We start from the raw sequence: 268,465 nt of genomic DNA on the forward strand, positions 1-268,465 counted from the left end.
TCTTTACATGTATTTATGGTTGGAGTGACAGGGAAATTGTGCCATTCCTGGTTTCATTCTTGATAAAGTCGAAGCTTTACATGGACTATGTGACAAAGAAAGAATTGTATGCGTGTGTGACATTTGAAATCTGGACAACAACTACAAAGGTGAGTTAGAAATGAACAAGGTGTGTTCTGTGTTCTGTAGTAGTGATTCAGTATTTGAGGTGATGTTTTTAATTTTTAAAGTATTTTTTATTTCAAAGTAATATAGTGTTAGTAAAGTGTGCTCTTTGAGATTGGCTATAAAATATGCATAAACTTTGAGCTATTGTTAAATAGGTACTTTATATATGTTTAGGAATTTTCACAAAGAAGTGTAGCTTGTCATCTTTATAGGATTGTATGGTTTTAAAAATGATGTACAGTGTTAATTTGGGTTTGTAATGTATTCGGGGAGATAAACAACATGTTGCATGTTTGCAAATTAAACTTTTTGTGGAACTAGTGGGGTGAGGGGTGGTGATAGGTGATCTATGTGTTATTAAGTTAAATGCTATAAAACAAAACCCAGAAATGTTTTGTGGGCAGGGTGTGGTCTCATTCTTAACACTGAGAGGTAGTTTGGAATGTAAGTCGACGTAGGTTGTTGTACTGTGAGGCTGTCTACAGTATTTGGAGATTACATGGAGAGGAGATTGAGATAGGAAAAGTGATACATTCATTTTTGACACTGCAAGGTAGATTTGAATGTAAGTCAAGGTAGGTTGTTGTACTGTGAGGCCGTCTACAGTGTTTGGAGATTACATGGAGAGGAGATAGAGATAGGAAAAGTGATAAGTTCCTTTTATATGTACGCATAGTTTGAATCATGTGATCCTAGGTTGAGATATAATCTTAACATAGTTTCTGGTTTGCATTTGGGTATAGTTAATAGTTTTTGTAGTTTCTTATTAGTGATTAATGAAAAGGTAGATATGCTAAAATATATGGTAGTAAACGTATTAAATATTGCCTGTTCTTATGGAATAGAAGAGGTTGGGCAGTGCTTCTTTAGAAGAGATGTTTTATAAATGTGTGAGAGATAAAAAGAAATGAAAATGTGCCGTATATTTTATGTATGACTTTGTTGACATTAGAGAACTACATGTGATTTTAAGTGATACTATTTGTTAGACTGTGTCGCTGTGCTGGATATATGTAGGTGTTGAAGTGGTCCGGGTTTTACAGATGATGAGCTTCAATATCCCTTTTGACACCCTCGTCAATTAATTCTTTCTATTTAATACCTTTAATATAGATGCAGTAAAGAGATGGTATATCAAAAGTCTGGGAATCAGAACTTTGTTTACTCTCCCCATCCCTTGCTATAGACTCTACAGAGTGTTTAAACGACTTTTGAGACATATGGATGTCGAGCTAGCAAAGGTGGTGTAGTTCGGCTGGGCCCATTTATAAACCGTGCTATGGGATGGTTTATGTTTACCCTCCAATTTGGATGTTTGAATACTTTTTGCTGATTAGTGTTCCAGCAGACACCTTTTGACACAATGTCCAGCACTCTATAACTATGTAGAAATGATCTATTTCTTTATCGCATGGTAGCAAATTAGACAATAATTATAAGAAAGCACAGTATAATTGCAACATCTCAGTCATTCCATTCAAGTAAGTTAGGAGTCTTCAGTAGTTGGGTTGTCAGGTCTTTTATTCTGTTCGAAAAATGTAATCTTCATAAAAACAACGTTGTAGCCTACGCGTTTCGTCCAACCGGACTTCTTCAGGGCTACAAATAACACATATATATTTACATTATTTACAGTTTTGGATTTTTTTACACATCATAACAACATATGCATTTTTACAAAAGAGTTAATTTAAAAGCCTATTTTTACTATCAAATACTAAAAGTCACAAAAAACACAACATTTCATTGCATATCAACATCACAGTGGAAGACTCCATTGAAGACCACTTGTCTTACGAGATAATGATGAGTTCATTATGATTTGGGACTATAGAGATTATATAAATCTTGTCATTGTGCACACATTCACTTTTCACAGTATCTTTAAGTATGGTGGGCAAGGCAAAACCCCTTATTCGAGGCTGGAATGATCGGTGGGAATAATAACACACATGCTAAATTTGGCATTTTGCAGACTCCATCAAAATAAACGTCACCCTATTTTTTGAGAAAGAATGACATCTTTCCAGATAACACTTTGTGTTCCCCCTAGATAGGACTGGTCAATGGTATATTTTAGTGACCAGAGGGCATTATTAAAAATCCAGTGTTTATACTGTTCACATTTTTATATAAGTATCTTAACATACATTCATTATCTATTATTTAAGATCCATGTTAGTCATTTATCTTACCAGGTTAATCAATGTTTTCTGTGTTGTCTAGTCTAAGGCTTCGTTTAGGTTTGTCTTTAGAGCTTCTCTCGGCGTAGTTATGCAGGCTTTAGGGCAAGTACCTGAGAAAAAAGGGGTGTGTCCCTCCTTAGATTCAAAGACTATGTAATATGTGCAAGTTTGAGCATAGAGGGAAATACACATGGTATATATTACCAGGCAGATAGTTTTAAAAAAAAAAATTTTTTAAGCGAATATTGGCATACCTTGAAAGCAGTAAACGTGTTTTCTAAGTTGGTGGTCCAGTTATTTGAAAAGATATTTCCTTGCTTGTTCTTGCAGAGAGTGATTTTGCTGAGCCTGGTCGTTGGAGGTCCAATTTGCTATCAAGATAAATATTATACGTGTGTTGTATATTTTGCTTATCTTTATATTGTGAGCCACAGTAAAATATGTTTAATGTTAAATAAAGCAGAGTAATATATGCCTCAGCAAGTTGTTTGATCTGAGTGAGATACTATTTATAGAGGAGGCATGTACATTTATCCAAGCCAAGAAAATTTCAGGCAGTCATTTATCAATGATTGGGGTTTTTTTTTTTAATTTCCCAAAAGAGTTATGTGAGAAAAGGGAGCATGATTATAGTCCTAGAACATCCACTTTTGTAAAACTGACATCCGTTTTTCTAAAGAAGTAAAACTTTGCTCTCATCTGATTTAGTATTCATTAGATTTCTCAAGTTAAATTTTCAAAGGTTCTAATTTAAGGTTCTAAGTTTAGGCACCTCTTATAGAAGTTCCTGCATTTTACTTTACTTCCCAGATTTAGTTTTAAGGCTTGAATGACTAGCGCAGTATATCCCACACTTACTTGTTTAGGCTGTAGAGTCAAGGCATCGTGGCATCGTAACCGCATTCGAGTTCAAATGAATTGGTTCTTTCTCCCGTTTAAATACCCCGCTTGAGTCTCTTAACTCGGCACAGCTGATCTCTTGTGTAATTGACAGAGTGCACCGCCGATACTCAATGCGTTGATGCGTGGGCGCCATCTTGTGATGTGTTAGCCTGCCACTATCCTCAATGTGAGCATCGTATTTCCATATTAAGCAGATCTTTATTTAACTGGAGAGAGGGATACTTATATTCCAAAGCATCTTATCTCCACAAAGTCTTTGCACTTTTATACACTCCAGGGCCGTGTGTGTTGTATTAGAGATCGACGCTCGAAATAAACGCGCCATTTTGGAAAGGGTTCATTTCATGTAGCGAAAGGCGGCATGTTTTATCTTGCGGATGCCCGAATTACGTGAAAAAAAGGTGTTTAGACTGATGCTAAGTTAAATTAATGATTTTTAGGTTATTGTCTGAATTGTTCAAAAATTTATGCACAGTGTATTAAGTTTATGGCAGGAAATAGCGAGCGCCATCTTGGGATGGGTTTATTAAATGAAGGGAAGAGGAGACAGATGCTCCTTTAGGGTTACCCGTTTTTCTGGGAAAAAGTTACATTTAAAATGATCGAGAGTTTTTCTCAATAATTCACAAATCGTTTTGAAATATTAGACGATTTACAGGGTGGCTGGCGACGCACAAATACGTGCGTGTATTACTATTATTTGCCAGGTTAAGTTTGAGTTAAGTTTAACGCCATCTTTGATGAGGGTTCAGATAAATTGGCGTTAGCGAACATTAATCACTTTCTAGTTTTATTTTAAAGATAAAGTATATGCAGATTATCATATTATGCTCACAGTTCTTTATTAGCAAGTGTTCTCAAGGGTGTTGAGTATATCAGTTATTTCCTGTTTGTAATAATTTCTTTTATGCCCTAACTGATAAGTATGCGTTTTTAGGGATCCATATGACATACCTTACATTTTATCTTCTCTAGATATAATTAGAACACTGCTGAGAGAAAAAATCCACTATATCAGGACATAATGCCTGTGATTCTATGTTACACTCCTGCCAACCTGTTAGCTGTTTACTCAGTTTGATCACAGGTGTACATTGGTGGGGTGCATATATTGTCTAGGCATGTTTCTCTTTTTAGGTGCTTTTTTTGTTTGACATCCATGTCTTATGAGAGGGAGAGCATGTTTATAAAAAGTGATGCAGCTCATTGTTGGCATTAAGCCCCAGAGTTGTCGTCCGTAGACGACAAATCCACCCTGCCTCTGCCTTTCTTAAGTTTGCTTCTCTGTTACCTCCTCGGGGCGGACTCTTTATATGTTCCAGAGCATGGAACCAGATGTCACTTCTCTCAGGGTGCTGCGTTTGGATGTGAGTGGCTACGGGATACTTAATGTCTCTGTTTTTAATGGCTCGTACATGCTCCTGTATCCTGATTTTAAGGTTTCTAGTGCTACTCCCCACATAGATAGTTTGAATCATGTGATCCTAGGTTGAGATATAATCTTAACATAGTTTCTGGTTTGCATTTGGGTATAGTTAATAGTTTTTGTAGTTTCTTATTAGTGATTAATGAAAAGGTAGATATGCTAAAATATATGGTAGTAAACGTATTAAATATTGCCTGTTCTTATGGAATAGAAGAGGTTGGGCAGTGCTTCTTTAGAAGAGATGTTTTATAAATGTGTGAGAGATAAAAAGAAATGAAAATGTGCCGTATATTTTATGTATGACTTTGTTGACATTAGAGAACTACATGTGATTTTAAGTGATACTATTTGTTAGACTGTGTCGCTGTGCTGGATATATGTAGGTGTTGAAGTGGTCCGGGTTTTACAGATGATGAGCTTCAATATCCCTTTTGACACCCTCGTCAATTAATTCTTTCTATTTAATACCTTTAATATAGATGCAGTAAAGAGATGGTATATCAAAAGTCTGGGAATCAGAACTTTGTTTACTCTCCCCATCCCTTGCTATAGACTCTACAGAGTGTTTAAACGACTTTTGAGACATATGGATGTCGAGCTAGCAAAGGTGGTGTAGTTCGGCTGGGCCCATTTATAAACCGTGCTATGGGATGGTTTATGTTTACCCTCCAATTTGGATGTTTGAATACTTTTTGCTGATTAGTGTTCCAGCAGACACCTGTTAAAATGAACGTCGTATATGGGTATAGTGTTGCTACTGTGAATGGTAGGGGTTTCTGTGTGATTTAGTAAGGTTAACCAAGTGCAGGGTGGGTGTGGGGGAGGTGGTTAGGTTGCTGATTGAAACACCAAATATATTAATGTGCAGATGTCAAGCTACTAAAGGTGATATAGTACCACTGGGAGCACTTATAAAGCGGTGTATGGCATGGGATATTTTTTAGTTGCAAATTTGCATGTTTTAATACGTTTTGCTGATGAGCGTTTCGGGAGACATTTTTGGAAATTAAGCCTCTGCATGGCTATAGTGGCGCTTCTACATTTTCTGGGGCTCTTTCTTTTATTGCGTAAAGTTAAGCAAGGGCGGGTGTGGAGGTGGTGTAGTGGTACTGTGACTATTTATAAAGTGCCTTATGGTATGGTGTATTTTTGAGTTGAAAAATTGCAGGTTTTAATAAAGTTTGCTGATGAGCGTTCCTGCAGACACCTGTTGACATTAAGTCTATGTATGGCTATAGTGGCGGTAATGTGAGTGCTGGGCCTCGTTGTTTGATTTCGTAAAGTTAAGGAAGGGCATGGGTGGGGGTGGGGGAGGTGCGTATGTTGCTGATTATAAGACAGACATTTGTAACATGGGCATGTGTAGTTCCTAAAGGTAATGTACTTTCACTGGGGCCATTTATAAACCCTCTATGGGATGGTTTATGTTTTACCCGCCAATTTGAATGTTTGAATACTTTTTGCTGATAAGTGTTCCGGCAGACACCTGGTAAAATTAACTCTGTGTATGGGTATACTGGCGCTACTAGGAATGGTGGGAGTTTCTGTTTGATTTTGTATGGATAACCAAGGGTGGGGGTGGGGGTGGGTGTGGGAGAGGTAGTTATGTTGCTGATTGAAACACAGAATATAGTAACGTGCAGATGTGGAGCTACTAAAGGTGATGTAGTACTAATGGGAGCACTTATAAAGCGCCCTATGGCATGCAATAAGTTTTACCCGCAAATTTGCATGTTTTGATACGTTTTGCTGATGAGCTTTTTGGGAGACATCTGTTGAAATTAAGCCTCTGTATGGCTATAGTGGCACTTCTACCTTTGCTTGGGCTCTTTATTTTATTGCGTACAGTTAAGCAAGGGTGGGTTTTGAGGTGGTGTAGTGGTACTGTGAATATTTATAAAGCGTCTTATGGTATGGTGTATGTTTTAGTCGCAATTATGCATGTTTTAATACGCTTTGCTGATGAGCATTTCGGGAGACATCTGTTGAAATTAAGCCCCTGTATGGCTATAGTGGCACTTCTACGTTTGCCTAGGCTCTTTCTTTTATCGCGTAAAGTTAAGCAAGGGCGGGTGTTGAGGTGGTGTAGTGGTACTGTGACTATTTATAAACCATTTTATTGTATGGTGTATGTTTAAGTTGTAAAATTGCAGGTTTAATAGCTTTTGCTGATGAGCGTCCGGCAGACACCTGTTGACATTAAGTCTATGTATGGGTATAGTGGCGGTAACAGGAGTGCTGGGGCTCGTTGTTTGATTTGGTAAGTTTAAGCAAGCGAGGAAAATTAGTCTTACCTCCCAAATAACAGAGGCAGGCAATTCTACTCGAGAGCTATTTAAGGTTATACAGGCCTTCACCAACCCAGTAATGTGTGAAAACCCGAATATTTTTACCCAAGATCTTTGCAATAAAATTTCCCAGTTTTTCGAAGATAAAATTGAGGGGATATATACGAAAATCATGAAAGTCTCAGGTCCTCTAGATACAGTGGCCTCTGGAATCTCTCCAACGGTGACCCTTGGGAACACCCTTCATGTAATCCCAGAAATAACTCTACAACAACTGACCACACTTATTAACAAAATGAAGACCGGCTCCCCCAATGACTTGATTCCTGCTAAAATGATTTCCTCCCTGACGGAATCTCTCGGCCCCACTATTCAAAAACTAATGAATCTCTCCTTTGCCGAAGGACAACTTCCACAACCCTTGAAGAAGCGGTTGTGAATCCCATACGCAAAAATACAACCCTACCTTGGTCAGAGCTCTCCAACCTCCGCCCTATTTCCCTCCTCCCTTTTATTAGCAAACTGGCTGAGAAACACGTTAACACCATCATTTCCAGCTTTATCGAGGCGACAGGGGGCCTGGACCAATCACAATCTGGGTTCAGGCCCAACCACAGCACTGAATCGGCCCTCCTCTCAGTGACTGATAAGATCAAAATGTCACAGGATAGAGGGGGTTCCATGATTCTAGTGCTGTTGGACCTGTCCGTGGCCTTTGATACCGTGTCCCATAACATCCTCCTCAGCCGTTTGCAGGGAGTGGGGATTGGAGGCTCAGCACTATCCTGGCTGGAGAGCTTCCTTTCCGGGAGGTTGCAATCTATTAGCCTGGGCCCCTACCGCTCCACCTCGAGGGTGCTCACGAAGGGGGTGCCACAGGGCTCATGCCTTAGCCCTACATTGTTTAATGTATATGTGGCCCCCCTTGCTGAGATTCCGCGGAAGTATGGGTTCACACCGGTCTCCTACGCTGATGACACCCAGCTCCTCTACCCTTTCAGCTCCCTTGGCCCTAAAGTCAAGGAAAATTTTGCTGAGGGTATGAGGGCAGTGTCACATTGGATGGCCGCAAATTGCCTCCAATGTAAAGTTGCAAAAACAGAGGTTATGCTCTTCGGCAAAGCAAGTCTTCTGTGGTCTCCAGATTGGTGGCCACTGGATTTAGGTCCAGTTCCAACATCAAAGCCACATGTTAAAAATCTAGGGGTAAAAATTGATCAAAAACTGACCCTTAAGGAACATACCAACCACATCGCAGGATTGCGCTTCCATACCATTGGCCTTCTAAGACGAGTCTTCCCGTATCTTCCTGACACCTACAGGAGAACATTCGTACAGGCCCTGGTTACTAGCCGACTGGACTACTGCAGCGGCCTGCTGACATTAGCAAACGCAGATGCAGTAGGCCATTTGCAGGTTGTCCAGAATACTGCGGCTAGACTGGTCATGAGTGCACCAGCTAGGACTCCCTCTAAGCCCTTGTTGGATGAGCTGCATTGGATCCCTATACGGCAGCGCATCAGTTTTAAGATATGCTGTACGGTCCACAAGTGCTTATATGGGGATAGTCCTAAATATCTCTCCCAATCACTGGAGCTGTATCAACCTAGCCGGTCACTCCGCTCAAGCAACCAAGCTCTTCTGAAACCCCCTGCAACAAAAAAATCCAGACAGGGAGACCGAGCATTCTCCTCAGTCGGCCCTGCTCTATGGAATAAGCTTCCAACAGATTTGAGAATGACCACCAACCATCTGTCCTTTAGAAAGACATTAAAAACTCTCCTCTTCCGTGAAGCATTCCAGTTCCATTAATCACTCTCACTGACTCTGTTAATGTTTTGGCTGGCAACGCACGGATTGATTCCTGCGCGATATAAGAAATTAAAATAAAATAAATAAAATAAATGGGTGTGGGTGGGGGAGGTGCATATGTTGTTGATTATAAGATGGACATTTGTAACGTGGGCATGTGTAGTTACTAAAGATAATGTGGTTTCACTGGGCTCATTTATTAGTCGTGTATTGAGATGGTTTATGTTTTTCCACCAATTTACATGTTTGAATACTTTTTGTTGATAATTGTTCCAGCACACACCTGTTATAATTAAGACTGTAAATGGGTATAGTGGTGCTAGTAGGACTGGTGGGGGTTTCTGTTTGATTTCGTATGGTTAAGGAAGGGCAGGGTTAGGTGCGGGGGAGGTGGTTATGTTGCTGATTGAAACACAGAATTTACTAATGTGCAGATGTCGAGCTACTGAAGGCGATGTAAATGTAGGTATACTTATATAGCGCAACCTGTCACCCAAAGGGCATCCTGGCGCTTGCCTAGGGAACCTGTCCTGGTATTCCCCTGTGAGAGGCCCCGGCAGGGTGTCCACAGGGTGAAAGCCAGGCATCCCGCCGCGAGGGGACGTCGTGGAGATTAAGCAAGCTATTGCCCAGAGTTGCAGAGTGAGACCCTGTGAGTCGAGTAGGCACCGGAGCGAGAATTGTCGAGGCCGTGGAATTTTTGAGCCCGAGACCCACCGAGGCGGGGAATCGAACCCTGGTCCACGGTCGATCCCAGCTTCCGGGTCTGCCGCCTCTAACCACTGAGCCACACTTCTCCACATTGTAGTACCACTGGGAGCACTTACAAAGTGCCCTATGTCATGGTATATGTTTTACCCACAAATTTGCATGTTTTAATACGCTTTGCTGATGAGCGTTCCGGCAGACAGTTGTTGAAATTAAGCTCCTGTATTGCTATAGTGTGTCTACTAGGTTTGGTGTGGCTCTTTCTTTGATTTTGTAAGCTTAAGGAAGGATGGGGAAGAGGGTGGTGCAACAATAGTGTGCCCATTTATGTATTGCTTTATGGTTTGGTATATGTTTTTCTTGCAAATTCCCATGTTTTAATACCTTTTGGTGATGAGTGTTCCAGCAGACAGCTATACAAATTACACAACATTTCTGTGGATAAGAAATCTTCGTGCTGATAGACACTCTTGTAGTGTAGTAGAAGGTTAATAGTGTTTATGGAAAATTAAGAAACTTGGTGCTATTGTAGATTTGAATGGAAGCTTAGACTGTTTATTTGTTATTGTGGTGTAGTTAGGGTTCTAAGTGGGAGAAAAAGTGGGGTGCTCTAAGAGGGGGGCGCAAAGCTCTTAGAGGGGTGTTGGCTATGCAATTTGGGTTGTGGTTTTAATCAAGATAAGTATCATTGTGGGCTTTAGAAAATCCTCTACAATTATCCTATGTTCAGAAAAAAAAAAGTATTTAAAGGATTTCCCTTCCTTCTACAATGTGGGTATCCTAGCGTGATGTCTCCAGTTCTCAGTAGTGAGCAAAATAAGCATGCGTACATCGATGTGTATGGTCTCACTGCAGTGTAATAAAAAAAAAAATTGACTATCTTTGAGAGGGCCGAAAATAGAGCCCGATAGAGAGCTGTTTGGAGGCTCCCTGAAAATAAGTGCTGGTTTTCAAGCCCAATTAAAGCACAGTATCCATCCATCGTAAGTACTGCGCCATTGGAACATCTTTTAATTGATGCATATATTCCTACTTATATACATACATACATCTGTTCCTGCGCTTATCTTAAGCATCTATGAGCTTGCTCGCCTATAGTAAATAGGCCTTTATATGGATGGATACATCTGTCTCAGAACCAATCCCAAGCATCTATCAGCCCACCCGTCTATCGTAAGTACTGGTCTCTGCATTCATTCATCCTTCCATCCAGCCATACATTGATACATCCATCGACTTATCTATGCATTGATGCATCTGGCCATGGACACACTCACCCTTTATTCAACTATACGTTCTTATTTCCGTGCATCGTCTGTCCGGATCCTAAATACGAAATATTATACTCATCCACCCACCATCTTAAGGCGTCGAAAAGGCTTGTGAAAAGTATTGACAGGCAGATTTTTTGTAAAGAATAATAAAGCTTTGAGTTGCTCTCTGTGGAGCATATTTCACCACCCTTCTCTGGTTCTGTTTTAAAGAAAGGTCCATCTAGCGAAAGAAATGTAAAGGATCTTTCAAGAGTAAGACGTTAATTAAGAAACATAACGTTTTGTCGAGTTATGTATAGGTACACTGTTTTAAAGTGGCCGTGACTGACAGATACTGAATAAATCTACTTCTTACATTTGAGAAAGTATACCAGAGAGCTAATTTGGGGTTGTGAGAACCTTGAGTTCTATATTTCTTTGTGAAGCACAGTATAGGAATATAAAAGTAATTGTAAAGCTTTTATGTTCATATTAAAGATGGGGTGCAAGAACTAAGGGAGGTAGACAAAGTGTGTGTTTTCTTTGCACTAAAACAAGACCGTGTGTAAGGTGAGAGCAGGTTCATGCTGGAGTTGCCTGCTTGTGGTCGTTTGCAGAGGCTCAATAAGAGCAAAATTTTGGGGGAGCCTAATTCTTTCAGCAATAGGCATAGTGGGGATGTAGGGGATGTAAAAATGGGTGAAAAAGAACAGAGTCTCCTTTACAAAAAATGATCTTTTGAAGACCTGTGAAGTACTTGGGTGCGCCTCTGTGTGTGCGCCCAGGAACCTGTCTCAGAGAGTTTAGGGCAATCGGCGTTGCGCGCCTGGTGGTCTGTCTGCTAATCAACCCACGATGATGTTGCTCCTGCGTTGCAATAAGAAAAGGGAAATCCTGAGAGAAAATGGCTGTCTTTAAAGGATTTCCCTTCTCCTACAATGCAAGTCACTTGGCATGAAGTCTGCACCTCTGCATAGTGAGCTATGTGCATGCTCTCACAATGTCACTGCAGTGTAATAAAGAAAAAAAATTATTACGTTTTTGAGGCCCGAAAATAGAGCTCTATGAAGATCCATTTTGAGGCACCCAAAAAATAAAGTGCTGGTGGTCAGATCACCACAGACACCCCCCACACTTAAAGCCCTGGGTGCAGTGTTATGTTTTCGAAGTTGTAGATAAAATTGTTAGGCAAATAATGGACATTTTTGTGTGTGCTGTTTGGTTGATAATATCATCCTAAGTAAATAGATTAACATTTTTAAAAATGCTCTTTATAAAGTTGTCTGCGGTGGGTTGCAGAGGAAGTGCTGTGGGGTGGTGGGGTGTGGCGGAGAGGTGAAAAGTATGAGGTAGTGCAGTTATATATAAATTGTAAAGGTGTATGTAAACAATTAAATTAAATACTTGCTGTATGTTCTATGGAACTACTTGTAGTGCTCCTCTGTCGTGCTCCATCACGTTGCAGCACTGGGTCTAGAAGTCGTTAGTGGAAGTTTTGTAAGTGTATGTTATTATTATAACATAGTGAACAAATGTGAAAAATAATTGAATCTATTTTTTGTTTTTCAGAAAATTATTTTGTTTGGATTAAAATGTGGAAATGCCTAGAAGAAGTGAACGAAAAAGAAAAGAGAAGAAAAATATATATTTGAGTAAAAGAAAAAATATTCAAGTAGAAGAAAATGCGAGTAGTACAAAAACAGTTTGTTCTACTAAAAGTAGAAGACAACTTTTGAAGAAAAAATGACAAACATTGAATGAAAAAAGATCACAGAAAGCAAAAAGAAGAATTTTTCAAGTAAGGTGAAGCAGAGTTCAATTTCAAATATGAGGAAAAGGAAACATGATAAAGAAATAGTATCTTCTACTTTGAGACAAAAACAATTTCAAGAAAATCGTCAGAGACTTTTTTGATCTAGAGTGATTCAGAATTTAATGAAAACATGCTGCAAATATAAAAGAAGAATGTTGCAATTTAAAGAGAAGCAGCAAATTGAAAGTATAGTGGATACTGCTTTCAATTTAAAACAGAAGTTATTCATTTTGATTTTAAAGTGATTGAAAGTATTGGACAAAAAAGTCAAAGTATTTAAAAGCAAAAGTAGAAAAAAAGACTTGTGAACAAAATCAACTTTTGCAAAATCTTTAGTGGACATTGGAGACATACTTCTACTACTGAGCCTTTTTTATTGAGGAAAGTTACTTCCAGGAAAATAGTTTATCATTTGCAGTTGATACTGGAGGTCGTTGCTATGAAGTTTAGGATGGTTGTTTTCTTCCAAAGGATGAAATGGTTGGTAAAAGTGCATAAGAGTTATTAGCTGAAGAAGTGCAAGGGAAACGTTCACAAGCTCCTGTCTATAAGTTGAGTTGTAGTAGTATTTGTAGTATTTGGCAGGAATCCATTGATATAAAGTGAAATTTGCTACGAGAATATAAAAGTATAAAACTGAAGATTAAGTTGTTACAAGGACTAGATCCATGTAATGGAAGAAAATATACTGAGAAGTATGGACATTCTCTGGCTTGTCTTTCAAGAAAAGTTTGTAAATGTGTTTTCATCATTTGAGGATGTTAGCAGCACAACATTCAGAAATGCGGACGTTTGTAAAGAAACTGTACAATGTAAAAAGTCCTGCATTAAGTTTAAGTGAACTGAATACAAGTCTTTTATATGGTTCTTTATCAGATGTTCAAAAAAAGTGTGATGATATTGAAATGCGATATTTTGGTTCAGAAGAGCAGTTCATAGAAAGTGAAAGTTTGACAATTACAGATGTTGGGGAGATGAGAAAGTAATTAGCACTGATCAGTTTGAAGAAGAAATTGGAAAGTTTAATGTAGTGTGCTCTAAAAAATACCAAACTATAAGGCCTATTAGGATGGTGGACCCCCGAGGTGGAGGGACCGTCCGCTGGGGCAGCGGTGTTCTCTCCCTCGGAATTAGGATGTGACCGCCACCCTGGCGGTCACATCCCATATAGTTAACATTGCGGCGGGTGCTGCTCGAAGCAGCGCCCTCCGCAATCTTAAATATGCATGTTTTCCCTTTGCATGCACAAAGTGGCAGGCATCGCGTGGTGCCTGCAGCGGTGCCTGCCACTTTGTGGCTTCCTCCGGCCCGGAATATGCGGATTCACCGCAATCCTAATCGGCCCCTATATTTGCGTTTGTTGTAGACATACTCATTATAAAAGTCAAAGTAGGAATGTTGATTTGTATTTGAAAAGTGAAAAAGAGAACAATGGTAAGTGGAAAGAATTTGCAACTTACTTGTTTGTTGAAGGTCGATTTCAGTTAGGTAGTGATCAACATATTTGTAAATATTGTCACAACAAATTAAAAAGAACAAAATGCCTGCTAGAGCAGTGCATAATAAGTTGGAATTAATAGCTATTCCACAGGAGCTGGCCAAATTGAATACACATGAGTCAGTTCTAATTCAATCTGTTCATCCTTTTCAAACTATAATTCGGATGGAGCCTAAAACAGGTAAAATGTCACCAACAGACTTGCAAGGAGGGCTGAAAGGAAGAGTGGGGTACATTCCTTTGGATTTTAAGAAAAACATTGAAACTATTGCTGGAGAGAAAGAGGAAGATGAGGCAGTAGTTATTTTAGGAAATGGTGTACCAACAAGGAATCGGAAAATATGGCAAGAATGTGTGGATGTTAATAAAGTTAAAACGGCTACCTTATATCTTATAGGGAACAATATTTATTACAAAAATGTAAATGTGGATGAACAGGTAATACGTTTAGAAGATGATTCTGAAATTTCAAGAGGTGAAAAAGAGAAAGTGGACAAGTCAAGGACTGAAGAGGTTTATGAACATTACGTAATATGTCCTTTGCAATCAAAAGAAGTGATCGGAAGTAGCATTGAGTTATTTCAAATGAAAAAAGCACAGGGAACTTCCATGATTGTTTGGGAGAAAAGCTTGGAAGCTTGTTGTTTTCCACAGTTGTTTCGTACTGGAGAAGGTGGACGATATGATGACCGACCTGTATGGATTACAGCTTCAGAATATCAGTCAAAAAGATTATATTCTTAACATCCTAGATTTCGACAGTGCATTCCACACATATTTCACCTTTTGTTTGAAAGTGATCTGTCTTCTCTCTCGTATGAAGTGAATCATATACTTAAAACTGGACTTCATCAATCACTTCTTTCTGCGAAAGAATTTATGGCGAATGTTCAAGAAACAGATGAAAATTTAGAAGCACCGTTAATCAATTTGATGGCATGTCAACGTGGAACAAATGAGTATTGGTATCGTCGTCATGGAGAACTCAAGTGTATGTTACCGAACTGAGGTAAACCAACATGGTTTGTCACACTTAGCTGTGCAGAGTATGCATGGGAAGATTTGCTTGATTGTCTAAGAGAAGCGAATACCGATATAACAAATGTTGAAATAAAGACTCCTGGTGAACTGTGTGCATTGGATTCTGTAAATGTGTGCAGATATTTTAATCATAAGTTTCAAGCTATGATGTCGTTTTTCTGTAATAAAAAGAATCCACCTCTTGGAGAAGTTACCGATTTCTTTTGGAGAAAGGAGTATCCAGCAAGAGGTGCACCTCATATACATATTCTACTATGGATCAAGGATGCACCTAAATTTGAAAATGATTCTGATGAAACAGTATTGTCTTTCATCGAACAGTATGTGACTTGTCAGATTCCAAGAGAAGGAAGAGATATTTTTTTGTATCCAAAGTCATCGTTGTGGAAAGTATTGCAGAAGAAAATACAAGTGTAAGGGAAAATTTTACACCAAATATCGGTTTAGTTTTCCCCATCCCGTCATTTCTAAAGGAAGAGTAAATTCTTTTTTTTCTTCTGTAAGGCCCACAATAACTTGGAAATCTCCAAAGAATACGTATAACTTAAAAAGAACAGAAGTTTCAAAGTATATCAATGACTACAATCCAGTCATTTTAAAAATGTGGAATGCGAACATGGACATCCAGTATGTTGCAGATAACTCAATTGCTGTTGCACGTTATGTTACATCGTACATAACAAAATCTGAAAAAACAGAGATGAAACAAATGTTGGAAGAAATTGCACAAGCGAATAGCCTTAGCAAAAAATTGTACAGTTTTAGTTTGAAAATACTTTCCCACTGAGAAATTGGATCGTATGAATTTTCAGACCTCTTGTGTTCTTAAAAGTTTAGGTCTTACCTGCAAATGAAATAGTGTTCAAATCATTGGAAGAAATTGAACAATTAGCAGCAAATGAGCCAGACAGTACAGACATTCTTAAAAGTAAAATGTTGGACCCATACTATCTGAAAAGGAGTCAACATCTGGAAAATCTGTGTGAAGTAGTTTAACATTACAGCTTCAACAGAAATGTTAAACAGAATTTAAAAGAAGGAAAGTTTGCAGTAGTTGCCTGTCATGGTTGTTTAGTAAAACATGCAAAGTGTAATCTTATAAACCACAAGAAACTTAGTTGTGATACTCCAGATAAGCTAGAATTATACATTTTTAGCACTTCTGCAACTGTTTAAACAATGGCGTAGCGAAAGTGAATTACTTGGAGAGTTTGACTGCAATGAAGATTCTTTTAATGCTTGTAAAGATTGCATTGGATGTCCAATTTTCCCTACATATTTATAAATTTTGAATGATGAAGTTGAAATGGAAAAGACTATTATAGCTGAAATAGCTCATGAAAGTTCTCAAGATAGTCAAAGTAGTGGTCCATGTAGTCAAGATCCTCTTGGACAAACAATGCTTTAAAATTAAGCAGCGATTGCTAAGCCTGGAGTCGAAATTGCAATGCAACAAGCACACAAGGAGAATATAACATTGGATAAGTTAGAAGAACAAGTAAATGTTGAACAGAAAGATATATATGTGCAAGTGAGAGAACGGATAGAACATGGTTTGTTGCATGAACAAAAAAGAATGTCTGTGTTAATCTTTTAAGCATCTTCTGATGTACATCAGAAGTCAAGCTGAGACAGGCAAAAGTTTTGTAATTAAAGTTTTGACCAGTTATTTTCAATAAACAACTGGTTCGAATTTATGTTGTGTGGTAACAGATCCAACTGGATTAGCCACACGCAATGGTATAGGAGTTACTTTGCATAGCTTATTGGTGTTACCAGTGGAGCATGATAATACATAAGAATATCAGAAGTTGTCTGGAGAAGCTGCTTATGAAGTATCAAGAGTGCTGAAGAAAATGAAATGATTAATTATTGATGAGGTGAGCATGGTCATACTTGCTTTTGTACACTTAAGAATGCAACAGGTATTAAAAACAGATTACGATGTTCTCTTTGGGGGAAAACATTTAATTGTATTTGGAGATCTGCTACAACTAACCCCTGTAAAAGGAAAACCAGTGTTTAAAACTCTTCCACGTGAAGACACTAAAAAATCTTTGGGAAGTGTTGGAAAGTGAATCTGTGGTTACATTTTGAATATAAAGAACTCACTCAGAATATGCGACAAGCAAGAGATGAAGATAATGCAAATATTCTAAAAGATGTAAGAATTTGTGTTCTAAGCAAACAGGGTAAACAAGCTTTTCAAAGTCATCCACTAAAGAACTTAAAACTCACCAGCAGAGGTAATGTACAAGAAAATGAAAGAAAAAAGTATTTTTGCTTAATGCCTACAGTGGAAGAGTGTTATACATTTAATAGAGAGCTTAAGAAATTGGAAAATCAAGAAATAGTTCACATTGAAGCTATTGATAAAATCAAGAATCAAGGAATAACAATTGTTCTTTCAGAAAAACTACAGACAAAGTTGGATTCTTTGGAAAAGTCTGCATCAAAAACTACTGACTTACAAAAAAATGTAGATGTTTGTTTAAACTGTCGGGTCATTTTGAAGCGTAATCTGAATGTAGAAGAAGGCTTAGAGACTGGAGCAAAGGGGAAAATTGTTGATTTTGTGAAATATCAATAGAAATGGAATTGAATTTTTGAAAGTTAAATTTGATCAGATTGCAGAGGTAAGACAGATTGCACGCTCTGCCGCACGTTTTTTGCTTGTAAAAGACTTGTACGTTCATAGAAAACAGTTTCCCTTCTGTTTAGAATATGCAATAACTATTCACAAATCACAAGGTTCAAGTGTAGATAATGCTTTGGTAAATGTTGGAAGAAATATGTTTAAAGAGGGAATGGTATATGTTGCATTATCTCGTGTTAGAACATTGTCTAGTTTGTATTTAATTGATTTTGATGAGAGCAAGGTTAGTGCTGATGTTAATTGTGTAAGAGAATATAATCGTTTGATGAGGCTTTACGCTCCCCATTTAGGTGAATATCTTATTTATGAGAAACGTGTTGTGTGTTCAAAACGCAAACATGTTGAAGAGTTAACTATGGTTGAAAAGCTGAAAGAAAATCAACAGAAAAGAAAAGATGTAAAGAAGCAGAAAATACAAACAAGTAATGATGTTGTGGGATACCAATTAGAAAATGCTTCTGGTATCAACTGCTATGGTAATGTTATTCTACATGTTATATTTTATCTTGAAGATGTTTGTGGTGAAATTATGGAAAGTCAGGAAAAAACTTTATGTTCTGCACTTTAAACTTTATTTCAAGAATTTAGAACTGATATAAGTAAGAGCCATTCTGCTTCTGGTATTCCCCAACTGTTGGATACATGTACTGGATCTTTAATGTTCACTGCTAATTTACAGGAAGATGTACAATAATTTCTGATGGTTATGGTTGGAGTACTAGAAGATGAAGGAATTCAGATTGAGAGTTTTTTTGGACTCAGTTACAAATGGGAACATAAATGTGAATAGTGTTTATTATCTTCAAGGACTTTAGTTGACAGAGAATGAATTTTATATTTAACAATACCTGACTGCAAATCTGTACTATTTTCCAAATTAGTAAAAGAAGCTGATCATGAGATAATGTGTTCTTGGTGTAAATCAAGAATGCTATCTACAATATGCCTACAAAGATATGGAAAATATTTGATTTTTTTCCTTTTTTGTGTTCCATCTTCTAGGATCAAACCCACTGCCTCTCCTAAGCGTACTTCCAGACCTTTCCACCTTCTCTCTAATGAGATGCTACTGCAGGCTATTGACTGTGCACCCTGTACCTTGTCAGGCAACTTAGAAGATGACCTAGCCTATTTTGTCGATTGGCTCACGACGAGACTGGCAATTCTTGTCCCAGAGAAAATAGCTAAGTCCGGAGACAGACGGCCCTCAGCCCCTTGGTTCACTTCTCAGCTCAGGGAAGCTCGCCAAAATTGTAAGAGAGCTGAAAGAGCTTGGAGGAGGGACTACAATCCCTTGGAGAAAGTAAAGTTCAAAAATATGACTAGATCCTACTATAATTTGATGTGGAAAGAGAAAAAGTCCTATCTTGAACGTCGCATCGATGAATCTGGAAACACATGTAAGGAAATCTTTAGAATTGTCAAAGACTTTACATCACCGTCCCTAGGCAACCCGACCCAGTCCCATTCAGAATCCTGGCTGAGTGAACTGGCCCTTTACTTTGTTAATAAAATAACGTCCATCCAAGCTTCGCTTGCTGTCTATTCCCAACAAACTGATGTAGACCTACCAGCCGCCCACACCTCCTCAAAACTTGTTCTGGCTCCCACTCTCTGGGAATTTCCCCCTTTGAGTCTTGATTCTTCTTTAGACCTCTTGTCTGGGCTGAAGTCGGGCTCACCCCTTGATCCATGTCCAGCCTCATGTCTCAACAAAATAGCTCCGGCCCTAAATGGTCTCATCAATCCTATTCTCAACTCCTCGCTGTCTTCTGGTGTAGTCCCTCGGGCTTGGAAGTGTGCTCTCATTCTTCCACTTCTAAAAAAACCAGCCCTAGATCCTACCGTCCATGCCAAGTACAGGCCAATCTCTCTCCTCCCCGCTCTGGCGAAAGTGGCAGAAAGACACGTGCATAGATCAATCTCTAATTTTATCGAGGAGAACCATCTGTTGCACAGCACTCAATCTGGTTTTCGTGCTAATTACAGCACGGAGACCGCGTTACTGGAAGTCACAGACGCCATCAGAGAGGTGCTGGATGTTGGAGGAAAGGCCATGTTGGTAATGTTGGTCCTGTCGGCGGCGTTCAACACCGTTCCCCATGACACCCTTCTTTTACGACTCTGGGAGTGTGGCCTTCGGGGGACGGTGTGGAATTGGCTCAAATCCTTCCTAGCCGACCGCCGACAAACGATCTGGGCGCCCCCGCACTCCGCCGACATGGCACCTCTGGAGGTAGGGGTCCCTCAGGGGTCTATTCTTAGCCCCCTGCTTTTTAACATCTTTTTGGCCCCCCTGGCAGAGGTGGCGGAGTCTTTCGGTGCTCAAATCGTGTCCTACGCCGACGACACCCAACTCTTGTTTACATGTGGCAAGAATGAGGTGTTTAACGGGACTCTTATCAGAAGCTGCCTAGAGGCAGTTTTTGGGTGGTTTAGAGGGCACGGATTGAAATGCAACTCCGATAAGTCGGAGCTGCTTTTCTTTGGCTGCGCCTCTGAACCAAATTGGAAATGCTGGTGGCCGCAAGACCTGTTTCCGCCTGTAAAGGCATCCATCAAAGCTAAAAATTTGGGAATCATTGTTGATAATGACCTAGCTTTTGGACCCCAAATATCTTGCCTTTCCGGGAAATGCTTCGGCATCCTTCGGATGCTCAGAAAATTTCTCCCCTTGATATCAATCCATCATAGAAGGTCATTGTTCAATCACTCATTGGGTCCAGATTAGACTATGCAAATGCTCTTTATTTGGGACTCCCAAAATACCTCTTGATGCGTCTTCAAGTAGTTCAAAACTCAGCTGCCCGTGCCATCTATGGGCTCCGTAGACGTACTGGTGCCTCTGATCTGTTAAGAGAATTGCACTGGCTTCCCATAGCTAAGAGAGTCCTTTTTAAAGGTCTGACGCTGACCTTTAAAGCCCTACATGACATCGGCCCCAGCTACATCAGAAATCGCCTTGCTTTTTATAAACCTAATAGAGCTCTAAGGTCTGCCTCCTTGTCCAAAATGGTAGTCCCGACCATCAAACGCGCTAGACTGGGTGGCCGCTCTTTTCACCACCTGGCTCCCCGCACTTGGAACGAGCTTCCCCTCTCTCTGAGACAGATCCCTAACCTTATGTCCTTCAGAAAGGCCTTAAAAACCTGGCTATTCACCAACTAGGGCCCCCGTTTTTTCCTTATTTTCTGTTATGTTGCTGCTCCCTGCTGACCTCTTCGCCAAAGCGCCGGGACACTCCTTTGGAGTAGCCGTTGCGCTATAGAAGAAAATTTTTAACATAACATACCATAACATAACATTATAATGCTGCAACGCTGTCGGCCAAATGGAAGAAAAGTCGAAACCCCCCCAAAAAATGTTGTTGCTATTAGTTAGGTATCTATTTCTGGAAGAACTTTTGCAACAGTTGCTAATGTTTTCCATGCTGGAAGTATTACTACAAGTGGACATTAAACAGTTTATTGAAAGTGTAATAATGGTTGGAGTCACTGTAACGATACACACTTGGAAATGAAACCGAGATTGCCTTATGAATTACCCAACTCATACTTGATTTTTCTGAAACAAAGATTTTAGATACACAATTTGGCTTCACGGAAAGGTGAATAGATCTTTAAGGAATTCATACTGGATGCTTTCTAAGTGAAATTTTTAAAACATTATCTGGCGTATTGGGAAAATGTGCTGAGAAACTATGTAAGATCTATAGGGAATTCATACTGGATGCTTTCAAAGCGAAATTTTTGATACATTATCTAGCGTATTGGGAGCATTGTGCAGAGAACTACGTAAGATCTTTAAGGAATTCATACTGGATGCTTTCAAAGTGCAATTTTTGATACATTATCTGGAGTATTAGGAAAATGTGCAGAGAAACAACGTAAGATCCTGAAGAAAATTATACTGGATGCTTTCAAAGCAAATATTTTGATACATTATCTGGTGTATTGGGAAAATGTGCAGACAAAGTATGAAGTAAAGGTAAGATTTGAACATTTGAAGTACTATTGGATGTGTTATTTGTGTTGATTTTGTATTATATTTGAGAGCATTACGTTACATAGCACTTTTGTAGTTTATTTTATGTAGTTGAAAAGTTAGAAAAAACAGTACTAATGACAAATACGCAATAGTAGTTCGATATTTAAAAAACCTTTGAAATTCATTGAAAAAACCATATGTTTCAGGGATGGTATACTTAGAAATTAGTATTTAAAAAATCTTTGAAATTCACTGAAACAACCATAGGTTTTACAGACGTTATAGTTAAGAATTAGCATTTACAAAACCTTAGAAATTCACTGAAAAAAAACATAGGTTTTAGGCACTGCTACCAAGAAGTGGCGCACTTCTCTACCCCCGAGCGCGCAGTCACATGTTTGGAGCGCGCACAGAAGGCACAGAGGGCACATCCCGCAAGAGTATTCGCGCTGCCGCTTTTAAAAGGTGCAGGGCGCGAAAAGCGGGCATTTCCATATTGCAGGAGATGGCTGCGAAAGGAGCGGAGGTAAGTGTTTCCATGTGGCCACTTACGTTTGTTTTATGTATTTCCCTGATGCGCCTTTCTTTGCTGTAATGTTTTATTGGTAACGCGAGGCTGCGGGGGAGATTGAGTTATTTTAATTAAGAATCCATGTTAATTGCAGCCCCTTCACGAGCGGCGATTAACATGAATATTTAAATAAAAGCACCAATCTGCCCGCAGCCTCGCATTACTATCAGAACAATACAGCAAGTTTAAAAACAAGGCAGATTAGCCTAGAAATACACACAGTGTTTTTAAACTGTATTGATCTGATAGTAACGCGAGGCTGCGGGCAGATTAGGTGCTTTTATTTAAATACCCATGTTAATCCCCGCTCGAGAAGGGGCTACAATTAACATGGATTCTTAAATAAAAGAACTCAATCTCCCCCGCAGCCTCGCTTAATTCAGGGATGTCCATCACTTAGTTGGGTCGAGACAGCAACTAGACATTTCTAATGAAAGATTATTAACATAAAAGCATCATGGACTGTAGAGCCATCATAAACTCGAGATTTGTCTTTGGAAACGGGTTGGGTAAATTACCTTTCTCGTACCAATTACAGGGTCAAAACAGTTGTTCCAATCCAAATATTTACATGGCAGATGTACCACAGCCTTGATCTGACGTATATACACTATGCAGGAAACAGATGCTGTGCGCTGGGAAGGGGGAGAAGAAATCCTAACTTCACCAGTTTGCTGTTGCTCTGCCTTTCGTAAGCATAGTACATGTAAATGGATCTGCATATTTAGCCAGGTGCTCACGGCTGAAATTAGAAATGGGACCTTTAAGTCACCGATTAAAAAATAATCTGGTATAAACATTGATAAGATACAACAACAAATGTTAAACGACAAATGAGAGATCAAAACAACAGCAAACAGAATTATTCAGGTGGGATGGGGTGGGATTTTTTATTTATGTGAACAATCAAGGAAACCTAATTCACAAGAGATCTTAAAGAGAGGTCTCTATTCCTACATAAAAGACTGTAAGTACACACATTGCCTTTGCTTAGTCCAGGAGGACTACAGAAGATGCTGCATCCTGTTCCAATCACAGGCATGTTACTGTGGGGGGTTTGGTAGCAAGGTGACTAAGAGTCAAGTCCTCTTCCCAGTGTCTACACTACTGGAAAGTTCAGCGCTTATGAACTGTGAGAGTGGGTAACACTAGACTGTCTTACATTACTTTATTACACCAGCACTGAAAGTGGCAGAATTTCGGATGGATGTTGGTCAAGAATGATGGTGCATATGTGTGTCTTGAGTTGGCTACTTGCAACTCAGGAATGGAGGCGCGTCCTTGAGCATGCGATGGGAGCACTGAGGACCTCTTGAGGTGGTACCTCTTTATGTGCCTGGTAGATACAGGCCCCTGAGATACTTAAAACCAGTCAAAATTATGTATCAGGGAATTGAAAACAAGTCCAGTCTGTGTCCACTTAAGAATAGGGAATAGCCTCTGGGAATCAGATTCAACAAATGACTGGCAAGGTGGTTCCTCATTCTTGGCAGCGTTTTCACCTGGAAGGTTTGGCTGCTTCGCGCAGCCAGAAGGCCTGGTGGAACTGCACTGGCCAATGGTTTTCCCACACAACTCATAATTTTGGGGGCCCAGTGAGACAATTACTCACTGGTTACTACGGTTTACACATAAATAGATTAATACTGTATATGTCTGAAAACAACATGTTCAATAATCAACTATCTAGACACGTGACTTGCTTTCAGAAGAACTAATTTGTCATGTTTGTCTTGCTGTGTAGCTGGCATCTAATGCAGAATTGGCACTTTGCTTGTGTTTGGCTTCAGCTTTTCTCCTTGTAATGAATGAGGTAATGAAAAATCAAGAGGTTATTTTCTTGGGTGTCTTTGTGATTTCAGAATCCTTCATCCTAATGATGAAGGCCATACTTTTTAGATTTATTCCGCTGAGGTTTGCAGTCACTCCTAAAAGACGAGACAAAGCCAGAAGATCTTTTTTCAGATTGATTTTGGTACCTGTTGGTGAGATGTAAATCTATGAGACATCAGCATAGGACTAAAGTCTGATTTTCTTTTAATCAGATGAATCAAAGAAATCATATAGATAATAAAAACGACAGGGAATAAAGACAGTGATTACAGGTGACAATAAAAAAAACATGATAGATGTTTTGTTCTTCACACAGTAAAACGCCTGGAAGGTTTCTAGGCTTATTTTCGTACATGTTGCTAAGATATATATCTTTGTGACATCTGCATAGGACTACATGGCAGTTGTTTTCATTAATCAGATGAATAGATAACAATAAAAGACAGGGATAACAAAGTTAATTTATGGTTCCGATAAAGGAATCCAAAATGTATGATGAGTTTCGCACACACTAAAAAGTCTTTGTGATAACTATTCATGGTCAGCAGTATCAAACGCTTGAAAACCATTAAGGAGGTTGGGAAAATTCCTTCTAACAAGAAAGACCTGACAATTTGATAAACAGTTGAAGGTATTATCATATGACAGTGAACAAGAGTCAAGTCTCAAGAGGTTAAGCTTTTTCTTTGCATGTATCTAAAATGATGATAAAACCCTCCATAAAGTGAGCCTCGAGGGACTGTAGTACCCTTGTTGGCATTTAAAATTTAGCTGTCAAGCTGTTTAACCTTGAGATCCTTCACCCTAGCCCCAGAGCTTCTGCGATGGGGTCTCAATGGCAACACATCTGAGGAGCAGTATTCACGGTTGTCTAAATTGCCCCACATCACAGAATTATTTCTCTAATAAGAAATTTCCTTAACTTTGTGTAGAGGTGTCTTGATGGACCTTGCTTGCCGATGAAATATCCAGGGAAGATTAGAATATAAATGGTTGTTAACAAATCTTTTAGATTTTTTTAAAGAAATATTTTATTGGATTCATCAAATACAAACTGGCACCAACAGTTACCAAACTACTTGCCACAGCCTATCATGTCACAGTAGATGTTAACGTCTCACAGTGAAATCAATTTAACATCACAGAGATGACATCTACTCAAGCCCACCAATGTACTATCCCACCCTCACCCTTTCCTCCGATCCCACACAAAGAACATAATAGGATCATGTTATGCCTCAGTAGAGTCCGAAGACCCTTTATTGACCTAAGTGGAGAAAGAACGTACCCCCTCTGGATGAATAAACCTGTCCAATAGTCCCACCCACTTCAATGTCCTCCTTAGCCCTCTTATCATGCATACACCTTCTCAAATGAACCTTCTCAGTTGCAGCCCATTCAACCACATCCACCACCCACCGTTCTCCACTCAGATCAACATGAGCTATCCAAGTAATCGTGACTAGTCTCCTGCAAATAACAACATCAAATGCAGGAACCTAAAGTCCATTTTTAGGCCCTTAGGTGGACAGACATCCCCAACAAGCAAACACGTGGGTCCATAGTCACAGGAATCTGTACTACGGTGCGGACATGTATAAACACATTTTCCCAGTAGTCATACACCTCAGGACATGACCATGCTAAGTGCAGGAAGGAATCCATCGGGCTCGACACAACTCAGTCCTACCAGATCTACTCTATGCAGCAACACCATTGTGAAATATGTAGGATGAAGGAAATGGAAATGCAGGAGTTTGAAGGGTGTATTACTCAACACCATCATCACCACTGCACACATCTAGTACCAAAAGACATAATCAAACGTAACCCATAGCTTCCCAACCTAGTCTCCCCGGGCCAGGAATGGGTCTCGCATACAGTACGCTGTCAATGCCTTATAAAGGTGTGAAATCCAGTGATGGCTCCCGCCCAACTCCAACAGGCATCTAAAAGTATGTGAGGTAGTTGGAGCACTGGGAAGCGTGGGCAATAAGACCCGCAAATTTGCAGCAATGCTGGCCTGGCCCTACACTGAAGCACTCCTGTGCTGCCTCAAAATCTGTGAACTACTCATTAGGAAACAGGTCCTCTAGTACTTCACAACAACCTGTCCTCCATGCAGTCAAGTCCACAGAAGCCCCCAACAGTCTAAGAGCAGGGGGATCCCAGAAGACCAAGTCACAAGCAAACAATCTCTAATCAGAACACTTTTAACAGTATATTCCCACAGTGAAGCAGCATGTCTGACTAAATAAGAGCCATTCTCTACATCCCTGTACCCTGCCATTAAGTGCTGAGGTAGGGTCGACCACCCCACAAAATCTCCCAACAGTGACTTCTCATTGACCAGCTAATGCGCTGTGTGTTGTATTTGGGGAGTCAAGTAGTCTTGCTCTACGCCAGGTAATGACAGACCTCCCTCCTCCAGTTGCAGCATCATATGGACCCTAACCACTCTACTCCGCCCCCATGCCCAGATCAGAGACATCAGAAGAGATGTCAGCCAATGGTAGACATCGCAGGACTACATGTCAAAGGAACGTTAGATAAAATGGAGGGATCGGGGCAGAAACACCATCTTCATGACAGCCACGCGGCTGCGGAAGGGAAGTCCAGAATCATAGGAACGAGTGCAGTCCCTCAATTAACCTCTCTATGTGGCAATGTTTGTGCCTTAGTAGGATTTGAGCAATAACCATCCCCAGACAGTGGAAGGAGTCCAGCTCCCATCGAAGGGGTACCACCAGCAATTTCCCCTCTCCGCAAGTAGGCATAGACCCTAATGGGAACACAAGGGACTTACCATGATTAAGGTGGATGGCTGATAGTTCCCCAAAAACAGTTAAATGAAACAACAGGATGGGCAGAGACCGCAGAGGAGATGATAAACAAAAAAGAGTATAGTCCGCATATAAAAACACCAAGTGGATTACCCCCTCACCCACACCAAACCCCCACTTCACCATATGGCGCCGGACCTGAACTGCAAAAGGCTCTAGTGCAAAAGTAAAGCAGTATATATATTTACATTATATGCACTCTGTGATCTACAAGGTACACAATCTTTGCAGCAGGCATATTAACCCTCTGCACTACCTCCACAGAATTCAAAACATGAACTATACAAAACTCCAATCTCTCTCCTTGAAGAACATTAATCACAGGAGTTAACTTGACATTTTTGTGCGGCCTGGTAATTGCTGGAGGAAAGGAACATGGCAGCAGGTGCTTTAAAGAACATAATAAACTTGCAAATATGGCGCCCCCAGGAAGCCAGCCCCCGGTGGCAACATGCATTGCTTTAAGGTAGCCTAACTGAGTGCTCAGTGCTAACCATGGGCCCTTCCCAGCCACTTTCACTGCTTCTGCTGTTTTCTACCCGAGCAAGTTTTTTTCTTCCCTGCCCCCTTGCACCAAGGTTTTCCATGCTTGCCACCTCCTGATCTGTGACTGCACTACTTCCCTACCCACTTGTAGCAATGTTGCCCATTCCTGTCATCCCCTGGTCTGTCACTGAACTTCGTCCCTGCCTACCTGCAGCAATGTGTCGTTTTCCTGCCAGCTTTCATTTTTTTTAGCTGAAAGCCTTACGCTGTCTGGTTTGCTAAAGACATTTTGGAGACATTCAGAAAGCTGCAATAGGAATGCATTCTGCCCATTGCTTATCGTTGGCTAAGGGGTTTGTAACTCACATTGTCATGCTTTCTATTTGCTGGATTAATTTGGTTTAGGCTGTCCAGCTGGAGTTCGTCTCTCCGGTTGCCCAAACTTTAATTACTATATTGTTCCACAAACTCACTTTCTGGAAACAGGCCTTTGCATCTTGGTCTTTTCTTGTCACATTTGTGGTGCATTCAAAGACCAGGTCAAATGTGACGTTCTCGCTTCGGAAGGAGCTTGGTGTTTACTTTTCTTTCTCTAACTTCAAAGTGAAAGCATGTACGCGACAATCCTGCTGAGTACCATGTGAGAGGAGAGGGTGTAGGATTGTTTTCCTAGTATGTGTCTGAACGGCCCTCTCCTACAGTCCATGTTTGCCTGAATGTCAGAGTTTCACAAACTATCTCTGGTGGGATAGTCCAACATTACTCAGTAGCTTTCAGATCAAATTGTAAATATGTTATGTAATTGTGTAACTTATTGTGCATATGTGATTTTGTATAGGCTCTCAACATATCCCCACCAATGAACTGTGCTCCAGTTAAGGTTATTTAGTAAAAATCTTATGATTGTACCACCGTTGGAGTCTTGTGCTTTTCTAAACCTGAAGTGTACTTACCTGTGTAACCAATTCATGTCATGGCATTTTTATCCAATTCGCAAATCGGCCTTAAGACCCTTAACGTGGCGCTGTATGTGTGAAAATGCACCATCTTTTCCCTTTTTAAAGTAAACATTTAGAGTGACATTTGGCACTGCACATGCATGTGGTCTGGTTCCTAGCGCACATAGCCATGGTTGCAGCGCACAGAGACCCTCCACTGCCACACACAGAGGAAAAAAATTAGAGGGAACATTGGTTTCAGGGACGTTATAGTTAGTTGGACATTTGACTCATATAAAACCAGAGAAATTTGCCTGTTATAGTTAGTTGAGTTAAATACAACTTGCGCGCCCGCAATGCACTGCTGATGATGCCACATATTACATCACTGATGACATGGTCAGTGACATCACTGATGACATATCAAATGACATCACTGATGACATCACTCGTGACATCATCCATGTGATAATCTGATGCCCTAATATAAACTTTCATACATCCGTTCTAAAATGCAGACTACTATTTTTGAAACCAAACACACAAGAATACCATATACTAAATACCACTCACTATTTTCGAGGTCGACACACACATCCAGTCACTTATAGATGTAGTTACTCATCAATACAGGACTATAATATGCACTCATACATCTATACATGCAGTCACACTTCGCCACTCATCCATAGAGTTACTCACACACCTAGTCAGTAATGCAAAGAATCAATCACTTACCCATTTACTCATGTATACAGTTATACACACCAACTCTGTTAATTATAGACATACCACATCAGTTATCTATACAGATACTTTCACATATTTACTGTCTTATACAATCACTGATAGAAGGAGACACTTATTTATACACCCACTCTTCAAATAACTTACTCGCATGTATAGTCATTTATATACTCCAACGCTCACATATAGTGCCTTAAAACATATGTAGTTAGTCACAGATATACCACTGAGATATTCATTCACTCACCAACAAACCCATACACACACTATCTCACCCATACAGCCCTTCCCAGATGCACTTCATGCAATCCATACAACCAGTGTATCACCCACTCAGACATGTATGCACAGACTCATACACCCCCCACCCAGCCACACAGATACTCAGGGACCCATACAGATACTCAGACAACAAATCAATAACCCATACAGACACTCATGTAGCTATTCAGCAACCCATGCAGTTGCTTACACACCAACTGAGAGACTAATACAGACTTTCAAACAGTATAGTCACAAACCCATGCATTCAGTAAGACACGTTCAATCATTCACTTATACACTCAGTCACGCACCTACTAAATAATCCCTTCAGGCACTTGTAAATGCATTCATTCCTCAATACACCTTGGCATAGATATATATGAAAAATATTTAAACTTTACAAAAACACACATTCATTGGATGATGTCATGAGTGATGTCATGAGAGATGTCATTTGAGATGTCCTCAGTGATGTCATCAGTGATGTCACTGACCGTGTCATGAGTGATGTAATATGTGACATCATCAGCAGTGCATTGCGGTCGCGGAAGTTATAGTTAACTCAAATAACTATTACAGGCGAATTTGTCTGGTTTTATATGAGTCAACTGTCTAACTAACTATAACGTCCCTGAAACCTATGTTTTTTTAGCAAATTTCTAAGATTTTTTAAATGCTAATTCCTAACTATAACGTCTGTAAAACCTATGTTTTTTTCAGTGAACATATATATATATATAGATAGAAAGATTAAGATAGGATAATAAACTTTATTGGATTTTGATGCACAAAAAAATCATAAAAGCACATGATATAAAACATTTTAAAATCTTTGATACATTTCCATTAGGGTCAGGTTTGCATTACAGATCGCTAATTCATTACAAAATCATCAACTTCTTACATGTTATCACACTTTTCAAAAAATGTGTTAAAATCCATATCATAAGTTCATTTTCTAAAAATTGCAAAACTAAGAATGCTGGCCGGTATCTTCTAAGAGCGAGTTTCTTTAAAAGTGGACCCAGACTTTTTTTCCTCTGTATAGTATAAAATTCACAGAAAAAAGCTACATGCATTGTCGTCTGCTCAGATATATTATCGCATGGGCTTAATTGCATCCCCCTTGCCCAATCGTCCATGTTTGGGAAACTCGTTATGCGATGAAAGATATTAAGTCTAAATCTTGTAAGTAGAAATCTGTCATATTGACCGTGAACTAGAATGAGATAGGGTTGAATGCTCAAGGTTGTTGCTATTGACTGTTGATGCAGGATTCAAGTAATGCTAAACATTTTTGTTTCAGTTTTTTTTTCTAGGCAACATAATCATAGTAAGTGGTTCTTTGTCGAACTCAGGATGTCCTAGGTCATACAAAAAATTCCTGACATATTTGAACCACTTGATTTTCAACACATCAGTCATTCCCAGAGCATTGGTTAAATTATCCCTGTTCAAATGTGTTTCGTCGGTAGTCCATATCCTATGCCAGAACATGATTGGTTCTGTTTTTATTAAATCTGTTATAAATGGAACCCCCAATTCTGAGTAACAGGCATAGGAAGATACACTGTTAGGCAGGGCCAATATATATCTTAAAAACTGGTTCTCAACCTTTTGCAACGCTTTTGTATTACAATGTCTCCACAGTCCCACTCCATTTATAGCTGTTGATACACATTTTGATCTGTATATTTGTAGTAGTACTTGTGGGGGTCTCGCTCCTAGTTTTTTTGAAAAAGTTGTAAGGGCTGCAGTAGATTTCATAAAAGCTAGTTTTCTAATCTGCACAGCCTGCGTCCGTGTGGATTTGTTATCAAATAAAATACCTAGGTAACTAAAATTGTTGATAAAATGTATTCTTTGGGTATCAATAAACATATCCCTACACTTTGAGCTTCCTGGACCACATCTCATGATAAACGTGTTTGATGTGTTTACCGGTAAGCCTAGGTTTATTTATTTATTTATTTATTTAAAGAGATTTATATAGCGCTTGCTAGACCCGAAGGTATCAGAGCGCTTTACAGGAGAATCAACAATGTAACAGAAAACGATCAACAATTACACAATATATAAAAAAATAGGCAATACAATTAGGAGAGGAGAGAAGGGAGAGAGAAAAGTAGTGAAGGGGCAGGGGAGGTGAGAAAGGGAGGATAAGGGAAGAGACAACATGGAGAGACGAAAGGAAGTCTGTCTAAAGACTGACTGTGTAGGTGATGACCAAGAAGGGAATCCACAGCCCATCTCCCCTATAGCTAAACCAGGTAGCTCCATCGGGCATCAGACAAAATAGTTCAGTCTCAATACATTGACAGAGGAGAGACGGAGAGACATAAATAGAGGGAGGATGCGGGAAGAGACGACAGGAGAGATGAAAGGAAGTCTGTCTAAAGACTGACTGGGTAGGTGACGACCAAGGAGGGAATCCCCGACCTAACTCCCCTATAGCTAAACCAGGTAGCTCCATCGGGCATCAGACGAAATAGCTAGATCTCAATTGACGAGGGAAAGTTCACAGATTAACAGGGTGGGGACTAAGGGCCAGGACAGGTGAGGTCAAAGGTCAGTAGCAGGAAAGTGTAGAAGAGTAGAGTGGGGAGGGGTAGGAGGTAGGGGGAGGAGGGAGAAAAGGTCAGGATAGACGCAGGAGGGTTTGTTGTGGCCGTCATTTTAGGCAGGTACAGGCAGTACTTCAGGAGTGATTGCTGTGTGGGGTGACTACATCACAGCTGTGTTGTTCCACGTGTCCCTGTAGGCGCTGAAAACTCAGTGAATACCACTGTTGGTATAATTCCAGGTTCCATGTCATGCCATGCACCCTCTCTGTCGCTGGTTCACAACCCATTGGCTAAAATTCAGGATGAAAAAAGTGAACTTTGTCTGCCATCCAGGATTTTGGTGGTGGTCCCACCATTACCATTGACGTCAGAGGCGCTTCATCTAGTGGGGGTGGTCAGCCGGGGGAGCCCCAGAAACCCCTCCAACCACCTCCACTGGAATTGATGATGAGAGATAACAGGATAGATGGATAAGGGCGGAGCCAGTAAGTGTGGATGGGCAGCTTCGTAGTCACGACTCCTTTCGAAATCAGTCCCGGGGGCGGCCATCATGAGGTCAGGAATCGGGGGTTCCGGAGCGAGGCTCGTAAATTAGGCTTGATTCACTGCCAGCTGTAAATGGCATGGAGTTGGGTACTCAGAGTCAGCGGTAGGCGTCATTGGATCAGGGCTATAGTGTCGAAATAAGGCGCCATGGATATTCCTTCCGAGATCAGTCCCGGGGGCGGCCATCATAAGGTCAGGCATCGGGGGTTTCTGAGCGAGACTTGCAAATTTAGCACAATTCAAAGCCAGCGGTAAATGACCAAGAGTTAGGGTCTGAGGAATCCGAGATCGGGCCTTCTTAGATCCGGGCTGCATGTACAAATGGGGCGCTATAGATATTCGGGGCTGGGAGCGGCCATCTTGAAGACATGGCTTGGCAGTTCGGGCTGTACTGTTCCCATGAGGCACAGGGTCAAGGCTGAATTGCATATGGCCATGTCTGAACTGGGGCGGTGTGGAGTGCAAAAAAACGGATTTAGGCCCAGACCTCTGTACTGGGGTGAATGTATGACATTGTTCTGCATTCTGCCCATCAACTGTTGTTTTTGCATCTTGAAGACAGGCACTATGGAGCTCTTCCTCGGCTCTCACCTCTCTCCCAGAAGTCGTCTGTGCTTGCTTCAGTCTCCGGTCCTGGGTCGCGTGTTGGAGGGGCATATAAGCAGCATATAAGCAGCGAAGCCGTCCAGTAGTCTTTGAAGGCCCACTTGGGTATGACACATTAAAACAGCATTGTCTGCATACATTAATGGTGGTATATCCGTTTATCAAGGGGTAGGCTTGTGCTGCCTTCATCAATGCTTGATCTATTCCGTTTGTGCACAGATTAAAAAGAAAAGGAGCCAACATGCACCCTTGCCTAACCCCCCTATTAATTTGGGAAGGGTGCAGTGCAATCTCCATTAAGGCCATATCGGACTTTACCAATGGCATTCCTGTAGAGATGTGTTAAAAAGGACATAATAGTGTTATTCACCCCTAGATTACATAATACTCCCCACAGCCTCTCATGAATTACGCAGTCGAAGGCTGCGCTTATGTAAACAAACGCTAAAAATAGCCTTCCTTTTTTTTGGCAAGAATATTTACCAAACAAGATGCGTAAGTTCTTTGTTCTGTTGTACCCAATCCCTTTCGAAATCTGACAGAATTTTGTTATACTCAGCCCAGTCTTATAGTCTCTCTAGGACTACCCTTCCCACTATTTTTTCTGAGGATTCTAACAGGGATATAGGTCGATAACATACAGACTCCTGTCTATTTCCGTTTTTAAAAATGGGGATTAAAATAGATTCTGACAATGTCGCTATGTGTTTAGGGGAGCTACTGGCCATAATTACTTGCGCTAATATAGGTCCGCATAATTCTATATTGCTTTTGTATAGATCCAGCGGAATCCCGTCGGGCCGGGTGCCTTGCCCCCTTACCTGCCATGATTGCCCTGTTCACTTTATCCAAACTAATTTGGAGATCATTCTCGTTTGACTGACATATTAATGTTCCTTTCTCCCCCTCAACATTTTGCAAGGTTGCGGCATTGACTGTGCTATTATCATTAAAGATTTCTGAATAATTCTTCACCCACTTATCTTCAGTGATAGCTATTTCTATTGTCGGGACATCCCCTGATTCTAGAAATGGGGCCCTAACTGCCCTCCAAAATCCTGCCCCGTCTTTGGACTCAATGGTATCATGAAGGGTCTGCCGTAGCTCTTCTTTTATCATTCTTTTATGTACTTTAATTGCTTTATTATAGGCTTTTCTTGACTCTTTTAATGCTCCCTGGTCTCTTGAGATGCTGTGTGATATTCTTTTCAGAGCAGAGTATGCTTTTGTACAGGTCGAGTCAAACCAACTTATGGGCTTTTTTGTAAGACTGGACTATGATACAGATAGAGCCTCATTTATTGATCTTGTGACTTGTTGGAAGGCGGTTAGGACTATTTCATGTGTCGCAGTCTCATTTAAGATTGCTTTCATGGCTTGTTTACATTTTACTACAATTTTCCTGGTTGTTTCTAGTGCATCAGCCTGCAGCCACTTCAGCGCGTAGCCACTTTTCCTGCTTATTTCCATTTGTTGAGGAGGATAAACAGTTTTATTGATACATTCTGATTGGTATGTTAATAGTTTCAAAGAAATACTCAGGGGATAATGATCACTCAAAATGATTTTGTGCGTATTGAGGGCCATATTATCAAGGACGGGCGATCCATTATCGCAGCTTTTATCGGCAGGAAACTGCCGATAAAGCGTCGATAATGGGCTTGATAATATGCTCTATGGAATTCCAATTGAAGCCCATGTTAGATGTCTTCACATCTAACATGGGCTTCGATTGGAATTCCGTAGAGCATATTATCAAGCCCATTATCGACGCTTTATCTGCAGTTTCCTGCTCTATGGAATTCCAATCGAAGCCCATGTTAGATGTGTTCACATCTAACATGTGCTTCGATTGGAATTCCGTAGAGAATATTATCAAGCCCATTATCGACGCTTTATCTGCAGTTTCCTGTCGATAAAAGCGGCGATAATGTATCGCCCATCCTTGATCATATGCCCCTGAATTCCCTCGCCTTCAGGGATAAATTTACAGAATTCAAGATAAAATCTATTGTTGTACAGCAACCTCTTCTATTAAAGGTAGTTTTAAAAGGCGCTTGATTAACACTTATCTCGTTTGATATATATATATATATATATATATATATATATATATATATATATATATATATATAGGTTTTCCTGGTGATGATAAAATAAGACATTACAGCATCCACAATAATTAGAGGCAAGTGATGTAAAGTCCTTCTACCAATCACTCCTACTCTGTCGGCCCATAAGTGGAAGTATTTCATGAACAGGTCCAAAGGGGTCTCTAATGACTGAATATTTAAGGTCCACCAATACAAAATGAGGCGAGAGGTCCGAGGGTTTCATGGACAAGCAAACGTGATGAAGTACCCTGTCCACTAAACTATAAATGGGGCCCAAAATCCACACATAATGCCTTTGTGAATGCTTATTTAATTTTTACATTTAATGCTGCATTTGTATCGTGAGTGCTAATACTGTGTTTATTTTTTGTGACCTCTGTAGGAGTTTTTTCAGCATTTTATCATATATTTTTTACATGACAAATAAAAACCGCTGGGAAAAGAACATTTGAGGTGATGTCATATTTTATTTTTATCGCTGTGTATTTGATTGCATGGCTGGTTTTGAATTACACTTTAGTAGGATCGATGATTTTTCCCATGAAGAGGACACTTTGGGTGATGTCTTCAGTAATTAACATCAGGAAAGGTTTGTTAAATATTATCGGTCGGGGAATGAATCTTGGCTTGATCTCAATGGCGGTGGCTCCTGCTGCCTCTGTGCCTTGTTCATCAATGTTAAGAAGAGCTTTGTGGACAACCTAAAAAGTAAACATAAAAATCGTTACAATACTCTAAAAGCTTGGGGACGCAACTAATACGTATTTGAGCGATTATGTTAGTTGTTATGGAACCAGAGATGTATGTTCCTGCATGATTTATTATTCTTTCTGCACCCCTAATACATTCTCGGGGTTGCAAATAACCAATGCATATACAAATATATACTGAATTGAAATTCATTTATATGGACACTTTTTAAGCATGCTATTTTTGATAAACGAACATCAGGTTTTTACTAATCGTTTGTTCCTGTAGATTGGCATTTAAAATACTACTCTCATATAAAAATTCAACAGTTCAGGACGGTAAAAACATAAAAGGTGTACACCGAGCAGAGCAGGACAATGAAGACTGGAAGGTGCATGGGCCTGAGCTGATCGTAAATCCATAGATGAATGAGTCACCATGCCCCACTGGAAATGAGTATTTGGTAGCTTATGCTGTGCCGGAATAAATTAGCAGGAGTTGAGCTCTGAAAAACCTGTGCAACTGTAAAGAACACTGCACTGCCATTATAAATAGACAAACAGAATAGGGCAATCCAAACCTATTTTCCATGTTTTATTATCTTTCCCTTTTCTCTTTCTTCTTCACTCTTGCTGATCAGTATATGCATTAGTATGTCTCTGCTTTTAAAATCCATTTGAAAATTAATATGTGTCTTCATCCCTTTAGGGCCACTAAATAGAAAGCCCTTATTTCTCTGTAACAGTACAATCAGGTAAACACTGCCATAACAGTCTGCTACATCTTTTGCCCATGTACCTCAATGCAAGTCAAACGGGAAAGATAAAATAAAAATACTTTGGCCCCCATTGTGGAAAACGGGGCCACCCGCGATCTGAGCCGCAGTCCCGCCATGCCCAGTATGATGCGCCCGCAACACTGGCAGGCGCATCATTGATTTGTAACATTGCGGCGGGCGGTTTTCACACCAGCACCCGCCGCAATGTTATAAATGCAGGGGGGTACCACAGGTACCCCCCATGTGCACCCCCCACCTCGCCTTCATCATGGGGACCCTGACTTTCCGTGGTGGCATTGCCGCCACGGAAAAGCATCTCCCGAAGCCCATCCTAATATGGCTGGCGGTGTCCGATAGACACCGCCACCATATAAACCCTTCTCTGCCCCGGCCGCAAGGCGACCGGTGCGGAAAAAACGGCAGATGGTGTTTCCATCCACCGCGGTCCCCCCGCCATTGTAATATCGTGGGGGGGAAATGGGTGGCGGGCGGGCAAGGATGTCGGGCGGATCGCCACTGCCCACATAGCGGTGGCGATCCGCCCGAAATCCTAATGGGCCCCTTTATATTTAAAACAAAAAATCCTTGTTATGGAGAAATGGATACAAAAAAAGCTGTACCATTATACAATAAAAAAAAGGGAAAAAGATAATTGATAATAGGAGTCCTGAGGCTGGTCTGCATCCCTCTGGAGAGAAAAAAGGGCCATAGTTATCAAAGGGTTGCATCACTTTTCCACTATGCAATTGGGTGCAAGCAGGACTTAACCCTTAAGTGTGATTTATCACCTAAGTGGCTTGATAAATCTAGAGGAACGCAAAGCAGCGCAAATGACTGTGTTGCGTTACGCGCCTCCGCGAGGAGTTCCATGGGTGGTACATGGGTTTTCCCAAGCAACATTTTTTGTATTTTGACGCATTCCCAGATTTACCATTACTGGAATACCTGGGGATGCTCCAAAATGCTATGCCTTTCCAGGGTAGGCCTAAGAAAGAGAAATATGCCAATTACTCCTCGTTTTTCCTCATTCTATGTGTGCTGCATTATGCAAAAGAAAGAAAAAGAAAAATGAAAAATAAAAATGTCCTGAGAATTGTTTTTATGCAGGAAGGTGTACCTGGCACTAGGCAGCACATTGTGTGCCAGTGCAGAGAATGGAAAGGGGCGACCAGTCGGTCCCCCCAACGTACGGCTGGGTGCCCCGATCCCCCCGGGAAACCATTTTGGGCGGGGGGCGTGGCTCGGCTGGTATGCCCGAAGAGGCGTAGCCGGGGCGTGCCTTTTCCCGCCCAAGAGGGGTTGTCCTAGACACCTACACCGAAGACCATGCCCAGTAGGCGTACTGGAGGAGGGTACACGCCCTCCCGCAGAAGGATAAATAGAGCGGGAATCCGAAGAAGCGTCCTCTTGTTCCTGTGCTCTGAAGGCTGCACCCACTCGTTGCTCGTGAGCCCTCGACGGAACAAGCAGCAATTTGGAGAACTTGTAATCTTGTTGTTTTTCTTTCAGTTATTTGGAGTTCGAAGAGTCCAGGACCTCGTTGATCGACTGGTAGCAGAATACTCGAAACCATGGCTGGCAAGAAAGCGGGAAAGGGTTCCGAGACGGATAAGGTGTTACGCCTATTGTCGAACCGGATGGTTTGCATGGACCGAAAACTCGGACAAGTCCAATTGATCGGTAGAGGTTTGGCGGAGGTCAAAAAACAGCTGGCTGCACTGAGCAATCCGGGTCATCCTAAGAAGGTAATTGGCCCGGCCTTGCCGGGAGTCGTCCCCGAGGGTAGAGGGAAACAGGTCAAGAAGAGGGCGGTTTCAGGGGAGGTCCCGGTTCCAGAGGTACCCCGAGTCGCCCCCCTCATGCCGGCAGACAACCCGGTACCAAACCCAGATGCGGGTCAGCCGATCCCGGTTGTGATTACTCCCGCTAATGATGAGGAAATGCCTCCCGAATTGGCCATCCAGTTGGCAGCATGGCTCAAGAAAAAGGCAGGGGGCGCAGTGGCCCCTGGAAACCCGGCCGAAGAGGCCAGACTACTAATCGAGCAATTGCGGCAGTCGAGAGATGCCGCAAAGGCGAATGTTCCTCTTGTTTCCCCACAGGTGGCACCGGTAGGACCTGCAGTTGGTCACGAGAAGACGGCAGGAACAACGGCCGAACCGGGTAAGCTCGCTTTGCCAATGGCGGGGGAGGGTTCAATACCCTCGAGGCGGGAGAAGGTGGCACAGCACATCCCTATGGCCACGAAAGAGTTAATATGGGGAGACAAATATGTTAACATGTTTTCATTATTAACTGACCATCGCGAGATGGAATATGCTAAAACCCAGAAAGATTTGTGGCACCCGAGCGTCTGGCGCGCCAAGATGGCGGAATTCAGGGTGGATGAGACAGTAACGAACTGGGTTAAGGCCTTTTCTATATTTACTGCAGTTATGGGGGAATGTAAACCCGAGGTGTTGACTGAATTGTCTTGCTATCAAAATCGTATTATGGATTTTTATGCAATGTATGAGGGGGAGGAATGGAAAGGTTATGACATGAAATTCCGGAAAGCGAAAGAATATGATGCTACTCTGACGTGGGATTGCCTGGACTCGGTGTCATGGCACAAGCAGCTCCTGCCAGGGGCGGCAGGTACATCCTCGCCAGGCGGGAGTGGGTCAGGGTCGTCCGCCAAAAGCCCGCGGTGCCCTTTCGAGCGGGCGCCGGTGGGGATTACCAGCCTAAGACCGGCGGGAATGGCGGCAAGCGTGGGGTCTGTTGGGGCTTCAATCGAGGCAACTGTAACAGACCGCAGGGAACATGTAGGTTCAAGCATGTGTGTGCGGGCTGTGGGAATTCCTCACACCCGGAGAGTTCATGTAGATCTAAAAATAGCGGGACGGGAGGAAAAGGAGGGTCCAAGCAGGAGTGAGGTAGAACGTTGTGACCGATTGCCTACACCCGTTGATCTCATGGCTATGACTCCTTGGTTGAACAAATACCCTGATCATGTATCCGCTGGGGTGTTGAGGAAGGGATTCTTACACGGCTTCCACATCCCGGCGGGGGATTTTCGGGGGGACCCCTTTTGTAAAAACCAGTTATCGGTACAGCACAACCCAAGCATGGCAGAGAGGAAAATTGCAAAAGAAGTCAGCTTAGGGCGAGTGGCAGGGCCTTTTCATCGCCCGCCGGTGGCGGAGTTCATCTGTTCCCCGTTAGGGGTTGTCCCGAAGAAAGACCCAGGGGAGTTTAGACTTATTCATAACCTGTCTGCTCCAAGGGGTTCCTCGGTGAACGAGGCCATTGACCCAGAAGTTTGTTCAGTGCGGTACGCATCGTTCGATGATGCCGTGGCCATGTTGAATCACCTGGGCCCCGGGGCGCTGATGGCGAAATCAGATATCGAATCGGCATTCCGGTTGCTCCCGGTACACCCACAGGATCAGCGCTTGCTAGGTTTTGCATTTCAAGGGAGTTATTACATGGATAAATGCATGCCTATGGGTTGCTCCATTTCTTGTGCCTATTTTGAAATGTTCAGCTGTTTTTTAGAGTGGGCATTCACCGAGGCCACAGGGCATAGGCATGTTATGCACTATCTTGATGACTTCCTGTTCTTGGGAGCAGCCAGCGATACGAAATGTGCACAGGCGCTGCATGACTTCTGCATCCTCATGAGGGAGTTTGGAGTCCCATTGGCACCAGGTAAGACGGTTGGACCATCTACTTCACTGGAGTTTCTGGGAATTGAGCTCGATTCGGTGGAGGGATGTTTCCGTTTACCGATGGAAAAAGTGGCCAAGTTTAGGGCTTCCTTGACGCAATGCCTGGGCAAGGAGAAAGTGACCCTGCACCAGTTACAACAAACAGTGGGTCAGCTTAACTTTGCCTTGAGGGTGATACCAATGGCCCACCCCTTCTCACGCTCTATTGCACAAGCTATGGTTGGTCTCAAAGAGGGACACCACCGTACGAGACTGTCGGCAGAGGTTCGCCAGGATATGCGCATTTGGTTGGCATGTCTGGCGGACTTCAACGGTCGAGTCGTGTATAACAAGCCGCCAGCGTCTTCAGATGAACTAGGTCTGTGGACTGACTCAGCGTGGAGCGTGGGATTTGGCGCCATCTTTGGTAATCGATGGTCGGCGCAAACATGGCCGACGTGGTGGCACTCCAGCGGTCTCACAGGTAACATTGGGTTCTTGGAGTTATTCCCCATTTGGGTTGCTCTGATGGCATGGCCAGACGACTTCAGGGACCGCTCAGTGGTGTTTTGGTCTGATAATATGACTGTTGTCGAATGCATTAACCAACAGGCAGCACGCTGCAAATTGATCTTGAGATTGTTGAAAGAAGTTGTGCTGCTTTGCATGAGACTGAATGTACAGTTCAGGGCGAAACATGTGCCGGGCGTACTGAATCATGCAGCTGATGCACTCTCTCGTTCACATATGCAGGCGTTCAGGGGTTATCTACCTACAGAGGACCTAGTGGCGGCACCATTCCCCGAAGCACTATGGCTAATCGGTGCCCCGGATTACAAGACCTCGTGGCAGCAAGCTTAGCCCCAGGACAAGGAAGGCATACGAAGGAGCGTTTCGTTCCTATTGCACATTTTTGGGTCCGACAGGGAGTCAGAGCTGGGGTCAGGAGGAATCCTTCCTGGGGTTCCCGGTAGCGCTGCACAGAGAAGGCCGATCAGCGGCAACGGCCAGTAGGCATAGGGCGGGCATTTCATTCATGGCGCAGGTGCATGGCATAAAAGACCCAACAAGTTCCTTTTTGGTTAAGAAGGCCCTTCGCGGCTGGCAGCGCCTCGAGGGTCGCAAGCAAGATGCGAGGCGCCCGATTGGCTTAGACAGGTTGTCTCTACTTGTAGCGAAACTAGACGAGACATGCTCCACCCACTTCGAAGCAGTTCTGTTCCGGGCAGCTTTCGCATTAGCATTCCATGGGGCTATGCGGGTGAGCGAGCTGGTCGCAAGGAATAAGAAAGACGTTGAGGGAGGTTTGTGCAGGGATCACGTCCAAATTAGGGGTGATTCGATGGTTGTCTCGATAGCCAGGTCCAAGACCGACCAGGGGGCTATGGGAAATAGTGTTGTCGTGCAGCGCGCGCGAAGGTCCCCCACCTGCCCGATAAAGTGTATAGAGGAATACTTGGCACTAAGGGCGGCTACATGGGGGGGGGAGTTTGCTGAGGCACAAGGATGGCATCCCACTGACGAGGTTTCAGTTCCAGAGGGTGCTAGCACTGACAATCACTGCTGCGGGCATGGACCCGTGTGATTTTGGGACCCACTCCTTTAGGATAGGGGCTGCTACCGAAGCTACAGCCAGGGGTCAGAGTGCGGAGGAAGTGAAGCAGTTGGGACAATGGTCCTCGAATTGCTTCAAAAGGTATGTGCGATTGCACATGTTGTAAAGTCAATTGACATGCACTCACGCTTCTTGTCTTTTGTTTGAATTACAGTTTTGCGAGCCTGTCAAAAGGGGCGGAATTTGCAGTGGACCCAGCATCAGGAGACCAGCGGTCAAGGACCACCGTCTGGAGCGAGAGTGGTATGGGTCGTGGGCCACTCATATGTGAGGCGCGCCGGGGATGTATTCAAAGCAGGTGACGCGACTCACGCAGCTGGGGAATACGGGTACAGAGTGGCCTTCCATGGGAAGGGCGGGCTCTGTTTTGATCAATTCGAATCATTTTATGAGGGTCTCTTAGGGCGGCAAAGGTCACCGCCATCTGTAGTCATAGTACACCTGGGGGGCAATGACTTGGTGACACTGGGTAGACGAATGTTGTTTGAACAAATTTTGTCTGCTGTTAGCTGGCTGGATAAAAGAATCCCGGGGTGTACGATTGCCTGGTCCCACATGATTCCCAGGAAGGTATGGCGGGGGGGCCTTTCGGTGTCAGCACTGAACTATTCGGTGAAAAGGGTTAACAATAAAATTGGTACATTGTTTCGCTCTTCGCAGTTGCATAGCATTCCTCACGGGTGTATTCGGGGTGATCTCATGTATCTGAATGATGGGGTTCACCTGTCCAGGGAGGGGAATGATTTACTCATAGGAGACTTCATAGCATGGCTAAGGGGTTTGAGGAAGCATGACCTTTAAGAGGAGTAGGGGGGGCCGGATAGTTGGTCAACTATCCGGCCTGTGGCGGTAGGGTCATGATCGGTGAGCAGTAATTTCAAGGTCCCTAGAGGGGGGCGCCATCCAGAATGGATGGGAGCGCCCGGGGGAGGCGGCCATTGGCCCCTCCCACTGGGAGGCGGCACCCACTAAGGATGGGTCGCCTAGGGGGAGACGGCCATAGGCCCCTCCCAGGGGGGGAGGCGGTTAGATGCCCCTCCTACTAATTTCCCGGGGGACGGATATCCGCGACGGCGGATAGAGAGTGTGGGGATGGGGGGGAGTCCACGCTGTCCTTCCTACAGATACCTCACACGGGAACTCGGACGACCTCTAAGATGGCATCGAGTGGAAAGGGGGCCCTCACCACGACAAGGGAAGTTACAGTTGGCAACGAGGGTAGAGTCCTCCGCGCATGCGCCACTCACACCGTGAGGGCGAGAGTTTTGGTAGTAGGGATCTGACACCGGTTAAGACCTTGCCGTTGGCCCTTAATGCTAGGATGTACAATTTTAATTTAGAATGTATGCATTTGCAGGATGTTAGACTCGGCTAGGAAACCTTTGTATTAGAGATCTGTTAAGGTTAGCCAAAGAACATGTCTTCATCGAAATGTAATAAATGTAAAATTGTACATGATTATGAAACTTTTATTTAATGTTTTAAATTTTGTTTCATATTTTAATAAATACGGCCGGGAGGGTGACTCCCTCCCGCCTTCCAAAAGTTCAACCTGTGTCCGACTTCTCCCATCCTTGGGGATTGTGTTGGGAGGGGGTGGCGGGCATTCCGGCCATATGGAAAGGGGCGACCACTTGGTCCCCCTGAACGTATGGCTGGGTGCCCCGATTCCCCCAGGAAACCATTTTGGGCGGGGGGCGTGGCTCGGCTGGTATGCCCGAAGCGGCGTAGCCGGGGCGCGCCTTTTCCCGCCCAAGAGGGGTTGTCCTAGACACCTACACCGAAGACCACGCCCAGTAGGCGTACCGGAGGAGGGTACACGCCCTCCCGCAGAAGGATAAATAGAGCGGGAATCCGAAGAAGCGTCCTCTTGTTCCTGTGCTCTGAAGGCTGCACCCACTCGTTGCTCGTGAGCCCTCGACGGAACAAGCAGCAATTTTGACCCACCCACCAGCCCCTTATGGCAATGTTTGTTTTTAATAAAGTTTTGCTGAAGATAGGCCTTTTTTCCTTTGTAGAAAGTAAAGGAATGTTTAAGTTAAGGATGTGACTTCTGCCTGTAGGATAATGTTTTTTCCTTTGTAGGAGTGAGCAGTCGATGACACGTCAAGGCAATGTCAGAATTTTTTCTTCCTTAGTAGGTAAACAACTGTCGTATTTATTTTTGGTCGGGCGGTAAAGTCATGATCGGTGAGCAGTAATTTCAAGGTCCCTAGAGGGGGGCACCACCCAGAAAGGATGGGAGCGCCCGGGGGGAGGCGGCACCCACTAAGGATGGGTCGCCTAGGGGGAGACGGCCATAGGCCCCTCCCAGGGGGGGAGGCGGCTAGATGCCCCCCTACTAATTTCCCGGGGGCCGGATATCCGCGACGGCGGAAAGAGAGTGTGGGGATGGGGGGGAGTCCACGCTGTCCTTCCTACAGATACCTCACACGGGAACTCGGACGACCTCTAAGATGGCGTCGAGTGGAAAGGGGGCCCCCACCACGACAAGGGAAGTAACAGTTGGCAACGAGGGTAGAGTCCTCTGCGCATGCGCCACTCACACCGTGAGGGCGAGAGTTTTGGTAGTAGGGATCTGACACCGGTTAAGACCTTGCTGTTGGCCCTTAATGCTAGGATGTACAATTTTAATTTAGAATGTATGCATTTGCAGGATGTTAGACTCGGCTAGGAAACCTTTGTATTAGAGATCTGTTAAGGTTAGCCAAGGAACATGTCTTCATCGAAATGTAATAAATGTAAAATTGTACATGATTATGAAACTTTTATTTAATGTTTTACATTTTGTTTCATATTTTAATAAATACGGCCTGGAGGGTGACTCCCTCCCGCCTTCCAAAAGTTCAACCTGTGTCCGACTTCTCCCATCCTTGGGGATTGTGTTGGGAGGGGGTGGCGGGCATCCCGGCCATAAAGACAGGACTGCGCCATACAATGTTAAATATGGCGCTTACCCACCTTATCACGCATCCAGAGAAGCAAGATGTCTTGCTACACTGCATGATTTGTTAATATATATGTCCCTATGCACTTACACCAAGACACCAGCTCCTGGTTTGAAAGTTTATGTTCTATGCAGTACACAAACCTGAGATTTCTTTGGGCCTATAGAAAACTAGACTGAAATCATCAGAGCAAGAAATAGCCTACAGTTTTCCCCAGAACTAGATGAAACTAAACTAGTTTAATACCAACTGCAAAGCCAATGGTGCAGATAATATACGCAAGGCTGAACTAAACTATGGGCCATATTTACTAAAGGCTTGGGTCGCTTTTGCACCATGCCAAGGGGTGCATGCGCATTGCAACCCTTAAGTGCATTTTACCAAGCCACACAAGGCCACCTTGAGTGACCCAGCGTGGCTTGATATATCTGAATTAACGCAACGCAACGTAAAGCAATGCAAATCATTGCGTTGCATTTCTCTTCCCCTGGAAGGTATATTATGAATCGTGTAAGGGTGTTACCATGCAACACCCATGGATTTTGGTGCCTTCCCAGATTTACCACATTTGTTAGACCTCAGAAGGTGTCAATAGTGCTTTGCATCCCAAAGGGAGGAGCAACAAGGAGAAATATGTTTATTTTTCTTGTTTTTTCATTTTACCCCACATATTAAAAAAGGAAAATGCCTCAGGGTATTATTTTTGTGCAGGAAGGTGCTCCTCCCTGGGCAAAAACAATCCAGCTTACAATGCAGGCATCCTTCCACTATCGTGCAAGAGTACCTGAGTTGGCGCTAGGCAGCACAATGTGCACCAGCAATGGTAAAAGACATGAATTCGTTGTAGTATGTTAAACACAGTGCATTCCTTCTCTTTCCCTTTCACACAGTGCAGTACAGCAAGGTGGCCTCCTGCATTGCGTGACATATTGTTTAACCCTGGTTCGGAGTTCACGGAGTTGCACTACGCGGAATTCTGCAAGTGGTGTAGTACGACAGAAAAATGCAGTTTGCAGTGATTGCACAGTGCTGGACGCTTGTCCGCACTGTGCAATCATTGCGAACGGCACCATGCACAGCGCAAGTGGTCCCTGTTTTCCTTTTCTGCAGCTCAAGTAGATTGCTATTCGACTGGCAGCTTTCTCAACGTGAACGTGCAGTTTCTCAACGCGAGCAGTCGCGAGCATTCACAACCACTCTCAATGAGAATCCTGAACCCCCGCATTGAGTAATCTCGCCAGGAGGTTGAGTTTCCACGCTCGTATTCGCCAACTTGATGTTGACAATTACAAACAAGGAAAATTCTCGCCCGGAAGGTTGATTTTCCTCACTCGTGCTCGCCAACATGACGTTGACGAATGCGAGCGAGGAAAAAAACTCCGCTCCGCAGACCGGAGTTTGTTGGAACTCCACAAGCTCTGAGTGCAGAAAACTCCACAATCTCCACAAGCGGAGCGGAGTTCACAGCCCAGAGCCCAGAGTAAATATGCCCCCATGTCCCCAAGGATAAAGAGCATCAATGACAAGTTAAGAGGGGAGCAAAAAATGTATTACTCTCAATACCTACACAAAGCCTGTAACATGTCCAAAGATATCTTAAGAATAATTCACAAGCTACAATTGCCAGCCGTCTGTCAATCTACTATAACGCCCTCTGTTCATCCAGACAAGGACAAACAACATCATGGTAGAAGTAATCATTAGCCAGATTGGTCTGTATCCGAGTTGTGGAAGAAAGTTCTCATTAAACCTAAACTAAAGAAACACTCCTTGGATCTGACTAATCCCAGCAATTTCTGAGGTATCTCTCTTTCTTCCATATTTGTTGAAATGCTTAGAAAATGAGTCTTCAATCAATTACATTGTTTGTGAAACACCACAACTTCCTGGACACCTGGCGGGTTAGCTTCCACCTTGACAGGAGTACAAAACTGGTATGGTTTCCATCTTGGATGATTTGCAAAGACTAACGGATGCCAAATGGCTTCATGGTACTTGTTCTTCTGGACCTTTCTGCAGCCTTCAATACTATTGGTCATACTATTCTTTTCGCAAGAATTTTTGATGTAGGGATAAAGGTACAGCCTTGGCCTGGTTGAGTTTGTTTCTGTTGGAGCGCCAACTACTGCATTTTGTTCTTTCCTTCTCTTTTCAATCAAATCAAATTAATCCCTAGTGTTCGATTCTTTCACAGCCAATCTTTGTTTCAAATCTTTTTATTTAGTTTTATAATAATACAACATAAGCCAAGGAATTGTGCATATAATCGTGCGTCGTGCAGGAGATGGTATCACATGTTATGTTAGAATCAAACAATCTCCATCCATCATAAATTAAAAATACAGACAATTGCAGTAGTCAAAATAAAATAAACATTAAACCCACCCCCTGCTCCATCCAAACTACCATATAAACATAACATTTAAGTGAAAAATTGATCGAAAAAGAGGTAGGGGGGAAAGGAGAAGGGCTGGAAGAAAATACCAAGGATAAGAGGGGGATCTGTATGTTTAACTGAGGGTAGGCAGGGTGAATATATTTGCACAGGCTGGTAAGTTCCTTGAGAGGGAGATTCAGAACACATATACAAAGATGTCAAGAAAGATCCAATCAGTGTCAAAAATATCTCACCAGACTTATGTGATGAAGTAATGGGTGTGTCTTCTTTAGTACTAGTAGGTGAATAAAGTGAAATTATATGAATCATCACTTTTAGGGAGGGAGGTGTAAGCCTATACTTCATAATCAAAAAGATGAATCAATCTAAGCCACTAACATTTAAAATAATGATGCTCCAATTGTATAACCTATTAGCAAGCCTTCACTTATGGGACAATGTATTATTGTATGCAATATATGACTTGTTCATTTTACCAAAGCTAGTTCATACCATAATGAGCTAGGTGGGGGATCTTGTTAATGCCAGAAGAGGGCAAAAAGTGATTTGGCCTCTCCTTTTATATACCAGATAAGCGTCCTGTCAGAGTCTATCATACCTGCCATGTCTGTCAGTCTCAATCCAAGAATCAGGATACCAAGGTCTGCTAGGAGTGGGTAATCCAAAGTCTGTCTAATATGGGCTAGTATTTCCTGCTAAATGTTTGGACCTGGGAAAAAGACTACCATAAATGGAGAAAGGTGGCTCTTGCCTGAATGCAAGACCAACATTATATTAACACATAAGGATACATTCGGTGTATCCTGATTGGGGTAAGATGCAATTAAAACATTACTTTGTATGATGATTCTTTTTGAGGAGTGCTCCCCAGTGTTGTAATTATGTCCCTCTATTATTGTACCCAATTTCTAGTTGGCATTTTCCTTCCCCGGTCTTTGGACCATCTAGATGGTATAGATGGATGGCAATGAGTTTTGCGTGTTGGATGATGTAGTAAGTCGTGGAGACCAGACCCTTTGTACCAGTGATTTGGATTTGGAAGTCTTGCTTATATTGTTCAAGAGGTGTAATAGGTGTTCAATGGAATATTTCCCATAACGTTCTGCATTTTCCCTCCACCAAATCAGGAAATAACATGGAATCTGCAGCAGGAGTGAAATCACAGTTCTGAATGATAGACATTTCTGGAGAGGGAAAAGTGGTATGTCACCTTTTGATGGCTCTATGGTCCCATATGCTGAGGTCCGTTTTAGTCAGGGTAGCTATATCTGTGCTTTTCGGTCTAGCATGCTGAGGGAGACAGACTAAGTCCCATAAAAGACCCTTATGTATACAGCGCCCTCTCACCACCCATTCGGAAATGTATCAAAGGTGTGCTCACAGTAATATTTTAGTGGATGGTTGCACAAGGTTACTCTGCAGGCATTTACCATGCATGCCTTTACCACACATACATTTACCATGCAGCTTAGTATTAATATGATAAGTGAAATATATATATCTCCCTCCAAACACAGGTTACCCTAGTGAAGATGCCACTGAGGATAACAGGCAATCAATTTGCACCATATGTCAAAAATGATTTCAGCCTCACTCGTTTTGAATGCCTCTCGTTCTTGTTCACAGGCAGTTCGCTGATTCCAACTGCAAATTTCCAGCATGCTATTTAGCTCAGGGCCACTGGGGCGGGACTATTAACATGAGCAGGTGTTGAACAACGCCGTTGCTGTGCTTTGAGGCGTATTGCTAAGTTAGCCGGCCGGCTTGGAATCTAATGTCACCATATTCAGTATACCTTAGCACACTTGAAGATAAAGAATTAATTAATTCAATCTCAGTAATTTTGTGCCACGGTCACTTTGAAAGTGGAGGCTTGAAGACTCTCTTATAAGATCCACATAGCATCCGTGATAACATCACTAAGGAATGATCAGACTAATTATGTCTTATCAACTTCTAACTCTAAGCAGTTGGAAAAAATTAAATCTATATTATACCTCCCTCTGTTATAAGGGCCAGACAACCTGTGCTGAAGAGTTAGCTCCTTCATTGCCTCCAGTAGTTTGAGTGCAGCTTTACCAGAAAGGTCATTGACATAACATTAAAGTCACCTAGAATTGTACAATTTACGAATTGCAGCACAAAAGGAGCAGCTACCTCAATTGCGCTGGTGAATGAACTGTGGGCCTGATTTGGATTGAGCAGTGATGCATCTGTGGTCACCTCTGATTGCCTGTAGAAGATCTTTGATGAAGTCCACAATAGCCTCACCTTCGAAATCCCTGGAAATGTTGCAAAAGCAGATGCTCTATAACTGGCTTCAGTTTTCTAGGTCTTCTTGCTTCTGAGTAGAGCATCTCTTGATCTTCTGTTTGCATGTACACAGGGCGTTCAAGGTTGTCCAATTGGTTTCCTAGTTTGTTGATGCTCTTTTGGAATTTGTGTGGGCTCGATTTGAGGTTTGACTTTAGGGAACCTATTTCAGATCGGATTTTAGTCAAAAAGCATTGCATGTATTCTTGGGTGATGTGTGTTGCCGAAGTCCCACTGCTACCCTAGGGGATCATCTTGTTTGTTCGCTATGTCACATGCTGTTATGCAATACCACATGTCAGTCTCTGAGCCCTCCTTTTGGGGCTTGCCCTTAGCTCTGTTCCTATTTAGTGATAGATTATGCAGAGGTTTTAGGGTCCTAATGCAAAGCTGTTGCTTAGGTCAAGAAGATAAGGAGATCGCCACATGAGGATGGTGTTAAATAGATTTTGTCTTTCTGGAAGGTTTGAGTAAGGTGTTTGTCCCAGTGTGGAAGTGTGGCTAGAGTTTCAAAAGAGGGTTTCTGTGGGTTCATTTAGCATAGTGTCCTCAAACTCTGTTGGTAGCAATGCACAGTTCACAGTTACTTATCTCAGAGAAGGGTAGCGCAGCTATGTGTGTCAGAGAAGCATTGAGAATGGACTAGGTGAGGGGAACCGTAGAATATGTGTACAGCAGTATTCCACCAATTTTAAGAGGGGTCCTCCTGAAATAGCTGTGAGAAGGGAGTTAGGGCTGAATGCAATTGCTAGGACAAAACCCCTGTGGTACGCGCTGTTAGTGGTGGAGGCTGCACTGATTCTACTCTACACCGCCTGGCGGGGAAGCAAATCTATTCATATGGTAATGAGTAATACCAGAGATCCATCCTGGTGCTGCTATAGGATTAAGAGTTGAATCAGTGACTGCTGCCAAAAAACTAAGCTATTGCTTGGCGTCTCCTCCATGGACACCAGTCTGGTTTTGGGGAGATGTTGCTGAGTAGAGTGGGCTCTAGAGACCCCTAGGCCTTGAAGGCACTATATTCACACTGACATAATTAGATTTTTTGGCTCAGCAGTCAGTTCAGTTCAGTTCTTTATTTATTTCGATGGTTGAAAACCGTCATAAAAATGCATATTATTAAATACAACATAAAAGCATACTGAACATCAGAATTAAATTCATGTTTAAAAAAGGTTTTGTTAATACTATATACAGGCTTTAGGCATAAAAAAGAGAGCAGCACATTTCATTTCATCTCAATTCGTCCACCATCAGCCCCTTGTATTTCTTAATTTGATCACAATTTTTAGAAAACTCATAATACCACACAAGGTACGCATCCCAGTTTCTCTTTGCAGAAATAGTAGAGCAGATTTGGCATGGTCAATTTTTGATTCCTTTAAAATGTCCACCAGAAACCTCCGACGCGGGATTTTATAAAAAGAACAAAGTAATACAAAATGAAGGGTGTCCTGCGGAGACCTATTGTCGCAGCCGCAGGCACCCTTCTGCTCAATTGTTAGCGTAAAACCAGAGGGGTAAGCTAAAATATTGTGCAACAAATTGAGCCTAAAACGAGTCATTAAAAATCTCTCATGTTGACTGTACATTAAAAAGAGATACGGTTCCATGCCAATTTCATTACATACAAGCGAGTGGGCTACTACCGTGGATTTAGTAGAGTCAAGTTCCATCCTCCTGCAATCATATTTTTCCATTAATTGCTTATGTACATAATGTCTGCAGGAGGGATCCACATTTGAGGGGTCAGAGAATAACATTTCTTTGTTGATAGACCCTAGTGATTCTTTGATGTATTTCAACAAGGGGATTTGGAGCCATCTATCTCTCTGTAAACAGTCCTTGATGATCTGTCTGGTTAATTCAGCATTAGGGTTTTGACAAATTTTAAACCAGGTCAAAATTGGTCTCATTCTGATCAGGTCAGATATTTGTGGGGTACCTAGCTCTTTGTGTGTGATTGCTGCTGAGATGCTCTGGGGAAGCTTTAACAGTTTTTTTAAAAAATGTGTCTTCCTCTCCTTGGATCTGTTGCGCATCCCTAAAACCCCAGACCTCTGCTCCATAGATAGCCTTCGAGGTACTAACCGCACTATACAGTGTCATCACCTGCTCAGGAGACCAACGACCCATTCTTCGAGCAAAATTTAATATAGCCCCATTTGCCGACACAAGTTTCCTAGATCTCTCCTCAATCAGTGGGGCAAGCTTAATCTTTTCATCGAATAGGAGACCCAGGTACGGGAAGGTGGTCACAGTGTCCAGGACATGATCCCCTATTTTGAACACAAATCTCTTGTGTGGTTTCTTCCCTGCTACCATGATGAAAGACTTTGTCAGATTGACGGAGAGGTCCAGATTCTGCATGAATTCAGCGAACCCTCTAATTAGGAGCTGGAGACTGACTGCAGTTCGAGCGAGGAGGACCGCGTCATCTGCGTACAAAAGTCACCAGTCATTAACGTCGATTTGAGCAATGCAGCAGGAGAGCTGAGTAATACTGAAATGCCTTCATTGATAGTCTGTGCTGGGGCCCTGGATAAGCAAGGCAGAGAACTTAGACCCAGCTTCTCAGGTCAAGTGTTGCTCTCAAAATGACAGAGCTCCAGGGCAACCACTAGCCTGCAGGGTACAAGTCAGTGTTTGCTGGCAGTGGTCGGGGGTTGCCACAAGAGGGTGTGTGCATAGGACATGACCCATGCCAGGGTCTAGTCAGCCAAAGTAGAGACAAGGGGCAAGTTGCCATCGCAAGACCAGCAGCTTTACCTGCTTAACCCTCCTCAATCCACCAGACACAATCCAGGCCAGTCTCGTCACAGCAGCATTTAGGAGTGGGCAGCAGCAGAAGTCACTCCACTTAGGCCCCAGAGGCCTACTGTCAGCGTATCAGCACTAAATTAAGGTTGCAGTCATTAGGACAGTCACGCAGATAGCTCTTGCAGGAGCCCGGGCAGGCGCAGTGGTGATGAAAGCTGGATGCCGCCTTCAAGGTGGCGGTGGCACAAGCTACACCATTCACAAACTCACAATAAAGCCCCTTTGTGGCCCAGAGTTCCAGTTCTGCAGTGTGGGTGATGGTGAAGATGCTCTACAATAGTTGGGGGTGGTCCTGAGAGGGCCCATGCTCCTGAGGTGGAAAGTAGCTTAAATAGCCTGCGGCCAGCTACATGCTCAGCTTGGCCATGCCCTCCACAGCTACTCTTTTATATATATACATGCCCAGCTCACTAGACTCAGACCAAATTGTGTATGTATACTGGTGATACCCAATTCACTTTTATTGTGAGTTAGCAGGAGGAGAAGAGGGTTGTGCCACAAGCAACAATAATTTGCTGTTGAGTAAAACAAAAGAAAAATATGCAAGTCCCATCAGCCCTTGCATGATTACTATTGCAGGTTACACTGTACGCATATCTCTTCTTGAAGTCAAAACAAGCATGCCCAAATCAATGCCAGGAGAATTCTTAAAAACCCGATGGAGATCTCCATGTTTAAACTCCAAAACGTTTGTGAAGTTGTGAAATTAGTTAATCTATACCAATGCAAAGCCGTGAATCTCAGGGTGCAGATTTCCTAATTGTTTTCAAAATCAGGGCCAGTGAGCCTGAAAAAAGGCTCCTTTAAAGCTAGTATATATCATCCATTGCAGACCGGTGCTGGAGATCTTTGTGCTGTAACATTGCCAGTCTGGTAAAGAAATAAGCACTCTAAACCTTCTTTTTATTTATTACCCCCATAGAAAAGACCAAAAGTGTCCTTTATGCAAGTCCTTATACTCAAATCAGTTTTTCATCTGTTGAAGAGTGTACTCTGCATTCTGCCCCACCCACTCCTTGCATGCTACTGTTTTTTACTCCCAACTGATCTTTGCCTTGCAACTGAAGTAACTCATGTTTGATTTACAGTCAGCTGAAGAAAATGATACCATCTGCCCACCTCCATTTACCAACAATAGCATTGCGATAAACATAATATAAAAACACCCAAGGCAGTATCATGATCCTGTTTTTTGTGGTGAGCCTGCACAGAAGGAACCATTTTGGCATCCCTAATGCATACATTAACTCGGAATATCTCTGAGTTAGTGAATGACAGAAGAGCTTGGAAAAACAAAGAGGCAATTACTGCAATATGGTTCCAAGCTTTGTTGCCAGCAAAACAAATATGTGGCGATATTTTAATTTAATGTATGCGCTAAAGACATCGAAAAGAAACACACTCATCCCATCTATACCCAGTGCAGTGCAGAACAAGCGTTTGCAATGCAATCAGTCTCTCCTTTGGGACCTTATATGCATTTAGCTATGCAGCACTTTAGCCTGGGTGCCGAAACACCTACTGTTCTTTAAAATGGAGGGACGGTAAGCACCAAACTGCGTGACACACCAGATATAGGACCACATGGATAGAAATATTGCTTTTCAGAGGGAAATGGTATAATCCAAAGCTCTGTTTTTAATATAAAATCAGGGCCTTCAGTGGTCATATCACTGAAACACAAGAATTAAAAAATATATATTATTGTCTACGGGTGCTCGTGAAAGACAATTTCTATGGACTGGAATCTAGAGAATGCTAAAGTGAGTCTGGTATTATACTGACCTCTGCTGGTTGTTTTCTATCAAGAAAGTTAAATAGAGCAAGTTTCCAGAATTTTTTTTTTAAAAGTCCCTCAGCAGAAAGCAATTCTAGTATTTTACTGACTTCTTCTGGTCGTTTTCCATCAAGACCGTTAAATAGAGGCAGTTGAACAAGCACAAAGCAAATCTGGCATTTTACTGACCTCTACTGGTCGTTTTCTATCAAGACAGTCAAATAGAGGCAGTTGAACAGAAAACAGTCCCTAATTGGAAGCAGACAAGTCCTAGGGCTGATCTCCGAAGCTCACAAAGTACATACACATATAAGTATATACTAAAGTATATACATGAGGTCTCGAATGCTCGACCTAAAAAGTGATAATGATACCACCCCAGTTATGTATGCATTTGTATTGCAGTTGAACATCTCTTTAATCCACCTGAAATAAGTAAAGGGAATTCATTTTCACCCTAAGTTTCTCTGACCTAGGCGCTGATTAAGATGGCGGTTGGACTTTCGTATGACCGCGATCCTTTCGTAAATGGGTCCGCCCGACCGGTTGTCAGTGGCAGTCCCCCATCATCGTTATCAGGCCCTTAGTGCTTTATTTTCAGATAGTACAGCTCGGATACACTGAGCATGTTTTGCCTCTCTCTGTTTCTGGGCTGTGCTATTTGAAAAAACACAACTAACTCAGAGAAATAATGAGTTAAATAAATTCATATTAAGGCACTTGAGGCGCATAAAACTGATGCTTCACTCTGTGCTGTGCCGCAAAGCCCGTCATCATACAGTCCCAGTACGGGTACTTGTACACAACTTGTAGAGGTTTCTGAATCCCTCATTAAAGGAATTATTTTGAGGATCACCTTCTAAATTCTGGGATGAAATGACTGGCTGCAGAGCAGGAAGGATGCTGCTATAAATGTATAAATGGTTTCACTGTTCTCCTGGTGGAAAATGATAGAATGGGGGAGAGTCTCCTCAGAAGCCTAAGTAGGCCAACACAGGTGCCAAGAACAGTGGAGACTTGATTGGCCATTGTGAGTTTGGGGTCAACTTTAATTCCCAGGCTCTTAACTCCTGGGGCCGGGTCTGGAGTGTCGCCCAGCTCCTGAGGCCAAAAGAGGGAGTTCCATGGGTTAAGAACATCCGTCATGGCTAGGACCTCCGTTCGAAAGTGGAATTTGTCTGTTCGAAAAATTATGTTACATGCTTTTTTTGCTTCCCTTTTGCCTGCTTTGTGATGCAAAACTTTTTAGGTACTTTTGTTCTGTGCAAAGGCAGACTTCATGTCAGTCCTCTTGCTAATACATTATGTTGCCTTTTACTTGACCATATCTGGTTATGTCTACTTAACTAGAATAGAAACTGAGTCCTATGCCAATTCACATTTTATTAATTTTGAAAATTCATTGACATTTTGATTTGAAATAACTAACTAATTTTATTATTGCTTTCTGGAACAATTTTGAATGTTAAATAAATCTTCATGATTTTGACTTTGAACCTTGTCTGGTATAAGCTTTATTCTGGGGTCAGTGTTCTTTCGGTCTCACGCAAGGCCCGAAATATTCCACAAGGGGTGGATAAAGAAAGAGGAAAGCTATAAAATCAGGAATAGGGAATCCAAAGAGACAAGAAAGTTGAGGAGCCCATTCAAATCCCACTCTAAGGCCCCCATTAGGATGGCGGGCGGACGAAAGGGACCGTGCGCCATAAGGGCGGGGGACCCGTGGGGGCAATTAGGATGCGCCTGCCACAGCGTCGGGTGCATCCTGTATTGTTTACATTGCGGCGGGCGGTGCTGAAAAGCACCGCCGCCACAATGCTAAAGTACATGTTGTGTATTTCAAAGCACAACGTGATAGGCACCGCGCGGTGCCTGCCACGTTGTTCTTTGAAAGGCAGGGGGGGTGCACTCCCCATGCCCCCGGAGTCCATGGGGGCCCGCAGGGGGCCCCCAAAGCAGCCTCTGCATGCCTTTCCGTGCACAATACCACATTCTAATATGGCTGGCGGTGTCTGAAAGACACCACCACCTTATAGAAGCCTTTTCCGCCTAGTCGACATGTTGACCGGGCAGAAAAGCGGCAGACGGGCTTTCCGTCCGCCGCGGACCCCCCGGCCATTATAATATGGCGGGCGGGGGTCATTCCTGCATGGATGGCGGGCAGATCACCCCCGCCATCCTAATGGGGCCTTAAGTATCTGTATGCATTGATACATAGCTGTCAATAGCATGACGTCCAAAACATGCGGAAAATGAAGGCAACCCATTCTCCTAGGAAATTATCTGCCTAGAGGGTGATACATCTAATAACAGAATATTAAGTCTATCTATTGCAATAGTGCTAAGGGATATCATGGAAACTACTCAGGACACACATGTGAAGACAAAATCCTTTCACCACAAACCAAAAGTCTCTTTCAAAACGGCTCTATGTTCACATTTGTCTGGTTGGAACTAGTGTTTGTAACATTTTTTACTGTTGAAGAACTCAAAGTTCATATTAACCTAAAGATTATTATTTTAAATTTGTTGAATGTTAAAATACCCCAGATGGTACCCTGCAACTTTATTTCTATCTAAATGACCACTATAGAAAGCATGTTATCCTGTATTCAAGTAAAACTACATCTTCAGGTAATTCCTATAATGAAGATAGTAAACCAATAGATGGACTTGAGTGGCAATTTTTACAGCTGCATGGTGGTAAATAGGAAACCCTATCTAAGTAAACTTTATGAATTTTTGGAATTATCAAAAGTCACACTCATGTAGATCTGATTGACTTTGAAAGAATGGATACAATGTAGCTTACTTGTGTGGGGAGAGCCGGTGTTAAACTCGCATTTACAGTTGAAGAATTGTTGTCTCTATTAAGTTAAACTTCAAAATCAGTAGTAGCATACTTGGACTATCAACTGATCTCTAACTTATAAAAAGTCTACTGAAGGAAATAATAGAGCCTGCCATAATCAATGCATTTTAAAAATTCCCTCATATCTCTGGATTTTCATTCTGGCTCATCTTATCTGAAGAAATAGAGCACAGATGTGAGCAGTACAACGTTTCCTCAAGACTCACTGCATGTAGCACGTGATGGGTTCACAACTTACCAAGACAGTCTAACTGCAGTGGTGTCTAATAGTATACCATGTCCAAAGCAGATGTCTCTGAGTATTCTTGGATCATATTGCTGAACTGAAATTGTGCATGCACCTCAAGAGGTTAAGATACTTTGTAAACACTTAAGCTGTCTTTTTCACAATGCACTTCAAGTTCCGCTTGTACTACAATTATCACATTTCCACCTTTATCAATCCTTAGGTAAGGGGGCCGACAATGGTGGCAGATTGTTTTTAATAATAACAGTACCTCACTTAAGGAATTTAACTCACACCCCACTATGTTGTCAACTGTGACAAAAACTAAATTATATAGTGGTGTTGTTTACAGCCTCAAATTGCACAAATGACATGTGTTGCATTCTTACACATAAACTTGTGTTGCACTTGAATCATTAATTGTTTATAATAAACATATTTGCATATGTTTTCCTTTCTACAACATATATTTATTGATGATTTGTATTGTGCACAACGTGTCTTATTATCATCACCTTACTTAATGATACTCATGTATCTTCCTAAAATGGATTCTGAAGGGCTGAGGTATCATTGTTGAAATAGCGACCTGTGACTTGCAAACAAATACAAAATGTAATTTCTAAATACTCCCCTTTCGACCAACATTTGAAGTATTTTATATTTAGTCCATTGACTCTGTTTTAACAAGTACCAGGCAAAATGTAAAATAAAAAAAAATTATTCCATGACAAAAAATAACTGTTGTTGGAAAATCTTACTTTGGATGCCTTCAAGTTATTATGTCCGGTAATTCCAGAAAGATTTGCCATGTCAGAGAAGACTTCAGTGATGCCAAGTTTCATAAGCACCTCCCTTAGGTCGCTTGTAGCTGAGATTGAAAACTTCGGCAGGTGTAAGCTGAAAGTACTGTTAAAAAAGGAAAATGTTTTAATTACACGTGAGCCTTTATATTCAACATCAATTGGCATTTTGGAAAACTTAAGCATCCGTTGGGTGAGGTTGAAAGGAGAACATTTTAAATTATCTTAAACATGAATGGCTGCAAGATATTTGAATTAAGCAGGTCTGTAGTGGGCCCAGGTGGAAAATGTAATTCTGCTCACGGAATTTGCGGCATTGTTTGACTCTGCATTTCTCTTGTAACACGAAGCTCTAGACTGTTTCTGCCAAATGCCGCATGGCAGAATATTCACTCCTGTGAGGCTGGGGAGTGAGCACAAAACTTGGCATCCCCAAGCGCGATTTCTGTTTGCTAGGAGGACTTACAGAGAGATATCCTAACACAGGCAGTCACAGGCTTAGTCACTATCGGAGCCCTGTTTCTTGAGTAGATGTTCTACGTGAGTGGCAGTAACATTCTTATGTACAGTGTAGTGCTGTTCTTGCTTACTTGTTTGCCTTGAACTTGCTACCGGCATTAAATCGCAGCGTGAGCAGTAAGATGTGCACATGTCCACAATTGTGGCAGAACTTTGCGGAAGCTTGAGGAGGTTTGTTTTGAATGAAACTCTGTGGAATTCCACAGATTGAAGATCTGCAGATTCAAATCACCCCTAGTCTCAAGTCTCGTAAAGGCTACATTTTGTAGGGGTCCCGTAGAAATTCCTGAATCATGGGTACCACTCATTCTGAGCTATGTTCCCTGTAGGGTGTACAAATGCACGCACAGGCACACCCTACTTTTCCCAGCATACAGGGTCTCTGCTGGAGCATGCCTCAAGAAAAAACTTTAACATTTTTTAAAGCAGTAGCAAGATTGAAAGCTTTCTCTAATTTTTGCAGTTTTATATAACACAGATTCACCCAAAAGTATTACAGCTCTTTACATGAGCACCAGTTAAATTACACAAGATGATGTTAACTTTTTTTTTGTCTCAGCAAGGTTCAATGATTTGTCCAGAAACACAGAATGTTGAGCCGACATTAAGACTCACACCACTTTTCCCCATTCCAAAGGCGGCAGCTCTGGCCAAATGTCAAAATCACCTCTACATCTCATGTTTAGGTCCATCGTTAGTCAAGACTGTTTGATTTTATTAAAATATTTATAATATACTTACATATAGGGGCTTTCAGTATCTCTCTTCATCCGTCAGTCTGTTGTGTGTCATTCATATTTTGCTCCGGCTCTCCACTACTTATTTCCTGAGGCAGTGGGTCAGCATACTTAAGCCATTTTGAGTGACTGCATCTTGCTCTCTTACAAGCAGCACAACAGCACACAAGCTAGTTCCCTTCAGTGTCAATATTTTAGTTTTTCCCTAATGTTGCCTTTGTGTTTAAAGACTAATGTTGTAGCAGTATGCTTCTGCTGCACATTCCATCTTTATCAGATCCTATTTCCTGCAATTCCTTTTGGAGTGTTTGAAACTGTATTGTTATCCTCTTTTTACTTTTTTTCTCTCCTTCCTATTTTCTTTCTTACTTCTTTCTTTCCTCCGTGCTGTACTTCTTTTTTCTGTCTTTCTTCCTCTTTCCTTTCTTTAATCATCATTTTTCTTTCTTCTTCTTTTTTCTTTCTCTTCCCTCTCCACTTCTCTCTATCTCCTTCCATATTTTCTTCTCGCGTTCTTCCTGCAGCCAAGGCCAGACTGACTGACCTTTTAAGTACCTATCTTCAGTTCCAGGGAGTGTTTTTTTATTATAAAATATTTTTTGCCTGATGCAAAATACTTTTTTTCTTTTGAGATGGATGAAGGCCTGTGTACTCCTAAAAAAATTAAGATTTTTAAAAACTATTACTCAACAAGAATTGCCTGACGACTAGCGGTCAGCACCAGACCTGTTGTCTTTGCCAATGCTTGTTCTAGGTGGGCAGTACAAAGGATCTTGCTGGCACGGGAGCAGTACTCCTGCTCCATAACTACTGGAAAGAGAACACTTAAGGAGGGCAGTGGAACTCAGGGTTCAGACCGTTATCTGCAGAGCTGCTTACTCCCCTCCCTGGAGTGAAGTGCATTCTATAATGCAAAACACAAAACCAAGAAAATCTGCCTGCTCTGATAATCAAGACGGGAATGCCTCAAAAAAGACACACGGATGAAAATAACATGACACTACCCAGGGAAAAGAAAACTGGGCTCTAAGTAGTATGGGCACAGAAGCCAAGGACAGAAGCCAAGTGTATCAAAAAATTAGAAATAATGAATGGGCACACCCAACTCTCCACACATAATAAGCACATAAAATGAGGAAGAATAAAGAAAACGCTAGTGCTGATTAGCAAAAAGAAGAGTCACTTGTAGTAACGCACAGAAAGCCATATAGTACAAGGCCAGGATAATACAAAAAAGGGCCGAAGATAACCCCAGAAAAAGACCAACAATGGCCTTTTAGGGAGAGAAGGAAAATGCACACAATAAGGGTAACGCATATTACGGTTTGTAATTTAAATTGACACAATTTGAGTTGTCTAAAACTGTGACAGTATCATGTCCAAATAGAATATTCTTTAATAAATGGCTGTTGGATTCCTGACATTGCATTGTTTGGTGTTGTCCCACTCACAAGGATCTATTGAGCCTTACCAGAACTCTTTCAATTCTTTTTTGAGGCATTCCCGTCTTGCTTATCAGAGCAGGAAGGTTTTCTTGGTTTTGTGTTTTGCATTTCCCAAGTTTCCGTGCCTCCTCAGAGGCCCTCTTTCCTTTGTGGACTTGTAATGTAATTGCACCTAAAAGATTTCATAGCTTTTTTCCTCCTTTCAATATTGTTGTTGCAGGGATTCTGTTTGGAAACAGAGCTATGTTTGGGACCACAGGACCTCAGAATGTATAGACTGAGGAGCTTATTTACAAGCCCCTTGCGCACCAGGTGCGTACTTTTTTCCCATATTAAAAGGGTGTCACACTATGCTAAGCACAGATTTTTAGAGTAAGTGTTTTAAAGCCACGCCCCCAAGTACACTGGCCACGCCCCTTTGAGAGACCCCCCCAGTTTTTTCATCCCACTTAAAGCCCTGGATGCACCTCGTTTGTGATTTCCAACATCAATTCTACTGGAGGCTTGCATGCTATTATTTTGAAGTGTATACTCCAATGGTAAACAAACAACACTGCAAGACACGGAATGAAAGGTGATAATATTTAAAAATGTCACAGGCCTTGGTTGCTAACAACTATCTTCTTAAAATGATTGTCAGATATTGGATTTCATAATTCATGATTCTGAACTTCTGCAGTTTGTCACCTAGCTTAAAAAGTATGACTGTTGAATTGTGCTTCAGGTCAAATGGGCTCTGATTTAAATCTTATTATTTTCTGTCACTAGTCTGTGTATCTTGCATTAACTTCACACAATGACAAAGCTACCTCTGACTGTGATCATGCTGCTTTGTTGCTTACTCGCTTGCTCATCAAGGTGCATATTTTGCTACCATCAGCGTCAATTATTTATTACAAACACCTACATTTGAGTCAATATGCACATCTTGTGTTAATTTGCAAACAAATCCTTGATGTGGGAAATAACGTGGCAAATACCTCTAATTTTGGTAGCTCTCAGGCTTGCATGTTTAGTGAGTTAACTGTCTTCAATGCACATGGCTTTGGCTGCAGTGCACAAAGAACATTTTAAAAAACTCATTAGAGAGACCATCGGTACTCCAGAGCAAACACAATCCAAATGGTCAAGGTGGGGGATGTGTTGATGTATGCATATATCTGCGCCTTTGAGCTTGCCTGTCTGCCTCTGCAAGCACCTTTTAGTTGGTGTTAACGACATGCAAATAATGTAACAGAGAAATGGGAAAATCCAAACTGAAAAAAATAAAAATAGACTGAAAACACCATTCGAAAAAATCAAAGCAACCGTAAATGCAACGTGGATGCCTTCAGGATCTGCTCATGGATCTACATATGCTCAGCATAAACCAAACTTGGTCCAAAAGCTAGTAACCGTGGAAGAAACCAATAGATTAGACAACATCGGCAACAGTTTATAGTAAAATAGGCTGACAGTTCCAGACTTGGGCCCTTATTTATGAGGCCTTGCGTCAGTTTTGAGCCGCCGGTGCGTCACTTTTTGTAACGCAACAGCGTCGTAAAAAATGCGCCTTGTTGCGCCATATTTAAAAAGTGACGCATCTAGGTAGATGCGTCACTTTTTAAACCCCTGCGCCACATTATACCTGCGTCAGGTATAATGTATGCAGAGGGGGCGTTCCCCCGCAAAAAGCCTCGTAATAGTGACGCAGTGAAATCTATGAGATTTCACTGCGTCACTTTTAGGACACTGTTGCGTCAAAATCTTGCGCTGCCTCACAGCAGGCGTAAGACTGACGCAAGCCCTTTCACATGGGGCTTTCCCCATGTGAAAGGACGCATTGCTGGAGTTGCATCACTTTTGTGACACACTCCAGCAATGCGTCACTTTTGCGCTTACAGATACGTCAGAAATACTGACGTATTTGTAACTCCTTGTGACATGATGCGTCATACATTAAATATGACGCATCAGGAATGTCGCAAGGAGTGCGCACTGAGAAGTGACGCATCACTGCTTTCACGCAGCGATGCGTCATTTCTCATAAATGAGGCCCTTGATCCCTAGTCCTGAGTCACTGGGACAAGAGTGATGTGATGTTGGGAACCGCAGCATGTGTCCACTGTATGATGCAGAATCACACATTCTATGGAAATCCGACCATGGGCAGATTATCGCACAAGCCAGTCTTGATATCCACATGTAATTGTTGTATACCGTGTAAAAACAGTAGATCTCAGCAGCATTAAAGATGAAATATTTACACTCTTCTGGTACAAATATTCCTCAAAATGTAGCTGAAGCACACATACCTCTAGCTACACTTTACTTGCAAAGTGCTGCTCAAAATGCCACAGATTGCACAGTATAGTCTGTGATTTTTTTTGCTACATAAGTGCACTATTATGGACCACTGCAGGGCACTTGGTTACTTAAAAAATAGAAGGTGTAGTAGAGTAGTCAGCGAAACATATATAGCACTGTAGAGTAAGAGTCTGGATATATACTGATATATAGAATGTAACAACCATAAAATATGATGCTGTCTTTTTGCTGTAGAAAGTGACCCTGATCGCAACCTTGGGATATCCTTCTAAGGACTTTAGGCCCCCCAAGAACCCAGCCAGGCCCCCGGGATGGACAGTAGGGCATACTCGCAAATGCGCGCGATGGTGACACCGTTCCCTCAATGGCCCGCATGCTGTCCACAGTTTGGCACAGGTTTAACAGAGTGGTAGCAATGTAAAAAGGGCTCGCGAACCACTATGTATTGTTCTCTTTATTGCGCTGTGAGTGGAAAGGGTTTCGGCATAAACATTGTAGCACCATGACAGGGCCATGTCTGGAAAGAGTGTTTTGGAGTATAAGGTAGCACTCAGTAGTGCATGGACTACAATTCCCAGGATGCCATCTGTGTTTGGAAGGTTGTGTCAGCACAGCAGCCATCTTGGGGGGATGCAGTATAAAGACAAGCCCTTCATATGCTGCTCATTATTGCCTGAAAGTTCAGCGAGTGAGGCTGCTTTGGAAGTAAGGGTGCACTTGCACTAATTTACAGCAGCCTATGTGCTAGACAGTACTGTAGCTCACCCTGAATGAGCTTGTCTTTGCACCAATTTGTAGATGGTCTTCTGCTGAACAGTACTTGCTGATGTTTGATGGTGATGTCTTTGATGGTCGAGGCTCCTGAATAAAGGCCTTGGCATTTTGGTTTTTAGAAGTTGAACCGTAAGTGCAAATTGTGTACTAAGACTAGAATAATAATAAACTCGATACAAGTGATGACAGCATTGTAGCTCGATATAAGATATAGAGTGTGATGATATATAAACAAGGCAAAGTGTTGATATTGCATATAACCATGAACTGATATGACGTTATCATGTTATCATGGGTGGTGAGATGAATCACCATTCGAGTTGAAGAAGCCCCCTGTGATCAACCAGTGAATATATTCGTGGTATGCTTAATCCCATTAATGTGACGTCATTGTTTAATGGATAATCTGGAGTAAGGAACTTGCTGAAATTTGGGTGTCATGTTAAACCCTTGGGATCTCCCTTCATATCAGTGGAGTGAATGAAAGACACAAGGAGTTTAGGGATCATATCCCAGGTTCCCTTACAGTTCAAATAGGGAAGGAAGGGAGGTTAGATTATTAAGAAGTTGAGACAATTGCTCTAATCCTTTCTTTTTTCCCTTATATATCCCTCCCACCAGTTCCCAACCCGCCCTTCCCTTTCCTTGCTTGATCATCCCAACATTCTATGATATACTAGCCTAGAGAATTGGGGCTGTCGAGAAGTCGACCTTTTTGATAATTGTGCTGATCCAGAGGATTGCCAAAATAATGAGCCCACAACTGTATATTCCTCCTGGTCAACTAGACATTAACATGGCCAACACCATGAAGACTTTGGCCATGGTCCAATAAGATGTGGCAGCCATAAGGGCAGAATCCGCCACACTGAAAGACAAGGTAGAACTAATGCAGTGAAACCATTTTGAACTTAGATAAGGACGGTTTACCGGGGCTCAACCTAGGTCTCCTGGGTGGGACCATCATCACAAAGGCTCCACCTGTTTTGGTGGACATTCCCACGCCCATCAAATTGGCAGGCATGGACAGATTTCACGAGGATGTTAATAAGGTACATGTATTTTTTATCCAAAACTACTTTACATGTCGGCCTCGAGCATTTCCTGCAGCACAATCCCATGTAGCATTCATGATTTCATACTTGGAAGAGGATGCCACACAATGGGCAGTACTGCTGGTACATGGAGATGATCCTATTTTGTATAATTGGGATTAATTTTGTTTAGAGTTTGAAAAGGCATTTGACCATAAAGCCTCCACATTTTGAGATGACAGCTGTTGGAACTGAGACAAGGGAACAAAGGGGCACATGCATCAACCTATTTAGGAAGTGCAAACGGTGCGAATCGGTAAATTCGGCCGTTTGCACTTCCTAAATATGTGTTTGGGATGCATCAAGCATTTTTGAGTAATTCGGTATTTTTACCGAATTCCAAAAATGCGATTGCTTTTAAGGAATTGCAAATTTGCGATTCCTTAAAAGCTATGCATCATTTAAAAAAAAAATTGCGATTATTCAAATTGGAAGTGCAAATTACCACAAGGTTCAACCTCGTGGTAATTTGCGAAATTGTTTAAAAATGCATTTTTTAAACTGTCCAGTTACAGACACACATGTCCTTAGGACATGTGTGTGTGAAACATGCACTTTCAAATGCATTTCAGGGGTGTAGGGGGGGGTCCTTTGGACCCCCCCCTGCACCCATGAAATTTTCTAAGTGCCACTCGCAATTTGCTACTGCCTTCCAATTGACTACATTGATTCCTATGGGCCTCTAGGCCCATAGGAATCAATGTAATGCCATTCCTTAATTGCACTTCGCAATTAAGGAATCGCAATTTCCGAAAATTAAGAAATCCTAAAAACTTTTAGGATTTCTTGATGCATAGCATTTTGCATTTCCTAAATAGCGATTCCTTAATTTTCGCTATTTAAGAAATGCAAAATCCTAGATTGATGCATGTGGGGGTAAGACCTGAAAACATATCATAGCACCTTCCAATGCCTCATTGTGGAAACAGATTGGCTGGAGGCAAAGAAGCAGTGCTTTATCATCTAGGTTTGCGTGATGAGCTGAACAACATGATAGCTCAAATAGATCCCCAGCCAAAGACTTGTTCTGACCTCAAAACCACAATTTGAGAAAAGTAAGGGGTCCATGACCGTTAAAGATGTGCCACCAAAACCCATGGAGATTGGAACACTGCATGCATCTCTTTTAGAATCAAAAATGTTTTATTCAGCAGTGACATATCATTAAACACAGCTGGGCTGCCTACATCCACCGGCCGGCAGAGCGTAGTTTGAAAACATTGCAACACAGCCATGGGGTCTACATCCCGGAGGGCGACCCGGCGAAGATAAACTGATGGCCAGATGGTGCAACCAATTTGTGTGCTGGTGCTGCTTTTTATAGAAAAGGAAAGGCAAACACCAACAAAGAAACAGAAACCTACCCATCCCCACCAACCCCCCCCCACCATGGACCCCCCTTTCCCCTCCCTCCCTCCCACTCTGCATCAGCCTTGCCCATGCCTCCGACTCTGCCTCTGCCCCCCACCGCGTCTCCGCCCTCATAAAGCCATTCCGATCCCCTTATGAACTCGCCTTTTCCGGTTCCAACGGGATAAGCTGCAAAACTTGCAGGAACTTGGGGCATGTTACCTCCCGCATATCCCGTGACAGCAGATGTATAAATAGTTCATATAGCTCTGCATATGTCTCCCCCTTGCCATCCACACAGAGGGAAAGCCTCTCCATACCCAACAACAACCAAAGCCGCCTAATCCAATCTCTCGGGTCGGGGGCGGCAAGGGAGCGCCACTGCGCAAGGATAACTAGGCGCGCGGCCAATAGAGCTAGGGCTATCTGCCTACCTCGCAGGGAGATCAAGAGGAACGCTTTAGGGTGAGGGAGACCTAGTAGCACATGCTCCGGGGCCCTGGGAAATGCAATACCAAATGCGTTGTCTATGTCATCCAGAACCACCTGTCAGTAGCGCACTAGCTTGGGGCAGTGCCAAAGCAAATGTGTCAGGGTACCCGTCGCACCGCAGACCCGCCAACAAAGACTCGGGCATTTGGGATCCCACTAGTGAATCCTAGCCGGTGTATGATACCAGTAAGACACCATTTTGTAGGCTGATTCGGCCCCAGCCACATTAGTAGCAGTGTGGTGTGCGCGATAGTGCACCCTGTCCCATACTTTGCATGTCAGTGGGTGGCCCAACTCTGTCTCCCATCGAACCTGCGCCTTGGTGTGCTGTGTATGTGGACGCTTTATAATCAGGGCATAGAGTTCGGAAATAAGTCTGCGTTCATCTTTCTTAAAGACAACCCAACGCTCTAATGTCGTCATGGGGCGCGACATGTCCGCCAGGTTAGCGGGCAGTGAGACCCAGTGAGCGACCTGTGAGTAAGGGAAGGCATCTGACTCGCGCAGCTCAAAGTATTCTCGACGGAGGGAGGAGAACGGAATCAGCCCCTCTGGTTGGAAGAGGTGGCCCACTCTCTTACAACCCAGCTCCCTCCAGCGCTGAAACACCGGAGAGGCGCAGCCCGGGGGAAACTCCGGGTTGTCCACTATAGGCGTCAGAGGTGACGGGAAGGTGGTCCAACCCCGCATGCATGCCAGCCTATCCCACGCAGCCATTGTAGGGGAGGTAACCGGCAATGAGTATAAGCCCCATGCCCTGTGTTTACGTGGGAGCCATGGTTCGCGCCAAATGTTGGGGCCCGCCACCGTCTGGTCCATAAAGAGCCAGTGCTTGCTGGACATTGGCCTATTCCACTCGAGGATGAAGCACAGGCAAGAAGCCTGATAATATGCCTCTACACAAGGGAATCCCAGACCCCCCTCGTCTCGGGATGCTGTCGCCCGGGCGAACACAATTCGGGGACGCTTATGATTCCACAAAAATGTGGTGAGCAATCTCTGCAATTTCTTCAGGGCTCCCGGTGGAGGGCACAGGGGCAACATCTGGAAGAGATAGAGGATACGCGGGAGGATCGTCATCTTTATCGCTGCCATTCGGCCGAACCAGGCCAGCTGCAACTGGGACCAGTCCGCGACAGATTTGGCCATCTGTTCAAGAAGGAGCCTGTAATTGAGGTAGACAGTCTGCGGGATCGTGGGTGCTAAACGAATTCCCAGGTAGGGGATGTCCGTGTGAACCCACTGGAAGTCAAAGTCCCTCCGAAGATCTCGAACATCCTCCGCCGGCACAGAGAGATTGAGGATTTGGGATTTGGAGAAGTTAACCTTGAAGCCGGCTACTGTCCCAAACTCCTGGAGATCGCGAGAAAGGTGCCTCAAAGAGGAATGAGGTTGGGTGAGTGACAAGATCACGTAGTCAGGGTAAAGGCGCACTTTGTGCTCGTCAGCACCAAAGCGGATCCCATGTATGGCCTCATTGTCCCGAAGGCGTTGAGCAAATGGCTCCATGTAGAGCGCGAAGAGCAGGGGCGACAGGGGGCAGCCCTGTCGCATCCCGCGCATGATGGGAAAATGCTCCGATCGGCAGCCATTGACCCTCACCGCCGCCCTAGGGGAGGCATAGAGGCAGCGTACTCAGTTGATATAGGTGTCTCCCAGCCCAATTGTTTTCAGGACTGCAAACATGTATGACCAGTCAACTCGGTCAAACGCCTTCTCGGCTTCTATTGAGAGGAAGAAGGCCTGTGTACGGGACCGGTGCACCGAGTCCATCAGATGTAGTAGCCTCTTGGTGTTCTCACCCCCCTGTCGCGTCGGGACGAATCCCACCTGATCAGGCTCAATGATTCATGCATCTCTTTTAAAGGAAGAGATTGCAAAGGTGCAAACATGACTTTTGTTTGTATTTTGGATGAAAGGCCATTTTATTAAAGACTGTTTGTTCGAACCAAACAACAAACCCTATCTACCATAGGTTGTACTGGAACCAAAAGACAAGGAGCTGCCTCTGGAAAACTGATGGACTCAAGGGTGATATAAGGGGAACCCTTGAGCAGCTATACCATCCCTTCTTTAAGCTCTAAGCTTGCCAATAATAATGAAAATCTTATGTTGTTTTCCAGTTGCGCATAAAAAACCTGTGGAAACCCCCGGAGGGGATGTTGGATTCAGGACCAGCTGAAACTTTTATAGGCAATGTCTTGGCTCAGGAACTACAACTCCATCTCATGAAGAAAGGCAGGCCAGAGGCCATCTTGGCAGTGGGTGGGAGTGAACTTTTCTCCTGTCCAATCTGTTTCCATAGCACTGAGTTAAAGGTAAAACAAGACAAGGTACACTGTGAAACATTGCAATTTAGCATATTCAGTGCACCATACTATGGAAATGTAAGGGTCCCGATAGCTGAAGAAACACAATTCTGCCATTGATTGAGTAGCAAGGACAATACAATTCCAATCTCCATTTTGTAAAGAGCATTGATTACCTCAGTATCCCACAGCCATAGGGCACAAGTGAGCTGTCACAAAGAAGCCACGGCTGCTGAGAAAGATATGGTATTACACAGTCAATAGATTGAGTTCTGGGATGTGTTTAGTGTCCAATAAGCAGAGCAACTCCCACCACACCGGCATTACTATTGCAAGATTGACTTGGTTCAAGAGGCAATAGTGCCTTCTGGAAGAATGTATGCCCGATCAGAAAGCCAAAATGAACATTTATGATGCTACTTAAACAAACCTTTAGGTAATGGCTTCACCAGGCCACCAGCCACTTTGCCCTTATTTTTTATATGCCCTTGTTTTTTATCTGAAAAGCCAATGGTGAGTTAAGAATATGTATCAATTACTGAACCTTGCATAAGGTAACACTAAAAAAATCCATCTCCGTTAGTACTGATGCCAGTTCTGTTGGATCAAGTCAAAAAAGCAGTAATCTTTACCAATCTGGATATAAAAGGGGCCTATAATTTAGTCAGAATGAGAAAAGGAGACAAATGGGACAATATATGGTTTATTTAAATACATGGTGATGCCATTAGGTTTATATAGTGTCCATGCTGAATTCCAATACTTCCTAAACAATGTTCTAATACATATTTTAGATCATTTTGTGAGTATTAGGCTTATGAATTTAAATTGTGGTGATCAGAATATACTGTAATGGTATGGTTAGCTCCTGTCAAATAGTGTAACCACTCACGGAAGGCATCTTGAACTGCTAATTCCTTTTCTGCAAGAGTAGACTGGATCTCAGCTTCATTCAATTTTCGAGAAATGTAAGCATTCAGATGTAATTGCCCTGCTTTTTCATTCCATTATGAAAACACCCCTCCTATAGCAATTTCTGAAGCATCAGACTCCACAACAAAAAGTCTCTCTGGGTGTGTGTGCTAGTATTGGTGCAGCGGTGAAGGCAAATTTCAATGTTTGGAAAACTTCCTCAGCTTATTTAGACCATGTGAAAGGTGTGTTCTTATATAGCAGTCAGGTTATGGGTGCCACAACCTTGCAGAACGTGTCAATTAATCTTTGGTAAACATTCATAAACCCCAAACAACACTGCACATCATGCACATTCTTTAGTTCTGGCCATTTTTTCACAGTTTGCACCTTATGCTCAGCCATTTCCTGCCCGAATGGTTTTAACGTAGTTATAAACAAAAGGTGGACCCAAATAAAAAAATTGGACCTGGGTATAAAACAGTACAGTAGCAAGTGGTCCTAGTGGGCATTAACTAGATTTTGCTGTCTTGTTTTGCTGTCTTGGCGCTCCCTACACGGACTGACTAGGTGGATCAGAGGAAAGAAGCGGCCCACGCGCTGCACTCCCTATTGGTTCGCTTTTATTTAACACTGCTAAGGCATATCACTGCACATGCTACTTTCAGTATTGACGAACCAAGCTTCCACTCCAGCATCAAGCGCCTTTTTAATTTACTGTGCCAGTGGCGCTCATGTTACACGCCAATTGCATTCACTGCTGCTACCCATTTCCACTGGATTTAGGTCAAGGCAGCTTTTTCTATCGTTAAACTGCTTTTGCATTGCGTTTTGTAGCCAAAACAGAACTCCCTATTTTGAGCTTGAGTACTTGAGAGACTTTCCTAATTTGGGTTTGGGATGTGCCACCACACAAGTTTTTGTTAATTTTGGACTTTTGTTTTCAAGGGTCAGGATGTGATACTGGGTCCTCTTCCCTTTTTTACAGATTGCTACAACGAAATATGTGAACCTTTTGGTCCATGCCTATTGATTGATAATATATTGAACCATCACTGCCAGCTCCAAATTATCTACAGTAGGTTTGATGGCTTCCATGTCTTTACTCTTCTAAATTACCCCAAATGGGGGTGATTCATTCTAACGGCACTTAATCCACATTGCAGGTGCCAACCCTCCACTCTTTGCCTAGGTGAGCCTACAGGCCCCATCTCAACTCCACCACCCACAGTTAAGGGTGGCTCATGGAATAATAATACGTTTTTTACACCCTTTTTGATTATTAACCAATAGTGCCACCAACTTTAGACCTAGCATTTTTTCAAATTTTTCCCAGGTGTCTCATTTGTTTGAGGAAGACCCCACCTTAAGGAACTTAATTGCCTACACTCTATTGGGGGTTGAAACGTCAACTGTGTTATGCCAGCCACTATCAACAGTTGATTTGTAACTGTGATACTGTTTCTTGCTATGGGAATGTTAAAAAGACCATTATTTTTTGCGGCTCAAACAAGCTGTTTCTATTGTACCTAATTTTGTGATTATGACGATGTCACCACTTTTTTCTTTCACCTTTACAACCCTCACCTAATGCACTTTTACCTTCCCTCCCCTTTCTCCCACTCTTGTGGGGCACTTGTGCAAAGTGTTTGGAATTTTATGCTGACTGACCAGCACCTACAACTGTTCAATGTGATTGAATAACATTGAACCCATTTTCTCTAAAAGTATCAGTGTTATTTGGTTTAAATTGTTTTCTATTTGTTCACGTTCCTGGTTAATGCCCACTGGGGCCACATGCTACAGAACGAATGGTATTAACATCATCCCATATAACGCAACCTTGGGTAGATGGAATTCTCATTTGCTGATTTTGCAAAATAAGATATGTTAATGAAGCACCAACAATATTGCCCAGGCATGATGGTAAAGCTCTAAGACTCATGAAGTCCACTAGATTACTGCCTCCCAGGCAACCCTGCTGGATGATGTTTTTTTACAAAGTTCAATTTCATTGTGACTTATCAACCAAGTGTAGACAGCAGGAAAGCGTATTCTCTAACATACCAAGACTCGAGAGTGCTCAATAACCGACTAATAACCCCAGGTAAATATGCACCCACAACCGGTCATTTACATATTACAGACAGACGATTTCTTAGGCAGAGTTCAGCAAAAAATACAAAGACCCATGTGGAAACAATGGTTGTTTAACCATAAGGAATGGAAGGTAAAGCAAGGTCTACCTTTAAAAGGAACTGAACTGTTGGTGCCTACTGAGGAGTTGCAGCGTCAAGTCCTTCATGGGTGTCATGCAGCACTGTGTGCCTGGCACACTAGGGTGAAAAAGACTAATGAATAAATTTAGCGACCATTGTGGTGGACCACTGTATGGCATGATGTAAAAATGTTGGTAAAACCTGCAGTCGGGCAAGAACAGACCACACAAAACCACAAGGCTTACTACAGCCACTTCCCACACCAAGTACGCCATGGGAAGATATCTCTATAGACTTTGTGGCTGGGTTACCAAAAGAAAAGGGTTGTTCAGTAATTTCAGTAGTTATTGATAGTCCTAATAGGATGGGTCATTTTATTGCTTGTCTGCAGATACCCACATCTGGGCAACTGACTCATTTTTTGTTAGTCCATATTGTCAGGCTACATGGGTTTCCAAAAGTCATCCAATCGGGCACACAATTCACTGCTTGTTTTTTAAAAGTTTGGTGTTATGCTTTGAACATCTCTCCAGCCTAGTCTACTACTTCCCTCCCAGAAACAGATGGACAAACAGAGCAGTTAAATCAAACACTGAAGCAATATTTGAGATCTTATGTAGATGAGTTTACTAAATCATGGGTAAACCTGTAATGGCTAACGGAAATCACATACAATAGTGCAGATCATGATTCCATTAAGTGAATCCCCTTTTACTGCACCTATCGGTTTAAGCCGCGCTTTATTCCTTTATATCTCCCACACAATAAGCACAAGCTCCCTGAATTGCAGAAAAATATTACACATATTTCGGACACTATGCAGAACGTGAAAAACAATTTGCAACTGCTAAACAGCAGTACAAACTACAAGCAGTCAAACATAAAATGGCCAATCCATTGTACCAACGGAAAGATACGGTGTGACTCGCCAATCGTACCTCGCAATTCAAGAAGCACAGCATGTTTCATCCTAAACTCATAAACATATCAACCCATTAGCGGTGAAATTGCCATAGCCCCACACCCCGCAAATACACCTGGTGCTCCACACTTCTTTACTGAAACCTGTACCCCCGCCAGTAAAGAAAGCACCCTCTCCGATTTAGGCAAATAATGAACTAGAGTATTAGGCGAGAGCCATTCTTGACTCCAAGACACAAGGCTCTCATTTGTGGTACTTAATACCTTGGAACGGATACAGCCCAGAAGAGAATTCTTGAGAACCAGTTTCAGGGATCCATGCTCCCCGTATCCAAGTGCAGTTCTATGCATGCTGTCCCTCCAAACCAGGCCACTGTCAGTGTCCTCCATGGTGGGGAGTTTACTGTCAGGCCCCTTCAAAAGACTGTCAGGCACGCGTGCAAGCCTACGCGATGGTGACACCATTCCCACAAGTGCCCATAAGCTGTTCCCAGTTGTGCAAATGGTTAATACAGTAGTGGCAATGCGAAAAAGACCCATGAACCACTTTAGTGCTAGAGCATGGTAACATTTAGTAGATTACATATTGGCTCCGGAGATTGAGTCAGATACATCTGACTGCTCCCATTTTTTGTAGGAGAATTCTGAGGGTGGAAGTAATTGATTTTGCCGGAGAAGCTTTGGGAGGGATTGGGAGTTTCAGTGGTGAGCTGAACTTGACAGGGGGTTATGGAATGCTATATAACACAGCTTGGTAAGGGATAACTAAAAGATGGTGTGCTGGGTGATGTTTTCTGCTAGTTGTTAGCTGTAGAGGTGAAATAGCATGTTTTATTATGTGAAAAGAATGCTTTCATAGAAGAGAAAGGGCAGAGCAGAGGACACAAAATTCAATTTTCCAAAGAGTTACACTGATTGTTAAGATAATGTGCACTATTGACTTGTAAAACATGAATTAATGTTGTTATTATGGAACTTTTTACTTTTACCTTTACAACCCTCACATAATGCACTCTTACCTTCCCTCTCCTTTCTCCCACTCTTGTGGGGCACTTGTGCAAAGCGTTTGGAATTTTATGCTGACTGACCAGCACCTGCAACTGTTCAATGTGATTGAATAACATTGAACCCATTTTCTCTAAAAGTATCAGTGTTATTTGGTTTAAATTGTTTTCTATTTGTTCACGTTCCTGGTTAATGCCCACTGGAGCCACATGCTACAGTACGAATGGTATTAGCATCACCCCACATAACGCAACCTTGGGTAGATAGAATTCTCATTTGCTGATTTTGCAAAATAAGATATGATAATGAAGCACCAACAATATTGCACAGACATGATGGTAAAGCTCCAAGACTCATGAAGTCCACTAGATTACTGCCTCCCAGGCAACCCTGCTGGATGATGTTTTTTACAAAGTTCAATTTCATTGTGACTTATCAACCAAGTATAGACAGCAGGAAAGCATATTCTTTAACATGTCAAGACTCGAGAGTGCTCAATAACCGACTAATAACTCCAGGTAAATATGCACCCACAACTGGTCATTTACATATTACAGACAGACGATTTCTTAGGCAGAGTTCAGCAAAAAATACAAAGACCCATGTGGAAACAATGGTTGTTTAACCATAAGGAATGGAAGGTAAAGCAAGGTCTACCTTTAAAAGGAACTGAACTGTTGGTGCCTACTGAGGAGTTGCAGCGTCAAGTCCTTCATGGGTGTCATGCAGCACTGTGTGCTGGGCACACTAGGTTGAAAAAGACTAATGAATGAATTTAGCGACCATTGTGGTGGACCACTGTATGGCATGATGTAAAAATGTTGGTAAAACCTGTAGTCGGGCAAAAACAGACCACACAAAACCACAAGGCTTACTTCAGCCACTTCCCACACCAAGTACGCCATGGGAAGATATCTCTTTAGACTTTATGGTTGGGTTACCAAAAGAAAAGGGTTGTTCAGTAATTTCAGTAGTTATTGATAGTCCTAATAAGATGGGTCATTTTATTGCTGGTCCGCAGATACCCACATCTGGGCAACTGCCTCATTTTTTGTTAGTCCATATTGTCAGGCTATATGGGTTTCCAAAAGTCATCCAATCGGGCACACAATTCACTGCTTGTTTTTTAAAAGTTTGGTGTTATGCTTTGAACATCTCTCCAGCCTAGTCTACTACTTCCCTCCCAGAAACAGATGGACAAACAGAGCAGTTAAATCAAACACTGAAGCAATATTTGAGATCTTATGTAGATGAGTTTACTAAATCAAGGGTAACCCTGTAATGGCTAACGGAAATCACATACAATAGTGCAGATCATGATTCCATTAAGTGAATCTCCTTTTATTGCACCTATCGGTTTCAGCCGCGCTTTATTCCTTTATATCTCCCACACAATAAGCACAAGCTCCCTGAATTGCAGAAAAATATTACACATATTCCGGACACTATGCAGAACGTGAAAAACAATTTGCAACTGCTAAACAGCAGTACAAACTACAAGCAGTCAAACATAAAATGGCCAATCCATTGTACCAACGGAAACATACGGTGTGACTCGCCAATCGTACCTCGCAATTCAAGAAGCACAGCATGTTTCATCCTAAATTCATAAACATATCAACCCATTAGCGGTGAAATTGCCATAGCCCCACACCCCGCAAATACACCTGGTGCTCCACACTTCTTTACTGAAACCTGTACCCCCGCCAGTACAGAAAGCACCCTCTCCGATTTAGGTAAATAATGAACTAGAGTATGAGGCGAGAGCCATTCTTGACTCCAAGACACAAGGCTCTCATTTGTGCTACTTAATACCTTGGAAAGGATACAGCCCAGAAGAGAATTCTTGAGAACCAGTTTCAGGGATCCATGCTCCCCGTCTCCAAGTGCAGTTCTAAGCATGCTGTCCCTCCAAACCAGGCCACTGTCAGTGTCCTCCATGGCGGGGAGTTTACTGTCAGGCCCCTTCAAAAGACTGTCAGGCATGCGTGCAAGCCTACGCGATGGTGACACCATTCCCTCAAGTGCCCATAAGCTGTTCCCAGTTGTGCAAATGGTTAACAGAGTGGTGGCAATGCGAAAAAGACCCATGAACCACGTTAGTGCTAGAGCATGGTAACATTTAGTAGATTATATATTGGCTCCGGAGATTGACTCAGATACATCTGACTGCTCCCATTTTTTGTAGGAGAATTCTGAGGGTGGAAGTAATTGATTTTGCCGGAGAATCTTTGGAAAGGGATTGGGAGTTTCAGTGGTGAGCTGAACTTGACAGGGGGTTATGGAATGCTATATAACACAGCTTGGTAAGGGGTAACTAAAAGATGGTGTGTCGGGTGATGTTTTTTGCTAGTTGTTAGCTGTAGAGGTCAAATAGCATGTTTTATTATGTTAAAAGAATGCTTTCATAGAAGAGAAAGGGCAGAGCAGAGGACACAAAATTCAATTTTCCAAAGAGTTAAACTGATTGTTAAGATAATGTGCACTATTGACTTGTAAAACATGAATTAACATTGTTATTATGGAACAGTAAAATATCTAATTGTTTTAAAGAATAAGTAAGAACAATAAAGATGGAGAATATGTGTCACAAATTGCATTCCTGTTTAAAATGCCAGATTGGTACATAGGGTTTTTCTTTATTTGTAACTATAGTTAATCCCATACCTAAGTTGTTTTGTGGTACCTATTATATGAAGACATGTTGGCTTTTTATGAAATGCTGAATATGCATGGAAAATTAAGGGGGGCTATAAGAAGAAAATGTAGAGTATTGTTGAGACTTGTGTGTGTTGGCTCCTGCTTCGCCCTCTTGAATTAGGGCTGCCAGTCATCAAACCTCAAGGGCTCAGTACAATGGTCCCAGGTTTAAGGCCAAGAGATAAAGATTTCAATCCAATCCAATCGTTCTTTATTTCGGTCAGTGAACTATTAAAGAACATACACACATATATACAATTTATAAAAACCAGATTAAAGAGCTAAAACCCAGATAAAACAGGATTGGATAATAGATAACATTAGCTTAAAAGAATAAAAATATCAATCAATATTAGATCCATTACTGGTTCCTAAGAATACTTTTCGTACCCACCACATAGAACTTAAAAAATGGGATACAGGATAAACAATTTAAAGTTCAGTATTGTATTTTAGGAGCATAAATGCTTCTTTACAGTGCTGTGTGCCTAGGTTCCTGCACAATTGGACCAGCCATCTATGTCTGATTCTGTGATATCCCAGACAGAAATAGTATACATGAAGGTCAGTCTCCTTTCCCCTGCTGCAGGCTGGGCCCCCAAAGCAGCACTGCCAGACCATTTATTAGAAAATGAGGGCAAAGGGAGAGAGAGCCATGCCTAAATTGCACATACGGTTTCCTGGCTAGAGCTGGTCGTATTTTGTCTAAACATAGCTCTAAATTATACATATCCTTTATTGCCAGAAAATTAACTCTAAGGGAACCAATGGTGGAGAGTTCATAAAGTTTGGCAAGGCCCCCCCCCCTTATACCTACTAACTAGTTGGTTGAGCGTAATGGCTACGCAGCCCGACTCTGGGAAGCCAGTGTACCTATACCACAGAGTCTCAGAACTTCTCTGAGGTCAGACCTATACTCGGCCAATTCTGGGGTCACCCATTAGCACCGCCAAAATAGTAGGGGTCTGCAACCTATTTCCTCTGCAATGGATCTCACCCCTAGATCTAATCACAGTGATGGGGAGCTCACTGGTAAACTGAACAGCTGTCTAAGGAAGATTTCACAGGAATAAGATGAAAGAAGTTAAATGATGTGAATGGAGAAGTCAATTTGGAAAAGCACAGTGTTTGACTTTTCAGAGAGAATGGAGATCCCGAATATCTGAATGTCCACACTGAGGTTTTCACAGTTGTCAGAACCCCTTTCAGTGGGCCATGGGGTACTCAGGGGCTACCGGGGCCAATTGCGGTGGCTAAGCCATTTTACTCCTGATGCCCCCTGGGCCCCACCCACTATGGACCACCCTCAACTGAGCCAAGTTCCCCATTCTGCAATTGCCATTCATTGGTGCTATGGTCGAGCAATTAAGTCTCCCTCATTGGGGGGAATGTATGTAAGAAATTGGGTTGTTGGTTGATGGATGGTGAAACCCTTCCCAAGCAGTAACCATAGTTCTTCTCAGGGTGATGTTATAAGAGTCTCAAGTCAAGAGGCCAGCCAACTAGCCCTTGGAGTTACTCTTGGCTGCTGTGTTCAAAAGATGCAGGTTCGGTCCTTCTCACCCAGTCAAAAGGGAAGCATGCAGCAGTTCAACACAGCATAGTGCGGAAGTACATACCACACCTAGAGATATACGTGTTTTCCCGAGACGACCCCTTGAACATACCCCGCAGTTACATGGTGAGTGCTTAACTAAGTGCTATGTATTAAGACCGATGCCCAAAAGGTATGCTTACTGGTAATGTGTGTCATTTCCCAGTCCATTGCTCATCAAAATCATCTTCAGCTTGCAAGCTGCTTTTGTATTTTATAGGCACATGGCTAAAACACCATGAAGCTTGAATGTAGTTTAGCTCTGACCAAGTCCATACCACTATTTTAAGGTAACCTACAGCGTCAGTTTGAAAGGAACTATATTTATGGATAACCTAAAAACACAGGAACAAACATTGGGTTCCCTTTATTTTACAGGTGTGACTGTTTATTATTGAACACACACTGGATGGGAGGTACTCACATTATGCTCATACCTCTGACATAATCTATATATAAACTTCAGCATTTGATATGTAGTTTATTCTGTTTTTGTGCAGTGTCCCATAGGAAAGTTTAGAGCCCAGTGAAAGACCTTCATCTATGTTTTAGGTTCTCAAGAAGGTCGAAACTCATCAGCGTATTATGTTAGGTTGAGGGTGTATCTACAATAAAGGCATTGACAGAAATATTCTACCAAATAAATTGAGCCAGACTGTCAAAATACACAAAAGGATGTAATTTTAGGCACCAACCTCTTAGGGCCATCAGATTCTTCATGTCAAAAAAATAACTATATGAGACAATTGGATAATTATGTGTTGTCTCTTGGACACTTTTTTGCTATGCTATATATTTATGTGTTTGAGTATGTTTACTGTGCTGTTGGTTACTTGTTATTTTGCCAAATCTGTTTTTTTCATTTTAAGATAGGAATAAACAAAAAATTTTGTTATTAATTTTGGTACTAGAAAAATGTAACAATTATTTTCTGTTTCAATGCTTTAATAGGGTGGGGGTTGGTGTACATGTAACCAGAAAATTGAGAGTGAATATTCAAAAGAACAAGAAGCTTAGATTGTACACGCTTGGAGTAATTACAAGGCTATGTTAAGTGAAAGTTATATCTATGGTTAAAGGGGGTTTTGATTTGTCAATAACTTTCCAAAAATGGCATTTTCAAAATTGTAATATAAAATGCAACTTCATCATAAGTTAAGATGTTTCATTTAATTTCCCAAGACACCAACATGAACCCTTTACCTGCTTTCATTTAGAAATTGCAGCTCACTAAATGTAACATGGTAACTCCAATGTTAGTCTATGCGAAAGCTAGGCCTTGCAGTAGTGAAAAATGAATGTAAGAGTTTTTCAGTACAAGGACAGGTATAAGTTTAAATTCCATGTCACACTTTTTAAGTACTCTGCACCCTGCTCTCTGGGTGATCCAAGGCCTACCATAGAGATGACCTATCAGTATAAAAAAGGAAGGTCTGGGCCTGACAAAAGGTCTATTTTTATCAGGTCAAAATGACAGTTTAAAACTACACACACAGGCTAGAATGATAGGCCTGAGGCATGGTTGAAAGGGCTATGTAAATGGGTGGTATAATCAGTGCTGCTGGACTCTTCTTGCCTAGCTTTAAGGTCCAGCTTTCCGAAGTTTCTTTCATGAGCCAATATTTTCTCCTCCAAGGCCAGCTTCTCTTCCATTCTAAGTTTGTCCATTTATAACCTCAGCTCTCACTCTGCCTTCCTGTCCACCAACTCCTCTGCGGGCAGGCCATGCGAAGAGACACTGATTCCTGTTCTGGCAGGGAGTTCCAATCCAGGGTGTGGGTCCTTCTCTTCCCATGAAGGTTGAATGCAAGGCTGATGTCCAGATCTTGATCCTACTCATCCTAACAGCATCTTCATCCTGGTCCTTGGTGGCTGTAGTCAACTGGTGGACCTTTGTCCAGGCCCTCAGAGCTTTCCGCAGCTCCAACTTTTTAATGCACTACTTCATTTTTATTCCCCTTTACCAGCAGAACCCTTTAAGCTCAGCCACTGTGTAACTTTGCCAGCTCAAACTCAATTACTGCAGGTAAGGTTTCAGACAGTCCAGTAGCAGGAATGAGGGTAGTTGGTGAAAACAAAAAGAAATTAATCAAGGAGATTAAAAAAATCTCAAATTGGTCTTGAATCCTGCACAAACACAAGTTCAAATCCTCACCGCTGAACACAAGTGTAAAAATTGAGTTGTTGGTTGTGGGAGGTATATCCCTTCTCAAGCAACAACCAGTTTCTTCTAGGGTGAACTCACAAGCAACCCCTAAACAACCGGTGCTCAACCCTCAGGTAGCTTCGCACAGATCATTCAGGCTTAACTCAGAGGCAATGTGTAAAGTATTTGTGCACACTTCAAACAATAACACAGTTAAAACACACCACAAAAGTAGCCCACTCCAGATTTAGGAAAATAAAGTAATGTTAATGTATAAAACAAGACCAAAATGACTAAAATTCCATTAGCAGAACCAGAGTTATTAAGGTTTAAATATTTTTGTGAAAATAGCACCAAAATGCCAAAAGCGACAACTGTGAATATCTGATCATGCTGGACGGGGACAACATCATAGGTTCAAGCCGACTGCGATGGAGCTTGGGCAGGCTGTTGGGACTCAGTTTGACCCATTAAACAAAATACCCTAAATCCTGGCTTGCGGTGAGTTGCAAGTATTCAGGTTGAAGATAAGTCACACAGCTGAAGCGATGCATAGGTTCCGAGATGCAGCAATGCTGTGGTGTGAGCTCCTGCATAGTTGTTGAGGATCCCATTGTCCTAGTCTTGTAATGCAAAAACCGGCATTGAGGAAACGTAGAGCAGTCAAGGCAATGCATTGGTTCCAATGAGCTGAAGGGCTGCAATGCTGAATCCGTTGCCAAGGCTGCCATAGACGTGGTATCATAGAGTCTACATGGAGGGAGTATCATGCAGCTGCAATTCCAGGGCAGTGATGAGCTGTGAGCAGACGTTTTGATCCATGCATTAATGGTGATACGTCCGGCCTTCTTGGGTTTTCTCTAAGCAGAGGAGATGCAGATCACTGTAGGCCCACTTTCTATGGGTCTAGCACTGGGGTGGCAACAGGTAGTCAGGCATACTCACAAATGGCAGAGTCAAGGTGCTGGGTCAAGGTTGGGAGAGCCTTCTGTCCCTGAGGCTCAAGTCAGGAGGCCAATCAACTTGCCCTTTGAGTGACTCTGCAGTTTTGGGTTCAAGATATGCAAGCCCAGTCTTGCTCTTCCAGGCAAAGGGGCAGAAGTTCAGCATAGCAAGGCATCTGCTTTGCAAGGCAGTAGTCCAGCAGGGCAGCAGTGAATCTGTGGGGCAGTTCTTCAGCAGCACAGCAGTCCTTCTTCCTGACAGAGTATCCACAGGTGTGCTGAAGGGGTGGTGTCTGAGGTCAACGGTTTATACCCAGATGTGGCTTTCAAGGAGGGGCTTCTAGAGGTTTTCGTTTGAAGTCCCCAGGCATCCCGCCGTCTCTGTCCTGGCTCAAGACTAACTACAGAGGACATGCAGCCCTTTGTGTTGAGGCAGAAACATCCTTTTTTAAGTGCAAATGGGGTTGTTGCCCAGCTCATCCCTCCCATCCTGCCAGTGATGGCCCATCCAAGCACATCTAAGCTCCCTATTGTATATGGCTGCCTAGGAGGAATATACAAAGATAAATTGTCAGCTACACCCAGTCATGTGACCCAGGTACAGGCTAAATAGACTAAATGGCTAAGGCAGGGAAATGCCAACTTTCGAAAAGTACCATTTTCAAAACTGAAATTTAAAATCTGACTTCACCATAATTTAAAATGTTTCATTACAATTTCAAAGACACCAAACATGAAGTGGGTACATGATCCCATTTGGACTTTACAAGTTATTAAATATAATAATGTAACATCAAGAGTTTTTCACTACCAGGACAGGTACATTTTTAAGTAAACTGCACCCTGCTATCTGGGCTGTCTTGGGCCTACCCTACAGTTGACTTAGGTCTATTAAAAGGAAAGGTTTGGGCCAGCCAAAATATTTATTTTGTCAGGTCAAAATGGTAGTTTAAAACTGCACACACAGGCTGCAATGGCAGGCCTTAGACATGTTTAAGCGGTTACTTAAGTGGGTGGCGCAACCAGTGCTTCAGGCCCACTAGTAGCATTTAATATAAAGGCTCTGGATACATGTATTACCACTTTACCAAGGATTTATAAGTGAATAAAATATGACAGTTGGGTATGAGTCAATGTTACCATATTTTGAGTAGTGAGCACATGCACTTTAGCACTGGTTAGCCTTGATAAACTAGTCCTAAGGTCAGCAAAAGCAAGATCAGCAAAAATGGAGGGGGGAAGCAAAAGGTTTCAGGGAAGTCCACCTTAAGGCATACAGATCTAACAATGTACATACAGGTCAGTGTACACAACTCATAACTCAAGGTGCAAACAGTTCAAACAATAAATCAATGTCCAGTGAAATACTTGCTTTTATAAGAAAAAGTAGTATTTTTCTTCTAACTCTACACATGCAAAGACATTTGAAATTCAAATTCAACAACACAATCCCCTTAAGGTCAGAATTCAAGTAGTTCTCATGCAAATCCCTGTTCTGTCCTCCTTCATGTAACGTGTTCAGGGTTATTCTGCATTCACTGGTGGCTGCATCACAGGAATGCAGACTATTAGGCCATACTCAAGAGCTCCTTTTGGGCACTTAAACAAAAGTGTCCATGATGCCATAGAACCATCTGAAGTGATCTCCCAGGACCCATGTGGCGCAGTTCATTCCTTACCAGTTCTTGCAATACAGAAGAGTTCAGAAATGCAGCAGATGCCTTTAAGCGCTCACCTACAAGTCCTGCTCAGCTAGGAGAGGTTGAACTGCTTCCTGCCCCTCATGGCCGCACCTGGCAGTGTAGGTTCTCTCTCCTGAGCAGTGCTGCCGGAGGCCTCCCAGATGTCGAAGCAGCTCCTTGCATGCAATGACAACCTTGTTCAATGAGGGGAAGCATCCTTTCTTTAGTTTCTGACTGGAGCCAACGAGGGGGCAATGCCATCCACAACATCTCTGGCAGTCCTCAGTTGTGAGCTGGGGCAGTCCCTTTGCAGTGTGAGTGCAATCTGTTGATCATAGCCTCAGCCACTCCTGTGGCAAAATTGGCACTAGCAGCCATCATTGGCATACAGGGTTGTTGTGGGTATGGGGTCGCCTCAGCACAGTGGTACAGGTGTTGCGGGACCTGGATGGTGCTCAACACAGAACTCAGTCTACAGAGGCTCTCTCCTGGCATTTGTGGGTCACCGAAAACAATCTTGCACATGTGCGATGGCCTGATGGGTGCACAGCCAAATCTTCATGGCTCGCACAGGGATTCCATATGGTAAGGCTCTACACTGAACCTTGCTTCCTCTAATGCTCTCCTCTACCCCAAAGGGCACACTAGTTTTTACAAGCAGGCAGGTGCTGGTGCTCTAGGGCAGTTGGCCTTGGTTTGCCTGGGTGATGTCCCCGCATTCAACAGAGAGACTAGCAGGCCTTGCCCTCTAGTCCTGGTCACATGCAGAAGTCTGGCAGAGCTTCCCCTTCTCATGCAGTCTGCCTGACTCGTTGACAGATGACATGTTTTGGGGGTCCCAACCTTCCCTTCTTATTGTCCTTTTCCAGACACCAAATGCGATTTAAGGTCTGGGTCTTTGAAGTTGTATGTTGGGGTACTGCTTCTTTTGAAGTGGGCACTCATCCTTTTCATCTTCATTCATGAAATATGTCTGTCACTGTAGGTACGACTCCAAAGCTGATTGTCCACAACACAATTCATGGGAATGACCTAAGTTCACATCTGGATGTCATCCACAGTGATATTTGCATCAAAAGGTTAATCCCAGACCCCCAACCCTACTCTTTATGATTCTCTTATCACCCCCATCTCTCTTCCTGAGATGTGTTCAGGCCCATTCCTTGTGATCTATCACTGAAACAAAGAGTAGTCTTTTGTAATGTAAAGGGTGTGTGTTCCTTTTCCCTTCACTGTCTCCCCACCCAGCTCACAGGAATACAGCAATACACAGAACTGCCTGGGGGTAATCCTCTCCTCCTCATGCCATAATGGAACCCAGCGTCCTCTTTAACATGTACCTTTACAGACACACTCACTCTGTGTACCTTCACAGCACACTTTCGGTCCAGCACCGTTCCTCCATGCATTGTACCCTTATTAAGTATGGGCGAATTTTGCGAATCTGGCGTTCGCGAATTTTGCGAATTTGCGAACTCGCAATCCGCAAAATCCGCGAATTCTCGCGAATTTGCAGATTTTTTTTTGTGTTCGCAAGGATTTCTGCCAGTTCGCAAGGATTTCTGACAGTTCGCGAGGGTTTTGTAACAGTTCGCAATTGCGAACTTACATGTCGGCTCGCAACGGTCACGATTATGTTGTTTCTACGTCTGGTTCATCATCACAGGTTCCCAGCACCCTCTGTTTCACCCCTGCCACCCTCTGTTTCACCCATGCCACCCTCTGGTACATCAATGCCACCCTCTGGTTCATCATCACTGTAGATTATGGGTGGAAAAAGCAAGCACACCTGCCTGCTTCAACTGACATGAATTAATTTGGGGTTGATTTATTAATGTGTCACTGTTTTAAAATTCAAGTCTGTCACCTGCTTCCTTATCTGTAATTTGCTTTCTGTTACAGTGCAATTTTTTTTTCCAGGACCTTTGTGGCCTACTTGTAGCTATTCTATGAGCCTGCTGTGAGGGTCAGAGCAGGGTCATACAATTGTTGCAACTAGCAACTGAACTCTGGAGGGGCCCTTGTCAGGAAGCACTACAGGGAACGGTTGCTAATGATGAGTTTTAACTTTTGAACCTGCTTTCACTTTTGCAAAACTCGTTTTCTGCAGAACAGCATTACAGCAACTGTAATGCCCCACCAAGCTTATATGAGAAAGTTGATTTCTTATCCAAAAGTTATCCAAAGAAAATCAAAAGGCCTCAAATCCAAAAAAGTGCAGGCAAATGTCAACCTGAGGAGTTATTCTGATAAAAATCATCATTTTCAGAAGGTCTATGCTGCTTGCTAGTAGATTTCTTGTGCAGAATTGCAATTTTTGTAATTTCGCGAGTGCGAGATTGTTGCTGCCCGCCGCACCTACATGTTCGCAATTGCGAACTTACACCGCAAAGAAAAAAAAATCCGCTGCGTGCGAATTTGCGGATTTTCGGTAAATTCGCGAGCGTTCGCGGATTGCTAATTTACCGAAAATCCGCAAAATCCGCGAGCGTAACGGATTTTCTGCCCATGCTTACCCCTTATATGTACCCATTCACCAGCACAGTATAAACACACACACTCCCAGCACACACACTTAGTATGGTCATGCTGCACAACACTTCACCCTTCATATTGTACTCGATGTAAGCATGACCTACACTCAGCACATACCTTATCCACACATGCACTGCACAGCACTACATCTCTCATGTAATGTGTTCCTCTATGCATACCTACACCCAGTGCATACACTAACTACAACCACACTTGTACTACACAGTACTGCTACATGCTTTTATAGTATCCTTCCAAGGAACACAATTAATGAAGAGTTAACACTCCTGCATAGCTCAGCACTCAACAACACACTGGATTTAGGCTAATGGTGAGTTAAGCCAAGATCAATTGAACTTTTCCAAAGGTGAGTGAGCCTGTTAGTCACACTTAGGATGTGCAGTGTAAAAAAGTCCTGTTCACTACTACTGGTCGCTTCAAGGTATGCTGCCACCACTGCTCTTGTGCTAATAACCCCAGATGAAGGTGGTAGCCTTCTACCATTTGAATGTAGTGCTCTGGGCGCCCCTCCCAGTCCAACAAGATCACAGTCAATGAGAAAGGCCAATGTCAAGGTGCACTGACATGATCCATGTTCACTGGTGACTCAAATTCAGCATTATGGACCCAGACAGCAGAACAGTTGGAAACTCAGGGCAGGGGTGCATACCTTTACCATGCAGGAGACTCTTCTGTCCCAACAGCAAGTCTCAGGTAAGCTCCATACTGGTGCAACCTTATGAAGAATACCCATGGGATGGTTGGAGTGACATCTGTTCCTTCTCTCTGCTCTGTGGATTCACAGAGTCAAGGGCTAAGAGACAGAAACTTTTTTGGCTCATGCTAGTGGCCACCAATGATAGGTAGGGTAAAAAAATCTGGGTCAGACCTTAATTCACTCCATTGGTAGGGGAAAAGGCAGAAAGGTCCCCTATTCCTGAAGCATTATTAAGCTTAGTAGTTAAAAAGTATGGCCTGAATAAACTACAATGCCCATTTCTAAACAAGGGTGCTGTAAAGATTCCTGACACTGTACATCCACTGTAAACCTCATAACTTGAGATTTGGCCAGACAGGAGATGATGTCACATTTGTGGCTTGGGAGAATGGCGATTGTATTGTCTTCAAGACTAACAGGGGAGATTGTGACATCTATGTATGGGATTCATTGTCATTGCATGTGTACCTTATTGTCATTTGAATTCTCTCCTGTGTCTCCTACCTGCCTGGTAGAATGTAGAAAATTATCTTTCAAAGTCTTGAAGACTCATAAGCAAGCTGGAGACTTGAGTGGAAGGAGTTTCTTTTTGTCCTGGAATAAACCTGGATAGAACATACACATGCGTGTCCTGAACTCATGTGGATTACTCAATCTTCTCATTTGGCAACATGGATGGGATACTTGATTATTTCTGACATTTTAAACTCTAAGATGAACAGAAATGTAAACTCATTTATTGCATTGCTTCATTCAAGACTGACTTTACTTTGTCATTGTGTGTGCCTGTTTCCTGCTTCTACATGGCTACTGTTACAGAGGGCTGCTCTGGGCTTGAGATTTGGGAAATCACCTTGCCAGTTTCTCGTCTCTTGCCTGCTCAGTGGTGCCTACTCTCATGCCTGCTTCTGTGCCAACACACATGCACACAGATTTGGTTTGAGCCTTGGAGAGTTCTGAAACGGTAAACAGACATAATATCGATTCCAAAATATCGTTTGGACAAAATATCGAGTAAAAAATATAGACTAGCTAAAATATCGACCAGACATAATATAGACTACAAAAATATCGAGTAATATCGATATTAATAGCCAAAATATCGAATCGAAAATATAGACTAGACATAATATCGACTAGATAGAATATAGACAAAAAAAAATCGAAAATAAGGTAGTTATTAATAATTTTTAATAATTGTGTAATATAAATCTGTAGCGGGTTGTGGGTTTATAGGGGAATAGGGTGGGAAGTAATTTAATTATAATTAATTAATTATGTAAATCCTTATTAGTTGTTAATTAATTAATAATTGGTAAATAATTAAAATATAATTAGTAAAAAATAATAAATAATTAATAATTAATTTTTAGTACATTATTTTCTGTAGCGGGTTGTGGGTTTATAGGGGAATAGGGTGGGAAGTAATTTTATTATAATTAATTAATTATGTAAATTAATAATAATTGTTAAATCATTATGAATTGGTAATTAATTAAAATAAAATTGGTATTTAATTATAAATATTTAATTGATGAATAATTAATATTTAGTAATTTATTTTCTGTAGTGCGTTGTGAGTTTATAGGGGGATAGGGTGGGAAGTTAATTAATAATAATTAATTAATTATGTAAATTATTTAAAATTGTTAATTGTTAAATAATTAATAGTCATTTTAACCCCTACCCTATCCTGCGCTTTCCTACTGTTGCACCCACTGGAGTGGGAATAGTAATTTTAACCCCTACGCTATCCAACGCTTTCCCTACTGTTGCACCCACTGGAGTGGGAATAGTAATTCTAACCCTACGCTATCCAACGCTTTCCCTACTGTTGCACCCACTGGAGTGGGAATAGTAATTTTAACCCTTACGCTATCCAATGTTTTCCCTACTGTTGCACCCACTGGAGTGGGAATAGTAATTTTATCCCTTACGCTATCCAATGTTTTCCCTACTGTTGCACCCACTGGAGTGGGAATAGTAATTTTAACCCCTACGCTATCCAACGCTTTCCCCGTTGGCGGAGGTGGTACAATCGTTCGCCGACGAGTGGGAATAGTAATTTTAACCCCTACGCTATCCAATGCTTTCCCTACTGTTGCACCCACTGGAGTGGGAATAGTAATTTTAACCCTTACGCTATCCGATGTTTTCCCTACTGTTGCACCCACTGGAGTGGGAATAGTAATTTTTACCCCTACGCTATCCTGCGTTTTTCTACTGTTGAATTCACTATAGTTGTTATAATAAATTTTAACCAATTTGCTATGCTACGGTAAAAATATTATATATGTTTAGTTAATAATATGTATTTATATATATATATATATATTTTTTTTAATTTACATTAACTATTTATTAATATTACATTTATTTAATCATTTTAACTAAGTTTATATTAAATATATTTATTTTTATATTAGTTTTAACTTAATTTAAAGACATATAAAAAAATGATATTTTGACAGTCTATATTATTTACAGTCGATATTTTAGAGTCAATATTTTTGTACTTACCTGTATAAAGATAGAAACTCGATATTTTGTCCCTCGATATTTTCTCAGCGATATTTTTGCAAGTCGATATTAATGGGCTCGATATTATTTCAGTGATCCTTCTGAAACATCTGTTTACTCGTCTCTGCTTGTAGCCTGAATGTGCACCATTACCTGTGTGATAGAAGAGTTCTATGACATCTGTTGACTTTTCTCTTCTTGCAGCCTGTGCGTGACTGCGCTTTTGACAATGTCACCTTTCTGGGAGTGCCATGGATTGCCGCTGTTGTTTTGCAGGTTTCCAGGGTTACATAAGGCATTGTAATTTGTCGCGCTGTGATTGGCTGGCTCCAGCTCTTTCCTCTTGTCAGCGTGGAGCCATCACCGCCTCAGCTATTTCCAGTCCAGGGAGGACCTGGCTTGGCAGTTCGGGCTGGACTTTTCCCGTGAGGCACAGGGTCAAGACTGATTTGCATATGGCTGGGTTCAAACTGGAATGGCATGGTGAGCAAAGAAACAATAGATTCAGGCCCAGATCTCTGTACTGGGGTGAATGAATGACATTGTTCTGCATTCTGTCCATCAACTGTTGTTTTTGCATTCGTCACGCTGAGTGGTACGGGTATGCCCAGACGTGGGTCCCATGCTCCCCAATGCCACTGCGATCAAGCTATCCTGGCTGAAGAGGGGTGACACCCCAAAACTGGTCCTAGGATGCTTGTTTGCAGTTCAGGGAAGACCTGGCTTGGCAGTTCGGGCTGGACTGTTCCCATGAGGCACAGGGTCAAGACTGATTTGCATATGGCTGAGTTCAAACAGGAATGGCATGGTGAGAAAAAAAAACAATGGATTTAGGCCCGGATCTCTGTCCTGGGGTGAATATATGACATTGTTCTCCATTCTGTCCATCAACAGTTGTTTTTGCATTTGTCACGCCAAGTGGTATGGGTATGCCCAGACATGGGCCCCGTGCTCTCCATGCCACTGGAATCAAGCTATCCTGGCTGAAGAGGGGTGAAACCCCGAAACCGGTCCTAGGATGCTTGTTTGCAGTGTAGGGAGGACCTGGCTTCACAGTTCGGGCTGGACTGTTCCCATGAGGCACAGGGTCAAGACTCATTTGCATATGGCTGGGTTCAAACTGGAATGGCATGGTGATCAAATAAACAATGTATTTAGGCCCGGATCTCTGTCCTGGGGTGAATGTATGACATTGTTCTGCATTCTGTCCATCAACAGTTGTTTTTGCATTTGTCACCCCTAGTGGTACAGGTATGCCCAGACATGGGTCCCGTGCTCTCCGTGCCACTGGAATCAAGCTATCCTGGCTGAAGAGGGGTGAACCCCCGAAACCAGTCTTAGGATGCTTGTTTGCAGTCCATGGAGGACCTGGCTTGGCAGTTCGGGCTGGACTGTTCCCGTGAGGCACAGGGTCATGACTGATTTGCATATGGCTTGGTTCAAAGTGGAATGGCCTGGTGAGCAAAACAACAATGGATTCAGGCCAAGATCTCTGTACTGGGGTGAATGTTTGACATTGTTCTGCATTCTGTCCATCAACTGTTGTTTTTGCAGCTGTTTCTTCTGGCACCGACATTTGGTCACACTGCCTCCTTTTGTCCTGTGTGAACTGCTTCTGTTCTTGTCAACTTTACAGTGAGGTTAGGGCAGATATTTCTTCGATGGCAGTGACCCACTGGTGCTGACTCTTCCCTTGTAAGCTTTGATGAGGTATCTCTATGCTGCAGTGTGATCTTAGACCTGCCACATTGAGAACCACTTTTATTGCTACTCTGCTTATATTCTCATTGTCTGTTTTTGCAGGTGAATCTTCCTGAATCAGAAGTACATGAGGATTGTGATGGGGGCATGGTGGAAATGATTTTTAGAGGGTTCTTAAAACGTTCGATCATCGTTATGTGCCCAAGGTATCTAGTATACTAATGAGATTTAATTTTGGCAGGAGAAATCAAGGTCCTGACGAAGGGGTTTAGGAATTTCTAACAACATTACGCAAACATGATTCTTCCTGTAATTTTGCCGTGGGTGTAGAAGAACATATCAGAGATCAGTTCATGTTGCACTTCAATACTGATAAAATCAGGGAAGTAGTCTAAAAAAAAAGTCTTTCTCATAGCAAAAAGGATTGAACATTCTGTACAGTGCATCTAATAACTACTGAAAAATATTTCTGTTCCAGTACAGGCTGTGAACACTTATCCTAACAGAATTATTTCCATTGCCAAGTTAGAAAAATCAAAGTTGATGGGACTCATTTCTCTGACTTCAATGTTGATTTTCCAAAGGAATTTCTGGAAGTATTTTCAGACAAAGATGGGTGTGTCAAAGTATATGTACATTGCATCCAACTCCCAAGGGATTCTGTACTAGTTTCCTGTAAAGTAAGAAGTGTTCCTATCCATCTCCAAGATGCTGTTAACCAAGAATTAGGCTGATTGTATGCTAAAGGTGTCATTGAGGCATTGGAAACCTCAGAGTGGGTTTCTCTCATTGTGGTGGCCACCAAGAGATCAGGGGAAATCAGGCTCTGAATCGATAAACAGGTGGTGGTGGGCAGGTTTCCTTAGCCTAACATCATTGAAATGGTCTGCACCAGGTTCATTTGAGTCCTCAGTCCAAGAACTACACTGCTTGTATTACTTCCTGTGGGGTTATTAGATTTAATTGTATGCATTTTGTGTTGTACTCTACCGCATCTGTTTTTCAGAGGCTTATGAGTGACATGCTGGGGAGCACTCCGGAAGTAAAATTTATTCAAGATGATGCTCTCATTTTAAGTGACAGTCTGACTTCACATGTGAGCAAGGTCAAAGAAGTGTGACAAATCTTCAGCTATCAGAGTATAACTTTGAAGATAAGTAAATGCAACTTTTGTCTGCAGAAGTCAACTATCTAGGGAATATTATAACTTTCTATGGAGTAAGGCTTAAAGCGGAGTTTGTCTCAATCCTCTCAGAACTTCCTCTGTCGGAGAAGAATTAAGAGATACAGGCTTTCTTAGGCATGGCTGAGTTTTACAGAAGATTTTTGGAAAAGTTTGCTAATCGCGCATATGCCATCAGAGAGTTGTTGAAGAAAGTGTTCAGTTTAAGTGGATGGATGAGTGTCAGAAGGAATTCGTTGATGTGAAGAAGTGTTTGTGTGGGGCTCCGCACTTGAACAATTTTATACTGGAACGCCCTTGTTATATTTTCACTGACTTTAGTGGGGAGGGGTTAGGAGCAGTGCTCAAACAGGTTCAAGCGTGTGACATGGCCACCATTGGTCCATGTCCCAATGGTCCTGCCCCAACCAACATTCAGCCCAAGATCTCTTAAAGGTGCTGAAGTTAATTACTCAATTATTGAGAAAGAAGCTTTGGCGTTTTTTGGGGATTGTGACAAAGTTTTAAACGTTTTTATTGGGGACTGAGTTTGTTGTGAAAACCGACAACAGGCCTCTGCAAGAGGTCTTTAGTAAAATGGGTCTTGATTGCATTTCCTCCAGTAAGTTGCTCATGGGTCTACAAGACTTCAAATATAAAATTGAATACATACTAGTTTTGAGAACAAGACAGCGGACTGTCTGTCTCGTTTGGTTGGCAGTAATTCAATTGACGATGATGTGGATGGAAGCTGGTGGAAGGATTAGGATTCAAAGGTTTGTGTTGTTACTGATGATTGTATTTCTGAAGCTCTGTGGTCAGAGGAGATCCAAAAGGACACATTTTTGGAGAAAGTGAGAAGGTACTGCAGGGTGCTCTGTCTTGGCTGAAAGGTGATTTGGAATAGTGTTCAGAAGGTGACAAATAAGTTATTTGTAAGCAAAGATCTAGTTCTGAGAGGTAACAGATTAGTGGATCTGGTGGGTTTGAGAGGCCGATTGTTGTATTTTGCACATTAACGGCACCAAGGTATTTGTAAAATCAAAGAGTGTTTGAGGAACACATACTGGTGGCCAGGGATGGACTTTCAGGCTGAAAGGTTGGTAAGGGATTGCTATGATTGCAGACTTAGTGATAAAAGTCACAACATCATAACTGCTCGTCTGGTCTGCAGGAAGATTCTTGATGAAGTATGGGAACAAATATTCTTAGACCTGCTGGGACCCATCGACAATAAGGGAGGTGGGAACAGACACTTGTTAGCCTTGATGGATTTGCTGTCCAGGTGGGTGAAAGGGAAATCTGTACATGATATTTCAAACCATTCAGTGTGTAAGTTTCTTGATTAAGTGTTCTATGGAGAGGGCAATCCGAGTTACATTCTCACTGATAATCAAGTACAGTTCACATCTTCTGAAGAGGAGTTGTTTGTAAAGGAGAGAGGTAGTATTATGCCAGAAAATTCTCACTGTATTAACTGGAGACTAATGGTATGATTGAGAAATTAAACTGAAGATTGAACACTTCCAGTCAGATCTCTAAGGCCTGTGGTGATGATTGGGTTGACGGTATTTTCGACAGCGTGTTGGATTACAGGTTCACCCAGCATCCCGCAACTTCTCTCAGTCCCTTTGAAGTATTCCGGAAGGGCAGACCAAATACCAGATTATGTTCTTCTTGGGTATGGATGAATGAAGAAGGGGTGGTCGGTGTAAAGAAAATATGGAAGCATGTTTGAGCAATGAATTACATACTTGTGACAAAAGGAAGTTGATTTTTGATAACCGCAAGGTGGTGAAAGATCTGGTATGACTTACAGATGGGCAGAGAGGGTAGATCTTGTACATGACACCACGCAGGACTGATTGATACCTCTACCTTGATCTAAAAGGGAATGACCTTGACACCAGATGGGTTGGGTTTAGAGATTTGGATTCATAGTACACAGACATTTGGTGAGTGTAGCGCTGCTATGTGAATTTGCTGAACTTGTTGAAACTCTTTTAAAACTCTTTTAAAATACTTTACATTTACAACTAATGATATTCTGTGCTGGTGCATATTTTTAAAATACCTGATTGACTCACCCTGTGGATACCATGACAAACAAAGTGACACTCAAGTCAGTTTCCAGGCATTAGTTTGATGGTAGCCCTCCTCGGTCCAATGCGGCATTATCCCGATTGATTGGAGGGAGTCTCAGGCAACTTCTGGTGGTAGCGAGGTTGGCGGTCTAGTCGACCGGAAATAGAGTGGAACGCACAGCAGACAAGCGTGAGTGTAGCGCTGCTATGTGAATTTACTGAACTTGCTGAAACTCTTTTAAAAGTCTTTTGTTTTGAAATACTTAACATTTTAACTAATGATATTCTGTGCTGGTGCGTATTTTTTAAATATGTGATTGACTCACCCTATAATGCATAGGCCTCAGTATTGTTGTGGGTACATTAGCAGGTCAATTTCCAGGCAGTTTGATGGTAGCCCTCCTGGGTCCAACGCGGGATTATTCCGATTGATTGGAGGGAGTCTCACGCTACTTCCGGTGGTAGCGAGGTTGATAGTCTAGTCGACTGGCCTCCCTTACAAAACCAAATTCAGAGCGGAAAGTGCAGCCGCCACATCCAGTGGGTGCGCTGGCAGCGTGCCAAAGGTGCGCTAAAGGCAAGCCCGTCTGCCCCCTTCCGTCGCTAGGAGCCAGGAACCCTGCCATTTTGATCCAAGAGCGAGAAGTAGGTTCTAGTAAATCATATATTAGTAGCGACCTACTAAAGCTAAGAGGGCAGTTACATTCTGGGTGCAATCTACTCATGCAAGCAGAGACCTTTAGCAACCTTGAAGGTCCCTTCGCATGCAGAGCATGCAGGTTTCAGAGTAACGCTATGTATTAAGACTTAATTAAGCTGGGTGCCTGCTAGGCTTTTGGACATGGCAATATAGCTATGGCAACCACATCCATCTTTAAAGAGACAGGACAGAAGTCAGGTAAAATCCACGCATTCCCAGAAAAGAGTGGAAAGGCTTTCTCTGCAATGTCAGGTCACTTCCGAAACATGCTACATAAATATAGGATCTGCTTGACTCTGAAAAACCAGATCTAGGCTTCCTGACGGAGACATGGTTAAAACCTGGCTCCACCCCTGCAATAACAAGAGTACTCCCTGAGGGCTGTAAGATTCAAAGACTTGACAGACAGCCCAAGGTGGGAGGTGGGATAGCTATTGTCTACAGAGACGGGGCTACAGTCACCATCTTGGAGCAACGGAGCAATGAAAAAATCAAAATCCTTATTTTCAGGTTAGACCTAACCCCACAGCATAGCTGGAAGGGAGTCTTAGTTTACCAACCCCTGGGCCCCATTGGAGATTTTATGTTGCAGCTGATGGAACTGATAGCATTGCATGCCATCTCTACTAAAAATGGTCTCCTACTTGGAGATTTTAATGTGCATAGCGAGTGTGTGTAGAATACGAGGCAGCAGCTCTATCGGCCGACCTCGCAGCATTAGACATAACCAAGATCAATGATGGCTCAACCCATACTGGTGGCCATACTTTAGATATTATTTTCACTAACTTGCCCCACATCATTTGTGAAATTCCACGTCCTGTGAGTTGGTCAGGCCATGCACTCGATAATTTCCAGATTCAACGACCTAGAGATAAGGAAAAGATTGGCCTTGATTCCAAACAATCATATATACAGTGGCACAAATCACTCCAGAGGCTTTTTCTGCTACCTTCCCAGCAGCATGAGGTGGAAAACATGAAAAGGTAGAGGATAGATTAGCCCACTTCAGTGCCTTGGCTAAAACAGCAATTGATCAACTTGCGCCTTTAAAAACTTCAATGGGTAAACCTAGGCAGGCTCAAGCAACCTGGTTTACCACTGAATTATTAAGTGAGATAGGCAGTTGTAAAAATCTGAAGAGGCGGTGGAGACAGACCCATAATACAAGGGACAAAGACAAATTTAGGACAGCACTAGCCCAGTGTCACAAAAATATAAAAATAGCCCGTAAAGCTGCCATTGCTCAGCACTTAACCCAGGCAGGGAATGCCCCAAAAGCCTTATTCCAGATCCTTAAATCCTTTACGAACCCCAAAGCATGTGATCTGGAAGAACTGCCATCCCAAGCTCTATGCGACACTATAACGGAATATTTTGAGCAGAAAATTGATCTGATTTATAACCACCACAGGCGGTAATACGAAGTCGGTCAGGACGTATGACCACATTCCCTGCACAAGGGGGAAGCCCTTGATGAGCTTTCCCCCATTGACTGGAGACGAATTAGAAACCTTGTTACACACTGTAAAATCAGGTTCTCCACTCAATGTAATACCGGCAAAAATATCAGAGGGTTTCGCTAAACAACTGTCGGCTCCAATTTGCTCCCTCTTGAATGCATCATTAAAGGAAGGTTACCTACAATCAGAATGGAAAGTAGCCCAAGTCATCCCATACCGCAAAAATATCAGGGCCTCTATGAAAGATTTTTCGAATATGCGACCAGTATCCCTCTTACCACTTCTGAGTAAAATCTTGGAAAAAGCACATTAATAAACATCTGTCAACTCACGTTGAAGCGTCAGGTAGCTTGGATGTGTTACAATCAGGCTTTAGGCCTAAACATAGCACAGAGACAGCCCTGGTGGCTGACACAGACAATGTCAGGCTAGCACTAGATACAGGGCAATCCACTCTGTTGGTGCTGTTAGATGTCTTGGCAGCATTCAACACAGTCGAGCATAAGATTTTGCTGAGGAGACTAGAGGAATCTGAGATAAAGGGAGAGGCTCTGCGGTGGATGACTAGCTTCTGCTCAGATCATTACCATACAGTCAACCTGGGACCCTATAAATCTAGGACCAAGAGGTTGACCAAGGGAGTACCACAGGACTTTTGTTTAAGCCCTACCCTATTGAATATCTATGTGGCTCCCTTGGCCGGTCTCCTGAGGACTTACGGGTTCACACGAATATCATATATGGATGATACCCAGCTCACCTTTTCTTTTAGAAAATCACCCAAGACGGCCCAGACCACCTTCTCTACCGGCATGTTAGCAATATCTCAGGGCATGTGTAACAACAACCTACAATTAAATGCCGTGAAGAGAGAGATTTTGCTCTTTGGAGAGGCAGCACTGTTGTGGACCTCATAGTGGTGGCCTGGGGAGCTAGGGGTCTCACCTGCCCCAAAGACATCAGTAAAAAACCTAGGGGTTCAAATTGAGAAGAATCTGAACATGAAGAAGCAGGTGGCCCTTACGGTGAGCACACGTTTTTATGTGCTGAATCTGTTGAGACAAGTATTTCCTTTTCTTCCAGACTACACACGGAAGGCTCTCATTCAGGGGCTAGTTTTGAGTCGACTTGATTATTGTAATGCTCTACTGGTTTCGGCTAACAAGGCCTCGCTAGATCGCTTACAGGTAGTCCAAAACACAGCAGCATGGCTGGTACTGAATGCCCCTTACAGAACCCAGTCGCTTCCGCTGCTGCAGAAACTTCATTGGCTGCCGGTGTGCAAACGCATAAAATTCAAGGTTTGCTGCATCGTCCATAAGGCGGTGTTTGGCATTGGTCCAACATACCTCGTGGAGAAATTCTGTCAATACACTCCCCTTAGGGACTTGCGATCCAGTTCCACATCCCTCCTTAGAGTGCCCCAGATCAAAAAGTCTAAGACAGGGGGGGAAAGCTCTTTCGTATCTTGCCCCATACATTGGAATTCGCTCCCTTTCACACTGAGGCAGTGCCCAGACCATCTTAAGTTTAGGAAATCACTGAAAACACACTTGTTCTAGTCACTTCCCACAGTGCCAGTACTCCCATGTCAGTCCACGAGCGCAGAGATACCCCTTTGGGGCTAATTCAGGTGTTATATAAGCTCCATAACATAACAGTACCCGCATTGTTGTTTTTATCCCTACCAAGGCTGCCATTTGATCAAAATCCTATACAGCACACCTTAGGTAGTTTTAACCCCTTCTGTGCTCGCATCGGCCAATGGCTGACGCGAGCACTACCTCGCGGGTGCTGTGTACGAACGTTGATCGACGCAGCCCTGCCCACTCAGTAGAACGCGTGCACTGTGGCAGAATGTCCGCCGCAGCAAACGGGTTAATTCACTACTATTCAAACTACCCTACTTCCACATTCTTGCTTTCACCATTACAGCAAAAAGTGAAGATCTCCGACAAAGAGCCATCTAGTGGAGCCCATGGGGCATTGCAGAGCCGGCACCACAAGGAGCTGAAGCCCGATGATGAAGCATGACACCCATTTAGGTTTGTAAGGGCTTTAGCTTCCAAAGAGGAAGCCTTGTAAATATTGACTAGCTCCCCAACCGTCTTCCTTTCTACCTTTCACTCCTCAGGAAAAGCCACCCTACTTTTGTTGGGGTAAAACATATTTTGTTAGGCATAAATCTGCTTTTTGAATACTTATAGTCATCCTTTAGGTGAGCCCTAGGTGCCTTTAGGACAGGGTGCATGATATTTAAAAAGTAAGAGGTATATAGTTAATACATTAAAGGTCCTAGCAGTGCAAAGCACCCAAAGTCATTTTTTATTGTGACAAGGCTGACCCGCTCATAAGAAAACACTGAGCTACATTATAACAACTTATAATGGGTAATTCCGGTTTGGGAGCAGCTAGAAAAATGATTCAATGACTCATATTAACTGTAATTTAAAGCCCAACACAATGGCAAAGTCGAGTTTTAGATTTTAAATGACTATTTTGAAAATGACACTTTTAGAAATGTGCTGTTTTCCTGCCTGAAACAAAAGGCTTTTCTGTCAGCTGCCGTGTCCTGCACCAAACCCTGCAAATGCCCAACCCTACCCAGCACATAGCTTTGGTTGCAGATCATCCGTGGGTCAGTGGTTCTGTTAAAAAAAAGACACAAAAAAATTGGCTCAAGGAGTGGTCCCTCTGGGATTTCCCTCACCAATCCAAGTTGGTCAAGGTATCCCTACCCTGGCACCCTAAATATTTTTTAATGCTTTTTTTTTTAGCATATAAGGACTGACTCCCTGAGTCCTAAATTGGCAGAAGCAATATCTTTGGTGATGTTGTGGTGGCCAATCAGATCATTATCTTTGATCAGTTGCATTTATGGATCTTTCACACCATGAACAAAGCAAACATTTTAACCTTTATATTGTCAAAAACAACTGATATTAATACACACCAAATGACAAAAAGCATACTTTCTGGGTAAAGATCTAGCTTCCTGACAAATTTGGTGTAAATTCATTCAGCCATTTTTGCAGTGGGTGTATTTAATTTTCCTATGGAAAATTGCATGGGAAAAACACATTTTAGGCTCTCCTCTTTAACTTAGGTCTCACTTGATGGATCACCCTGAACTATTAGAGGAAGGAGCTGATATGGGTGAGAGACTTCTTTGTGGGAAAGTTTTGTGAATTGTTGTCAAACTGTACCCTAGTTATATGCAAACCAAAGTTCATTTCAGTTCAATTCAATCAAGCATTATAATGTATGTACTACACAACCATAAAAGCATTCTAGACATAAATATTTCTCCATAGTCAATCATTGTAGTTATTTAAACTATTTAAAATAAGTCAGTGCATAACAATAGTCCATCTTATAATATCCTATAGAAATAACTACACCATTACTGGTCACAATATTTATGTTAAATATGTTTAAAATAATTCAGTGCATAATAATTTCTCTACCTAACAGTACAATAACTATGTAAACTTAAACTCACGAATGTAATTCAAAGTGCAGTGCAAAGTTATAGTTCATTATGGGAAATTTCACAATTTACTTCTTATTATAATTATGTAAACAGTAACTCTATAGGGTATGTAGATAAGGTGTGAGGCAATGGCAATAAAGGCATAAAATATAAAAACCTTGTCGTAGATAAAAAAGACCTACTCATTTTCTTATGTTAGGGCTTCCAAATAAGAAATGTCCTTTCTTCTCTTGATTGCCATTTGTATAAAAAGAATAACTACATTACATACTTTTACATTTTCCAAGCTATAGATATGGTTAAAAGCTAATTTGTAGGAATATAATGTATTATCAATAAATACTGACCATGAAAAGGATTTCCTAATATCCCAATAAAAATTACAAAAAAGTATAAAGTGCAGTGTGGTCTGTAGAGACTTTCCATTACAGGGACAGTTAGGAAGGTTACGGCTCCACTTGCCCATTCTTGGAAATGCAAACAGATAATGTAGGGTACCCATCCATAACCTTGTTAAATAAAATTTATATTGCACATTTCTTATTAAGATAAGGTATGGTTGGATACCCGACAAAAGTGGGCCTTCATGAATTAGTCTAACACTTGATTTTGTACTCATCCCAACATCCCTTATGGATTCCCTTGAATTTTTTAGCCTCATTTTTAGGGCCCCTTTACTGTAGGCCTGAATGGACATGGGATCATAGAAGTCGATGTCCACCTTACACTCAATTAAAAGGTTGTAAATATACTGTAGCCAAGGAATTTTCTTGCAGCAATCAAGGGCGAGGCAGTCCATTATTATTTTTTGGGTAAATTTGGTCTCATCTTTAGTCCAGATCCTTTGCCATAATGTAAGGGCTGCTGTACTGATGGAATCGCTAATATAAGGTATGCACAGCTCCTTATGGACTATATATAAAGCAGTTGCATTAGGGAATGCTAAGACCCTCCTTAAAAATGTGTTTTTGAAAGTTTGGAGCAGCGAAATGTTTGCCCTCCCCATAATGCTCCTCCATAACATGCACCTGCGATACACTTACTCCTATATAACATAAGGATTCCCGTACTGGCTTAATTACCAATTTGTTTTGAAAATCTAAAAATACCCTTGCTCGATCGTATGAATTTTAACTTACGTAGACCGATATGTGTGCCCAAAGAGCCATTCCCGTTAAAGAGGAGTCCCAGATATGAAAATAATATTATTCTTTCGATATGTACCCTTCCACGTAATGATTTCTGCTCTTTGTTTTGCTTTTCCCACAAGTCATGACGAAAGTTTTACTGAGATTTAATTTTAGATCTCATTCATGAATTGCATGTAGGTTTATATCAAGCATTAGAGCACATTTGCATCCCTTGATAGTAGAACTGCATCGTCTGCATATAAAAGAACTGGTGTTACATATCTACCTACGATAGGGGCATCAGCATTTAAATTCTGAAGTAATCGGTCAAGGGTATTAATACATAAAGGGAAAATAAGAGAGGTTCAAGAACGCAACCTTGTCTAAACCCTTGGGTAACTTTGAAATAGGGCAAACCAAAATTATATAACAGTGGTACCATGAGTTATGAAAGGAAAGAATTGATGAAGATTAAATATTTATATGGAATTTTAAGCTTTTTATATGTTTTATCTTGATGTCTTATCCATTATTCTAATGGGATTTCTGAACTGTGAATTATGTTGGTAAATATAATATTTAAATGTTTTGTTCCTGAGATTAACTTAAACAGACATACATATGTTTGCGTGGGATTTTAATGAATGTGTTTGCCTGCAGTGTCTTGTCTATTCATTGTATTGGTGAAGGAAATGATTGTGTGGTATCCAAACTTGAGAGTTTTAGGCATACAGTGATGGAAGGTTAATTTAAGTATGATATAAGGCCATGATGTTTGAAAGGTTGAGTATGCGAAGCTCAGCGAGAGAACTGCATATCAGATAATTAGTGAAGGATGTAAACTTAAAAGGTCGTCTGCCACTTGTAGTCATTCAGTTTCATCTTTCGTCTAGCAAATCCACTAGATCTTGCCTTCTGGCTTTGCATCGACAGGGGAACAAAACAATAACATATCATAACACCGGAGCCATTTTGGCTTTTAGCCTTAGTAAGATTGCATACGAGCATGTATTCTATACTATGCAGATAGAGCTGCCAAGAGCAAATTAAATTGAATTCGTTGGAGACTCCCAAAATGTTAAAAAATAGGGAAATGAAAAAAGAATTTGGACTGAAAGAAGAGGTGAGAAATGGTTGAGCAAAGGGTGAGAGAAAAAAAGTAAACACTGCAGTCAAGTGACAACAATGATGATGGACAGGTGGGGTAGTAATTGAGATGAATTATAAACATAAAATATGTTGGGTGGAACGGGAATGGGTATTAAAGCAACCTGTGAGCTGGGTGGAAGAGCAACACCAAGTGTGTGTGGGCGAGAGTGCGATAAGGGGAAGCACCACAGAGTAAAGAGCACAAAAGAAAAAAGTAGTTCCTAGTTGTCGGGAAAGAATACAGGTCATCCAACCCAAAACAATGGTAATATAGATGTGCCAGACATATGAAGACAATGGAACACAGTTAAATAATAAGCAACCAAATACGATTAACAAGGAAGCCCACCAATGGGCGGATCCAAAGCCTAATGTATGTATATTGCATTAGAAAGTACGTCTTCGACAACAGACAGCTAATACTGTCTTTAAGCAAGACCTAAAAATTGCTCCCGTATAGCACGCGTGTCTTGGTTTTATGTACTGAAAACATTCACATTGATCACTACATTTTATGACGACTTTGTTAACATAGCCCAGGTAAGTTGTGAAATGGTTGAAGAATACCGTTCACGGTGTGTGTGCTTCCACTTTTGTAGTGTAGCAGCTGAAAGCCCTTCCTCCACTTCCTTCATCTTCCCTTCATCAGGCAGGATAAAGAAGGCTGAAGAATTCCCAGCATAGTTGAGACGCACAACGACGCAGGACGAATCATGATCCCTCCATGAATTATAGGTGCCTTCTCGTTCCATCATGGGTACTCTCACAGTTGTGTTCTCATCCACCATGAAATTGTCTTCTTTGGTTAGATTGGCATCAAAAACATGTTCCCATTTTCCTTCAAGGCAGAGAGAGAGAGGGGATTCCCATAAAATAACCATATTTTGTATCAATCATCAATACTGATGTATTACAGATGTGTTAGAGAAAAAAATGACATCATAGAATTTCTTTAAATGGCTTGCTAATGCAAATGCTAGATCAAATGTTACTTATGGATAAGGTTTACATTGTTTATTGATACATAATTGGCCGATACCACTAAGTGAAGTGCTTATTGGTTCTCCCAAACCACCAAGAACATAATTTTTCAAATGACCAATTTTCTAATACAACATTTTTGTGTTTACAAGTATTGTCTTTTTTCTATCAGTGACAACCACGGAGTCCTACAGATATCATCCCTTTGTCAAGAATAGACATTAAGATTAAGGCAAATGGTTATAATGTCGAAAGAGGATAATTTAAGCTTTAGACCAGCACTTCCCTTTGACACATAAAAGGTGCGAAGCTTCAGAAAGAAAAACATTATAGCTTAGCTCATGCTGCGTGGATGGCGAATCATCTATTTCAAAAGCTCTGTGCTGAATTAACTGTTATTAAGATTCCAATGGCTAGGCATGACTAATTTTTTTACAACAGAAGCTTGAATGCCACCAGCTGAAAATCTGTCGACCTGAAAACCAAACCTTTCAAGGTTAGGACTGTGAAACATTGTACACCTTCTACACGTTGTACTACTTGATAAGCCATGTTGCAAGTGGACCTTGAGATTAGACTTGTATGTCTTGTATCAAAAAAATACAGCATTTTCCCAATCAACCTGAAGACAGGATACAGTTCAACTATGCCATGTCCGTTGAAATGTCATTTGGAGTGGCCTAAGAAAACAGTCCTGACATGCAGCCAGGACCAACATAAACCCCTCACTCTCTGAGCTGTCAGTATGGCCTCTCACCTAGGCCATGTTGCACCAAGCATGCCGTGCATGACATTTGGCTGCGTAATATGGGGTCTGATGCCAGATCTTCACTAGCCCTAAAGCACGGAAAGTGCTGCATAGAGCTTTTGGTCATGCACGGCTGGCTGTCTGTGCACGGCATGCAGCAAACTCCACGGCACTGAAGAACTTGCACTCGCCTTAAGCATCAAACTCTGGTCACATGCCGTGCACAGCATGCTGTAGTTGTAAGACCTGGCCTGCAGCCACTACACCCGTCCATTTGCCATCGAACCCACTTTGCAAGGACTCCAGCCATGCCCAGTTAGTTCTGTGTAGAATTTGGTCTGTAGCCTGTCTCAAAACCAACGCCTATGCCACCAAACTAGCCCTCCATGGTTAAAGGAACTTTGCAAAAGGCTTTGTTCAGAGGGTGGTGCGCTATCCCAGCTCCGCCAATCCAGCAGTAATAATACAGTGCACATTATTGAACTGCATTGTTTCTGCTTATTTTCACGTAATTTAAATAAATTTGATACATAATTTGGTTCTTCATGCCACATAATCTAACCATGTCAAAGGTGATTCCCATGGGGAAAGTGGCCCTTGACTTCCACTGCAATAGAGGCAGAATTGAGATAGAGAAACCCCTCAAAAGAGTAGATTTGCAATTATGCATTTAGTGCATTTATTTTTGTATAACCTCAGTCATGAATATATATTATACATTGATACATAACAATTATTATGCATTACTCATATCTCAAATCTCATAGGGGAGAGTATGTAGCCTTAAGGCTTGAGCCTTCGATCTCAAAGCTGGGGAACCGGGTTTGAGTCTCTGCAACTATGCTCAACATCCTGTGATTCTGGGCAAATCACTTAATCTCCCCGTGCCTATCAAAAATGAATGTGTCCATCTGCAATAAAACAGGTGCTCATGTAAAGCGCTCTACTACCCGACATCTTCGGGTCTAGCTTGTGCTATATAAAACAAACAAAAAAATATGTATATATATATATGTATATATATATCTTAAAGATAAGCTACTCCTGAAAAGGTGACGGCCCAGTGAGAGTGATTATCGGTGAAAAAAGTGCTTATGTGCTATGTACAGGGATATATACATGTAGCTGATATGGATAGTAGAGTGTTTGGAATAAATGTTCAGCAAGAAAGTATTGACATCCCCATCATATTAAAAGACACAAAGATATATCTTTAGACATATGCAATGAATAGACCCTCCAACTATGAACATGCAGTCCATCAGTGGACGTTATGAGTCTTTTATATACGTAATATGGCTTTGGAAACACATTCCAAGATGGCGCTCATGATGTTGTATGAGGGGTTGGTCCTATGTTTGTGTCCATGATTGAATTGAACTTTATTAACATGCTGACTGTTTGGTGCATTTGACACACTGACGAAGGCAGCACGCCGAAACGCGTCTGTGCAGTTTCCCCTGAATAAACCTTTCTGTGGTTTCAACATTCCTCCTTGAGTGCTGTGCCTTTTCTGAAAAGACAAGAAAAGTTTGAGCGCAATTTATATATATATGTTATAGGTGGAATGGGAAGTAATCCCAGAAGATTGGTTATGGACCTTGTATTTGAAAATCATGAACTTTTTATGTAAAATACTCGCATGCACGATCAGATATGACCCAAGGAGTTAAGAAAAGGGAGGGAAAATACAAGGGTACTATACCGATATTTTTCTATGATTTACTGTTTGAAGATGTTTATTTAAGGAAATATGTATTTTCTGGTACTAAACCTTAATTAGAAACTACAGATAGCCCACTATATCGAAAAAGATGAAAGCTAAAATTAGAGCTGTTTTTTTGCACTTTATCACATTAATTGCACAAATGATCAATGACTATAATTGATGTTATCTTTTCATAAATTTTCATCATAGAAACTAGGATTATTAATTTATACCATGTATATTCTTGTTTGTTTCATGGAACAATAAAGCACAAAATGATGAAGAAAAAAATGTGGATACACCTTTAAAAGGTGGTGTGAGAGGAACGCGGGTCATGTGACCAAGAACAACCAGGGTTGTTCGAAACGCGTTATCCTCGATCGCTTGCTGTGCCGAAATAAATATCTAAAAGGATTACGGGCTCGTCTGAATTCTGTTGGACTTACTGGAATTACGTTGTTTCGTGTAAAGATGGTGGCGTCCCTCTGACGAAGCCCTCACTCGCTGGCTGGGTGTCTTTTCCTTCACTCTGTTGATTACCGGTTGTCTTGCCCTTCGAGACACCCGCCGACACACAGAAAGGATATCCAAAGGAAACGTCTCTCATACAGATTGAGACGAATGAGGAAGAAAGGTACGTGAATGCTCGACTGTCGACAGAAGCTGGTAGAGAGGACCCGGCAACGGCTGCCCCTCCCTCGGAAGTCGACGTACTAGGACTCACAGACCGACATTGCATGAACTGACTGACTTCCGGTTCAGTATTCCATGACAACACTGGATATTCCTCCCGAGAGTCAGAGTGCGCGTGAGTTAACTAACTAACGATAACACGCGATTCCTTTAGGAACAAGGCATTGGGACTTCTCCCACCAAAGAAGTTGGTAGACGGCAGTACCAAGATGACGAGCGAGTTGATGAAAGAACGGGAAAAATCAGTCCAAGTCATCTTTCAGTCTACGAAGCCCGGAGGAGCACTGGGAGCCGCGGTGACAGCCACAGCAAAATCTGACACACCACAGGGCTATTAAAGCAAAATAAATCAATTGGAGAGACTGAAAAGGAAAGAAATAAATCGATGGTGGGAGGCTACCTCACTAGGCAAGTACCTGGAAGTTAACCGCATTCCAAGGGGCTTACGGATATTTATCATCCCAACGCTGTCAATACCCAAACCCCATATCCTGCAAAAATGGACAGAGAACGCGAACAACTGTTCCAGAGGGATGATTGAAATCCTGATCGAGAGCGCATGGGAGGAACACACTGACACAACCAAACAAATAGAAGACATCATGGCAGATTTGGGAAAGGAATCAGAACAGACAGCGATTGAATCCATATTGAAAAACATGGATGAGAGATTAACCCCTTCGATGCTCATGACAAGCTCAGCTCGTCATGAGGTACACCTCTCGTATACTCATGACGAGCTGAGCTCATCATGAACAATGGAAAAACCGATATTTTTCTATGATTTACTGTTTGAAGATGTGTATTTAAGGAAATATGTATTTTCTGGTACTAAACCTTAATTAGAAACTACAGATAGCCCACTGTACCGAAAAAGATGAAAGCTAAAATAAGAGCTTTTTTTTGCACTTTATCACATTAATTGCACAAATGATCAATGACTATAATTGATTTTATCTTTTCACAAATTTTCATCAGAGAAACTAGGATAATTAATTCATACCATGTATATTCTTGTTTGTGTCATGGAACAATAAAGCACAAAATGATGAAGAAAAAAATGTGGATACACCTTTAAAAGGTGGTGTGAGAGGAACGCGGATCATGTGAACAAGAACAACCAGGGTTGTTCGAAACGCGTTATCCTCGATCCCTTGCTGTGCCGAAATAAATATCTAAAAGGATTACGGGCTCATCTGAATTCTGTTGGACTTACTGGAATTCCGTTGTTTCATATATATATATATATATCTTAAAGATAAGGTACTCCTAAAAAGGTGACAGCCCAGTGAGAGTGATTATCGGTGAAAAAAGTGCTATGTGCTATGTACAGAGATATATACATGTAGCTGATATGGATAGTAGAGTGTTTGGAATAAATGTTCAGCAAGAAAGTATTGACATCCACCATCGTATTAAAAGACACAGCCCACATATGTTGTTTTGTCAACGTTTCAACCCCTGAGTTTAAATGGTTAGGGTCATCATCAGGACGTAAAATGTACTGGATGCACCAAAAACTTGGGGCAGGAGTAACACAGCTCAATAGAATTCCAAATTGTAACAGATGAAGTAACTTCACATCAGGTGCTACTTCCAAAAAAATTAGGTACAGTGCTGGATGTCTGTAGCATCTGAAAAATGAGCTCCTTCTCTGAATGTGCTCTGATAAGCAGCCTGTATTGAGACAAAATGCAAGACAGGTGTAAATCTTGGATGGCTTAGTCTTTGGAAAATATGTGTCTTAAACTGATTTGATCACATATCCATACCAACTATTATCGTCTGGTGAAGTCTCACCAGTCCAGTCCTCCTTTCAGGAATGTCCTGTCTTTCATTTCGTAGTCCTGGAGTTCTCCTGCAGAACACCAGGACTACGCACATGCACAAGCCGAGATCGCGGTTGAGGATCAGCAGGCCCGTACATGGGCTGATGGCGGAAAGATAATCAATAAATACCAAAAAGATCTGTACCGGGGCCCAGAAGAGACTTACAAGAGGAATAGTACAGAAAATTGGCAACTGAGTGCTTGAGGTACTTTAACCGATAACAGCCCTGAGAAAGTCACAGAGTGACATACCCCCGGACGAAACACATGTTGGCTGGCAGAGGAATTCAAATACAATAAAAAGAAAATATTGAAGAATATGTGACAAATGGAATGACTCATAATTGTGTTTATATGATATTGCATGTGCTAGGATACTTGTGTTCACACATAGAACAAAATATGACTTTGCCAAGATGACACCTGGCAGCCGGGAGTCATGACACTGCAAATGTAACTGAAGCTGCCTGTGCCAGGTGAGGAGCGCCGGTGATGGGACACGATGTGATGGCAGTCTTCCTCACCAGGGGATCGGAGAGTATGAGTCGGGGGTTGCCCTTGACATTGTGGACCTACTGGAAACCTGGGGACTGTTGTATGGTGGAGATGGGGATGACCAAGGCCGCTGAGGGGTCCAGCCAATGACAGGGTCCTAGGAATGGTGAGGTGGCCAGGGAGCACTGATTGCTGTTCGTGCTGAGAGTATTGGCAGCTTGGGCTACTGTGAAGTGGGAGTATGTAGGGAGAGCATCAGGCGATCTGTACATGTCTCCGTGAACCGGAGACAGAGCTCTTCTTTATCAACTGGATACCTGTGCACCAGGGTTCCCTGCACACACCGCTTTCCCAGGAAATCCAGACCTGCTCTGCCTCCCCTGTGCTAGAGCCATGACAAGTGGAGGTGAACGCAGGATCTGCAGCAACACACTCAAAAGTGACTCTGAGGCATCTTCTCTCTGGTGCTGCCACGGGGCCCCTCAGATTTCCTGGGCCTTGCTTTAACTAAGAGCTGAGCCTCCCTGAGTGAGGAGCCTGATCAGGAGGGTATTACTAGGACTGGCAGGGTTAGATAACCTGCCTGCACAACTCCTGGAGGGCAGCCGCGGTCGGTAGGGGAGTACCTGCCGGGGCGGTGACATGGGGAGGGGGAGGGGCAGGGTGGGGGTTAGTAATGTTTGGATAATGGAGGTTTGCAGGTGAGTAAACATTTAAATAAATCAAATGAATTTCATTGCACGCACTGCATTGCATTTGGGGATGCAGTGCGCGCAACGAAATTAGTGATCTGGTGGACTGGTTGTTCACTCGCTTGGGTCTAAATGCTGCACAGCTTCTTTCTTCCCATTACGTGTAAAACTTTGTAGAACTATGAAACACCAGTGATAGAAATGCAGGTTTCTAGGACTTTGTGCACATAATATAAACAGTATTCACATTGTGTCTACTGACATAACAAAGAAATACTTATATGTTACCTTTAAAGAAAATGTAATTTACGAGAACCATTTGTGTACTTTGGTCAAGAGTCGAAAGCAAATCCACAATTTTTCCATTTGTGTGTTTCTCAACATAATCATTTATCTGCTTCGTTGCTTCTTCATTTTTGCTAAAATCCGAAGCGAATGCTTCTGAGTCATAATATTTTTTGACGTCCTCTGTAAACTTTGGCAATACTTTTAGATTACTGTCTATGAAGAGGGCATTGCCCATGTTCAGCAGCAGTTCACTGTTGGGATTGTTCAACTCTTGGAGGAGATGGTGGAAGCCTGAATGTATTTCTTCCTCTGTGGTCTCAGTGAGATTAAATCTCAAACCGGCAATGATCTGATCGAAAGTCAAAGACTTGGCCCCAAGAGACAGCATGCCGAAGGCAGTGGAGATAGACACTGGTGAAAAAAAGAGATTATCAGAGCTTTTACTTTCACTGATCTGCTTGTAGAGATTGAATGCAAATTCTGAATTTCTGGCTGCTATTTTGTGGCAGGCCATGCGTTCCTTTCCTGATTGTTCATGTTTATTGTGATCATGTCCATCGTGAGGTTTATGATGGTGGTCATCTTTGTCATTGTGGTCCTGATGATGATCACAGTGGATGACGCCGTGAAGGACACTGATCATCAAACACAAATAAATGGCAGGTTTCATTTTCTTTTCAGATGCGTCTGCAGATAAAACAAAAATGGATCTCAGTTAGTTGTGTCAACTCTCCAAACAAAACAGTACCTCTCGGCATATTTAAATACTAGGAACTATCCTGAGTAGAGAACAAAATCTCTTCCCCAGCCCTGCATCTCCATCAATCACCAACAAAAGGACTTTTAGAATGTTACTTTGTGTGCTTATGTCTGTTTGGGTTTTGAGATATATCGTAATATAATTGATAGATAGCTCTTTCATTCTCCTTTCAATTAATTTAAGACAGGCATGCATACGTTTTGTGGTTACGTAGGGTCTTCTCCTGCATATGTCATGTTAACCAGATTGAAAAGACTAAAACAAATAATACGATTAAGTAATCAAACAATGTGAATTGAAGAAGGACTTTTCTAAACAATGTAATTAAAAAATATATATATTTTTAAATGTATTCACTCCAGATGGATCAGGACGATGCCTGTTGCAGTGTGATGGGTTTTATTAATTCATGCTGGTTGCCCCAGGAAAACAAATAAAATGATTGATGTTGACACTTTAAAATATTGGAGACTAGAAATGGTGACATCCGAACAGATCATGGTATCAAGGGTTAACATTTATAATAAACCCCCCACAGCATAGCTGCTGGAAAACTTCTTTCATTGGTTACAGCAATATTCTGGCCTGTGCTGTCTCTGCTTAGCAATAATGAATCCCTAATATTTTTAAAGCATCTGCTTTTGACGTGTTCTGGTACCTGAGGCATGTCTCGAACAGCATTATATGCTCTCATTAAAATTTGTTTTCCTTTTCTTAAAGACCAATTTTTTTTAAAATTGTTAACATGGGACTTAACCAGTACTTGGCAGACCACTACATTGTCTTTGAGAGAACCTTTAATAAACAGGGCACTCTCAATTGGCTGCCTATGTACAGAGTTATTCTTGTTTGTTATATGTGTATGAAGCTTGAGGAGAAGGTAAAGAATCCTCATCTCTACTTGGCTTTTATTGATCAGTGAGATGTGATTCCAGTAGCATCGACTTCTCTCATGAAATGTGTTTGCCAAAAATGTCTAGTTTATAAAAATTGATAAAAACAAATTTTGTTTCTTGAAAGCATTGTGGATCAGAAATGGTACTACCCATATATGAAATTAATAAAATTATGGAATTGTAAAGACCTCCTTGAAAATTTCATTTTTTGCAAACTTTCTCCAGTCACAGTTTGTAAACTTTATTCGATCATACGAAGATCAAACATGTATCTGAAGAAAAATATTAATTATAAAATACAGATGCCTTTCTTTTTGGGGCAACAGCTTAGCAGAAAATAGCCTTTCTCTACAGTGGTATGATTAAAGACTAAGACCTTTTTCTCCATAGATTGATATGCTCTTGCTGAACTCCATAGTATAACAGGAACAAAGGCGGACCAATATTCCAGAAAGAAACTTTGGGTAATTAAGATGTGCAACTGTACCGTGGTTCATTATAGAAAAATGTTATGTGTAAATCAAAACCTCCCAGATATGTCAATTACTGGAGCCACAACACATGTAATATTATGTGTACACTATGATTCACAAAACAACATGTGCTCTAAAGCAGTGGTTATTTACATTTTGACTTCTGTGGACTCCACTTAATCACTACTATGACCCGGGAACTGCCACTGAATCATTATTGGAATCCATGGACCCCCACTGAGAAATTACCGAAAAGGTGGACCATGTGTTAAGCATTTTTGATGATTTGAAGTGCAAAAAATACAGAAACAATAAAGACACGGGTACCCATTAAACAAATACACATATTCTGAAATATTGTATTTAATTCACAAACAAAAATAAAAAAACTAAATATTAATTTCAATAGAAAGATTAGAGTTTTTCTAAATTCAGTTGAAGCCATTCATTATCCATACATTCAGTCTGATACACTTGGGCTGCTCACATGAATAAATCCGAGGACACTAACTTAATTTTTGTCCTCCAACTTCAAATTACTAGACATTTACAGAACGTCTAAAATATCCAATTTTGCATTTTGCTTCTTGATTTATATATACTTTTCTATACTGTTAAAATGTTTTATTTTCTAAGCAGTTATGAACCCCGAGTCGGCTTTGCGGACCACCGGGTGTCCCCTGACCACAGAGTAAGAATCACTGCTCTAAAACCATGATACAGGGAAAAGTGGCACAAAATAATTTATGAATGTGCAAAGTAGTACTAAAGTTATCTTTCAAGTACTCTTCCATGCCTTTGCTAATGGTCTCTGATATGCCTTCCTCTCTATTAGTGAAAGTAGAAATAAGGCACAGTCCTTTATATTTGTACTAAATCAATATGACACTAACGTCCAAATTAAATTCTCATTTTGTATATTTTTGATGTTGATTCACAGATGCATGTATGTGTAAATACAAGACTACTACAGGAGTACTCTTTTGCGTACTTTTACATGCTTTTGTGAATCGACCTCTGTAAAGATGAAGGTAGAAATGGCACTGCAGAAATTCGAGAATAAGTGAAGGCATGCCTCAAGAAAATATGGAGAACAGAAAGCATGTCTATATTCTTAGATGAAAAACATCAAATATTTTTGAAAATAAGTAAGCTCTATTGAACAATTAGATCACAAATACTTAAATCCTTGAAATGTTATAGTGTTTCAAGCCATTATGTGAATTGGACAAATCATTAAATCAGAACTGAGGACAAGAAATAATTTTACTGGAAAATGTATTTGTAGGGGATCTCATAAAGTAAAAGAAACATTATGAATTTGGATACTTAAAAGAAAAGACTTTGTGATATCATACAAACAAAACTCTCAACGAGGTCAGTTATCATGGAATCAAAGTTTTAAAGTCTCAAGCAATCGAACAGCAGGCTCTGAAGTTAGTCAAAGACTTTCAAACTGAAAGGGCTGAAGCAAAATTATTATTTGTAGTAGTAAAGTACTCAAAAAACCAAGTAATTCAGACAATTAAAACCTCTAAGTACAGGGGGTTAATGAGCTGGGCACATGTCTAGTGCAATGGTTTCTGCAAAACCTTCCAGTCACAATTGTCACCAGTTTTAACAAAATGTTTCTATTTTGTCAACTGAACAAATACACCTCTGTACTCTCAAAAAATAATGTAATTGGTTTCCCCAAAACTTTTAAATAGGTATCATAAATCTCAATATTTTAAAAGTTTAAGAAACCCAGAGCCTGAAAACTCAGATCAATTCTCTATTATCTGAATCCTCTAAAAAAATCAGCATAATAGCCTTACTATTATTAATCAGTTCTCCTATATAGTCCAATAATAAACGCTCGGTCATGTATGATAACTGTACATTTCAAAACAATATGCTTGAGAGTCTTGTCTTTTGGATTGGCAGAACCTATACCATATCTGATCGATTAGTAACATATGCCTGACCCTAAAATTGGCTTGCCCAACATATGGTCTGTGAGAAAAAATGTGCCACACAGATACCCACCAATTAATGAAGAATGGAAACCGATCTGGATGGTGGCCAATGAGCATAACATGTGTTATAGCAGAGTCGGGGATGTCCTAGGAAATAGCATTAATTGGTGTAACTATAGAGGACGATGAGTAGAACGAAGATGACTGACTCTTTGGGGGTCGGTCCTGGGTCATTGATTCAATTTTACCCGAATTAGATGTTTACGCCTGTATACACTTGAGACTTTCCACTTCACACTTATACTTATTGTGATTGTACTGTGACTTGCTTCTTTACGATGCACATTGTGCAAATGATCCATAATTGTATTTGCTGTACACTGGGCAACTGCTCACTAACCAGATTACACATAAATAAATGTACCCTCAATGCCTACTTGTTAACTGTATCCTGATTGACTGTCAGAAGGCCATTCACACCTGCCTACTCTAGCACATCCTCCCAGTCTGCTTAATAATTATACATTGAGTAGGTGTAGGAAGGCCTATCACATTAGCCACCCATACATAAATGCACACCTAATCCGAGAGATGAAGCAGTCCCTCACACACTTTCTCCCTCCAGTATGCAGCTTTTCTTTACTGTATTCCTTACTTTTGTAGAAAGAAAATCTTTACAAGTGTTTAGAAGGCAGGTTGATAAAAGTGCATTTATAAAAACGAACTCTGTTATGCCAGAACTTGTGGATTTTGAAGACATGACAGACAGCGACGTGGATTTAATTCAAAATGCTGTGTTCTCGGGCATTTCATAATTGTTCTGCTCAACTCAATGCTACTCATTTTATCAACAAGCAAAGAATGAAGCCCTGGATAGATTCAAATAAGGCCTGGGCAAAATGTTAACTGTGATGATAAAACTTGCATAATGTGCATATTTCATTCTCTATGAAATTTCCAGAAATTTTGCACTATTGGTTTACCCTAATTTAAATCACAGAAGAAAGTTCACACACAAAGTGTGCCAGTCTTTTAGTGACTTTTTAAGCAAGGTATTGCTTCACATATGTTTCAACTTGAGATACTGCCAAAAGACATTTAACATATTTTCCACTAATATACCAAAAGTGTTCTGAACTTTCGTGAAAAAAGTATGCAATTTCACACTCCCCTAATTTAAAGGTGTGCCACACAGCATGCAGATATTTGCAACTCACATATAGCCCATTGAAATATTTCTAAAATCAGAACTTGTGAACTGCAGGTTATATGGGGTTTCTCCAATACCTGCATGAACCAATTGATCCATCTCAGTGGTTGTTAACCTGTGGTCTGGGGACACCTGGGGTATGCAGTGCCTCTTCATGGGATACCAGATGTTTTACACATAATAATAATGTTAAAATGATTTAATAAAGAAGGATTAATAAAGTATATACAAATAAAGAAGTGAAACTGAAAATGTCAAAACATTTCCAAATTTAATTGTGAATTAGATTCAATATTCCAATATTTGGGCATTTGTTTGGTGCATACATATTATTTGTATTTGCGTGTCTTGTTCTAATATTAAAATCATAGAAATTGCTTAGGTTAGGGTTCTCTGATTTTCAATAATGACTCAGTAGGGGACTCCAGATTCCAGTATTGATTTAGTGGTGGTCCATAGCAGTTAAGGTTAAGAACAGCTTATCTATCTCATTCGGATCAGATTAGGTTACATGAGGTTACAGACATTACTGTTCCTGTGGCACATTAACATTGCTACGAAATTGACGGTGGCATCAAGTTGCATGTAAAGAAACAGGAGTACACCTGCATTCACTGAAGAGTAATGCCGAAGTCTGGTCCTCAGTGGGTTTATGAGCTGAGAGTTGGCCTGAATTAGATACATCTCAAAGGCTGTCAAATGTCTATGCCACAGTGATATCCCCAAGCTGACACATAACTACATTCTCATAAAATACCTCGGTTTTCTATTTAATTGTTTATTCAGAAATTCTCCTAAATAAAATATATTACTTTTTATTCATCCAGTATTGAGCTTTATTATTTTAAAAAAATGTCTTGGAGGGAACCCCCCTCCGCAAACTCACCTTTGGCAGGTTACGATTGTGAGGCTCACTGGCTGACAAAATGCTGTAACCTGGCCCTCGACTTCAAAAAAGGCAGATACCCATGCCTTACAATGTCCATTAGAGGTAACTGATTACAACACAGGATAAAAACTATGTCAGGAAACTATAGTCTTGTAATTATATTAGATGCAATAAACAGGATTTCTTCATTATCAACTAATCACTATAATGAGTTTGAGCCCCATATAGAATCAATTTCTTGTTCATCCCTTTAAGGAAAGAATATGGTATCACCCAATCATTTAGCAAATCACTTATTCCTAGTTTCTCTGCTCAGCATATTTAGTTGTAGACAAGGATTTTGGGCCAGATGTACGACGTGATTCTGCATGCACAAACAGGTTTGCAAACCTGTTTGCGCAAGCAAAATCAGTGCTGGCATGTACAATTCCTAAATACAGAGTCACAATTTATTTTCGACTCCGTATTTATGAATTGCGAGTCGCAATTGCATCTGAAATTCAATGTACAAATGTTTTGTGACCATAATTGCGGTCGCAAAACATTCGCAAATTACCACCCTCTTCAAGAGGATAGTAATGGGGTCGCAGAGGGAAAGGGTCACCAGGGGACCCCTTCCGCTTTGCAAATGCAGTGGAAAATATTTTTTAGGGGGAGGCAGTGTCTCAGGGACCACTGCCTGTCCTTAACAAATTAAACAAAAACATTTCATTTTTTTCTTTTTCAAATGCATCCCGTTTTCCTTAAACGAAAACGGGGAGCATTGAAAATTTTTTTTTTATTTAAAAGCAGTCCAAGACATGGTGGTCTGCTTGGCCCAGCAGGCCACCATACCTGGGAGGGCCTGCCATTCCAAATGAGGCGCAAATTGCGAGAGGCTAATATTCATGAGCCTCTCTATTTGCGGCTCCATTGGGAATCGTAAAACAGTGTAATAATACTGTACATTCATAATAGCGCTTTGCAAATTGCAAGTCGCAAAAGAGTCGCAATTTGAGAAGCGCTATTTTGCACATCATACATCTGGCCCTTCATTTTGAATCTTTTTCCAATAAAGCCAGCAGGTTTGCTTTCTGTCCCCTTTATTTTTGCCATAATAAGAAAAGGCACCTGAATTATGGGGGCCTAGCAGAGCACAGTCCAATTCCAACCTGACTGCTTGAAATAGTATAGACATGTGTAACACTATTGCTTTCTAAGTGTATGCCTCTCACAATTTTTAGGCCAAAATGAATAAGTTAGTACCTTGATGGAAGATGCATAGATAACTAGAGATGTATTCCCTCATACCCAGTCATTCATCATTCTCATATTGAGAAAAAACAAACAATTAAGAATTAACTATACACACACAAAAAATACATATGAATACTGAACTGCAATTTTTCTAGCATGCCTTTATTGTTCTTTGCTGAAGAGAAGTAAATATTGGCCATATATAATACCATACACAGTAACATAATTTACTATTATTCATGTTTATGACTACCTTTAGTAGCAGAGGCGCACAGTTCTAAAGAGACCACTGTTAATAAACATCACACGGGTTTTACATGCACCTTTTTAACATTGTTTTGAATGTACTTTATGCATGAAACACTGTGGTGTCTTGCAACTTTGTGATTTGACACTTTCCAGATAATTAAGATTATAAATCCTTTCTAGTTTGTGCATGCCTAAAGAAATATTCCAGGAGATACCAGTAAGAAATCAGGTTATCAGTTGGGGAGGGGGTGAACACCTTCTCTACCAACAACCACAATCCTTCTTGGGGCAACAACAAAAGTCACAAATTAACCTGGGCTTAACAATCGTGTAGTTTGACACAAAAACAATCCTGCTAGTTTAGAGGCACTCTGTTAAATATTTCTGCAGCACACCAATAGTAATAAAGTGAATACACAACATAAAAGGTGTCCCACACTAATTTAGAAAAACAGCCTACAATGTAATAAATATAAAAAGACCAAAAAACAAAGGTCCAATCAGTAGAGCCCGTTGATATCCAATTTTAAAGGTTTAATTCAAAATAGAGGCAAGAAGCAGAAAGCTAACTGGGAGTATCTGGTTATGCTAGACCAGAACAAATTCATACTGACCATAATAGATTGCGGGCTGGATACAGGCACCAGATTAGTCTTGCTACAAATAAATGCCTTCACAAATTCCTGTGTGCAGAAATCAAAACTTGAGGTCTTCATAGGAGGAGCCCAGCAGTTGCCAGCCAAGGGTCCAGGACCAGGAGAGACACCAATTGGGTATCAAGATCTCACTTCAGCCGAGGTCAGCAGGGCTCAGGCAAGTCCAGTGTTAAGTCCAGGAAGTTCTGTTGCAGGTCCAGGCAGGGCCTGTTACAGCAGGTTAACTAAGAAGGTGCAGGGAAGACTCTGGTGTCTGTTGTGTTCTTTTAGTCAACTGACCCTTGTTGTCACTCAGCGTAGCCTGGGATGAAGGGAGCAGATCCAGCCTCCATTCTCACAGAGTAGGGTAGGCCCAAGGCAGCAGGGCAGTTCTCCAAAGAACAAGTCAGGCCTCAAGTAGGAGGGCAGTCCTCTGCGGGACAAGGCAGTTCTTCTTATGTAATGTCCACAAGTCCAGGAGTGTACTGATGAGTGATTCAGGAGGTCTGATATTTATAACTGGTCAACGCTTTGAAATGGGGGAAACCCCTAAATCTGGTTCTGAAAACGTCCTTACTTATTCTATCTTCCCCTGCCCAGACTCCAAAAGGGTTCAGGGTGAGGTGTCAAGTTCATTTGTGAGTGCTCTGGATGCCAGCCTTTGAAATGTAACTGAAGCAGAGAACAGCTCTGACCATCCCATCCTGGCAGGATGGCCGTCTTCCAGCTACACCCTATTGTTCACTGTCTGATCCCAAAACACATTCTAGATTGGGGAGGAATTAACAGACCCATCCAGCTGAAAGGTAGCTAGAAGGCCTCGAGTAGTTTAAGGTAGGAAAATTACAACTGTCTATAAGTAGCATTTTCAAAATTGTAATCTAAAATACGACATCAATTTGAGTTCACGCAGGACATTTCTACCTGCTTCAAATCAAAAGTTATCATTTAGTAAATGTAATATGGTAACACAGTATTATCCTATGAGAGAGATAGGCCTCACAGTAGTACTAACCAATTTAGAGTTGTTCAATACTAGGACATGTAAAACTCACTTTTTAAGTACAAGGCATCTTTCCTTATGGGCTGTTTAGAACCTACCTTAGGGGTAACTTATATGTAATAAAAATGAAGGTTTAGTTTAGGCATGGCAAAAGGTTCATTTTGCTAGATAGAATTGGCTGTTCAAAATGCACTATAGATTACAATGTCAGGCCTGAGACATATTTTAAAAGGCTACTTTTAGTGTGCGGCACAATACGTGCAGAAGGTCCACTAGTAGCATTTAATTTACAGGCCATGGCTACATGTTGCCCACACATACTAGGAAATTATGAGTGATTCTTTCACGGACTCACCAGCGCCTTGGAGCCTCGTGTTTTGCTGCTGCCCTGCAACGCCTTGCCGGACCCGCTGCGCGGGTCCCGCTGCGTAGCGTGACTGTCTTCGACCAGGAGGAGAAGGGGGAGCCTGTCCTGCAAATCACCATCAACCCTTGGACACCGGCAGGGCTGCGAGCTGCCTAACAGGGACTCCAGTGACCAGGAGTCCCTGCGTGCACCACCTGTGGCCGCTCTCCCTGCCGGCACCGCCCCTGACAAGTGGAATCAAAAGTGAGCGTTTTCCCTTGCCTTGTGGGATTCTTTCACGGACTCACCAGCGCCTTGGAGCCTCGTGTTTTGCTGCTGCCCTGCAACGCCTTGCCGGACCTGCTGCGCGGGTCCCGCTGCGTAGCGTGACTGTCTTCGACCAGGAGGAGAAGGGGGAGCCTGTCCTGCAAATCACCATCAACCCTTGGACACCGGCAGGGCTGCGAGCTGCCTAACAGGGACTCCAGTGACCAGGAGTCCCTGCGTGCACCACCTGTGGCCGCTCTCCCTGCCGGCACCGCCCCCTGCCCTCCCCTATTTCTATCGGGTAGGGCACCCGCGGCGCGGGAGCGCCCGGGAGCGACCGGGGCGAAGACCGGGCAAAGAGCGGGCCGTTTGAGGCCGTTCGAGGACTGAGTGGACTGGACTGGGCCAGCCCTCTAAGTCCCAATACAAGGGCTCCATCGTTATCACTAGATACCATGTCATCCCGGGAGTATAAGGAAAGGGCTGCAAAATCAAAATTAAAAAATGGAACCCTAGACGACTTCATTACCAAAACTCATTCTGCCATAGATAATGAGATTGCCAAAATGCAACGTCGAGTTTCATCTGAACTGGACGCTGCAAGGAGGCTGTCACAGGAGTTAGCTGCGGCCAAAAAATCCTCTTTAGGTGCCATTGCCTTTGCTAAAACCCCTGACCGTTCCACCGGCCAGCCACTGAAACTGGTTGAAACAATTGCAGACATCCACCAGCCAACTGTTCCCACCACACCCATACCAAAGGAGATCTCACCATCTCCATCATTATCCCCTAACTATTTAAAAACATCTATGACTGGGTTAATAGAGGAAACGAAGGAGTGTAAAAAAGGTGTGCAGGTGTTGGGTTTAAAACTAATATCTACAGAGCAGACTGGAGGAATTCCTGAAACCAATCAGCGAGGGCCATACATCAAAAGGAAGCGTGGTAACCAATCATCATACGCTAGGAAAAAAGTAAAGGTTGCAAAGTCCCAATTATCCACTAAGTTTCCATCTTTGTCCCCAGCGATTAATACGCATCCTTCTGACCCCATACCAGAGGTTGATGTAGACTCGCTGGCGATAATTCAAGATAAGGACAAATTGACAATTGTGAAGGAAAATAATGAGGGACCACTTTGTGTTATAAATGGGGAAGATGTTGAATTCCTGACTGTAGTGTGGGAGACGCTTAAAAAGCTTTTAAATCCCTTCGAGGATAGATTAGCACAGATAGGATCCCAACTCTCCAACATTGAAAAGAACTTCTCGCATCCAGGGAAAAAACCTCCTTGCAAGGAAGATAAAGATCTAATGGTTGGATTCGAGAAACTCATGAAAAGTACACTGAACCCCCTGATGGAGAAAACCCAAATAATAAACTCAAAATTAGATCAACTGGAGTTTTTAACATCTAAAAATACCGCCCTATTGGAGAGTTTGGTAGGAAATAAAAAACAACCAGTTATCACTGTTGGTATGACTAACAGTAATAATACCAGCTTAGGAAAAAAGGGTCCGAAGACCAACCCGATACATCAATCCCTACCTGTAACACCTGTAGACTCTAGTGGTATTACTGTTTGTACCACACCTTGTGCAGTACCAGCACCCTTAATAAAAATCAAGCAGGGTAATACATTAGGCCATAAGCCGAATAACTCGCTGGTGGTAACAACACCGGTTAATACATCTGTGCCCGCTCCGATTAACACTGAAGTGAAAGAAACTCTGTCGAGCAAACCACAGGCCCCTAGTAAAACCCCATTACAAGGTAGACAGATCTATGTAAATATACCCCCGGAGTCTGCCCCTTACATGGCAATCCTGACAGGTGTTCCATTAATCCCAGAGAATAAATATGAGAAAAACGAGGACCTCTTAAATAAAACAAAATTCTGGCTAAATACAAATAGGCCATTGACCGAGGATACTGTTACAAAAATCCTAAGTGTACGGAGGGTCCCCTGGGTTGGACCAAGTAAAAAAGACCTGGAGGGTGATTGCATCTTGGTAAACTTTAGAGATAATTGGGTCAAGGATATCATTTGCAGTAAAGCTAGGTTTGGGAGGATGGGGGATATACAGTGTGTGGGTCTTGAATATTTCTATCCCAACCTCTATCAGACTATCCCCGATCAAAATCCCTTCCATCAAGGACATAGCACAAATGGTAGATATCAAACGGGTTGGACACATAATCTGAATATGAATCAAGGCCCGCATCACCACTATACCCCTTGGCACTAGACAGTTCACTTCATGGGGCCACCAAGTATGGGCAACTTTACACAAGTCCCTTATAACCCACGAAGACCAAGGTTTAGGGGCACAGACTATCCTGGTAGGTTCCCAAATAATAACTACAACAACATCCCATTGAGGAATCGCTTTGACCCTTTAATGAACTTGGATGAGGTAGACTGACTACCACCCAGGATCAAAGACATTGCACCATCCACTATGAATGGGGGAACGAATGAAGAACCCGGGATATGCATTGATGATGATGACCTAGTGCAGGTAACTCTTGAGTGCGATAATGTTAATGCTGGATACCTGCAGATGGGGACTGTTGTTATGCCAATGGTTAACATCGTTAAGGGCCAGGATATGAATAGGTTACCATTGCTCGAACAAAATACCACTGTTGTAAGAGATGCCTTGGGAAGTAATCATGGAACACAAGGGCCTTCATCACTATCGTTGATATCTTTACTGTCCTGGAATATTTCCGGAATAATAAACCAACTAGAAGATGAGATATGGTTAGACTTTGTGGAAGCCCATGGAATTCTGTGTTTACAAGAGACATGGTCTAGGACTGCCTGTGACATCGAGGGCTTTCAAACATTTGCTGTCTCAGCTGTCCCATCCACATCGGGGAGGGCAAAAGGTGGAATAATGACAGCGTTGTCAACAAAACTACAGGAGCTCAAAATCTCGATACTGGTAGAGACAAATTGGTACCAAGTGCTGCTATTGGAACATCTTTTCCCTGAATCAGTGTTACTAATTAATTGGTACTATAACATCTTTAATGTATATGATACCTCAACAATTCAAGGTTTGGAGGATGCTTTGGGCAAAGTCCGTAGTAGGCACCCTTCTTCGCCCCTCATTTGGGTTGGTGATTTTAACTGTACATTGTGTAGCCATGGAGGATCGAATGTATGTGGTCTAGAGGATTTGAACGCCCAGCCTCTAAACCATTTTAGGCATACACCACAGGGGGATGCCTTGAATAATATTATCATCACAAATGACCTGTGTGTAGTAGACCCCTGGTCTCCTCCAGACACTCTACATATACCAACTTTTCAGGGTTTGAGGGGGGAGATGAGTACTATTGATTTTGTTTTGGTATCGAGTACCTTTCTTAAGTATGTGGAAAAGTTGGAGGTGGTGGCAAATCCCACTAGTGATCATAACCCTCTAATGTTATCATTGTGGGTGCCAACAAAAGAACCACCAAGGACTTGGGAACAGCCGATCAAGTATAACAAAAACCAGGGTGTTACTCTAAAATGGGGGCAGGTAAATGTGTCTAAACTGGAGGTAGATATTGTTGTAAATTGTAAATCTGAAATAGAATCATGTTTAGCACCAGGATCTGACCCAAATAAGGTCATAGAAAGTTTTGAGAAGCTGTGTTGCCATGTAGGACAGTGTTTAAAAAAACCCAAAGGGAAGGGAGGCCAAAAGGCTTTTAGATGGTTTGACTCCGTGTGTTCTGCCACACATCGATCATTGAAATTAGCTCTGTGTCAAAAGCCAAGAAATAAAGAGCTTGTAAGGAGCAGAAGAAAGGCTTATAGGGACGCTATCACAAAAAGAAAGCAGGACCTGAAAGGTATGGCCTGGGACGATCTTGAAAAGGCAGCAGAACTAAAAGACAGTAGGCTCTTCTGGGAGGTTATCAATCGTCCACTTTTTAAGAGTGATAACAAGGAATCTATAGTTATGCAGGTCACTGCTGAACAATGGGTTCAACATTTTAGTACGATTTTTAATCCCAATTCTTATGAGATAATGGCAAGCATCAAAGGGACAGGGGACCTGGTGTCACCTCCCTCGGCTTTGACCCTCAGCTCTTCAATTACATTGACTGAGATTGAGGAAGCCCTAGGGAAAGGAGCATCATTAAAACCCCCAGGCCCAGATGCTGTACCCCTGGATCTCTTTAAGTCCAATGTTAGTCTGTGGGCACCCATTTTATTGAATGTTTTCAAAGCTGTAGTGGTTGGCCGTATTCCTGGCACATGGAAGGAGGCAACTGTAGTGCCAATCTTTAAAAAAGGTAATAGGTCTGATCCACGTTGTTACCACCCGATCTCTTTAATAGATGCCTCATGTAAAATTCTGGGCAGGGTAATCTTGGCGAGATTACAAAGTTGGGCAGATTCTACTGGATTGATAGTTGATTCTCAGGTATTCACCTGTTACAACGCATTTTTTACTCCGCACTACCACTACAACGCGGGCATTACAACGCATACCGTTACAACGCATTGCGCTGGGGGGCGCTCTAGGATAAGAGGTAAGTTTAATTTACTATCCAACACCTTCCCTAGGGTCCACGGGGACTGGAGTTAGAATAGTAAATTATACTTACCACTATCCAGCACCCCAAAGCGCTATGCGTTGTAGCGGTATGCGTTGTAAATACCGCGTTGTAATGGTACGCGGAGTAAAAGTATGCGTTGTAACGACATACATCCTGATTCTCAGTATGGTTTTAAACGTGGAAAGGGGACAAATGAGCAGTGCCTTAATCTCGCACTGATCTTGGGCAAGTACATGAAGGCCGAAAAATCTTCTGTACATCTAGCCTTCATGGACTTGACAAGCGCTTTCGATACTGTTTGTAGGCATAAGTTGTGGAGGATGATGAGCGATATGGGCTTTGAGGAACCTTTAGTCACATTGCTCCGTAGGTTACATGAAGCAACAAATGTATCCATCAGATTTGGCACTGGAGGGGAAATAACGAAATTGATACCTTCCACTGAAGGTGTCCGCCAAGGATGCATCTTGGCGCCTTTCCTCTTCTTAGTTTATACAAATGGATTAGAACAGTACCTATTAAATCTGGGCTGTGACTTCCCAAAAATTAATGGTAAAAGCATTCCCATGCTTTCGTATGCGGACGATACTGTCCTAATGACATTGACAGGAAACAGCATGCAAGTGTGTTTAGATGCATTTAACAAATTCATGCTTGATCTCGATTTAAAGGTAAATTTTGAAAAATCCTTTGTAATGTCTTGTGGCCCAAAGGGGTCATCCATTAGGAAGTTCATGGTAAACAATCGCATAATTGGGAAAGTAGGAAATTTTAACTACCTTGGTAATCTACTTGATAGTAAACTAAGTTGGACACCGGTAATGAAGGTCCGAGCCCAGAACATGACAAGGGCGATAGAGGGTATTTTCCGCTTCTGTAGCAAATTGGGGCAAAAGCACATCATGCATCTAAGAACCCTTTATACCTCAAAATGTTTATCTGTAGCTACTTACGGGGCAGGGGTGTGGGGGACTGAAACGCCTGCTGTGATACAAGTGGTGGAAAACAACTTTATAAAAAGGGTCCTATCAGTTCCAAAAAGCTCCTCAAACACTTTCTGCCACAATGAAATCGGCATGGTCAGCGTTTCCGATACAATCCGCTTGTCCCCTTTACTGTTATGGGGCAAAATTTGGCAATCTGAAGACCTGCAACTAACTAAAGATATCATCATTGATTGCATGGCCCTAGAAAACTCAAAACAGATCCCCTGGTTGTCTTATGTCTGTAATATGTTAAACAAAATTGGACTTAGTTCCTATTTTTTCAACCCTGAAAAAATCGAGGGGAATTATAAGGTGGACATAAAGGCAAAGTATCTGAAGTCACTGAACCAGCCTTCTATGGATAATGTATAATGTAATTGATAACGGTATTGTTAACGTCTGTAAACCCCAACCACAGTTCTATTTAACATTTACCCTTAACGTGCAATGGTGATTCCCTTTAACAAGGTTTAGATTGGAGACTCTTCATTTTTTACTTGCCTTTCCGAAACATTTTTTGTTCTCTGTATAAAGAGATAAGACTCCGGTTTATTAAACCAATCCTGAAGGGGAGACAACCTTGCACTTATAAAGAAGGGTACGAATATTTATCATCACTATCCTCTGTGGAAATCTGCTGTGCAATGTTACATTTCATTAGAATCTCATTAAAGATTAGGAAGAATTATGGGTAGCACCACATGTATAGAAATTTCTTAACTGAAAATCATTTTTCTGTATTTTCTCTTATTGTTATCATCATGTCTTTTTATTGGTATAATTGTATTTTCAATTTTGCATCCCTTTTAACACTATGAGGCAAGATGAATTGTATGTTCAATACTTTTATGATTCATTTTATGTATCGAATAAAGTTTTTGAAACTAAACGAAAACGAGTTCATTTAATTTTCAATCAATGTAAGCCACTTGCAACATGTTAAAAGGAGTGAGCAGAAACACTTTAGCACTGGTTAGTAGTTGTAAAGTGCACAGAGTCCTAAAAGCCAACAAAGATGTGTTCAGAAGCCAGGAGAGGAGAAGGCAAAATGTTTAAGGGGAACTTTCTGAGAGGGCTAAGTCTAGGAATAAACATGTGGAGGCAGAGATTAGCTATTTGACTAGAAACTGTTGGATATTATATGAATGTAAATGCTGCCCGCAGCCATGAGGAATCCTTGCTATCACCAGCATCTTCTGTTAAATGGATTGTGGCATCAAATATGCTTGTGCATGTATTTGACCCATTAGTTGCAGGTTCTTCAAATTATTACACTTGCCTCTTCTTACTTGTATCTTCAATCTCAATTTCTGCTCCCTTGAAAGGTTAAATAAACACACATTCATATAACTGTTTAGACAAACCACTTGATAGAGCTGGAATCTTTCAAGACTAAACGATTCACTTAATGGAAAATGAACATGTCAATGCCAAGCCAAACCCCACTAGTGAAACTCATCAGTTGGATTTATGATTAAATTAGGAAAAGCCATTGAGTAACATGAGGTTTACTAGTCACTTTTTAATGTATATGCTATGGTGTAATGTAATGGTGGTATTATTGAAATCATTAGCAGACAGAAAGACAAATCAATTTAATGTAGATTGATTACTTACATAATTTCATGATTTCCAAGAATAGAAGGATCAAAAGATGTGTCCATAAACATTTAATATAAATATTTGTTCTTCTTTGGTTTGGTATTTTTCGTAAGATAGGTTAAAGGGACATTATTAGTTGTTGGAATTGGCATTATTTGTGTTTCTAGACACCTTGGAGCTTTTCTTCACATCTATTGGGAAAATCTTATTCCTGCTCTTGCCCACAACATTTTTCTGCACTTCATTTCTGATTTCACTACCTATACCAGTCAGTTTCTTACTTTTATATCCTGTAGTGTGCATAATTTTGAATGATTGGCTTTCGAGAAGCTTGACTTTTCTTTTTCTACATTACTAACCCTTAGTTTCCTTTTCAATGTGTGATTGTTTGAAGTATCCATCCCTTTGCCTCAAATAGAATGCATTCGTTTTGAAGAGAAATGGTCTCAAATTTGCAATCTTCTGAAATGTCACCCATCTTTTGTCATAGGTTTGCCAACTCTAAAATTGGGTCAGGCACTTTGACTACTGTATTATGCCCCAAACCTTTACCATTGTATCCCAATCCTCTAAATGGTAAATTATGATTAAGGGCCTTAGTACGAGTTTGGCAGTCCGAGTGCCCGAACACCGCAGCTGCCAGGAAACCCGCAATTCGAGTGTGTATTACATTTTTACTGTGGTGACCACGGGCTGGCTGCACAGATTTTGCAGAGGTGGTGCTTATTTTTCCACATGTATTAATGCCCGTGTAAGCGGTTAAACTGCATATGTGTCAGATGCACACATATGTAGGAAACGTGGAAAAATGCCACCTATCCATTGTCAGGGCCAGGCCCAAATGTGGGCACTTCAGACAATGGGTATATGGTATGAAAAGGACTCACCAGTATATCACCACAAACAGGGTCGTAATCCTTTAGGTGAAGATGCTGCTGTGAAGGGGGACCTGAAGAAAGGGATCCATGTTAAACTGTGACCCTAAGAACCTGAATGGGGTTACTACGCATCACAAATCCTTTGTTTCTGCCGGCTTGAAGCTAGCTGTCTCACTGCGGCAGTCAGCTTGTGCATAAGCCAGTCAGAATATCAGTAGGGTTGGGAAGAAAAAACTACTGAAGTTACAATACCAAGACACTTCAAAGAGAAATCAATTTCCATTTTTATAAAAGACAAAGACATGATCTATTCATAGAGGGCAACCTCTACGTTTGACCGTGATAGTAACATCTTCTTTAGGATAATATAAGTGTAATTGACTAGGGTTGCTCCTGATGTAATAAACAAAGAATAGGTGTAGTTTATCAAACTCGAAATCTCTGCTTAGGATAAACTTAAAATAGATTCAATTATACGTATTGGAACCCCAAAGAATAATGTTTTTTCTATATTTATCATAGATAGTGAGATACTTTCAGTCATGAGGAACAGTGTATTTTCATGGCTAAGAAGAAACAGCAAGTAATAATTTTTATGAAACATAATGGGAAAGAATTTAGGTCAGTGAAATCCTTTCTCGTCAACATAATTTGTTGTGGAGTATAAAACAGGGATGTGCATGGTATTCTTCTCTGTATTCTATTTTCATAGAACCTCTAGCTTAAAAAATATGGGTTGAAATACTTTTAGCATAAAAAAAGAGCACAAGTGGGCTAGGGTGTAATAATCATCATCAGAATGTTAAATAATTCCTCCCTAATGGTACAATGGACGATTAGGACGCCAAGTACCTTCCCATTGTAATTTACCACTTTCACGTGTTGCACTCCATAATTGTAATCTAGCCGAATCATTGCAGGCCCACTCCAGAGCATGCTCAATGTTGTTTAAAAGTTTTCTTCACACTCCAAGGATAGAAGGGTCCATATGATGGAACTCCTCAGTCCCCTAATCCACCATTGAATCACATGAGATATCCCCCTACCAGAAGTCCGGTAGCCTAAGGGTGCCTTGGTTAGTACCAGTATAATACAGGAAGAAAGAAAAATGCAGTTTGTGGCCAATTGGCAAATCATTTTTTAAATGTAATGATTCACATACTTGTGTGCGGTCTTGAGAAGGCCCTTTTGTTTTAGGCTGACATATGTCGACGTTTATAACAAGAGGAGTTCTAATCCTTGAAGAAACAATACCAAGACGTATTTGTTCAAAACATGTGACTGTTAATAAATGGTTCAATCTTTAATTTTTCCATATGGAGATTGAAGTTTTGTCTTGGGTGTAATATGGACACTAAATACGTGCAGGCACCTTTTGGGCACATTGATTAGAAGGATTGTGTACCAAGTAAATGAAATACAGTGATCACACATATGCTGTGTATTGTGTAATGAAATAAAATGGTAAATTACCAACTCTGACATAGCTTCATTGTCTTAAATGTCAGCTATAAGTCTGAGCCAATACATAATAATTGGTTCACATTTTAAATATGCATGTTATATTGATTGGTTTTCATTAGTGACTAATCTGCTATTGTTGATTTAATAAAGCTATGTGTTAGAATCTGCCTTATGTGATGGAGGCCCTGGCTATTTGTGGCAATTAATATGCAATTGCAGTTGAGAAGCATCAGGTGGGAAATGCGTATATTCCTAAATGACCTGAAGTTTACATCACTTAATACTGAACAGTTTGTCAGGAATTTTTCAATCCCCAAAAAGGCCTCTGAGATTACATTGTTTCCAGTGACTTTGATGTATACCAGACTCTTTACACTATTATCCAAATGAAGGACCTATATTGTGGAATTGTACCTAGTACCTCGGAAATGCTCCTGGTAGCGCTTCATTCTCTCAGTTAATGTTTGAGGAATACCATGGACTCCATTGATGTGAAGTTAGTGGGTATTCTATTCTGAGTGGAACTCTGATAGTTTATATTTGACATTGATTTGATATTATAATACAAATTGCCAAAGCTGTATACTATAGGACCATTACAGTACTGTGAAGCATAATGTCAGATTTCATCAAGTTTTAGGAACCATTGCTTAGCGATAATAAAGAAAGTAATGTGAAAACTAATCTATCCTATATATCATTAATAGGCTGGGATCCCAACGATTTTAATATGAACTCTTTATTGGTGTGCTCTGCTCTAATTCTAGCCAGATTACTGAATTTAATAACTGGCTATGAAGGGAACATTTGCAAGTCTTGGAATGATGGCACAACAAACACACAGGAAAGGACAACCTATAGTCTCAATGATCAGGGCAAGATGATTAACTGATTCTTGTTTGATGTGAATATATTACAGAGCAAGGCATAAATTAAGAAAATATAAGAAAGATACATTATTTGATACCTCAAACTGTTATGAGGAAGATGTTACAGTTGAGGAGAATTACAAATCCCTACAGGAGTCAATTAAAAAAACCTAGGAAGATATTATACCACTAACAAAGTTGACACAACGAGTTAAACCATCAGCCCATTGGTTCACAGAAGTACTAAGGGAAAAAGAAACACAATGCAAAAAATAGAAAGGCATTTGAGGAGAGCTAACCTAAAACAGGATAAGCTGTGATTGAAAGACACATTGAAACAATATAAAGCTGGCATCATGAAAGCCAAGGAAAGTTACTATTTGAAGACAATCACAGAGGCAACAAATAAGTCAAGGACAATATTTGATTTGGTGCGGAACTGAGAGCATAATAACAAGGGCTTTATCTCTTCTTTTTTGGCTTTAAAAGCCAAAAAGCAGAGATAAAACTAGCGCCCTATGAGCAAAAGTGTGCTAACACGCAAATTTGCATGTTAGCACCCTTTCACTCATGCTTCCCCTTGCATCTCTAATGAGATGCAAAGGGGGCATTCCAGAATAAAATAATAGGAGAAATGTCGCCAAGCGACATTTTACCTATTATCAAGGATATCGCTAACACTGTTAGCGATTAAAAAAAAGCAGCGCTAACTGCGGTTAACGCTTCTTTTTTATGTCTGGTATTTTTCTGATTTAGCCATGATATCCTATGTAAGGTGAATATCATGGCCAAGTATGTGTATCCCTATCAGCAAGCTATCGCCAAACCTTGTGGGATTATCGCTGTATTTCCAGCGATAATCTCACAATTGGCAGCTTGCGCTCCGAATTTTATTGCTTTGGAGATAAGCGTTGCTGATAGCACAGTATCTTGGCGATAAATTTCAGAGTTGGCCGGCGATAATTATCCTAGCGCTAAGCGCGCTTAGCGATAATTATCACCTGCCCTTGTTAATATGCCCCCTAGCAATCCCTAATTGTACAAATCAACCCATAAATCTATCACAGGGGCTCTCTGATACTCTAGTTCAGTTCTTCTTTGAATACATGTAGGCCGTTTTAGAAGAGATAAAACAGGTCCCAGGGGGGTAGATCTACTTATAGGAGAGGAAGGTATCAGAGGGTCTCACACTGAACAGGTCTCCACTAAACTAGAAGAAATTGAAGGGTTGTATGAGGAGGAATTTGGATCACTGGCCCTGACAAACTCCTCAGGTTTCCGAATGGACCTCATTCAATCTAAGATGTAAAAAGAGAGGGATGATTAATTATTTCCTTGCATATTAGTTATTGCAGTCAAGCACTGAGGACAGGCAAAGTACCTCACGCCTGGAAGAAGGCCTTAGTTACACCAAGGGCAGATAGAAATAAGCGTGGTTAATACCACCCAATCTCACAACTCCCCTACTCGATAAAAATAATTGAAAAATACATTAGCAAAAGCGGGTAAGTTATTTGGAAAACCATAACATTCTGAAAATTGAACAAATGGGTTTCATGATAACTGACAGGGCAGAATCAGGTCTTATTCTGGCCTTGAACGAGTTGAGAATGATGGTGGATAGAGGTCAAACATGAGTGCTGACTTTATTAGATTCAACTGTTGCGTTTGACACAATTAACCACTGTATACTAATCCTCAGACTGAAGGAAATAGGACTGGAAGGAACAGATCCCAAGCAATCTCTCTCCTGGCCTTCCCCTCGAAAAATAAGAGCACAGATCAGTGGGTACCACAGGTGTCTACGTTGAACCCCATACTTTAAAATATATACTTGCGACATCTGCTGATCTTTATTTGATTACATGGGATATCATTTGTAAAATAGAGCAGATGATACGCTCAACTGTGGAATACACTTCCAGCTCCCCTGGTCTTTTTAGTTTCAGAAATAGTATGAAAACAAGGCTCTGTATGAAATAGAAATTGTGGCAGTACCGGACAAAGGTTTATAGCGCCAATATTCCAGTCAGGTGAACGTTGCACTTTAACAAGTGCCTGTTACTTACTTATTTATCTACTATTTATGGTATTTAACAAATATTTTTTTTGTTAAAAAAAGGAAAGGCTCTAAGTTACATGAAAGCACTTTTTTTGTGGTAACTTAACTTAGATCACTGGAGAGTTACGCAGACAGTACACCATCCATCTGTGTGGCAGAGGATATTATGTCCACCACCATGATGGAATTGCATCTGCCATATTTAGAGATCACTACTCACCCAAAAGTGAGCAGTGTTTAAATAAAATATCAAGTTGTAAATATCGGGAGGAAGAAATATTGGAAAAAAAGTATTGTGATAATGAAACAATATGCTGCAGAAATATTGTTGTCAAGAATATTTTTTGCAGATAAGTAATATCAATGTTAAGAATATTGGTGTTGTTAATATCATTTTCAATGATAGGGTTGCAAAAAATATTGCTATTTAATTATATTTTCTGTGTTAGTTTTGTTTGTTTACTCATTATAAATGTGTAAGTCAGTAAGTGTAAGTCATTTATAATTCGTAATATAATTGTTAAGCTACTAGTTGTGTAGGGGATAAGGTTGGAAGTTATTTAAGTAATAATTAATTATCAGTGAATTAATAAGTAAGTATGCAATTGATATTAATTATGTACATAAACAATCACAAGGGAGCACACATGTAAACAGCAAAAATGAGGAGAAATAAAACATTTCTCCTTGTTTTGCCTGTTTAAGACCAGGTTTTCCCTGGGCTTAATGTTGGCGCTGCTTCCTATTTACGCTGTTCTTGTAAATAGGGGGCAGCGTCCAAATCAATGGGAGTTGCGCTGGAACACTTTACCCCCTCCTTCACGCTAAGTGATGCCTGAAAGGGAGCCTACTTTACAAAGTGAAGTGGCTTAACACAGCCTAAAAGTGACGTTGTGGTGGTGATAGAGGCTTATAAATATGCCCTAAAATTTGTCATGCACATAATGTTTGCTGGGTGGGGCCAGTAAGTGATAGCATAATGTTGAGAAACCTGATAGGCACCTCTCATCACACGCAACCGTGTAAAGACAAAGTAGGTTTGGGTTTAACATAAGGCAAGGCCACAAAAGCACAGAACAAACATGCACAAATGTACACAAAGTCTATGCACAGAGAGCGGGTATACAGACATCCATTTTTCAAAAGGTCTAAGTGGCATTCAGGCACCCAACTACACCAATCCAAAAAACACAGGAAAAATCCAGGTAACAATACACACACTCCAAGAGTTATACAACACCCAGTGCAGCACGGTAAGCAGAGTGAAGTGCATCACAGAAGCAGAAGTTGATTGTTAGCTGGAAACAACAAGTTATGCACGTCCAGGAGTCATTATGTGATGAATAACAGTGAACCATACACAGACTTGCACCAGGGGATCACACAGTAATGCGCAGTAAATGCGAATTAGGGTTGCACCGTGGGAAGCACAGGCTGGTATATCACCTGGGAGCACCAAAAGCCATGGTGTGCCTACTATGAGTACTGGGTTGTTCTAAATTGGGTTACTGGTTGACTGAGGAGTGCAATCAGGCTTAACTTAGGAGGCAATGTGTAAAGTATTTCTGCAAAACCTAAAACTGTACAATAGTGAAAACACTACACAAAACGATTACCATACCACGCGAGAAAAATCGAGCAAAATGTAATAGATAAAACAAGACCAAGAAGTCAAAAATCCAATCAGTAGGATTGTGTTGTGAAGTTTTAAGGAATAAACTGCAATATACCTCCTAAAAGCATAATGCGCCAGCTATGGCTATCTAGTTATGCTGGAATGGGTCAAAGTCAAACATTTATGCTGGCTGCGATGGAATGAGGGCCGAATATAGTCCCAGATTAGTCCCACAGAAGTTTTACCTTCTCAAGTTCTCCTTGGATAGGGTCATGAGGAGCAAGAAGAGAATCATGAACAGCAGTCGTCATGGTGTGGAGAACAGTCTGGGAGTCATGGATGGGTGGGATGGAACTTAGCATTGGCAGTTCTCTGCTTGCTAGTGATGCTGCAGTGCAAGGAGACAGGCTGGCGGCAGCTCACACTGAATTCACATACAATCGGCGCAGTTCCGGCCTGGATGGGCCTGTTTGCCGGCATGAAGAGCCCAATAGCTTGAATTCACAAGCTTGAGAGCTACACCTAGGGTCCAGGACTTGAGAGGCACCACTTGGGGGTCTGGAACTAGCAGGGTCCAGGAGTTGTTGGGAAGCATGTTATGTCCCTGAGGTACAGAAATGCACTAAAGAGTTGCTGTATGAGGTATTATTTTATACACTGGTGCCTTAGTTCTAGAAGGTGGGAGAAGCTTTTAGACAGTGCCTTCAAAATGCATGGAATTCCCTGCCTCCCCTGCCCTGGCTTCAAGCTGGCAGAAGTGAAAATGCAGGGACGTTAGGCCCTTTGTGTAGCGACAGGACACTGCCTATTCAGGTGTAAGTGAGGATCTGCCTAGTTACTCCCTCCAATCCTGCCAGTGACAGCCCACCCAGTCATATATCAGGTCCCATTGTGCGTGTTCCTGTCTAGGAGGAATTCAAAAAGCTCAACTGCCATCTACATGTTAAGAGAGACAGGCTGCAGGCACCAAGTTGCTAAGGCAAGAACATGCCGTAGATACTGGTTTCAGAGTCTGGGGATGCCACCTAAATACTAAATTTAGGGGCATTTACAAGGGAGTGAGCGGGAGCGGCCAATGGGCCCCTTACCTAGGGTGTCTACACCCTCTAATATGCCCACCTCCTATGGGAGGGGGACTTACCCCTATCCTTGATTGAAAGTCAGAAGTCAGAAATGTTTTATTTGCGTAGTTAATTAAAACCATTGCAACACAGGTATCAAAAATTCTTAAAAACATCCTTATAAAACACTTGTAATAGGTCATAAAATAGAAAATTAATTATAAAGAACCTCAGCAAAGCTGAATAGAGTGCATTCATTTTTTCACTATCTGTAGTCCTGGGCTCTATATTCGGAAGCTCTAGTCCAGTTCAGCCAGTTACTGCAATTGCCCCATGGGCTTTGCTTGCTCAGCGATGTAGCACTAGTGCTAGATGTTCATGTCCAGTAAGATGACAGTTTGTGACCATCTGTTGATTGGCCTGCTTCTGTAGTGTTCTCTGCCAGTTTTGGCATTCTCTGTTCGGCCACTCTCAAGAATTTCACGAATCTGCAGTTTAGTTGCGTATTTGATGGGTTCAAACAGGCAAGCACCGAGAGGCGATTGACGGGCGTGTTTCAAGTCTTCACATAAGCAGATTACGTGAAGGATGTCCCCGTTGCTGGAGTTACATAGCCTGCAGGTCTCATTGCCATCCTTCCTTAGCCATGGTGGTAAGTGCCGTGGGCATGGCAGAATCCCTAGTCTGTACTTTGAAAAGCTCATTTTTATGGCTCTGGGGTACCCCTGGTTAAAGTATGTTTGTGGCATTGGTGATTTATAGTCGATTAGAGTCATCCATGCATGTGATCTTTTTGAAAATAATGATTTGAGAAGTCCCACCATTTTCTAGATGGTCTGCAATGAAAAATGTTCTTCACCTTACCTCCAGCACCTGAGTGATGGAGTTGGCAGAGGGTTGCACACCTCCTATTCTGTTCTTGTTTTCCTGCCTGTCTTCTTGCCAAAGAAGTGTGAGGAGAGGAGGGGGCCTGCTCCTTCTATCAGGAGTCTGGTGGCTCAGTGATCTAATGCGTCTTCTGCAGGGGCCTGTGTTCGACCTCATGGTCACAGGTTCAAATCCCGGTGGACCTTTCATTTATCTGAGGTCGATAAAATGAGTACCATTGATTTGGGTAACAACAAACATCTGTTATTCAGCGCCAAGAAATCCGTAGTGGTGAACATGCACTTTAGAAAATACACATGTTATGCTGGTCTCGTGTTTTAAAGGCGTCAAGGCCTCTGAAGCTTCCTGCCACAGATGGCTCTTCCTGACCTGGGGGGAGGTGTGAACACCTCCGCCCAGGGCTGGCATAGTTCTCGACCTCTGAGTGCACAGTCGCTCACCCCATGAGGTCAGAGCTCTACCTGGTGATGACAGGCTGGCTTAGACCAGTCAGTGACCACACTTTGATATGTTTCAGGTTACCCCTCTAAAGTGTCCTCTGTGTGCAATTATTATTACATCTGGCACTGGAATCATTACAGGTTTAATAACATGAGATGTTTGGTACCAAACATCCCATAATAAAGTGAAGCCATCATGGAGCTGGGCAACTCCTAATAACAAGTGTCCAGCCCATGTGCTCTCTAAGGATTCTCTGTTCAATTACAATATCAAAGAATCAACATGGCTATTGCAGGACCATATCTGCTCATGAAGATATGTCTTTACATGAGCTACAGTGCATCCCTGCTTCAGGACTCTAAGGCATGCTACAGGCGTGTCTTACCCATATTCCATGCAGTGTCTGTGAGCATGGCACACAGGGATGAGCACCATGTTGATTCTTCGGTTTTGTCTGCACCTAAGCACACAGTCCGCTATGGTAGAGTACATTGCCTTGGTGAGGGGACCTTAGGGTGGCACAATTTGTGCGGATACCCTTGGGGTACCTTTTCAGTGCCAATTCCCTAGGTACCAGGGGTACCATTTATGAAGGACTTATAAGGGGTTCTAATGTTGTGGCAATTGGGCAGCAAAAGCGACAGTTTGGGGAAAGACCTTCTGGCAAAGGGGACATGGTTGGCAGGGACCCTGTGCAATTGACATCATTTTCCAGCCAAAGCAGTCACGAAGTGGATCTTTGTATTTGCATGTTCAAATGAAAAAAACACTTCTTTCTTTCTTTCTTTCTCTCTTTCTTTCTTTCTTTTTTTCTTTCTTTCTTTCTTTCTTTCTTTCTTTCTTTCTTTCTTTCTTTCTTTCTTTCTTACATTAAGAACTACATCAATACTGATACAGCCCTTATTTGGAGCTGCTCCGCAACAGATCACAAACAATCTCATATTTATTGCACTTTTTAACACATCTACTTGTCAGTATAACAAACCTTCCATGCACACACCTTTGCATATAAAAAGAGGGTCTTTCTTTCTAACTCTGCACCAACAAAACTTTAGATGCTGGTGTTCCTGATTTGATGTATACTTAAGTTCACGCGTAAAATCATTGGCCTGTTTCTAACGTCTGCAGCCCTTTTTTGTTTGTTCCAGAGCGCCATTAGATAAGATGTTCCATGAAGAGCTCATCAAATCCTAATAACTATGCATAGGATTTCCCCAGCCCTTGCATTCATCTAGAAACATTTGGCCTTCTCATACACTGTACTGGAGTTTGTCTTTCTCTGCCTTACTTAGTTTACCTCCAGTTTGCTCTAAAGGCATAGTTGTTTACTAGTTTAGCCTGGAATGGCTCTCATGTCGTGTCTCAAGAGGGTGGTGGTAGAAGACACCGTTAAGTCAAGTTGATCAACAATTAAGTCTTGGCTCTCTCAATTCCTGTCTCTCCTCCATTACATAGATGCATTCACTCATGTTGAACAATCTGATCCTTTCCCCATCCCTGCCACTTTTTCTTGCAGCCTCTTCATCCTTTTTCTAGTTTTCAGGTTCTCATTCCATTGATGTGTTCCTAGAGTCAGATATGTTTTATCCTCAGCCTTCCATTTCTGCCACTCCTCCTCCTGCAGTAGTCCAAAGCCTAGAATGATCTTTTCAATTCCCTTACTGCATGATGAGCAATTTTATCTGTTTCTGACTATTCAAGAACTTCTTCGGGTGATAGTTTGCTATGTTATTGTGCCTGTCAAAAGTGCTTGTGTTGGCCTGTTAATAGCCTAGAATGAAGAATAGTTCAATTCAGACCATGTAAATGCATCTTCTGATGGCTTTGGATATTGTTTTCATTGTGGGGAGGAGGGGAGTATATAGTTTAGATAGTGGGGAGAGTGGCTTTAGTGACTTGAGAAACATTCTAGTCCCTCACTGCAGTAAGGCCTGGGGGTTGATGGTGTGGGCCAATGTTAGAGGTGACAATTGGAGAGTCACTGTGGTTAATAAGACAGCACACAGTAAAGACAGATCAGGAGAGACTCAGAATGAGTTGGTACTTTAGAAACTACTGGCCATCGATTTATGGGCCATGCAACAGGCCTTAGTGTAACACTTGAAATGATCTTAACAAACGTTACTCAAGGAGGCTCATGGCTTTGCCCCTAAAAATAACCATCTAAGCATATTTGTGTCAGCAACCACAGAGACATATACAACAAGCCTCAGTTTTCTTTCTGTCCAACCTACTAGGAAGTGTTCTCCCTGTCCTACCAGTTCTGTGCTACTGGAATTGCCCCTCACATTCCAATGCATGCCTGTTCATGTGTCAAGGAACTCCTCCAGACCTGAACACTGTGGTCTGTCTTTTTACTTTCCTAATGCTATCTTGTATGCTGCACATCCTCTCTCCACCCTATCAAACCTGGACCTCTGTGCTTTGTTTCTCAGCTTAACACCTCTATCATTTCCTTTATCATTATCACTAACCTCTCAAATTGGCCTAGACACCTGAAATCTGTCCAATTGATCCCAAAAACAATCCCTCTTCACATTGTGATCGATTCTGCCTGGATCCAAGCCAGTACAGCTTCCTTTTTGTACCTAACAACCTGCCTCTACCTTCAAATGTATCCTCTCATCCGGTAATACCTCGCCTCTTAGCTCTTGTCCTCTGCCACTCTTGTTTGTGTGGGTTCCTCCCTTTAACCCTTAATAAAATAGACTTTAATGGCGTATTCATTCATTTTAATTCCCACCCTTAATCCTTTGATTTCTATAGTCAGCTGATTCCCTTTTCTGCTGCTATCACTTCTTAGCACAACTTCCTCCTCCAGATCTACTGGGTCTAGACTCCTATGACTTGTGTCAATTCCTTTTGTGCATTCCTCTTGATATCAACATACAACCTCTGGGTCCATGTCTTCTCTATTTGTACATAGTCTTTCCATGTTGCATTTCCTTCCATGCTTACCATGATGATGAACAATGCAGATCATTCATCCACTCCATGATCATGTCATCTCCAGAGTTGTTCATGCTTTCTCCTTTCCAGTCTTAAACCTACTGGGACCCCTGCAGTCTGGCCCATGCTTCCCTCAACACTCACATTTCTCATTGCTCCAAAACATATATGATCTGAATATACATACTCTGTCCCTTCACTTTTCACACATACTCCTTGCCCTGCGGTTTCTGTACCCACAATAGCACCAAGGAGGGTGGGAATCTAATGGTTTATTTATTTTATTTCTTACTTTTCTTCTTCTAGCAGTCTGCTCCTCCCATCCCTATAATACCATGACTCATGGTGTTATTTCCTGAGCACATGCATGGCTGTGCTATTTTGTTGCTATCCCTACCAAGCCTAACAGTGTTCTTCTACAATATTGACCGTTAAATATTGTCTTGATAGAACAACATGATCAAATTTCGACTATCATACAATCATGAGGTAACTAATATACATATTACTTAATTTGTATTACTTAATTCCACCCATATGTACCTTGCTGATATGTATATGTACAAAGTCATAAATATGTGTAGCTAAGAACTCCATAAATACATTTACCTTCATGGTAATATGGTAACCAAAGTTTGGTTCACAAAATACTTTCAGGAAATATAATGATGCATTCCTAGGTCTACAACTCTTTGTAAGTCTGGGAATGTGCTAGCATCCATGGGTGGATGTGTGGGATCGCCCTTATTCCACGTATGAAACGTCTGCCTCCCACACGCGATATACACTGCCTTGCATTACTTTAGATTTAATAACACATGCAGAGTCACACACGGTAGCTTTAAGTGGCTACGTAAATTCCAGCTAAGAGTGTGCGTCACCTTACATGACGCAAAGGCAACACAAGTTCTTTATCAATCTGGCCATCAATATTTTAAATTCTTCCAAAAGGTGACAGTACACAACACAAAACATTAAGCAGAATATACTACATGCATCCAAGAAATATATGGTTTACATTTGCCTTACACACTTCTTCTACCATGTCTTAGAGAAAAACCCATAGTATAGACTACCCATTCAATTGTTGCAACTACATTACAAGATTTTAACTAAATTAAACCTCGTAGACCCATGGAGGTTTTAAAACCCAAACATGTGTGAGTTTACTTGTATTTCAAGAAAGTTCAGCTCAGATAACAGAATAGATTTTCCTTAGACCACAGTGCAATTATGTTTAATGTATCTCTACCTTATACAACCAAAACAAATTAACTTGGCAAATGAACAAAGTGTTACTAAATGAGTCTGATTGGGGACTTAAACACATCTCCTTATAAAATATGTTTTATTATATCGGTTTTATGTAGAGGGAGTGATGTGGATGCTTTTCATGCCACTCTGTGTAGTAGAAACCAACAAGTAGAAAACAAGGCTGTGAGAAGTTATTGCAAGATTTAAATCTAAATTGAATTAGCATAAGGTTTTTTTTTATCTCTCTGTGTTTTACTCTAATATATGTACTGCATTTGTATATGGACTTTTATGGGCAAACAGCCCGATTTAAGAATTTGACGAATTGCAAATGATGGGAATTGACAAAAATTCACAGTGAGACCATTATTACATTATTAAACATGTAACTACAATTTGTGGGGGCGTGGTCTGGCCACGCAGGAAGATGGACGCCTGCTAGGTGAGCTCCGCCGAGGGACGGACCCCCGACGAGCTCTCTTACCTTCCCTGCACGAGTGGGTCATCTCTTTGGAGCCTGCAGGACTCGGGAGAACATGGGGGTTGCTGCGGTGGTCTCCTTATCCCGCTGACGGCTTCAGGTCTCGATGCAACAAAGAGACGGTAAAGCGGCCGGCTCCTGTGGTGTGCGCTGCGATATTCGCGTGCTTCTAGAGCCGTGCCTCTCCTCAGCGGAGGCGGCGCCCTTGCTACTCTGGGGCCGCGCCTCCTCACATTTTAGGCCGCGCCTCTCTGGAAAGTGAAAGAGCGCTTCAACACGGCCCAAGACTGCCTTTATTCACACCATTGCCTGTATTGACAGTGAGCAGCGCCCCCCTCAGGCTTTTACACAGGTGACTTTCCTCACAGTTACTGCCAATGCATTTTATTTTTCTTGGGAAAAGCAACATGAAGAAGAGAAAAGGCTGAAGGTTTGCCACAATCATCTCTCCAATGAAGTGCGCTTTTCTTTTCAGCCAACTGTGTACCATGCCCACATGAAATATTAATGTTGGCAGGGCTAAAGCTGCTTGATTGATCATTTCGCAATATTTGCTATTATATGCAGAAGCAGGATATGACTGTCACATGAAAGTTCAATACTACCGGTACTGGCAGATTCACTTGCAAGAGTACTGATTCATTTTTCTCCTTGACTTTCTTTAGCCACTTTCTGTGACATATTTGTAATTTGGGTCAGAGTTACTTGACTCTATCAGACTTACCTCTCCTCCTTAACACTTCAGCCTGTTCTCCTATTCCTACACTCTGCCAGTCACGTAGGAGGCAGGGAGGGAAAAGGTAAAGGACTGATTTCCATTTCCAATTGCCGCTCTTTGTTATGAACTCATGTGATTTACTTTTCTTGTTTTGCGCAGCATTGGATGAATGGCCTGTTGATATATTGCCTCACCTTATTCACCTGCTTTTCCTCATCAGGGGATTTTTGGGCGCACAAGGCATGTTCCTATTGCATTGAACCTCTTTCATGTTGTACTGCTTGCTATTTTGTGATAATGCTTTAGTGACTCCCCAATTTGATGCTTTTTTTGCTATATTACATATGTTGGTCACTACTTTATTGCATATCCTTTTTTGCATTTGGTAATTTGATGTACCCTTGGTTTCATCATTGCTTCCCATTCCAACGCCTTATCAATTCGCTTTTGTAGAACATCTCTACAACAGTGCGTTACAATGTCCAATAATAGAAATGGGGGTCGTGGTCCAAAACCGCCACTTTTTACTGAAGTAGTGAAACACACCTCTACCACACCAGTCAAAGGAAATGGCTCCACATTACCCCCCTCATCACAATCTGCGCCATCTCAGAATGACACATCTCTGTCAGATACTATGCAACGTATCCTGCTAGAACTATCTGGGGTTAACCGCTGATTGGAGGGGATGGACATTACCATGACATCTTTGGCTACAGAGACTAAGTCCATTTGTGCTGAACTTACTACCTTCCACACACGAATTGATGCTATTGACTCTAAGATATCGGATATGGAAACTCGACTGGATAATGTCCACGGCTCAGATCAAGATCTTTTATTTCTACATAGTAAAATTATTGATTTGGAGGATCGTAGTCGTAGAGACAATATTCGTTTTTTTGGATTTCCGGAAAACATTGAAAAGCAAGACATGAAGCTTTTTCTATATGAGACTCTTCCTGTGCTGACTGGTATTTCTTTTACTCCTCCTCTTGAGATACAACGTGCTCATAGGCTGGGTCCTCCACGTTCTGGTGCTTCTGCACGACCCCGACCAATCATTGCTTGCTTTCTTCGACATGAGCATACTCGACAGATCTTGTCATTGGCCCGTTCCTGTGGCTCCTTCTTATTTCAAGGTCATACTATCCATATGGCGGCGGACTTCTCCAAAGAGACTAATGAAAGGCGGAAGGCGTTCCTCTCTTTCCGACCCCAGTTGCGCCGCATGGACATTAAGTATGGATTATTCGAACCCGCACGGTTTCGCATAACCAGGAATGGAGAATCCAAAGACTTTTATGATCCTGCTCTTCTTCAGCAATTTTTGGATACCATCACGTCTGATGATATGAACACCCAATCTTCCTCCTGTGATCAGACTTCTCAGTCCAAGACTTCATCTGCAGGTCTCACAGCATCCTCTTTGAGTTCCTCTAAGGATCCTCGACAACGGGGCAGGGATATTACCCGTCTGCCTCGTTCTCAGGATGATAAGGCCTCGGCACTGCATTCAGTTTTCTCCCTAACTAACCTGCCACAAAGGAAAAAGTCCAGGTCTCCTCTTAAGCAGCCTTCAGATGCTGATTGATTTTTCGACTTTCTGGTATTTTTGCTATTTTATGGTTCACGATAATTCCTATTATCTGATGCTTTAACAGTTCACTTAACTGCCTGTGGTTCTCTAGTATTATAACATATGCATATTGTAGTACTGTTTTATTTGATGCTTTATGTCTTATTATTATCCTGTGAGTTCCCAACAAATTTTGCGTTTTATCATAGGCCTTTTTAGGAGTATTTATGCATTTTAGATCTCGTTTATTATATGCTGCATATCTATGACCTATTATATACGGGACTCACTTCTCATTCATTCAATTCTCCATGTTATTGTTACTGTGGCTTAGAATTCACGTTGTTCATTTTTTTTGTTCATCATTGTTGTTTTTGACATAATGTAATTTATCTTATTATTCCACTCATTTATATCTATGCTATCGCTATTCATATTCTCATGTTTCCGTATGGGGGCTTTTCTTCTTTTGTTTATTACTTCCTTCTTTTTCTCTCTATTTGGCATTATCGATTCTGTCCCTTTCTATATATTAGTTCACATGCTTCATTATTACATCTTATCTGTTTCTCTTATTGTATGCTATGGGAGTTCCTTCATTTACTTCTCCTCCTTTAGTCTTCTTTTCTTCCCTTATCAAGTTATTATTTATTGTATGGTAATTGTACCACACATTTAACCATTCTCTTTATTCATTGGCTGTGCTTTATGATAGTATCTCATGTTTTTGCACGACTTTTCATTATGTTACCCTGCTTTCTTGTGTCTCGTATATTCCATATTATCCTTTGTTCTTTCGATTCCCACTCTTCTTTCCTCGGAGGGGGTCCGGTTACCCCTTGGCGCTGCTTTTCGTGCGCCCAGACCCGTAGATAACAGTTTAGGTTCTCTTCTCTTTTCCTATCTTTGTATTTGCTTTTCTTTAGTTTCTACCTGCTTTGTCTATTTTAGACATTCATTTTGTTTTTCTAAATTACTTCTGTATTTCCTTTTCCTTCTCTCTTTCTTTCCTCTTTTCTTTTCTCCATTTTATTAGTTTTCCTCTTCTTTTTCACCACATTTTGTCTCTTGCTTCCCAGAGCAATATTTTTCTTCTCTATTCTCTCTCCAACTGCCTTCTTTTCTTTCTCTTTACCTCTTGAATTCTCCTATCATGTCCTCTCCTAATTCGCTGTCAGTGATTTCCTGGAATGTTCATGGCCTCACTCATTATATCAAGCGTAAAAAGGTACTCACATACCTACGCTCTAAACATGTGGACGTTGCTTTATTGCAGGAAAGCACTTAGATGATATTGAATCTAGTAAACTCAGTAGAGACTGGGTTGGTAAAGTGATTCACAGTAGGTTCTCCAAGCTTGATCCCACCAACCCTAACCCTGTTCGCAAGTGTGGGGTTGCCATACTTTTTCGAAAGTCACTTCCCTTCACGATTCTCAAAACATGGTCTGACCCGGAAGGTCGATATGTGTTTGTCAAGTTGAAAATTGGGAACTCTTTCATTTGCCTTGGTTCTATTTATGCCCCTTTAGGCTCCAAAAAAAGGTTTTTTCTCCGTCTGAACCGCCTTTTCACGGAAATCAATGCCTCCCACTTTCTCATTGGAGGGGACTGGAATCTGGCACCAGATCCTACTCTGGATAGAACAGGTTGCTTTGACACCATTAACGCTCCAGATAGAGCCATTCTTAGGGACATTCTTGGGGATACTGGTCTAGTTGATCATTGGAGGTTGACTCATCCTCAGGACAAAGAATATACGTTTTTCTCCTCTACACATGGTACATTTTCGCGTCTTGATTATTTCCTTCTTTCGCAACAGGCAGTCCAGTTGGTTACACAGTGCCAGATCTTGGAAGCAGCCATATCCGACCATTCCCCTGTTCTTCTATCTCTTGATCTGGGTCTCTCCAAACCAGGACGTAAACCATGGCGCTTGAATATAGCCAGGTATAGAGCTCCAGCAGGTAAACTTCTTTTGCAGTCACATCTCCAGGATTACCTTACTCTCAATAATACATCAGTCTCTTATAAGAGAATGGTTTGGGCTGCGGCCAAGGCAACAATTAGGGGTCAACTCATGCGTGACGCTGCTTTACGCAATAAGGAAAACGCAGTCAAACAGACTGCTTTGGAGGACGACATTCGCCAACTTTCTCAATCGTATATCTCAAAGCCAACCCTTCAGACTCGTAAATCACTGGAGAAAGCGCGAATGCCTCTTAACAGTCTCTTTACTTCTAAAGCCGAATACGCTTTGCAAAACATGAAAGGACGTCATTACGAGCAGGGGAAAAGGCTGGTCGGTTACTAGCTGCGCAATTGAGACAGAGGGAAGCCGCTATGGCCATTCCAGCTATCAAATCAAGTGGTGGTGACTTACTTACTTGACCACAGAAAATTGTTGAGGAATTCGCTTCATTTTATAGATCTCTTTATTCTCCAAACACTCATACAGACGCACTTGCGATGAACACATTTTTAGATGCAGTTCATATCCCTAAACTCTCTGATGAGGGTAGGGCCCTACTAGATGGTGGTATTACGAAGGATGAAATTTCTTCAGCAATAGCGGCCTTGCCATATCATAAAGCTCTGGGAGATGATGGTTTTCCTCCTGAATTTTTTAAATGGACCGGTCAGAATATGATCGACACTTTACATGCTGCATTTGGGGAGGCGGTGGAGAAGTCTTCTCTTGGTCCTTTATCCAACAAGGCTATAATAGCTGTCTTACCGAAACCTGGCAAGGATCCTTTGTTATGCAGTAGTTATAGGCCCATATCTTTTTTAAATTCAGATGTTAAGATACTTGCTAGCATCCTTGCATCACGTCTCCGTAAAGTTTTACCTTCTTTAATCCACAATTCGCAGGTAGGTTTTGTCCCAGGTAGGTCATCTCGCAACCATTTACGCACCTTCTCTCACACTTTATGGTCAGCTAAACATCTTACTGATGATGCATTACTTCTCTCTCTGGATGCTGAAAAAGCTTTTGATCGCATTGAGTGGGAATATCTTTTTTCTATCATGCAAAGGTTTGGGTTAGGCGACCAGTTTATAGATAAAGTGCGCCTGCTTTATGATGATCCATCGGCTCAGGTCAATTGCGGCGGTTTTCTTTCTACCCCATTTCCAATTAGACGAGGTACTCGTCAGGGATGTCCACTCTCCCCTCTTCTCTTTCTTCTCGCAATGGAGCCTTTAGCTGCTGCGATACGACAATCTACTACTGTGGTAGGTGTCCCCCTTCCAATTGGTCACTCTAAAATTTATTTATATGTGGATGATATTCTCCTCACACTCACTGATCTTCCCCGCTCTCTTCCTGCTCTCCTCCGCATCATCAATGATTTCTCTTCCTTTTCTGGCTACAAGATAAATTGGGATAAGAGTGAAGCATTACCCATGACCATCGGTACAACGAAAGATGTGATTTCTGATTTCCCTTTCCATTGACAACCATCCCGACTTAAATATTTAGGAATCTTAATTAATAGAGGGTTGGATAATATAGTCACAGACAATCTGACTCCCTTAATCATACAAATGCAAAGAGATTTTGATAAATGGAAGGCTTTGGGTTTATCTTTATGGGGGCGAGTCCAGGCAGTCAAGATGGTTACTCTTCCTCGATTTCTTTATGTCTTGGGTATGCTTCCTCTTCACATCCCCTTAACAACTTTGAGATCCATTGACTCCAAAATCAAACTTTTTGTCTGGGGCACGGCTAAACCGCGTCTTACCTTTGCAAAACTAAAATCTCATCAGCTACGAGGGGGTTTGGGTCTCCCTTCTATCGAGCATTACTCGCTTGCTCTTCATCTTTCACAACTTGTTTTTTTTCTACCCAAATCTAAAGACATACCTCAATGGGTCCCCCTTGAATGTCACTTGTTAGCTTATGGTCTTGGTTTGTCCCTTTTGTATGGTAAAGGGGTCAGTTCTGCTGATCCTAAAAATCCTATCTTATCTGCAATGCACAAATCCTGGCAGAGAAGTCATCGTATACTTAAATCTAATTCACGTATTCATTTTAAAGCTCCTTTATGGACTAACTCTGCCGTTCGTATTAGGGGTCGCACCCTGTCCTGGTCTGTATGGCAGGAAGCTGGTATTCAGACTATAAATCAATTATTTCATGATAACTCTTTAAAATCTTTTTCTCAACTCTGTGAGGAATTTCATCTGCCATCCACACAATCCTGCAAATATACTCAGCTCCAACAAGTTCTCACAAAACATTTAGGTCCTCCACCTGACTTAATATCTGTATCTCCTATTTTGTCTTACCTGCAGTCTTGGGGGAATCTTAAAGGTGTGACTTCTGGTCTTTATAAAACTTTTTTGCATCCTTTATTTTCACAGCCTCTCTCGCAAGCTCTACAGTTAAAATGGCAATCTCGCCTATCGGTTACATATTCCAATATTCAATGGGACCAAATCTTGGAAGGGTTGCATAAGGGGGTCCGTGAAGCCCGTCTTAAATTTTGCATTTTCAAGATTCTGCATGAATGGCATTGGTCTCCAGTTAAATTGCATCATGCTAAATTGTTATCACATACTTTATGTTGGAGGTGTTCAGCTTATGGCTGTGATATTACGCATATTGTCTGTGAATGTCCTCGTACGACCCCCTTTTGGCTTTTTGTATGGAAGACATTGGACAATGCCATGTCACTCCCTCTGCCCCTTACTCCTCTTAATATTATTTTGCATGATTTTCGTAGCCTTCCGAAGTTTTCTAGGCCGCAAACCCGTCTTCTCCACACAGCTCTGGCCACAGCAAAAATTTGTATACTGCGGCACTGGAAATCGCCTCTGCCCCCTTCGCAGGAAGAGTGGTTGGTGGCAATGATGCAAACAGCTCTACATGAACGTACAATTTATAACTTGCAAGATCAAACTTCTGTTTTTCTCCAGGTATGGTCTCCTTTTCTGGAAGCCACTGTGCATAGTAATTCTGTCTCCACTCCTCCTTCTCCTTTGACTGTTCCACCTTCTTAACTCTCTTCTTTTAGGTTCTCTTTTTTCGCACTGCTCAGCTTTACATTTTTTTTTTCTTCTCTCCTTTACCTCTTTTGTGCTTACTCATGTTGCTCTGGGATTCTTGCTTATTCTTTTCTTTTTCTCTTCCTTTTCCTTTTATTCATTTTCTTCCTTTTTTCTCCTGCTTCCTTTTCTTTATTCTTCTTCTATAATGTACTTATTTTACTATTTTCTCAATATTATTGTATTTAAGATTATGGAATATACAATATTTTTTATGTCCTCATATTTATCATACTTCGTGTAATACCTTTCCTCATTTGTATTATTTTACTAGTCAAAGATATTATCCTGCTTTATTTTTTGTATCTGTATTTTTCTCTCAAAATTTCTAATAAAAAATTTCAACACAAAAATAACTACAATTTGTGTGCAACAAGTTGATAAGGAAGACAAGTATAGCAGGAAACTACTTGGATGGTTAGCCAGGGTCAAATGTAATAATAGCTGAGCCTTTGAATTAGAAAATCACCAAAAAAACAGATTGCCTCAGATCAAGAGTGAATACACTATTTTTCAATTATTATAGTTACATTTATACAGACAATATTAATATAGAAAAAGAGCCACCACAGGACAATTTATCCCAAAAACCATTTCCACTTTTATCAAAAGAAGATGCGGTCATAACCACTGTTCTGGTCTAAGTCAAAAAAATAGCAGATGATATTAGTAACCCTCTAAATGACAAAACAAATTCTACCTGAATTTTATGAATCTTTTCCAAATCTCTTGTCCAGTTATTACTCGGATAGCAAATGAACTGCTAGCCAGCAAACCACATCCTTCGACATTTTATAAATGATGATAGTTTTTTAAGTCAATGAAAAAGCCAGGAGTTTTAAATTCATGTAGGCACACAATTTTATTAAATACTGATTACAAGACTGTAACAAAAGTGTCATCAAAGAGATTTACCCATCCAATATACACATTTAATTCACCTAGATTTCATACCTGGAATTTAACTTTACTTGGATGCTAGTTTCTTAATTGAAGGAATAGATATTTTTCCCAGGAATATGAAATCTCTGCTACAATTCTGTTTCTTGATGCAGAGAAATCTTTTGACCTTGTGAACTGGGAAATGCTGTTTACGACATTAGAAGGATATAAGCACCCTTCTTAATTCACATGGTTAATTACTAAATTGTGTGTAAATATCTGAGTCTAAATTATCATTAAATATCAAGAAGCGAAGCAATCTTCATCTCTAGGGGAAAGAGAAAAGGATGCTCAGTGTGTTATATACTATTTTCCTTGGTCATTGAACCATTTGCAATTCTGAGATTTCGAGAATGTAACATTTTAGAACTGTAATCCAATTTTCCTAAGATCAAATTATACACAGATGACATGACATTACATTTAAGGATAACATAAAATGTTTTTTAGACTTGATAGACATATTCTTGTTAATAGGATGTTATACAAGTATTAATCTAAACAGAATGCCTACTTCTCAATTGTGATATGAGAGTTTTTCATTTTCATATAAATCTAGGATGTTCCACAAGAGATGATCCGATATTTTGTAACTATAAAATGTACAGATCTTTATTCCCCCTAATGATAAAACACTTCTGAATAAAGTCGGAAAAATGTAATAGATGATTCTATTACCATTCACATTAATGGGAAGCACATTTGTGACAAAAATTTGTTGCCTTCTGCTTATATGCCAATTTTATGTTCAAGTTAATGCTTTGTTTAGTAGTTTAATTGAGATAAATAAGTGCCCTCCAGTTGGAAATTATATTGTGCCACTAGGGAACAAGGGGGACTGGCCACATCCAACATTCAGTTGCTCCATGTAGATGCTTTCACCTGCCATTTTAGCAGATTTGTACTCATTCCAGAGCTTTATAATTATGACAACTTCCTTGTATGTTGTTAAGAAATGTTATTTCTGAAATATACTATGCTGATGACAACTTCCTTTAGATCCATTTGAAAGAAGTGGCCCCAGAGATTCAATGCTTCTAAGGCCCCCCTCCACCATCCAAATCCTAAAAAAGTAAGATGACCTGCTCAACTTTTTTCATCAGAGAATTTTGCTCCATTATTTTCTTATTTGTAGCTCCAGCAATTATAGGATGTTGGAAAGACAATGGACTTTTTTTTATTTGCTGAATTGGATTGGAAGGTAGACCAATGGTTTTGGTTTTCATTTGCTTGGTCAAAACCTTCTTTTGCTAGACCAGAATTCAACAACCTGTCTTTTTTATAAGAGTTAATGTTGAAGAATACACATATTCTCAACTTAATGGGGGTTTGTTCAAGTATTAAGAATATGGGACTCATTTGTTTGATCTTAGACTCAGACCTTTGGTTCTTTCTTCATTTTTTTCTTTCATGCTATAAATTGTGTAAGCTATGCTAGATTGCCTCAAGAATATAAAAACGTAGTGAGTTGAGAATTTGACTATAGTGTCTTTCAGGCCCCCTATGGAGGTCCCTGGTTGTTCTGTCAAAATGAGGATGTTATCCACATAGTTGGCTAATTTGATTTCCACATCGTTAATTCTGACCCCCTTCACTACTTTGTTAGATTTGATATCTCTGATAAGAGGCTCCAAGGCCAGGAGAAATATTGAGGGGGATAAGGGACAGCCCTGTCTAGTTCTGTGTTGTAACGTGAATGGTTCGGAAAGTGACTCATTAACGACAATGCGAGCTCTGGGTTCTCCGTACAGAGCCAGTACCTTCCATATGTATGCTTCCCAAGGTTGAATGTGTGCATGCACTGTTCCAGAAAGGCCCATGAGACTCTATTGAATGCCTTCTCAGGCATCTAAGGTGATAGCCACCACTGGTTCTGTTAGTTTTCTGGTATGCTCCAGTATTTTAATTTTTTAAACAGATTGTTATTGACTTTATTGAAATCATGTAACATGCTCCTTAGAGCGTCAAGGCACATAAGACATAACCATTCAATGTGCTATGCCTGTAACATTTAGTGAATATTCACCATCGCTTGACCCCCTTGTATATGGCCAATAGAATGCTCACCATGCTGTCTCCTACAAGCATACCATATATGCAAGACATACCCCCTCCCCTTCCCCCCAACATTAAGGCAACAAACCAAAACTTCCCTCACCCCCCCTTCTCTGCACTGCTGTCTCAGCATAACTATTGTTCAGCTCAGTTAGTAGGTTCTCTGGCATTTTAGGTCTGAAAACCGACTGGGACCTTCCGTTGTGACCCTCTTCTTCAACCGTGCATGTCCGTGCCGTGTAATGCTCCCATTCTCCTGTCTCTACTGGGGTATGCAGCCTTAGTCTGCTCCCTGGAGGTGCTCTACATGCTGAATCCGCTCTGGGGTGGAAGCCTCTGAGTCCTGCCAATTCCTGTTAAGTCCGCCACCAGCCTTCCGATGCCTGCGCCCATTCCGGCTTACTCACTCCTCGCCTTGCATTCCGAAGTAGGACACTACCCTCGCAGCCCGCCCATTTCTCCAGCTCACGTTTCCATCTGATGGTACTGGGACCCCCGGTTTCTTCCAGCTGCTTGTTATTTCTCTTTTCGCCAGAATAAATGCCTGATCCTGGAACCTGGCTGTGGTTTTGGTTTTAGCTGAGTGTGGAAATAAGTGGAGCAGCACATGGGCAGGCGTGCAGGGGACCACCCTCTCCTTCACCCTCGCTGTTACTTGTGTTACCTCTTGCCAATAGTGTGTTAAGGAGGCACAGCTCCACATCATATGTATAAAGGTCGCCCCCTGAGCTTGACACCTAGCGTCCGCGCCATCAAAATATCGGTTGATGTGTTCTGGGGTTAAATAGGCTTGATGATGTATATAGAAGCGGATCAGACTAAATCGGGCATTCCCAAGAGAGACTTTGGCCAAGCGTTCCACGACATTGTCCCAGTCCTTGTCATCTAGCAGCCTGCCAATATTGTCCCCCCATATGTGTCTTAATCTATCCAATGCTTGTGTGGTGTCCCGTCCTATGGCTCTATAGAGACAAGCCACAGCCTTGATAATTCCACCCGCCAAGCTCATATATTCACATGTGTAGTGTTGTGGCGGTTCCGTCGACCCCGCGCCCCAATGTCTTCTTGTCACTCCTGTGACCGCCCCATATAAGAGAAAATGCCTCTGTGGTATGCCCCAGTCAGTACTAAAGTCCTCAAAGGAGAGGAGCTCCCTATCCCGGAAAAGATCCCCAGCCTTCGTCACTCCGGCGTCAACCCAGTCGTCCAGGCCCCACCATTGTCCTTCATGGGGTAGGGCTTCCAACAACCACAGTGCCATTTTTGGAAAATGTGGGCGTTTTGTTTTGGTTTTCTGTAGGCATCTGCCCCAGCAACGGTGTATCACTTTGTGTTCATTACTGCCGATTTGTAGGGGCCTGAACGTCCGTAGCAGGATTCGGAACACCGCGGTCCTCTACGAAGCAAACAGAGGCACTTCCCTGTCTGGTTCTTTGCTTCATGCCTCCCATTGTGTGAACCTCTGCAGTTGTCCTGCTAAGTAGTAGGCCTCCATGTCGGGCATCGCCATTCCGCCCCTCAGTCTAGGCCTCTTCAATGTATTAAGTGCTACTCTTCTGCGTTCTGTCCCCATAGTAATGCAGACAGGAAGGAGTTCAGCTCACGGAACCAGGCCGCTGAGATCCAAATCGGTAGCATTACAAAAAAATAGAGCAGCCGAAGGAGAGCCACCATTTTAAGTAGTGAGATGTGACCCATCACCGATAGGGGGAGTCTCCCCAAGGAGGACATAGTGTCTTTAAGTGAGCGAACCTCTCTCCCTCTGTTACCTTCCCTCACGTCTTTCACGGTGTGGAATATTTAGACCTCCAGGTAACGGAAGCAGTGGGGCTCCCACTGCAGGTTCCCCAGACTTAGAGGAGGTCTTGTGTCTCTCAACAACGCGAATAATTTGGATTTCAGCCAATTCACTTGCAGCCCGATAGCGAGCCGAAGCGCTCCATCATAGCCTTTGCTCCTGACAGTTCGTCCTCTGCATCGTTTAGAACCAGTAGGGAATCATCTGCGTATAGCGCCAATTGGTGCCGCGTCTACCTCACCTGGATCCCCGGATACGACCTTCCGGACATCGCCATACAAGCTAATGGTTCCATTGCCAAGGCAAATAGAAATGGGGACAGCAGGAACCTCTTGCGTGTCCCCCTCTCCACCCGATACTGTGCAAATATTGTGCACCCAGTGCAGACTCCACCACCGGGTCTGTATATAGAAGCCGTACCCAGTGTATAAATTCCGTTCCTTGCCCCATTCTGTATAGGACTGCATACAAGAACCCCCATTCAAGGCTGTCAAATGCCTTTTCGATGTCGATGGTGAAAAATGCCCCTCTCTGTTCCACTGTTGTCCCGAGTTCGATAATGGATAATAATCGACGAATATTTAGGGTTATATTCCGGCGAGGTATAAAGCCTGCTGTTCTTGGTGCACCAGAGGTACCATATAAGGAAGTAGAAGAGTTGCCAGTATTTTACTTAGAATTCTAAAATCTAGATTGAGCATCGATAATGGCCGATAAGCTTCACACTCCAAGGGAGACTTGTCAGGCTTCAAAAGCGGTATTACCACTGCCTTCTGGCCGTGTCCGGTAACCGGTCCTTCTCCCTCGCCTCTGAGTACATCTCAACCATCCTGGGGGTCCGTTTATCCACATATGCAGCATAGAACTCCTTAGGGAGCCCATCTGTGCCTGGTGTTTTCCCTCTCCCCAGTGCCTTAATAGCTACTTTAACTTCTCGGTCCGAGATTGCTGCACCCAGGAGTTCCACATCTTCATCTGTCAAAAGTTTGTATTGGGAGGTCTGCCAAGTATTCCTGTATGTCCTCTTCCCCACATGGCCCCCGCTCTTGTAAAGTGTCTCATAGTACCCACGAAAACTGTCATGTATATTGTCCTGCCAAATATATGTCGCCCGTTCGGTCCTGTCAGTTCTAGGATTGTTCACTCCCTACGGGTTGGGTTAGTGAGCCATGCCAGTAGTCTGCCTGCCTTATCTCTCTCCGCGTGCGTTCTGTCCATGTATGCCCGGTAGTCAAAGCACCTCAACCGCTCTTCCTGCATGGCCACCTCCTCAGCGTCAAGCAGTTCCTGCCGGAAGTCTGGGTTGGCTGGGCATCTGCGCTCCACCTCCCTCAACTCATGATACTCCTGTTCCACGTCTATCAGTAGTGTACGTCTCACCCATATGGATAATGCCATGTAGCACCCCCCTAATCACTGCCTTAAAGGCCTCCCATTCAGTCACCCTGGAGTCCTTAGAGTTGGCATTGTCCGTGAAATATGTGGTGATTTGCTCTTTGATTTCATGGTGGAACACCTGGTCCTCCAATGGCTCCGGCCTGAAGTGCCAGGTGGGGATGGGCTGGCGTTTGTGTCCCCATTGTAGCCGAGCCAACAGAGGATTATGGTCTGAAACCGTTCGGGTGAGGTATTCCACCTTGTGAAGTCTGGCTTGCATGTCTAGGGAGCAAAGGAAGGTGTCCAGGAGAAGGTGCAGGTCATGTACGTGTGAGAGGTGGGAGTACTCCCTGTCTAGTGGGTGCGTCTGACGCCATGTGTCCGCCAGCCCCCATTGGGATTGCCATTTCCTAAACATCCTAGCTGTCCTTTTGACTGGGGTATCATGATGCGGTGGGTGCGAGCTGTCCAGGTCTGGGTCTGCTATACAGTTGAAGTCGCCCCTTATAATGACTGACAGCGTCATATATGGAGCCAGTGACCCTGATAATTGCTCAAAGAAAGGACCTTGATCCGCATTTGGGCCATAGATATTAATAAGTGTGATGTCCTGTCCGTCGAGGCGCCCCATGACCACAACAAATCTACCCTCTGGGTCTACTTTGGGGGCAATGTGCTGAAAGGGAACTCCTGCCCTGATCCAAATCAGGACCCCTCTGACAAAGAGTACGTGGTGTAATATGCCTGGCCTCTCCATCTATGATGTAGTGCCTCCCCCTCTGATGCTAGTGTATGTGTTTTTTGCAGCATTGCTATGTGCACCCCCGTCTATTCATCTGAGAGAAGATGTTGTATTGTTTATGCATGAAGTGCATCCCCCGAATATTCCGGGAGAGAAGATTATATTCTGTCTGATTGGGCATTGTACATCAGCTTCTCCTCCTCCGTCTGGCCTCCCCTGCCCCTCCTGGTACCCGGTGCCCAGTACCATAGGATGAGAACCTTCACACAATAACCCAAGGTCCCATATAGGGGAAGACAGCAGTGCCGCCAACTGAAACTAAACAAACCATCCCAACTCCCCCCCCAGGACAAGTTAGAGCATCTCTCCTATCCAAACCTTGCACTCTGGTGCCGAAACAGACAAATTCCGTGAGTGGTGACTACGCCAATGTCCACCTGTAGGACAACCGTCCTCTCCGCCCCCTTGGATCCCCAGTGTGTAGGTCTGGTTCAATTGCTTAGGGACCCCCTGTAACTAATGTGGGGCAAAACTGGAGCCACTCCCCTCCTCACCGCAATATTGTCCTGGTTGTACTTGCTTGCTCCAACTGCCTCACATCAAGTCATCTTCTGATCTGGGGGTTACATGCGGCAGGGCCTGGCAGGCGTACCCCACCGTGCTCAAGCTGGTCTCAGAGTCTGAGTCTCATGATCCTCCCCGGAGTGCAAGGAAGCGTCCCGGGCTCCCGCTGTGCTTAGTGAGGCCACCGCTGCTATCGCACTTGCCCTGTCCCGGTGCGTTTCTTCCAGCGTCAGATGGCTCTTTGATGTCTTTCCTCTGTTCGGGGTGGGTATGAGTTCCTTTGGGACTGGGTTTTTGTCTTCCTGTCTCTGGCCTCTGGGATCTTGCTCCTTGATCCAATCCCAAACTTTTTGGGGAGTAGTGAAGAATGTAGTACCTCCAGAGCGTACAATCCGAGGACTGGCTGCAAATACCATGGAGTAGGATACCCCCATGTGGCGCAGTTTCAGCTTGGCTGTGATAAAAGATGCTCATTGCTGTTAAACCTCTAGGGATAAGTCTGGGAAAATCCTGACGTTGTTGTTGTTCACTTTTAGCTGCCCTTTGATACGTGCCTGGCTCAGTACATGGTCTCTGTATTTATAAGAGAGGAGGCGGGCTACCACCGGCCTTGGCGGCCTGCCCGGTTGTGGCGCCCGGGCGGGGACTCTGTGCGCCCGTTCTAGTGCAAAGAACTGTGAGAGGCCTTCTTCCGCCACGGATGTGCGCAGCCATTGCTCAAGTAATGCAACCATGTCATTTCCTTCAACTTTTTCAGGCAGGCCCGTGACCCTAATGTTATTTTGGCGGGCCCTATTTTCCGCGTCTTCGGCACGCTGTTCGAGGACCAAGACCCTCTTTTCTATGTCCTTGACTGTGAGAGCGGTCGCAGTTACCAGTGGCCTCAGGCTTACGACCTCCTCCTCTACAGTCGTGACTCGATCAGCCAATTTTCTGTGGTACACCCGTAGTGGACCCAGGCCTTCTCGGATTGAATCAATCTTGGTTTCCACAGCCGGCTGTGATTTTTTAATGGCCGGCAGGATGTCATGAAGTGATAACTCTCCTTGGGGTGTCACCCCATCAGTCCTGGTCGCCGTACGTGGGCGCGTGTCCCCTGTTTCTTCACTCATTGATTCTGGCTGCTCAGTGTTGTGTCTCTTAGTGGTCCGACCCATGATGCCACCAAGGTGGGGACACTCTGCCCCTAATGTGGCAATTGCCTGGAAAGGCCTTCGATGAGTTGGCGGCCAGCCCTGTAAGCTGTGCGCCTCTCTTCCTGCCCCTGACTCCCAGGTTGGTTATTGTGCACTTCGGAGCTATGTGTGTATCAGAAAGGTGTCAACTCCGCCCCCTCGCTGCTCCTCCTACGCCACCCAGCAATTCACCGCCAAATTGTTATTGTCCCCCACTCGGTACCTCTTGCCAGGAGATCTCCTCAGGATCTGAGTGAAGTGCACCCCGCAACGCTCTGCCTAATTGCTGACGTCTCCCAGGCAATACCTCTGGCCAGGAGAGTTCCTCATGAGAGTTCCCCTGGATTCACAGCTGCCTGAGCCTGTCGCCCCCTCACACTAGGTTGTGATGCTTCCCCTCCACTATCCAGCAAATACTGGCTCACTATTCAGCAGGCCTCGGTCTTGTTGCTCTACATATTGCCTGACTTGATGGGCCTTGCTGTGTGGCCGAGCCCTCAGTGTCTATGGGGCTCTGGGGGCGTCAGGACTCTTCAGAACTGCCTCTGGCTTTTATGCAGAGGTCGCGGCTGCCATTTTGGGGACCTTTCCCGGGTTGCCTCAGTCCTTTGCGGTGGAGGCCACAGCTTCCCCACTTTCTCTTCCAAAGCTCCTCTGTGCGGTGGGCCGCAGAGTAAATGTCTATATGCACCAATTGCACGTTCCCAGGGGCGGTCTCACCATCCGTCTGCCTGCTGCTGTGGTTTGGCTCCTCTTTCTCTCCCTCCAGACTCAGTGCAGGGCAGGTAGTCGTGCCGCTGCAGAGCTGGCCCCATGGAAGTGCCCTCTGTTCTGTGTTTTGCTCCCGGCCCCAGACAGCACCCCTCACTCACCGCTGCTTATGTGATCAGGTTCCGCGGCCCGGCCCAGCCGGCAGTCCCTGCTTTCTGCCGTTCACGGGTGCCCCACTTTGCCCGTGGCACTCAGTCGAGGTCTCCAACTGTCGAGGTCACCATTACAGGAAGGTTCGCCTCTCCAGTGCTAAAATGCTCTCCGTGAGCCTTTAGGGTAATGTTCTCTTCCAGTCGCCGCCTACAGGTGCCCCGCTGTGTCTGCCGGTCTCAGCTGTGGTTCCCAGCCGTTGCAGGGCACTCCGAGCACTTCTATGGGTTCCCGGCCACCATTTTGTGCAGGCTTGCCACTCCGCCTCGCAATGCTCTGTCCGGCGCCTGTAGTACATTTTTCCGCCAAGATTCGGGTTATGCCGGTGCCCCAATGGTTCCGACACTGCCTGCGCCAGTTTCAGTGTCGGGGTCCCCCTATATCAGACAGGATGACACTAGAGACAGGATAACTGGCGGGAGCTCCGATTCAAGCTCCCGACCCCATCGGCATCAGGCCACGCCCCCTCACTGGTATGCTCAAGTATGTGACATAGGAGTCTAGTGTTGTCGTTTGACATACGGGTCTTTAGGAAGCCTACCTATGAGTTACTTATTAGTTTGCCCAAGATAGGGTTTAGTCTTGCAGCCAGAATTTTTGCGTATATTTTACAGTCCACATTATTTAAAGATATGGGTCTGTAGTTTTTGGGTAGTAGTGCATCTTTACCCTCTTTTGGGATTACAATTATCTTGGCCTCAGACATGGTTTGGGATACTATTCCATTCTCCGCACAGTGGTTGAATACCTTTTTTATGGTGGGTTTCAGGCGGGAAAGAAGGGTTTTATAAAAACCTGGATGTGTATCCGTCAGGGCCTGGTGCTTTGTTGTCCTTTAATGACTTGACCACCATCTCAATCTCGGCCGTACTGATTTATTGGCCTAGATTTTGTGCTTCTTCATTCGTATGTTTGGGCAGGTCAAGTCTGTCAAGGTATTTCGTGCACTCCCCCAGGTTTAAGGACTATTCGCTTCTCTAGAGTTCTTGGTAGAAATCTTTGAATGTACCTAGGATTTCCTTGTGTCTTGTGTCTGTTTTGTTGAGTGAGTCTGTGATGGATGCTATCTTAAATTGGCTCTGTATGCGCTTTAGGTAAGAAGCTAGGATTTTGCCAGCTCTGTTAGCCTCGCAAAGATTGATGTGCTTGTACTTGTTGACCCACATTCCGGCCCTCTCGCTCGATATTTTATTATACTCATACTTTTTCCTTGTGATGTCTGTTAAGAAGCCAGAGGCCTGTATTGCACTAGCGTGTGCTGATTCTAGCCTTTTGATGTCCTGTTCGAGTTGGTTGCGCTTTTCTTGATTTTGGACTTGATGTTGATTATTGTGCCCCTGATTGTCGCCTCGAGTGCCTCCCATAATGTAGTGGGGTCAGTCTCTTGTGTGTCATTGTATCTAAGGTACTCTTTTATGACCTCCTCTATCTTTGCTTTGTTTACTGGGTCGGTCAAGACGTCACTGTTAAAGTCGCATCTTTTGGGGATAACTTCATTGTGGACCCCGCTCAACTTGAGGCTGATGCACGAGTGATTTGAGAGTAGCCTCTGGGCTATGTCTGTGTGTTCAAATAAATGTGTGTGTGGGCCTGTAATTGGTATGTAGTTTATCCTGCTGTACGAGTTGAATTGAAGTGAATTGAATAAAAAATTGTATTGCGCGACTTTGCCCAGAAGCATCAAGGCGCCTATAAAAAAAATCATAAAAAGGCAAATCCAGAAAACTAAGGGTAAGCTTTGGCAAAAAGCCATGTCTTCAAGGCCTTTCTAAAAGTTTGCATCGATGGCAGAGTCCTAATTTCACAGGGTACAGTATTCCACCATCTAGGAGCAAGGCTGGAAAAGGCTCTGCCTCCCCACTTGGCTCTTCGAACTCGGGGAACTGATAGAAGAAACTTCTTTAAAGAACGGAGGTTTCTGGAAGGAGCATAGGGAATCAACAGATATTTTATTCCTCCTATCTCTTTCCTGGTCAAGGCCCCATAAACCAAACAGAGAACCTTAAAAGAGATCCTGGCTTCAATTGGAAGCCAGTGCAAGGATTTCCTGGTGACAGAAGCTGATGACTTCCTAGGCAAGTCCAGCACAAACTTAGCTGCGGCGTTCTGCACAGTTTGTAGTCGCTGTAGCAAGCACTTATTTATTCCAGCATGTAAGGCATTGCAATAATCAAGCCGAGAGGCTATTAATGCAACCACAATTTGCTTCCGGGCTTGTACGGACAGATAGTGCTTGCTCTTCCGCAAGATCTTAATAATGCCCCAGCACGTGGAGATTGCCCTATTGACTTGATGACCCATCGCAAGGGCCGGGTCGATCATGACCCCCAAGTTTCGTGCTAAGAGGGTAGGTTCAGGGCAAGTCCCCAGAGATAGGGGCCACCATTCCGTCGACCAGATGTCATCCTTCCCGCTGAACACGAGGATCTCCGTCTTCTCGCCATTCAGCCTCAATGAATTGTCAATCATCCATTGAGCAACTGCCTCCATACAGTGTCTAAAATTGGAGGCAGAAGAGCTGACAGACTGGGCGAGAGACAGCAAGATCTGAGTGTCATCGGCGTAGGAGACTACCTCCATCCCGAACGATCTAATAAGCCTGGCCAGTGGGGTCACATAGATGTTGAACAGGGTCGGACTTAACGCCGACCCCTGTGGGACCCCACACTTCACCGGCAGGGATGGAGATAGGAACTCCCCCAGCTTCACTCTCTGTTCCCTCTGGTCCAGGAAGGAGGCCAAAAGACTGAGGGCAGGCCCCTCCACCCCTATCTCCCTCAGTCGAATTGTTAAAACGAAGGGAGACAGGGTATCAAACGCAGCCGTGAGATCTAACAGGATCAGCAGGATACTCGTGCCCTTATCAACTGTGGTGCGGATGTTATCAAGCACCACAGTAAGGGCTGATTCCGTGCTGTGGCCCTTCCGAAATCCGTGCTGCGAATGATCCAAGAGACCAGAGGTTTCCAGAAAGGATGCAAGATGCTGGTTAAGGTGGGTTTCCAGCATCTTTGCTGGAGCTGGGAGCAACGAAATGGGGTGAAAGTTTTTGAGAACCTCCGGGTCTAGGGTAGGCTTTTTCAAGAGGGGTTTGACCACCGCTCTCTTCCACTGAGAGGGAAAAAAGCCATCACGCATTGCCCTGTTCATGATCTCTAGTAAAGGGGGCCGGAGGGTATCCTTAAACTGTTTGAGGAGTTTGAGAGGGCAGGGGTCAAGTGGAGAGCCCGACCTAGTCTTGACCAGGAGGACATCCAATTCCTGCAAGGAGAGGGGGGGAAAACTAGACAGATGGACCTGGGTAGAAGGTCTAACAGATACTTGGGAGGGAATAACCTGAGAAGTGGGGGAAGATATTGAAGCCCTTTGTAGCTCTAAGGCCGAAACAATATCAGCAATTTTGGTATGAAAGTAAAGGGCAATATCGTCACAGAGCTGCTGAGCGCAGGTGACGGGATCCGGGGTCTGCAGTGTGGTCAATGAATCCACGATCTTAAATAACTCTTTTGGCGAGGTAAGGGCAGTGGTAAGATTCGAAAAGTACTCCTGCTTTGCTCTTATGACCTCAGCCTTATATTCCCTCAAAAGAGTTTTATGGGTTTCCCTATCCTGTATATTCCAGCTGGCCCTCCAAAGTCGTTCCTGCTTCCTGCAGCCCTGTCTTAGATGTCTTAGCGACTCCGAGTACCAGGGGGCCGACGGCATTTTTCTGGCAGAGTAGCGTAGGGAGGCAGGTGCTAATTCATCCATGGCAACTGTGATGGCACCTTCTAGCTTACACACCGCTGAACTCACATCCTCATCCATAGAGATCGCCATGGTGGGATTTAGGGGAGCCAATAAATCATTAGTTATCCTCTTCAAGTTTCGCCTAGATTCCATTCTACTAGGGCCCTTCGGAATGTTGTTTATAGGAGTAATATCCAATTTCAAAGGGACTGCAGAGTTATCTGACCAGGTGAGCGGGATAGGGGCATCGGTGGTCAACCGACTATCATTCAAAAAAACCCTGTCTAGCGTACGGCCCACCTGGTGGGTAGAACCCTTAACTAATTGCTGCAGGCCACAAGCCGATAGGGTATCAAGGAGAGAGAGGGTTTCGTTTGCCTCTAGATTTTCTAGATGAAAATTCAAATCTCCCAAAACCGTAACATGCTCACAACCAAAGTAAGGTTCTAAAATACTGAGCAAATGCTGTCCAAAATCTACTCTGGGCCCAGGAGGTCTGTATATAAGAATGCCCATAAATGGAACAGCATATGATACATTGATAGAGAAATGTAGAGCCTGAAAGGCATCGTGAGGGGCTGATAGAGGGGTGATGCGACACGAGTGAGAATCCCTATACAGAATGCCCAGCCCTCCACCTATACGTCCCACTCTGTCCTGCCTAACTAGGGTATAGCCCTCCGGCACAGCTTCTACCAAATCAGGTCCCGAAGATTCTTTAGCCCATGTTTCTGTAATGAAGACCCAAGAGGGTCTTCTGTCCAAAACGAAATCCTTAAAGGAAACATTATTCTTGATCAGGGATCTCGCATTAATCAGGAAACCATGGTCCCTACTTATGCTAGTTAAAGGTTTACCTGTAGTGCCTACATTCAAGGGTCCAGGAGGTAGCGCAGCTCCTGTGCAGCATGACCTAAAACACCTACAAACAGGCGAGTTTTGGAGAGCCTCGGGGGGAAGCGAGTAGTGGCACGGTAACCAAGAAGGTTTAAATTTCAGCAGGACCTGATGTGAGTACCTGATACAACCCCGTCCACTCCCAGTAAAACTAAGCGCCCCCTCGTCCAGCTCGTCCGTAGCGCGGACGGGCGCAGACGGGCTGGACTCTGGCGTGACTCCGGCGTTACTGCGGCACACACGCCGTGCGCATGCGCTGTGCGCTTGCCTACTCCGGATTATGTAGGGCTCTAGCCAGTCAGCCTGACTGCTAGAGCGCTATCCCCAAAGGCGTCCGGTCGGCGTCCCCTTCACACCCCCAAGATGGCAGGGAGACTCCCCGGGAGCGCGCAGGAGAGCCGCTGAAACCGCGGTGTGGGGCACAATTATGGTGCAAGAATGTGAAGAGATTTAAAAACAGGGCGACAAAAGTATATTTTAAATAAAATAGAAAACGGGAGTTTTAAAATACGAAGCGGCGCTCAATTATCAAAACGTTTACGCGCAGTAAAGAATATGGAGACAGTTAAGAACAGGGGCTAACAAATAAAGTATAATTTAACCCAGATACAAAACGGGGAAATTAAATTACAGAACAGCGCTAAATTGTCAAAGCGTAACGCGTAGTAGTAGGTTGCCTTGTCAAGGCTGACCCACCTTTCTATCTGCCTTTATGTACGCCTCTCAATCACCTCTAGCCAGTCAGCCTGACTACTAGAGCGCTAACCCCAAAGGTGTCGGGTCGGCGTCCCCTTCACACCCCCAAGATGGCGGGGAGACTCCCCGGGAGCGCGCAGGAGAGCCGCTGAAACCGCGGTGTGGGGCACAATTATGGTGCAAGAATGTGGAGAGATTTAAAAACAGGGCAAAAAAAGTATATTTTAAATAAAATAGAAAACGGGAGTTTTAAAATACGAAGCGGCGCTCAATTATCAAAACGTTTATGCGCAGTAAAGAATATGGAGACAGTTAGGAACAAGGGCTAACAAATAAAGTATAATTTAACCCAGATACATAATGGGGAAATTAAAATACAGAACAGCGCTAAATTGTCAAAGCGTTACGCGCAGTAGTAGGTTGCCTTTCAAGGCTGACCCACCTTTCTATCTGCCTTTATGTACGCCTCTCAATCACCTCTAGCCAGTCAGCCTGACTGCTATAGAGCTAACCTCAAAGGCGTCCGGTCGGCATCGCCTTCACACCCGCAAGATGGCGGGGAGACTCCCCGGGAGCGCGCAGGAGAGCCGCTGAAACCGCGGTGTGGGGCACAATTATGGTGCAAGAATGTGGAGAGATTTAAAAACAGGGCGACAAAAGTATATTTTAAATAAAATAGAAAACGGGAGTTTTAAAATACGAAGCGGCGCTCAATTATCAAAACGTTTACACGCAGTAAAGAATATGGAGACAGTTAAGAACAGGGGGTAACAAATAAAGTATAATTTAACCCAGATAGAAAATGGGGAAATTAAAATACAGAACAGTGCTAAATTGTCAAAGCGTTACGCACAGTAGTAGGTTGCCTTGTCAAGTTTGTGCGTGTTGGAACAGAAGGTGTAATCTCTAGTGTCCGGGTGTTGGGGTCACCATGGGTCTTTGAGGTTGAATCTGGCACAGATGTTCTTTAGTGTGGCGTGTGCGCTTGAGGGTTGGGAGTGGCAGTGTGATTGTCTGTCGAGTATGTGGTCAAGAGCTATGTTGAAGTCCTAGGGAACTCGGGCCTGGCATGGCGAACAGGCTTCATCAAATACCTAGGATCCAATTTCAGAAATGACCTTAGATCCGCACTAGAACAAAATGAGAAGCTACTGTTAGAGAAAACAAAGACTCTCTTGGAGTACTGGTCTCCCATGTTCATAACCTGGTGGGGCAGAATAGAAACGATCCAGATGATGATTACCCCAATTATTAATTACTTGCTAAGTATGCTACCACTTCTCCTCACTGACGATTTCCACTGCAAAATGGATAACCAGATTAAGAAATTCCTATGGCGAGGGAAAAGAGCACATATAAGTATTAAAGAACTAAGGCTAGACAAAAATCTGGGAGGATTAAACTTAGCAGGCTACAGTACCTTCCAAACCGCCTTCCTAGCCAAACAGAGAGCTTACTGGTTGACGTCCCCCCAAGGGTAGACACCAGTATGGCTAACAATCAAGCGAGCCATCATAAGCAACCAAAACCCACTGACTCTGCTAACAGCTAACAAACACACACACGCCTTCAACCCAATATAAAAAAACACAAAAAATTGCACTACTCAAAATAGACAAGAAAATGGAGGCCAGTGTAAAGAACTCCCTGTCCCTGTGGGCCAACAGCAAGATTAAATACAGGAGGAAGTGCCTGTCCATGGACGCATGGGAAATGAAAGGCATCTCCTACCCAGCTGAACTGGAGGAGGAAGTGAACCCCGTTTTTACAATTGTTTTAAAGTCAGAAAAGCACTCACAAAATCCAAACTAGCACAGCACACACCATCAATCATCCAATATATGTCCAAACTCAACAAATTAGGACACCAGGTGTCACACCTCTATAAACTTCTATGCCCAAGCGCCACAAAAATTAACTATAAACTATCAAACTACTGGGCAAATCAACTCAACACCCACTAAGCGAACAGGACCTGGCTCAACTCTGGGCCTCCCCCTCACGTAACAAAATCTCCCCAGTGCTATCCCAGACAACATTTTGGCTACTTCACAATACTTACTGGACCCCGGCACGGCTAGCCGCGATAGGCCTCAGGGAAAATGACACTTGCTGGAACTGCAACAGGGAAAAGGGGGACCTAGCCCACCTCATCTTCTACTGCCCCAAAATTAAAATCTTCTGGGAAAAAATCTTAATTTTCAATAAAAAAAGCGATGAAGTGCACACTGAAGTCAGAGTTCTCCACCCTTACCACCGCATTCATGACCACGTCATTTGACTCACATCACTACAGGGATCTGCTAGACCTACTACTGACCTCGGCAGTGAAAATTGTCAGATCCAATTGGAAGGTTACAGCAAAGACATCTTTCAAGGGCTGGCTCAATTGGGTGACATACCTCAGGGGCGCTGATAGCATCGTACTACAAAACTCACCCTGGAGACCAGCTACTAGGGGATGTGGAAACTGCTGGACGAATATCTGGACCCCTATGAACCCCCGTGAGATCCCTTGGGGATCCAAAAAACAAAACAATACAAGCCCAGAATAGGCCGAGGCCATTGCATGTAGTTTTCTTGTAGCTATCTTCTCCCTCTCTTCTCTAGCCTTCCCTTCTCTTTCAGCTGTCCTTAATCTTCCAACAAAACATCAGAATGGGGTACAGGCTAACATGTATATCACCTAACCGTAATCAAAACAACCATAACCAAGATCGACTTGTACCCTGTAACAGAAAACTCAATGTACCTGTATGAAACACTCAATAAAATACTTTGAAATAAAAAAAAGAAAAGAAAACTAAAATTAAAATTAAAATCTCTATTCATCTTGCAGTCATCAATTGGTAACAAAAACTATGTATGCGACTGGATCAGAGTATGTGCACCTAAAGTGTAATCCTCAAATTAGGTAAAACATTAGACTTACAGAATAAAACTTTATGGGCCTAAAAAGGTCACACATTTGTCAATTTCAAAGGATCCAGAACCAAGCAGTCAGACAATCCCTGAAAGTGGACTATATTAGCTTTCGCTACAATGTCCTACAACTGGTTTCATGTGCAACCAAGATTTCCATTCAAAATGTGGTGTCAGGTATAAAGACTCCTACAGTAGAAGTTTCTTTTATGTGTAAAAGCTGATTATATACTACCAGCTCACAAAAGAATTAAGATCAAATAATGACACCCATATCAGCTTCAATAACCTAGATGACTGGAGCATGGGTGAAGAATCTGAAGGTCATCTGATCACGCTGTAGGCAATTGGACCGATTGCCTGGCAGAGCGGTCTGCATCCATAAAATGGTGTTGGTGCCTAGCAGACTCTGTCCGCCATATTATGATGCAGGCTGTGATCCAGCCTTTCCATGACGACGAAACCGTCATGAAAAGACTGGCAGAGTTTCTTTTCAGGGCCCGTTGCGGGCCCCAAATGTGTTGATGGGAGGTGTATATGCACTGGGGTACCCATGGTACCCCTCTACTTTTCAGTGCACTAGGTTGAAGTCACCGTCTGGTGCCTGCCACCTAGTGCAGGCACTGTGTGGTGCCTGCCACCTAGTGCACTGAAATGCACAATGTGCTCTTTTAACATCAAGCTGCAAAGTTAAAATGCAAGATGCGACAGCCATGGTGGCAGTCGCACCCGAAATTGGTGTGTGGAACCACCGCATGTATTGCGGACGGTCTCGGTCAGCACCACGATGGCAGATGGACTCCAGTCTGTCGGCCATCGCAATCGGCCCCTAAGTCTCCTGACTACAGACCCAGGGGAAATAACATTGCTGGTCTCACACATCTTTCTGGGGCCCCCCACTTCCAGGAAATATAACTGCAGTGGAGCTTGAGTGTGATTTTAATTAAATAAGTATATACTCTGATTGTTTAAGAAAATATGATTATGTTAATATATTGTAAGCATTAATTGAGCTCTGATTATATTTTAAACGTTTTCCAAGTACTTTTGAGTAAGCCTTCATTTTAGATTCCTAGCCTGTTGAGTGTGTCTTTGCTGGTGTTTTCCTAATTGCCTGTCCTGTAATAATCTTCCCGGTGTTTGGACAAAATATCAAGTTTGAAATAACAGATCTGGAAAATATCGGTATAAAAATATTTTGGTGCAAAAATATAATGGTATAGTAAATTGATGTGAAGAATATTTATTTTTAGGTAAGTAATGCAGTTTTCAAGACGATTGTTGGCTTTAATATCGTTTTGAGTAATATAGCTGTGAAAAGATAGCGTTTTCATTATTTTAATGAGGTTTAGTTATCAATTTTAGTTGCTAGTATTGTTCATATACATGTTATCAATTTTTACAAATGTAGTTTGTAATTTTCAGTGATTTTCTTTTTTTATGATAATGTTATTAGTGATTTATAGTGATGTAGTAGGTTATTGTGTTTGGTGGGGGCACGGTGGGATGTTTAATTTATTGATGATATATTTTTCATTGTCAATTCATTTTTTAATTGATTAATAACTATGCAAAAATATTCAAGTGTTACTTTTTAATTGTAAAATTTAAATTCTATTATTTTCTTTAGTTTTAAAATTAGTTATAGTAAGTTATAGTTCATTAGAGGGTTGGTGGGTTTGTAAGAAATTTAAAAGTATTGTTTATTAATTTTTAATTGTTAAATAATTCTATAAATGATTGTGAATTATGCGAAAGGATTATTATGTATTTATTTAAGTTATACATTATTAGTCGTTAGTAGGGTATATAGGATGTGTAATTATTCTATTTATGAATTATTAATGTTATATTTTGAATGTGGGTTACAGGGTTTGTAGGAAAGTATGCGAGAAGGTTAATTAAGTGCTTATTTAATTTAATTTGTTTTAACTTATGTATAATATCTAGTTTATTAATTATTGTGTAATTGTTTTAATATTTTATTTATTTCAATATATATGTTTGATTTTTTATGTTTATTAAGCATGTATTTTTTTAATACTGTGGTATTTGTTTAGATGAGTAGGTTGACAAACAAATAAACATATATGATTGTTGTATATTCAATATTTTATTAATGGAATTTATTAATTGAAAAATAATTATGTATAATGCTTTATACGTATTATTTATTTAACATTTTTGAGCATTTGTGTCTGAGATGACATTTGTTATTTGAAATGAATCACTTTTTATTTCACATTAAATATATAGGTGATGATTTTTTATGAATAATCATACTCATTTTTAGTACTCTAATTTATTATTTAACAAATCCAATGTTCAAAACTTTCCCTACGATTGCAAGGACTGGAGTAGGAATAGTAAATCCAACCTCTCCCCAGCTCAACACTTTCTCTAATGTTGCTTAGACTGGAGTGGGAATAGTACATTTAACCCTTCAGAAGTCCAACACTTTCCCTACAGTTGCACTAACTGGAGCAGGAATGGTAAAGCTAACCCCTGTGAATTACAACCCTTCCTCTACTAGAGTGGGAATAGTTAATCTAAATCCTCAGAAGTCAAACACTTTCTCTACTGCTGTGCTGACTGAACTAGGAATACTAAATGTACCCCCCCCCCTCCAAGGGTCCAACAATTTCCCAACTGTACTTCTGACTATAGTAGGAAAATAAATGTAATTCCTTTGAATCCCAATTCTTTCCCCACTGTTGCATTGACAGGAGTAGGAGAACTAAATGTAACCCTTCTGAAGGGTAATGTTTCCCCTACTGTTGCATAGACTGGAGTGGAACTAGTAAATGTAACTCCTTTGAAGGCCAATGCATTCCCTAATGTTAATTAGGCTGGATTTGAAATAGTAAATGTAACCCCTGTGGAGTCCAACATATTCCCTACTGCTGCACTAACTGGAGTAGGAATAGTAAATCTAACGCATCCGAAGTCCAACACTTTTCGTACTATTGCCCTGGCTGAAGTAGGAATAGTAATTCTAACCCCTCCAAAGTGATGCCATCTTTGACATCATCAATTATGTCATTTTAGATGTTATCTGTGATGTTGTAAACAATGTCATAGAACATGTCATGAGTAATGTAATATGTGAGGTCATAAGCAGTGCATTGTGGGGGCACAAGTTATAGTTAGCTCGGTTAAATATAAATGGTGAATTTCTGTGTTTTTTTTGGTTCAAAACATTAATGTTGTCACTGACAAATTCACTTTACTATAAAATTACTTTAACCTTTTGTTGAAAGACTACTGCTTAAAGCTGACTGCAGAGAATACAGAGATGCTTGTCTTGTATAGCTCTCCCTTCATTTGGGCATCTATTTGGTGTCCATTTAAGTTAGGCTGCTGCCCTACACCAGGTACATCAGTTTGCAATGTTGAAATTATGTGAATCAAAATATTTGTCTTGCCTCACAGACAACAATGTTTCTTCAACATGTTTCTTCCAACTGAAAATTCTAAAAATGTTTCTTTCCTTCCACCCTGCTGAGTTTCGTTTTATGATAATTCAGATTTTTAGTGCTGTTTCCCAAGACTGTTGCTATACCCTCTATCTTGGGCTCCTTTGACATTGGATCCATTGTTTGCACATGTTACAAAATGCTGCTGCTACCTTCTTTTGGGCCTACAACAGAGGGTTACTGCCACTCATAATCTAGTCCATCTTCATTGCCAACCCAGCAATTAGTCCATCCCCTTTCAGTGCTTATAAATGTCAAAAACCATCACAGAATCAAGGACCTGAATAAATCATCAGTCTTTTTAGCTTTCCTTCTGCCAACCTAGATGTAATCTGCACTCTCCATCAGCTCATTTCTTAACCATTCTTGAAGTGTAAAGAATACATAATGGGGGTGGTCCTTCTCTTTGAGGCTGCTAAAATGTGTGCCCATCTCTCCATAAATTCGGATGCTAATAATCTCACTTTCAGGAAGGAGCTAAAAAGAAAACCAACTTAAAACATGGGGTGTGATTTTCACTTTGATGGACTGAATATAGGCAGTCAGGGTGGCTGTGGGAACAGGTGCTATACAGGCATTCAGGGAGCCTGGTACACTATCCACACACTCCTCAGCTTGCCCTACCATCTGACATAGCACCCTACACATGACCAGATCCCCACCTAGGGTCCGTGCTCTCATTTGTCTTCTACTCAGAGATGTGGAATTGTCCATGTAATGGTGAAGCGGCATGCGGAAAAGGACCCTTCAATTCATGGTCAACATGTTATTCACCATTCCAGGAACAAAATGAAGTAATTGTATGGTGGAGATATGTATTTATCATACACCCTGTGATAATTTTGGTAGCCCTGCACCGTCCTGCTCTTATTTTTACTTATTTATTGTGTTTTATAAAGCACAAACATGACCATCACGGTAGCAGATAGAGGGCTGCTGAAGGTTACAGTGCGGTAAGAACAAACTGTGATACTGGTACATAGAGCGAAACCATCAAAACAAGAGAGGCAGAAAAGAAACATTGAAATCTTCCATGATGAAGGATTTATGATCAGCTACAGACAGAATGTAACAGTTTTTTACTAAATGTATAAAAATATAACTATGGCCTATGCCTAAAATGTGCGGGGGCTAGACTGTTCAATGGTTGCAGAATGTAACCACATTTCTGTCAACAGGGTATAATAATCTCAGCAGAGGCAGAAAGCGATTTCAATTCACATCACTTTATTTACTCGATGAGGAGATGCTGATTAAAGTGTAAAAGCCTCATTTCTTATTTGCCTCTATATTGTATTGTATTGTATATTGGATTTATATAGCACTTATCACCCAGGGGTCTCTAAGCGCTTGCCTTGGGAACCCGTCCTGGCTTTTCCCTGTGAGATAGCCCCTACAGGGCATCCCAAGGTGAAAGCCAGGCATCCCGCCGCGGGGGGGCCGTTGTGGAGATTAAGCAAGCTTAATACCCAGTGTTGCAGAGTGTGAACCCATGATTAGGTCAGGCACCGAAGCGAGAATTATCGAGTCTGTGGACATTTGAGCTCAAGACCCTGCCGCGTCGGGAATTGAACCCTGGTCCGGGGTCTGACCTCTGCTTTAGGCTCTGCCTGCTCTAACCAGTGAGCCACACTTCTCCACTTCTCCATGTGGTCCTTCAGCTGATGACTACCTCTGAGTGATTCTGTTTCACCTCTAGGTTCTGAGTGACATAATAGACAACTCAATGTCCCCACTGCATGCCGATTTGATGCAACTCATGAAAAATAACCCCATTATTCACGGTTACCTATCCATAATTCTATATGTGATTCTGTTGCCAAGCAATCACGATAATCTGGCTATCAGAAGTCATAGACTGCAATTCCATATGGACAACACGCAATGTCTTCTGTATGTACATCAATAAATCAATAAAGCAAGGCTCAGACTTTGAGGCCAGTGTGGTTGTTTCAGCAATGCTTTCTTCAGGACAGTCTAGTCTGCCCACCGAAACGTGGCTACTTGTTCCATGTGAGGCATACACTAATGATCATAACTAAGCCATGTAGGTCCAGAAGGACTGCCAGACACCTGGATTAGTCTGAGACTTAGTGGAGTTTCTCTAAATGACTGGATCTGTTTATTAGCAAACCACAATCACACTCTCTTACACCTTACCAAGAGTTTGAATGATAGCAGCCATAATACAATAATAACTACTAAAAATAAATCACATTAAGACAATCCGTTGTATTATGATTGTGATAAGCAGCCTGCAGCAGCTCGATTCCAATTATGGAGCAAAGTTACTTGGAAGGTTGGGAAAGGTCTATAGCCAAGTGACAAATTGGATGGAACAAATTATTTTACTATTTTCTAAAGTGAAACACAAGGTATTGTATATCAAATATATATATGATGTGTAAAGTCCAACTGTATGTAAAACCATAAAGCATTAGATATTTCTGATATGGATTTATTATTTGTTCTGTATATAAATATAGACTTTGGTAACTTTTTTTCTTTGTTTTCTTTGTTTTCTTATTTTGTTTTTCTGAGATAATTGTTTTTTTGTTATAGATATTTAGTTAAAATTGAATAACAAACAATACAAAATTACATAAGAAAAAATACATAGTCAATAGACATGAAACTTGTGTAGAATGTTGAAGGCAAAGCAGTAGACAAAGTTACTTGGATTCAGCAGCAAAAAATTAACGAACTCCGCCACATTTGGGCCTCGTGTATAGAACATTTTAGCACCCCCCTTTTTTAAATGTATTAACCCAATTCAATGATTCGGGAAACCTTTTCCGAATCATTAAATAGGTTTAGGAACCCTTTAGGAATCCCTATTTGGAAGTGGGTGTTTAGGGTGTCCCTGTCAAGTATGGATACCTAATTCTATGTATTCATGTTTCGCAAGTTTGATCAGGTTGTAAAATGTTACTATTAACTAAAAGAAGGTCGTAATCCAGTCACATGGGACCCCTTCACCTTTTTGCATTATGACAAACACTTTTTTTTTACCCGTAGAATGGTTTACACCCTAAGTTTAAAGACGGAAAATCACATTAAAATGTTCTCATGTTTTGTGTGCAATGTTGTGCCATCAGCCTACATGACGCACTACAAAACGGCTCTTGATACTTTTGGATGAGTAACCAACATACTAACCACTCATCTCCTCAAAGTATAGTGGAAGCGCACGCTGTTACATCAATTGCAAGAATAAAAAAATTACCTTTAATGCGTCCTCTCCGGAAAGCACTCTTTGGAGGCCAACGTTTTTGCTATTTATACTTGTTGCACCCGAGGCTCTGGGGTACCTTTCTACATAACACCCACGGCCTAAAGTAGGAATGAACTGGATCAATCAAAGTGGCCTACGATAACAGGAATAAACATTGACAAAATGCAACATTCTGGGTATGCTATCTTTTGTTTGCTCAAGTTTCCGCTGAGCTGCAAACATTTGAGGCGTTGTGACACACCTGCACTTTTCTATTTAAACTTTGTTTAACCACTTAACTACTATAGGCTCTTGCCCTGGTGATGCTAAAGCCTTTTTTGACATTTATGAACGGTTATGCACAAGTTGTCATAACATTTTTGCTTCCTCTAATGATTTATAACTTTACCCTTGTCTGATGGCCTGAGAAAGTAGTGAAAACATAACATTCAGTTTAGAAATTAATGTAGTGCAAGAAAACGTGGTCAATGTTTACTATAATTTAGTTCTGGTGCTTGCACAGTACAAACAATAAAGTTGAATAACTTTAGCTCGCCAAAAGGCACCCAAGTATTCAACTCAAAACAACTCTGGGGGGTTTTCACAACATTCGCCGTAAACTAACGCTAACCTCAGTTAGTATTAGTTTTATTATCGCCGTCTACCGTTGAAATTTATCGCTGTGTTAGTGCCGTATTAACAATGGGCCACTAAAAGGCGATAATTTCCACTATGGGTGACATTTCCGACGTTAGGGTTAGCGTCACAGCGATACAAATCCTGACGCTAACATTAAAAAAGTGGCGATGGGCCACTTAGCAACCAGGAACGGCACGCTAATCAGCGTCAGCGCACTTTTTTTCATGTTCGGGACGCGAACCCACCATAAAACGCCCACTATGCAGCCCATAACAAAAAAAATAAAAAAATAAAAGGGAACATAGCAGAAGAACTATGGAGGAACCTGGACCCAGCAAAGAGGCCAACAACAACCGCACAAACACCCAGGAGCACCAGTCAGAGACCCAGGGGAAGGCCAAGGACAAGAGGAAGACGCGGTTCAGTCAGCAGGAAAACCAGGTCCTGATTGCAAAAGTGACAGAACACCAACAATAGTTTTTTGTCAGCTCCACTGTGACATTGGCAACCACAACGCAATATGGCCGTCCATCATGGCCAAGGTGAATGCTGTCGGAGAGGTCCGGAGGACAGTAGATTACTGCAAGAAGCGCTGGCATGATGCCAAGGGCAACACTAAGCAGAAACCTGCAGCCAAACTGAAAGTAGCAATGCAGACTGGAGGTGGGAGTCTAGCGCCACATTAGGAGCTGGATCCGTGGGAGGAACAGGTGTCGCAAGTCATCAGTGAGGAGACGATGGTCGAAGTTCAGGGACAGGATACTGCTAAACACAACCAGAACAACAGCAACAGGGTGAGTAGCAACCAGGGACTGGGGGATGGGGGGAGATGGGCCCAATGGCACTCATGTACAATTAAATATATTGCAGTGCACATCCACAATGACTGCGGATCATGTCACGGATCCCCCTGGCCCTAGTGGCAGAGACACATCTCACCTTACTCAACTGATACATTGCAAGACACATATAGGTGGACACACACACATGAAAATGTACACAGAAAAGTCCAACAAATATAGTATAAGTATCATATCAGACCACAAGATGATGGGCAAGTAATAGAGCAAAGAACCACATTAATTGGTGAAGTGGCAGTCTGTCAAAATGGCCCCCTTGCTTCAACACCACACATATGCATGTGCCCGTATGTTGGAGTTAAGTGCAAAAATGTGCATCAAGGGTGAGACAACTGCACATACACAATCTTGCACACAACGCTGACACACAGGCACAATGCCGCATGTCTGCTGACATTGGTGGTGGCATGTCCACTCCTGCACATGATCAGTCACACACTCAGTGCATTCACATGTCAAGTATCAGAGAGATGTGGCCCTGTGCAGACGATTAGAAAATGTGTGATGTTGAGGCAAGGGGGCCATGTAGACATCCTGCCATATCTCCAGTAAATGATTCCCCCGCATGTCAATGAGCTGCAGTCCTGTGCACACATTGATGGCTCGCAGCGTGAGCCCTGTGGGGCGACGGTGCAATGCAGTTGTGCTGGTTGGGGGCAGGATGGGGGGAGTGGAGTTGGAGATAAAACATGCTGGAGTTAGGTAACTTAAAAATAAAGCCAAGCAATTACTTTTTGCTTATTGCATAGCTAACTCGGTGTAGCAGCAAGTGCAATTTAAATAGTAGGATTCATTAATTACTTGCCTAACTCAAGCATGTCGTGTCTCCAACTCCACTACCCCCCATCCTGCCTCTCACCTGCCCTGTACCAGCACCACACACCACCGTCCTGCAGAACTACCAGAATTACCACTGCGAGCCGTCACTGTGTGTACATGAAGTCAGAAACCATCTAGTGAGTCTGCATACCAGATACGCATGCAGGGTCATATTCACAAGGAAGTGGCAGAGAGAGACATTAGCCTTCTTGGTAAGTATGGGTGAAATTTGCAAATTAGAGGTCCACAAATTTGTGCAAAAGCAAATTTGCGGGCCGCAATATCTGCGGATTTGTGCGAACTTGCGATTTTTTAATTTTGGCGTGTTCGCTGGGTTTTTTTTCAGCGCGGCTACCGCGAACTTACCCATGCGGTCGTTTTTGGGCATGGCCATCTTGTTAGCGGGAGGAAAACAACTCAGCAAACTCAGAATCAAGGTAAGTCAACGCAGAGCACGAAAGATTGTATTTTTGAAGCGCGAACAAGCAAACAAATTTCGTGAACTTGCGAATTGCGGATTGTTTGGCAATTTCACGCAATTTGCGGATCGCAAAATTGCCAAAAATCCGCAAATTTTGCGAGCGGCAAAAATTTTCAGCCCATGCTTACTTCTTGGCTTAACACCTATCTCCACAACCTTGGAACCTAAGTCTCATGTAGGCACTCTTGCACCAGAGTGCAATGGTGACTGCAAGCAGGGAGATTTCCTTCATGTACATGAAGGTGTCCCTTCTTGCATATAAACAAACGTAAAATGCCATTTACTAACTGACATGTGTGCTGCTTCATGCAGCACACATGCAAGTTACAAAACTAAAGGTTTGTTTATGTACAGGAAGTTGTCCCTTTCTCTACGTAAACAAACCATGGCATTTAGCTTTTCATATGTGTGCTGCACAAGTCAGCACACATGGACAATGCAAAAACAAAGAGAAATTAAGCACTTCTCCTCTGATTGCCAACTTGAGACAAGGGTTTTCCTGGTCTTAAGGGTTTTGTGTGCTCCTATTTAGGCTGCCCTTGTGAATAGGGGGCAGCGAAAATATCAATATGTGTTGCGGGGGAACACCCACCACACACCCACTGCATGCCCTTTTCAAGCTAAACACAGCGTGAAAGGAGGCCTATTCACAAGGCAGCATTAAGCCATGTAAAGTAGCTTAACCCTGCCTTGGGAATAAGGCAAGGCCCCTATTGCCACAACAACATCACAGAAAATGACGTTGTGTTGGTGATAGGGGCCTGTGAATATGATAACACAACAATGCCCCTGCGCTAAACACGTATATGAAACATTACAGAAATGATATATATAGCAAATGAGCATCAGTTGGTATACATCCACACGTTTGGAGATACTTTTTGAGAATCAATGAGTCCAGGTTCAGGTACAAAAGTTCCGAAAAAGAAAGAGAAATGTTCTGTCCTTGATGTTAAATCATTGGTTTATTGTTCCTTTGTTAATGCCAACACGTGTTTCATCGCAGGGAACATACTGCGAATCTTCAGGGCTTAGTGAGGAAAGTATGACAATAAATGTCAGATTAATCTGACAAGTCCGTGTACGGACAAAAATTCCTGTGAATGGATTTTAGTGAATCGAGGTTTGTAGCACGCTGCCTGCGTGATTAAGGGATCTTGTTCGGTTAGGTGTATGTCAAAACCCGGGAGGAGTTGATGATAGAGTACGGGGTGTCTCGGTTTGAGACTAGAGTTCCTTGAAAGGCGGGTGCACCTTATCAGTGCTGGACTCCCTCTTGAAGTTTCCGGTGCCGTTTAACGATGACGGTGACAGGGCCTGTGAATATGCTCCGCAATGTCACAGCAATATGATCATGCAGCCAAATGGCTCAAACTTGCATATCCCGCAATGCACCCAAACAGCCGACTTAACTCAAAAGGTGATGTAGTACAATGAGCAGGGTGGCAATGCTTACAACACCACGGGGCGGGTACAATGCGTATGAGGAATGTGTCAACCAAATCTGTACTGCATGACTTGTCTGTGTGCCAGACTCACATAACTACAATGTCCCTGTAAAGAAGTAAGACAATCAAAGCATGACAACAAACAAGGATAGCAAAGTAACAACAAATTAAGACAAGTAGCAAAATGGCACACACACCCATTAGGTAAAATTGCACACCTCCACTTCAAAGTGTATCCATTTTCCATAACGAAAACACTATTTCACATCAGTCAAGGTGTCATTTGCCCATGTCAAAATTTTGTGCATGTAAACCTAACTGTTGTAAACTGTGTCAGTGACCAAATATGCAGTCATGGTTGTTATCAGCCACCCGCAAATCCATGCATTGAATGTCCGTAACCGGTACTGCATGTATCATCCATGTGACCAGATGCGTGTCACATACACAAATACACATTACCTTGCCATTTGCTTCTGATGGCAGGGTGGTGGTGACAATGCCTGAGCACCCAAATATGCCATGGAATTCAACATACTGGGCCACTTACACATCACACGTGGTCTCAACTTAGAGGGCTATTGTTGTTGGCACTGTCTATCCATCCAGCAACAACAATAGTAACTCACGCAGCACCATACAATGGGTAAGGCAACAGAAGGGAAGTAAGAAATGCACCCAAGACAAATCACAATAGACAAAGCTGCCTAGATCCACATGTATACACTACAGCATAGTGCAGCAAACATAGAAACAGCAAGTATGCCTTAGTAGCCAATGCGCCTAAAGGGGGCCCTCCTCACACACAACTAATCTTGCAATGAACCGATGCACATGTGCATTACACAGAGAAGGTGCGGCTCTGTGAAACACACTGACAATGCAAGTGACAGTGCATGATGAATACCATGCCTGCAACCCAAACCTATCCACATGGTGCTGGCCACGTCACAGAGGTGGCTGAGTATGGCCCACATCCTTAAAGGACTAGGTCACACTCTGGCACATCCACGTGTACATAAAACCCCTGACGTAACCAAGACCTCTACTTGAAAACAATGCACAATTGTCACAACTCTGACCATGACTCATATTTAGCCTAGCTTGCAAAATCTCAGCATTGGAAATGCACAGAAGTGGAGGCCCTCTGCCTGAAAGGGGCAGAAAAGCAAAAGCTGCATGGGTGAGTATCCAACAATGCAGTGCACACACATACAATTTATAGTACAACCACAGTGACTGCAATGTGGGACAAACTGCTTCCCCTTCACAACCGAACACTGGACACAACTAGTGCTGCCTGTATGTATGAACTGCCCAATCACATTAGTCAATTAGTTATAGCTGTAAATTGGGGCATGACAATGTACAAGTGCAACCTCATACCTGTGATGTAGTAAAAAAAACACCATCAAGCAAGAAATTGGCAGTTCTTCCCAAACAGTCAGAATGTACATTGACATGCAATCGGCCTGCAAACTTATACAATGCATGATTATCCATGAAACACACAGTTAAAATGCTTCTCCCCTTTACATTGCAGAGGGACAAACATCACCTCCTTAACAGCAACCTGTCCCACTCTTCACCGATGAAGAGGATGAATTCTCCGCCTTCAACACGAACATCCTCCAACAGCAACAAAACTCCATCAGCACCCCTTCTCCAGGAACAGGGCAACTCAGCTGCATCGTGCAAAACCCACCCACTGCACAAACCACACAGCAGCAAGCACCTACCACCATATCTGTCTCCCAGGACCTCCCGGACTCAAATCTCGAATTCCAAACCTGTGTGTTAGAGGTCCAGCAGGAGATGGCCCAACAGGTGTGGTTGGGGTTCGACATCCTGGCGGCCAAACGTGATTCCTTTTATGGGTGTCTGAGTTTCATCCAGGTCCACGTACTAAACATCATGGACACCCCGAGTCTGCTCAATGCACTTCAAAAGACTCCTTGGCTGACATCGCTAGAGTCAGGTCTCAGAGACAGGAATAACTGTCCAGTCAGAGTGGTTCCAGCGATGGCAGACAGGAGTTGGGCCGCATGCGGTGGATAATGGAGAACATGGAGCGGATTCAGGCAGAACAAACGGCTGCCATGGCTGCACACCAGCGATATGTAGCTGGAATCTTCCATGCCCTGCAGATCATCATTGCTGCATTGCTGCAGCAAGGTCTGGCGCAGATGAATGCTGCTGCTGCTTCTACACCCACAACTCCACCCTGATGTGTCAGTTCCTCACAGGGCAGCAGCCAATATACCAGCTCCCACATGTGAGGCACATGACACATCAGAGGACAAAGATGATGGTGAGTCTGCCTTGTTGCAAAGAAGGAAGCGATACATTTATCTAGGCCAAATGTCCTGTTTATACTTAGTTCTGGGCTGAGCATCATGCCACAGAATATCACCATCCACTGGCCCCAATACACTCTGTGACACCCACCTTGTACCTCGACATGGACTGCCATATTTTGTTTGGTTACTAATGACACAGCAATCAGACTGCTGAACAAACTCTTCCTCATCCTTTGGACTTGTCAACCCCAAAGGACTCTGTCTGGCCCTCCACTGGGCATAAATGTAATGTGGGGATTGCATGACCAAGTACTGGTCCTGTCTCCAACTATGTCAACAGACATGTGAATAAATATCTTTCAATTACACAGATGTATGTTGTCCATGATCAATCCAGTACAGCAGTCTTGTAAAATATAGGAACAGTGAATCCAACAACATGTACACCCAGGGAAATAATACAAATGTCAATGTTTTATTGTGATCCTGATAGACAGTGAGGGGACTGGGTATGTATGCACCAGCTGTGCCCCCATTGCTCCAATACTCCAACCTAGCAATATCCCAACTTAACCCCACATCCATGAAGGAAATAGGATTGTTTTCAAAAAGGCAAAGTCTGACACAGGAGTGAGAAATGCAACATTTCCCCTTTTGTTGCCACAGAAGTGTGTGCATGCCCAAAAACATGTAAGGTGACAAATGCATGACTTCACAACATCAGAGATTCACAAAAGGCATATAGGAGTTGTCAAGTCAGTACATCTAAGTGTACTACTCCTAAATGCCTGTTGTGAATACCGGAAAACTTGAACTCATGACTTACTCTCAGAAGACTGCTTTGTGAATCTGGACGACTGTTCTGCCAAACGTATTTCCCAATGGACACAGAGAAAGACTACTACTTGCATGGCACGTAGTTTCTGCCTCCATGCACAGAAACATATAGTTCAAAGGAATCTGACACACTTACACGACACAGCAAGTGCACCAAGGTCTGCGCAATGTAGATGGACTCTGCGCAAGGAGCATGTGAGATGCAGTGCTATGATGAAATCTGTGATACCCGGTGCATACATCCATCTCCATGATGGATAACAGTAGCTACTACAGAATCCTCTCAATACTATTTCCCTACCTTGTGTTGAAAATGCACAACAATGTGCTGGCCAACTCTGTAAGTCACACTTAAGATGTATAACTTCCCAGACAATTGCCCCTAGACTAGGCCTTAAACACTACTTGCCACCCTGTTACCCAGCATATTTACTGTGCTTACATCTAAGGTATCCTGACACAATCCATCCTGCTAAGTTACACGTCAGGACCACACTTACAGATTCAACAGAGAGTCCATTGATGATATGAGATGCATACAAGGCAAATATACACCCTCCACCACATCACCCCTGACATAAGTGCAAGCCAAAATCTAAACTATTAACCATTTATTAAAAAATTGTAAAATGTACCTACTTACACTAATTACAATCATTACTACTACTAATTTAAAATAAACTAACTTGAATTAAGTGAAAAAGTACTTAAACTATCTACCCTAACTAATCCTAAACACACAAAATATATCTAAGACATCAACCTGTCGTAATTGGCATGGCCGCGTTAGCGATTAGCTGAAACTACACGTTTTCCTCCTTAACTTGGCTATACATGAAAACGCCATTTTGAATGTTGCGTCAGCCATCTTAGACCATAAGCGGCCTCGTGGCCGGCGTGCCCTTTAGTCCGTTGTCCGTACCACTGACCACTTCAGTCTGCCCAGCAACAGGCTATTTTTAGTGCTGGTCAAGCTCACGCATGCGCAGTCCCCACTGACCAGTTACCCTTCAGGAATGTGCGCCAAACTGACCAGCGGAGTTGTGCCTCCTCCAATGAGCTGGCTGTGTTCCAAAACATGACCATATATGTACATAAATGTGTTGTAACTTGTGCCGCCTATCTTTTATTACCTCAAAACTGTATAAAAGACGGGGTCACACCGGTGTTCGGTGTGATACCTCTTGCATTACCGAAGGGTGCTGTATGAGTGTACCACCACCCCATGGGGTCTTAATAAACTTGTTCTTTGACTTTTACAGTTTCCGTGCCAACAGTTCTTGAGTGTAAGTGGGTTATCTACGGAGCATGTAGGCCTTGGGAACCCTGATTACTTCAAATTGGCGACCACGAAGGGACTCATCGGCGACTCGGATGCCCGAAGGAGAGGTCGTGACGAAGGCTTGGAAACTCGCCATGGACGCGCGCTGCCACTGAGTGACCCGAGTCTTGGCACCCACGGTGTTTCTTCCTTTCCTTCTGATCTGACCTTCCAGGTGGCGCCGGTCTCCGACTGAGTTTTCGATCGTCTGCGTTGCTGGGAAAGTGCCGTTTGGCTGATTTGATCACAAGACCTTGGCAGTTGGAATCTGGACATTTGAGATTTTGGTTAAGATTTGTGTTCGGCAAGGTAGTCTTCGGACGCTTGCTGAAGTTCTATGATTTGTGATCGGCAAGGTAGTCTTCGGACGCTTGCTGAAGTTCTATGATTTGTGATCGGTAAGGTAGTCTTCGGACGCTTGCCGGAGTCCTATGACCTACGATTTTTGATTTGAGTTAGCTAACGTTTGTGAATTTGTGAACTTTGAATCTATATGTGTAGTGCACTTTACATAGGCAGGCATGTAGAGATGTTTCTCTAACTTTGTTTCTTTCCTCTGAGCGGCACATTTGTGTGAAGTACTGTAAGTGCCATTTTTTATACGGTGTCACGCTTTCGTGATACTTTTTGAACATGCCTGTTTTCAGCACACTCCGAGGGATGTGCTGTCTTGGAAATGGTACCACAATTAGGTTAGCGGAAGCACAGCCGGCTCCCCCAGATGGAACACCGAACAGGGAGATGTATATTAAATTTGGCCTTCCCCCTATTATGTACAGCAAATTATGGCATAAGTACACGAAAACTGATCCTGAATTGCAATGGCCTCTACATGGGTCGTTCGATTTACGTACAGTTTGTGGAGCAATGTTTGTTTCAACGCAGGTCTAGACAAAACATGTTTAATTGTGTGCGAATGTGGGAGAAAGCGGTGCGCGAGCGAATGAAACGTGAAGTTGCCTTGGCGGACAAAGAGCAGCGCAAGGCTGCTCGGGATAAGGCTTTACAGCTTGAGGAAAAGGAGGCTCAGGAGAAGAAAGAGAGGGAGGAACGGGAACGTAAATTGCAAACGACTGGTCAATTTCCTATCCATCGACCGCTTTATCCTGTCCTTAATAATGAAATTGATGATTTTTCATTACTAGATCGGTCACCGCCTCCGTATGTTTCGCCTACGGCTCCAGCTGAAGATTCGGGTGATGATGGGCAGGATAAGTCGGAAAAGAAGGGTATATCCGCTCTCAGGTTTACTACGGAGAGGTCCGCACATTTACGTAGTTGGGCTCGTAAAGTGAATAAGACTTGTGTTTCTCAGGCTGAGGTGGTTGCGGAGAGGAGTAGGTGGACGGATCTTGAATTACTGTATTTTCTGTCTAATTTGGCGGATGAAGTTGTTGCCGCGTATCGTCAACTTGCAGATACGTTAGAACCTAAAGCTTTGGCAGTACATCGTGAGAATTTGGATAAAGGTTTATTTGATCTTGCAGATGTTGACGACCTTTTCAAGCAACTGATCCAGCTGCGAGATGAAACAACCAGATTGCGGGAGGAGCGGAAAAGGAGGCAAAAGGAGTCAGAGCCGGAGAATAACGAGCAGATTAAGGAGTGTTCTCTCCGGGGTTCAGATAAGAGTTCTGCATTGCATGTTATGCCTATGCGTGAAGCCGCGCCCTTGTATGTTCCACCTAAAGGGGAAGGTACAGATGATAATAAATTGTCAAAGGATGCGAAAAGATATTTTATATATAACTGGGTATATACGCCTTGGAATAGGGCAGATGTTATGGCATTGAAAAATTCTCTACCTGATCTTCGGAAAAATCCGGCGGCATTTTATGAAGGGGTGGAAGGGGCTATTTCATCTTGTGTGATGACTCTTGTTGACATAGATTTGTTTTTTGGGTTAATTCTTCCACCTGATATGTGGAGGCAAATTCGTAAAAATAATGATGATACAATACTTGGGGGGACATGGAAAGAAATAAATGCTGCCGATTTAGATAGGGAACCGGCATGTAAGCCTTGTCAGTTGATTCTAGACCTTCCGGCGGCTATTTTGATTAAATTAAAAACGCTTGTTCCTTCTAAAAAGTTCGATTGGACTATGTTAGCCTCGTGCAAACAAAAGCCTGATGAAACGGTTTCAGATTTCTTTACACGCTTCGAGGAGGCATTCCATGATTACAGTGGTCAATCTTTAACAGACGATACGGGTCGGCATTTGTTTGTTGATAAGTATGTGGCTAATCTCCTACCAGAGATTGCAAAACGATTGAAATCGAGTGAAAGTTCCTGGGCCACGGCGACCCCTGTGTCTTTGTTAACTATGGCTCAGTATTATGAGCGGCAGGAGTTGGAGGCTAAAGAAAGTGTTGACAAGAAGGCGAAGGAATTGAAAACGAAGGTGATGTTGGCGCAGGTTCGGGGAACACAGGGCAGAGGGAATGATAGAGGTAGACGAGGTGGGGGGAATACGTCGTATGGTCGTACGGATATAGCGGAGGATCAGTGTGCCTACTGCAAGGAGTTTGGGCATTGGGCTGATGATTGTCCGGTACTTCGTGAGCAGCGTAGTCAGCGTGGTCGAGGAGGTGGTAGGTCGAGAGGAGGTTATACGGGAGCGAGAGGTGGCGGAAGTGATCGTGGAAGGGTTGAGGACAGGGTCCGTGGCCAGGATGAACGAAACACGTTTGATAGACGGAATCAATATCAGATTTCGGAGGGTGAGAATGTGGAGCACCAGGATTATGTGCATGCATAGGACTGCGTAGGATGGGGTAAGGAATCAGTTGAAGTGCCGGTAGATCAGCAGGGTCCATATGTAACAGCGGGTATTCTGGGTTCTACTGATCATTTTCTAGTCGACACAGGGGCTACTCGTAGCGCTTTGTCGAAAAACTTGGTTCCGAGGGCTCCCCTGTCTGGCGAAATGATAACATGTGTAGGGTTCGATGGCACACCCTCCCCTAGCCCATTGTCAAAGCCCCTTGCACTATGTCTTGATAAATTTTTCAGTTTTGGTCAATTTTTGTTATCACCCCATACACCAGACAATATCCTGGGCATTGATTTGCTTAAATATTTTCGAGCAACGATACGGTGCGCTCCTGAGGGAGTGCGGGTTATCTTGAATGACAATTATCCTGACTCGGATAGGTTTTGTACTTTCTTAGACATTCCAGCCTTGGCCTCTCTACCGCACACGTTATGGGCGACCTCAGATACGGATGTGGGAGAGATGCGTATTCCACCAATACACATTACTGTTAAGGAGGGGGCCCCTCTACCACGAGTACCCCAGTATAAGATTTCGAGAGAAGGTGAAATTGCCTTGACGCACATTGTTCAGGATTTGATCATTGCAGGAGTGGTAGAAGAGGTTCCTTATAATGTCTGTAACAGTCCGATTCTTCCGATCCTTAAGAGAGATACTGACGACAAAGTCTATCGGTTTATTATTGACTTGAGAGAGATTAACAAAATTGTCATTCCCCAATACCCGGTGGTGTCCGACATTACGACCTTGCTTACATTGGTGCCACCAACGGCCACGACCTTTAGTGTAATTGATTTGAAAAACGCGTTCTTTTCCATCCCTGTCCATCCTGATAGCAGATATTTGTTTGGCTTCACGTTAAATAATAAATCGTATAGATTTTGTCGTGTTCCCCAAGGTTACACTGAGAGCCCGAGTATATACAGCCAGGCTTTGAAAAGACAGCTTGATTCCTTTGAGTTACAGACTGGCGTTGTCCTCATCCAGTACGTGGATGACCTTCTGCTTGCTGCAGACTCTTATGCACAATGTGAAGAAAGTACAATTGGGTTGCTTTCCTTTTTGGCACAGAACAATCATAAGGTTTCGAAGAAAAAGCTCCAATACTGTAGACCTCAGGTGACCTACCTCGGTCATCTGTTGTCTAAGGAGGGGCGTGCATTAACATCTGATCGAATTCAAGCAATTTTAGACACACCAGTCCCCCGCACGCAGAGAGATGTACGTGCCTTTATAGGGTTGACGTCTTTTTGTAGACAGTGGATCATGGGTTTTCACACATCATAAAACCTTTGCTAGCATTACTGTCCAAAGCTACACCAATGCCCCTTGAATGGACAGATGAATGTCAGAAGGCCTTTGAACAGTTGAGACAGGCCCTTTGTTCTGCACCTGTGTTAGGCACACCAGACTACACGAAACTTTTCACATTGTACGTGCACGAGAATGATGGGTGCGCGTTGTCAGTGTTAGTACAAGTACACGGGGACAAGCAGAGACCATGTGCATACTTCTCTGCCATTCTTGATCCTGTAGCACGAGGGTTGCCTGGGTGTTTTCGAGCGGTAGCAGCAACAGCAGTAGCCATACGGCAGAGTGAGGGAATAGTGTTATCACATAAACTGCTGGTGTTAGTTCCTCACGCAGTAGATGCTCTGCTAAATCAAACAAAGACCCAATACCTTACGAGTGCGCGGCTAACAGGATATGAGCTGACACTTTTGGCGCCACATATTACACTGAAAAGATGCGCTACTCTGAACCCCGCCACTTTATTGCCCTATCCGGTCGAGGAGGGTCAGGAAGAAAAACCTCACGACTGTGTTTTCCTGCCCGAGGAACAGACAAAGGGTCGTGTTGACTTACAGGATGTGCCACTTCCAGATGTGGATGGGGAACTGTGGGTTGATGGATCGTGTTTAAGGCTGCCAGATGGTACGACTTCCGCAGCCTATGCGATCACGACACTTAAGACAGTTGTAGAAACAGCTAGGATACCACAGAAATCAGCTCAGGCAGCAGAGCTGATAGCCTTAACAAGAGCCTGCGAATTGAGTGCTGGCCTATGTGTGAACATATACACAGACAGCCGTTACGCCTTCGGAGTAGCACATGACTTCGGGCTACTCTGGAGAGAGCGTGGATTTTTGACATCTCATGGGGAACATATTATGCACGGAGAACTAGTGCGTGATCTCCTAAACGCGTTGCTTTGCCCACAGAAAGTAGCGATAGTAAAATGCAGTGCCCACAAAAAGATCACGGATAAAGTGGGCCAAGGAAATGCCTTCGCAGACAGCATAGCGAGACAAACGGCTATGTCCCGGACTAGCTCCCCCATGTATGGGACACAATCGCAGGCTGAGCGATGGAGCGATGCTAGAGCAGAAATATTGGATATTCAAAAATTGGCTACTGAATCAGAACTTGCGGCATGGGCAGCAGATGGGGTACTAGATGATGATGGTTGTTGGAGAAGCAAAGACATGGAGAAATGGAAATTGCCTGCAGCTTATTTGCAGGCGATGGTTCAGATGACACATGGATTGGCACATGTCGGAGCCCTTGCAATCACTCGACTGTTAACACGAGTTTGGGAACACCCCGAGATTGCTAATACAGCCAAGAGAGTAGTGCAGACCTGCCTGGTATGTTTACAACACAATCCTGGAAAGGGGACCCATACTCCGAAAGGAGGGTTCGTTCCACCCTCTGCACCATTTGAGGTACTCCAAATGGATTACATACAACTCGAGCGCTGCAACAACCTGAAGTACGTCCTAGTGGTGGTATGTGCCTTTAGCAAATGGGTTGAGGCCTTTCCCACGAAAGACAACACAGCCCTGACAACGGCTAAGGTGTTGCTTAAGGAATTCTTTCCTCGCTTTGGAGTTTGCAAATTTTTGTGGAGCGATAATGGGCCTCATTTTGTTGGGAAGATTGTGGAGTATGTACTGAAGGGGTTAGGGATTCAGCAGAAGTTCCACGCTGTGTTCCACCCTCAGTCGGCAGGTCTGGTTGAGCGGTACAATGCTACGTTGAAACTTAAACTGGCCAAAATTGTGGCATCCACGTCGTTGAAGTGGCCAGATGCCTTGCCGCTAGCACTGCTCTCTCTTAGATCAGTACCCCATTCACGAACTGGCCTTACACCATATGAGGTGGTGTTTGGGCGCCCCATGAATATCTGGGGGGTGCCCAAGCCGCGATTAATACATGATGTGCCTTGTGTTATGATGAACGACTATTTGGCACGATTAACAAATGATTTGCTTTCTATTCATCAACAGGTTCGAGAAGCGCTCCCTGACAACTCTACTGGAGAGGGCCATGATCTTCGCCCCGGCGATCATGTGATGATCCGATCGTTTGAGAGAGCGAGCAGTTTGGAGCCAAGGTGGAAGGGCCCTGAACAGGTCCTCCTTGCGACCCGGACCGCTGTACGAGTGACCAACAGGAAGCGGTGGGTGCACTCGACACACTGCTGCCGTGTCTCTCCGGATCTGGTGACTCCTGCTGTGCTGACTGATTACAAAGAGATTCTGAAGAAAGAAAAGAGCCCAGCTGTGACGTCGGCCGAAGTTGAGGGAGCCTTCCCGGACCACGCTGTTGCTGGACGAGAGCACTACAACCTGCGTCCTCGATAAGAAGATTTTTGGTTTTTTGTACGTGACTGGTTGGTTACCGCTCCAGGTTTGTGAAACGGAAACCGGGAATTCCAAGGGGGGGGATCAGTTCTGCCAGTGTAGCGACACCCGTCTTGGCCCGGAGAAGAAAACAACGGCTACCTCGGAGTTCAGCACCGTATTTTTCTTTTTTTTTTAGGTATACACGCATGTGTATTTGAGACTTTGTGAACAATTTGAACTATTTGAGACTCTGTAAGAACTTTTCCGAACTATGGCATCACCAGCATCACGAGATTAGCGAATCTTGGGTGCCATTCTCTTTGTTTTGACTATTGTGGTGATAGCTGTAATAGCCTGGGTAGTTGAACTTGTGGTACCTGCACGTGAACATTTGCTGCCGACTACCCCGGCTCCATCTGAACATTTTCACTTTACATTACCCTACCATGAAGAGCGACATCGGCAAACTTATCTGAATAACAGTTTTATTCAGATTCTTCATCACACGCATAATATGACCAATACTTCCAATTGTTGGGTGTGTGGGATGTTACCGGGGCACCAGAAGAGAGGGGGCACCCCACTCATTCCACTCCCGTTTTCGCATAATGGATCCTGCAATGCCTGGTACACCCTCCTCTTTACTCTGAGATGGCCAACCAAAGGGGGGGGTGCTTTTTCGCTTGAATAAAATATGCTCCCATGACAAGGATGGGTTTCTACGGGCCGAAGGTACTCGGTTTGAATGGGAAGAGTACAGGCCCGACAATGTATCTGCCCCGTGTGTACAGCAATCAACGAAACACCATGGTATCCAGCTCACATGTCATTAATGTCATTGCTACTAAAGCAGATTTGTGTATTAGAAATAAAGGTTCAATTGCGGTAGGGAAAAGTGAATGCAACACCACACTTACTTTTGATAGCCCGAATGGCATCTCGTTTGTAGCATCTCGAAATACGTATTTCATTTGTGGAACGAAGGGTTATCATCAGCTTCCATTGGGATGGTTGGGCACGTGTTATGTATCGTTTGTGCTACCTCCTGTATTCATTGCCCCACCAATGTATCACAATGACTACGTCCTGTATCACGATTTTGTCCTGAATAGAGTTAAGCGGACTGTTGTTCTGGATGACATAGACCAGACTGATACTGCCTTACAACAGTATGTGGACTTCAATTTGGGACTGTTTTCCTTTGTGGGGGCCGCGTTGAACAGCCAGAAAATAAGACGATTGACACGTGTTGTCGAGGCTGTAGCGAATGACACTGCCATTGCCCTAGGAAATATCACTGAGGAACTTCAGATTTCTAGAATAGTTACGCTCCAAAATAGGATGGTGTTGGATGTAGTTCTAGCTGATCGTGGGGGGGCATGCAGAATTATCGGAAGTAGCTGCTGTGTATACATACCTGACAATTCTCCATCTGTTTATGATGCCATATCAAAGCTCCATAAAATAGCAGCTGAAATACACCCGGACAATGGAACTTGGACACTTTCAGGATGGTTCTGGTCAATGCTTACTGCTTGGGGCTGGAAACTGTTAACGATTCTATGTATAATTGTGGGGGTATTGTTTTTTGTATGTTTATGTATCCAATGGGGCCCAGCCCTATGTTCTATGTGTCTATCAGCTTGTATACCATCAAGACGAGCTCTTGCCCATGACAAAATGATGATTCATAAAGAAGTGACACAAATAATGTTAATAGATATCGAGGACGAACATCCTGATTATGTTCACTATGAGGTAGATTCAGCTAAACGCTAAAAGGGTCGTCTGTCGTAATTGGCATGGCCGCGTTAGCGATTAGCTGAAACTACACGTTTTCCTCCTTAACTTGGCTATACATGAAAACGCCATTTTGAATGTTGCGGCGGCCATCTTAGCCCATAAGCGGCCTCGTGGCCGGCGTGCCCTTTAGTCCGTTGTCCGTACCACTGACCACTTCAGTCTGCCCAGCAACAGGCTATTTTTAGTGCTGGTCAAGCTCACGCATGCGCAGTCCCCACTGACCAGTTACCCTTCAGGAATGTGCTCCAAACTGACCAGCGGAGTTGTGCCTCCTCCAATGAGCTGGCTGTGTTCCAAAACATGACCATATATGTACATAAATGTGTTGTAACTTGTGCCGCCTATCTTTTATTACCTCAAAACTGTATAAAAGACGGGTTCACACCGGTGTTCGGTGTGATACCTCTTGCATTACCGAAGGGTGCTGTATGAGTGTACCACCACCCCATGGGGTCTTAATAAACTTGTTCTTTGACTTTTACAGTTTCCGTGCCAACAGTTCTTGAGTGTAAGTGGGTTATCTACGGAGCATGTAGGCCTTGGGAACCCTGATTACTTCAAACCCCCCCGAAACACTTAAGGCACATCACGAGACAGGACAAAGACATCTAAGCTATATGTGAACTAACTACACATTTAACCTACACAAAGATATATATTTGTTTGTATATTTTACGTTTTTTTACCAAAAAAGACATCCAACTCCCACCCAAAGGAAAAGGAAACCTATCCCCAAATAATATACAACCTATACTACTATAATAAAGGAAGAACTTTCAGCCTTTGAGGCGGGTAAACTCGGGAACCACAGCGCTAATCCACACACCCGATACACCGTTGGAATCGTCAGGGTGTGTAGATGGTTATAGGCTATATAAATAAAATAAAAAACATTATTTAAAATATTTACAGTAAAAAAAAAGTAGTCCCTCCGAAGTAGCGCCGGCCGCGACGTGCGTGCACACATCAGGAGTGCGGGGAGGAGCGGCGTCCAGGAGTGCGACGAGGAGCGGCAGACATGAGGAGCAGCGGACAGGCCAGCGGCGGTGCGAGCAGCGGACAGGCTGGAGGAGCGGCGGACATGGCGCGGGGAGGGGCGGTGACGTGAGGAGCAGCGGACAGGCCAGCGGCGATGCGGGTAGCGGACAGGCGGGAGGAGCGGCGGCTGAGGGAGGGAGACCCATGTCGGGGCAGGCGGGGGTCGGGGCAGGCGGGGGTCAGGGTAGGCGGGGGATGGGCCCGGCAGGGGCCCGGGCTGCTGGACAATGTCGGGGCTCGTGGGGGCGGGGAAGTCTGTTGCTCCCGGACAAGGTCGGGACGGGCTGCTAGTTCAATATAAAACCACTAAAACAACCTTAAACTCTAACACTAACTATACCTACACTAAAACTACACCACCTAACACTAATATACCTTACCTAACACTAACTCAAATACAAGTGCAAACATTGGGGTAAGGGAGAAGAGGGGGATGGGGCACAACATTTCCAGACATTATGGTAGACCCATGTGTTTTTTAATGTCCTCAAGGTGCCTTGTCTTCTCAGGAATTTCCAGCTTCATCTCGGCCAGCATGACGTTGCTGTCCAGCATGACAGTGCTGGACAGTAAATGGAATCACCTGATCCGCAGGGTCAGGTGGGTTTGTCCCTTGGGTGGGGGTTACAGTAGGGGGATGAGACACTGACTGGCCATGTTGCGACCCACCACTGATGCCTGAGGGGCCTGGGGTGGCCTGTGTGCCACTGTGTTTTCCACGCGTTGCCACATCTGTCACAGCTTTCCACTTGCCTGCCACACGGTCCTCCTGGTACCTGCACACCATGTTGCGGTATCCTTTGGCAACCTTCTTAATATTCTTGTACCTTTCCTTCCTCACCTGGAATGCGTGACTCTGCTGGCATCATGTTACCTGTAAAATGCAAACAATGGGAAATTATGAGTCCCTTAGACTATGTCAATGCTCTCCATCCAAATCTATAATACAAGATCACTTCAACATGGGAGCCCATACTCTAGCATAACTATGTAAATTCAAAGAGTGACGTGGACAATAAATGTTAGGACCCTGAATCACTGACTACATGCTGTGGAGGCTGACATGACAGTGCATGGCATGGGTCATGGCCTGTCACAACCAAATTACACTGACAATGTCAAATGATGTTGCCATGACATTCCATGACTGAGGGTGACATGTACATGTGCAGCCCTGTGTGTCCCACAGCAACTGTGTGCAGTTCCTCTAGTCAGCGCTAACACAGGCACTCTTGCAAAAGAGTGCAAGGTGTCTGTGTACAGGGGGGCTTGTTAATGTGTAGGAAGGTTACCCACCTGCACAGGAGCAATCCAGGGACAGCCCTACTCACACTTTCATCTGTGCTGCATAATGCAGCTACATGTAAGCAGGTTGGGTGTCTGAACACTGACTTGTACATGAAGCGCTGTCCTTCTCTCCAGCACTCCTTCATAATAGGTGACGCATTACAGCTAGGAAGGGGGAAACATCCTTTCCTCGAAATGATTACTCATGCATGTCTTGGATCCACTGATATCACTCCGTAGTGATGCCAAATATGCAGCCCTTTACAATGCAAACTATTACAATGCATTCACCATTGTAACAGCACCCTGGAGTCATGATGGTTATAGTGTTTTATGGGTATTCTTTCTCACAGATAGCGTTACCGAGCATGCATTTTTACAAATATGGCACTGCAATACATGCTGAGCTAAAGCATGCAGGGTAAATGCATGCAGAGGAGCTTGTACACCTGATCCCAAGGAGAGAGCTTGACAACACCATTGCAGTGGCCAGACATGCCAATGAGATTCATTGGGCCACCTTTGCTGGGTGTTTGTGGAACATGCCATTGATATGCTTGGTACAAAGCTATGCACCGCAATTTTTGTGAAACTGGTATGCAGCATACCTATGAAATCACGGTATAGACCTGTGTCTGAGCACGCACGGCCTGAAAAACACTGCCTCATGGTGCATAATGGCGCACACTTGCCGAGTCATCTCAATCAAGGATGTATCTGCATTCCATGTCTGATGATACTTATCGGCAAGACCACTTACATGTCTCCTCTCCTAACAGTGCGCTCTGTAATCCATATGCACATGCATGTGCTGTGGTGACAGAATCCATAGACCTTATTTCTATGTGTATCATGGGGATGTGCAAAGTTATAACTGGGAGACAAATGCATTGCTTCACCTTCACACAGATTTGTACACACTTCTGACTTCCACAATACATCATCACACTGTAGTCATGGTACATGTGATACATACCCAGACTCCTGCTGCAGAAGCGGTGATGTGTGCTCCACCTGCCTCATCTTCTTCATCATCCAGAGCATTGCCCGGTGCATCTGGCACTTGGATCCATGGGGCATTGGTGCATAGATATATACGGGGCAATACACAACATGCTATGATCATCTTGCACACTATTTCTGGGCTGTACAACAGTCTTCCACCTGTGATGTCAAGGCAACAAAAACGTGACTTTAGCACTTCAAATGCATGCTCCACAATGGCCCTGGTACATACATGGGCAGAATTATACTGCCTCTTGGTTTTGGTGTTGGTGGCTCGCATGGGTGTCATCATCCATGTGGTGAGTGCATATCCTTGGTCACCGGTAACATGTAATGGAGAGATGTGTCCATTAGTTGTTATGCATGCTGTGTGGGCAGTGTTAATAGTTTAGTGTTGTGTGATTGGTGCTACTTGTTTTTTAAATATCTTTATTGATCAGCTTGTAGGCAGTAAAAACACAAGACCCCCCCCGACATGGGGTTCAGCATTTTACTTTTGTTTTTCCGTCACAGGATATCAATACAAGCTGTTTTGCAGTTACAGAACTGAACCCACGATGAACAATCTCTCCACCCACTTCCTCCCCCTCCTCTGCACGGTGAATAGCATTTCAATAAAAACTGGATTAACCCTTCACAGTGGCATGCAGCAATATTTTATAACTGTCCCTGTGCCCCCCAAATACAGCCTAGCACTTTGTATGGTATCTCAGCATAAGTCTGACTTTCCAAGTAAATTCCCCATAAGGGGAGCCCAGAAATCCTTGGGATGATAGGCCTCTGTTAATTTCTCTGTGTAAGTGTCCAATTGGTCCCTACAATGCAATAATTCCTGGATCCACTGTTTCACTGTTGAAACGGCTTTACCCCCCCCCCACCTGTGCACTACAGCTCACTTAGCAAACAACGTGGAAATAGCTACAAGTCGCCTGTTACATGGTTTAAGCTTTTGTTCTCAGCCCAGCAGACATATGGCAGGCAAAGGTTCCATCACAACATCTGTTAGCGCTTGAATTAATGAATTCTTTTTATTTATATTGCACAGTTACTTAAAACCATTTGCAATATGTCTTACAAACAGTTTAAAGCAACAGTTATGAAAGAAAAACATGTACATGCAATACTATCAAAGCTTTGTACAAAAAAAAGTAAGTATATACAATGATAAGACGACAAGAAACTGCCAATTCAACATTTTTGCAGAGATTCATGTAAGTTCTAAAATTTCATAGCTAAAATAACATTTTCGTCGACTGGTATAGTGGTACTTGTTAAGCCACATTGTCTTTCATCTTGCCTGGGCCCTCTTCTTCCATACGCCTAATTCGTGGCTCGGCCATGTATTTCCCGTGCAGGAAAAAAGGACCGAAACTGTTTCTTTTACTGTTCGAACCCTGTTACGCAGCCAGATTTGTTTTAAAAGAATCTGACGAGGCTGAAGCATACCGGACAGCAACAACTGTGAGCACTTGCGTGACCTTTGCCCAAAAATTGGAGATACCTGCAAAGTTCCAGGCCAAGTGCAGGAAATCTGCCTCATCCTGTCCACAACGCACACAACCCACACTTTCCCTTAGTCCAAAACGGCGCAGCTGTAGCAGGGTATTATAGAGTTGATGTAAGTATTTGTAATGGATTATTCGAAGATTACAGTTCGCCGTTATTCGTCCAGTCAATACACAGCAACATTTCCAGTCAGCCAGTGACATGGAGGTACATGCTACCGCCGCCCATTTGGTATAAAAGGGGGACTGCTAGTTCAGTCTCCCTAAGAGATGCATTGTATAATTTTCCGATCAGGCCTCTGCGCTCCTCCCCAGCTAGCATGCCCTGCAGTGCCCGCAGAGTATGTGGTTCGGCCAGGAATCCTGGGAAGATATCACGGATTGCGTTTCGCACCCGGACATAGGTGAATCGCAACATCAGGCCTCCGCCATGGCGACTCTGCAAATCCGAAAGCGCCCGGAACTGGCCCTGATTGTACAAATCCCCACGGCGAGTAATCCCCACTTTACCCAGCGCGTGCAAGGCGGCTTATTCCCTTACAGATGATATATCAGGATGCATTGCAAGCAGCAATATGGGGGCATCGTGGTAGTCCACCCCACCCTCTTAGTGATGCATTCCATGCCCATGCTGTGCAATGAAACGGGCTGATTTTGCCCTGTGGTCCCCCCTTGCCCATCAGGGCAGCAGCAGCCAAGGGCACCGGAAGGACAGAATCCACCTCTATGGCCGTGTGTGGTTAACACATCTGGAAAATACCAGAAGTGCGCAAAATATGGGGCTTCAAATCCACCTCGCTCAAACGGCAGTGTCAGTACCTCCCACCCACCCCCAAACGAACGCAATGAGGACCAACTGTAACGTGTTGAATGGTGCAACATTCAATTGGATTGGTATGTTTATAAACAAATACAGCAGTTTGGGTAAAAGTTTCATTTTTATGACCGCAATGCGATCCACAAGTGAGAGAGGTAGCTTAGCCCAGCGTAGAGCCTGGTCTGTAATCTTACCACAGCGCAGCTGTAATTAACAGAAATGACTACCTCAGGGTCTCTATGTAGCCATATGCCCAAATATTTCACTGAGTCGTATGACATTTGCAGGGGAAACTGCATCTCAATCTCCTTGGTATCGGCCGTTACACAGTAGATTTGGTCCAGTTGATGACTAGTCCCGAACAGCGCTCAGACCTGACATTCTCTCTCAGTAGTTCAGGCAAGAATGTGGCGGGCTCATGCATATAGAGCATCCTATTGTCAGCATATAATGACACTATTAAGGGTCACTGACGGAACAGCAGCGCCGCCTGGGCATGTCGCTGCCGCAGCTTACAGGCTAAGGGTTCCAATGCCAGGGCAAAAAGCATTGGCGACAGTGGGCTTTTGATGGGGAAAGCCTCAGAGACCCAGACATTAACACAAATCTGTGCCACTGGTGCATCATATAGGAGGCAAACCCATTTTAAGAAGAACGGAGGTAAGCCCATTCGCAGCAAGACACTGAACATGTACTCCCACTGAAGGGAGTCAAACGCCTTCACTGCATCGAGCAGCACGGCCACCCCCTGAAAATCCAGAATGAAATAATGCAATGTCGAAAATATTGTGCGGAGGTTGTGTGTCGTGGATCTGAAGAACACGAAGCCCAACTGGTCCGGCAGGACCAATTTAGGGACCAACAGCTGGAGCCTGGTGGCAATCGTTTTTGCCCAAATTTTGGCATCTATAATAATACTAGAGAGGGGTCTATAGGAATCACAGACATTCACCGCTTTATCAGGCTTCAAAAGCATTACGATTAACGCTTCCATAAGGGAGGGAAGCAGCTTGCCAGAGTCATACGCCTCAGCAATTACCTCCAGTATCTGCAGTGCCAAATCATCGGCATAAGCCTTATAGAACTCGCTGGGTAGGCCATCAAGGCCCGCCGCTTTGCAAATAGGGAGGGACATGATTGCCTGCTTCACGCTGTCTACATCAAACGGCGCTGTGAGATACTCCCGTTGATTGAGGGACAGCCAGCCCAATGCAACATCTAGATAGGCATTATTCTCAGAAATGGGTGGCTGATCATGTTCCTCATATAGTTTAGAGTAAAATTCCAAGACAACCCTACTAATGTCCGTGTTACCGTGGAGCGCCTCTCCCGCCTCATCCACCAGCTCAGTGATGTAGGCCTGGCTGTGAGGCGCCACCAATTTCTGCGCTAACGAGCAGCTGGGTCGACCCCCCTCCCCGTAATATCGAGCAGTGCACCTCCATGATCTATGTTCCAGTTCCTGGTCGACTGTCTCATTATGTTCCGACACTAGCTCCCGGATTGCAGCCAATTTTTCAGTGGCGGGGCAACAAGCATAGTCACGCTCCAGAGCGTCTATGTCCTCCACCAGCAGTCTAATTTCTCAGCGCAGTTCTTTGAAAACCCCGGCCTGTGCTCCGATACAAATCCCCTGAATAGTCACCATAAACACCTCCCAGAAAACTCCTGTGCTGTCCACAGTACCTGTATTTTCCCGGAAGAAATTTTGAATGGCTTCTCCAACCGTGTGCTTAAAAACCGGATCTAACAGAGAGGACAGTGGCAATTTCCACGCAAATGGGGGCTTCCCACTACCCGGGACCTGCAGCGCAAGCAGAACAGGAGAGTGGTCAGAAAGCGTTTTAGTCAAATGTTTAATGTCCACAGCCCATGTGCAGACCTTGCAGACAACAGACAATAGTCCAGGCGGGACCAAGAACTGTGCACGGCAGAGATAAAAGTACTCTCTCTGGCCCCAGGGTGCCTCAAGTGTCAGACATCATGCACATACCCAGCATCCAGGAGCCCCACAAGGGTATCAGTGGACTGTTTGTGTCGCAGAGCCCCGGTTCCCTTGATATCCTCCTTAATGTCCAGGCACATACTAAAATCATATCCCCAAAATATTTCAGCAATTGGGAAGGCAGATACCCTGTGCCAAACATCTTCAAAAAATGAGAAATCATCCACATTCGGACCATATCTTCTCACCAAGAGAACACTCGTGCCACCAAGCGTACCATGCACAATCGCCAATCGACCTTGCTCATCCCTGTCCGTGCCCTGAATCTGGAAGGTTGTGCCTCTCTTAACAAGAGTCATCACCCCCTGGGAATAGAATGAATAAGAAGAGGTAATTCTATATTCTCAGACAGCGGAGTCAAATGTGTCTCCTGCAATAATGCCACCTGAACAATCCATCTATCCAGGGTCGCTAATACAGTACGAATTTTCTTTGGACTGTTGAGGCCGCGCACATTCCAGGTTAAAAATCAGAACTCACCCCCCATATGTCATGTGATCCAGTCAAGATATACTAATTTGAGATCCGACCCTTAGAACATTTCTCCCAAGCTCATATATGGTACAGTTCACAATTGCCGACACCCTCCATACTACCCTCCCCATCCCCCCACCCACTTTGTCATGCCCAACTTGCCAAAGCCATCCCAATGTAGGCAAAAAGTCCCAAACCTTCCACCCACTTCAGTGGCCCCAACTTGCCAAAGCCATCCCCAGCGCATTGGACTTCAGAGGACCATCGACACAGCAATCAGTCTACTGTGCGTAATCATGAAGAATTATACATAAGTTCAGGGCAGCTCCCACAAGTAGTACAATAAGCCAGGAAATTCAGCTTATCGCCCCCTGCTAGTTGGTGTCAGATTCAATTATAAAATAACACATACTTTATTATGACGCACTATGGTCCTTTGTATCAGACAATTAACTCTAGCCTGTTAAATCGCTGGGGAAGACATACGTCGCTGGCCGGATGGCCAGGGCCAAGTGTACAGATGGGGCAGGGACCAATAATACTACTGTGTGACTGGACAGGACCCACAGTACAGCACATCAACAACAACACAGTGCAGCGCAGCTTGTACTGCTGCTGCTCCTCCCTGTCTGACTCTGCCTGGGTCTCGCAGCGCCGTCTCCTCTGTTTTTTCACATGCTCCATCACTGCCTGGTGAGAATTTTGAAATTTCCCTCTGGACCTGTCCGTAGGCAAGCAGGGTACAGCATGGTGTAAGGGATGCCCTCGAATTACAGGAGTTTCTTTATAGTGCCAAACTACTGACGTGCCACCTGAACGGCAACAGTGAAGTCCGGAAAGAAAGACAGCGAGTTCCCCTGGTGGGTGATAGTTCCCCTTTTCCCTGGCGAGTCTCGATACGGCATCTCGGTAATTTAATAGCCGGGCTATAACAGGGCGAGGTGGAGCGCCCGGGACTGGTTTCGCCGCCTGGGTGCAGTGAGCGAGCTCGAATATAAACATAGAAAACAAGTTCACTGTGCCACAGGTATCCTTTATCAGAGTCTCAATAAAGGTCTCCTTCCTGCCAGTATTGGCGGACTCCAGCAGGCCTGTGATTCTTATGTCTTTGCCGTGGAAGCGAGCCGCTAAATCTTTTTTTTTTTTGCTTGGATAAGCACCAGACCATCTTACCTGCAATCTCACTGAGACCATCCTTGTTGGTGGAGACCCTCTGCTCTATCTCCCCCATGTGTGCATTTTGTTTTTCTAGCTGGAAGGACATATGGTCAAGTCTGTGATTTATGGGCAACATTTTCCCTTCAATAGCTTGCAGATTTTACTGTATGGTGATCAATGTCGTCTCCAGGGTGGAGGGGCCATCTGCCTGCGTGTCTGCTTCAGAGTCAGAGGCTGCTTTTTGATGTGCTTTAGTAGTTTTGCGCACCTCAAACGTGAGGCGAGGCTGTGTCCTGTCTATTTTTCCCAGGTTACTAAGTAGTCAATGCGGGTTGACCAACAGCAGGCAGTGATGTGGTGCAGCAGTATTGCAGGGGTCCCTGGGTCTTATGCTATAAACTAGTCCCAGCAATCAAGTAGCGTCGCAGCACCAGGGTTCTATGCAGCAAGCCCTAATGGTGGCTGGAGCATTACAGGCGTTGACCTGCCATGGAATTGGCCCTTCCGCTGCGCGACCGCCAACAGGCGCAATCTTCCCTCTACGGCCAGTGCTTATGTATGGAAGGCCTTTGCCTGATGGTGCCCCACGCAGATGGGCTGATCCACGTGGGATGAAGGGCCCACCCACACAGCCGCACCATCATTGGCTGCCTGATCGATTGCCTTGTGCCCTAGTGCAGCCTCTGCCGCCCCGTAGTCCATAGTGCAAGGGGAGTGCATGGCCGATGTGGGAAGGTTACCCTAGTTTGCCAGTACAGGCCCCCTCCCAAGGGGAGGTGGCCCTTTCCACCACTCACGCCCCAAGCAGGCCGCGGCTCGTATTGCACGGCCCGCGCCTAGACTCACACCCACCACTGCAGTTGTAGACCAGAGCACAGCTGCACCCCATTCACCACAGCCTGCAGCAAGTGCCAGCAACCTCCAGGTTGATGATCCAAACTCTCCTGGGGTTTAGCGGCAGCTCAGCACCGTCTCACCATACTCCTGATGTCGGATACGGTGTGTCAGCTACTCGTGGGGCGCCAACCCGCTGGACAATCCGACAGCCGGGGCCTGCCTGTCAATCCGGCCAGGGTCATCAACAGCAGGCAGTCGTCGCCATATGGTCTGCCAGCGTCTTTCCAATGTGGCTTAGGCACACTGCCAATCACAAACATGCTCTGGCACCAGCAGCATCCCGTTGGGGCCCCCAGCCGGGTCCTCTCACCTCCCGCCGGCACCTGTATATTGCAGTCAGGCAGCCGCCGCAGCTGCAATCTGGGAGCCTCCCTGCATCTCCACCTGGCTACAGCTGCTTGTCTCAGACCTCACATACCTCCACCAGCAGGCCTAATAATTTCTGGGCGATGGATGCCGCCATTTTGTTTGCCACCTAGAGGGGCTGTTCTTCACCAAAATCGAGTACCGCGTTGGCCCCTGATATCTGCAAGGTCCTCACCAGTATTTATCTCAGTATTTGGGGAATTTGTAAAGCGCTTGGTGACGCACAGCGGCGTGTCCCCGCGCTGAGGAGCTGCGATTTACTGGAGATTACACATGCGAAACACCTTACTGTGCGAATAGTACAGTTTTGAGCTTGGCTCTAAAGAGTGGTTCTGATGGTTCTAATCGCAACGCCAAAGGTAGCGTATTCCATCTGGAAGCAGCAAGGTGCCTAAAGGATCTTCCGCCCATCCGAGCTCTGGACACCCTAGGAATAACTAGGAGTCCTGAGCCGGAAGATCTCAGGGAGCGGGACGGCTCGTAGGGTGTCAGTAGTTCTCTCAACGGGAGAGGAGACCTCCCATTGATAATCCGGTGGCACGTACATAGTGCCTTGAATTCTACCCTGCTTCTGATCGGAAGCCAGTGCAAAGACCGGAGGGCCGCTTTGGATGCAGCTCTTCTGGGTAATCTGAGCACTAGTCGGGCAGCGGCAGGGGTGTCATGCCCTATAGTGCGATTATTTTTCTGCTGTTGATGCGTGATTATGATGCAGATACTGGGCGGATGAACAATCAGCCAGGTGAAGCTGCACTAACATGCAGCCATCTTGCCAGACGCCCTCTAGTGCCCCGTGATTGGTGCTACTTTGTAATTAATGTTTGCCATGTGTAGCTTCTGGCCAATTGACCAGCATCAATGCAAATTACATTGCCTCACAGATGCTCGTACCTCCCCCCAAGCATATTCACTTGTGTGCGCTGTGCTAGCACTCCAACAGTGCACCAATGTCAGGCCTGTCTGTCTGCAAGCCTGATACCTACACAAACAGGGACCCTGGCTCTCATAATATCTAACACTACCACCCATCAGCACTACTCACATTCAACGCCAGGAGAACGTTTAGGTGCCAATGGACCACACCAGACAAGGCTCACATTCTGTTCAGAAGCTGCCACTGCAACTCGACATTCCCCATCGCCCAACACCTGCAGTTTTTGGCCCAAACTTGCCACAAGGCAACACTCAATGGCACCCTCAGCTGCAGGGTCCACAGAGGGCAGGAACACTTAGCATTCACCATCAACTTCATCATACACAACGTCATCTACTCCATGGTCTACATACTCAGCCATGATCAGGGACTCCAACTCAAATAACAAAAAGTACTCAAAATCCTTTACCCTGTGGCCGATGCATGCTAACATCGAACTGAGCCAACTCTTCTTGACACGGATCCACAAGGCAGGGCACACCTTTAACTCCATCTGCACATGTGGAAACGGCGTCCACTTCAACAACCCCACTCAACGCCCATGGTGTGACCAGCACAGCGTACAGTTCCTCTTCATGAAACCCCACGACACACACTCCCACAGCAGGCACCATACAGACTTACAGGAGAAAAGTCAACAAGGATCTGGTACATTCCACCATCAACAGCAACACCCACACAGCTGCAAGCAACGGCAACAGCACAGGTCAGATTTTTCAACCATGTATCTCCAACTGCACTACACACTTGCCCCAATATGCAACTCCAACATACAGCGTGCTGTGAAATCCACTTCGTTCACATACAAAATTGAAGATGACAGATGCATCTGCAGACGCCTGAACTTGAGCTACGTGAAGGGAAACATTGGACATCAACACCTACAAGGACACCTAGCTCATACTCTCCCTCAACAAGGTTCTCCCCAAACACCAGACAGGGGTTCCAGGGAGGATTGCAGCAAGTGGCAACATGGATGTTCAACTGCTGGGGGGTGCTTTACAAAGAGGGGACATTAGTCCTCATCCTCCTGACCACACCATCAGCATGTGGCAACACCTGGTGGGCCACCGCCTTTGCCAACCCAACACACAACAACTCTAGATACCTAGCTATAGTACTCGACTCCTCCCTCTCCGTGTACATACAGGTCTATGGAAGTGACCAGCAGCTGCTTCGACAGGCTCTGCATCCTAAATGCTGCCTTCACGTGGGTCCCACCTCCGTCATGTTGGACAGTCAACAACGCTGTAATTGCCATCAGGCTGGACGGCAGAAACTCACTATGTGCCCACTTGGACATGTCTGTGCTCTGCACAATAAAGACTGACCAGCACAACACTGCCACACTCTGCCTTGTGCACATTATTTCTTCATAGATTGAGTGCCTACATTGCACATACGTGGTTGCCACCTCTCACAATATTTGCTAATGTGTGGCAGAGGGGCTATGGCTTTGGGGATGATTTGTCTACATGGCTGACAAAAGTTATGCAGAGGATGGCTGTTCTTTTGAGCCTGTAGTGGGCATTGACATCTTCTGGCGTTAGGTCTGGGATGCTGATGCGTTGGTGGTGGACCTGCTGTCTTATTCCGCGCAGCCTCGACTGTGGTCCTGGGGAAGGTGGCAGTGGTGGTAATTGTTATGACCTTTTTGGTGCTCAAAGCTGCATTATTAGTACCTCCATGGCATCAGTGGGTGTTCAGATGAGGCTCTAGGCTAGTCTCTCTTATATACAGCTATTTATTTACCATTTTAAGACCTCCTTTTTTTCTGGTCAAATGTCCTGCAGCTAATGGCCCTTAACAGCTGTTTTTTATCACATTGACTGGTCCGGGCCATCGCTGTGAATAGGGCGATCTAGTGTTTGCATGTGTTTTTGCACGCTAACGCCTACATAGAATATCATTAGCTATGATAGACGATGTTGTAAGCGGTTGCTAACGGCGAAAAACTGTCGCTAATGGCTGTTAGCAACAGCTTGAGAATAGGGAACTAAAAATATTGCTTCTGTAGCGGCAAAAAGTGCGATATTGCCTTGTGAATATGCCCCTCTGTGTCGTGTAGCTCCAAGCCTCCAGTTATTTAAGTATCCTAGAGATAATGGAATGGGGAATGGATGGTATTCCAGGAAAAAACATTTAGCACCTCATTACGAGTTGAGGACTAAATTTCAATCCTTGTCCAATACAATCTTTATCACACATTTTCATTTTGGCCCTGGTACATTTTGGCAGAGCAAACCTGAAATTTACCAGAGTAAAATCCTGGAAAAAAGGCAACGCAGACAGAATTTGGTGTGCTAAAAACCTATTTGGCATGTTATGCCTTATTTTCCTGTTGAAAACTCAGAATGCAGAGCATTTACCGCATGTGGTAAATACCTCATGCTGGGATAGTGGTATTTACCTCCGATTAGCTTATAACTGCCATTTAGCGCACCTGACAATGATACCACTGGATGTTTTTTTTATTGGGTGCGATAAATAGCCCTAATACCGGGTTTGTGGGGGAACAACCTGCGGATTTTGGTGTTTAAGGCACCAAAATCCATATGATACGGTAAATACTGTATGGTTTTCCTTGGTTAAATTTCAGTAGATTTGACCTGCCGATATTTAATGACAGTTGAGATATTTAATGCATTTGCTAATTATCAGGCATATTAAATGCCTCTCAGCTCTTAATTCTGACCCGTGTGTAAATGTAAAAAAGAGTGTAAGCATAGGTCGTAATGCACTGACTGACTCATAATTAGGCCCACTGTGTACCCCACTCTACTCTGATAAACTAGCATCAGGTTCAGTGAATGGTTGAAAGGAAAGGAAAACCTTTTTTACTGGTAATTTATGTCATTTTTACAAAAATACAGTTACGATGTAATTGATGCAATTGAACATTTACCCATCTGTCTCTGTGTAGGATTTGTCCTGGGAACATTGACCTGAATTTAGAATAACTATAGCATTGAAAAAAATGTTTCCTTCTACAAGTGCCTGATAAGTGAAATCCCTGGGAGAACTCTACTCTAAATCAATTTTTTTGCGTGAACAGATAGATGCCAGATGACAGTGATGACAGCCACCAGGTGCCAGGGTAGATCAGGCAGACTCACATACACATAGAGGTATAGACATAACACAAGGCACACACACAAACACACACACATGCTCACTCTTCCCTTGCCTTTCAACCCACATAAAAATATGTGCGTTGGCACTGCCTAATACGATTACTACTGCTTCCACTTCCACAGCACTGCTGGTGCCACAATTAATTGGTGCCTGAATTAGTTGCTGCAGCTTCCAAATAAAACTGCATTCACCTTCCTAAACTCCGTAGATGCAACAAGAGCAGAAGGGGTGGAGCCCTTTGAAGACCGCTTTGGACAGCAAGATATCAAGATGGACAATTTTCTCACATCATTTAATTTTTCTAAATCTATTTCAAATGTGTCTAATGGATCTTTTAGCATGCTACTCGATCTTAAGAAGTAAGGAGATTAGAGATGCAGTTTGATCCAAGGAAGACTGAGCCCGCCAATGCAATTCATATTTTTTGGCATTCCTTCTCCTTCCTTGGTGTCTTACGGGCCTTTTATCTTCCCTTGGGGTGGGCATATTTGGTCACAAATTCTTCCTGTAGGAAATTGTGGTATTAGTTTTGCAGGATGTGAGGCCTGAACAAGAAATATGTCCGGAATTTCCTTTTACTGGGGACCAAGACCCCCATTGTAGTGCTTGACTTACTAGGGGTTCCGAAGCAGAGCAGTCCAAGGACTACTCAAGGGAGGTGGTATGGGCTAATAATCACCGTTCGCTGGCATGTTGTATATTCAATTAATAAATGATTGTCCAGTTAGTACTTTTTCTTTAGAAAAATAAATAGTAAATTTGTTATACACACTACTAAATACTCTGCATGTACTACGCATTCATAGACAAATTGAAAAAAAGTACTATAGATAACTTTTCATAATCACCTATGACCCCCTAAAGGGTCATACAAACATATACGGTCAGTCTATTGTCTTAGTCAAAGGTTCAAGATCAACAAACCACATGTTAAAAACATCATTGTGCTCATAAATGCAATAGTCAATATTAGCTACATGTAAATGCACGTATAAACATTAACAAATCATATTCACCTTGATCAATAATCACTGTTAGCAGTATCATGTCAATAAAACATTTTAAATTGAACATAACCTGTCTGTGTGCTTTTAATATACTTCCATGCCATAAAAACAAATGTAATCACCTTCTGATTGCATAACATTTAAACACCTATCAGCCACTAGAGGGGGCTTCACCCCACGTATGTTCCTTATACACTTTCAGGCAACATTATGTAGGAGTTTCCCTTTTGGGCCCACTTTGGTTCTCCCTTAGTTCTGAGTTTTAGGCTGCATCTGCTCACTCTGAATAGCCACATATAACACATTTGTTTTTGCAGCTCATGTTGTTTGTTATTCAGGGACTCTTCGTAGGATTTAGTCTAGACATTTTGTACAAGATTGCTTGGAATACATAACAATATATCCAGCATAATAGTTTTTATCACTTAACAGTTTTCAGTTCCCTTGGGGGCAGAGAGAAGAATTCTGGCAGAGTGGATAGTTCTCGAACAACGGCAGTGCCGAACATGCTGCCCTGCATAAACTAAGTTTACCCTCATGATGCGGACCACCTAACTACATACACCAGGTATGGGGGCTTAGGCCAATCCCAGAGATTGCAAATATATCCCTGTGCTCAAATAGTAAGGGTAGACCTAGATAGACATAGCATCTGAGATGTTTGTGTGATACAGTCTGTTAGTTATGCTAATTACATTATTTAGTTAGCTCTGTCTAATGATCGCAGCACATTAGCTACAAAATAGGCTACGATAGTTGCGACAAATGTATTTAACAGTTTGTTTGTATCTTTCTTAAGTTTACTAGTGGCTTGCATGAGTGACCTAGTGAGCAACGAAAGGGGAGGATCTGTTTTCACAGTTACCTTGAGGACTAGGGGATCATGTTTGAGGTTACCGAAATCACCTTTCACTCTAAAAAGGTAAGGAGTTCAGGTGAGGCACTGTGAGCTAGACAGGCTTGGGCTGGCAGGTACTGGCATCAGGGAGAGACTCAGTCCCTACACTCTGACATCCTGTCAATCGAACATACAGTTCTGCTTTACCACCAGAATCCATTCAATAATCAAATGCAGCCATTAAAGAAGTCACTGGGGGGTGCTACAATCCCATCTGTAGTGTAGAAGCTCCTGCCTGGGGAGTACTTTACAGATTATAGGGTTGAGGATTCCTGAACCCCAAAAACATAGGGTCAGTTGTCCAAACATTACTCCTGGGGGGCTGCTCGTTACTCCTATATCCCCTCACAACACTTCCCAGATTCATTGGTGGAGCTCCTGTCCTCCTGGGGCCACCACAAGAAGAGAACAAATAGGTAAAGTGTCGCTGTATGGCAATATGGGGCTCTCCCCTGCTCAGGTTCATTATTTTCCTGTGTCACATGGCTTTTCCTTTTTTCTTTTTACTCCTGGGGGTGTGTGGTCACACCCAGGCACTCTGTGGGTCTCCCACAATGGGGGCAGCTCAGGGAGCCCTATTCTGGCTGCCCTGGCAGCCTCTCTTACTGCTGGCCTGTTCTCCCCTGCCCACTCCTACAGGAAGGGCGCAGGCATTGGTGATGGCTGCCCATTCCCCCCAAGCCACGGGGTACGGGTCAGGCCCACAACAGATGGGGAGAGTGCGGCAGCACTCCCCTGTCCTCCCTCACTGGTGAGGGGTCCGGAGTTGGGAATCGTGGGCCACCATAAATTAAATGGAGATCTGGCCCAGGGTTGGGATTGCCAGGTCCTCCGAGCTCTGGCCCACCCTGGGGATAATTATTGGCCATGCAGCAGAGGCCCATGCACTCCACTTGGAAAAAAGGTCAACGGTTGCTGACATTAATAAGGCCTTAACCTGGGCCTCATTGGGCTGATTCAAATGATTGTAGACTATGTTATTTCTGGGGGTAAACACTAGCCACCAGGAGCTGAAGTCCACACCTCCAAAGTGACGTATAGGGTGTTGGTGCCAATGGGTCCTTGTGCCAGCTTGCCCCCTGAAATTTGTTCCTGGGTGCAGAAGTCCAGTATTTCCCCCTAACTGGTCTTTAGAGGTTTTAAGAGGGCCAGCCTCCTTGGCTCTTGGAGAGACTCACCGGTCTTGGGGTCTACAGGGGGCTGAATCCTTAGTCCTTTTTGGAATCAGGTGGTTACTCTTTCCAGTTATCCATGGCTGTCGCAGTCCCAGGATCCAGCAGAGAAAAGCACAAATAGCACCAACCAAGAAGCTCTCCCTCTTGCACAAGAGTTTATAATGGGGTGGAAGGTTCTAAAAGCCAGGCTGTCCTGGCCAATCCAAGAGTTCCACATCATCTCTCTACCCCTGCCTCAACCCTTCTGCACAGAATGCTGGACAGTTAATGTCATCCAGGAGTCAATGGTCATATCTGCTCTTGGGGTCAAATGTCTGCCCCTCGCTGACAACACTCCCAGGACCTTTCCCATCAAAAGTTGAAAGAAGAGTTTCCTCAAGTATTGGCTCCAGTTGTCTGGGCTTCCTCGTTTTTTCAGTAGGCCTGAGCTGTCCCCAGCTCTGGTGCAGTGTGACCAATTAACAAATGCAGGTTTTGATCCCCATCCTTTTGTACTCAGGAGCTAATGGAAGCAGTGTTAATTACTCCTTTTGCGTGAGGTGACCTTTGTTCCTGTCCTGCTGCTAGAGGGAACTATTGTTAACTTGGCCCAGCAGGTTGGCAAAAGGCCTGGGCCCTGATCTTAGCCAGATAAATATGAAAATCCTGTATCCTGGAGGTATTATCCTTTCAGGGTGGGGAGAGGTTGCCGATGATGAAGCATGACACAATATTGTATATGATGCTTCCTCTTCCCTGAGGATGACCATTTCCGTCTTGCCTTTCTCCCTTTTGAGCACTCGCACATGCAATTAGGGACCACCCAAATATGATAAACTGATTGTTTGTGTTTAGGTATGTTTAGGTATATCGATACAGTTGATCTGTTAGCAGCTATGGAAACGCTAGATCTCTTTCTTAGAGTATATGATCCGACACATATAGCGGGTCATACACTTGATAAAATGTTTACCAATATTCCAAAACTCATAACTGAACTACCTCAAGTAGTAAGTTGGTCTGACCATATGGCCTTGAGTTTTTCCTTTTCCGCCCCTAAACGCTTAGGTCAGCCTCAAGGGCGTAAAGTCATGCGTAGACAATGGAGATAAATAACACCAAAAACATTTGGTACACTATTCTCCCCTCTGTCATTTAATGATTGTAACAACATCAATGAAGCTCTAAGTATATAGGAGCTAAAGATGGCAACGACTTTTGATATTATCACCCTGAGCCAAATAACTATAATCCATGACAGAACCACCCAGGCTCCCTGATACTCTGATATCTTAAAAGTGGAGAAAGCCTCCTGTAGAGTTAGAGAACGCAAATGGAGGAAATCTAAACTAGAGGAAGACAGACTGGCCTATAACATAGCACACAGAATATATCTTAGGAACTGCAACATAGTAAGGCAAACTTATCTAACCACCCGAATAGATGAAGCAAAGTGCTCTTCCAAAGAACTCTTTAGGATTCTCAAAGAGTTCACCAATCCAAGAGTCAGCAAACTCGCCTGCCCCCTCATGCAGGAATTTTGTGATGAGCTAGCCACGCATTTTAAAAGTAAGATAGATAAGATCTATGATTCTTTTGAGCAGGATCTAGAGAATAGGAAAGAAATCCTAACTCCAGATAATCACCTTCAACCGAGACTGGAGACCTTTGCAACTATTACTAGGGAGCTAGTCCTATCATTGTTAAAACACATTAAGTCAGGCTCTCAGTCTGATGTGGCTCCCCCCCCACATCATTTCCGAACTAGCGCTGGAGTTGGAAAATCCAATTAGGGAAATTTGCAATCTGTCTTAAGAAACTTCCTCCTTCCCATTGAAATGGAAGAAGGCATTTATCTAATCTCTGCACAAGAAACCATCAGCAGATTGTGCTGACTTAAAAAATTATAGACCCATCTCTCTTCTTCCTGGGTGCTCAAAAATAATGGAGACCCTGGCTAACCGACAACTCTCAGACTATATGGAACATCATAATCTCTTGGACCCCTCGCAGTCAGGCTTTCGTGCTGGATAAAGCACAGCATCTGCCTTAACTGAGGTAACAGATACGATCAGGATGCTGTTAGACGAAGGGACCCCTACTATGTTAGTCCTCTTAGATTTGTTGGCAGCCTTTGACACCATCTCTCACAGAATTCTGTTAGATAAACTGCAAGAGATTGGTGTCACTGGGATGGCATTAGATTGGCTGCAGAGTTTTCTATCGTATAGATCCCAATGTGTACAACTGGACACCCTCCTATTCCGGACCACACTTGTGGCAAAGGTGTTCCTCAGGGCTCCATATTAGGCCCCACCCTGTTCAATATCTATGTGTCATCCATCACTAAATCCTGTGGGTTCCAAACCATCTCCCATGCGGTCGATACTCAGGTCATAGTCCCCATAGAAAAGGACCCTGCGAGATAGATTCAAGCTATGCATGCTAAAAAAAGCCACATGGATGAGAAAGAACTTCCTGCAACTTAATTCCAACAAAACTGAGATCTTATTGTTTGGTAAAGCAGAGGATTTATGGACTGAGGAGTGGTGGCCTGGGGAACTTGGAGAAGCTCCGACCACAAAAAACTTGGGCATTTTAAATTGACAATAACCTTTCTATGGAGGAGCATGTTAAGACCCTATCTGGCAAGTGTTCTGGACTGATACGCACGCTAAAAAAGATTTTTCCCTGGAATCTTCTCTCCACCAGAGGGTCCTTATACAGGCACTTCTAGTCAGTAGACTCAATAACAGAAACGCCCTGCTGGTGGGGATGAGAGAGGACCTGCTCTCAAGGCTACAAGTCGTTCAAACACGGCGGCACGTCTAGCATTGAACAAGCTAGCACGTAACCCATCTTTACCGTTATTGAGAGAATTACATTTGCTTCTTATTAGGAAAAGAGCAGTCTTCAAACTTTTGTGCCTGGTTTTTAAAGCACTGATCCGATTTGGACCTAGATACCTAACAAAGAAACTAGAATTGTATACCCTGTCCCAACAGCTACGATCCAGTGTCCAAAAGCTGCTTCAAACTTGGAGAATTAAAAATGTCAAGATAGGTGGCCGCGCCTTTTCCTACTTGGCCCCAAAATATTGGAATGCGCTGCCAGAAGACCTGCGGGCATGCCCCACCTTCACTATCTTTAAGAAATATCTAAACACCTGACTATTTTAAAAGAGGAATGTTGCATTATGTCACCTGCTTCCCGGGCACCGAGTGATCCCCTGGGGGATGATTTGTGCGCCATATAAATAATAAATAAATAAATGAATACAATAAACCAGATGCTTTATACAGGGCATCTGTTGCCATCGCTGCTTTCACGCACCCAAGCTGCACCTGCCACCCTGATTATTTCCGTGTGCACTGCTTGCCGGGACTGGACAATGGAAACTGCAGGTATGCATATTGATATTTAAAAAAATTTACAGAGCGGGAAGCGGGTTTGTCACAGTCAACAACAGCACTCAGAAACTGTATTTAGGTGCTGTGAAATTCTCAGTTTGTGTGAGTGGCAGCTAAGTCAGCTAATAATGCACAAAGCACTGTCAATATCTGCTCAATCTAAATAGCGTTTTACATGAAAACATAACACTGTACTCAACCCAGTCTCCTTAAGCAGCATTTGCATTTCAGCCCTCTCCACCATCACTAACGTGTTGGGAGTGAGCATGCGCAATGAAGTATCAAGCGGCATTGGACGTCAACGTGGCAAGTGCTGTGCCAATGTCTCATGGTTCCAGCTTCGCATTTGGAGCTAGAAGCAGCTGAACAGGCGTGGGGGCTGTGTTGTTTCACCCGTGGCACTGCTTAGTCCACAAATACATTAACAAGCACTATACCCACCCACGTGCAGCCATGGATGCGGTGAAGCGCTTTCAACCAGGAGATCGCAAAAAGCTCTCCCAAGCTTTCTTTTCTTTCTGTTAAGCCTGTTGTAGGAAGAATAAATGACCTGAAACCTACCCTCCTTTACCTTTCTCAGGAACTGCATACCTTTAGTTGATAGGATTTACCTTTGGGAGCACGTATGCTGGACCTACAAGTGCTCCTGGTCCTCTCTCTTCTTATGATCGACATCAACTTTTTTAAACACATGCATACAGAAAGGAACAGAGAAGATGCGGGGGATATGGCATTACACGCATCAGCTATTAACTTGAAACAATGTGTCAACAATAAATGTCAGTTCTCCAATATGATATTATGAGTTTTTGAAAGCAACTAGGGCAGTGAGGGGATCGCATATGCATGCAAGTTTGGAGATGACATTTAAATCCATTTATGGCAGCTTAATCTCAGTCCTAAAATGGTAATTGGCTATGGTACTTTACAACAGTCAAAACAACTGAGACAGCTGTTTCAGCTAGTATATTTGGTTGCATGACTTCCAAACTTTCTATGGCGATTATTTCCCAGTAATGTGTTCAGAAACACAGGTTTGTTGGAATAAGTTGCAAAGATAATGTCTCCACGCGGGTTGCAGTGTATACCCTTCAGCAATTACTTTCCTCACTTACAATGTCAAATAAATTTGAAACAATGTGTCGGGCGCTGCCACTAGGGGTTAGACTTTCAAAATCTAACCGGTCATAGATTAGTGGTGTGTTCTACCTGCCGGTGTTGATGTTGAGGAAGACCAATCCTCTCTTTAGGTCGAGGCTAGACAGCGCAAAATGCATCATCTATGCCCCCAATCATAAATGTCAGCCCATGCCCTCTTCTCCTGCTGTTGACCTGCACATAGCTAAAAGACATTGACAAAGCTAATAGCTCTTGAATTGCCAAGAAATATTGAATTTGCCATTGCTTGTTTCCTTTACTAAATGAACACTTCTCCTGCCAACACATTATTCAGTGACTTAAGAAACTGCATATAACTTAGAGGGTAACTACAAGTGAACCTACCTGTTATCAGCATTATAATATTGATGAGAATATTTTACTGTACATGGTATATGCTTTCTTGTTTCTGCAACAATAGCTGCAGATTTTAGGTAAGAAGTTAAGCAAACATACTTAGGCACAAACTTAAACAACCTAGAAGAGTTCATACTTTTACTTACTTTAGCGTTATACTTCATTTTCTTGCAGGTTTAATTATCTTTATCTTTTACTTGAAAACCTTGACTGCAGCAAGGCTATCACAACCTCCTTCTTTCCTTAATGACACAGAAGATAACACTCTCCCATGGAAACAATGGACACAATTTTTTGAATCACACCTAATAAAAACTGGTGGAGAAAGTTCACACTATTTTTAAGGCAAAATATTCTTCTACACAACTAAGGCATTCAAAACAGAAAAGTACTTGTGAACTTGCCACACATTGAAAGGGAGAAGAAGGACTTTAGTCCAATTGGATGTGCTCCAACTCACAATGAACAGATTACAGGAACATTTTTGGGGAAAAACAAATGTTTCATTGAACATTATAATTAATTTGGCAGGGTTAAGTTAGAGAATGAATAGGTCCTTGCATATAAAGCGGTTCTTAGTGGCCTTTCAAACAATTGTGTCTTGGCTCATTGACTAAACCTCTCATTCGTGGTCAGTTGGTCAGGTGCATGAAGAATCTGAGAATGCAAGAAAAACATTTGACCAGAAACAAAAAACAAAAAGAAAGAAAGGCCATTGTTGTAGGTTTAGAACACTCATCACATTGTTTAACACAGATGAAAACACCTGAAGAAACAATGGCAGAGGTGAATGTAATTAAACAAAAAGGATGCTTAAGCAAGAAACAAGGATCCTATATTATCTAATTCTGACAATATTGGTGACAAACTCAAGTGGTACTGTTGTGCAACGTATGGGCATTTGACAAATTGTCTTCTGCCAAGCAAGTGTGATGAGAGGGGACACTTTGCCCAAGTTTGTACAGAAACATCCCTAAGACAAGTCAACATCATAGAGCCATTAGAAGAAGAGAAGAAACATGATTTTCCAGGTTGTGATAAAAATGAACTTGTGAAATTTCCTAGTATAACAAATATTTTCCTATTTTCTCTAATGACTTGATATTCAGTTCTTTAAGAAAATGTTTACCCAAAAACAATATGTTTTGGAGACGCCTGATATAAAACAAGGAAGTTACAATGGTGATCCAATACCTCTAGAAGGGATGGTAAAATGGGAATCAGCTTTAGGGGCAGCTCCAGTGTTGGGAAGGTATATGTGGTCAAAATGAATCCAATTTATTATGGTGGAGCCACCAAAAACACCTGGGGATCAAGATTGACCATAACAAAACGGACCCTATTTTTTTAGTAGGACTGTCAATATGTAGGCATGATCTGTAATGAAGTTCCTGATGTGTTGTGTGATAAGCTGGGTTTATTGAAGAACTACTAACACTGTATTAAGTCAAAATCCAATGTTAAGGGGGGGCGTGGCTTGGGTGACCATGATGGCAGACGCAACCTAGTGAGGCTCTGGCTGTGACATAGCGGACTTTTGGAATACAGTGGCATTAGGATGATTTGCGACTACACAAAATAGGACAAGCTATTAGGGGAACAGTGGCAGTAGTTTCCTTGATGAAAAATATTATTTTCCAGACTGTTATCTGACATGTTAGAAGAGACAGGGTGCATGTTGGATCGGTCAGCTGTTTAAGTCCTTCTTAAACACTTGTGTGTGATGTTGAAGATTCTACACCATTTGTTTCCTATATGGTGAAAGAAACTGACCAACTTAAAAAACCTACAGAGTTAAGACATTCATTACCACATTATGAAAACTTTGCAGAATAATATTTTGATAACAATAATACATGGTAAAATCATTTCCACTTGGTTATTTAAACAGCCTCTACAGGTTTTGTATGTAGATATGTTTCCTTCAAAAAGAAACATGACAATAAAAAACGTACATCTATTCTTTGAAACATAATAAAGAGCATCTGGATGTTTTGATGGCAGGTAAAATACAAGCCAACAAATACATTACTGGAAAGCCTTGTGAAGTTCCTCTTAAAACTAATGCTAGGAATTCTGGTGGGTGGATGAGGATGGCCCTTTATTTGCTAGTTAACTGAAGTCCAAAAGGATAAGTCAGTTATGAATTCTATTGTGATTGACTTGGGCGAGAAATTATTCAGAGATTTTGATATTGCTGCTTGTTTTGCAAGCTACTACCTTCTGAGGTCCTCCCACAGCACTGGGCACCTCGCTGACACCCACGAACCATGCACGCAACCTGGGATTCATCCTGGACTCCTCCCTCACGATGACCAAGCAAGTCAACGCCATCTCATCCTCATGCTTCAACACCCTGCGCATGCTCCGAAAGATTTTCCGGTGGATCCCTATCGAGACCAGAAAGACGATCACTCAGGCCCTCGTCACCAGCCGACTGGACTACGGCGACGCCCTCTACGCAGGAACCACAGCCAAACTTCAGAAGAGGCTCCAGCGCATACAAAACGCATCCGCACAACTCGCCCTCGACATCCCTCGCCACAGCCACATATCCTCCCACCTGAGAGAACTGCACTGGCTTCCCGTCAGCAAAAGGATCACCTTCAGGCTCCTCACCCACACGCACAAGGCGCTCCACAACACGGGCCTGAATACCTCAACAGCCGCCTCACGTTCCACACCCCAACCCGCCAGCTCCGCTCCGCCAGCCTTTCCCTAGCCAGCATACCACGGATTAGCAGAACCACCCCCGGAGGAAAATCATTCTCTTACCTGGCTGCCAAGACGTGGAACTCCCTACCCACCCACCTACGGCTGATCCAGGACCACCTCACCTTCAGGAAACACCTCAAGACCTGGCTATTTGAGCACCCCCCCTCCCCTCAGCGCCTTGAGACCCTCACGGGTGAGTAGCGTGCTCTATAAATGTACTGATTGATTGGTTGATTGATTGATTGATTGATTGATTGATTGATTCAATAATTAATTCCTACTTCTCTAGGCGAAAAGGAATGCAGATAATATTGATTTGCCCCCTCTAGAAAACATGATAAAAATTGAAAAGTAATACTGTGCTGCTAAAGTTTTCCCAAAAAGGAAAGCACTGGGTTCAGATGGATTCACATTTTCCTACGCTATTTAAGCTGATTATTCTGTGCTGTTCTTTGAATGGTTCTGTGGGTTCTTCTACAGACCCTATGCTACGTATTATACCTAAAAAGATTGAGATCTCTCTTTGTACAAGAATTGCAGACCTATTTCTCTCATTGACACTGATTTCAAAATATTTGCCAAAGTGCTGGCCTTTAAACTAGTTAACTTCATACAGGACTTAATTCCCCTTTTTCTTTTTAGTTTTATATAGCGCAAACTCGACCAGTATACACCAGGTATCAGAGCACTTTACATGAGCACCAGTTCGTTTTCGACACATTAATCTTTTGTTAGGCATGTGGACATTAAGTGATTTGCCTAGAACCACAGAATGTTAAGCTTTGTTGCTGGGATTCGAACCCATTTCCCCAGCTTCGAGGTTGACCGCTCTAACCGTAAGGCCACATCCTCTTCCTTGTTATAACAAAAAATGGAACTATAATAGATAATTCTCGTACTATTCCCAATATTATTGGCAAAGCGCCTATGGTGCCACTTAATAAAAATTGCATGAAAAACTATTTGTTGCGGCAGAATACTACTAACATGAAATTCTTGGGGTTCTGGTACTGTATTTCCTTTAGGGATACTCCTAAAATCAATACAGATAAAATAGTTAGTAAAGCCCATCACATTACAAAAAACATGTTCTCCTTTATTTTTATCTTGGTGGGGTTGCATTGCACAATCAAGATGATTAGTCTCCCAGGTATCAACTTTTGTTTTATAATAATGGCGGGTGAAATGTTAAATGGTTTTATTCTACCTTAGATAGCATATTATCTTAGTTTCTTTGGACCGGGAAGAAACATAGCATTCCCTCTATAGACTGAAAAATCATAATGTGTCTGGAGGTGTTAATTTTTAAGATTTCTCTACTTAACTCAAGGCATTTGGAATTAAACAAATTCAGGTTCATTTAGTGGATCCAAGTGTTGGCTGGTGACATTTGAAAGTGAATCTTCAAAATGTTTCATTTCTGAAATGTCAATAATATTGAGGTCTGTGGAAGGAGTTTTGACGTTCATTTATGTGCACCTTATGTTAGATACATAGATCCTTTTTTTCTGCACATCTCATCCATCTGCACATATCCAACAACCTCTCTTTCCTCTTTAGCACCCTCTTTTCACTCCTCCCTTAATACACTTCCTTGCTTCGGCCCCACTTCACAACTTCAAAACATATGCTGCACTCACATTCAAGCAATTTATTTACTTTTGCTTTTGCTCTGTAAATATTTTGCCATCCGTGCACCCCTTCACACACATTTTCACAAAATTCTAATTACAACTGGAATACATGACTATTGTTCTGTGTTTTTTTCCCCCTCCCCTAGTGCTAATGGAGACTTACATCTCAGTTTGATGCTAATACATTTATTTGACAGACCTATGATGGATGAGAATCATACAGGCAAATCTATGCCATTAGGTTCTGCCCTCCCACCCAACTCCTTCAGTCTCTCTCTCCCTTCGTTCACTACTTTGTGAATTTTAAGATGTATATCCTTCCATCCGTTTGAATAGCTAAGCGGTTCACTTGTTAAATGCACACGTGTCTACCGCTTCCCACTCCCTTCAATTACGGAGCGATCGGTGTTCGCGAACAAAATAATCTATAACAATCAGGGACACTCAACCGAGTTTTCAGGTTACCACGGCAAACTCTCCAAGCCTCGTTCACAGAGTACTCTACGGGGATTGGTTCCCTGTCCCACCTGACCAAGGGCCCACCCACGCCTCCCTTTCCAGGAAGTACCGAGATACAGATATACTCGGATGCTGACACAGGCAGCTCGGGACTTCCACGGGGCGTACCGAACAGGAACCAAGTAGGTTTCCAGTCTGATGAGCAGAAGCCACTAGTAAGTCACACTTCAATGTTCCCATGGGACTCGGCTTAAACATTGGAAATGACGCAACGTCTCTCATGCCGGTATGTCCCCGCTTCTGTGTTTTTTCCATTTAGGTGACGTGAGCACAGCTCTTGGACCCCGGACGCCCATGTAGCGGCTTACACCGCTCTCTTAGTAAGCCTAATGTTTTTCATATATCTGGGCTTCACAGGGCTACAATTTTTGGAATGAATATCCTACCTCTTGGATTCATAGTTGTAGCGCCCTGGGTGTATGTTAGACATGCATTATACCCCACAACATTGTAACTACCGCGGCACAATTTTTATCGCACTACTATTTCGCCCGCACTCTCCTCAATAATAAAAGAAAACCCCCCAGGCGGCATGCCAGGCCCTCTCCTTCAGTAGCCCTTGGGAAACAACCACCTATGCACAAGCCTGCTAAGTACATAATTGCACCTCCCCACCGCATTTAGGTGTGTCCTGGTGCCGTACTAGCAACTAGCATGGGTCAACAGCCAAGCAGTCAATTCTGCTACTCACCTTTATAAGCACAATATATGTTAAGTGTACAACAAATGTCTGTCTACTTGTTTACGTGATCCCAACTCCCCCCTTTTCCCTTTACAGGTTTTTCTTCCAGAGTGGGGATAAGACTATTTACATTTTGCAAAGGTCCACAAGTTTGTGGGTCTATCTTTTTCACGTTATCGAGGGCAGGGCGCACCTTAGCGTGCGCGTACTGCCCAGGTCACCCTTTCTGGTCCTGACGAAAACCCACAATCGCAAGAAGGTTGAAACATGTAGACCTAATTTTAAAATCACATAGCACACGTCGCTATTTTTAAAACACTAAACGTCTTAGACACCGAAGTCTACCTAATTAGACATAGGTGTCACACTTTTTTTATGGGGGTCCAATCACTCAGGAATAAAGTCTTGCAGTGAGTAGCATTGGGCCCTTTTTAAACCACTTATCACTTTGTAGAGTCATTGCACATATAAAAAAGAAAAACCCACTCCACTGTAGTCAGGTGTCGAAGCACACCCTGTTGGCACTCGGCCTTGGGGGTGGGACCCCGATGATGAAGCATGTCACCAACCAGACTGGTGAGTGAGTGGTCTTCTAAAAGGACATGCTTTGTCCTGCTATAAGGTTGGGCACACTGTGCTTCATTGAGCCTTAAGCTCTAGGTACAGAGCTTCTCTCTGTTACACTTACAGGGGGTACTCCTTCATTTGTTGTTTATAACTGAAGTAGGGGACCAGGAGTTCTCACCTCACAGATTGTATAAATACCCTTACTCTCTCCTACTGTTTTGGAGTATTGTTCTGTGTGCTCTGCATAGAGGCCACATCACTGAAAGGCACTTTGTTTTGGATTCAGTGTGAGAGCTGTCAATCAAAACCCCTCATTAGCAACTGGCAGGCTCAAATTAAGCACAGAAAACAATACAGAAACACAACATGATTAAAGTACTCTTGAAGGAGGCAACTTGAAATAAGAGAAGAACTACATTGCTGACATGCATTGCCTTACGTTTTTAACACTCATTGTTTGTAAATCAATCCATATTTTTGGCATTAATGTTGGTATGGGCATGAAGATAGGGCCAGTGTTAATGTCATACAGGAGATATCTGTCTACTGTAAGCACAGTACTCTCACTTTTTGTTTGACTCAGATAATTGGATGAACTTCACAAAAGAACAAGAACCCTGGCCTGCTCGTCTTTTGCATCCATTTTGAAGACTAACATATGCTGCAGCTCTACTTCTAACGGGGCCAATAACGTGCAGCCAGAGCTTGGGGTGTCACAATGGGGAAAGTTAGCACAGCAAGGGGTTTTAGCACAATATGTATAACAGAAGATTAGCACTCTAACAGCATTTTAACACTTACCATTACTGAGAACAAGGCACTAAAACACACCTGCTTGTATCCACTCCTAGTGTGATGAATGGAAAAGGGTGGGATTTATGCCTGTGAATGATGGATGGCTGCTCTCACATTGGAATGGAGACTTCATAGCTTGAAAACTTGACACTAAAAGTGTCACTGGCCTACAGAGGATACTGCCATAGACTACAATGGCAGTATTTCATTATGAAGGGCTTTAAAACTGTACGCCTTGCGTCATGTGTCACAGTGCAGAACGTTGATTACCGCCTGGCTTCCGTCTCCTGCTTCAGAAATGCATGGCAGGCAGCCTGGGACACACAGCCCAGACTTAAATACATCAATTTGTTTAGAGATATGATCGTATCTCCAAATAAATGGATCTCTTTAATATTTGCACAAGGATGTGAAGGAACATCAGAGGGTGCAGCCTCAGAGCCCTAATGGAGAATCCGCCCCTGTTAGATAATGTCTCCAACATTGACATGTTCTATCTAGAGAGGACTTTGTTTTTCCCTATTTCTCACAAAAATATTCTTTTTATGTCTAATCAGTTTTGGTTGCTATCTACTGTATCATACTCTTGTTTCTTATGGAAACCATTTGTAGTTTCAAACTTATCAACTTTTGATCAGTTTGTTAGCAGTCCCATCTGGCTTAATGAATTGATTAAGACAAAAAGGTAAAACCATATTGTGGAAAAAGTAGAGCGATATGGGCATTTTCATCATTTTACAACTATTATGCAAAAGGATATCTCTATGTTTTTTTATCTCCAGAACTATCCAGCACATATAATCTCTCAAATAATATGTTTACAATTTTTCCAGCTTTGTGGCTCTTACTGTGCAGACAAGTCTATTTCAAAGAATATACTCTCAAAACCTGCTGTCATATAGAAATTTCTCCAACCAGCTAATATGGACAGACCGACCTAAGTTTTCTAAAGAAGCTTTGTGGGAATTAAAGTTAGGTTAGGTTTGGCTGATTTATAAAGCGGAACTGCTGCCCTAGCAAAGGGGTGTCCCGGTGCTAGAGAAGAGAGGCAACTGACAGCAAAGGTTCCAAAGAAACAAACAGAAGAAAAGCCTGAGAGATGACCACACCTAGAGGGCTCGGAAAAGATACGTTTTCAGGGCCCTCCGGAATGTCAGGTAGTTGTCAATACTCCGGATGTAGACAGGCAGGGCATTCCACATGTTAGCTGCTAGAGTGCGAAAAGAGCGTCCACCGGCGCGGGCCCTCTTAACCCGAGGTACAACTGCAAGGTGTTGACCTGCTAAACAAAGGTGATGGGAAGGAGCATAGGCAGAGAGCAAGTCAACCAGAATGCCAGGAGCAGGGGAATTCAAGATCCTAAACGCAAACCAGAGAGATTTAAACTCCTCCTGTTTTGCCACTGGCAGCCAATGAAGCTGACGAATGCCAGTGGAGGTGAAGCAGCGGGGAGTCAGGCCCAAAAGAGTTCTAGCGGCCACATTCTGGACTCTCTGCAATCTCACAATCTCCGTCTTATTGGCCCCCAGATATAACGAGCTGGCATAGTCAAATCATGACAGTACGGATGCCTGGACAATCATTTGTTGGATGGAAGGGTCAAAGAAACCCAGCAGGGGTTTAAGTCAGCGCAAAATGCCAAAACATGTCGCCGGTACCTTCTTAGTCTGGGTTTGAAAACTCAAGGCCGAGTCCACTCAGACCCCAAGGTTCTTCACCACCTGTTTAGGGGTGGGTGCGGGGCCCAGGGTGGAGGTCCACCACTGTTCACTCCACAGTTCCTGGTCTTTCCCAACTAGCAAGACTTCAGACTTGCTGGCATTGAGCTGTAGACAGTTGGCCGTCATCCACCCTACGACGTCCGCTAAACCACTCCGGAATTTAGTAGCGTTGTTCAGACAGTCATCGGAGATGGTGACAACTAGTTGTGCGTCATCGGCTTATGACACTATAGTCAGCCCTCTCCTCTTGGCTACCTCAGCTAGGGGCTGAATATATAGGTTTAAAAGAGTTAGACTCAACGCCGAGCCCTGCGGCACTCCTTGTTTGATAGAATGGGGTCTGGAGGCGAAGGGAGGGGCCGACACCAGAAAGGTCCTCTCCAAAAGAAAGGCGATAAGCCAGTCCAACGCACGACCCATTATGCCAGCCTCCTTCAACCTCTGTGTCAAAATCTGATGAGAGACCGAATCAAATGCGGCACTAAGATCTAAGAGGATTAATGCTGAAGTACATCCCTCATCCAGTGTTGTTCGGTCGCAGCAAGGAGAGCAGACTCTGTACTCAGACCCGGGCGAAACCCGCACTGGGAGGAATCCAGTATGTTATTGTCCTCCAAGTAGCATGACAAGATAGAGTTGACATAGGCTTCTGAGATATTAGTGGACCAAGGAAGTAGGGCGAAAGTTCTCTGGTTTGGTTGGATCAAGGGTGGGCTTCTTCAAAAGTGGCATTACCCTGGCCTGCTTCCATGACCTAGGAATATTAGCCATTGACAAGGACATGTTGATGACCTTGCTCAGAGGTGTTAATAGCAGAGGGAGCAATCTTATAAACTGGTCAGGGTTCATTGGGTCAGCCAGGGAGCCAGATTTAATCTTTCAGCAGAGTGCACGTAGCACATCCTCGGAGATTGGCGGAAAGGTGGTCAAAGTATGAGCGGCAGGGGGCACAGCCCCAGGGTTGGGCCCGTACTGACCTGAAGGAATGTTTTGTAGATGTTATCCACCTTGTTTATAAAGAAGGCGGCGAGGTCCTCACAATGTTTATCGGACTTGATGGCTGACGTCACCGGTGCCCCAGCATTTCTAAGGCTTCTTAAGAATAGAAAAAATCCTTTAGGAAGGGTTGTGACTGTTTTTGATGTCCTCAGCATAATATGCTACCCTTACCTTCTGAACAGCCCTATGATAGTTCTTAATGGCTGACTGATAGCATTTCTTCAATAAAGAATAAAAATCTCGCCTCCACGCCCTCTCCATTTGCTTGCATGCTTTACGCATCTTGGAGAGGTTGGTATTATACCATGGGTTTGTTTTAGTACTCCTACATCTCAATTGCTTGGCAGGGATCAAATCATCCAGAGGACGTTGTAGCCAATATAGCTATGCTTCACTGGTGGTGTCTGGGTCTTCCGGGCAGCTGGGCATACTCAATGAAAGGATAGAGCTAAAGTGATCAAAATTTAGCTTATGCCAGGGTCCCCAGAGCAAACATTTCGGTGATGATTTTTGGGAGGGCACAACCCCAGACGGTGACATAGGGATCAGATAGTGATCAGACCAACATATCGGGATAGGATTTGAGACAGAGAGGCATAGGAGGTTGGAAACAACAGGGTCAAGAAGGTGTCCAGCAGAATGAGTAGGGCTATGTACCAGTTGGTGTAGCTGGCAGGCCTCTTGGTCAGCTAAAAAATTAGCCACTTCTAGGTCGTGGGGGTTGTCAAGATGCAGATTTAAGTCACCAATGACAGAGAAGTTGGCACATCTTACGACCAGTGAATCTACTGTGTCAACCAGTGCAGCCCTACACTCCAACGAGAGGCCTGGGGGTGATACACCAATAGGCCGGACATGATATAATTAGAGTTAAAAGAGATCCCGAACAGACCACATTCACAGCCTGGGACATCTTCCCTGACAAATGTGCAGGTATAACAAAATTTAAACACAACTGCCACACCGCCGCCTCTTGTCTTCTGGTTAAGGGTAATTATGCCATACCCTGGGGGCAGTACCAACCCTGGTTCTGCCACAGTGTCAGAAGACAACCATGTCTCTGTCAGAAAAAAAACATCAGGAGCTTCGTCAGACAGCAGGTCATATGCAGCTAGATATTGTTTGACTAAAGACCAGCAATTGAGACTAAGCAGTTTGATGTCCAAGCCGTGATAAGATGAAAAGGTAGGATAAGATGTTGTGGGCGTCCATGTGTTGCAGCCACAGCTTCTACAACAAAATGGACCCAGGAGAAGACTGCACAGGGAAGGTCAGCAAAATTTACTCGCTGTCTTGATGGATATAAGTTCTTCCCGAGAGTAGGAAAGCATTTTTTCCCCAAAACCGGCAGCGTTGGGGAGCGTTTGGAGCGCCCGCTGCGCGCGTCCGTTGTGCGTCCACGGTCTGCTCCTGCCTAAATGCCAGCAAAATGACCAGTTCCCCCCCTCCACCCCCGAAAATGCATCATAGGAGGGTGACGAAGCAAAGTAAAGAACCGCCCTCCACAAGTTGCATTGTGCTTGGCTGGTTTCCACCTGGGATAGCATCTGGTCCAAATTGAATTCTATAATTCGCTTCGCAACTTACACACACTAGTTTTTTTCTTATAATTGACTATGTTAGACTTTTGTTTTAGAACTAAACTCATTTAACAAGACAATTATTGCTGTGGTGATGCACATTCTGGTTCATACTTGCATTATGTTTTTTTTATCTTCCATTTTATTTCTGAATTTTGGACTCATGTTTGGCAAAAGTTGAAGTTATTACCAATGTTTTTGCACCTTTTTTGTTAGAGATAAATTGTTTTTGAGAGGGGTACACTCTGTTTGGTCTAACAGCATATTGCTAGGAACAAATGTAGGCCTCTTAATTTGTAATTGCTTTACATGTCAATACTTCTAGCTGAAAATCCACATAAATTATTTCTATTAACTAGGGGTGGAATTTAGTATGTCACAACCACAGATTAGATATATTTAATGTGAACTACCTACAGTTAGTAGTTAAACATGACAAACTATTGTTACCAATTACCAAATATTTATCTCATAGTGCAATCAAGAAAGCCATTTTTTTCACAAGACTAACCAACTTTTTTGATGAATTTATTCTATGTTATGAGTTACTATCCATGTTATATTTCACTGGGATTGTAATTGGATATTTTGTTATCAGCTCTTCCCATAATATAGTTTTGTCTCAACATGTACCTGATATCCTTTTTACTTTCTTCTTCACATTTTCTTGTTTTCCTTCTCTTTTTTCTTCTTCTAACTTTCTCTTTTTTCTATTATGATATCACCCCATGTATTGTCTTTTTGGTGACTTATTCATTTAATTTTTTTCAATGTAATTATTTTGATATATTGTTCACATCCTACTATGTTATTGACTTTTTGATGTACTGGAATATGTTTTGATGTGTTATTTTTATTATTCAACAACAAAAACGGATAATAAAAATCCAGTGTTATAACCCATAAGGATTGTCCTATGCCTCATCTCATAAAAGCATCTCTCACAAAAGAAATGAGTAGTTTAGTAGAACTAGAAATCAGATCAAACACGTTGGCTTAAGGCAATAGTCATTGGCACCAAGTTGGGGGGAAAAGGCATACAACTATGTGTGGATCATTGACTATTTGTGCACCTGCAAGACTTAAATGTCAGTATCTACAAAGTACAACAGTGTACACAAACTACTGACACTAGTTAAAGATCCAAGTTGCTTTAAAGTCCTTTGCCTATGATAAGGTAGAGCTGCACTCCACATCACATCACCTGAGCTCTTTCATTAGGCCACTGGGGGCCTACTGATTTATGTGAAAGCTTTTTGGACTGTCCTCAGCGGCCATTGTATTTCATCACAAAATGCACCACATCTTGGATGGAGTGTTTCATGTCTACTGTTTCCCAGGATGATATATTGTTATTTTATGCAAAAAAAACAAACAAATAATGTCACCCTGTGGGAGGTAAGTTGGGAGGTCCTAAGTAGACCGAGGTCAGTGGGGACTCACTGTAAAAGTACCAAGCTGAAGTGGGGTCAGTCGAGTACCTCGGTTATACTACCGCCTGCAATTGGATAAGGCTGAATGGGACCTTATGGAACCTATAAACTAAAGTCCTACCTGTGTCTTAGTGATTTGTTTTCTCCAGTCAAAAACATTGACATTCAAGTAGAACCCAGACACATCAAACAGCATTTAAAAAACTTAAATTGGCTATTGCAAAACCCCTATCCTTGGTAAAATCCACCCAAATAGACCAACCATGCTAAGCAACAGACACCAGTCACAAGACGCTGTATGCCACCCTTATGCAACTGGTAGATAGGCACGGGCAGAGCTCATGGAGTTTAACTCTGTGGGATTGTGCGGAATTACCAGAAAACTCCACCGAATTACCAGGAGTTCTGCTTGCCTGCAGAGTATTCATTTATTACTCCAAGATAACAGACACATGCAGAATGTTGGTAATTGGAGTGTTACAGTCTTTTTACTGAGTATTTGTATTTGTATTTGAATTTAAATTGATAGGGCGCACAGCTACCCACAAGGGGTCTCCCGGCGCCAAAGAAGCAGTGGTTGGCGCATCGCAGGTGTTATTGAGAGAAGTGCCAGGTCTTAAGCTCTCTGCGGAATTTCAGCAAGGATGGCTCGAGTTTCAATGATGCCGGGAGGGAGTTCCAAAGCCTGGGGCCAACGCAAGAGAAGGCACGCCCGCCCATTCTCATTAGTTTGAAGCGTGGAATTTGGAAATTGCCTTGACCGGATTATCTAAGGGGCCGGGAGGGGGAGTATTGTTGAACAAGAGCCTGGAGGTAAGCTGGTATCCAGGGGGAGGTGATTAGGGCGTGGACCACTGAGCGGCTGGTCCCTACTGGTAGCATCCATAGTATTTTTCTAAGCCAGCCCAAGATGGAAAAACACGTGGCGGCCACCTTAACCACTTGGTGTTGCATCGAGAGCGAGTCATCCAGGACAAAACCAAGGTTACGAACCTGGGTCACTGGGAGAGGTGGAGGGCCCATTTCTGGAGGCCAGTGAACAGGGCTCCAGAGATGTTTCTGTTTGCACAAAATGAGCACCTCCATCTTGTCTCCATTCAGCTTCAAGAGGTTCGCCTGCATCCATTCAGCGACTCGGCTGAGTCCAAGTTTAAGGACAGATGGAGCATTTACTGCGGCTGAGGAAAGGGAGAAGAGGATCTGGGTGTCATCTGCGTATGAGTAAAGGGAAAGACCAGCGTCTTCCACGATGGTGGCCTGGGGTTTCACGTAGATATTAAAGAGCATAGGGCTCAGTGAAGACCCCTGCGGGACGCCATACGCAGATGATCGGACAGAGGAGGAGGAACCGGAAGAGACAACCTGGAAAGTGCGTTTATTCAAAAACGAGACCAGCCAGGCAAGGGCAGGGCCGGTCACGCCAGCCGCTCTCAAGGCTCGCAGGAGGATGGAATGTGAGACCGTATCAAATGTGGTGCTTAGGTCTAAAAGGATAAGCGCCGCAGTCTCACCCTGGTCGAGGCGGGAACGTAGGTTCTCAGTAACCCCCAGGAGGGTAGTTTCAATGGAGAAGTGGGGGCGGAATCCTGACTGGGACGGGTGTAGAAAACCTATATTCTTCACGTGAGAGGAAAGGTGGATGTTAATGTGTCTCTCCAGGATTTTTAAGAACAAGGGGAGCAACCAAATAGGCCGGAAGTTAGCGAGTATCTTGGGGTCTGCCCCGGGTTTTTTTAGGAGTGGTACCACCAGGGCTCTTTTCCATTCCTCCGGGACTGTGGATTCCCGCAGTGAGGAGTTCAGAAGCTCCTAGATAACTAGTAGAGCCTCAGGAGAGAGCTGGCGGAGGATGCTCATGGGGATTGGGTCCAGGGGGGAGCTCGAGTTGACCTTCGTCATGTGAGTGAGTAGTGAGATGGAGTCTAACAAAGGCCAGTTTGAGATCTGAGGTGATGGGCTCAAAGCGTCCATGATGGAGGGACCGGGAAGAGGCTTGGAGGGGATAGAAGACAGAGTGTTGTATATAGTTTCAACTTTGGATATAAAGAAATCCGCGATTTCATTGCATTCAACTTCTCCCAGCACTGGAGGCGTAGGGACGGTGTTGGGGCCAGCTAGATTTTTAACCATGGGAAAAAGGGTTTTCGGCCGGTTAATGGCTTTTTCAATAGAGTCTGAGACAAAGAGGGCTTTAGCCTTTCTGCAGGCTTGATGGTATCGCTTGAGGGCCGATCGGTAGGTTAGTTTATCGCTCGAAGCGTAGGTTTTCCTCCAAGATCTCTCCAGATGTTTGCATTCGGATTTGATGGCTTTCATATCATCCGTGAACCATGGGGTAGGGGTAAGATGGGAAATTGGTAGTTTTGGGCGGAGCGGCAGGTGGTGATCGATATTGGAGGTGAGCCAGTGGGATACTTCCTGAGCCAGGGAGATACACCCAAGATTGGTATCAGGGTAGGTGGCAGAAAGAGAGGCATTAAATGCTGAAATGTTCAGTTTGGACCAGGCTCTGAGGTTGCCCGTAGGGCCAGGGGGAAGCATGTCCTTGGTAGTGTCCGCAGGCATAGTGAAAAAGATGGCAAAGTGGTCAGACCAGTCAAGGGGGAGCGGAGGGGAAGTGCAATCAAACGAAATATTGGAAATAATGGGGTCGAGTAAGTGGCCAGCCTGGTGGGTTGGTCCTGGATTCCGCAGTGTTAGATTGATGGCCTCGCAGGCGGATAAGAGTGTTCTGCTTAGGCTGTTCAGTGTGTCTTCTAGGTGGAGATTTAAGTCTACTAAAATCGTGAAATTGGCTGCCTTCAAAGCGTGTGGGGCAACGTATTCAGCGAATGAGGCCAGCCACTGCGTGGGTTTATCAGGGGGGCGATAAATAAGAATGCCCAATAGTGTCAATTGAGGGGAGACCGCTAACTTGAATATAGCAGCTTCACAGTTAGGGAAGGGGGCAGCGTTAAGGGAGCAGGAGTAGATATCTTTAAAAATGATCGCTATCCCACCACCTTTCCCGGTGGAATGATCCTGTCTGACTATAACATATCCAGGTGGCAGGGCACTAGCCACATCTGGGCCGGAGCTCGAATGGAGCCAGGTTTCTGTAAGAAACAAGGCATCCGGCTGAGAGGAGACTAATAGGTCGAATATATAATCTCTGTTTTTAGGTAGGGATCGACAGTTAATGCTCCAGAACTTGTAAGGGGGACTAAGTGGCATTGGCAGTGCGGTGTTCCACGACAAAGTGAAGTGACACTGAGGGCATTTAAGTGGCGGTTTAAGAGAGCAGTCAAAAGCGGAGCAAGAGGGGAAGAGGCGGTTTAGTGGATAAAGCTCCTCTGAGGAGTAGGTGATTGGACTATGGGGTGTTGGTATGGCCTGAGCAGGGTTTCTGGCTGCCGGCCGCCTCAGGGTGCGGACATGCGCAGACGGGCTTGCCTTTGGCGCGCCACCGGCGCGCCCGCTGCGCGTACGGGAAGTGGTGTGTGTTATATTAGGGTGGGAAAGGGCTGGGCTCATCTCGTTAGAGGAGGGCGGGAACGAGTCAACGCCCAACGCGGCAGAGTTAATTCGTCTGCGCGAGGAGCGTCTGGACGGGGTGAGTACAAGCAACGTTATGACAGAATGCCACAAGTTTTTCTAAGCACAGTAATAATACACTATTAAAAATAAGCAAAGCAGGTTAAAATCGCTGCTAACAGACACAAACACTGGATCTTTAGGCGAGTGGGAGGGTGGGAGGTTAAGTAGCCAGATGGGCGAGGCTATCTCGTTAGAGGAGGGCGGGAACGAGTAAATGCTTTAAAACTATTCCTGTAGATGACGATAGAGACTGTACGAAGTCCATGAAGCTTGCATCATTTGGGAATTTATTTTAACATGATGATGACATTAGTAATATTGAGGCCCCAGGGCACAAGCGATATATTATCAATTTGTGTCATGGCAATTACAGCTCAGTGACCTCCCTTTGCCCTGGCACCCTGTCAATATGCCATGTCACTGAAAAAAACTATGGGGCAGATTTATGATAACTGGCCCATCCCCAGGGATGCGCCAGTTATTTTGCGCCGCTGCTTCACCACCCATGGTGCGCCGCATTTACAATGCGGCGCACCATGGGGCAAAAGCGGCACAGATGCGGGAGGCATCTGTGCTGTAAAGGTGGCGCATTGCTGGAGTTGCGCGCCCCATCTTTACAATGCTGCGTCAAGACCTACGCCTGCTTCAAGCAGGCACAAGGTTTTGACGCAGCATTGGCCTGAAAGTGACTGATTGAAATCTTATAGATTTCACTCAGCCACTTTTTCGAGGCGCACCTGCCCCGGAACGCCCACCCTGCGCCGGAACGCACACAAGTGGCGCAGGGCTTTACAACGTGACGCATCTGCCTAGATGCGTCACGTTGTAAATGGGTCGTAGGGATGCGCCACATTTACGCCGCAGTTCCCAACATAAATCTGCCCCTATGTCTGCTTGTGCTGAGATGTTATCTGCGGAAGAGCAACACAGCAGACATCATTATTTAACCCCGGGCTGCAGGCCACGCTGCATGTCTTTGTGACCTTCCTCCGCATACCAAAGCCCCCTTCCCAAGACCAAGCTCACCTAGCTGTTTCCTCAGTGGTCCTCGTGGGATGGCTGCGTGGACGGGTCCTCATGCTATGGGCTGCTCACACCTCTTCCAAATCCCCAGTATATGCGTTGCCACACCAAGGCTGTGCTGGGCCATCACTCGCTGGATTGTGTATGGGTCTCTCTCTCCCTCAAGTTCTTTCAGCTCCCAGAGACAGTGCTGATCATGATGACTTGTAGGCCCGCGTCGCAATAGGAAGGAGGGGTGTTCTAACTTCTCCCCAGCACCCAGATTTTCCTGAGTCCGCTCTGTGAAGGCAGTGCACCCCCAATCCATTCGGGCAGAAACACTGGGAGGTTAGCTAGGTTGTGCTTCCTCATACTGTACAGAGGGAGCCCTGGCATTGAAGTGTGGACAAACTCCTCTTTTGTGTGTTTGCCAGGCAAATAGGTAATCAGTACCTGGCACTGGCAGCCCCCCATTCATTCATCTATTGCCAGTGCCACTTGAAGTAGATGCCCTCTGGAGCAAGAATAAGACACTGGCTGTAGAGATTCACAGGAGGGCAGGCGCTGGGTAAACTAAACTCCACATTGCTCCAGAGTTTTAAACTCCATTCTCAAAGCGGAGTGCTCATGCTTACTGGTAGATAGGAAAGAACAAAATATTGCCTTTGCTCCCTCTTCCTTTAAGGGACATGAAAATCAATACTTTCTTGTAGCGCAAGAGTACCACTGTAAGGTCGAGCAATCCACGTTTTTCCTTTAGGGAATGCCATTCATGGTTAGGACTGACCCCAAACCATTAAAAGATAATTTACAAATGTAACTTATATCAATGAGTAATTTACAAATGTAAGTTTACTCTTGCACAGTTGAGTAACTTTTCTACTTTTGGCTATTCACCATTTATGAGTGTAAATGTACTCACAAGTATACATTTTCAATGTATCTACCCCTTGAAACAGGGGGCCGAACAAAAATGTATGAGTGTAAATTACTGTAGTCAAAAAAGAATAGTAGTAAGTCTCATGCATGGCCAGCCACTGGTACTTCAACACCCTACCCTACAATATAATGGAGGAAGGGACTTAAAAAAAGTTTCATAGGATAAAATATTTTAATAACCTTGTTTAATTTAAAAATAAATATACCTTACGTTTAAAAATAATAACTATTTCCTAATAAATAAATATAAACATTTTATTGGGAATTAATAATGATTAAAAGTGATGTATAGGAATAAAGGAATATCCTACTTCTATGATTTAAATGTGGGTGAGTTTTGTAGCGTCAGTAGATTGTCATTAGGAATACTGTTCTTACTCCAGCTCTGTACCTAAGCACATTTACTAGTCTTTTTGGCTGTATGCAGTTTACAAATAAGAACAGGCTTACTTTTGTACACTATCTAAATGCACGCTCTCAAGTTAAACATCAGCTTGGTTTTTTTATGCTTTTAGCAGCAGATCAACCTGACATCTTTTTAGTAACAGAAACTTGACTGACTCCTGACTCCACTCTATTCATCTTGACTGCACTGCCCAACAACAATTACATCCTTCATGTGGATCATCCACCTGGTAAAACGGGTGGTGGAGTAGCAGCAATTATTCACTGCAACCACAAATTCACTGCAATCTCCTCCTTGAGTCTCGCGGGAGTGGATAATATGGTCATCAAGCTGGAATCACGCTTAGCCCCGCTGATCTGTGTTTTAATTTATAGCCCCCCTCAGCACATGCCTTTGTTTCCCCTACTACTGAGTGAGCAAATGGCCAATATGGTAACAAATTAAACAAATATAGTCCTAATCGGTGACCTAAACTACTGGTATAACAATGTACTTGGTGGTCCCCATTCCGAGGAATTGACTGATTTATGAACTAACCTCAAATTTACTCTGCATTTATCCTCAGCCACACATAGTAAAGGTCACATACTAGACCAAGTCTGGACCACCAACCTTACAGCGTCTGTTCCCACGATACTGCCGTGCTCATGGTCTGACCATCACTTTCTAAAATTCTCAGTAACAGTACCTATCAGCAACAAGACTCCCTTGGACGAGAGGGGTGTGATTAGGAATTTGGGCACTGTTAATAAACAGGAATTCTTGAATTCATTAGCCAGCTCAACCCCCATTTTCGATCTGGATGTCGAGCTCCATGAAGCAAATATCTTGGCATGGACCCTAACAGCCAGTGACATGCATGCCCCCTCCAAAAAACTTAATTAAGACCGTCGTTCTGATGCATATAAAAGGTTCTCTGGAGAATTAAGAGAACAGTGAGGTTCCGTGACAATCATAACAATGTTTTTGACTCGTTCGAATATGGACGAGTTTGGTATCTATGAACCGCAAATGACGAGTTTAGTGGGTGTACGCGTTTTCGCTATGCTGGCCTGAACCGTTAGTCTTATTCGTGGGTTTCTTCATCTGAACCCACGGGTTCCATTTTAGATACGGCATCCATTTTGTCTCTTGCCCTCAAGTAGCCAGCGAACGGACACTGTCCGCTTCGTGACCCTGGGACTCCCAAGCTCATACGGAAGACTCGTGTTCCTTTGAGGATGTCTTTATGATAAGGGGGATGACACTGCAAAGGCAGATGGCCCCGCTCGAGGCTCATCTTGCCATGTCGGTCTATTGTTTCAGCCGTGCATGCATTAGGCACGAATCCTTTGATCCTGCAATCATGCTTCCGATATTGCCCCCTACACTCTTTTCCAATCTGTTGTCTATCTTTGTCTTCCTTGCACCTGTTTCTGTCTCTTTTCTTAACTTGTTTACAGCCAGAATGGAATGTACCAAATGGTGGGATAACGTACTTTTACAGTTGGGAACTGGCGATGTTACTGTAATTATGTTCCGGGCTTCTGAATTAGGCATGAGCGGATTTTGCGGATTGGCAATCCGCGAATTTGCGGATTTGCAAACTCGCAATCCGCAAAATCCGCGAATTCCCGCGAATTTGCGGATTTTTTTTTTTTTTTGTGTTCGCCCGTGTTTCTGCCAGTTCGCGAGGGTTTTTACAATTTCGCAATTTGCGAACTTACCTGTCGGGTTGCAAGTTTTGCGAACTTGTTGTTTCTACGTGTCCAACCTGTTTGGGACACTCTTCTTCATCACTGCCACTCTCTGTCACCACTGCCACTCTCTGACTACTCATGCTACCCTCTGGCCCACCCATGCCACCCTCTGTTTCATCACCACACCCTCTGGTTGTCCAGTGTACATTATTTTTGGCAAAGCAAAGCACACCTTCCCTGCCTCAAGTGACCTGAATTAATTTGGGGCTGATTAATGTGTCACAGAATATTTTTTTAGCTGGCACCTGCTTCCTTAGTGCGCCCTGATTAGTGATCTTTTGCACTTGCTAAGTGCTTTCATTGTTGCAAAATTAGTTACAACACCTGCCCTGCCCCAACTGACAATAATGAATTAGGGGCTGATTAATGGATTTTAACTTCCAGCCTGGCTCCTGCTTGTCTCCCTTAGCTGTAATTCAGGACCTTTGTGGCATATGTGTAACTATTCTGAGGTTCAGAGCAGGGTCACATAATAGTTGCAACTGGCAACTGAACTCTGGAGGGGCCCCTCAGGAAGCACTACAGGAAATGGCTACTAATGATGAGCCTGAACTTTTGAACCTGGTAAGTAGTTACTTTCAGTTTTGCTAAAATCGTATTTCTGCAATTTCGCACTTATTCGCGGGGCGCGAACTCACGCGAACAGTGCGAGCAGTGCGAGCAAAATCCGCTGCTCGCGGATTTGCGGATTTTTCAGGAAATTCGCAAATCTCGCGGATTGCGGATTTCCCGAAAATCCGCAAAATCCGCGAGCGGAACGGATTTTCCGCCCATGCCTATTCTGAATACATGAAAGCGACCCATTTGAAGTTTACTGTGGGAACTGAGTTGTAACCTTTTGTTCGCCATGTTGTGCTATGACTAAAATATGTATAAAAGGAGCGATCCACTGTTGCAATTGGAAGCAGTCTCTCACAACCTACACGCTGTGTACTTCTTGCGACTTCTGTATCCCTGCAGTAAATAAACGCTGATCTTTGACGCCGAAGGAAGTGTCCCGTGTCTCTGTAATTTGTACGCCGGAACAGGTAACCCACGAAGGTTTCAGGTGTTGTTCCCTGGCACCGCTGGGCCTTAGAATAGCCCAGTCCTTCAGTTGGCGCCCAACGTCGGGCGACATCAGCGGTACCGGTCCAAAGCCCGATGATCGTGAGGAACTTCGTGTGAAATCTCCGAGGGAAGGTGCACCCCGCTTCTTCGATCCTGTTGTCGAAATAAGTGGTCCGAAGACTTTTCCCGCGAAGATTCCCGCCTCCTGACGGCTGAGACGGACTGATGCCCTGACTGTCGACCTGTTTTGGCGCCTGGCGTAGTCCTTTGTACGGCGAGACGATGGACGGGCCTTCCTGGTGACGCCATTGTTCTTTCAGTTAAGTATTTGTGGGTCGCTCCCAGAAGCCTTGGTTGTTGTTGTTGAAACTTGGTTACTTGCATGGTTCCATTGCATTTGTGGTTCTTAGTTGTTGGTTCTTAGTTGTTGGGTTTTATTTGACGATTGCAATTGCCAAAATCTGAGGGTCTTGCATTTTTGCGAGAACATCGTAATTCGGTAACCCTTGAAGTTTGTAAACTCGGTTAGTGTGTGCGATGCCTGGCCGTAGTACTTTGTTTAGTTGCTTTAAATGTTGTGGTGCGGATTCCCGATTGGAGGACTCATGCCCGATACCTCCAGTTGGAACTCCGATCTATGAGCTCTATAGTCGGCACGGAGTGGGTCCCATCGTATATAATGATTATTGGATCCGCTACACTAAAGACGATGGTGTCCTTAGTTGGCCAACCCATGGTAGTTTCGAAACTGCAATTTTTGGACAATCTCAAAGCAAAATTGTTTAAAAAGAAATCTAGGCCGGCCATGTTTGATTCCTTTCGGTTATGGCGCAAAGAGGCCAAACAGAAAGAAATCAAGCAGATTAAGAAAAATAAGAGAGAAGGTATTGTTACGGTGATGAGAAATGCAGAGCAGTTTCAGCGAGACAAAGAAGAGAAGGAAAAGGAAATTTTTGCTAGACTGCAACATATGGCGGTGGATAAGTGTTATCCTGTTTTACCGTCGAGTACTGATAAGAAGGGAGACGAAGTGGTAGAGGACCCTTTGTTGTCCTATCTACTGAAATCACCACCTCCATATGCACAGGATACTACAGCCCCTGTGGTTCCTCCTGTTCCTCAACCTGTTGTTCCGGCAGCTGCTGGTCAGCCTGCCGTTGGTCCTGTCCTTCCGAATCCTCTTGTTCCTCAAGTCGTCCCTGCTCCCTTACCTGCCCTTCTTCCTGCTGCTCCACTGTCTATACCTTCTCAGTCTGCTGTTCCCGCTACTTCTGCTCTTTTTGCTACTCCTACTGCTCCTACGTTCAGTCCTCATGTTGTTGCTCCTGTACTTCTCTCCTCTTCCCCTTCTGGCCGTAGTCGCATACCTAATGCGGTGGCTAATCTTTACTCACCATTTGGACCGATCCTTGGGTCCGATGTTTCTGATGTTTCTCAGAGACGAAGTCAAATTCCTGGTGGTAGGGAGAGTGATACGTTAGTGAAAATGTCGCGTAAATGGATTAGGTATCCTGTTAAATACACCCCGCGCATGGTTTGTGAAACGTTCTCTCAATTTAATGAGCCCACGCAGAGATTTGTGTTTGAGGAAATGTGTAAATCCTTACGAGAGGAGTTGGATAATGATGAGGTAGACAACGTGCCATCTGAAATGACTGAACTTCAGAATCAGTTTTCGAACGGTATGATTGTGGGAAGCAATGTTCGACGTGCTTTAGAACGCCTCCTATCCTTTAGATCTATAGTACAACCTATTCTAAAAAGATTACACTGACTTCCGATTCCTCAACGGTATGCCTTTAGGACAGGTTGCCTAGTTTTTAAATCATTAATAGCCAGAGCCCCAAATTCATTAACAACCTGCTATCTAGGTATACCCCCTCCCGTAACCTTCGCTCAAAGCATCTCCAGTTATTAACTATTGCTGCTTTCAAAAGGAAGCGGCAAGGAGGCTGATGATTCGCATATCTGGCCCCACGACTGTGGAACTTATTCCCCCTGGGGATCCGGTCTTGCTCAGAACTACTGAGATTTAGAAAGTTGTTCAAAACATGGCTATTTGAGCAAGCACACGACTAATACTCTCCCCCCGGTTCTGACCAGTCCCAGAGTAGCGCCATGAAACCTCTTGGATTTGCGTATCTTTGTTGGAATTTTTACATCTGGCACCCTTTATTCGGACCAGGGTCCAGCCTTCGCCTCTAAACCGTACAAGGATACCATGAGTTCATTCGGGGTCCAAGTAAAATTTTCATCTCCATACAGGCCTGAGGGCAATTCGGTTGTGGAGCGGATGAACCGTGACTTAAAGCAATCCTTGACAGCTAGGGTTTTAGGTACTGGCAGGAACTGGCTGACACATCTCTATAGCGTTCAACGTGCACTTAATAATCTCCCTAGAAGGTTTCAGGATGGGGGGACCTTCTAGGGAGATTCTCTCAGGCATCAAAATGTTTGTTTGGGACCTTGAGGGTCTAGACATGGTGGAGTCAGCCGCACCCTTTGACGTAGATGATCATTTTACTGTATTACAGAACTTACAAAGGACCAGTGACAGTCTTACAAAGGAACACTTGCCCTCCACAACTGATGCTGAGCTTCAGATTCTGGTATTTGGCTGGCTACCCTGAGCCGGTGAGCCGGTGACCTGGTCCATTAGAAGGTGGAGAACAAGAAGGAGTCTGGACTCTTATATCAAGCACCAGTTCCTGTACTTGGCGTGCAGGGCACAAGAACAGTCATTTTACCTTCACTTCCTGTCGCAAGGAAAACAGGTACATCTCCATTGACAATGTCAAATTACAGCAAGTGGCCGATTCTTCTCAGTATTAAACCTGCGGTCTCTTGTCCGGCAATGCTGAGAAATTCGGTATTGGCTCCTGCGAGTACCACCAGGCCTGACGTTGCCATCGAGATGCCTACAGTTACAAATCCTTTATTGAATCCACCGGCTGGTGATACCCTTGAAGATACTGAGTATACTTACTCCACAGATGTGTCAATGTCTGATTTGCAAACAAGTGCAGTCACACTTTTCTTTTGGCACTGGTTCTACCACATCAAAGTCCCCATCAAAAGTTTCAATTTTTGCTGTTTGGTTTAAAAAACATTTTTTGATACCCCCTTGGACTTACATTTGGCTGATATTTTTATTGGATTTGTGGTGTATTTTTTCCATTTTGTGAATGGACATTATGTTAAAGAAAGATCTGCAATTAGAGTAATTGATTGAACTTTGGCACCCCAGTCCTCCTCACATATAATGAAGAGGGACCAGACTTTTGTGAATATCACTGCTTGGCCTGTCTTAGATGGGATTGTGTGGGATGCTGTGAAATTTCAGATACGTGCCCCTAGGAGGTTATAAATGTCCCTAATGTGCTACGTGTTTCAATGGGGAATGTAGTGAAACAAAACATATGTTCTGATGATTGGGATGTCCAAGCCATAGAGGCTCTGTTTTCTGATTTAAAATATTATGCTGCATTTGATGCTGAAGATTTGTACTTAGACTCAGCCAATTATGCAGACTTATTTTGCTACCAACATTATGGCAATCATTTTCTGCATGAAGCACACACGTTTAGAAATGGGGTTAATTATACACAATGGGAACATTGTCCAGCTCCCGTTGAAGGGAGCTCAAAAACTCTTTTAAAAAAGTTTACTTATTTTACTGAGTATAATCAATCCAGTCCTGACACATTTTACCCTAAGATGACTTCTAATTCCTCTTCCAAAGTTAGACTCACTCACACAAAATTACTGTATTTGAAGTCCTTTATCGATTTATCAACTATAGGGGGCTATGAGCCGTGGAAAGATACTATAGATCTTAAATCTGTTTGGGGTTCTAAAAAATGGCTAGTGGTAGGCACTGAGGCTTTGCATCGTGCATGTCTCATCCCAAACCATATGTGGTTTTTGAATTTGACTATTTCTCAAACCACTTGCTTCGGATTGGCTACGTCTAACAAATCAAATGCCCCTTCCATTCCTGATTTGGGTAAATATCCTACATGGTACAATCATACTGTCCCTTGATGATATGAAGTCCCTGATCCTGAATTCCTCATTCAATGTTTCCAGCTTAAATTCCAAAGGTTGGTTATTATGTCAAAAAAGTTGATTCATGCCAACCTAGTTTTCTGGGTCTGGCCCCTGGCTACACACAGGTAAGGGAAGATCCCCGTTTGAAAGCGACCATTCTGTCACTACCTATTCAGTAGGCAAATTATGCCAGAGTTGGCTCAAACATTCCACTTTAGCATCAGTTAAGCTCCATCTGTCCAAATTGACTGACAATGCTAATTTGAATGACTTTGTGAAAGGTCCTGCAGCAGGCAAGTCCAAGAGATGGGTATATGCTTTCTATAATGAAGTTTGGAAACTGTCTCAAATTGAAGTTTCTTCTAGATTAAGAGCTATTGATCAAGCTAATTTAGAAAAAGTGCTTGCAGTTGTAGATAAAAGCATTAACACACTTTCTTCCTGAATTTACAAATTAGATAATATTGTCTCATCTGATGTTGATATTGTGCAAGATGAAGTGTCTGTATTGTACCATGGTCAAAATCAATTACGTTCCATTATGCAGTTTGTCTGGACTTTGCAAACTTTAAAGGCCGATAAAGTTCCATGGGATTACATTAAGACATCCTCTCTGTTTTTACCGTTTAATTTGACGGAAAAGCAACAATTCATGTCAATGAAGGATGCTGCATATTCACTTTTGCATATTGAAAAATTAGACCTTTTACCATTTAGTGTTGACGAATACAATTCAGCTGTTTAATTAATTCATGGGTTAATAATGTTACCTTTTCCCCTGTTCAAATTCAGGTCATGCACGAAACACTATGACACAGGCAGATGTGAACCATTGGGTAGTGCCTATCTACATGAAGTGTGGTCTCTGCCATTTACCTATAGGTGCCTGAGGGAGGGTAAAGAAGTTTAGGTTAAGAGTGGACTTCTAGACCTGATCACTCACTTGTTTGTAAAAATATCCAATTGCACAGCTCTTGTAATTCAAACGCCCCAAATTTGGCCTGCATTTTAAAAGGTACACCAGCTCCAGCTATAACGCCAACTTTCACGTTGCTAGCAAACGGTAATTATTTGCTTTTTAATAAAGATTGCTGTGGGATGCTGGCAGGGGTTCCTTACATTGTGACTGTCTCCCAACATGTAGTCTGCTGTAAGAATGTGCTGTTCCCTCCTCCACATGGGAAGCTCGATGTATCCATCTGGCCTTCCATTCCGACCTTGAAAGCAGAGTTCAACAAGAATAAGGGCTCTATTGTCACAAAAAGAAGTTGCCCTTACTTCTTCGCGTGAAACATTCGTCCTTCATGTTGCATGCACCCGCACTGAAGTGCATGCCCTTTTGAATGCAGATCTCCCCCTACATTTCAGTGCTTTTATTCACACAATATTTAATGCCTTGTCGACCACGGGCTTGGCGCACTGTTTCAAAATCGTAAGTTCTTGCCTTGTGACCTCATTCCAAATTATGGGGCCGATTAGGATGGCGGTGAATCCGCATCCTCCGGTCCGGCGGAAGCCACCGCCGGCCTGGATGATGCGGATTCACCGCTGCGGCCACAGAAAACACCCACCACCAGATTAGGATGGCGGTGGGAATGTGGTGGGACCAGTGGCGGATGGCAGGTCCGTCCGCCACTGATCCTCGGGGTGTGGAGGGCTATTTGGTGGCGGTGTCTGCAAGACACAGTCAGCCAAATTACGATGTGCATTTAAACATGCTTTTCCACTGCGGCTTTTCCGCCTTGGAAAAGCATGTGGTCTTTGGTGTTTGGGGGCCAGTTGCGGGCCCCCAGGGTGTCGGGGGTGGGGAGTGCACATGGGGGGTACCTATGGTACCCCCCCAGCATTTATATGCACAAAGCGGCAGGCACAGCCCGCTGCCTGCCGCTTTGTGCATGTAAATGTAAAACATGCATTTTTAATCTTGCGGCGGGTGCTGCTTCCAGCAGCACCCGCCGCAAGGTTAAAGATACAGGATGTGACCGCCAGGGTAGCGGTCACATCCTAATTGCACCGGAGGGACCGCCGCTGGCCCTGCAGACGGTCCCTCCACCTCGGGGGTGGCGGACTGACGCAGGTCCGTCCGCCTTCCTAATAGGCCCCTATATTTGGTGTGATACCAGCAGTTTTTCAATCTATTTTTTCCATCCTGTTTGGTGGTTTACCGTTGATTCTTGCCTTAGCTGCCTGTGTACTGCTGTTAATTTGCTTGCTCAGAAATGGCTGCACCGTCTGTGTCACAAGATAATCGGCCCGGATGCTTCAGCTTCGCAACCGGATGCTTGAATACTATGGAATGCTGCCTCTGGCTACATTGAGTGCAGCATATGGATTATCGTTCCGGTTTGCATGCAGCCTGTCTTCGTCTGGATTGTTGTTTTAAATGGACTCTGGATTTGTGTCTCTGCAATTCGATGTCTCCTAACCCGGATTATGATCAACTGATGAGTCCCTTAGTTACTCATGAGTTAGAATGTCCTGGCATCGGGATTATGGCTTTAGCAGCGATGCATGGAGTCCTAGGTAATTTGGTTATATGTGCAGCGACAAATGACTTCCCGGCACGCTACCATATTGAAGAATACCCGAGTTGTCCTCTGATGGTGCTTGAGGCTCCGGTTATTGAGGAACATGTTTGTTCCTTTCCATTACTAAATTGGATGGCTGAAATGTTTTTGGATGAGAACAACGATTTCCTGTCGGAGGCAGTTGCAAAGTACTGTGCCTAAACTCTGTTGGATTGAAGTGACAGTTTTTCGACTTCATAACACGTACTCTACTCATGATTTTTCATTCATTTTTTCCTTCTACACATTCCTTGTATTGGTCACGATACGGCCCCTGCTTGGCTTTCAGATTTTTTTTTCTGGTTACTAATTCGGAATTTACTCCCAATTATCCAGTTTGGCAAATTTTTAACTTAGTTCTGTCTCACTCGAACTTGAACTCTGCGTTCCTAACTTGCCTCCCGATTGTGCGTGTTCTGATCAAGGGAGGGTGTAGTGACGGCAGGGCCCTGCTGGCACACATTGCTATGTTAGCATAGGGTTATTAGAAGTTTAAACGCCATTTTACATTTTTGCTGCTTTTGCACACAACACTGTAAATAGCTGTTGTTGTAAGTTAGCTGCATGAACTTCTTCACATGAGAATGGCTTGTTTTCAACATCCCTAGTATTACATCGTGACCTTAGTCTGCACAGTGAGTGCTGAAGCCTCCCAGGTTATCATAACAATGTTAGCTGTTATTCGGGCTGATCGGCCCATGCTTAGACACAACACGCACGCAGCTGCAGCTAACTGAAATTCTGGCACCTTTAATGTTGTACTGCATGTATGATTTGGGCACTTGGAGAAAATCTTTTTCCAGAGAGAGAGCTTTTGCAGATCCTGATGTGATTCACCTCTACTGAGATATGGGGTTCCCCAGTGAAGCCTAGGAGACCTTCTATTATTACATAAAACATAGTTCCTAGCTAGAGAGGGTGGTATATAAGGCACTATAGGACCCGTTTCCACTATCATTATAATATGATTTCTCTTTTTGTGTTTTATGGAATTGTAACAATGCTGATCGTATTATTTTTAATCATATGCCTGCTTATGTTAGCCAAAATACTGCATCTTAGAGAACATCGTTAAAATAAACTTTTTAAACTTTTTCGTATCTCTATTTACTCACGTTGTGGACTGGAATGAGAATAAAATGAAAGAGTATTCTTGATTCCCACCATTCCTGAGAGTAACCTAAGTCGCATGTTCTGTGTTGTCTAATCATTGGTACCTTTGTTGTAGGACGAAGAGCTAATGTGACACTGATGCTAGTCGTTTAGGTGTTCTAGGTACTGAGGTGAGTTTTCTGGTCCACCACAATTCACTGAGGTCCTGGGTCTCTGTGCACAGTTCTGTGCATGAGCGGAATCCCTGCAACAGGGGATCTAAAGACTCTGGACTCTTAAACAAATATACTGTTATGATCATATAACTTACATCTTGACTGTTGTCTTCCATGTATTATACAGACGTGTACTGCTTTGATATGCTACCATGACATTCCTGATTGTGTGGAGTGTTTGTAAGTTTGTACTTGTTCTACTGTGATAACATCAATAAAAAAAATTGTAAAGGATTTTTGAGGTTTACGGGAGGCTAGAAGTAAATGGAGACAAGGAGCTTTTAGGGTTCAGAAGTGGATAGAGGTAAAGGTATAGGAGGAATTTGCAGGATTCAGGGGCAGGTAGAGGTAGAGGTAAGGGGAGGTAAGAGTTGTTTAGGGTTTAACGGTAGGTAGAGGTAAAGAGAGGCAAATAATTTTAGGGTATGAGGAAAGTAGATATAAAAGAAGGAGAGAAGCTTTTAATGTTCAGTGGTGGGTAGAGGTAAAGGAAGTGATGATGTGGCCCTCTCTGAAGAGACTTAAACCCAGGCTTCCCAGAAGTGACTCCAAGGGTTAGTTGGTTGACTGCCTGCTTGAGCTACATTAACACAATAAGCTTCAAAAGGCCTTAAACTGCCCAGGTGACCAGCACCAATTGGTCATGCTGGACCTGCATGAGCACAACTGCTGGCCTCTGCTAAAGTGAGTCCTGATTCCCCAGGAGGTGCCCTTTAGGTCCTGGACTGCTGGCTGGCATCAGAGTGTACTCATGAATTCCATTTGATATACAGAAGTTTCAGGCTCCTTCCCACTGCAAAGTACTTTCTTTGCGACAAGACACCACCCATGAAGAACACCAATGCGAAGCTTCAGTGGTACCTGAACTTAACCCTGAGAGAGGCAGCCTGTGTATACCACCGATGCAAAGCTCCAGTGATGACCCTTCAATGTCCAAAACTTTTCCCAATGTAGCTTAGGTTGGATTGTGAATTGTAAATCTAAGCCCTTCAGTGTCTAACACGTTCCCCAATGTAGGTTGAAGCGGGAATAATACATATATACACCTTAATGCACAACACTTTCCCCGTCATAGCTTAGGTTGAGGTGGGAACAGTAAATGTTAATCCTTTAATGTACAACATTTTCCACAAGGTGCCTTTGATTAGAGTCAGAATAGTACATGTAAAACCCTTAAAGTCCATATTTTTGATCTAGGTTATGTTTTTTTATAAATATATTTATTCAGCATTATGTTAAAGAAGCACAATTTACAACCTTTCCTACTGTTTATCAAATTATTATTTTTTTACATTAAGAAATCAATCCTTGTTTTTATCTTGTATTTAGTGTACAGTAAATAGTTTTAAAATAATTTTGTAACAGGCATGCACTCTTTTACTGAAACACATTTTTATCATATATATTTTTAAATTCTTTTAATACTATTTAAATATTAGTGAAACAATGTTATTTTGTATAACACTACATTTCTGACATGCAGCAATTTTTTAAGATGTATTTTTTATAATGCTGTACACTTCCTAATAATATTTTCCTGTATGTTTTAGGAGTTTTGGTATATTCACATTATTCATTTACAAATACATGTTTAACTTTATAGGCATACATATGAGATATGTATTATCGGTTAGATTAAAACAATCACTTTTTCAAATTTTATATTTTTCAGTATGTTTTCTAAAACTATATAATATATATTTATTTAATTTCCTTTGAGTTCTATGACTGTATTCAATTTTGTTTATTTCTATTAACATTTGTTTGTTGTCTGTAAGATTTGTTTCTTTTTTCTTTGTTTTGAGTTTAGAGCAGTCATGGTTGGAGTGAATTGAGCTCATACAACTCACACAGCCACTCACTCATGTATACAGTCTTTCACATACCCATTCACTCTTTTATACACCATGTACACACCCACTCACTCACCCATACTGGCACTCCCACAGCCACTTAGCTTACTATATGTTTTACACTAAGTAACTTTTTGAAAACATTCCCAATCACTGGATGCTGTTATCAGTGATGTCATTTGAGATGTCATCCATATGTGATCAGTGATGTCATTAGAGATGCCATCAGTGATGTCACCGGCCAGGTCATCAGTGAGGTCATATGTGATGTCATAAGCATTGCATTGCAGAGGGATGTTATACTTAGCTCAGGTAACTATAACTGTTGAATTTCTCTGGTTTTGTATGAGTGAAATGTCAACCTAACTATAACATCCCTGTTTTGGTATTTTCATTGAATTTCTAAGGTTTTATAAATTCTATTTCCTAACTAAAAAATAAATGTGACCGTTGAAATGTTCTGTGAATTTCTAAAGTTTTTTAAAATTCTATTCACTAACTATAAAGTCCCTGTAACCTTTGGTTTTATCAGTGAATTTTTAAGTTTTTTTTAAATTCTTTTTCCTAACTGTAACATCCCTGTAACCTTTGTCTTTGTCAGTGAATTTATTTTTTTTTATTTCCTAACTGTACCGTATTGAGGTTTCATTTCTGTGAAATGAGCATTGTGCCAGAATGAATCCTGCTCTGCTTATTTGTCCAAGACGTCACCGTTTTGTGCAACACCTCTTCCCAACTGGAGTACTTTTTACTGGCTAATTAGTAAGTGCCACCCGTTGGGTATATGTATAGTGCATCTCTTTTGCCTACTCTTATAAAAGGTTTGAAAAACATAATTTTTTTTTAAAAACACACCCCATTTTCCTGTAAGGAAAACAGGCTGCGTTTAAAAAAAGACTGTTTTATTTGGAAGTGATTACAGACATGTTGGTCTGCTGACCAAGTAGGGACCATCGCGGTGATGGAAGCGGGCAATAATGGGTCACAATTAGCTTAAAAACAGTAATATTCACGGGGATGGTCAAATTGCATTCTAATACGTTTCAGTCAGTCAGTTTAAATGTATTCGTTTGATATATTGCCGACTTGGCAAAGAAAATACATACAATTAAAAAATGTGGCCAGCTGACCAAGTAGGAACTATCTCTATTTATCATTTCATCTGTCCACTAAAACAGAGAGGCCTTCTTAATAAAATAAATTCCAGATATCAAATTGATTTCAATAGAGTTTCTTCTACAATCTCAGCAGTTAAACAAAAATGGAAGCACCAAAAATCTATAACAATACCAAAGTAATTTTGAATAAAGTATCAAATACATATACTTGTAATTTAGAATACATATTACATTTATTTTCAGCAGTGAACATGGAGAAGATTTCAGATAATGTAAGCCGTATAGTCTTGTTCAGACATAATTATATTGTAACTGATAAATATATTGTAACAGCTCATCATTGAGGCACATATCAAATACAGCACCTGTTTTACCTTTTTAAAATATTAAACATATTTAATCAGAAAACAAAGCATTATAGAAACGTGCAAAATGTCAAATGCTAACTTCTTATGTTCTTTAGCTGTGCAATTCTTTTACTCGTTTATCAAACGTATCATCGAGTCTCTATGCAGTTCAGTTTTAAAGTTTGAAAAGTGTAAGAAAGAATAAAAGTGCCTAGTGCAAATTCCTTATGTACACAAGCATTGCCCTCCATATTGCTCGATTTAGTAGATAAAAATTGATCTGATAAGAGCAAAACTATGATAAAATACAAAGTGCCAAGTAAAAACTCCTGAATCAAACGTATTTCTGACTAATAAGTAAATGATGATATACTATTTTAAATTAGCCAGTATGTCTTTTATAGTAAGCAAAAATTATCCCAGGTTGTGACAGACTTTAATTGTGACATCTCTGCACTAAACTCATCAGTTCCTTCACTAGAGAAGTCTTTTCTCTAAAAACTGTAAGCAATATTTTTTTCCTTACTTGTTCAAACGTTCTGCAAAATAAAATCAAGTGTGCAAGTGACAGGGTGTTCCTTTGATATAACGGACATGTACTTGTATTCCCAATTATAGTTACAAGATTTCCAGCCATCAGCTCCCATACTATAAAAGCGGGACTTGATCCACTCAGAGTGTCATCATCCATTTAATCACTGAATATCTTTTTTGGTATTTCAAATATGGTCGTAGAGCAAACATGTAATCTGAATCAAATAGGTGAGAACATTGAGGCCTGGCTCTACAGTCCTCTAAATCTTTTATTTTGGATTTTAATCTACACAATAGTTGGTCCTCCATTGTGGGGATCCTTTGCCCAACTCTGCTTTTGTGTCAGTACCCAGGTTATATAGATTCACACCCCAATTTCGGGGGGAAGGAGCATGTGTGATTTAAAACTTTGGCTGCCTCTGCATTATATATATATAGAGGAGGGGAGGTGCCAGCATACAGCTTTGATTTAACCTGTTTGGCCTATACAGTTATGAGTCAGTCAGCCATTATTTCCAACTACCACTTGTGTCCAATTTCAATAGGAATTGTTAGATATTTTGATTTAGCATTTTTGACCACAAGAGGTCACAATTTATTGCATTGAACGCCATAGATAGATCAATATTTGAGGCATAAATTGGCACCCTCCTTTTGACTGTATAGTCCTCCACAATTCGTTTTAGAACAAAACACCCATCCACCATAGAGAAGCCTTTCCTAAAGCACAGCTGGGTCAATGGGTAAGATTGATTCTTCTCCAACCCATTCTGCTAGTAAGTGTAACAGAGGCGTAGACCTACTTTACTTGGTATATCCAATAATTCAATCATACAATGGTTTTTAGGTGAAGAGGATGCACCTTTTTACAAATTAACAGCCTTGAACTGCTCTTTCAATACTGAGATGCATTGTGACCCTTAATTATGGAGCAACGACTGGGGTTAACATTTTAGCCCATTCCCTGGGTACAGCCTGTAATATATCTGGACATAGCCCATCTGGACCTTAGGTCAATGAACTTCGCTCGCTTTTAAAGATTATTTCTTTTTCATTTACAGATGGTATTGAACTTTCCAAATCAGCTTGAAACATAAGGCACCTTAAGTTTTGTGTTAATACCAGTGTGTTTCAGGTGATCATTGCTGTTATTTTTACTCCATATATCTCTATTATGTAATTGCACCATTACTCTTCCGTAACTGGTGGCTTCAATATCCTTCCATCCCTCTATTGTTTTACTTATAACCTTCCAGAACAATTTGTGAATGCTAAGTTTGAGAACTGCTATCACTTTTATCCATATTTTTTCTTTTTTGTCTTAGAAAATCTGTTTATGTTTGATCTTATAATCCTTTCTAAATTGTTTAATAAGATGCTCTCTCATTTTCACCACACTTTTAAAAGCCTTCCTAATAATCTTATTCAGTTGCATTTTTGCTTTCTCTTTTAAAGACCGATTTTGATCCTTTAAGCAATATTCTTCTTCATTCCATGAGGATGGTATCTGTCTAATAACACAAATAGCTTTTCGTATTTCTCAAAGAGAGTTTTTTCATTCTTCTCTTTGAGAGAGATTGGATGGTTGCCTGTCAATGTTACCCTTACACTACTGAGGACTTACAATCCTTCTATTATTCTTGCAGTGTATGTGATCAGTTTTGCTCCATTTTTCCCTCATGTCCAATGTATGTCATAAAGTTAGACTCAAGTACTTATGATCACTTCCTAACAAGACTTCAATATCCATATCGTAAAGAAAATGGAAATATTCAGTATATGTTACTGAATAATCTATTAACAGCATAGTTCTACCATTATCAAATGTGTGATTCCAAGGTTGAGCACTCTTTGTCCTTCCTTTAATTATTGTAAGATTTAGGGTATCAGCCGTGGCGTGTAATCTTTTCGCTCTTCAGTCAATTAATCAATCAATCACATTTATTATAAAATGCGACTACTCATCGTAAGGTCTTCAAGATGCTGAGTGAGGGGCTGGATCTGCGGTTCACTCTTTGATCCCCCAGTTAATCTACTAACATCTGTCTGGGAAGCAGCTCAGTAGTCCCCTCTCTTTTCCTTGCAGGAGTTCATTGAAAGTTGAATTGCTCTGTACTTTCGTATTAAAATCACTCAGCAGTAATATGGGGTCTGTTTTCTCTACTAAATGTATTAGATCTCTAAATAACTTCTCTTGTGCTTTTCTCTGGGGCAAAGTGTGCATGCACACATTTAATCTCCTTTCTACTGGATGTCATACTGCATGTTAAAACAGTGTCCCTGATATTATTACAATAAGGAGGGGGGAGACATTTTTGTATTATTCTCATGCTTCACAATGATTTCCTGATATCAACTAAAAGCATTAGCCCACTGAATTGTGTACTGTACTTTAATTTTATGGCTTTAAAACAATAATTGAGTTAGTTCCAAAATAGTATTGTTTTTTTCTTGATTACTTGGAGCACTTTCAATATTATTAATATAGATATGTCTTCCAGATGCCGATTTTGTAAATATAATTTATTCACTCAAAGGCATACTGTTGATAGCTGAAGTGTTGTTACCTAATCTATGATCAATAGTATACCTCTAACATTGGGAAGTACACAATTTTACATCGATAATCAAAGAAGGGTCATGGCCATTCATTTAAACTTTTTGTATACATCATTACCTGAATGTCTCAAATCTTTAGATGAGGCTGAAACCTCATTTACTACAGATCTTGAGTGAAAGCAGACTAGAGCATGTGGTCAGGTCATCGATTACTCACTTTCTCGTGACCCAATGTTATGTCTTTTTAAGTTATTTTAGAAAGCTTTGGGAATGATTTAAAAATAGACAGCATTTCTGATCTATTTAAGTATGTATTATCCACTATTTGAAGTACACAATCTTTTGTTGAGTAATTACTAAATGATTCACACATTCTGCCTCTCATGCACATTCCACTTACCACTGACTTTTGAACTCCCCTTAAACCCTGTTTGATATTTTGCTGGATAATCGGGTGCATACTAGGTACTGGGATAGGCTCCATCGACAACATTGGATTTAAATTAATAGCTGCTAGCACTGTTGGTACATTTAGAGATTGTATTTTCACCATTTGTTCACTGATGTTTTCTGAAATGCCTAAGATAGATAGGTGCTCTATTGTTGTGAATTCTAGCTTAAGGGTTTGTGATACAGCATCTTTTAATTGATGAACTGCTTCTGATTTTATCCCTGATCTTTGTTCAAGTAACTCTTTTCCCCAAGAAAATAATTCCATTACAGTTGGATCCAGTTCTTCAGTTTTTTTGGATCTTTTTTCCACATTCTCAAGTGCAATCTCTTAGTCTAGAGTGGGTACTCATCATCATTTAAAGTTGGTAAATGGAACCTTAAAAGTCTACTGCCTTTCTTAGGGATTTTCGTATGTTTCTTTTGTCCTAAGTAGTGCCTCTTTTGTTTTTGTGTTTGAAAAAGACTTCCTTAACTACTTTAGAATCCATTATTTGGGTTGAATGATGCATCTGACTTTCACCTCTCCTAAATTCTAGGGATACTACTTCCTTACGGAGCGCATCAGTTGTTTTAGGGGCATTTACTCCTCACTTTCAGAGAGCGACTATGAATATCAGTCAGAATAATTTCAGTCATTTATCATGTCTTTCACTGGAGTAAACTCTACCTACTATATTGTTTTGGGTTTCCAGTGCAATTCTCCTATCCCTGGTTCAAGACACTAGAGGATGCTGTGATACAAGAAGATTTGCGTCTACATTGCAGTCAGCGTCATTTACTAGTTTAGTCAGTAACTGGACCATAGATTAAATTTTTTTAATGGGGCTAACCAAGTAACCATGTGTACTATCTCACATGTACAGCCCATCTTACTGTTTTCAGTGTTTATGCCTCCTTGTTGTGCTGGTATACTGGTCTCACAGAAAATATCACTAATATCACACAATGGTGAATTATCCTCTGTATATGAGAGGGATATTCTTCTCTGGTTCCTACAGGAGTATAGCCCCTACAATTGATTGTGGCTCATATCTCATATGGGACTACAGCTGCATGGAACATAATGGTGTATCTTCTAAAGCTCTAGAGTTGTTGAGGCTATGTCATCGGCATTTCCTATTCTTTCTAAGATAGATTTATCACCTAACACATTGAATTTAACCTATTGGACTCCATGTACTCTGGCCTCCTTTGTTTTAGTCTTAATGATTACAGAGCCTCCCCTGCCTAATAAATGCTACCTGCTCTATTACATTTGACTGAATGCCTTAGTTAACCCTAGTATTATTAGATTTTGAACTTCCTTAAAAGCATTCTTAAAAGCAGTTTACCTTTGGGTGCTTATGATGGCGGTACATATATTACACTGGTACTATTATCTTAAACTCCATGAATAATGATTGGGAGGTGGATCTTATCCTGGATTGCATGCTGATTAGGGAAAGAAGAGGGAGCAGAATTCCCCTGTGGGGCTCCAGTCACATAATACTCCTCCATCAATCTAATTCCTTTTTATCCTTGGTTTTTCAAGTTAGTTTTTCTGTGATTCATTGAGTGATTATTTTAGAAATCTCTTGTAAGAGAAATGTTTTACTTGCATTTCAGATTGAATGGGATATTGACTCCTGAGCCTTATTTGGGCAGTTTCTCTGAGCGGACCCTCTTACACCATATTTAAGGACAAATAGACAATTTAATTTAGCATTTTCTGCTCATTGTTGCTGGATCCAGTTCCACCTGCTTTTTATTCTAAATTTGATACTTTATTCCATTCCCCAAAGGCTATTGCTTAGTATTATCAGAGTAAGAATCTTGGCTAATTTAAATACTCTTCATTGATTGATTAACACATATTTCATTTATTATTATTATTGTCTGGGAGCAACTTTGTCCCCTTAGTTTTCTCCATAACATTACCTGACATGTCCGAGTCCATGTGAATATAGGCAGTATGTTAATCCTGCCTGCTTGTTGTTAAAACAATGTTGCTTTTTTGCTAAATCCTTCTTTTTCACTATTCTTGTTTTAAGGATCTTTATAGGGCTTTTGCTCTTTGGTGTCTGCTCTTCCTCAGCATAATTGCTGATGTTATTTTGTGATATTACTAACATGACACTTGGGCAGATCTTTCCTGCTGATAATTGTTTGCATTTAATAATTTTTCAATGTTGTCCGGATGTAACTCAACAAATTTTCTATTTCCATTGGTGTTCTATTGATGTTTTCTGTTAAACGCCACAATAGATGAACCAAGTAGAGCTGACATTGAATTAGGATTGAATATTGAAGTAGGAAGTAGGATTACACTTTTTGAAAAAAGTGTTTATCAGCATTAGGACACACCAAATTGAGATTTGGGTGATGAGGGAAACGAAGGCAAAAAGGGCAATACATAACCCCCAGCCATTCACGTCTTTGATCAGTCCCTATTCAACAACCTCACACAAACTTTGCTGAAGTCTGTGTCCACCCCCTACTAAGTTCTGTCACACCAGGCTGGTTCCTGCTTGGAACTCTCATCCTGGCAACTCACCTTGAGAGCTCCAATGAAATAACCCGGAGTGCCCCCCAGACTTCAGGGCAGACTAGGCTGACAGACTTGGTAAGCAGGCTCAACTGGTCAGACTAGCAAATAACGGTTTGGGAGCGGAACAACTAGTTCAATTCGGATCTTTGTTGTTAGGGAACATGGGTCTTTCACTACAGAGGTAAAGACAGCACAAGTGCTCCAAAGCACTGGTGTCCTGCTAAGTTGGTCTGGTACACACACAGTTTGTTCCTCTCATCTGTCTCCTCCTTTCTACATGATGGTCACAATAGTCACCATGGTACCTAAACATAGGTCTCATCAGATCAACAGTTTAGCAGGTCAGCTGAATTCAGCAAAGGGGCCCATCTACTGCGGTCAGGATGTTATTTGGGTAGTTTTATGTTTTTTTAGAAGACAAAGTAGAAAAGTGCGGAGCAGGCCACAGCCAGAAGAAAAGTGAAGCCATATACGGTAACTGATTCACAGTCACTGTTCACTTCTACTTCCTCATTGATTGAGGTGAATCTTGTTGCCCAGAACATAAGATTGATGTTATATCAGGGCAGGTGTGAATCTGTTTTAGAGCAGGGTGGGCAAGAAGAACACGCTTGGCCATGGAGAGCTGCTGCACAAACTGCATCAGTCATTAAACCAGTCGCCTAAGAGCTACCAACCCCCTACTCTCCACCATGGGGCCTAGTGTGCCATAGCTCACCTAATGCCAACTGAACAGCTCCCTCCGCACCCGCCGCTCTGTTTTGCAACAATGTCTGCTATCCTTCTCTTGCTCATCACCAAGATTTGCTGTAGCACTGTCTGGAAAATGCCACTCAATCACTCAAAGCACTGGTACAAAGTACCAGCAGCATACAAAGTGGAGGGGTTATGGTCATTCATGATGACACCACAGAAGCTGAATGCAAACAGTGGAATCTAGCTGGAGTTCCCAGATATCAAGGGCAGCAGCAGCAACAGCAATGACAACTGTAGTAGTATATGGCGGTGGGCTGTGTGGCCAGTGCAAGACCCCCTGCCTCCTATCCCTCTCTCATCTTGAGAGGAACCACAAGAATGACGAAAGGAGTTGTGGCCACTGGTTGCTAGCTGCCTGAGATCCCACTAGAAATCCAGATACCAAAGGGAGTGGAATTGCTGTGCCATGTGAGTCCAACTGTCCAACTCAGTCCAACTGTGATGCCCCTGTGACATTGTTGTGACATTGAACCGCCCAGTGTTATACTTTTCTGCTGCTGTCCTCCTACACATTACCACCTCCTTGCTCACTCCTCGTGTCATGCTGTCCCCACGCATTTCTCACATTGCTTGTCCCCTCACATTCTATGTCATCGTTTTTCAAAACTGCACTCTCCACTCTATGCATGCTGTTGACTCAGTAACTCATCCACCACAGTGCTGTTGGCTACTCCAATTCAATATTTAGGGAGTCGACCTGTAAGTATATAGGTTCATTTGGAAAATGCCAAAAAAGTCTGTAAATGTTGTTGCAAACATTACAATAACTTTTGCCAAATTAATTCTAAGTGAATTGGACACTTAACCCCGCACACTTTTACTCCACGTGCCATTGCCTCACAGTTTTTACACCGCAAACTATTACAATACATTCCCTATTACAATGCAATTTACTATTCTAATGCAGAATGCTTTGTAATAGTTTGCAATGTAAAGCCCTGCATTGTAAAAGATTTTGCAGTGTAAAAACTGCAGGGTAATGGCACTGCGAAGTAACATAGACTTAAAGTTTCTACTTGACATCACCTGCACTTTTAGAGTTAAAGTATTTGTAAATGTAAAAATGATAGTCCCCATAAAATGCACTCAACAGTGTGAGCAACAAGGTACATAATATAGGTTCAGTGTCACTGAATAGCTTAAAAAATAAATAGCATTTTGACAGGAAGATGGGGTTGTACATGCGCAGAAAGTTTTTTCTTAGTTACTCAGTTGTTGTTTCTTGTCTATTTCTGTTTTTTGCTGTAACTATATACATTTGATATGATAACGCATCAGAGTTGGGCCTCCTATCTTACCCCCTTTGATGGAACTTTCTTGTGTGCCTGATGAACAAAAGGAGTTAGGAACAGTTTCAGTGTACAATTACAGTGCAACCACTTGGTCACACTGAACCTCAGAGTCAATAAGTGGGATTAAGATTGGATTTATTTCCGATTTAGAGCCAAACTAATATAGATCAGTCTCAGAAACTTAGTTGAGAAATACAAGATAACCAATAGAAAGCTGTATTGGCGCACATAAGTTATCCTCAATCACTGAAAGCAAATGAGGCATTCTGCGGACACACAACAAAGCATAAGACACACTGTTTGCGGGTTAGATTGAGCGATTCGGTCCTCCTGCCTATATGGCCTGAGAGATTCTAATTCTCCTTAACTAATATACACTAATGAATGCTAGTGGAAACCCTAATTACATTCAATAAAGTAGAAAAGTGTCAGCGTATTAGAACTTCTGTATAAGTTCTTCAAGTAAACCATATTGCATAGCATAAAGCTACACAGCAACAGTTGCACACAGAGATCTGTACCTCTCCTAGCCTGAAAAGTATCTGAACAAAGCTAAAGAGTCTTGCTTAGTTATACTCACAGAAAGAGCCCTCTAGAATCTCATATCAAAAGGTCTCATTATTGTCCAACTTCAAACAATACTCTTTGCAAGCCACACTCGTAATTCTCTTCTTTGATCCACATATTCAGAATGACCTTGGATTCCTCCTGTGTACCCATTCTGCATAGACAGTAGTACTCCATTTGCTCGTTAGTCTTAACGTCCTCACCAAGAGTACCTCTTCAAGTGTCTCTATCTCATTCACACAATGCGCCTTGCTCGAAGCATTAGGTCACTCCACTGCACCTGCAGAGGAAAGAAAAACGTTGCACCAGAAGAAACACATTCACATTAAAGGTTAAATGTTGTGAATTCCAAATGCCTAAGGCCTTTGATCAATTTCAGTATATTAACCATTTCAATACAGGTTCCAACTGTGTGATCACAGATACATAGACAGTCACATTATCAATACAAATTGTAATTCTAATAGATACATCTCCCATTATATAAGGGATGCAAAATATTTAAATGCGTACGTGAATGCATGCGTGCTAACAGTGTTATTCAAACCACACACATGTAAATAAATATGAGAACTGCAATTTCTGTTATGGGAAGGAAAACATTAATATATACACATTTAATTAGGTTAATCTGTAAATGCACTTTCTGTATTACTTCAACTGGACCTTACTTCATTAATCATTTTAAGTACCACAAGTGCATGAGGCTGTAAGTAAACATATATGTGGCCTAACCAATCATGAAAGGCTAAAGCCAACATTATGCTGCTCCAGTAGTAACACATGGTTCATCCTTTTATTTAGATATCAGCTGCTGTCAGATCCTATCCATGCCTGCTGTTGATCACTGAGAGTGTGTTAAACGTAAGACAGCAAACACAATTGTGCAAAGAGCCATTTAATATGTAATATCAAAGTCATGTCCTCTGGCATACGTCCTACACAGTGAGGCTGAGATGCATTTATCACAAAAAAGCAGTGACAGGGTGCATACCAGTTTACTCCATGTTTCAAAAAACGTTCATATTTTGCTCTGTTTAGCGTGCCGGCCCGGGATCGTGGACTGCCCAGCCACGTAATTGTGAAATCACTGAAAATTGTGGGGCAAATTTTCACCCCACCCCGGACGCACTGCTTTATTGATGCATGACAAAGATGCCAAACGTTTATCAGATTCATCACAAATGTTTATTTCATTTCATCCATTCCACGTATTGCGTTTTTTAATAGTTTACTCAGTCACAAGGTGGACACACTATATTCACATGTAATCCTTAATGCTGTAGACATGCCTTTACGAGCCTTATTCTATAGCACGGAATGTACCATAGATATTCCTCAATTCGATCCTTTCCGTTACCCAATGCATTTCGTGCCTTTCCTGGCACTTCGTCAGGGGTTCTCTACAAATTTAAAACATAACTATTAGGTTATGACTTGAGACTATTTGTGTTTACTGAGTTATGCAACCAATATACACCATATCAAATAAACATGCTTAAGACTGAGCTCACCCCGTCATCAACGTTTTGCCCACATAATTCATGCATAATAAATTTTGTTTGTTAAATGTCCCCTTCTACCTTGCCCGCTTATTTTCCCACTAATCAAATGCATTTTCAATGAGAAAACAACCTTATCTTTCTCTACGATCACTCCCTTCAAAATCAAGTAAACAAGCATGTACCTCGAATGATCAACGATTGATGATGACATCAGCGGGAGGGCGCAGAATTCTATATTTAAATGTCCAAGATTGTGTTTGAAACACATGCGCTGTTTATGCCTTTCAGGAGCGGGGCTTTAATATACAAATGTAACAGGTGTTGATGGTTAATAAACACAGATAGTGACCACTGAAATATATGGAAAGGGGCGACCACTCGGTCCCCCCGAACGTATGGTTGGGTGCCTCGATCCCCCCGGGAAACCATTTTGGGCGGGGGGCGTGGCTCGGCTGGTATGCCCGAAGCGGCGTAGCCGGGGCGCGCCTTTTCCCGCCCAAGAGGGGTTGTCCTAGACACCTACACCGAAGACCACGCCCAGTAGGCGTACCGGAGGAGGGTACACGCCCTCCCGCAGAAGAATAAATAGAGCGGGAATCCGAAGAAGCGTCCTCTTGTTCCTGTGCTCTGAAGGCTGCACCCACTCGTAGCTCGTGAGCCCTCGACGGAACAAGCAGCAATTTTGAGAACTTGTAATCTTGTTGTTTCTCTTTCAGTTATTTGGAGTTCGAAGAGTCCAGGAACTCGTCGATCGACTAAGAGCGGAATACTCGAAACCATGGCTGGCAAGAAAGCGGGAAAGGGTTCTGAGACGGATAAGGTGTTACGCCTATTGTCGAACCGGATGGCTTGCATGGACCGAAAACTCAGACAAGTCCAATCGATCGGTAGAGGTTTGGCAGAGGTCAAAAAACAGCTGGCTGCACTGAGCAACCCGGGTCACCCTAAGAAGGTAATAGGCCCGGCCTTGCCGGGAGTCGTCCCCGAGGGTAGAGGGAAACGGGTCAAGAAGAGGGCGGTTTCGGGGGAGGTCCCGGTTCCAGAGGTACCCCCAGTCGCCCCCCTCATGCCGGCAGACAACCCGGTACCAAACCCAGATATAGGTCAACCGATCCCGGTTGTGATTACTCCCGCTAATGATGAGGAAATGCCTCCCGAATTGGCCATCCAGTTGGCAGCATGGCTCAAGAAAAAGGCAGGGGGCACAGTGGCCCCTGGAGACCCGGCCGAAGAGGCCAGAATACTAATCGAGCAATTGCGGCAGTCGAGAGATGTCGCAAAGGCGAATGTTCCTCTTGTTCCCCCACAGGTGGCACCGGTAGGACCTGCAGTTGGTCACGAGAAGACGGAGGGAACAACGGCCGAACCGGGTAAGCTCGCATTGCCAATGGCGGGGGAGGGTTTAATACCCTCGAGGCGGGAGAAGGTGGCACAGCACATACCTATGGCCACGAAAGAGTTAATATGGGGAGACAAATATGTTAACATGTTTTCATTATTAACTGACCATCGCGAGATGGAATATGCTAAAACCCAGAAGGATTTGTGGCACCCGAGCGTCTGGCGCGCCAAGATGGCAGAATTTAGGGTGGATGAGACAGTAACGAACTGGGTTAAGGCCTTTTCTATATTTAATGCAGTGATGGGGGAACTTAAACCCAAGGTGATGACTGAGTTGACTTGCTATCAAAATCGTATTATGGATTTTTATTCAATGTATGAGGGGGAGGAATGGAAAGGTTATGACATGAAATTCCGGAAAGCGAAAGAATATGATGCTACTTTGACTTGGGATTGCCTGGACTCTGTGTCATGGCACAAGCAGCTCCTGCCAGGGGCGGCAGGTACGTCCTCGCCAGGCGGGAGTGAGTCAGGAGCCGTCCGCCATAAGCCCGCGGTGCCCTTTCGAGCGGGCGCCGGAGGGGATTACCAGCCTAAGACCGGCGGGAATGGCGGCAAGCGTGGGGTCTGTTGGGGCTTCAATCGAGGCAACTGTAACAGACCGCAGGGAACATGTAGGTTCAAGCATGTGTGTGCGGGCTGTGGGAATTCCTCACACCCGGAAAGTTCATGTAGATCTAAAAATAGCGGGACGGGAGGAAAAGGAGGGTCTAAGCAGGAGTGAGGTAGAACGTTGTGATCGATTGCCTACACCCGTTGATCTCATGGCTATGACTCCTTGGTTGAACAAATACCCTGATCATGTATCCGCTGGGGTGTTGAGGAAGGGATTCTTACATGGCTTCCACATCCCGGCGGGGGATTTTCGGGGGGACTCCTTTTGTAGAAACCAGTTATCGGTACAGCACAACCCAAGCGTGGCAGAGAAGAAAATAGCAAAAGAAGTCAGCTTAGGGCGAGTGGCAGGGCCTTTTCATCGCCCGCCGGTGGCGGAGTTAATCTGTTCCCCGTTGGGGGTTGTCCCGAAGAAAGACCCAGGGGAGTTTAGACTTATTCATAACCTATCGCCTCCAAGGGGTTCCTCGGTGAACGAGGCCATTCACCCAGAAGTTTGTTCAGTGCGGTACGCATCGTTCGATGATGCCGTGGCCATGTTAAATCGCCTGGGCCCCGGGGCGCTGATGGCGAAATCAGATATCGAATCGGCGTTCCGGTTGCTCCCGGTACACCCACAGGATCAGCGCTTGCTAGGTTTTGCATTTCAAGGGAGTTATTACATGGATAAATGCATGCCTATGGGTTGCTCCATTTCTTGTGCCTATTTTGAAATGTTCAGCTGTTTTTTAGAGTGGGCATTCACCGAGGCCACAGGGCATAAGCATGTTATGCACTATCTTGATGACTTCCTGTTCTTGGGAGTAGCCGGCGATATGAACTGTGCGCAGGCGCTGCACGACTTCTGCATCCTCATGAGGGAGTTTGGAGTCCCATTGGCACCAGGTAAGACGGTTGGACCATCTACTTCACTGGAGTTTCTGGGAATTGAGCTCGATTCTGTGGAGGGATGTTTCCGTTTACCGATGGAAAAAGGTGGCCAAGTTTAGGGCTTCCTTGACGCAATGCCTGGGCAAGGAGGAAGTGACCCTGCACCAGTTACAACAAACAATGGGTCAGCTTAACTTTGCTTTGAGGGTGATACCAATGGCCCGCCCCTTCTCACGCTCTATTGCACAAGCTATGGTTGGTCTCAAAGAGGGGCACCACCGTACGAGACTGTCGGCAGAGGTTTGCCAGGATATGCGCATCTGGTTGGCATTTCTGGTGGACTTCAACGGTCGAGTCATGTGGAACAAGCCGCCAGCGTCTTCAGATGAACTAGGTCTGTGGACTGACTCAGCGGGGAGCGTGGGATTTGGCGCAATCTTAGGTAATCGATGGTCGGCGCAAACATGGCCGACGTGGTGGCACTCCAGCGGTCTCACAGGTAACATTGGGTTCTTGGAGTTATTCCCCATTTGGGTTGCTCTGATGGCATGGCCTGACGACTTCAGGGACCGCTCAGTGGTGTTTTGGTCTGACAATATGACTGTTGTCGAATGCATTAACCAACAGGCAGCACGCTGCAAACCGATCTTGAGATTGTTGAAAGAAGTTGTGCTGCTTTGCATGAGACTGAATGTACAGTTCAGGGCGAAACATGTGCCAGGCGTACTGAATCATGCAGCTGATGCACTCTCTCGTTCACATATGCAGGCGTTCAGGGGTTATCTACCTACAGCGGACCTAGTGGCGGCACCATTCCCCGAAGCACTATGGCTAATCGGTGCCCCGGATTGCAAGACCTCGTGGCAGCAAGCTTTGCCCCCAGGACAAGGAAGGCATACGAAGGAGCATTTCGTTCCAAATGCACATTTTTGGGTCCCACAGGGAGTCAGAGCTGGGGTCAGGAGGAATCCTTCCTGGGGTTCCTGGTGGCGCTGCACAGAGAAGGCCGATCAGCGGCAACGGCCAGTAGGCATAGGGCGGCCATTTCATTCATGGCGCAGGTGCATGGCATAAAAGACCCAACGGGTTCCTTTTTGGTTAAGAAGGCCCTTCGCAGCTGGCAGTGCCTCGAGGGTCGCAAGCAAGATGCGAGGCGCCCGATTGGCTTACACAGGTTGTCTCTACTCATAGCGAAACTAGACGAGACGTGCTCCTCCCATTTCGAAGCAGTTCTGTTCCGGGCAGCTTTCGCATTAGCATTCCATGGGGCTATGCGGGTGAGCAAACTGGTCGCAAGAAATAAGAAAGACGTTGAGGGAGGCTTGTGCAGGGATCACGTTCAAATTAGGGGTGATTCGATGGTGATCTTGATAGCCAGGTCCAAGACCGACCAGGGGGCTATGGGACATAGTGTTGTCGTGCAGCGCGCGCGAGGGTCCCCCACGTGCCCGATAAAGTGTATAGAGGAATACTTGGCACTAAGGGCGGCTACATGGGGGGGGAGTTTGCTAAGGCACAAGGATGGCACCCCACTGACGAGGTTTCAGTTCCAGAGGGTGCTAGCACTGACAATCGCTGCTGCGGGCATGGACCCGTGCGATTTTGGGGCCCACTCCTTTAGGATAGGGGCTGCTACTGAGGCTACAGCCAGGGGTCAGAGTGCGGAGGAAGTGAAACAGTTGGGACGATGGTCCTCGAATTGCTTCAAAAGGTATGTGCGATTGCACATGTTGTAAAGATCAATTGACATGCACTCACGCTTCTTGTCTTTTGTTTGAATTACAGTTTCGCGAGCCTGTCACGCGGGGCGGAATTTGCAGTCGACCCAGCACCAGGAGACCAGCGGTCAAGGATCACCGTCTGGAGGGAGAGTGGTATGGGTCGTGGGCCACTCATATGTGAGGCGCGCCGGGGACGTATTCAAAGCAGGTGACGCGACTCACGCAGCTGGGGAATACGGGTACAGAGTGGCCTTCCATGGGAAGGGCGGGCTCTGTTTTGACCAATTCGAATCATTTTTTGAGGGTCTCTTAGGGCGGCAAAGGTCACCACCATCTGTAGTCATAGTACACCTGGGGGGCAATGACTTGGTGACACTGGGTAGACGAGTGTTGTTTGAACAAATTTTGTCTGCTGTTAGCTGGTTGGCTAAAAGAATCCCGGGGTGCACGATTGCCTGGTCCCACATGATTCCCAGGAAGGTATGGCGGGGGGGACTTTCGGTGTCAGCACTGAACCATGCGGTGAAAAGGGTTAACAATAAAATTGGTAAATTGTTTCGCTCTTCGCAGTTGCATAGCATTCCTCACGGGTGTATTCGGGGTGATCTCATGTATCTGAATGATGGGGTTCACCTGTCCAGGGAGGGGAATGATTTACTCATAGGAGACTTCATAGCATGGCTAAGGGGTTTGAGGAAGCAAGGAGGAGTAGGGGGGCCGGATAGTTGGTCAACTATCCGGCCTGTGGCGGTAAGGTCATGATCGGTGAGCAGTAATTTCAAGGTCCCTAGAGGGGGGCGCCACCCAGAATGGATGGGAGCGCCCGGGGGGAGGCGGCCATTGGCCCCTCCCACGGGGAGGCGGCACCCACCTAGGATGGGTCGCCTAGGGGGAGACGGCCATAGGCCCCTCCCAGGGAGGAGGCGGCTAGATGCCCCTCCTACTAATTTCCTGGGTGCCGGATATCCGCGACGGTGGATAGAGAGTGTGGGGATGGGGGGGAGTCCACGCTGTCCTTCCTACAGATACCTCACACGGGAACTCGGATGACCTTTAAGATGGCGTCGAGTGGAAAGGGGGCCCCCACCACGACAAGGGAAGTTACAGTTGGCAACAAGGGTAGAGTCCTCTGCGCATGCGCCACTCACACCGTGAGGGCGAGAGTTTTGGTAGTAGGGATCTGACACCGGTTAAGACCTTGCCGTTGGCCCTTAATGCTAGGATGTACAGTTTTAATTTAGAATGGATGCATTTGCAGGATGTTAGACTCGGCTAGGAAACCTTTGTATTAGAGATCTGTTAAGGTTAGCCAAAGAACATGTCTTCATCGAAATGTAATAAATGTAAAATTGTACATAATTATGAAACTTTTATTTAATGTTTTAAATTTTGTTTCATATTTTAATAAATACGGCCAGGAGGGTGACTCCCTCCCGCCTTCCAAAAGTTCAAACCTGTGTCCGACTTCTCCCATCCTTGGGGATGGTGTTGGGAGCGGGTGCCGGGCATCCCGGCCATATGAGTGATGAAGCCGCATATCGTGACAATCTTGAAAAATATAAGGGTGCACATGAGGCTTTTTCAGAACAACATCAGGGCAGTATGGCTTTGTAGTTTCATTAGTGAGTGGGCGGGAACTGAATGGCCACGAGCAGGCGGCAGCACAAGACAGGTGTTTATAATTGAAGGAGTGAGTGCTGCATTTACTATGTGTTTAAAAACGACAGGAGGCAGGCATTTGAACACTCAAGATACGGGCTTGTTTAATTGATTTTGCAGGGAGTGATCGTAGAGAAAGATAAGGTTGTTTTCTCATTGAAAATGCATTTGATTAGTGGGAAAATAAGTGGGCAAGGAAGAAGGAAACATTTAACAAACAAAATTTATTAGGCATGAATTCTGTGGGCAAAACGTTGATGACGGGGTGACCTCAGTCTTAAGCATGTTTATTTGATATGGTGTATATTGGTTGCATAACTCAGTAAACACAAATAGTCTCAAGTCATAACCTAATAGTTATGTTTTAAATTTGTAGAGAACCCCTGACGAAGTGCCAGGAAAGGCACGAAATGCATTGGGTAACGGAAAAGATCGAATTGAGGAATATCTATGTTACATTCCATGCTATAGAATAAGGCTCGTAAAGGCATGTCTACAGCATTAAGGAATACATGTGAACATAATGTGTCCACCTTGTGACTGAGTAAACTATGAAAAAACGCAATACATGGAATGGATAAAAATGAAATAAACATTTGTGATGAATTTGATCAACTTTTGGCATCTTTGGCATGCATCAAAACACCGTGCGTCCGGGGTGGGGTGAAAATGTGCCCCACTATTTTCAGTGAGATGCATTTATGAGACACAGCTGCTCATGGAGAATTGCCTCCAGCACAACTCCTGTCCCTGGTGCTACCTGACGCGTGGTATGTCTGTGGTACTCCATGCAAATGAGGCCTGCTTCCGGTGTTTGCTGCACGAAAGTTTGTGACAGAAAATCCCATCATGTAGGTCTGTCTTTGAGGTTGCCCCTGCATACAAGGTCTGTCCTGGGAAATCCATGCTGTGTGCAGTTTGGGAGACTGGTCTAAATCTGGCTAGCCTTTTCATCTGTCAAAGCCTTTTGAGGCCCTCACAGCTAGAGCATTTAGAGACCGTGGGTCAGTACTGGACAAGTCTTAAGATTTTCACACAATGCCTGCAAAATCTTAAGTTGTCATTTCCATATGTGAGGAGCTCATGCAAACCATGCTTTTTCTTTTCATTCTGCATTTCAAAGTTATTCTATTTGAAAATTAACACTACGAGAACCCATAATGCAATGACACATCCTGAACTGGCCAACTAATTGTGCATGGACCTTAAACATTTGGGAAATTTGCCACTGCCACGAATCAGGGTCTGGGTTCCCCTCTCCTGAACCCACATTTGCGCCTCTACTCGTACATTTGGGTGAAAGAAAAAAGGGTTTCCTTTTGGAGGGGTATTATTACACAAATTCCAAAACATAAAATATACTTATTTTATCGATTGAATTTTTTGTGGAGAGAGTTCCCAGAAGATTAACTGAGTAACAGTGTTTTACTTAAAAACTACACACAAAAGTCGACATTTCACCGGATCTCCTTCGTTTCCTACTTCACCCTGTTTACTCCTCTCCTTCTACACTTCTTGTTCCCAGAACTGGCAGTCTACTTTGAAGTCGGACCCTTTTCAGCTCATGAACTTGCTCATCTCACCACATCAACGAGGTTCAAAAGCCACACCCTCAGATTACATATGAAAACGTTGTCCCCCTATGTCTGTTCTTTCCTACATTAGATTCCATTGAGTACCAGTAGCTCAGGAACTTCCGAAATCAAAAGTTGTATTTTGGACCAGTTCCTGTCACTCTTCCCAATCTTTTCTTAAAGTTAGATAAAAGGGGAATGAACTTATTTTTTATAATCACCACACATTTCCATAATACTGCACAAAGACATCTCCATCACACTCAATGAAGAGAATCATAGCATATTCAATTGCAAAAATGGCTCCTGAGATAGATAATCCACAATAATTATCTACCCTACAACAAAACAAACTCAGTTTAACAGTTGGTAGGCAAATTCATAATGTATTTCCATCTACAGAACACATTTGATGAGCTAAATGATACATAGTAACTGTTTGCTCTGATTTTGAATTCACAGTACATATGGTGCTAGTGACTGCAGCTTTTTCAGCATTACGAACACATTCAGAGGGTTAACATACAGTGGTAGCATTGTCGTCGAGGGTCATTTTTGCTTTGTCATGCCAGGACATTTTTATGTATAGAAATATTTCTGTTAGTTAATGGAATGGTATAATGGTGTTACAGCTACAACTCCTGTTAATTACTGAAAATGTATAAATATTGCAAAGTGAGTGAAATGTCTGTTGACATAGTTAGAAGACTTGCTTCTACCTAGCCACCTTTGTGCATACCTCTAAATGCTAGACACTGTATGGAAACAAGTGAGGAGGTGTGATGTGGTAATCTGTGAATGTTGATTGTATATCCCTCTTCTAATTTCTTAGACCTTTAACTGCTTTCCTTTTGACTGATGTTCTTTGATACAGTTCCTCTCAAAATCACTACATATTTTATGTATTTGGAATTAGCTGATACCCTTACACAGTGTGGATATATAGGAAAAAAGTTGTTCTAAATGCATACTCACTTTTGCTGTACTTCACCAATTCACAGATATGCAACATAGTTTATTTTACCTCTTTTAAACAAGAGTTGTGACTACTGTTATATTTATTTATTTTGAGAAATGTAATTCATGCTGGCTCTTTTATTAATCCCCCTAATTGGCGGTGGACTGTGTTTGAGAGCACTTTTTAAATACATTTTCAGTGATTTACTTCTGGTAATCACTGAATTATGTATTTTTTTTTAATATTCTTTTGGATTTATATCATAATTGACAAAGTAGTGATTGTATTTTGTATAATTATTTTATCTAACATGCTTTTTATGGTTTAAAGAACCGAAATAAAGTTGAACAACATACATATATTTTTTTTTTTATAAACAAATTTTATTGTTGTCCACATTCGAAAAATAATATGCAAGGCACAAACCGCCAACATGCCCACGCAGGGGCCCATAAGACAAGGAGCATTGCATTCAAAGCGTAGCCAGGTGAAGGGGCAACCATTAACCACGACTCAGGGCTCCCTTGGATCATGCACAGTAAGTCTATAACAGTCATCGCTCGGGTTGCCAGGGTCGAGTCTCAGCAAAGTCCAGACGGGAGAGTCCCCCCGCGCCATGGCACATCACAATACCCCTGCGTAGACCAGGCCCGCCCAACCACACCGTTCCAGCCGTATCAGTGAGAGCCTTAGTCCTGCTTGTGTTCCCAGAGCGCCAAGACCGCTGAAGGTGGACATTTTAACCCCAACTCATGAACCCCAGAACCCTCAACTACCCTCCCCTTCCCCTTCCCCCCAACGCCCTCTCCCACCCCCCCGTGGTGAAAGTGCCCTAAAGAGTAGCGTCCTCCCTCGAGGCCTGTGTAGTATATCTAAAACTGGAACAGGTGTAAGGCCCTGATCGTAGAGGGGCATACCGCAGACGGGAGGCCCTTAGAGAGGAATGAGACCTGTGGCCCCCAACGGAACTCGAAGTTTTTGAAGTCCTCACGGGAAATGTCGGACATGCGTTCCAGGCTGAGCAGTTGCCACAGGCGGGAATGCCACAGTGACAACGCTGGTGCCTCCTTCTGTTTCCAGGCTTTTGCAATGGCTAGTTTAGCTGCCCCCAGACATAACCACAGAATCCTTTTATCTGCCCTAGTTTGGTCCTCTAACTGGGGGTCCCGGAGGCCCAGAAGTGCTTCTGCCATCATGGTCGGGACCGGGTACCCTAAAATGGATTTTACCTGAGCAAGGATCTCCTCCCAGAACGGCCTAATGGTGGGGCAGTTCCACCATATGTGTTGGAAGTCGCCCAGTAGTCCGCACCCCCTCTAACACCTATCGGATGTCCCTGGGTAGATCTTGGCCAGTCTGGTCGGGTACAGGAACCAGTCTGCCATTACCTTTATGTGTGCCTCCCTCAGTTTCGTGGAGCGATTAAAGCGGAAGATATCTGCCCACAGGTGCTTCCAATCCTCCTCCCCAATGTCCCGCTGTGCCATACCCTCCCACCATGACATATAGCGCGGCCGTGGTGCAGTCTCGGTAGAGAGTAGGAGCTTATATAGTGTCGAGATTGCCCCCTTCATGGACTTGGCCTTGAGCAGGAATAACTCAAGCGCAGTAAGAGGTCTGGTGGCACCCTCCCGAATCTGCGGACTCAGGGCCCAGTGAAGGAGTTGTGCGTGGTGATATCGCTCCCCGTCCCCTACCCCATATTCCCTCTTGCAGTTGTCAAAAGTAAGTGGGTCATAGTTGTGGAACAGGTGCGTGAGTGCGAGACAGCCCCCTGTCCTCCATGCATCGAAAGGCCCCTCTCGGAGTGCCGAAGGAAAGGAAGAGGTGAAATGGATCGGGGTGAGCGGTGACGGGAAGGACGTCCAGCCCTCCCTTTCAGCCACAGTGTCCCACACTTTGAGGGTGGTGCGTGTTGGAGTGCTGATGTATGCATTGAGGGGCCTGTCTTTCTTGGCGCGCCAAATCAGATCCCAGATTGTTCTGCCTGCTACGCTGCGGTCCATGTGGAGCAAGTGTTTTTCCGACTCCATCTGTGCCCATTCAACCAGGATGCGCAATTGCGCTGCCTTATAGTAGAGACGAAGGTCTGGAAGCCCTGCCCCCCCCTCACGCTGCGGACGCCTTAACATGTAGAAGGAGAAACGCGCCCTTCCCCCCTGCCATACAAACCTCAGGAGCATGGTCTTAAGACGAGCGAAGAAATCCTCCTCCAGCTCTATAGGGAGTGCTTGGAACAAATAGAGTAATTTAGGTAGGAGGGTCATTGTGAAGGCGTGTATGCGACCCAGCCAGGAGAGGAAGAGCGGCTTCCAGCGAGAGAGTTCTCGTTGGAGTCCGGTGATTAGCCCGGGGTAATTGGCCGAATATAATTGGTTGAGCTTGGGAGTCAATTGAACCCCTAGGTACTGTAACGAGGAGGGCTCCCAGTGGAGTGGAGTTAGCGCTCTAAGCTGCGAGGCCTCAGTCGGAGAAAGAGTCAGGTTGAGAATGGAGGACTTGGTCAGGTTGACCCTGAAGCCTGCTACCCCCTCGAAGGAGACGAGCACCTCCTGCAAATGTGGGAGGGAACACAGGGGATTGGACAGAGAAAGGAGGACATCATCCGCGAAGAGCGAGATTTTGTGGGCCTCACCAGTAAAGGGTAGCCCCTCTATTCCCTGGTGTTCCCGGATCGCTATAGCCAGAGGTTCTATGCTAAGGGCGAAGAGTAAGGGGGACAGGGGGCACCCCTGCCTCGTCCCCCTGGAGTGCCCAAAGGGGGCCGATTGCACCCCATTAACTGAGACCCTAGAGCGCGGGTGTCTATAGTTGGCCTGGAGCATGGTAATAAAGTGAGGGGAGAATCCAAACTGCTGCAGGGTGGACCACAGGAAGTTCCAATCCACGCGGTCGAACGCTTTTTCGGCATCCAGACCGATCAACACCGCAGGGATTTTGAATCTATTGGCCTTCTCAATCAAATGGATGATGCGTCTAGTGTTGTCGTGGGTTTGCCTCCCCTTGATGAAGCCAGACTGATCGGGGTGGATGATAAGGGGCATAAGGTCGCCCAGTCTCGTGGCCAGGATAGAGGAGTAAAGTTTGGCGTCTACGTTAAGGAGGGCAATTGGCCTATATGAGGCGCAGAGGGAGGGATCCTTGCCCGGCTTGGGGATGACCGAGATCGTCGCCTCGCACATGAAGGCCGCTGACGTGCCCTCCATGGCCATGCAATTGAACAGGCGGACCAGGTGGTGCGCAATCTCGGTGGTGAAGGCCTTATAGAGACTGCCATGTACCCATCCGTCCCCGGAGCTTTGTGAGCCTTCAGGGATTTGATCGCCGCTAGAACTTCCTCCAGGGTGATAGGGGCTACGAGGAGGTCATTCCACTCCGGGGACACTTGAGGGACAGGTAAGTTCCTCAGGAAGGCGCCCTGACGGTCCACGTCCGGGGCGTCCGCTGTATACAGGGACGCATAGAACTCCCCAAAAAGATCAGCCTTGTCCTCATCCCTATGTTATAGGTCCCCTGCACTATCCCGTATGCCCCCTATATATTCCCTCTCTCTCTTATCCTTTAATTGTCTGGCCAGATGTTTCCCCACCTTGTTCCCCTGTGTGTATGCTAGGATGCGCAATTTGAGGAGGGTGAACTCCGCCCTATTGTTGTATATGGCACGTAATTTACCTCTAAGGGCCGTGAGCGCTCTCTGCGTCTGTCTGGTGGGGTTCTGCTTGTGTGTCTGTTCGGTCTTCGATAGCTCCTGTTCCAGGCCTTCCCTCTCTTTAGCGCGCTGTTTATTAAGGGCCGAGTTAAGCGCGATGCATTTACCCCTAATAACCGCCTTGAATGTGTCCCACGTGTTATATATCGAGGTCTCCTCCGAGTCATTGAGGGAGAAGAACTCCACGATGGCCTCCCTTAATTGCATGCCCGATTCCTTATCTCTCACTAGCGCTTCTGGAAAGTACCACTGCGCTGGTTTTGGGGCGCAACCCAGCCAGGTCAAACAGACAGTGTACATCCCATGGTCCGAGACAGAGATGGGGAGAATCTTCACGCCTTGTAAGGAACCCCGGAGGGACTGGCTAAAGAAGATGTAGTCTAGGCGGGAGTAGGTTTGGTGTACATGGGAGTAAAACAAAAAGTCTTGTGTGTTCGGGTGTGCCACGCGCCAGCTTTCTAGGAGTCCCATGTCTTCCATCCGCGCCTGGATAGAGTCCGGGAATGTACCCATGTCAGCCCTCCTAGTGTGTGTACTATCTAGTGTTGGGTGCCAAACCAGGTTGAAGTCCCCCAAAAGTAAAACAGGCCCCTCTGCAAAATCTGTCACTTTACCCAGAAGTGTGAGCAAAAAACTCTTTTGGCCAGTGTTGGGGGCATAAATGGACACTAGGGTGCACACTTTACCCCTCAAGCGGCCCTTGACCATGATCCACCTCCCTTCTTTGTCACTCTGGGTGCACATAGGTTCAAACTGTGCGGCCGGACTAAACAGCAGCGCTACCCCTTTCTGCTTAGTGGACGCGGAGGCTTTATAAATAAGGGGGTATTTCCTGTGTTTGAGGCGATGGTCCTCTGACTTCAGGAGGTGTGTTTCCTGCAGCGCAACAATATCTAAGTGTTGGTCTAGCACATACTTCCATACTTTCTGGCGCTTCTGCGGGGAGTTCAGGCCCTTAACATTCCATGTCCCAATCGTTATAGGCATTTAGGGATAGAACCGGACCAATCCGCCATAGGTCCCCTCCCCGGCCCCACCCCCCCAACCGGGGAACCTCCATCATCCTCATGTCCCATCTCCACAATCCACATCGGTCGGCAGAGGCGCCGGGACAGCCCTCCAAGGACACTCTATCAATACCGCACTGGCTCGAGCCCTTGGCCGACCCCCACTCCATAGATATCAGAAGGCCCCGAGAACCACCAGGCCTCAGCACCTCACCACATAAACATACATATTTTAAGAATTTGTCATTGCAGGTTCTGCAGATAGTTTCATGTGCAGACTATACCAACATGTGATACCTTG

General features: G+C 43.2%; 1 protein-coding gene and 1 long non-coding RNA gene across 2 annotated transcripts; one reads left to right on the top strand and one right to left on the bottom strand.

Moving 5' to 3' along the window:
• Nucleotides 1-35,698: 35,698 nt before the first annotated feature.
• LOC147690126 (alpha-1-antitrypsin-like) lies at nt 35,699-172,533 on the bottom strand. Its single transcript, XM_086937727.1, has 5 exons — nt 172,332-172,533; nt 109,426-110,112; nt 102,559-102,829; nt 58,145-58,292; nt 35,699-35,952 (listed from the first exon to the last, which is right to left on the bottom strand). Exons 2-5 carry the CDS (start codon nt 110,093-110,095, stop codon nt 35,761-35,763), a joined length of 1,281 nt encoding a protein of 426 aa, XP_086793853.1. The 5' UTR covers nt 110,096-110,112; nt 172,332-172,533; the 3' UTR covers nt 35,699-35,760.
• A 939-nt stretch (nt 172,534-173,472) lies between these two features.
• Nucleotides 173,473-179,214, top strand: LOC147690127 (uncharacterized). The gene is made up of 3 exons (XR_015299776.1): nt 173,473-173,752; nt 174,984-175,074; nt 178,110-179,214. It is a non-coding gene; the product is annotated as an uncharacterized LOC147690127 (long non-coding RNA).
• The last annotated feature ends 89,251 nt before the right edge of the window (nt 179,215-268,465 follow it).

Source organism: Lissotriton vulgaris, chromosome 9 (assembly GCF_964263255.1).
Source record: "Lissotriton vulgaris chromosome 9, aLisVul1.2, whole genome shotgun sequence".
Lineage (NCBI taxonomy): Eukaryota > Metazoa > Chordata > Amphibia > Caudata > Salamandridae > Lissotriton > Lissotriton vulgaris.

What these genes read in the sequence shown, in the direction of transcription:
- LOC147690126 (XM_086937727.1), bottom strand. Translation starts at nt 110,095, where the DNA reads ATGAAACCTGCCATTTATTTGTGTTTGATGATCAGTGTCCTTCACGGC. An exon ending in AAATTACATTTTCTTTAAAG is followed by an intron (nt 102,830 to 109,425) that starts GTAACATATAAG and finishes TCTGCCTTGAAG; the next exon opens with GAAAATGGGAACATGTTTTT. An exon ending in AAGCACACACACCGTGAACG is followed by an intron (nt 58,293 to 102,558) that starts GTATTCTTCAAC and finishes CTTTTTTAACAG; the next exon opens with TACTTTCAGCTTACACCTGC.